General features: G+C 47.2%; 2 protein-coding genes across 14 annotated transcripts in view; both read right to left on the bottom strand.

The window, feature by feature from the left end:
- LOC140428165 (E3 ubiquitin-protein ligase SIAH2-like) overlaps nucleotides 1-6,021 on the bottom strand; it is a 46,090-nt gene extending 40,069 nt beyond the window's left edge. Inside the window, exon 1 of the mRNA XM_072514315.1 lies at nucleotides 5,753-6,021. Coding sequence (XP_072370416.1) covers nucleotides 5,753-5,887 — 135 coding nt within the window. The 5' untranslated portion in view covers nucleotides 5,888-6,021. The remainder of the gene's footprint in view (nucleotides 1-5,752) is intronic.
- Nucleotides 6,022-115,071: 109,050 nt separating this feature from the next.
- On the bottom strand, nucleotides 115,072-280,972 carry zc3h13 (zinc finger CCCH-type containing 13). 13 transcript variants are annotated; one of them, XM_072514302.1, is made up of 21 exons: nucleotides 280,874-280,951; nucleotides 271,998-272,170; nucleotides 250,782-250,914; nucleotides 245,679-245,788; nucleotides 241,950-242,061; nucleotides 240,564-240,678; nucleotides 221,668-221,807; nucleotides 220,912-221,063; nucleotides 213,420-213,620; nucleotides 211,854-212,039; nucleotides 201,717-202,024; nucleotides 179,444-181,516; nucleotides 176,214-176,390; nucleotides 174,211-174,676; nucleotides 168,371-168,468; nucleotides 152,502-153,506; nucleotides 149,836-150,297; nucleotides 136,680-136,829; nucleotides 127,474-127,674; nucleotides 119,834-119,997; nucleotides 115,072-115,514 (listed from the first exon to the last, which is right to left on the bottom strand). In XM_072514302.1, exons 3-21 carry the CDS (start codon nucleotides 250,896-250,898, stop codon nucleotides 115,344-115,346), a joined length of 6,408 nt encoding a protein of 2,135 aa, XP_072370403.1. In that variant the 5' UTR covers nucleotides 250,899-250,914; nucleotides 271,998-272,170; nucleotides 280,874-280,951; the 3' UTR covers nucleotides 115,072-115,343. The 13 variants fall into 13 exon arrangements, with proteins under 13 accessions (XP_072370403.1, XP_072370404.1, XP_072370402.1 ...); XM_072514303.1 differs by lacking the exon at nucleotides 280,874-280,951 and adding an exon at nucleotides 272,810-272,829; XM_072514301.1 differs by lacking the exon at nucleotides 271,998-272,170 and having other exon boundaries at nucleotides 280,874-280,972.
- Nucleotides 280,973-286,429: the final 5,457 nt, after the last annotated feature.

Below are 286,429 nucleotides of genomic sequence, written 5' to 3'. Positions count from 1 at the left end.
TCCAGGCGAGGGGGCAGGAGAAGAGATTGGGAAGATGCCGTTCAAGGTGATGGGAGGGAGCTTTGGAAATTTGGGTATCCAGGTGGCACAGGACTGGGAGCAGCTGCATAAACTAAATTTGGGTCAGTTGGTAGATCAAATGAGGGGGTGTTTTCGGAGGTGGGATGCGCTCCCGTTGTCATTGGCGGGGCAGCTACAGATAATTAAAATGGCGGTCCTCCCAACGTTTTTTTGTTTGTTTTCCAGAGTCTCCAAATCTTTATTCCCAAGATGTTCTTCAAAAAGGTGAATGCAGAGATCTCGGCATTTGTTTGGACGGGGAATACCTCACAGGTGAAAAAGGTGCTGCTGGAGCGGGGGCGTTGGGGGAGCGCGGGGGGGGGGGGGGGGGGGGGGGTTGACTCCCGAATTTCATCAATTATTACTGGGCGGCGAATATTGCGATGGTCAGGAAGTGGGTAGTGGGGGAGGGGTCGGTATGGGACACGGGTTTGGGGGCATTGTTGACAGCACCTCTGCCATTCTCGCCAGCTCGGTACTCCATAAGCCCAGTAGTAGTGGCAGCCCTGAGGGTGTGGGGACAGGGGAGGCAGCATATGGGATTAGAGAGGGCATTGGTGTGGGCACCGATATGTGATAATCATTGGTTCGCTCCAGGGGGGGCTGGACGGGGCGGTTTGCGGGCGGATGCGGGCAGGGATCGAGAGGTTTGGGGATCTCTTTATTGATGAGGGTTTCCCGAGCCTGGAGGAGGAGTTTTGAGTTGCTGGGGGGAATGGGTTCCGGTATCTGCAGGTGAGGAATTTTGTGCAGAGGCAGGTTTCGACCTTCCCACACCTGCTGCCCCAGGGGCTACAGGATAAGGTGGTGTCGAGAACAGAAGTAGGAGAGGGGAAGGTCTCAAAGATCCATAAGGAGCTGATGGAGTGGGAGATAGGGGAGATGAAGAGAAAGTGGGAAGAAGAGCTGCGTGGGAAGTTGGACGCCGGGTTTTGGAAGAGACTCTGAGGAGAATTAATACGTCCTCGTCATGCGCCAGGCTCAGCCTGACACAGTTTAAGGTGGTCTACAGGGCACACGTGACTGTGGCCCGGATGAGCAGGTTCTTTGAGGAGGTGGAGGATAGGTGAGTGTGGGGTTCTGCGAACCATGCCCATATGTTTTAGGTATGTCCAAAGCTGAGGGGTTTCTGGCAGGGAAGTGCTGACGTCATGTCCGAGGTATTACAAATGAGGGTGGTGCCGAGTCCAGAGGTGGCTATCTTCGGTGTGTCGGAAGACCCGGGAGCCCAGAGGGTGAGAGAGGCAGATGTTCCGTCCTTTGCTTCCCTGGTGGCCCAGAGACGGATCTTACTAGGTTGGAGGGACTCGGAACCCCCGAAGTCGAGGGTGTGGGTTCGCAACAGGGGTTTGATCGGAGGTAGCAGCCATTCATCGACTTCTTTGAGAAAAACTAAGCTGTCAGCAGGGGGGAGGGAGGAAAAAGGGGAGGCATGGGAGGTGGTTGGGGAAGGTGGCACTGTTTGTGTAAGCCATGTTGGCTGGCGTTTGTGCCGTGGGGACGGGGGACGGGGGGATTTGTTGAGTATATTATTGTGGTTTTGTTTTTATTGAAATTTAATGTTTAAAATTGTTAAAATTATAAATGCCTCAATAAAATATTTTCGGAAAAAAAAATCAGAGATGAGAAAGGGTGGATTTGATGGACGGATATGGAGGGATGGGGACATAGAGGGATGGGGATATGGGGGTGGGGGGATATGGGGATGGGGGGATATGGGGGTGTGGGGGGTATGGGGGTGGGGGGATATGGGGATGTGGATATGGAGGGGTGGGAGATATGGGGGGTTGGGGGATATGGGGGTGGGGGAATATGGGGTGGGGGGGATATGGAGGGACGGGGATATGGAGGGATGGGGCTATGGAGGGGTGGGGCTATGGAGGGGTGGGGGGGTATGGAGTGATGGGGATATGGAGGGGTGGGGGGATATGGAGGGATGGGGATAAGGAGGGGTGGGGATATGGAGGGATGGGGATATGGAGGGGTGGGGATATGGAGGGGTGGGGATATGGAGGTGTGGGGATATGGAGGAGCTGGGGATATGGAGGGGTGGGGGATATGGAGGGATTGGGATATGGAGGGATGGGGGAAATGGAGGGATGGGGATATGGAGGGGTGGGGGATATTGAGGGATTGGGATATGGAGGAGTGGGGATATGGAGGGATAAGGATCTGGAAGGTGGGGATATGGAGGGAAGGGGATATGGTGGGATGGGGATATGGAGGGATGGGGATATGGAGGGGTGGGGATATGGAGGGGTGGGGATATGGAGGGATGGGGATATGGAGGGGCTGGGATGTGGAGGGATTGGGATATGGAGGGATGGGATATGGAGGGGTGGGGGATATGGAGGGATTGGGATATTGAGGGGTGGGGGGAAATGGAGGGATGGGGATATTGAGGGGTGGGGATATGGAGGGATGGGGATATGGAGGGGTGGTGATATGGAGGGATGGGGATATGGAGGGGTGGAGGATATGGAGGGATTGGGATATTGAGAGGTGGGGATATGGAGGGGTGGGGATATGGATGGATGGGGATATGGAGGGATTGGGATACAGAGGGGGAGTGGTAGAGATGGTCAGGAGGGTGAGAAGGTAGAGAGGGTCAGGAGGTAAAAAAGGTGAGGGATAGAGAGGGTCAGGAGGTAGAGAGGGTGAGGAGGCAGAAAGGATGAGGGGGAGCAGCAGTGGTTTCGGTCAAGGGAGTCGAGTACGAGAGAGCTGCATATGCATCTCTTCAACGTCAAGAGGTTCGAGATGAGAAGTGCGAGAGCCATCTTTATAAATTCAGCAGGATTGTGGTCCTGGCTTAGTGTGCTTGGTCAATGGGATGTGGGGTTATAGGGGGCTATAGTTGGAAGAAGAGGAGGCAACTGCACAGATAGTCTCAATCTTGGAATAACCTAGAAATAAACTTGACAAGAAAAAATTATTAACCATCTTCAGTTGCTTAAGGAACTATTTATAACTGATGTCTATAACAGCAAAAGCTGCAATGCTTATTAAAATAAATGCCCTTTAAAAACCGAAGTGCCATCAGTAACATCATAAGAGAGCGCTCAAATTAAGAAATGTAATTACTTTTCTGCCCAGACCAGCACTATAATAGCAAAAGAGACTGAAGTTAAACACCAATAAACCCAAGGCAACAAATACAGTTACATTTTTTAAGCTGAGTGCTCTCCTTTAAAAGAGCATTTACTTTCCAAATAATATTACTTAATTTTAATAGACAGTTCTGTTTAAATGTTGAATAAAATGGGGGATTTTCAAAAAAATCCATTTTCCCTTGAAGGAATGTACTTGCTAACACTGTGTCAGATCAAGGGGGAGGGGACAGAATAAAGTGGAATAATCATCATCATCATCAATATCAGGGCTTTTAAACCATGCCAGGCTGTTAGTGCCACAGTTCATTTATTGATTCATTTTCCATGTCAATGCTGGAGTATGTTATCTAACTTTCCTTTTGTTCAAATCCCCCCCCCCCACTCTATTTTCTTAGCAAAATGGAACCAAATCATGATTTTAACCAAAATGGTTAAAAAAAACGTTCCCAATGTGAGGTGGGAAGGCGTTGGGATGTGGGTGGCTCAGGTGGGGGTAAGCGAGCGGAACATCAATCTATCCTATTGGTAACCCCAGAAATTCTCTGGCAATTTCTTTTTTAAAATAAATTTAGAGTACCCAATTTTTTTTCCAATTAAGGGGCAATTTAGCATGGCCAATCCACCTACCCTGCACATGTTTGGGTTGTGGGGGTGAGACTCATGCAGGCATGGGGAGAATATGCAAACTCCACACAGACAGTGATGCAGGGCCGGGATAGAATCCGGATTCTCGGCGCCGTGAGGCAGCAATTTCATCTGATATTCACAAAGCAAAGTCTGAGGAGGCAAGCTGATGTCACTCATGCGGGAGCTAATGGGGGGAAGATCAGATTAGCTTCATTTGATTACATCATTGCGATGTGCAGAGTCAGCATTAAGAAAATCTACTTCAGGCCAACATATTTTACATTTGCTACTGGCCATATAAACGCTGGACTTTCAGTTCCATTGGTTTGAATGAAAGAGAAGCTGGGGTTTCTGTAATGGACAGCCCTCCTGCAACACCACTTGTACGCTAATCCCCAGTATGCTCCCTTGCATTTATTCTTCTCCCCCTTTAAAGCCCCAGTGACAGCGAAGCCTGGAGCTGTGTTTGTTCATATTCCTTATGGCTGGTCATTAATGTGGATACAAGTACGATGCTGGCTACCCCTCTCTCCAATTATATTTCTTAGCTCATCCCCTGTTGCAAATTCTGACATTTGTTTTTGCCACCTTGACAGCGATAGGTAACTCACCATCTCTCAGATAAGACATGAAATGAGGTCCCACCTGAAGCCTCAGGTTGATGTAGAAGATCCCAATGCACACGAGGGGCTGAATGGCCAACTCTTGCTCCTTTATCCTATGTTCATACTGCTCTGAAGGAGAGCAGGGGAGTTATCCCCTATGTCCTGATCACTATTTATCTCTCAATCCTGGCCCCGGGTCACTGTCCGTGTGGAGTTTGCACATTCTCCCCATGTCTGCGTGGGTCCCACTCCCACAACCCAAAAAGATGTGCAGAGTAGGTGGACTGGCCACACTAAAATTGCCCTTAATTGGAAAAAAGAATTGGGTACTCTAAATTTAAACAAAAACATCATTAAAACAGATAATCTGGTTCCATTGGTGTTGCACAAGTTGGCGGCTGCGTTTCCTACATCACAACCTCTAATACACTTCAAAAGCACTTCATTAGTCGTAAAGTGCTTTGGGGGCATCCTGGGGTCAAGAAAGGTGAGCTAGAAATGCAGAAATATTTATTTCATTAATGTCTCAGCTAATGTACGCCTATCCCCAGGTACCCTGAAAATAATGTTTAAAATAAATTGATATCGGTCGAATTGAGGGCCTTGACTTTCAAGTGTTTATATGCAAATTCCTAGCACATGTATACATTCAAACGAATGCTGCTGCTGATCAATAACACAGTGCAAAATTCACAAATGCAATCAAAATCTCCAGCAGTACATTGAGACGGAATATATTTTTCTTTGGTTGCTCCGTCTGACAGCTCAGTATTAAATCCTGTACCAGGCACTGAATAGCAATTGTCAATTTAAATTCCGGAAGGGTTTCACTGTTGGTGGCCACACTTGGGGAAGAAACGCTTAATCTGTCTAAATCCTTAAATGTCCCCACCAAAGTAAAGATTACTGCATCCATTCACCGCCGTGAGTGCACTTCCTTCAGTTTGATTATACACGGTGCCTATTCTTGTCCTGAAAGCCGGACATGTTACATATTGTAAAAGTAATAATAGTGTGAATGGCAGGCTGGTTAATGAACGTAGTTTGATTTTGCCAGAAGTGAAGCGATCGGGTTTCCCAGCCTGTCAGACGGTGCTGATCTGATCAGCTCCCACTGTGCTCACATGCAGTACACACTGGCAGTGTGACCTCTGTGTGCCCCTGCTCCACTCGAGGTTCCGGGGTCAGGCAGTAATGGACAATTTTCCACAATGCTGAATAATCATGGAGTGCGTGCCGTGGTGCCGGTGGACACATCTCCCAGCAGCGCTGGAGGGGGTTTAAAACAGGATTAATCCCCAGCATTTTACAGAGCGCATTCAATGGTAACCCTTTGTTGACACTTACCGTAAGGTTGCGTGTAGGGCGGACAACGCACACAAGTTGGACATCGGCCGAGAAAGCTGATTTTGCCCTGCAGTGCTGGTACCTGAAGTGAACAAGATCTAACACAACGCCAAAGCAGTGTGTGAAAAAAAGCATTGCCACTTTGTTTTTTGTTTATTTTGCTGGACGCAGAGACCAAAAGGAATGAACTCTACGACCCACCAGAAACAGGCTGAGGAAAATCGCGAACAGCAGCAGAGTTTAGAGGAGCTTTGCAAGTTCTGATGTGCCCTCTCAATATAAAAATACTTAAGAGTTCTTGCAGCAAGGCATTAACCAATCAGAAGGACAGCAATGGTATCCTCAAGGGCTAGATGTATCCAATAACAAATAGCTCCCCTCCCCTCTACCATCACGCATACTAAGCCCCTGATGAATAGTTCGGAGGAAGATGCACTAATAAATATTCCACAAGACCATTATTCCGCTTGGACCTTGTAATCACAAGTCAAACTGGAATACGGTGTTAAAGATTATTAACAGACACACTGCCTCCCAGTATCACAGGTTTATTTCAGCAGGAAAGTTTTTTAAAAATGAGAAATTTGAAGAAAAATAACAACACGTCAATGTTTTTCACCTGGCAGTTATGCGTTGGTACAGCACTCTGAACCCAGTACTGAGATGCTTCAGAGAATCCTGTATTGCAGCTGATCAACACACAGTGCAGAAAGGGGACTGCTATTGCTGCTGAAGTTTGAAGAGGTTTCGGCTTCAAGTTACAGTCCGGGTTAGTGTGAGGGTAAGGGTCACATTTAGAGTTACAATTACAGTTGGCCAGGGTTACGGTTAAAATTAGGGCCAAGGAGTAGGATGGAGTTACAGTTAGGTTTAGGGATAGAATTAGTGTTGGGTAATGGTTACTGTCAGTGTTGAGGTTATAGTTACAGTTCGAGTTTAGGTTAGGGTTAGGATTAGCAAGAGAGATAAAGGCAGGAAAGTGGCTGTCACTTGGTGGGGCTTTTCACAGTAACTTTATTGCAGTGTTAATGTCAGCCTACTTGTGACACTAATAAAGATTATTATGTCCACTCCCATCCACTGACATTGAGAAACCCGCGTTGGCCCCAAAACATGATCAGTGCCGGGCAGCAGACCCATCGCCAGTCTCCAGTCCCGCCCTGGTGACGCCTATAATTAGGTAAATCCCCTTTCTTTAATATAATTAGTCGGCTTGAACCCCAAGCCCTCACGCTATGCTCCCCCCCTCCCCCCCTGCCAGCCGCAACGCCACTGAGGGGGCTTTGGTGCAGATCTTAACAAACGACGACCTGGCATGATGGACCTTGGGGGGGGGGGGGGGGGGGGGGGTCAAGGAGGTAAGTCCATCGCCCATATAAAAGCAAAATTACTGTGGATGCTGGAATCTGAAACCAAAGAGAAAATGCTGGAAAACCTCAGCAGGTCTGGCAGCATCCGTAGGGAGAGAAAAGAGCTAACGTTTCGAGTCCAGATGACCTTTTGTCAAAGCAGCTTTGATAAAGGGCCATCTGGACTCGAAACCTTAGCTCTTTTCTCTCCCTACGGATGCTGCCAACCTGCTGAGATTTTCTAGCATTTTCCCTTTGGTTCCATCGCCCATATGCCCCTCTGCCGCTGTCAGGTTGCAGAGGGAGGGTCCTCCCCAAGGGTGTTGGGTGGGCTCAGGCTTGAGCTCCTGTCTCTCCCCCAGGATTGGGGTCCCGTGTCTCTGCTACCCCTTCTAGTCCTGGACAACCTGAAGATCACTCTGTAAACTTTGAAGTGGCCTTCTCACTTTGAACTGCTCTGCCTTACAACTGATGAGCAGATCAGACAGTTCATTGAAGATACAAGTCTGGAAGTATCAAGTACTTTCGCTTTCTTCACATCTGCTAACTCAGCCCCATGCTTTTAACACGCTGCTTTTTGAAGTCTCTGAACCTTCCTAAGAAGCTCACAGCACTGAAAAACTTTGAAATGCCCTGAGATGCTTCAGAATTCTTTGCATTCATTCAATTTCACAGTGCAGTGTCTTTAACTAACCTTTGATTGACAACTTAATGGTTTATACACAGCAGGCAGGAGGCTTATTTATTTATGGTTTCACATTTGAATGGATGTAACGTCCTCCCCCCCCCCCACCCCCCCATTCATCCTATTGGCAATGTTTATAACTGTCCCTCTTCTGATTGACAGCTGCTGGCAACTTCAAAATGTTACGTGCTTTCAGTTCTTCTTGCCCCAGTCCACCCAGGACACTTGGGGGACCCTCCCTCTGCAACCTGCGATGGAAGAGGGGAACATGGGAAATGGACTTACCTCCTTTAGCCTCCTCAGTTCCAACATGCCAGGCCATCACTGGCAGGGTGTCAGTGCGAGAGGGCAGTGCACCATTGGCAATGTGATGGGGGGGGGTCTGCAGGGGGCTGCTTGAGAGGGAGACAGCTGAGGGGGGGGGGGTCAGGTCACCCTCATGCATGCGTGGTGGGGGAAGGATGCCCCTCTTTGCTGAGGGGTTTGGGGTGCTCCCCTTGCCAGTGTAGAATCACAGAATTTACAGTGCAGAAGGAGGCCATTCGGCCCATCGAGTCTGCACCGGCTCTTGGAAAGAGCACCCTACCTAAGTCCACACCTCCACCCTATCTCCATAACCCAGTAACCCCACCCAACACTAAGGGCAATTTTGGTCACTAAGGGCAATTTAACATGGCCAATCCACCTAATCTGCACATTTTTGGACTGTGGGAGGAAACCGGAGCACCCGGAGGAAACCCACATACACACGCGGAGAATGTGCAGACTCCGCACGGACAGTGACCCAAGCTCGGGAATCGTACCTGGGACCCTGGAGCTGTGAAGCAATTATGCTAACCACTGTGCTACCGTGCTGCCCTTAGGGTGGGGACTCATCATTTCCGTTGCCGGGGGAGGAGTGTCGCCCTGAGATCGTTCGTGCAGGCTGGCCGGTGTGCTATGAATATTTCAGCAGACTAAAGGTGAAGGAATCCCATCTTGGCGATGCTCATAGTGCCAATGGGAACCATTCCGGTTTTTCCGCCGGCGGGAATAGTTTGTCTCGAAACCGGAGATGCTTGCTCCTTGTGTTTGTATTCTCATTTCTCTAGTCTTTTCTGTTTGACTAGTGTCTGCACTGTTCTTTGGCTGAAGCTTTCAATTGCTTTTTCTCCTGCTTACTTGCAATTATCCTCTTTATGGGTCAGTTTTCTTACCATTGGCAAAGGTTTTGGCAGTGGGGTTGATTTACATTGTAACTGCCTATATTAAAACTGTTTGCTCCATGGGTGCCATTTATTTGCATGTTTGTTGGGGTTGGTGTTATGAGTTTGAGGCTTCTGTTGGATTCTGAAAAGAGGGTCAAATACTGGTTTCAGTTTGGATGACGATATGGATGGTCTGCCAGATTATTTTAGAGCAAGGATTTGAGATTGGGTCCAGATACTGATCAGTGTCTAGGGTACGCAAGATTCACCATGTCTGGAATAGTGGTTAAATTTGTGATAAGGGTTGAGGTCGTTGGGATTAGGGTTGGGATCAGATTTATGGTTAGGATTAAGCTTTTGTTTATGTTAAGGTTAAAATTGAGTTTAAGCGAAGGGTCAGCATCAATGTAAATATGGATTGGAGATGGCACTATAACAACCCAACTCCAACCTACACTCACTATTAACCAGGGGCAGACTCCTACACAAATATTCTTTAGAAAGCACATGGATTGAACTTTCTATAAAAGTGTAGTGATGTCCCATTACTCATGGCTAAAATTAAATTAAATAATATATCACTTAAGAGCTGATGCATCTCTCCTATGTTGTTGGCTTACCAAAAATAGCCTTTATTTGGCACCGAGACCTGCAGTCCAGGCACTGCTTACACATCCAAACCCAATCTTATACCTGGGCGTGCATGTTGATCCTACCCTCCGTGTGTTGACTATCTAAAGGCAGCTCTGTGAATATTTTACAAACATTCTCCCATCTATCCTTAAAGCTATTCTCTACATGCAAGTGCTTTGACCCTCTCCCCCCAAAAAGTCTCCATCTCTCTCTGTTCCACCATTACATGCTACCTGATTCCCTCTGAATACGGTCTGTTTTTTCCTCCATGGATTCTCTCTTTCTCGTACAAGTATCTCACCCCATTCCATTTCTTTCTTCTGGTCTAGTAACTCCTCAGTTGTACTCTGTCCACCTGAAACAGTAACCCTCTCTTGCTCCCTCCATGACACATCTATCTTCCCTCCAAGTCTATATCTGCCTTGCTCTCCCCCTTCTATGATAAGTGTTTCTCTTTCCAGGCTCTTTGTCCCACTCACATTTCACTACAAGCACTAATTGCGAGAAATCTTCTTCAATGAACTTAACAAAATAGCTGCGCCAAAGCAATTTGACCACCACATTGTCGGACTGCTATACCATGTCCTGCACATGGACCAATCAAATTGGCAGAAGCCACCACCACTTAAGTTGTGACCTGTATATTGTCTCAACAATTCAAACCCAATGTTTGTATATTGGCCGGCTTCTGCCAATTTGGCAGCACAGTGGTTAGCATTGCTGTCTCACAGTGACAGGGTCCCAGGTTCGATTCTGCCGTGGGTGAATTTCCGTGTGCAGATTGCACGTTCTCCTATGTCTGCATGGGTTGCCACCCACAGTATAAGATATGCAGTTTAGGTGGATTGGTCCAAAGGTTAGATGGGGTTGTAGGGTTGCAGGGATAATGTGGAGGAGTGGGCCTGGGTGGGGCTCTCTTTCGCAGGATTGGTGCAGACTCAATGGGCCGAATGGCCTGCTTCTCCACTGTAGGAATTCTATGATAACATTAGGTTTATAGCTCCTGCACACTTGTCCCATGGATGTCTATTTAGAATCAGTGAAAAGAGCTTCAATTATGTAATAGGTCTAAATAACTCTGAAATAGTGAAGACCAAACCTACTTCCCATTGTCTACACCATTTTGTCATTTGAAGAGCTTACAGTCAAAGCTTTAACGGTCCAAAAACTGTTGTGTCCTAATGGAAACTAAATGATTGGAGTCCCGATGTCTAGAATTCTCTGCTTAAGATCAGCCAGCGTCCAGTGAAATCGGTGATTTAGTTGAAAAGGAATAACAACAAAAAGATGTAATGTATTTAATGTGTTGTTGACAAGAATCATAAAACGCTTGTGTGCCACAATGGGCTTCATCGTGGACTTTTCCCAGGCTTCCTGACATTCTCCAACAGTATGAAGCGATCATTTCTTCAGCCAGCAACTTTCCATTCGGTGGCCAACAATGGGACAGTGATCAACAAAATTCAACAAGGTTTTATCTTGAGGGGGGGAAAAGCTCTTGTAGAATCTTCCTGCCCGAGATTAATGGCTGCTTGAGAATCAGGATAGATAGCTGAGTTTGTCAAAGTCACTTTGACAAAATGTCCTGTTATTGAGCTTTATCGGTCATGAGATGGAGGAGGAACCTGAATCACACCGACGGGAATTTGAAAAAAAGAAGCGGGTGGATGAAAAATTGTGTCTTGACCAATCAGGGTCAAACTGCCTGGTTTAAATTCCAAACAACGCTGGCAACTAACTGTCAAGTCACCTGGTGAATTCTCCATGACAACGCCTCGACTACTCAGAGTCCACCTGCCAACCAATCAGCATTTTCTTCTCATACAGTATAAATTGTTGTTTAATTCCCCTTAGATTGATTTTCTTATAAAGCATCCTGATGAGTGCAAGGTGAAAAACTTCGACAATGTCTTGCTTCAGAGAAATGATTGGCAGATCCTTGCAACTTTTAAGTAATTAGCCAGGACTGTAATGGAGAGCTGATTTCTCATGCTCTTTCATTACTAGAGCACGCTGGTGAACTCAAGGTTGCTGGGCTTAGATCTCACCAGGGAGAGGAGTGATTACACTACATCATGTAAGCCACTTCCCGGCATGGATACTGACCCCTGTGGAACACTGCCCTGCTTGACAAATGATCACAATAAACAGCAGTGGAGCACAATACAAGTTGAGGGGTGGGAATGTTCAAAGGTTTCGAGTTTCTACACACAGAAATCAGTGGTACATTTGAGTAATTATTTAAGTTAATAAATGGAGAGAGATTGTCTGTTTTTTTCTGTAAATTACCACATACATATACGGTGTTTCAGCTGGATAAATCCTTGTTAAAGGGGGCTACGGTGACCTTGTGACAATGGAAGCAGCTATTCACTTCAACAGGAGGAGAGGGTAGCTAGGGAGATGGGGGTTGTTGCTTGGGGGAGCAGCTCCCTGACCCAGGCACCTGTTGTACCATTGGAGAGAAAGAGCTGACTGAGAGTAACAAGGGAACTCTATCTGGGGGAGTTGTGTTTCACTTGGAAACAATCACACATCGGGTCTCACAGGGCCAGACCTGGTGGCACAGTCCTCCATCATCACTTCATTAATGGTGGCAGCAAAAGTCATCCCGTCTCTGAGTGCTTCACAGTGCACACATTCCACACCACCGCAGCAGACCAGTCAAGGAGAAGACAGATTGTCACACTGCACTCCATCTTGCAAGTGACAAATGCCCTGCTTCACAACATTAAATGTAGCGTGGGGCAGCAACGCTGGATGATGAGACGTTCACATTTCAATAGAAACGGTTGGTTCTTTGGAAAACAGACTAGTCCTTGTGACATTCCATTTTATACAAGACATCTTGTAGGTGGATTAGGTGGTTAGGTGGATTGGCCATGATAAATTGCCCATAGTGTCCAAAATTGCCCTTAGTTTTGGATGGGGTTACTGGGTTATGGGGATAGGGGGAGGTGTTGCCCTTGGGTAGGGTGCTCTTTCCAAGAGCCAGTGCAGACTCGATGGGCCAAATGGCCTCCTTCTGCACTGTAAATTCTGTAAATTCTATGAATCTACGATCAAAGCAAGATGATTGTACACCCCAAACAACCTCTTTGGCTCCCTCACAGGGATGTCAACCCTCCAGGAATTTCTCCTGTCAGACACATGGAGTGCCAGAGGCCAAATTAAACAGCGGTTCCAAATGTTTAATTATTTAAAGGTAGACCTCGCGTCAACTGGTGTTTTATCGCCTGGCAATCGGCAAAATGGAAGCAGGTGTCAGGGAGGTGAGATTGAAGAGAAAGAGGATCTCCTCCAGCAGGAGGAAGGCTCAAGTTTTTCACACACTGACATAATGGTGGTAGCTTCAAGGTCAACCAGCTGAAATCTTACTGCAGTCAGAGCCAACTGAGACTTGACTTCTCCCTCACAAATGCTACATTTTCTCCCTCTCCATTTGAGTCCACAGCAGACATGGAGTGACCTTTGCATACAGAAGTTGAATGAGTGTTAGGGGACACGCAGTGCCAATGTGCTTTTTGTTGTATATCACAGCACAGAGTTCCCTAACTGCAAGCTTCCTTAGAGTGTGCTGTGATTTCTCACTAATGGGTACTGGGCCAACTTGCAATGCAACTGTGTCGGGATCATGATGTGGAGTGGGGATTTCTGGCATCTTGCCTGTCACTGGTGCAGAAGCACAAGACCAGCGCTGAAGTGAAATCCTGTTCCTGTCTGATGCTGAAGCCTCTACCAATGTAGTGAAGATGTGGAGCTGCCAGAGTTGGACTTGGGTGGACTGATGAAGGAGCTAAGCTCCGAAAGCTAGTGATTCCAAACAAACCTGTTGGACTTTAACCTGGTGTTATAAGACTTCTTCATGTAGTGAAGGATAGAGTGTGCAGTGCCATGTGCTATCCCAATCCTTTGACCATTGTTGTCCACATTCTACCATCAGGTGAACTGAGCCGAGCCCTGGAGTTTAGACCCCAGCCCCAAGAGTAGCACTAATGGGAATATATTTTGGGGAAAGAGCGAGATAAAAGGAGAGGAGAAAAGAGGAAGGGAGACAGGAAAATGGAGAAAGAAAAACTGTGGAAAAAGAAAGATGGAGAGAAAAGAAAGAAAGGCGTATCTATAGAATCCCGCCTTTCAGATCTGAGGCTGTCCCGATGCACTCAAAACCAATGACATACTTTTGATGTTTAGTTAATGCATTAATATGGGAAACATCACAGCCAATTTGCACACAATCAGCTCCCAAAAACAATAATGTAATTATAACCAGATAATCGATTTGTGTGATGTTGATTGAAGGATAAATATTGGCCAGGATGTTGAGGAGAACTCCAAATAGTTCCAATGGATCTTTTCGGTACATCTGAGATGGGGCCTGCTGTGTATTGACTTTCCCCACACCCTGAACTGTTTCCTGGTGGGAGGTAAATCCAGTATTAATTTATAGAGCAGAGAAAGATTACCCTTACTGTCGAGGATCACCTCTCGTACATATCATCTCTTGGTTATTAGAGGTCAGCTTCTTCTGCCTAGAAAATAAAAATAACTATTGCTTGTGTCTGACCCACGATAAATGGAATTCCCATAATTGAACTGACGTCACAACTGTGCCTCTCTTAATGCTGTGCTGCCATCACCTTGTACACGTCTACCCAGCGCAATTGGGGGCAGCACGGTAGCACAGTGGTTAGCACTGTTGCTTCACAGTGCCAGGGTCCCAGGATCGATTCCCAGCTTGGATCACTGTCTGTGCAGAGTCTTCACGTTCTCCCCGTGTCTGCCTGGGCTTCCTCCGCGTGCTCCAGTTTACTCCCACAAGACGTGCTTGTTAGGTGAATTGGATATTCTGAATTCTCCCTCTGTGTACCCAAACAGGCGGAATGTGGCGACTAGAGGCTTTTCACAGTAACTTCATTGCAGTGTTAATGCAAGCCTACTTGTGACAATAAAGGTTATTATTATTGTGAGTCTTCCGATTTATAGACAAGTAGTTAATGAACATTATGTGCCAGTTGTTTCATAATGCTCTACCCAGTATTAATAATTTGACATTATATTTGTGTATAGTTCCTCAAATAATACACCATCTTTATGGATAGAAAAGGATAACTCCAGAAAACACAAATATAGAGCAGTTCAAGGGTGGGAATAAATTAGGCAAAGGAAAGGTTTTTAATCGAATGTTTCCTGAAGGTAAGGAGGAAATTTACTGCAAATCAAGGTGAGAGCTCCCTCTGGTGGTGGCATGAATCACACAACAATCTACCTTCAGCAGAGACGAGGGGCAGACTGATCACTCAGACAGAATGAGGCCATAGTATAGGGGGATTTGGAAACCAGGATGAGAATTGAGAGGCTAGATCGCTGAACAGGGAGCCGGGTAGCATGTGGAAGGACAGGGGTGAAGAGAGTTAGTGTGGGAGAAGACATGAGCTACGGAATTCTGAATGCATCAAAGTTTGCGCAGGATACAGACAGTATTATGGGCCAGTATTAGAGAACACCATGGAGTTCACCTGACCCACAACTTTTAATAGATTTTGGTTAAGGGGAGCACAAGGGCCCACTTTACAGGTGTGATGCAACAGAGACCTTAAGCATTTTTAAAACAAAACAATGTTTATTCTATGAATTCAGTTAACATTTTATAAACTCAGAGTAAACATTTTATCAACTACCAACACTGATAATCCCCGCAGATACAATACTCTATAGGTAACCCTTAATAACTTTCCTAACAACATCCATAAGTCAAAAGACCCTTTTAAACAAAGACAGTAGGTTTGAATTCTCTACAGAGAAAGCAGGTATCACTTTTAAATTATCAAGTGGTCTGGAGACATTCTTTAGCCTGCAGAGAGAGAAATCAAAATACACCTTCTTGCTTGAATGCAGCCCCCCAACTGAAAATGAAACCTAGGCACAAAGCAGCTTCCAGCTCCAAACAAAAGTAAAAGACAGAATCATATTCCAGCTCCACCCACACAATGACATCACTGCAGCTATTTGATAAACACCCATTTCTTAAATGGACCCGCAGATGACAACAGGCACATTGGTGGAGATGTCAATTATCAGGGAAATTATGTTGTGCTTAGGTAAGGTTGCCAACCCTCCAGGATTGGCCTGGAGTGTCCAGGAATTGAAGACTAATCTCCAGACCACTGCTATGTTCAACCCTGGAGAAGGATCATTGGGACATTAGAAAATATCAGTTTTTCTTTCCCTGCTTTCTTTGAACATTTCTCTTTACCAGATATAAAAATATTGGAAATGAATGGAGAAAAAAGACTGGCTGATGGACAACCATCATCCAATTGAGTAATGAATCATTTTGCTTTCCAATTGATGTGGGAAGGTGGTACATCACAAGGATGTATGTATTGACTGGCAAATGGCTGGAGTGTGAGGGGGAAAGACATGTGAGTAAACCTCCAGGAATACACTTAATAATCACAGTTGGCAACGCTTAGGGGTTCAGCAGTATGAGCCTAACCCTGTTGTATTTAAAGTTGAAAGAAGGTGTCTTGGCAATGCTCCAGACTTGGGGTTGGAGGATTAGCACACATTCAAACACTTGTAAGATTCCGGAGGAGGCAAACCAGGGAGATTAATGGAACCAAAAGTGACAGGAGTGCAGCTACAGGCAGCAGACGAGGAGGTTGGCTTCACTTTTACAAGTGGTGAATTGACAAAAGTTTCAATAAATCCAGGACTGCATATTGGAACAATGGACAGAATGGCAGAATCCTACAACTAGTGGTAAAAGTGAGAATGCAAAGTACATTACTGTTGGTGTTATGCAGCAACTCATCCAATGTTTGTGACCACAGCCAGCATAAGTTCTAATTTTAACTCGTTTGCTTTTCTTCTGCTTTGATGATCAGGAATGAACTCCAGTCCCCATTATAACACTTCAGCCAAATATGTGAAAATCTCTCAAAAAGGTGGGGCAGCATCAGAGAAACAGAAACCATTTGGAGCCACGCTGCCTAACCTGGGCAAATTAAGGGGAGGAAAATTGACACACCTGATGCAATGTCCCTGCTGGGAAGTCACACCCGTTCCGCTTATTACCATGCCCAGGATACCACACCTCTGCTGCAAGTACCCGTGGTGAAGTTCTATGGGAAGAGTGACATTAGACAGAAGAAAGGTGACCCATATTTAATATAATTTTATGGGATGTAGAAAGTAGTTGGAGACAGAGGTCTGTTCAGACAAAGAAACACTGATTTTTGCAGTGAAGCTGATTGCATTTATATGCATCTTTACAGACTAATGCTGGCTGGCAAACTCCCCCCCCCCCAGGGGAATTAATGAATTTTGACTTAAGAGTTGATCATTATTTATCTCATGCCTCACACACCAGTCACTCAACAACATTAAAAACACACATTATTTTTAATGACACAGCAATGAACCTTGACTAAGACAGGTTTCCTGGATCAGATCTCTTGGGAACTCCTTTGGTCAACTATCACCATTGGCAAATACCAGTTGGCAATATGGTTTTCAACTTCACCTTTGATCCTATGATTTTGAGTTTGGCCATTAAGGTGGGAAGAGGGACCTTGCTAAATTCTTGCTAGGGTTCAAGTTGGAGCACATCCATCACATTATTCTCTGGTCCATTTGAATAATTTCAATAAGGGGTAATTAGCCATAGTGCATGTTAGAGAGGCAAGCGGTTGCATAACTTCAGGGGCACCACTCCACATCAAGCCTGGGAAAAGGCATACCTCCATGAACTACCACAGCTAGTTCAGAGATTGAACCTGTGTCATTGGCACTGGTCATTTAGGTATCTAACGAACTGCACTAGCAAACCTGCCCACCCCCACCCACCTAAAGTGATAGGGAATGGCCTGACTTTCATAAATCCACCTCAACTTAAATTGATTGCCTTTTTCCTTGCTGGATGCTTTTAAATTGCTTCCAGTCTTATGAATTGCCAAGATCATGTTCCCGACCTTTTCCGAGGGTTGAAATGATGTCAGCTCTTTTCTACTCCCCTGTGTACAATAAGGCTACACAACCATTCCCCTTACTTCTAAACTCATTTATTTTAGTATTCTTGGATGCATTCCATGTGAGCGGACTGTCTTTTTCACCTTCAGATACTCGCAAGTTGAAATCACTGTTCCACACTCACAGTAATACTGTGCACAGTTCTGGGCTCTATATTATAAAGAGGTAGAGAAGCACAGGAGAAAGTGCACAAAAATAATCTTACAAGGATGACACCAAACTGAGAGGACACACCTGCCGGAAGGATTGAATAGGCCGGCGCACTTTTCAGTGGAAGTGTAGGTCTTGCAAATGATGAAGTGGTTTGATAAGGTAGACACAGAGAGGAGGTTTCCCCAGGGGGTCATAATAAATCCAATATGAAATTCAGGAGAAACCACTTCAGTGGTGAGAATGTGAAACATCCTACCATAGTGGTGAATAGCATACATGCATATAACGAGAGGCTAGATAAGTATATTACGGAGAGAGGAATTGAAGATTATGACAATAAATTCCTTCACTGTCGCTGGGTCCCAATCCTGGAACTCCCTCCATAACTGCACCATGCGTGTACCTACACCACATGGACTGCAGTGTTTCAAGGTGGCAGCTCACCACCACCTTCTCAAGGGCATTTCGGGACGGGCAATAAATTCTGACGTAGCCAGTGACACCCACATCCAGTGAAAAAGTAACAAAGTTAAAAGGTCGGTGAGGAGAGCATAAACACAGATGTAGACCTGTTGGACCAAATGATCTGTTTCTGTGTTGTAAAATTCTATGTAATTGTGTTTCTTTTTCGGTAAACAAGAGCCAGGATTCCTGGGAAGTTTTAGTGAAAACTGTTATGTAAAAGTCCATTGCCTTTATCTCTCTGTCTTTAATAAACAGATTATCTGGTCACTACCTCATTGCTGTTTTGCTGTGTTTCCTACAACACAAGTGACAAGATTTCAAAAGTATTTAATTGACTCTAATTTTGGTCATTCTGAGGATCTGAAAGATGCTACATAAATGCCAAGTCCTTCTATTCCTATCTTTTAAGGAGAAAGTCTTACTGTCCAATATTCACCAGATCCAAAGAGTCTGCACTAATGTCTGTGTCATCTTGCTTATTTAGGGACTTTACTGAGGAAATAAATGTGATCTGGGCGGGACGGTGTTGCAGTGGTTAGCACTGCTGCCTCACGGTGCCGAAGACCCGGGTTCGAATCCCGGCCCTGGGTCACTGTCCATGTGGAGTTTGCACATTCTCCCCATGTCTGCGTGGGTTTCACCCCCACAACCCAAAGATGTGCAGGGTAGGTGGATTGGCCACGCTAAATTGCCCCTTAATTGGAAAAAAAAGAATTGGGTACTCCAACCACTGCGCCATCGTGCCACCCTCTCTCCTTTTAACTTGACACCAACGTTAGAGTTTCGCAATTTGCTAAAATGTTCATTTGCATTTAAATAGCACCTTCAAGAAGATGCTGAGGCAGCAAAAGGGAGGTTAGAAAGTAGAACCAAAATCTTGGACGTAAAGATGGATTTGAGAAGAGGATGCATGTGGAGGGGAGGTGGGCCTAAGGGGGCTTGAGAAGAGGGTACATGTGAATAGGTACAGAGGTTTCAGAAGGGAATTCCAGTGAGAAGGACCCAGGCAGCTGAAGAATCTTCAGAGGAATGAAAGAGGAAGGAAGAGCTTAGAAGAACAGGGTTTTTAAGAGGAGGAGCTAGAGCTGGAGGAAATTGCAGAGTTAAGTGGGGCAAGGCTAGTGAGGGATGATGATTTTATGTTGAGTGTGCTGGGAAAAACTGGATAGTCGAGGTTGTGGAGGATAGATGAGCAGATCTTTGTGCGGAACATAATAAATATATCATTCATGACTTAGGTTAGTGCTGTTTTATAACAGACTGGACTGATTAAGTTAGTGATTTGCAGGAGAGATGGGCACTCAGCTGGAAGGTGACAACACCTTTGGTGAAGAAAGAACATAAAAATAGGAGCAGGAGTAGACCATTCAGCCATTTGAGCCAGCTTTGTCATTCAAGAAATCATGGCTGATCCTCTACTTCAGCACCATTAGGAATGTTGGAAATGGGAATTATTGACGATGCCAGATAGTATAGTAGCCAAGAAAAGAACTTGGATGATCATGAGGAATGTGAGAAAAGGGATAAGCGGAGCAGGGGGTAGGGTTCACAGACAAGTGAGGTCGCACAAGTGGAAAGGTGGAGGTGAAGCTATATATAGAGAGAAATGGAAGTTCAAATCTAGACAATGTTAAGACCATAAGACATAGAAGCAGAAGTACGCCATTCAGCCCATCTAGTCTGTTCCGTCATTCAATGTGATTGTGCGTTATCTGATGTGATAATCCTAAACTTCAATTTCCTGCCTTATCCCCATAACCCTTGATTCCTTTACTGATAAAAATCTGTCTATCTCAGTCTTGAACATACTTAATGATCTGGTCTCTGCAGCTCTCTGCGGTAAAGAATTCCACAGATTTACTACCCTCTGAGAGAAGAAATTCCTCCTCATCTCTGTCTTAACTGGACAACTCCTTACAAGGAAAGGAGGCTGATGCCTTAGAGGAAGAATAGAACACTGAAGAGGCAACTGTCTGGATAGTCTTGATTTTTTTTCTTTGATCTTGATAAGTCCAGGATCTCCTCACACCTTAAGGTGATGATGGAAGGACAAAAGTCATTAAGGAATATCAGGCACCAAAGGTCATTTTGGGTCATCACTGGCGTCATTAACGGAGGCAGGCATCAGGAGTCATTATGGACTATCAGGGACTTGGGGTGATTAAGGACGTGACACAGTTCAACAGTGCGGCACATGACTCGACAGTTGTCCCTTGGGTCTCGGCTCCCTCTAACACATAATAACTAATGCCCATATGGAGTTTGCACATTCTGCGTGGGTCTCACCCCACAACCCAAAGATGTACAGGGTAGGTGGATTGACCTCGCTAAATTGCCCCTTAATTGGAAAAAATAATTGGGTACTCTAAATTTATTTTTATAAACTCCTAGTAACTAAAACAGAGGTTAGGCAGACAATTGTTATAGCTCCCTGAGCTAGTGCATGGTCAATTTCAGCCCTACTTGACCCGGAGTCCCAACGATACTGAAATTAATAAATAATTCTTAGAAAAAGATCCAAAGTGTTTGGCCCTTGGTTGCCCAATAACTACAGTCATCACAATTAATTTCATTAACAATAAGTATGATTAAATATGCAGCAAATACAGCAAGGTTAACTATTATCTAATTTCTAATCCCCCCACACTTAACTTGCCCCACCCTCCACACACACACACACACACACACACAAGACAGACAAACATAGAGGGGGAAAGAGGAGTGTAAAATAATAAGTAAAAGGACAAGTATTTGTTTCAGATGGTGGTCTTCTAGCACATTTCCTTCAATTTAGGCTTTCAGTTAAAGGTTTCTGCTCTCTGTAAGGATTTTCACTGTAGATTCATTCAGGTATCTGCAGTTTCAGAAACACAGCAGCTTTACTGGAGAAAGACAAGAGAGAAAGACAGAGAGCAGGACTCAACTGTCCTTCCCTAGTTCTCTGGAAAAAAATCATCCCACTCACACAGGATCCAATCACTGCCTGACACCGGGCAGAGTACAGCCTTTTGGCCAATTTATAGGCTACCAGCCAACCAATCAAACAGAGTCACACTGATCTCGGGTGCCGAAAAGTCGGAGTTCTGGTCTCCGAAAGCTAGCTCAGTGTTCTCTTTTGTAACTTTTGAATTCCTCACTTGCCCTGCTCGACAAAGGTATATGTCCACTAAGCATCCATGGATCAAAATGATAACAGCAAAAATAAAGAAAGGGGTAACAAAAATACCCCTTAGTATTGGGGGACTAATGTACTGATGGACCTCTCCCAAGACTTTTGAAATTGTCATTGTCCATGGGAATGTTCCAGGATGCTGTCTCATTCATTATGGAAATGGACTTGGTCCCCACATGAAGTTTCACTCCATTCACAGCTGAGTTTGACAACATGGTGCAATTTGACAGTGTGATGGAAGCAAGCTTCTTTAATGACATTGAATCAATACATTGCCTCTTATCAAATCATGCTCCAGGCCGGGCAACAAGGTCAAGTCCAATAACGTAATGTGTTATGGCACTCAAACATTCAACAACCTCTAAATGTTCATTCTAAATATCAGATCATTGCAGCCTTGTTCTTGGCGCCCGTTCATAGAATTTACAGTGCAGAAGGAGGCCATTCGGCCCATCGAGTCTGCACCGGCTCTTGGAAAGAGCACCCTACCCAACCCACAGCAGCCACACCCAGTCAGCAGAGCAAGGAGCTGGTTGCTCGCTCCCGCGGCAAATAGGCCACTATGACTTTGAGCTGGGGTGCCAGCGGCAGCTGTTGGGAGAGCCTGGAAGAGAAGGGGAGGATAGGGCTGAGGGGGTTTGAGACCGGAACCCCTTACAATGTCAGTGCAACCTGGGGGAGCACCAAAAAATAAACATTGCATTCCCTTTGGCAATTCACTTTGCATGGACCTGTGTACAAATTAATTGCCAGTGTCCTACATTATAACAGTGACTTACCTTCAAGAAAGTATTTAATCAATTATAAAGTGCTTTACAAATCTTGAGTTTGGAAAAGAAACAGAAGGAGTGATGTACTGGCTGCGTTGTGCTGTCGCTCGAGCACAATGTGGGCGGTAGGTCCCGTGAGAGGCCTCCTGCGGGCTTCCTGACAGTTTTCACGCCTCATTGGACATACCCAAGATCCGTGAGGTGTCAGAATCGGAATCACGCCCAAAAGTGGCGTGACTAAGTAGGTTTTAAACCTACGTAGGCAGGCTTATCCGGGATCTACCTGCCTCCCCAGCGAGGCTGCAGCCAGGCGCCGTTCAGTACCAGGTGGAACGACACCCGGGGATCACCCAGGCCTTCGGAGGCACCTGGGTGGCCAGGGATAGTGCAGGGTGGCTCCATGGTCCTCCCTTGGAAGGCGGGCACCTTGGCACTGCCATGGTGCCCAGGTGGCATGGCCAAACTGGCCGGAGCACTGCAAGGGTGTCTGGGTGGCACTGCCAAGTATTAGGGGGAAGGGGGCCATGCCCATGAAAGGAGAGCGAGAGCACAACGCTGCCGGAGAATGCCGGGAGAGACCTTCAGGGGTCCTCCCTACAGCCTCTGCGCCTCACGGGATTCACCGAAGTCCCACGAGACATCAGAGTCAGAACTCCATGCAGAATGGGCGGGACCGAATGATACTCACGGACATAGGTTGTAAACCTACTTACGACCTACCTGCCCGGGATCCACCGGCCTCCGTCGATTGCCCAGCCTCCCCAGGGATTCTGCAGCCGGGCTGGTCCACACAAACGTGGACCAGGCGGCACGGCACCCAGGGGTCTCCCGGGCCATCTGAATCCCTGGGTGGTCAGGATAAGTGCAGGGTGGCTCCCTGGCCCTCCCCCTGGAACATGGGCACCTTGTGTGTGAGGTATGGGGTAGTGGGGTAGTGTCCATGTGTGTGGGTGGGTGACATTGCCCATGGGTGGGGGGGGGATGAGAAACTCTCCAGGGCCCAATAAAGTGACCAAGTGTCATTGAACAGCAGTGGGAAACTCCCTGAAAAACCCGGCACAAATGAGCTTAGAAATATTTTGGGAGCGTTGCGTCCTTAGTCATTTTTTTGAGTCCTGGGAAGTTTCACACCAGTTTGGCCACACATAGGGCTGGATTCTCCGTTCTGGAGACTTAAGTCCCCAGGCCGGAGTGAAAACGTGAAAAGTGGTGCAAAACGGCAACCGACTCCCTGTCTCGGAGGGAGGGGGTGGGGGGCGGGGGGGGGGGGGGGCGGTGCTAGCAGCCAGGCAACGTAGAGCACCCGGCTCTAGCTGCCGATACGGCCTGGAGAGTTGCCGGGTTCGTGGCCGCGCATGCGCACAGCGACGGCGGCCTGCAGCGGCTGTGCCGTGCTTCATGGCGGATGCCGCTTGCAGACCCGGCCCGGGAAATAGCGCCCCAGACCGGCCCACCACAGTGCCCCAGCCCCGAATATGTCCCTCCTTGCCCGGGGTCAGCCCTCCCCCTACTGTGGCGGCGCTGGACTCAGTCCACAGCCACCACACTGAGTTCCTGATGGATGAAACCACTTGCGACCCACGCCATCGGGAACTCGGCCAGTCGGGGACGGAGCATCGCGGAGCAGGCCTCAGCTAACGTTTGGAGGCGTGGACACGGCGGGCGGCGTACTCTCCCTACTTGTTACAATAAAGATTATTATTATTAGGCTTACATTAACACTGCAGTGAAGTGACTGTGAAAATCCCCTAGTCGCCACACTCCGCCGCCTGTTCGGTACACTGAGGGAGAATTCAGAATGCCCAATTCACCTAACAGCACGTCCTTAAGGACTTGTGGGAGGAAACCGGAGCACCTGGAGGAAACCCATGCAGACATAGGGAGAACATGCAGACTCCGTATAGACAGTGACCCAAGCCGGGAATCGGACCTGGGACCCTGGCTCTGTGAAGCAACAGTGCTAACCACTGTGCTACTTGCCTCCATTGGTCCTTGACCCTTGACCGTGCAACCTGGCATCTGGGCACCCTTGCACTGGCACCCTGGCAGTGCTCCTGCCAGCTTGGCAGTGCCACCTGGGCACCTTGACAGTGCCATGATGGCAGTGTCAAGGTGCCCGCCTTCTAGGATGGTGGCCAGGGGGACAACCTGCACCATCCCTGGCCACCCAGATGGCCTCCGATGGCCTGGGAGACCCCCCTCCCAGATGGCCTCCGATGGCCTGGGAGGACCCCCCCCCCAGATGCAGTTCTGCCTGGTCCACATTTGTGTGGACCAGTACTGAATGGTGCCCTACTGCAGCCTTGCTGTGCAGGCTGGGAGATCCCGGGTAGCACGCCTAAGTAGGTTCAAACCTCTTTAGCCGTGCACCATTTGGTATTGTCCATTTTGGGCGTGATTCTGATTCCAACGTCTCACGGAACTTTGGTATATACCGCGTGGCAATCAGCCTGCAGGAGGCCAATCCCAGGATCTACTGGCCGAAATGCAATCAAGCGAGAGCGCAACATGGCCGGTCCATCACACCCTAAGCGTGGGCTAAACCGGCAAGAAATTCCCCAGGACCCAAAAATGTGACTAAGTGTCGTTTGATAGCGGTGGGGAACTCACCGGCAGAGCCGACGGGAAATTCCCTGAAAAAACCACCACAAATGAACTTAGCGATGTTTCCATTAAATTCCTCCCAGAATCTTTGCAATTCCTTTCTTTTCTTACCAGCTGGTACTGGGAAATTCATGCACAGCTACCTACCGGGTTCTGTCCTAATTAGGCCATTAGGGACCTATGCATGCCACAGGACCTCAATTTACACCTTAATTTGGCCAATCGCTTGAATCAGGGGTACCCAGTGCGAGGCCTGGAGTAGATTGCTGCATCACTGCCCATAGCAACAGCAGGAATGGAGTGCGCTCTTCTCCCATCATTTTCTGGCTGCTACTATCCCATTTCCAACAGGCAGGAGCCACAGAGTCTACCCCATTGTATCCTTTTACTTTGCTTCACCCTCATTCCATTTAATTTCTGGGCAATTGAAATAATCTTGTATCAATTCTCGTGTTTTTTAATGCTGGCTTGTGATGGCACAGGAATATTTTACAACTCAGTACTCATAAAGTGTTGATCTTAAAGGCTGTTTGAAAGAGCAGTTCCCTCTCACTATAGTCACAAAGCACTTCCTGTCAGCGAGTCTTAACATCTCAATAAACTGAGAGTTGCAGCGCTGTGCTTTCTGCCCCGACACACATCCCCTGCCCTTTAACATTCAGACAATCCCAGATTGGTAAAGTCTATTGCACTTTATTTGTCTCCGAGAGACTCCTGTAGGTGGTACTTGTGGTGATGTGCATCACTGTAAATACGCAAGGGGTTAATGTAAATACATGTAGACTAGTTAGACACTAGAGGGAGCACCAGAGACATCATTCACACACACTCAACCAATAGATCAGTTAGATAGGACATGACCAATGGACATTTACGATACACACAGAGATGACACGACCACAGGAGGGCATTACACCAACCCATATAAAAAGGACACCGCACACATGATCTGCCTCTTTCCAGTGGAGACAGTCAGTGGGTACAGACACAGGATTGATTCAATATCACTCCCACCACGTGGATTGTAGCAGACTGGTTAGTCAGTCTGGGTAGCTATAGTAGGATTAGCAGTAGTGTTGAACCCGAATAATAGAAGTGTAAATAGTTTAATAAACGTGTTGAAGTTATCTCCACATCTGAACCTTCCTTTGTCAAGTGAACCACAAGGAAGCCGCTTATGCTACACCTAGAACATAACAAGACATGGTACCAGCAGTGAACTGTTTCAATCCATAGAGCCATACCTCAGCGCACAGTGACAACCAGCAACGATACCCAGGCAAGATGTTCGAGATCCGAGTTCCGCAGCAGCTCCAGTGCCACGGTGATCTCCGCGAAAACTGGCGGGCATTCCGGCAAAGGTTTGAAATCTTCCTGGAAGCAGCCGACCTACAAGACGTGGCCGATGCTGAAAAGACAGAGCTTCTGCTCACCATCGCCGGTGCCAGAGCACAAGAAATCTTTTAAAAATTTAACTTCTCCAAAAAGAAACACAGGAGCAACTTCCAGGCAGCCCTGGACAAATTCGGCAAATACTGTGAAGAAAACACACTCCATCCAGCAAGAAAAGGTAAGAGAAGCGCCAGTATTCACCACGAGGCCGAGATCCCGGAGCAGAGAACAAGTTTGATCGGCGGCCATCTTTCGAAAGGGACTGCACATGGGCAGTTGCGCGAGAAGCGCACACAAAGGGAAGGTCCGTTTGCGCATGCATCATGCATCATGACGTCAGATGCACCGGACCATGCCCATTTAAAGGGGAAATGTCCCAAATCAAAGACAAAATCTTTTAAAGCCGTAAAACAACCTTCCTTCACCTGGAATGACAGCACAATGCCTCAAATTGAACCAGGAAATGGAATTAACCTCTGATGGACCCTACAACAAGCAGTTACCTATGCGCAAACCGATGATTCCGACCTTGAATACTTTGAAACCGACATTTACATTTTCTCTGGACCTCGCGAGCCCAATGCCAGCTCCGACGCAAACAGTGATGATATGGTCCTAGAAGACTACGACTCGGACAAAGGTTTTTCATTAGAAATGGCGACCCCCGTACTGAATCCAATGCAGACGCGGATTCATTCTTCGCATTTGAGGATCTTTAGCCCAGAATCTACGACATTCCGACTCGCGAGTGCAGGATTATGCTGCGGCCTGAAACCAAGAGACAGAGAGCAGTACAAGCCCACAGACAGCGGCCTGCTGCCACACAGAGCATGGTCCACGCACCGCTCAGGGTTCCCGACTCTACGAAAGAAGACACGCAAGACTCCACACCGCAGTCCTTGTGACGAATGTGATATAAAATAGTTAGCTAAATATTAGTTACAGTAATGTAGATGTAGGCCAGTTTAATTCTAGTGAGTTCACAAAAGACAAAGGACAAAAGATTTCAGCAAGCATGGCAAGGAAGGGGTAGGGGTGTCTGGTAGAGGAGGGGAAAAGGATGCTGGGTAACAAGAGGCCGAGGGTTAAGGAATGAGAAGTGAGCCAATTAGGATGTATGGCCAGGTCAGGATGGGTATCGGATGACCTATGGGAATCTATATGTGAAACTTGCTGCCATTTGAATGTATTTGCAGAGATCCCTTTGACAAATCAAATTTCTTTACCCGTCAGTCTGGCCTCAATAAAAGTCGAGATGGATTTGCAGGTACAGCATTAGTTATTTTATTTGGCTTGCAAGCCTGATTAATTTCACAGAGGCATAAGACACATCCAGTCTCCTACACCCCGGAAAGCGAATGAACAAAGAGACAAAGGGATTTCTGCAAATCAATTCAAATGGTATCAAGTTTCACATACACGATTCCCATAGGTCATCCTATACCCCTCCTGACCTGGTCATACATTCTGATTAGCTCACTTCTCATCCCTTCCTCTGGCCCCCTTATTACCCAGCATCCTTTTCTCCTCCTTTGGTGGACACACCTCCTCCTTGCTTTGCCATGCGGTCTGATTTCCTTTGTCTGTGAACTCACCAGAATGAGACTGGCCTATCTCAACATTACAGTAACTAATATCTCTAAAGTAACTATTTTATATCACATTCGTCATTCCCTCCTTTTATCATTCCATGATAACCGAACTATCCAATCCATAGCTACGGTCCCTCATCTAAAAAGATACGTCGCTGCATTTCCAATTCCTGGCGTAGCCCCCCTTCATCTGCTGCACCCTCATGGATTTTGAGAGCCAAGATTTTAGGGGCGTTGATCTGTTCCAGTGCACCCCGCATTCTACCCATCACACATTTAAGGATGGCTGGGCCCACAAAGATGCAGCCAATAGCCACTGCTAAATACATGGCTATATTTATCAACCAGTCCTTCCAACCTCCAAATCCCCAGTTACCCCAAGAGCCAGGATCCTGCATTCCGTCCAGGTGATCCTGTATGCGATCCATAAATTTAGTGATGTTAGCGGTTAAATCTTGAACTCCCATGATACACTTGCCCTGTACTATGGCGCATACCCCACCCTCACGGGCCAGAAGATAGTCAAGAGCATACCGGTTCTGCATTGCAAACAACCGCAGCTGAGACAATTCCTTGGTTATTGCCCCGAGGGCTCCCAAGGTTTCATTTCCCAAGATGGTAAGGCCACAAATAAAATAATTCCTATCGCTGACAGCCAAGGAACCCCCCCACACCTCCCAGTGTCAAGACGCTCCGAATTCCGCACCGGGCTGAGGGGCCCCGGTTGGGTGCGAGAACCTGAGGTTTTTTCCAGTTCTCGCAGAATTCAGCTGAGACTGCCCGGCATGCTAACTGATTATGCAGCATCCACGCCGAGGGGCAGGGGACTGTGGTAGGGACTAGAGTCCCAATAGCAATTTGGCGGGGAAATGGGGGTGACAAAACATTAGTTGCTGTACCATTTTTAAAATTAAAGTAGTATCCTTGTTCCGTGTACAGGTGAGCATCACAATCAGTATATCGGTTGCGTAGGGATCCCCCAGTAGCCCAGTTTATCCAGCTTTGGAACGCCCATTCGGACCGCCTAGCAATGCGGAAAGCCCTAGTCCCAACAGTGATATGAGAAACATTCGCCCAGCCACAAAGGAGCTGGAGGCCGGCGTTCAATAGAACGCCAGTGGTGTTGTAACAAACGCATTGGCCAGACGCCTGGGTGATATGACACCTCCTGTCCGTACAGGTGGGGAACAGACATGTTATATTTGTTTCCACCTCTACCAGCAAACAGCCGTATCCTTCACTGCTGAAACAATTCTCGTACGACCGGGAATCCCTATTGGGAGCGAAGTGGCTAGGTATGTACGCCCTCCACCGTTGCAGCCTATGATACTGTGAGTGGGGATTATCCCGAGGAAGGGGAAGGCAAATAACCGGTGGTGCTGAACCCGGATCGTAAGGAAGAGTGACTTGCTCGGGCGGTGACTCGGAACGCTGACAATGAACCACCATTTGGGGAGTGCACCAAAGCGGTGAAACAGAAAATAACCTATACACCGCTGCGGGGTTCGGGTAGCAGACAACCCGTCCGTGGCCATACAGACGGTGGTAAATCTGGTAGAAGAGATTCATACCACCCGGGTTTTCCTCAGTGTGGCCTTTAACTAAATAAAGTGTATCTCCTGATAACCTACGTTCTAGCTGTACTCCCCTTCTCACACGCTCCGTCCTCTCTCTAGTCCCCCTCTCTCTCTCACAACCTCTTCCTACCTTCTCCTGACGGTCTGATGTTACCTTTATCGCACCAATCTTAAAACATCCAAAATCAAATTTACATGTACTCCAAAAACAAGGCAATGTCCATATAATGTTTCCTTCCCATCGCCGGGACCGGTGCAATTGCTTCATGAGTCCTGCATTTTCCTTGAATTTGGTGACCTTCCATGAGTCGATACTATGTCCTCGTATATGGGGGCAGCGAAGAACATCACCTTTGTATAACTGAAATGTCCTTGTAGCTTGGTTGGGGTTACAAATGTAGATAATATTTCCCTTTTCCATGTTCGTCGCCAATAACACTCCAAGCGAGGTGAGGCCGAATATCACACAGACGGTGCATAGCCACCCCATCATGCTCCACACGTGTAAAATAGCACTGGGGAAGGGAGGCAGGTTAATCTGTCCAAGAAAATGAGGCCCGTTATCAGAACTCAACTGAGCTGGTATACTGTACCGGGGAATGATTTCCCGCATCAGAACTTTAACCACAGTAGCAGCTTTATTATCGGTAGTCGGATACGCCTCAACCCATCTGCTGAACACATCCACAATGACCAAAACATATTTATAACATTGACACCTTTCCAACTCAATGTAATCCATTTGTAGCGTCTCAAAGGGACCACTGGGCAACGGGGTTTGCCCCATCCCACAAGGGATACCTTTGCCGGTGTTATATTGCTGACAAATCAAACACCGATTACTGATACTCTGGGCCAACCCCTGCATTTTAGGGTGCCACCAAGTGTCCAGCAGCAAATCACTAGTCCCTCGAGCCCCACAATGAGTTGCAAAGTGTACATATTCAATGACCCATAAAGCCAGTCCATCAGACATACAAGTCTGATGTGCTGGCGTGGTCCATAAAGAGGAAACAGAATCATATGTACAACCTAACCATTTCCACATTTGTTTATCACTCTCAGGCGCGTCCTCCTGTAACCTTATGACGTCTTGGATGGTTGGCATTGACTTGTCAGAAGCAGACATATTTATAGTAGATCGTTTAGTCTGACTTAACATTTTAGGCACCATCACTTGCTGAATTTGCGCGGCTGCACAATCTGCTTGTTCATTACCAACGTCAACTGGGGTCTTACCATTTGTGTGGGCAGCGCATTTAATGACGAAAATCTGCGCGGGCATAAGGAGGGCCTGCAGTAAGTCATTAACTAAACCCCGGTGGGATATTTGACCACACATAATCATGTCAGGTTGTTCTGACGAAATATCACTCAAATCGTCCCTTATTGTGGTAGTTTCCTGAATCAAGGCTAAACAGTCGTGGCCAGGTGCGTCTTCATGGACAGGGGGACCACTAAGTAAACAGGCTGGATTGATAGTGGTACAGTGTTTAAATGTCAGACGTGGATTGTTCAAAAGGTATATCTCATACCTATTCTGACGAGCTGCGGTAAGATGCTGAGTCTGCAATTGCCTCAGTAGTGCGATGACCGAGTGGGAGCTATACACCGTAATATCCTGTTGGAGAGTGAGAGCATGTAACGGCTGTGCGATAGCATTGATTGAACGTAAATCCTGTACTAATCGGTACTGGTCTGGTTTGGCTAGTTTAGGCACAGCAAGTATGGGGGTGTTACATTCTGATTGGCAAGGGACCAAAATACCCTGTTGCAACAGCTCTCGGATTAATTTGTCTATAGACGGGGCTGCAGTCGAGTGTTAATCGTTTCAGGGACCTCAAAATATTTTATAGCAGTGCCGTCTGGTGTGACTTGAAGTGCGTACTCTGTTGGATCTGAATGATCCACTGCCCTCCCTACCATAGGCCCCAAATCCCTGGCATGGTACTGGTCGTGGACCTGACGTGTAATATGAGGGCTTACCGAAGCTGACTGTGGCCATAAATGTGGTGGTATTGTAACAAAATCGGCTGTACCTTCTTTTCCCGTGACTGTGGCTGTAACCTTGACTGGCCATTCGGTCCCAATTAATGGCCGCTATTTGTCCTCCAACTCCCTGTTTTGTCCGGTTCTGTCATAGGCCAGGGTAACGTGATGCAGTGAATGTTCAATGTCTAACGTCCACCACTGGGGGGGTGATAAAAATATAGCACTGTTGTCTCATCCTCCATGATTTAACCGTTACCCCTTCGTCTCCGGACTCTAGCTGTAGCTGGAAGATACACAGTAAATCTCGGGCCAACAAGTTACAGTCCAATCCAGTAGTCACTACAAACTGATGATCTGCAGACTTATTCTCGTAAGTGACTGTTACAGGTTCAGAAATAGGATACTCACACACCTGTCCTTGGAACCCCAACATATGCTGGGTGTGGTCAGATAGTGGTAGGCGAAGTTCTGATTGCACAGAAGACATGGCTGCTCCAGTGTCGATTACAAATGGGTGATGTTCATCTCCTATCTGCAGAGAGATAATAGGTTCCCTGTCCGATTGGAGAGTCCTTATGACTAAATTAGCTAGTCAATCCTGTGTTGGGAAAGGGTTTGCCTAGGAGAAGTCAGTGTATCTCGTCTGTCCTCCCCTTGGTGGGTACCCTCTCCTTCTGCTGCCTGTCTTTTAAAGGGGCATTCCTGTTGCCAGTGATCTGCACGGCCGCAATTAAAACATGCATTGCTCCCTCTATATCTGCCCCGTCCTCTTCTCCCAGTAGACCAATGGCCCCTCAGAGGGGGCGGCGGTTGTAAAGCTGTTGGTGCATACGGTGGGCCATAAAAAGGAGCTGGAGGGTCCCTTTGGGTGGGTTTGATATCCTCCCCCTCGCTGATCCACTCACCCAAAGTCACAATATTGGGGCTCCAGCTGGTAAGCTACCATTTCTGCCGCTTGTTTGGGTCGCAGATCATCCTTTTTCATTACATACTCAGTCTTAATCTTTGCAACTGAGCCTCCTTCCTGGCCTACACCCTCCTTCCAATAAAATCTGACTGCCCTTGCCATCTGGGAAGGGTCGTTCTCTGTCCAATTCATGTTATTACATTTCACAGCAGTAGCCACGGAAGGTGGTATGCAATGCATTAACATAGCACAATATTGAGGGGAATTCTGACCATTTTGATATGGCAAGTCGCCTGACTGCCCCCGGTAGATTTCATTAAAACGTTCCAGAAATTCCTTTGGCTCTTCAATCTTCTTAGGTTTTAGGTCTAAGATAGCAGAAATATTTATGGGCTTTTGAAATGTGCTATTCAACGCATTCAGGATTTGTGTCCCTCTATCGTAGTCTAACGCATGGGCTTGCTGAAGTGCGGCGTGGCTAGCATAATTCAGGTGATTGGTATCTTCCTAATCAGTAACTGTCTCCGAGTCTCACCAGGGGGCACTCTAGCTATTTCCTCTGGTTCTTCCAAGACTTCGACGTCCCTCCCTGTCACTAGATGGAGTTCTTTCTCTTTCAATCCTGGCATCTCCCTTTGTTCTCGAAATTTGCGGTTTCCCCTTGGTCTGAAGGGATTTAGGTGGTATGCTTAATTGTTTCTGGTTAGGATCAAGCCCTTCTCTCACTGTCCGAGATCGGGTCCTAGAGCTAACTGGGCTTGTGGAACAGAGCTCCTCCTCCCCCACTGATCGTGAAGATGGCAAATCGGGACCCACGCTATCAACCAAAAGGGCTGGAGTGACTGGCATGATTGGGATCCGGGGAGCAGTGACTGGATATAAATTATTATACTCTGGTGGTTCTGGAAGTGCAGACAATGCTACAGGTGCAGTCGAAATCCTTTGCTGACATTTTCAAATTATCGAATTGGTCATTTTCTGTCAATTCAAGGCCAGCCATTGAACTACGTAGCCCATCTTTTGTTTGACCCGAGCCTTTCCTGTCTTTACTTGCGCGTTTTTTTTTGAATGCACATTCCTTTTTCAAGACCTGTAATGTTTTTTTTTGTTACCCTGTTCACTAATTGGAATTCCCATTTTAAGGGCATTGTCCTGCCAACTTGATAACATGATCCTATCTCTTTCCTCTTGACAATATTGTCTCCATAATCTAATTAACTCTTTAGCTTTCATACTTTGGCTCTTTCTTTTTTTAATTTTTAAATTATATATATATATTTTTTTATTTGCTTATTTATAACCAATGGCAATTTTTGCTCCTTGGCAAAATGATTGAAAAGGTTCTAACAGTGTTCTTTTAAAACTTAAAATGTTTGAAAATTCAAATTGAATTACTGCAACTTGCAAGCTTAGCTCTGATCTCAACTCAGAACTAAATTTACGATTTGCTTAATACAAACTTGTATAACATTTACAACTTAATTAATTCTTTATCTTAACAATTTTTCTTTTAACAAGTTTTTCTTACATTCTCAAAAATGTTGGCTGCTATCAATGAGGGAGCAGTTAGCTGCGGTGATGTAGACCGGAGCAAAGTCAACTGTCATCTCCAGATTTACACTTTTTAAAATGGTGTCAGTGATCTTCTTTAAGTTTCTATTAATTCACAAATAAAATGAGATAAACATTATTTCAAGTAAGTAAAACTTAAGATTCTGGCAATTTCAATCAATTGCTTTCGAAAATAATAACTTTTATCAAAGAGGTGGAGAAACCCACTGGTTTCCTTTAATTAATTCAAAACGTAACTTTGCTGGAGTTCACTGACTCAAAGGAAAGGTATCCGATTACACTACAGGCTGCTGCTGTTATCTCAAGGCCTGAGTGAGAAGCACTGTGTGTTGTCTTTAACTTTGGCTGCTGCTGTTAACCCTTTGAGAGACTTCTGTTTCAACCAACATGCAGCATCCAGCTCTATGGATGTTCTTTGTCTTGAAATTTATCCAAGCAATTCCCCACAATCTCAACTAGTCCTCAGAACTGCGCCCTTCTCCACCACAGTCCAAGGGTACAATTTTAGCTTAATCAACTATAGATTTAAAACACTCACACATGGAATTGAATCATCTGTTTTAGATGTCGCATCAACCCATAACCTAACCCAAGCCGAATCAGAACTCACACATGGAGTTGAACCATCTGTTTTAGATGTCGCATCAACCCATAACCTAACCCAAGCCGAATCAGAACTCACACATGGAGTTGAGCCATCTGTTTTAGATGTCGCATCAACCCATAACCTAACCCAAGCCGAATCAGAACTCACACATGGAGTTGAACCATCTTCAGATTTAAAAACACTTATTTAACTGAACCTTCATCTGCTGAAGTCACATCAGTTCATCAACAAAACAATTAACCCAAAACTGAACTATCAATTATGATATCCCATCAGTTTAATTTTCTAATCCCCAGACTGACCTTTGATTTCGTCGAGACGATCTTTCCGTACCAACCGCGAGTGACCAGACTAATCAGACGATAAGAAGAGGGGAAAAAGCAATGCGCGGTCATTTTCCAGCTATACATTGTGGGCCCTTTCTTCCCACTCTCCCTGTTCATAATCAGTCCAATTCTGATTTCGCGGTTGGTCAGAACCGTCTTGAGAAATCCCGGGTTTCCGGCACCAAATGACAAATCAAATTTCTTTACCCGTCAGTCTGGCCTCAATAAAAGTCGAGATGGATTTGCAGGTACAGCATTAGTTATTTTATTTGGCTTGCAAGCCTGATTCATTTCACAGAGGCATAAGACACATCCAGTCTCCTACACCCCGGAAAGCGAATGAACAAAGAGACAAAGGGATTTCTGCAAATCAATTCAAATGGTATCACGTTTCACATACACGATTCCCATAGGTCATCCTATACCCCTCCTGACCTGGTCGTACATTCTGATTGGCTCACTTCTCATCCCTTCCTCTGGCCCCCTTATTACCCAGCATCCTTTTCTCCTCCTTTGGTGGACACACCTCCTCCTTGCTTTGCCATGCGGTCTGAAATCCTTTGTCTGTGAACTCACCAGAATGAGACTGGCCTATCTCTACATTACAGTAATTAATATCTCTAAAGTAACTATTTCATATCACATTCGTCATTTTGTCACCTTTGTCTCGGACCTCATTCGTTTCCAAGGGGTCCAGGAGACTGGTTCTGTGTTCTGTGTCCCTGAGAAGCGAGTCAGACTTTCAAGTTGGTTAAAAATAAATAATACTATGCCTACAAATCCATCTTGAGTTTTATTGAGGCCAGACTGACGGGTAAAGAATTCAACATTTATCATTTGGTGCCGAAACCTGGGATTTCTCCAGACGGATACCGACCAACTGCGAAATCAGAATTAGACTGATTTTGGACAAGGAAAGTGGAAGCGGGCCCACAATGTGTGTAGCTGGAAAATGACACACATTGGTTTTCCCCTCTTCTCATGGTCTGATTGGTCTGGTCACTCGCGGTTGGTTGGTACAGAAAGATCGTCTCGACGAAATCAAAAGTCAGTCTGGGGATTAGAAAATTTAACTGATAGGATATCATAAATTTATAGTTCGGTTTGGGGGTTAACTTTGGAATTGATGGGACATCGAATTGATGGTTTAATTCCATATGTGTGTAGTTTTGGGATTGATGGGACATCGAATTGATGGTTTAATTCCATGTGTGAGTGTTTTTGATGAACTGATTGGACCACAGAAAGGAGGGTTCAGTTCCATGAGTGTTTTAAAATCTATAGTTGATTAAGCTAAAATTGTATCCTTGGACTGTAGTGGCAAGAAACACAGTCTTGAGGATTAGTTAGAGATTATGGGGAAATGTTTGGATAAATTTCAAAACAAAAGAACATCCATAGAACTGGATGCTGCATATTAGTTAAAGCAGAAGTCTCTCAAAGGGTTAACAGCAGCCAAAGTTAAAGACTACAGACAGTGCTTCTCACATGGGCCTTGAGATAACAGCAGCTGCCTGTGGTGTAATCGGATACCTTTCTTTCGAGTCAGTGAAACTCCAGCAAACTTACGTTTTGAATTAATTAAAGGAAACCAGTGGATTTCTCCACCTCTTTGATAAAAGTTAATTATTTTAGCAAGTAATTGATTGAAATTGCCAGAATCTTAAGTTTGAATCACTTGAAATAATGTTTATTTCATTTTATTTGTGAATTAATAGAAACTTAAAGAAACTCACTGACACCATTTTAAAAAGTGTAAATCTGGAGAAGACAGTTGACTTTGCTCCGGTATAAATCACCACCGCTAACTACTCCCTCATTGATAGCAGCCAACATTTTTGTGCATGGAAGAAAAACTTGTTAAAAGAAAAATTGTTAAGATAAAGAATTAATTAAGTTGTAAAAGTTATACAAGTTTGTGTTAAGCAAATCGTAAATTCAGTTCTGAGTTGAGATCAGAGCTAAGCTTGGAGGTTGCAGTAATTCAATTTGAATTTTCAAACATTTTAAGTTTTAAAAGAACACTGTTAAAACCTTTTCAATAATTTTGCCAAGTAGCAAAAATTGCCATTGATTATAAATAGGCAAATAAATTTTAAAAAAGAGAGCCAAAGTATGAAAGCTAAAGAGTTAATTAGATTATGGAGACAATATTGTCAACATGAGAGGGATAAGATCATGTTATTAAGTTGGCAAGAAAATGCCCTTAAAATGGGGATTCCAATCAGTGAAAGAGGGGAACCAGAAAACTCTGGAAATCCTGTAAAAGGATCTCAAAAAACACGCAAGTAAAGAGAGGGTGGAGTCGAGTAAAAAAAAAAGAGCAACGTAGTTCAATGACTGGCCTTGCATTGACAGAAGGAGATGAGGACCTAGAGAATTGGACCATGCCGGGTAGAGTCCCGACTGCACCAGTAGCATTGTCTGCACTAATTCCGGAACCACCAGGGTATCATAATTTATATCCAGTCACTGCTCCCCAGATTCAAATCATGACAGCCTCTCCAGCCCCTTCGGTTGATAGCTTGGATCCTATTTCAGCATCTTCACCGTCTGTTAGAGAAGGGGAGCTCTGTTCAACAAGCCCAGTTAGCTCTAGGACCCGATCTCGGACAATGAGAGAGGGGCCTGATCCTATCCAGAAACAATCACGCATACCACCTAGATCCTTTCAGACCGATATGGTAGGACAGAAAAGTATGAACAAAGAACAAAGAACAAAGACATGTACAGCACAGGAACAGGCCCTTCGGCCCTCCAAGCCCGTGCCGACCATGCTGCCCGACTAAACTACAATCTTCTACGCTTCCTGGGTCCGTATCCCTCTATTCCCATCCTATTCATGTATTTGTCAAGATGCCCCTTAAATGTCACTATCGTCCCTGCTTCCACCACCTCCTCCGGTAGCGAGTTCCAGGCACCCACTACCCTCTGCGTAAAAAACTTGCCTCGTACATCTACTCTAAACCTTGCCCCTCTCACCTTAAACCTATGCCCCCTAGTAATTGACCCCTCTACCCTGGGGAAAAGCCGCTGACTATCCACTCTGTTTATGCCCCTCATAATTTTGTATACCTCTATCAGGTCTCCCCTCAACCTCCTTCGTTCCAGTGAGAACAAACAGAGTTTATTCAACCGCTCCTCATAGCTAATGCCCTCCATACCGGGCAACATTCTGGTAAATCTCTTCTCTAAAGCCTCCACATCCTTCTGGTAGTGTGGCGACCAGAATTGAACACTATACTCCAAGTGTGGCCTAACTAAGGTTCTATACAGCTGCAACATGACTTGCCAATTCTTACACTCAATGCCCCGGCCAATGAAGGCAAGCATGCCGTATGCCTTCTTGACTACCTTCTCCACCTGTGTTGCCCCTTTCAATGACCTGTGGACCTGTACTCCTAGATCTCTTTGACTTTCAATACTCTTGAGGGTTCTACCATTCACCGTATATTCCCTACCTGCATTAGACCTTCCAAAATGCATTACCTCACATTTGTCCGGATTAAACTCCATCTGCCATCTCTCCGCCCAAGTCTCCAAGCAATCTAAATCCTGCTGTATCCTCCGACAGTCCTCATCGCTATCTGCAGTTCCACCAACCTTTGTGTCGTCTGCAAACTTACCAATCAGACCAGTTACATTTTCCTCCAAATCATTTATATATACTACAAAGAGCAAAGGTCCCAGCACTGATCCCCGTGGAACACCACTGGTCACAGCCCTCCAATTAGAAAAGCATCCTTCCATTGCTACTCTCTGCCTTCTATGGCCTAGCCAGTTCTGTATCCACCTTGCCAGCTCACCCCTGATCCCGTGTGACTTCACCTTTTGTACTAGTCTACCATGAGGGACCTTGTCAAAGGCCTTACTGAAGTCCATATAGACAACATCCACTGCCCTACCTGCATCAATCATCTTAGTGACCTCCTCGAAAAACTCTATCAAGTTAGTGAGACACGATCTCCCCTTCACAAAACCGTGCTGCCTCTCACTAATACGTCCATTTGCTTCCAAATGGGAGTAGATCCTGTCTCGAAGAATTCTCTCCAGTAATTTCCCTACCACTGAAGTAAGGCTCACCGGCCTGTAGTTCCCGGGATTATCCTTGCTACCCTTCTTAAACAGAGGAGCAACATTGGCTATTCCCCAGTCCTCCGGGACATCCCCTGAAGACAGCGAGGATCCAAAGATTTCTGTCAAGGCCTCAGCAATTTCCTCTCCAGCCTCCTTCAGTAGTCTGGGGTAGATCCCATCAGGCCCTGGGGACTTATCTACCTTAATATTTTTTAAGACACCCAACACCTCTTCTTTTTGGATCTCAATGTGACCCAGGCTATCTACACACCCTTCTCCAGACTCAACATCTACCAATTTCTTCTCTTTGGTGAATACTGATGCAAAGTATTCATTTAGTACCTCGCCCATTTCCTCTGGCTCCACACATAGATTCCCTTGCCTATCCTTCAGTGGGCCAACCCTTTCCCTGGCTACCCTTTTGCTTTTTATGTACGTGCAAAAAGCCTTGGGATTTTCCTTAACCCTATTTGCCAATGACTTTTCGTGACCCCTTCTAGCCCTCCTGACTCCTTGCTTAAGCTCCTTCCTACTTTCCTTATATTCCACGCAGGCTTCGTCTGTTCCCAGCCTTTTAGCCCTGACAAATGCCTCCTTTTTCTTTTTGACGAGGCCTACAATATCTCTCGTCATCCAAGGTTCCCGAAAATTGCCGTATTTATCCTTCTTCCTCACAGGAACATGCCGGTCCTGAATTCCTTTCAACTGCCACTTGAAAGCCTCCCACATGTCAGATGTTGATTTGCCCTCAAACATCCGCCCCCAATCTATGTTCTTCAGTTCCCGCCTAATATTGTTATAATTAGCCTTCCCCCAATTTAGCACATTCATCCTAGGACCACTCTTATCCTTGTCCACCAGTACTTTAAAACTTACTGAATTGTGGTCACTGTTACCGAAATGCTCCCCTACTGAAACATCTACCACCTGGCCGGGCTCATTCCCCAATACCAGGTCCAGTACCGCCCCTTCCCTAGTTGGACTGTCTACATATTGTTTTAAGAAGCCCTCCTGGATGCTCCTTACAAACTCCGCCCCGTCTAAGCCCCTGGCACTAAGTGAGTCCCAGTCAATATTGGGGAAGTTGAAGTCTCCCATCACCACAACCCTATTGTTTTTACTCTTTTCCAAAATCTGTCTACCTATCTGCTCCTCTATCTCCCGCTGGCTGTTGGGAGGCCTGTAGTAAACCCCCAACATTGTGACTGCACCCTTCTTATTCCTGATCTCTACCCATATAGCCTCACTGCCCTCTGAGGTGTCCTCTTGCAGTACAGCTGTGATATTCTCCCGAACCAGTAGCGCAACTCCGCCTCCCCTTTTACATCCCCCTCTATCCCGCCTGAAACATCTAAATCCTGGAACGTTTAGCTGCCAATCCTGCCCTTACCTCGACCAGGTCTCTGTAATGGCAACAATATCATAGTTCCAAGTACTAATCCAAGCTCTAAGTTCATCTGCCTTACCCGTAATACTTCTTGCATTAAAACATACGCACTTCAGGCCACCAGACCCGCTGTGTTCAGCAACTTCGCCCTGTCTGCTCTGCCTCAGAGCCACATTGTCCCTATTCCCTAGTTCCCCCTCAATGCTCTCACCTTCTGACCTATTGCTCCCGTGCTCACCCCCCCTGCCATACTAGTTTAAACCCTCCCATGTGACACTAGCAAACTTCGCGGCCAGGATATTTATGCCTCTCCGGTTTAGATGCAACCCGTCCTTCTTATACAGGTCACACCTGCCCCGGAAGAGCTCCCAGTGGTCCAGATAATGGAAACCCTCCTTCCTACACCAGCTGTTTAGCCACGTGTTTAGCTGCTCTATCTTCCTATTTCTAGCCTCACTGGCACGTGGCACAGGGAGTAATCCCGAGATTACAACCCTCGAGGTCCTGTCTTTTAACTTTCTGCCTAGCTCCCTGAATTCCTGCTGCAGGACCTCATGCCCCTTCCTGCCTATGTCGTTAGTACCAATATGTACAACGACCTCTGCCTGAGAACAAAGAAAGAGGATGGGAATGGTTCGGAGGAGCTGGAGCTCCCCCTAGTGGAAGGGAAGGACGTCGAAGTCTTTGAAGAGCCAGAGGAATCCACTAGAGCGCCCCCTATTGAGACTCTGAGACAGTTGCCAATTAGGAAAATACCAAACCCTGATGCTGTAACGGCGGCCGCCTAGCCCACGATACACATTTATTTCCCATGGAGACCCAGTGAGATGATGGCTATTCTGACTACAATCCCAGACACGAAGAAATCGCCTGCTGCTTTCGTGGATTATCTGAGAACTACCATCTCAGTTTTATCAAGCTGATTCAAGAGACCTCTGGGCCCCAGTCCAGCAGGTTTTAACGGAATGGTTCTGAGGAACTGGAGCTCCCCCTAGTGGAAGGGAAGGACGTCGAAGTCTTTGAAGAGCCAGAGGAATCCGCTCGAGCGTCCCCTAGTGAGACTCTGAGACAGTTGCCGATTAGGAAAATACCAAACCCTGATGCTGTAACGGCAGCCGCCCAGCCCACAATAGACATTTATTTCCCATGGAGACCCAGTGAGATGATGGCTATTCTGACTACAATCCCAGACAGGAAGAAATCTCCTGCTGCTTTCGTGGATTATCTGAGAACTGCCATCTCAGTTTATCAAGCTGATTCAAGGGACCCCTGGGCTCTAGTCCAGCAGGTTCTAACCCCAGCAGAGTACCACAATCATCTCAATCACTTGAATTATGCTAGCCACGCTGCACTTCAGCAAACCCATGCTTTGGACGATGATAGACGGGCACAAATCCTGAATGCGTTGAATGTCACATTTCAAAAGCCCATAAACATTTCTGCTATCTTAGACCTCAAACCTAAAAAGACTGAAGGGCCAGAGGAATTTCTGGAACATTTTAATTAAATCTACCGTGGGCAGTCAGGCGACTTTCCGTACCAAAATGGTCAGAATTCCCCTCAATATTGTGCTATGTTTTTTAAAAAAATATGTTTATTAAGAATTTTTCAACAAAATTTTCAACTATACAAACAAACCCCCCCCCCCCCCCCCGTAACAAAAGAAAAGTCGCATAGCAAGACATAAACATATCAAATCAACATAATACAGAACTTTGTACATTGGATTCCTCCCGCACATATCAACTTTCCTGAACATTTATGTATTTTCTTGCTCAAGTGCCCCCAAGAAAACCCCCCTTCCCCGTCCACCCTTCTCCCCCCCCCCCCAAAAGAGATGTCCCCCCCCTCCCCCCCTGGGCCGCTGCTGCTGCCGACCGAACTGCATCTAACGCTCCGCGAGATAGTCTAGGAACGGTTGCCACCGCCTGGAGAACCCCTGCACAGACCCTCTCAAGGCAAACTTAATCCTCTACAACTCGATAAACCCTGCCATGTCATTTATCCAGGCTTCCACACTGGGGGGCTTCGCATCTTTCCACATTAACAAGATCCTTTGCCGGGCTACTAGGAACGCAAAGGCCAGAATGCCGGCCTCTTTCGCCTCCTGCACTCCCGGCTCGTCCGCCACTCCAAATAGTGCTAGCCCTCAACTTGGCTTGACCTGGACTTTCACCACCTTAGATATAGTTCTCGCAACACCCCTCCAGCACCCATCCAGTGCCGGGCACGACCAGAACATATGGGCATGGTTCGCCGGGCTTCCTGAGCACCTCCCACATCTGTGCTCCACCCCAAAGAACCTACTCAGCCTCACCCCCGCCGAATTCGCTCTGTGAATAACCTTAAACTGTATCAGGTTAAGCCTGGCACACGAGTAAGAAGAATTAACCCTACTCAGGGCATCAGCCCACAGACCCTCTTCAATCTCCTCCCCCAGCTCCTCCTCCCATTTACCCTTCAGCTCCTCTACCAACGCCTCCCCCTCTTCTTTCATCTCCTGGTATATCGCCGACACCTTGCCCTCTCCGACCCATACGCCCGAAATCACCCTGTCTTGAATCCCTTGTGCCGGGAGCAGCGGAAATTCCCTCACCTGCCGCCTCACAACCACCCTCACTTGCATGTACTTGAACGCGTTTCCTGGGGGTAACCCAAACTTCTCCTCCAGTGCCCCTAGGCTCGCAAACGTCCTATCAATGAACAGGTCCCCCATTCTTCTAATCCCTGCCCGATGCCAGCTCTGAAACCCCCCGTCTATCCTTCCTGGGACAAACCGATGGTTATCTCTGATCGGGGATCACACCGAGGCTCCCAACTCACCCCTATGTCATCTCCACTGCCCCCAGATCTTTAGCGTTGCCGCCACCACCGGACCCGTGGTGTACCTTGTCGGCGAGAGCGGCAGCGGTGCCGTCACCAGCGCCCCCAGGCTCGTTCCTTTACAGAACGCCATCTCCAGCCTCTTCCATGCCACCCCCTCTCCCTCCATCACCCACTTACGGATCATCGCCACGTTGGCTGCCCAGTAGTAACCACCCAGATTCGGCAACGCCAGCCCTCCTCTATCTCTACTACGCTCCAGGAATCCCCTCCTTACCCTCGAGGTCTTGCTTGCCCACACAAAACCCATAATGCTCATGCCTACCCTCTTAAAAAAGGCCTTGGTGATCACAATTGGAAGGCACTGAAATACAAAAAGAAACCTCGGGAGGGCCACCATTTTAATCGACTGTACTCTGCCCGCAGTGAGAGTGGCAACATGTCCCATCGCTTGAAGTCCTCCTCCATCTGCTCCACCAGCCGTGCCAAATTAAGTTTGTGCAGGGCCCCCCAGCTCTTAGCTACCTGGATCCCCAGGTATCGAAAGCTCCTTTCCGCCCTCCTCAACGGTAGGTCGTCTATCCCTCTTCCCTGGTCCCCTGGATGCACCACGAAGAGCTCACTTTTCCCTACATTAAGCTTATAGCCCGAAAAGTCCCCAAACTCGCTTAGAATCTGCATGACCTCCGCCATCCCCTCCACTGGATACGCCACATACAGCAACAGGTCATCTGCGTATAGCGACACTTGATGCTCCTCTCCCCCTCGGACCACACCCCTCCATTTCCTGGACTCCCTTAATGCCATGGCCAAAGGTTCAATTGCTAATGCAAACAACAGGGGGGACAGGGGGCACCCCTGCCTCATCCCTCTATACAGCCGGAAGTACTCCGACCTCCGCCGATTCGTAACCACACTCGCCACCGAGCTTAACCCAGCTAATAAACCCTCCCCCGAACCCAAACCTCCGCAACACTTCCCAGAGATACTCCCACTCTACTCGGTCAAAGGCCTTCTCCGCGTCCATAGCTACCACTATCTCCGCCTCTCCCTCTACCGATGGCATCATAATCACATTTAGGAGCCTCCACACATTGATGTTCAGCTGCCTACCCTTTATGAATCCCGTCTGGTCCTCATGAATCACCCCCGGGACATAGTCCTTGATCCTCGTATCCAGCACTTTTGCGAGCAACTTAGCATCTACGATGAGGAGCGAGATCGGCCTGTACGACCCACATTGCAGTGGGTCCTTATCTCGCTTCAGGATCAAAGAGATCATCGCCTCCGACATTGTCGGGGGCAGGGTCCCCCCCTCCCTTGCCTCATTGAAAGTCCTCACCAGCAACGGGGTTAACAGGTCTACATACTTCCTAGAACTCCACCGGGAACCCATCCGGTCCCGGGGCCTTCCCTGCCTGCATGCTCCCCAGTCCTTTAATCAGCTCCTCCGACCCAATTGGCGCCCCAAAACCAGCCACCTCCTGCTCCTCCACCCTCGGGAACCTCAGTTGGTCCAAGAATCGTCGCATCCCCTCTTTTCCCACTGGGGGCTGGGATCTGTGCAGCTCCTCATAGAAGGCCTTGAATGCCTAATTTACTTTCACCGCACTCCGCACCGTAGTTCCCCATCCATCCTTGACTCCACCTATCTCCCTCACTGCCATCCTCTTACGGAGCTGATGTGCCAGCATCCGGCTCGCCTTCTCCCCAAACTCATACGTCGCCCCCTGTGCTTTCCTCCACTGTGCGTCTGCCTTCCCTGTGGTCAACAGGTCGAACTCTGTCTGGAGACTTCGCCTCTCCCTGAGTAGTCCCTCATCAGGGGCCTCTGCATATCTCCTGTCCACTCTTAAAATCTCCCCCACTAACCTCTCCCTTTCCCTCTTCTCCCTATGAGCCCTGACGGAGATTAACTCTCCCCTGACCACCGCCTTCAGTGCCTCCCATACTACTCCCACCTGTACTTTCCCATTGTCGTTGGCCTCCAAATACCATTCGATACACCCCCGCACCCTCCCGCACACTTCCTCGTCTGCCAACAGTCCCACATCCAACCGCCACAGCGGGCGTTGGTCCCTCTCCTCCCCCAACTCTAGTCCCACCCAATGCGGGGCGTGGTCTGAAATGGCTATGGCCGAATACTCCGTCCCCTCGACTTTCGGGATCAATGCCCTGCCCAGAACAAAAAAATCTATCCGGGAGTAGGCCTTATGTACATGGGAGAAAAAAGAAAATTCTCTGGCCAAAGGCCTAGCAAATCTCCATGGATCTACTCCCCCCATCTGGTCCATAAACCCCCTAAGCACCTTGGCCGCAGCCGGACTCTTTCCGGTCCTGGATCTGGAGCGATCCACTGCTGGGTCCAACACCGTGTTGAAATCCCCCCCCATTATCAAACTTCCTACCTCCAGGTCCGGAATACGCCCCAACATCCATTTCATGAATCCAGCATCGTCCCAGTCCGGGGCATATACGTTCACCAGTACCACCCACGTCCCCTGAAACCTACCGCTCACCATCACGTATCGACCTCCATTGTCCGCTACTATGATCTTGGCCTCAAACGACACCCGCTTCCCCACCAGTATTGCCACCCCTCTATTCTTCGCATCCAGCCCCGAATGGGACACCTGTCCTACCCATCCCTTTCTTAACCTGACCTGATCTGCCACCTTCAGATGTGTCTCCTGAAGCATGACCACGTCTGCCTTCAGTCCCTTTAAGTGCGTGAACACTCGGGCCCTCTTAACCGGCCCATTTAGGCCCTTCACATTCCACGTGATCAGCTGGATTGGGGCCCCCGCACCCCCAGTCCCGTGTCTGCGTTTCCCGCACCCTCCATCCCCCAGGCGGCGATCCCCCGCCCCATCTCTTCCATTTTCAGTTCCCCCTCAGCCAATGCAGCAGCAACCCTATCCCCCCCCCCCCCCCCCGCCGCCGCCCCCCCCCCCCCCGCGCACGCGCCCCCCCCCCCCCCCCCGCGCGCGCCCCCCCCCCCCCCGCTAGATCCAAATCTAGCTCATTTGCTCCCCCCATAATACTTCCGTAAGTCAGCTGAGTCCTGCTGACCCCGGCTTCCCCCGCCTTCCCGTTGACCCCCCCCCCCCCCCGTGTGGAAATCCCTCCTCCTCCTTGCGCTCCTCCACCCCCCCCCCTCCTGCCCCTCCCTAACGCGGGAAAAAGCCCGCGCTTTACTGAGCCAGCCCCGCCCCCTACGCCGCAGCTCCTGTTGCGGCCTTATCCCACTTCCCCCATGCCCGGGTCTCACCTCCCTCCAGTACCGGCGCCCACATTCCTCACAGTCTCCCCATCAAAACTCTTCCCCCATCCCCATCCATCGTCCCACCCATGAAACATTCTTTACCCATATTTACAACCCTGTATACAGTCAACATCTCCCCGACAACCACAGACCCTCAGTTCGAGTCCAATTTTTCCGTTTGGATAAAGGTCCAAGCCTCTTCTGGCGTTTCAAAATAGTGGTGTCGGTCCTGATAAGTGACCCACAGTCACGCAGGCTGCAGCATTCCGAATCACACACTCTTTTTATGCAGCACCGCCTTGGCCCGATTGAAGCCAGCTCTCCTCTTTGCCACCTCCGCGTTCCAGTCCTGGTAGACTCGGATCACCGCATTCTCCCATCTACTGCTCTGCTCTTTCTTGGCCCATCTCAGGACCCTCTCTCTGTCTGCAAAACGATGGAACCTCGCCACTATCGCCCTTGGCTCGCCGGCCTTGGGTCTCCTCGCCAGGACCCGGTGAGCCCCTTCTAGCTCCAGGGGGCTCGGAGAGGCCTCCGCACCCATCAGCGAATGGAGCATCGTGCTCACATACGCCCCGGCATCGGCCCTCTCCACCCCTTCAGGGAGACCCAGAATCCGGAGATTCTTCCTCCTCGACCTGTTCTCCAGGACCTCGAATCTCTCAGCCCACCTCTTGTGCAGCGCCTCGTGCGCCTCCATCTTCACCGCCAGGCCCAAGATCTCGTCCTCGTTCTCATTGGTTTTGTCCCTCACCTCTCGGAGCTCTACCTCCTGGGCCTTCTGGGTCTCCTTCAGCCCCTCGATTGCCATCAGCATTGGTGCCAGCACCTCCTTTTTTAGCTCTTCCACGCAGCGCCTGAGAAACTCCTGCTGGTCCGGCCCCCATGCTGCTCGATCTCCGCCCTCCGCCATCTTGTTTTTTCCCCCTCGTTTCGGCTGCTGCTCCAAAGCCTCTTTTTCCGTCGCTCCACTTCTCCTCCCCTCCATACACGACGGAAGGGGGACCTTGCTCTCACCTTCCCACACGGGAATTGGTCAAAAAATTTCCGTTGGGGCTCCTCCAGAGAGCCCAAAAGTCCGTTCTAGCGGGAGCTGCCGAATTGTGCGGCTTAGCTCCGCATCGCCGCAATCGGAAGTCAATATAAGAACATAAGAACTAGGAACAGGAGTAGGCCATCTGGCCCCTCGAGCCTGCTCCGCCATTCAATGAGATCATGGCTGATCTTTGTGGACTCAGCTCCACTCTCCGGCCCGTACACCATATCCCCGAATCCCTTTATTCTTTAAAAAGGTATCTATCTTTTTCTTAAAAACGTTTAAAGAAGGAGCCTCAACTGCTTCACTGGGCAGGGAATTCCAGAGATTCACAACCCTTTGGGTGAAGAAGTTCCTCCTACACTCCGTCCTTAATTTACCTCCCCTTATTTTGAGGCTATGCCCCCTAGTTCTGCTTTCCCCGACCAGTGGAAACAACCTGCCCGCATCTACCCTATCTATTCCCTTCATAATTCTATATGTCTTAATAAGATCGCCACGCATCCTTCTAAACTCCAATGAGTACAGTCCCAGTCTACTCAACCTCTCGTCATAATCTAATCCCCTCAACTCTGGGATCAACCTAGTGAATCTCCTCTGCACTCCCTCCAGTGCCGATATGTCCTTCCTCAGGTAAGGAGACCAAAACTGAACACAATACTCCAGATGCGGCCTCACCAACACCCTATACAATTGCAGCATAACCTCACTAGTCTTGAACTCCATCCCTCTAGCAATGAAAGACAAAACTCGATTAGCCTTCTTAATCACCTGTTGCACCTGCACACCAACTTTTTGCGACTCGTGCACCAGCACACCCAGGTCCCTCTGCACATATTGTGCTATGTTAATGCATTGCCTACCACCACCTTCCGTGGCTACTGCCGTGAAATGTAATAACATGAATTGGACAGAGAACGACCCTTCTCAGATGGCCAGGGCAGTCAGATTTTATTGGAAGGAGGGTGTAGGCCAGGAAGGAGGCTCAGTTACAAAGATTAAGACTGAGTATGTAATGAAAAAGGATGATCTGAGACCCCAACCAGCGGCAGATACGGTGGCTTACCAGCTGGAATCCCAATATTGTGACCTTGGGTGTGTGGATCAACACGGGGTAGGATATCAAACCCACGCAAATGGACCCTCAGCTCCTCTTTATGGCCCACCGTATGCACCAACAGCTTTACACTGCCGCCCGCTCTGAGGGGCCATTGGTCTACTGGGAAAAGTGGATGGGGCAGATATAGAGGGAACAATACATGTTTTAATTGCGGCCGTGCAGATCACTGGCAACAGGAATGCCCCTTTAAAAGACGGGCAGCAGAAGCAGACTACCTGACCCAAAGGAGGGGGTACCCACCAAGGGGAGGACAGACGAGGTACACTGACTTCTCCCAGGCAAACCCTTTCCCAACACAAGATTGACTAGCTAATTTAGTCATAAGGACTCTCCAATCGGACAGGGAATCTATTATTTCTCTGCAGATAGGAGATCAACACTGCCCATTTGTAATCGACACTGGAGCAGCCATGTCTTCGGTGCAATCAGAACTTCGACTACCACTATCCGACCACACCCAGCATTTGTCAGGGTTCGAAGGACAGGTGTGTGAGTATCCTATTTCTGAACCTGTGACAGTCACTTACGAGAATAAGTTTGCGGATCATCAGTTTGTGGTGACTACTGGATTAGACTGTAACTTGTTGGCCCGAGATTTACTGTGTATCTTCCAGCTACAGCTAGAGTGTGGAGACGAAGGGGTAACGGTTCAATCATGGAGGATGAGACAATAGTGCTATATTTCTATCACTCCCCAGTGGTGGACGTTAGACATTGAACATTCACTGCACCACGTTACCCTGGCCTATGACAGAACCGGACAAAACAGGGAGTTGGAGGACAAATATCGGCCGTTAATTGGGACCGAATGGCCAGTCAAGGTTACAGCCACAGTCACGGGAAAAGAAGGTACAGCCGATTTTGTTACAATACCACCACATTTATGGCCACTGTCAGCTTCTGTGGGCCCTCATATTACACGTCAGGTCCACGACCAGTACCATGCCAAGGATCTGGGGCCTATGGTAAGGAGGGCAGCGGATCATTCAGATCCAACAGAGAACGCACTTCAAGTCACGCCAGACGGCACTTCCATAAAATATTTTGAGGTCCCTGAAACGATTAACACTTGACTTCAGCCAACCCACAGCTCTGGAAGAATAGGGGATTCCTTATCTCGGCCGGCACGGAAATATCCCACCGGGGTTTAGTTAATGACCTACTGCAGGTCCTCCTTATGCCCACGCAGATTTCCGATCCAGTTGACGTTGGTAATGAACAAGCAGATTGTGCAGCGCGGACAGCCGCACAAATTCAGCAAGTGATGGTGCCTAAAATGTTAGGTCAGACTAAACGATCTGCTATAAATTGGTCTGCTTCTGACAAGTCAATGCCAACCATCCAAGACGTCATAAGGTTACAGGAGGACGCTCCTGAGAGTGATAACCAAATGTGGAAACGGTTAGGTTGTACATATGATTCTGTTTCCTCTTTATGGACCACGCCAGCACATCAGACTTGTATGTCTGATGTACTGGCTTTATGGGTCATCGAATGTGTACACTTTGCAACTCATTGTGGGGCTCGGGGGACTAGTGATTTGTTGCTGGACACTTGGTGCACCCTAAAATGCAGGGGTTGGCCCAGAGTATCAGTAATCTGTGTTTGATTTGTCAGCAAAATAACACCGGCAAAGGTATCCCTTGTGGTATGAGGCAAACCCCGTTGCCCAGTGGTCCCTTTGAGACGCTACAAATGGGTTACATTGAGTTGGAAAGGTGTCAATGTTATAAATATGTTTTGGTCATTGTGGATGTGTTCAGCAGATGGGTCGAGGCGTATCCGACTACCAATAATGAAGTTGCTACTGTGGTTAAAGCTCTGATGCGGGAAATCATTCACCGGTACGGTATACCAGCTCAGTTAAGTTCTGATAATGGGCCTCATTTTATTGGACAGATTAACAAGGAGTTCTGCTCCCAGTTGGGCATACGCCAGCAGTTACACTGTGCTTCCAGACCGCAGGCGGCCGGGTTGGTTGAGAGACACAATCAGACCCTCAAAACTAAATTGGCTAAATTAAGAGCAGACACGGGACTGACATGGCTTAATTTTCTCCCTGTTGCCCTCTTCCAGCTGCGGGTTACACCTACGGGACCGGCCCGGCTCTCTCCTGCCGAGATCCTTTATGGCAGGTCCCTTCGAACTCCCTGGAACCTGCATGTTCCCAGACTGGTTCAGTTTCACCATATGACTGAAGAAATAACCACCTATGTTCTAGCCCTCACTAAGGTCCTCAAGGAGCTCCATGGCCAGGTCCGCGCGGCTCACCCGCCACCACCCCCATTACCTAGCTCAGTTTCAGTGAAGCCCGGTAGTTATGTCATGGTCAAAAATTGGACTCAGAAAGGGTCGGAGCCACGATGGGAGGGGCCCTTCCAAGTTCTCCTTACCACCCCCACTGCAGTTAAAGTGGAGGGGCGGAGTGCTTGGGTCCGCCTCCACCACTGTAAATTGGGTCCACCTCTACCACTGTAAAAAGGTCGGTCACTAACCTGCCTCCCTTCCCCAGCGCTGTTTTACAGGTGTGAAGCATGATGGGGTGGCTGCGCACCGCTGTGTAATCTTCAGCCTCGCCTCGCTTGGAGTGACATCGGCGACGGACATGGAAAAGGGAAATATCATCTACATCTGTAACCCCAACCAAACTACAAGGACATTTTGTTTATGCAGAAGTGATGTTCTTCGCTGCCCCCATATACGAGGACATGGTATCGACTCATAGAAGGTCATCAGGTTAACGGACAATGCAGGACTCATGAAGCAATGGCACCGGTCCCGGCGATGGGAAGGGAACATTATATGGACATTGCCTTGTTTTTGGAGTACATGTAAATTTGATTTTGGATGTGTTAAGATTGGTGCCATAAAGGTAAAATCAGACCGTCAGGAGAGGGTAGGAAGAGGTTGTGAGAGAGAGAGGGGGACTAGAGAGAGGACGGGGCGTGTAAGGAGGGGAGTACAACTAGAACGTAGGTTATCAGGAGATACACAATTCATTTAGGACCCAGACTGAGGAAAACCCAGGTAGTATGAATCTCTTCTACCAGATTTACCACCGCTTGTATGGCCAGGGACGGGTTGTCTGCTACCCGAACCCCGCAGCGGTGTCTAGGTTATTTTCTGTTTCACAGCTTTGGGGCACCCCCCAAACGGTGTTTCATTGTCAGCGTTCCGAGCCACCGCCCGAGCAAGTCACTCTTCCTTACGATCCAGGTTCAGCACCACCGGCTATTTGCCTTCCCCTTCCTCGGGATAATTCCCACTCACAGTATGATAGGCTGCAACGGTGGAGAGCGTACATACCTAGCCACTTCACTCCCAATAGAGACTCCCGGTCGTACGAGAATTGTTTCGGCAGTGACGGGTACGGCTGTTTGCTGGTCGAGGTGGAAACGAATATAACATGTCTGTTCCCCACCTGTACGGACAGGAGGTGTCATATCACTCAGGCAACTGGCCAATGCGTTTGTTACAACACCACCTGCGTTCCATTGAACGCCGGCCTCCAGCTCCTTTGTGGCTGGGCGAATGTCTCTCATATCACTGTTGGGACTAGGGCTTACCGCATTGCTGGGAGGCCCGAATGGGCATTCCAAAGCTGGATAAACTGGGAGGTGTGGGGGGTTCCTTGGCAGTTAGCGATAGGAATTATTTTATTAGTGGCCTTACCATCCTGGAAAACGCAACCTTGGGAGCCCTCGGGGCAATAACCAAGGAATTGTCTCAGCTGCGGTTGTTTGCAATGCAGAACCGGTATGCTCTTGACTATCTTCTGGCCCGTGAGGGTGGGGTATGCGCCATAGTGCAGGGCAAGTGTATCATGGGAGTTCAAAACCTAACTGCTAACATCACTAAATTTATGGATCGCCTACGGGATCACCTGGACGGAATGCAGGACCTTGGCTCTTGGGGTAACTGGGGACTTGGAGGTTGGAAGGACTGGTTGATAAATATGGCCATGTATTTAGCAGTGGCACTCGGCTGCATCTTTGTGGGCCTGGCCATCCTTAAATGTGTGATGGGTAGAATGCGGGGTGCGCTGGAACAGATAGACGCCCCTAGAATCTTGGCTGTTAGGATCCACGAGGGTGCAGCGGATGAAGGGGGGCTGCAACAGGAATTGGAAATGCAGCGATTAATCTTTTAGATGAGGGGCAGTAGCTACAGATTGAATAGATAGGTTATCATGAAATGATAAAAGGAGGGAATGACGAATGTGACATAAAATAGTTAGTTAAATATTAGTTACAGTAATGTAGATGTAGGCCAGTTTACTTCTAGTGAGTTCACAAAGGACAAAGGATTTCAGCAAGCATGGCAAGGAAGGGGGGAGGGGTGTCAGGTAGAGGAGGGGAAAAGGATGCTGGGTAACAAGAAGCCCAGGGTTAAGGAATGAGAAGTGAGCCAATTAGGATGTATGGCCAGGCCAGGAGGGGTATAGGATAAGATAACCTATGGGAATCTGTATGTGAAACTTGATGTCATTTGAATGTATTTGCAAAGATCCCTTTGTCTCGGACCTCATTCGTTTCCAAGGGGTCCAGGAGACTGGTTCTGTGTTCTGTGTCCCTGAGAAGTGAGTCAGACTTGCAAGTTGGTTAAAAATAAATAATACTATGCCTACAAATCCATCTCGAGTTTTATTGAGGCCAGACTGACGGGTAAAGAATTCAACATTTGTCACTTGCATGAACAAGAAGTGACTCCAGTGTCACAAGCCTGCACAGAGAGCTCGTGGACAGACTTCACAATTGCAGAAACGCAATGCTCCAGAGCGCAGTCCTTGCACGAACAAGAAGTGACTCCAATGTCACAAGCCTCCACGGCGAGCTAGTGGACAGACTCCACGATAGAAGAAATGCAAGACTCCAGAGTGCAGTTTGCACACACAAGACCTGTCTCCAGTGTCACAAGCCTCCGCAGCGAGCTCGTGGACAGCCTCCACGATAGAAGCAACGCAAGACTCCGACGTGCAGTCCTTGCAGGAACAAGACCATGAGGGTCTAGCAACCTCCTCTGACCAACTAGCGGCAGACGATGCAAGTCTGCCATGCTCAAGTAAACAGCAAGAAGACTATGAGAGTCTACCACGCTCCAGTGCACAGCAGGATGACCATGACGGTCTATCATGCTACAGTGAAGAACAAAGCGACGATGACAGTCCAAGCCCAAATGAAGGACAACAGCAAGACAATGACAGTCCACCCACATTGTTTGCGCCACCAGATGAAGACTCTGACAATTTATCCAACCCAAGTGAACAACAAGCAGCTACTGAGGCTCTACCTACGGTATGTGAGACGAGTGACGACAGCATCCCACTTCCCATGCAAGATGTGCAAAGTGACAGACCTCAGCTAGTGTGTACAGAGGCACTCGATGATCATTGTGAGACCACTGGTGACTCCGGTAACACCACGATACTTCCACCTTCATTCGCTCGACCTCTTCAGAAGTCAATGCATTCCTGCATGTTACAACTCCAGACGTGCAGCTTCAAGAAATCTCAGCTGACTCCAGTGAACCTGCTAAGACTCCGGACGGGGAACATCAACAAACCAACACTGACTCAGTTAAAACAGACCAGACTCCAGATGGGGAGCAACCAAACGCCGACTCTGATTCACGTAAGCCGGACTTTACTCCAGACAGGGAGTGCCGCAACCTCAGTGATGGCACGCTCAGGGTGACAGCAGATGCCACAACGACAGGAAAATGGATCACTTAACAATTACACTGGGTCAGAAATAACAAGCAGCAGGTACAGTCCAAGAGGAATACACCAATATTCACCACAGCTAGATCCACACATTTTTACCACAACAGCAGTGCAGCCAATGACATCTCATGCTGGACAACTCCAGTATTCAGGCATGCAGCAGCCAGCAGTCTATGTAGCATATTCTCAAACAGGCCAGCACTACGGATGGCCCACTAATGGAATCAAGACCGAAGGAGGGCTACCGCAAGCACAATCTGCACTACAGACTGGATGCCTTAGTTACAGCCCAGGATTTGCTGCACCCCAGCCTGGCCAGACGGCATATTCCTATCAGATGCAAGGTTCTAGTTTCACACCATCACCAGGTATTTATGCGAGCAGCAATTCTGTTTCCAATTCGACAAGCTTCAACGGTTCTCAACAGGATCACCCTTCCTGCACAGCACGTGGCCAGAACCAGTATGTACAGTCTTATCCAACTTCAACATATGGCACATCCATGACCTCGAATGATACTGTTGATGGTACCTCTTCAACGTCAACACCTTATCAGCTACAAGGTGCCATTCGACAGCACCATCACAAACATCGAAAAAGAAAGGGACTCTAAATCAGACAGTGAAGTGATTTGACCACTTCTTGGTTCCTGTGGCACATAATGACGTTCATAGCCAAGAGAGACATTTGATGAAAATGAAAATCGCTTATTGTCACAAGTAGGCTTCAATGAAGTTACTGTGAAAAGCCCCTAGTCGCCACATTCCGGCGCCTGTTCGGGGAGGCTGTTACGGGAATTGAACCGTGCTGCTGGCCTGCCTTGGTCTGCTTTCAAAGCCAGCGATTTAGCCCTGTGCTGATTGATGGTTTTTGGACTCACACAAATGATTTGCACTTATTGTTTAATCACTGTTCCCATGACTTGTATATACCTTAACTTATCTACCTGTTTTTTGTTCAATTTTCTTAAAGTGTACAGAAAATATGTAACATATAAAAAAGGGGGGATGTGGTGATGTGCATCACTGTAAATACACAAGGGGTTAATGTAAATACATGTAGACTAGCTAGACACTAGAGGGAGCACCAGAGCCATCACACACACACACTCAACCAATAGATCAGTTAGATAGGACACGACCAATGGACATTCACGATACACACAGAGGTGACACGACCACAGGGGGACATTACACCAACCCATATATAAAGGACATCACACAAATGATCTGCCACTTTCCAGTGGAGACAGTCAGTGAGTACAGACACAGCGTTGATTCAATATCACTCCCACCACGTGGATTGCAGCAACTGGTTAGTCAGTCTGGGTAGCTATAGTAGGATTAGCAGTAGTGTCGAACCCGAGTAATAGACGTGTAACTTGTTTAATAAACGTGTTGAAGCTATCTCCACGTCTGAACCTTCCTTTGTCAAGTGAACCACAAGGAAGCTGCTTATGCTACACCTAGAACATAACAAGACAGTACTATTAACACTGCCACTTGAAGTGGGCTCAGAGTGTGAAAGAGAAAAGAAAGTAGAATTCTCCATCCCTGAGGCTAGGCGCGAGTGGCAATGGAGAATCCGCGGGTGATTCACAACGGGAAAATTGGCGCGGACCCCTCACTGATTCTGGTACCAGTGAGGGGCTAGCACCAGCGCAGTGTGGAACACCCGCGGATCGTGTGGAAAACAGCCGGAGAATCGGCAGGAGCCGGGCCGTGCATGCGCAGGGCTGACGTGCTGCACGGTCACACGGGAAAACCTGGCACCGGCCGTGCTGGAACCCTAACCCGCCAACCCTGACCTCCCACCACTCCCCCCAGCCCTAGCAGCAGCCCCCCGGCCAGTGGCACAGATCGCGGACGGGTGTGGCAGCGCTGGACACTCTCCGAAGCCGGCACGCTAGGTTCCCGACCGCTGGGACTATACTTGGTTCGCACCATTGGGAACTCGGCTCATTGGGGGCGGAGCATCGTGCGTGGGTCGGCTGATGACATGCCAACAGCCTTGCGACTGCGTGCTCCGCGTGACCCGATGATGCCAATTTGGAGGGGGCGGAGCATCATGAACCAGTGTCGAACAGCCGCCTGCCCCGAATCCGGCATCAGAAGCCATTCTCCGCCCGATCGCCGATCCCGATTTCGGTGTCAGACGATGGAGAATTCCACACCTTGCCTTTATATGGCACCTTCATGACCTCACGATGTCTTGAATTGCTTTGCAGACAATGAAGGTAGTCACTGCTGTAATTTAGAAAATCTTGCAGCCAGCTTTCACATAATAAACTCACACAAACAACAATTTAATAATAAACAAATAAACAGATTTAGCAAAGAATCCTTACAGTGCAGATCAAGGTCATTCAATCCATCGAATCTGCTCCGACCCTCTGAAAGAGCACCCTACATAGGCCCACTCCCCATAACCTCATCTAATCTGCATATCTTTGGACACATAGGGGCAATTTAGCATGGCCAATCCACCTATCCTGCACAATTTTGGGCTGGTTGAGGACTTAATATTAGCCAGGACATGAGGAAATTCCTCTTTCTCTTCTTGGAATAGTGATGCGAGATCTTTTATATTTACCTGAGATGGCTCATCTGAAAAATGGCACTTCCGACAGTGCAGCTTTCCCTCAGTACCGCACTAGAGTGTCAGCCGAGATTGTGTGCTCAAGTCCTGGAGTGAGACTGGAACACACAACCCGCTGACACAGATAGTTTTTAAAAATTCATTTACGGGATGCGGGCATCACTGGTTAGGGCAGCATTTATTGCCCATCCCTAGTCGCCCTTCAGAAGGTGGTGGTGAACTGCTTTCTTGAACCGTTGCAGTTCCCGAGGTGTAGGTACATCTACAGTGCTGTTCGGGAGCAAGTTCCAGGATTTTGACCCAGCGACAGTGAAGTAACGGCGATTTATCTCCAAGTCAGAGTGGTGAGTGACTTGGAGGGGAATCTCTAGGTGGTGGGGTTCCCGGGTATCTGCTGCTCTTGTCCTTCTAGATGATTTAGCTCAGTGGGCTAAACAGCTGGTTTGTGATGCAGAGCAAGGCCAGCAGCACGGGTTCAATTCCCGTACCAGCTGCGAATTCTGAATTCTCCCTCTGTGTACCCGAACAGGCGCCGCAATGTGGCGACTAGGGGCTTTTCACAGTAGCATCATTGCAATGTTAATGTAAGCCTACTTGTGACAATAAAGGTTATTTATTTATTTTATAATGGTTTGGAAGGTGCTGCCTTGGAAGGTATTACCAACTGAGAAGAGGCTGTCACCACTGGATTAATTTGTAGGAATCTAATGAGGATAATACACAGCACCAAACTATTGTACAATGATGGGACTAAAACTCACCCACCAATCCTGCAGGCTATGATCTGCTCCTCTGAGGAGTCACGGGACGACCCTCCAAACACCTTCTTTAATATTAAAATCAGGCTCTGATAATTAAGCACAGGCCCGATGTGGAGTTTTTGACCTTCCGCACCTTAAAATCTGAATCATCCCTTGCTGCTGCTTCTTGCCTCATTCACTTTACTGTCGGATCTTGATAGGACCGAGGATCTTGAAAGATTTTGAAATGCAATCAGCACATTCTGATAGCTTGCAACCTCTCCCTGCCCTAACTATTCACCTTGAGATGATATTCACAGCAGCAAGATTTGATAACCAATTTGGGAAATAAAACAGAGTAGTTAAAAAGCTTCCCAGAATGATTCAGACCTTGAAAATATTTTTAACTATTCTTTTTAAGATTATAATATGAGAAATCGCCATTCCAAGCATTAATGAATGGCAGTGAATCACTCCTGGGATATCTTCCCAATAAAATTAAATATACTGGATAAAAGTAAATTTACTGCAGATGCTGGAATCTGAAACAAAAAGAAAATACTGGACAATCTCAGCAGGTCTGGCAGCATCATTTGAGTGAGAAGTGAGCTATTGTTTCGAATCTAGATGACTCTTTGTCAAAGCTTTAACAGAGTCATCCAGGCTCAAAACATTAGCTGCCTTCTCAAATGTACTGGAACCTCGAATAATCAGCCCAGTGCAGTGCTAGTATAAACAGGAGCTATACGGTTACCTAGATCTTAACTCACTATTATGTTCCATTTTGCGAGGAACAATCATTCAAACAAAGCCATTTACATTTATTAAAAAATCACAAGGCAAAGCAGTCCATTTGATCAGCAGTCTGTGAAGTGGCTATGTTCATATGCAGCAAGACCTGGATAACATTCAAACTTGGGTTGATACGTGGCAAATAACATTTGCGTCACACAAGTGCCAGGCAATGACCATCTCCAACAAGAGAGAATCTAACCATTATCCCATGACATTTAATGGCATTACCATCGCTGAATCCCCCGCTATCAAAATCCTTGGGGTTACAGTTGACCAGAAACTGAACTGGACCATCCACATAAATACTGTGGCCACTAGAGCAGGTCAGAAACTGAGCAACTCATTTCCCTGACTGATGCGACCATTAATTCACATGAGACGGCGAGTTGAAGTGAACAGTGGTTTTAATCAGCTGGAACTGTGCCTGCCTGCAACTGCTCTGTATTGAGTGCCGCCTACAGGCTGCAGCTCTACATACCTCCCCTGAGGGGGCGGAGCCTACAAGGGCATCAACATAATACAATACAATGTAATGCCCACTGAGTCTGCACCGGCTCTTGGAAAGAGCACCCCACTTAAGCCCACGACTCCAGCCTAACCCCGTAACCCAGTAACCCCACCTAACCTTTTTGGACACTAAGGCCAATTTAGAATGGCCAATCCACCTAACCTGCACATCTTTGGACTGTGGGAGAAAATCGGAGCACCCGGATGAAACCCACGCACACAGGGGGAGAACGTGCAGACTCCGCACAGAGCCTGGACCTCGCCGCCATGAGGCAGCAGTGCTAACCACTATGCCATCGTGCTGCCCTTAAATCTTTGTCACTGTTGACTGGTTAATAAACAAAACATTCTCAAACTCAAGGAATGGGATGAATACCAGGTGGGAGGCCATAGGGTCAGGCGAGGTAATGATATTATGCGGCTGCGACACCAACCTGACTCTGCCTCTCTCACCCCTTGCAGGTCACCAAATGATATCAGTATGGAGCCAGTGGGGCTGGTGTGAAGAACATAGGAAATGTTTATGGTGTTATGTGTGCTAAAGCTGTGATTAAGGGGTTAACATCTGGGCAGACAGTGATGTCACTCATGGGAGGGTCTGGGTCTGTTTTTAGTTTCATTTTAGAATTCTGGGCCGGGATTTTCCGAGCCGGTGCCGAGTCGGTGAATCGCCACGCCGACACTGGGAAGTGATTCTCCGGCGATCAGAGAATCGGCACCAATCGCGCGCGGGTTGACGTGCCGCCGGTCGGGGGTCACGGAACGAAGCCCCCGGGGCAATTCTCCGCGGTCAACCGGCCGAGTTCCCACCAGCGTGGTTCACATATGGTACCACCTGGCGGGAGTTCGGACCCACGGCTGCGGTGGCCGTCCAGGTGGTGGGGGTGGGAGGGGCAGGGGGATCAGACTCCAGGGGGGGGGGGCCTCCGCGATGACCAGGCCCGCGATCGGGGGCTACCGATCGGCAGGAGCGTGCGATCTGGGGGGGCCCTACCTTCTTCCGCGTGGCACCGGCACGGAAACGGCCGCTGCGCCGACAGTGCAGGGCCGCGTATCGGCGCTGGAGCTGCGTTGAGCACTCTGGCACCGTGCTGGCCCCCTGTGGACCACTGAATCGCTGGGTCAAGAGGCTCATTGACGCCGGCGTGAAACATTCCAGTGTTTACACCGGTGTCAACACTTAGCCGGGATTTTGGAGAATCCCGGCCCTGCTCTGGGGTCTGAGGAAAAAGATTGTGTTTCTCAGACTGACTTCTGAAAGCTTCTCTCCAAGGACTTTATGAATACATCTATAAGCCACTGTTAACTTTATTAATAACTGGCATTTGACCTGTGTGTAGGTTTTGCTTAATTTTGTTTAGAACGGTTTACCTGTTAATTCTGTTTATAATTGATGCTCGATCAATAACTCCAGAAGCGAGATGGGAGACAATTGAAGGCTTTATTGGACTAGATGTTGCCCCCAGCAGCGCAGGTACAGAATGCAGCTGCTGGGGTGACACTGGCTCTTGTACTCCACCTTACTGGGCGGAACCAGCAGGCAGGCTTAACCAATGAAAACAGTACCTCCTACACCAATGGTCTTATAGCATTACAGGGTACCGTAATACCTCCAATACCGACTACCACATTCACCCCCTGTTAAACAGAGAGTCCGGTGGGGGTGGTGGCCTCGCATTACACAGTGGTAGAGGTTAAGGTTATGGAGGTATCCGGTATACATCAGTACAGTGGTTTTGCCTCGTCACTTCGCAACTGTTTACAAAATTTATTTACAGTTCAGAATGAAGCAATTAGTCGATCGGGGGCCCTGGTCGTCCTCTGCGATTGTCGTAGCTTCAGTGGTGATGCAGGCGCCGGCTCAGGCATCTGTGGCTCCGGAAGCGTGGCTTCGGCTTCTTCGGCAGCTTCATCACCCCTAGACAGGACCGGTGGGAGGACCGATCCACCTGGGAAGGGGGCGGCCGTGGGGTGCGCCGGTGGGGGGGGGGGAGGGGGGGATTGGTGATGGGGGGGGGGGGGGGAGATCCAACGGGCCCCAGGTCCCGTAGGGAGACCGTATCCTGTCGGCCGTATCCTGTCGGCCGTCGGGGTACGCCACATAGGCGTACTGAGGGTTAGCGTGGAGGAGATGGACCCTCTCGACCAATGGGTCCGACTTGTGCGCCTGTACGTGTTTGCGGAGCAGGATGTGTCTAGGAGCTGCCAGCCAGGTTGGGAGCGAGGTCCCGGAGGAGGACTTCGTAGGGAAGACAAGGAGACGTTCGTGAGGTGTTTGGTTGGTCGTGGTACACAGCAGTGACCGGATGGAGTGGAGAGCATCCGGGAGGACCTCCTGCCAGCGGGAGACTGGGAGATTCCTGGATCGTAGGGCCAGTAGGACGGTCTTCCAGACCGTTCCGTTCTCCCTCTCTACCTGTCCGTTTCCCCGGGGGTTGTAACTGGTCGTCCTGCTCGAGGCAATGCCCTTGCTGAGCAGGAATTGACGCAGCTCATAAAGGAGGACCCCCTATCGCTGTGTATGTAGGCGGGGAAACTGAACAGCGTAAAGATACTGTGGAGGGCTTTTATGACGGTGGCTGCGGTCATGTCGGGGCAGGGAATGGCGAATGGGAACCGGGAGTACTCGTCAATCAGGTTCAGGAAGTACGTGTTGCGGTCGGTGGAGGGGAGGGGCCCTTTGAAGTCCATACTGAGGCATTCAAAGGGACGGGAAGCCTTTATTAGGTGCGCTTTCTCTGGCCTGTAGAAGTGCGGCTTGCACTCCGCGCAGATTTGGCAATTCCTGGTGGCTGTCCTGACCTCCTCGATGGAGTAGGGCAGGTTGCGGGTTTTAATGAAATGGAAGAATCGAGTAACCCCCAGTTGGCAGAGGTCCTCGTGGAGGGCTCAGAGGCGGTCCACTTGTGCGTTGGCACATGTGCCGCGGGATAATGCATCAGGAGGTTCATTTAACTTCCCGGGACGATATAAAATCTCATAGTTGTAGGTGGAGAGTTCGATCCTCCACCGTAAGATCTTGTTGTTCTTTATTTTGCCCCGCTGTGCATTATCGAACACGAAGGCCACCGACCGTTGGTCAGTGAGGAGAGTGAATCTCCTGTTGGCCAGGTAATTCCTCCAATGCCGCACAGCTTCTGCTATGGCCTGGGCCTCCTTTTCAACTGAGGAATGGTGGATTTCTGAAGCATAGAGGGTGCGCGTGAGAAGAAGGCCACGGGTCTGCCCGCTTGGTTCAGGGTGGCCACCAGAGCTACGTCGGACGCGTTGCTCTTGACTTGGAAGGGGAGGGACTCGTCGATGGCGTTTGCGATGTCCGCTTTGATGCGGCTGAAGGCTGGCAGGCCTCTGTCGACAGGGGAAAAACCGTGGATTGGATTAGCGGGCAGGCCTTGTCCGCATAGTTGGGGACCCACTGGGCATAATAAGAGAAAAATCCCAGGCAGCGTTTCATGGCCTTAGAGCAGTGAGGGAGGGGGAACTCCATGAGGGGGCGCATGCGTTCAGGGTCTGGGCATATAACTCCATCATGCACTACGTAGCCGAGGATGGCTACACGGTCGGTGCTGAACACGCATTTATCCTTGTTATATGTGAGATTAAGGATTTTTGCCATATAGAGGAATTTTCGGAGGTTGGTGTTGTGGTCCTGCTGGTCGTGGCCGCAGATGGTGACATTATCGAGGTACGGAAACGTGGCCCGCAAACCGTACCGGTCAACCATTCGGTCCATCTCTCGTTGGAAGACCGAGACTCCATTAGTGACACCGAAGGGAACCCTTAGGAAGTGGTAGAGCCACCCATCTGCTTCGAGAGCAGTCACTAGGGCGGATGTGGAGCTGGTGGTAGGCGGACTTTAGATCCACCGTGGAAAAGACCTTGTATTGTGCGATCCTGTTGACCAGATCGGATATGTGGGGGAGAGGGTACGCGTCAAGCTGCGTACACCTGATGATGGTCTGGCTATAATCGATGACCATCCTATGCTTCTCCCCAGTCTTTACAACCACTACTTGAGCTCTTCAGGGACTTTTGCTAGTCTCAATGACACCTTCCCTCAGTAATCGCTAGATCTCCGACCTAATAAAGGTCCGACCCTGGGCACTGTACCATCTGCACCTGGTGGCGACGGGTTTGTAATCCGGGGTGAGGTTCGCAAACAGGGAAGGCGGATCGACCTTGAGGGTCGTGAGGCCGCAGACAGTGAGGGGGGGGGGGGGGGGGGGGGGGGGGGGTATAGGGCCGCCGAATTTAAAGGTTAAGCTTTGGAGGTTGCATTGAAAATCTAACCCTAGGACTGTGGCAGCGCAGAGCTGGGGAAGGACGTAGAGCCGGTAATTTTTAAACTCCCTTCCCTGGACCATGAGGTTCGCTATGCAGAACCCCTTGATCTCCACTGAATGAGACCCAGAGGTCAGGGAGATATTTTGGTTAACTGGGTGAACGGGGAGAGAACAGCGCCTTACCGTGTTGGGGTGTATGAAGCTCTCCGTGCTCCCAGAGTCGATCAGACAGGATGTTTCATGCCCATTGATGAGCACGGTCGTCGTTGCAGTCGAGAGTGTTCGGGGCCGAGACTGGTCCAGGGTCACTGAGGCTAGTCATGGCAGAAGTTGGATGTTCTCCTCGGGCGGCGTGTGGTCATCCGAGTCAGGGTTCTGAGATTCTAGCCAAGATGGCGGCGCCCACTGGTCGCACATGGCTGGGGGGTGCACAAGATGGCGGTGCCCATCCATCACACGTGGTGTCTGAAAGACAAGATGGCAGCACCCGGAGGCCACACATGGCCCTGAAGGAGGAAGATGGCGCCGCCCGCTGGCCGCACGTGGCCCATGGAGAGGGTTGTGGTGGCGGTCCAGATTCACCTCTGGAGACCGCAGCGACCGCCCGGGCCTGGAATACCGCCACAAAGTGACCCTTTTTGCCGCATCCTTTGCAGAGGGATGAGCGGGCCGGACAGCGCTGTCGGGGGTGCTTGGCTTGCCTGCAAAAATAGCAGCGGGGCCCCCCGGGGTTGCCTGGCAGTCTTGCAGCACAAGCTTGTGGGGGGATGGGGGATGCATCGGAGTCGGTCGCGGAGTTCCACGCTGCCCAAGGGGCTGCCGCGCTGTTGGGGGGCGTAAGCATTTTGGCAGATCGAATCAGGACAGGACCTACTCAGTTAATGGTATGGCGTTGGGGAGAGTTATAGAACAAAGAGATCTAGGAGTACAGGTTCATAGCTCCTTGAAGGTGGAGTCGCAGGTGGACAGGGTGGTGAAGAAGGCATTCGGCATGCTTGGTTTCATTGGTCAGAACATTGAATACAGGAGTTGGGACGTCTTGTTGAAGTTGTACAAGACACTGGTACGGCCACACTTGGAATACTGTGTGCAGTTCTGGTCACCCTATTATAGGAAGGATATTATTAAACTGGAAAGAGTGCAGAAAAGATTTACTAGGATGTTGCCGGGACTTGATGGTTTGAGTTATAAGGAGAGGCTGGATAGACTGGGACTTTTTTCCTTGGAGCGTAGGAGGCTTAGGGGTGATCTTATAGAGGTCTATAAAATAATGAGGGGCATAGATAAGGTAGATAGTCAACATCTTTTCCCAAAGGTAGGGGAGTCTAAAACTAGAAGGCATAGGTTTAAGGTGAGAGGGGAGAGATTCAGAAGGGCCCAGAGGGGCAATTTCTTCACTCAGAGGGTAGTGAGTGTCTGGAATGGGCTGCCAGAGGTAGTAGTAGAGGCGGGTACAATTGTGTCTTTTAAAAAACATTTAGATAGTTACATGGGTAAGATGGGTATAGAGGGTTATGGGCCAAGTGCGGGCAACTGGGACTAGCTTAATGGTAAAAACTGGGCGGCATGGACTGGTTGGGCCGAAGGGCCTGTTTCCATGCTGTAAACTTCTATGATTCTATGATTCTATAAGCGCGGGCGTTTTGGGAGGCCACGTCCAGGAAGCTAGCAAGGGCCCGTGCCTCCTTGAGGCCTAGTGTCTCTTTCTCCAGCAATCGCTGGCGGATTTGGGAGGACAGCATACCTGCAACAAATGCGTCCCGGAACAAAAGTTGTGTGTGGTCGCTGGCCGAAACTTGCGGGCAGTTACAGTTCCTCCCCAACACCAGAAGCGCACGGTAGAACTCCTCCAGCAATTCCCCAGGGATTTGTCGCCTCGTCGCTAGTAGATGTCAGGCATAGACCTGGTTTACAGGACGAATATAGTGACCTTTCAGCAGCTTCATTGCGGCCTTGAAATCGTCCGCGTCCTCGATGAGAGTGTAGATCTCTGGGCTCACCCTCGAGTGCAGAGCTTGCATTTCCTGGTCCTCCGTGGGTGTAATTGTGGCTGTCCTGAGATATCCATTGAAACACGGCGGCCAGTGCTTGAAGGTTGCCGCTGAGTTTGCCGTGTGGGGGCTGAGTTGCAGACACTCTGGCTTGATTCGGAGCTCCATTCTTTAAAATCTATTGTAATAAATTGATGCTCAATCAATAACTCCAGCAGCGAGATTGGAGACAATTGAAGGCTTTATTACACTAGATGTTTCCCCCAGCAGCGCAGGTACAGAAGGCAGCTGCTGGGGCGACATGGGCTCTTATACTCCGTCTTACTGGGCAGAACCAGCAGGCAGGCTTAACCAATGAAAACAGTACCTCCTACACCAATGGTCTTATAGCATTACAGGGTACCGTAATACCTCTAATACCGACTACCACAATAATAAAGTTTGTTTTATTATAAACGATCCCCATTTGTCAATGTAATCACTCCTGGGGGTGAAGTATCCTTTCCTCACAGTTTACAAATTGAAAAATTGTTGGGGTTTCTCATCTGGTTTTCTAATATAAATTGGGATCTAGTTCGGGTACCATAAGACTGGCTATTTTTTTTATCATTGTGGTGGAGGAGCACCGGCGCCAGCAGCAATGAGTGGTGGCATCAAGGGAAGACCTAGTGGCAGCGGACCGGGGGGGGGGGGGGGGGGGGGCGGGGAGAATGCAGGGCAGGCTCAGGATCAGAGGTCGCACCAGCCGCATAGGGGTCACTAAGGCGCAGAATGAGATTGAGGGTGTACAGAGTGTCCTTAATGGAGTTGTCAGACAACATATGTTGTAGGAGACTCTGTCTCACCAGGGAGACTGTACGGTCGTTGTGCCACATCCTTGCAGTCCTGGCACCACATGACAGCAGTGGACACCCACTCGCTGTGGCCATGAAGGTCACAGCATCCCTCATCTTTTACATAATGGGGTTGTTCCAGGGCTCCATTGGCGACTTGGATTTTATTCATTTCAACTTGGCCCAGGCCCAGCAAGAGTGCTATGGGATTTGGCACAATGCTGGAATGCCCACCGCTGCAGGGGGTTATCAACTGCACCCATGTCACTCAATGCACCCAGTGGCATAAGGGAGTCCCCTTCATTAAGAGAAGGGGTTCCACTCCCTCAATGTGTAGCTGGTGTGACCAGCAGATATGGAACATTCACATGTGTGCACATTTTCCATTGAACATGCATGACAGTTACATCCTCAGGCAGACACGGCTCCCTGGCAATTTTGAGGGTCACCCCAGGATATAGGGATGGCTTTTAGGGACCAGGTCTTGGCTAATGACCCCAGTGTGGAGGCCTGAGACTGCAGCAGAGGGCCAGTACAACAAGGCTCACTGCGCCACCCGGTCTGTGATAGAGCGTTGGATCGGTCCCCTGACGTTGAGCTTCCCTGCCTCGACCGGTCCAGAGGGGCCCTCCAGTACAGCCCCCAGAGGGTCTCCCGCATTGCGGTGGTTTGTTGTATCCTACATAACCTGGCCCTGCAGCAGGGCAACATTCACAAGGAAGACCTGGAGGAGCGGCATGTGTCCTTGGATGAGGAAGATGTTCACGAGGGAGTTAAGGACAAGGGCGCTGAGGATCTTGAGGATGGAGGCTGGCAGGGGCGAAGGTGCACATGGGCAGGAGAGCTAGGAATGGCTTCATCGCCTCCCGCTTCATGCAGTAGCACCAGCATGTTGTGTGACAGCGCAATACTCCACACCCACAAGATGTCGTAACCCTCTGCGACCAGAGGTTGAATGTTACAGATATCTAACTCACCAGGATGCTGGGACTGGGGAGTCCTTGACTGTTTGCTGTCCAGTCATTGCATGAGGATGATGATGACTCGCAGTGAGGAATGGCCTTTGACGCTCCTCAGCTACTGCTTACGTTTGACTCCTGTCAGTCTGAAGCCAGCATACTCACCCTCCAGTTCATGTGAGTGAGGTTCGGCCCTACATTCCTTTTTCCCCTGGCTCTAGAGGCGGTTAGGGGCAAGGATCCACGGTTCATTGATTCATGCCTGAGTCCTATCACTGCGAATGAAACAGTTGAAATGAGTGGGCCAGATCGTCTGGCAAACATTGATGGCCAGTGAGAAGAACTTTGTCCTGATGGAGAGAAGTGCTCTGCTACTGGGAGGAGGGTTCAAGAATGTGAGGCATTAAAGTGGTGAGCAATAATAACATTTAATTAAGTGACAAGTGCAGATGTAACAAGTGATAATAACCCCCAACTACCAGTGCCCCTACAACTCCTTAGCCTTGCACATTCTCCCAGGATGCACATCAGAGGGGAGGTGGCCTGCTGCCTTCCACGCCCTGTTGCCTGAGATGAGCTTGGTGGGCATCCATTCGAGGACCATGACCTGTAGGGCCCTGCTCTACTTTTGGGTGGCACTGATGTTGTCACGTTACCATGTTTTCCCCATTGTGCCCGAGTCGCCCCAGTCCTCTTGGTGGAAAACCCTGGTATGCGCTCCAGTGAATCTTCCTCCCTCCGGATGTTCATGGGCTTCTGGGTTACTCCGTGAGATGGACAGGTAGTTGGAATGAGGTCCAGAAGCCTCAATGTTATCTGGCACTTCCAGTCCTGGAGCCTCGCCATGGCCTCCACCATGCAATTGAACCCCTCAACCATTGTCCTCAGGAACTGAGCCATGCTTCAGAGTTCTCTAGTCATGGGTCTGATGTCTTGCCCCAGGCTTGCCACTGTGGGTGCCACTCTTGCAGTGTTGGCCTGGGTGACACGCATCGCCAGCAACATCTCCTACAATAGAAGGCTTTTTGACTTCTCCATGTGGCCTTGTAGTCACAGGAATGTCACTGACAAACCTCCTGTGTTCCCGGCTCTTTCTTTACATCTCCAGCAGCTGAGGGACAAAGAATGTGTCCAGAGACACGGCACTTAGCTGGGGCACAGCTGAGTCCTGGGATCCAGCAGACCTCTTACTGCCCAATCCCTGGGACGTTCCTGCCTCCACCTGATGTGCATCAGAAGCAGTGTGGTGCTCACCAGGTAATGACCCAAAAGCCAGTCTGTTAAGTTTGTCCACTGAACTATGTATCTCTGCGATGGTGATGTTGCGGGTGATAGTTATGATACCTCTGTGATGTCCTCCTCCAAGGGCTCTTCCGAGGTGTTTTCTTTTTCAAAAATAAATTTAGAGTAGCCAATTATTTTCTTTTCCAATTAAGGGGCAAATTAGTGTGGTCAATCAACCTAATCAGCACATCCTTGGGTTGTGGGGGTGAAACCCACGCAGACATGGAGAGAATGTGCAAACTCCACACGGACAGTGACCCGGGGGCAGGGATTTGAACCCGGGTCCTCAACGCCGCAGTCCCAGTGCTAACCACTGCGCCACATGCCGCCCATCCGAGGTGGTTTTGAAGGTGGGCGATGGACATAGCTCATAGACTGTCCAGATTCTTTGATTGATGTTTCTGGAAGGCAAGGGACAAAGTTTTACTGCATGGCCTGGTCAAGGTTTTGGACTACACAGTACTCATTTGAGATCATCTGGATGAAGGTACAGTGGCTCCTCACTTTTCTGTCGCAGGCCCACCTCATTCTCAACGCAGGTCCACCCCTGTTTCTCACTGTGAGCTCCATGGCTCTTCCTTCGAACTAAGTCAGGATCCTCAGTTCGGGCATCCCATTGCCTGCCTTCTCTTGCTCACAGCGATTGTGGGAAAGCTTCTCCTGCAGGAACACAAATGGGGATAATGTGAGCTGGACGCCTGGCGGGTCAGATGCTGCTGACACCTGGTATGTGTGGGCACTGTGCCTCAGGGAGAGGACATGTGTGCCGAGGGGGCTTTCAGGATTCTGGTGGGAGGTTGGGTGCTGGGGCCCTAAGAGGTGGTGGCATGTGGGATGAGGTGACATTCCAGGGTTGACAGAAGGGTGGAGTGCAGAAAGGAGAAAGGGGGCACTTAACCTGGCTAATTGGAGTAGGTCATCCATTTTTTTTCTACATTGCATTGCACACCCGTCCTCTTGATCAGATTGCTGGCACTAGATGGCACGGTAGCACAGTGGTTAGCACGGTTGCTCCACAGCACCTGGGTCCGGGGTTCGATTCCCTGCTTGGGTCACTGGCTGTGCGGAGTCTACACGTTCTCCCCGTGTCACAGTGTGTTTCCTCCGGGTGCTCCGGTTTCCGCCCACAAGTCCTGAAAGACGTGCTGTTAGTGAATTGGACATTCTGAATTCTCCCTTTGTGTACCCGAACAGGCGGCGGAGTGTGGCGACTACGGGATTTTCACAGTAACATCATTACAGTGTTAATGTTAAGCCTACTTGTAACAATAAAAGATTATTATTAAAAAAACAGCGCTGCGACCATCTTCCAAGCGGGATTTGTCTCCTTGCTGGATGAAGGTACATTGTCGCCCGCCTCTCCCCCACAGCCTTCAGTAAACGGCTGAGGGTCCAATCCGAGAATCGAGGTAGTTTCTTCGCTGGCATCATCTTGGCTTGAATGAGAGCTGCTGTGGAGCCGTTTAAATGCGGCCTTTCATTTAATTGCTCAGATTACCCCCGGGGCGGGCGAATCAGGCGCTTCGTGCCTTACGCGTGGTGGTTCTGATGTGGAGAATAAAGAATTTTCCAAAATGCCTGAAAATTGCGGTGTGGACTTCAAGCTAGACTGAAATATTGAGAAGCGGCCTGCACCTCTGAAAAGGGGGAGGCACATTGTGGCTGAGCAGATCAGGACCCACACCTAAAATTCAGTTTCACCTCATCCTCATATACTTAGTACTGCTGCAAATCTTACACCCACATCTCACAGTTTCCACACACACTGCCAGCTATTCCACACTGCAGGCACATCACCCAGATAGATTGCACACAGTCGCTGACATACTTTCCTTTTTTTTGCCAGACAAGTGGGTGCATAACCAGAGGGAGCAGCACCTAACCAGCAGGGGTCAGGGACAGCTGAACATACTTTCACCAATTGAGGTGACCATGCTCACTGGAGCAGCCTTGACAAAAGCGCCATAGTCCATGGTGGGATTGAAACCATTGAACAAGACAGAATCCTCATACCTAATCCTCCTCCTCACATCCTACTCCCTCCTTACCCCACAAGCTCTCATTATTTTCAAGTGGCAGATGGTGTAAGTATGTACCTCTTACTTTCCTTCCCTTCCTCTTATCACAGTCGTACCCTTGTGCGTTTCCTCCTTCACATACCCAAGAACTGCCACTTGGCCAAGCAGTGATGAATAGAAAGAGGTGGAAAACCAGGAATACAGTGATGAAGAATAAACACCTTCACTCACTCCCACACTTGCTGGATACTGTGCTTAACTCCAGAGGGTAACTTTGAGACGGGACTTTGGTGTGAGTGGGCTGCGAGCAGGGCAGGGGACAGAAGTAGCACAGGTACCAGCTTGCTGAAGGCCGAGGTCGCTCATGCAGAGAGCTCAGCTCAGGATTTGGATGAGGAAGCCTGCAGAAGTTGGCAGGCCGGCCAGAAAATCTGCAGTCAATGGCAAGGACCACGGAGGAGTTCAGCAGTAACTTGACACAGGGCTTAGTGCAGAAGCTGGAGTCCATTCTTTTCTCCACCTTCCAGGAGTTTGTCCTGCTCTGTGTTGCCTCTGCTCATTTGCCAAGGTTGACTGCAAAAGAGTCACATTGGACTCAAAACGTTAACTATGCTTCTTTCTCCACAGGTGCTGCCAGATCTGCGGAGCTTTTCCGGCACTTTTCGTTTCTATTTCAGATCTCCAGCATCCGCAGTATCTTGCTTTATGCTACTGGAATATCTTGGATAGAGCTGCAGTTCCTTCTGGAACACAAGTCTTCAGCACTGCAGTGTACTTTGTCTTTTTTTTTTGCCATCATGTGAAGAGAATTGAATTGGCTGAAAACTGGCCTCAGGGATGGTCAGGGCCTCAGTAGATGATTGACTCGGCCTTCACTGCTTTGTTGCTGTAAAACCTTGCTGTGCGTAAATTGACCTCCATGTTTGTCTGCACCACAGCAATGACAGCTGTGAATTGCTTTGGGACATTGTGAGGAATTAAAAGCAATTTGCAAATCCTTTCCTTTTAGTATAATACATGTTTTATCTTGTACAGCACTTCCAAGTTAAAAGCTAAAAGTATCCCTCTATTATCTCAATGTGATAAGAAACATGTTCTCAGTTCAAATGGGAGTTTCAAATTTAGCTTTCATCATTAGTGCAACAAGCATGGAAACTGGAAGATGGAAACATAAAAACTGTTTTTTAAAAAATAAATGTCTCTCAGTAATCAATTTATAGTCTGCCTGTACTGACTTGCAAGTAAATAGAAAAGACTGCGAGAGAATAATTACTGGATCATAGCCAGGAAAACGATGGGCTGGTATTTAAACTGAGAGCATGATGTCGGATTGGGAAAACCGCTGACATATGGGGGCGGATTATTCAGCAGAGCTTTTCTGGGATGGAATAGAGATGAAAATTGCTCCTGTGCACTTTGCCAGTGAAGCCACAGGCACTGACTGAAGATCTTGAGAACACAATGAGACTGACCTCTCATTTAAGGTGTTTAGCACGATGCAGGCACTAATGAACAGATTTACAGCAGGAACACAGCATTCAGCTCCGGCATCCGAGAAAAAATAGTGGCGTTCCAAAAAACAGTTCTTTGGAAGCCAGGGAGAAGGCCAAAGTTTCACTCCACACCATGAGAAAACTATGGCCAGGTCCAAAAAGATGCGACCTACATTGATGTTCTTCACTTATAAAAAATAAAAGTTGAGTTTGCAGTTCATCTCAGTTATTTTGGTCCTATATCACTGTAATTATACCCCTGTCACTGGTAGAAATAGTCTTGGTGGAACGCTGCAGCAATGCTAAGAGGATTTGGCTCAGTTCTGTGCAAATATTCAACAGCAAAGCTTAATCGAGGGCTCCCATGATATAAAGAAACACACTGAGAAATCTACCACCCAGAAAAAAAAATTTGTTTTCCAATAAAACATCCAGTTAATAAGACCATTGCCGTGAGCACCAAGAAGCCATGATGAAGTGGCACAGAGATGAAGCTACTCAAATGTTTAGATAGATCAGTCAATCAAAGAGATAAACCTATACTTGCTGGACAAATCTGCTCCATCTTGTAATCAGTTTTGTCACTGCCTAATATACCATACCCCTCAGCTTCTACCTCTGAATATCGATTTCAGGTAGTGGGAGACGGTCATTCGCTTGGTCACACTGTGGACCATGCTGCAAAAACAAGATGGGGCAACGTATCATTTACTAAATAAAGTGACGTTTGCTGAGGGATTTACTCAAGAAGCAACACGGCAGCAATCTTCAAGGGCTCATATGGTGCAGAACTCAGATTCAAACCCCAGAACTGGCTTGGGCTGAAACACTGCCCTGGGCTTGAAGACTATATTGGGTTCGCAGCTGGAATATATGATAAATGAAAGGTAACAACAAACATTGACTGCCCAAATACTATAGGGCATGAATTTGTTTTTAAAAATTTGCATTTCTAGTCGATTTCACAAGAATAAATGATGATGTGCACACTAAAATAAGATTACAAATTGTAATTCTTATATTAACATCCATGTTCTTTTGGGACTTGCTGTATTGTTGCACACTGAGGTGCGACTCCCTAAGCAGGAGAATAAATGTGTAGCATCCGGACTTGGACATATCTCATTATTTCTTTGTACTTACTAAATCTTCAAAAAAAAAAAAATTTTTAAATTAAATTTTATCCAATTAGGGGCATTTTAGCGTGGCCAATCTACCTATCCTGCACAAATTGTGTTGTGCGTGAGACCCATGCAGACACTGGGAGAATGCGCAAACTCCACATGGACAGTGACCTGGGTCCGGGATCGAACCCGGGTCCTCGGCGCCGTGAGGCAGCATTGCTAACCACTGCATCACCCTTTACTTACTATATCCTTGCATTAATTTAGGCGCAGAATCACCCACAGACTGGATCCAAGGAACTGCCATCCACACCCCCACATTCTCAAAATGACAAGGGATGGGAATAAATGCACCACACTCATCCTGAGAAGGAATAATGTTGCAGCTCCTCAAATCTACAGCCGCACACACTCTTGTGGCAAACATAGATATGGGTGATCTTACGCCATGCATTTTTGAGATGCAGCGAGAGTCTGGTGCCATGTGGAAGAGATCAAAAGAGTGCTTATAACAAGCAAAGTTTCTTGAATTGTAGGGAGCAGTTGTTGAGTTGAAGCCACCAAAATGGAAAAAGTGGAATTAACTCGAAGAAACAAGGAAATATAATGCAAAGAAACCAGGTAATTTTGCTCAGGTAAGGTCCCATGTAGTACTGCGATGAATACCCAGATAATTTGTTTCTTCCCTGATGATACTGGGCTAAGTTGGAATATTGGCCTGGAACAGGGGAATTGCTTTTCCTCTTCAAACAATACCACAGGATCTTTTACATCCCCTGAGACAGGCAAACTGAACCTTGGTTTAATAGTTCATCCAAATGATGACACCCCTGACAATGTAGTTCTTCCTCAGCACTGCAATAATGCCAGCTTATATACCAGGTTCAGGCACCATTACAGAACTCTTTTAAAATTTTTTAAAAAAGTATATTTATTCAAATTTTTCAACAAACCCCACCCCCCCCCCTCCCCAACAAGAAAAAGAAACAAAAACACAACAAGTTGAAATTATACATTGGATTTCCCCCAAATACAATAACCCCCCATATAACAGTAGAAAACACAAATAGGGAAACCCCCCACCTTAACCCAAACGCCACCCCAAAAGAAACCCCCCCCCTCCCTCCCCCCCATCCCTGGGCTGCTGCTGCTGCTGACCTCCTCCTAACGCTCCGCGAGATAGTCTAGGAACGGTTGCCACCGCCTGAAAAACCCTTGCACAGACCTTGGCAAGGCAATCTTTATCCTATCCAGCTTGATGAACCCTGGCATGTCATTGATCCAAGCTTCCACACTAGGGGGCTTCGCAACTTTCCACAGGAACAAAATAATCCGCCGGGCTACCAGGGACGCAAAGGCCAGAATACCGGCCTCTTTCGCCTACCGCACTCCCGGCTCGTCCGATACCCCAAATAATGCTAATCCCCAGCTCGGCTTGACCCGGGCGTTCACCACCTTGGACATAGTCCTCGCAAAACCCCTCCAAAACCCATCCAGAGCCGGGCATGACAAGACCATATGGACGTGATTTGCTGGGCTCTCCGAGCACCTCCCACATCTGTCCTCCACCCCAAAGAACCTACTCAACCTCGCCCCTGCCATATGCGCTCTGTGACTAACTTTAAACTGTATTAGGCTGAGCCTGGTGCAAGAGGAGGAAGAATTAACCCTACTCAGGGCATCAGCCCACAGATCCTCATCTATCTCCTCCCCAAGCTCCTCCTCCCACATGCCCTTTAACTCCTCCACCGAGGCCTCCTCCTCTTCCTGCAGCTCCTGGTAAATCGCCGAAACCTTGCCTTCTCCAACCCATACACCCGAAATCACCCTGTCCTGAATCCTACGTGCCGTAAGCAGCGGGAATTCCCTCACCTGCCGCCTCACAAACACCCTCACTTGCATGTACCTGAAAGTGTTTCCCGGGGGTAGCCCAAACTTCTCCTCCAGCGCCCCGAGGCTCGCAAACGTTCCATTGATGAACAGGTCCCCCATTCTTCTAATCCCTGCCCGATGCCAGCTCCGAAACCCCCCATCCATCCTTCCCGGGACGAACCGATGATTCTCCCGAATCGGGGACCAAACCGAGGCTCCCACCTCACCCCTGTGTCGCCTCCACTGCCCCCAGATCTTCAGCGTCGCTGCCACCACCGGACTCGTGGTGTACCCGGTCGGCGAGAGCGGCAGCGGTGCCGTAACCAGCGCCCTCAGGCTCGTGCCCACACAGGACACCATCTCTAGCCTCTTCCACGCCGCCCCCTCTCCCTCCATTACCCACTTACGGATCATCACCACATTGGCTGCCCAATAATAGATCATAGAATTTACAGTGCAGAAGGAGGCCATTCGGCTCATCGAGTCTGCACCGGCTCTTGGAAAGAGCACCCTACCCAAGGTCAACACCTCAACCCTATCCCCATAACCCCACCCAACACTAAGGGCAATTTTGGACACTAAGGGCAATTTATCATGGCCAATCCACCTAACCTGCACATCTTTGGACTGTGGGAGGAAACCGGAGCACCCGGAGGAACCCCACGCACACACGGGGAGGATGTGCAGACTCCGCACAGACAGTGACCCAAGCCGGAATCGAACCTGGGACCCTGGAGCTGTGAAGCACTTGTGCTATCCACAATGCTACCGTGCTGCCCCCAAATAGCCACATAGATACGGCAGCGCCAGCACCACCCCCCCATCCCTGCTACGCTCCAGAAACACCCTCTTCACCCTCGGGGTCTGATTCGCCCACACAAATCCCACGATGCTCCTACTTACCCGTTTGAAAAAGGCCTTGGGGATCAAAATGGGAAGGCACTGGAACACAAAGAGAAACCTCGGAAGGACCGTCATTTTGATCGACTGCGCCCTACCTTCTAGTGAGAGTGGCAGCATATCCCATCTTTTAAAATCCTCCTCCATCTGCTCCACCAACCGCGTCAAATTGAGCTTGTGCAAGGCCCCCCAACTCCTAGCTACTTGGATCCCTAGATACCGAAAGCTCCTTTCAGCTCTCTTCAGTGGTAGCTCGTCTATCCCCCTTCCCTGGTCCCCTGAATGCACCACAAAGAGCTCACTCTTCCCTACGTTGAGTTTATACCCCGAAAAGTCCCCAAACTCCCGAAGGATCCACATGACCTCCGCCATCCCCTCCACTGGATCCGCAACATACAACAACAGGTCATCGGCATACAACGACACCTGGTGTTCCTCTCCCCCCGGAACCAATCCGCTCCATTTCCTGGACTCCCTCAGTGCCATGGCCAGCGGCTCAATTGCCAGTGCAAACAACAAAGGGGATAAAGGGCACCCCTGCCTCGTCCCCCGGTACAGCTGAAAGCACTCCGACCTCCGCCGGTTCGTAGCCACGCTCGCCACAGGGGCTCTATATAGCAGCCTGACCCAACTGATGAACCCCCTCTCCAAACCCAAACCTCCGCAATACTTCCCAAAGATACTCCCACTCCACCCGATCAAAGGCCTTCTCCGCGTCCATAGCTGCCACTACCTCCGCTTCCCCCTCCACCGAGGGCATCATATTCACATTCAGGAGCCTCCGCACATTTGTGTTTAGCTGCCTACCCTTCACAAATCCCGCCTGGTCCTCATGAATCACCCCCGGGACACAGTCCTCAATTCTCGTAGCCAACACCTTCGCCAGCAACTTAGCGTCAACATTGAGGAGCGAGATCGGTCTATACGACCCACATTGCAATGGATCCTTGTCCCGTTTCAAAATCAAAGATATCAGCGCCCTGGACATTGTCGGAGGCAAGGTCCCCTCCTCCCTCGCCTTATTAAAAGTCCTCACTAGCAATGGGCCCAGCAGGTCCACGTATTTCCTGTAAAATTCAACCGGGAACCCATCCGGCCCTGGGGCCTTCTCCGTCTGCATGCTCCCCAATCCTTTAACCAGCTCCTCCAGCCCAATCGGCGCCCCCAAACCAGCCACCTGCTCCTCCTCCACCCTCAGGAACCACAGCTGATCTAGGAATCGTCGCATCCCCTCCTCCCCCGCTGGGGGCTCAGACCTGTACAGATCCCCATAGAAGTCCCTAAATACCTTGTTTATTCTCACCGCACTCCGCACCGCATTCCCCCCTCTATCCTTAACTCCACCAATCTCCCTCACTGCCTCCCTCTTACGAAGCTGATGTGCCAGCATCCGACTCGCCTTCTCCCCATACTCATACCCTTGCGCTTTCCTCCACTGTGCCTCTGCTTCCCCTGTGGTCATCAGGTCGAATTCCGTCTGGAGGTTCCTTCGCTCCCTAAGTAGCCCCTCCTCAGGGGCCTCTGCATCACTCCTGTCCACCCTTAAAATCTCCCCCACCAACCTCTCCCTCCTCTCTCTCTTCTTCCTGTGGGCCCTAATGGAGATTAGCTCTCCCCTGATCACCGCCTTCAACGCCTCCCAGACTACCCCCACCTGCACCTCCCCGTTGTCATTGGCCTCCAAGTATCTTTCAATACACCCCCGCACCTGCCCGCACACCCCCTCATCGGCCAACAGTCCCACATCGAGGCGCCACAGCGGGCGCTGGTCCCTCTCCTCCCCCAACTCCAGCTCCACCCAATACGGGGCATGGTCCGAGATGGCTATGGCCGAATATCCCGTTCCCTCCACTTTCGGGATTAGCGCCCTACTCAAGGTGAAAAAATCTATCCGGGAGTAGGCTCTATGGATGTGGGAAAAAAAGGAAAATTCCCTGGCCAGCGGCCTGGCAAACCTCCATGGATCCATTCCCCCCAACTGGTCCATAAACCCCGAGCACCTTGGCCGCAGCCGGCCTCTTACCCATCCTGGACCTAGAACGGTCCAGTGCTGGGTCCAGCGCCGTGTTGAAGTCCCCCCCCCCATTATCAATCTTCCTACCTCCAGATCCGGAATCCGACCCAGCATGCGTTTCATAAATCCGGCATCATCATAATTCGGGGCATATACGTTCACCAGTACCACCCGCACACCCTGAAACCTACCACTCACGATCACATATCGACCTCTATTATCCGCTACAATATTCAGTGCCTCAAACGAAACTCCCCCCCCCCCCCCGCCGAGTAGCCATCTCCTTTTCTGGGCACCCTCTAGTCCCCCAGGCGGCGGACCCCCGCCCCGACTACCTCTCCTACTTCCAGCTCCCCTTTGGCCAATGCAGCAGCAACCCAGTTCCCCCCCCTCCCACCCCCCCCCCCCCACCTCCTCCCCTTTAGATCCTCATCTAGCCATTTTTCTCCCCCCATGACACTCCCGTAAGTCAGCTGACTCCTGCTGACCCCGGCCTCTCCCGACATTCCATCGACCCCCCCAGTGTGAGAATCCCCCCACCCATTGGCAATCAGTGTGCACTTCTCTCCAGCACCGCCCTTCCCCCCCGGCCCCGCCCCCATCCTTCCCCAACACGGGAAAATGCCCGCGCTTTCCGTCTGAGCCGGCCCCGCCCCCTCTGGCGCAGGTCCTTTTTTGCGGCCTTACCCCAACTCCCCATCCCCGGGCCTCCACCCCCCCTCTTCCTCCGCGGGGCCCTGCCCCTCCAACACCGACGCCCACACTCTCCCCACAGCCCCCACATCAATCCATTCACCCATCCCCACCCAGCACCGAAACAAATAGAACATTCCCCAAACACAGTAAACACCCCCCCACGACAAACCCTCAGATTGAGTCCAACTTTTCAGACTGGATAAAGTTCCATGCCTCATCAGGCGTCTCAAAATAGTGGTGCCGATCTTGGAACGTGACCCACAATCGTGCTGGCTGCAGCATCCCGAACTTCACCCCCTTCCGATGGAGAACCGCCTTAGCCTGGTTAAAACCAGCCCTCTTCTTAGCCACCTCCACACTCCAGTCCTGATAGATTCGGATCTCCGTGTTCTCCCACCTGCTGCTCCGTTCTTTTTTGGCCCATCTCAGGACAGACTCTCTGTCCATAAAGCGGTGGAACCTCACCACTACAGCCCTTGGCGGCTCGTTGGCTTTGGGTCTCCTTGCCAGGACCCGATGAGCCCCATCCAGCTCCAGGGGCCTCGGGAAAGCTCCCGCGCCCATCAGTGAATTGAGCATCGTGCTCATATATGCCCCGGCATCGGGCCCCTCCACTCCTTCAAGGAGACCCAGAATCTGAAGATTCTTCTCCTCGACCTATTCTCCAGGTCCTCAAATTTTTCCTGCCACCTCTTGTGCAGCGCCTCGTGCGCCTCCACCTTCACCACCAGGCGCAAGATCACGTCCTCGTTCTCCGAGGCTTTATGCCGCACCTCCCGGATCGCCGCCCCTTGGGCCTTCTGGGTCTCCACAAGCTTCTCAATCGCTGCCTTCATTGGCACCAGCATTTCTGTCTTCAGCTCTGCAAAGCAGCGTTTAAGGAACTCCTGCTGCTCCTGCGACCACGCTGCTTGGTCTCCACCCGCCGCCATTTTGCTTCTCCTCCCTCGCACTTTCCGCTGCGCCAGAATCACGTTCTTAACCGCTCCACTCCTGGTCCAATCCATACAGTGCCGGGGGAACCTTGCTGTCACCTTCCCACACTGGGAGCCATCAAACAATTGCCGTTGGGGCCCCTCTAAAGAGCCCAAAAGTCCGTTCCTGGCGGGAGCTGCCGAACACGTGCGATCTACCTCGGCATAGCCGCAACCGGAAGTCACCATTACAGAACTTGAACACGATCTAGGCTGACACTGCAGCGCAATAAGACGAGGCTGCGGTATGTTGCTCGTTTTAGCCTTAGTTTAATTGCTCTTGTTCTGTCACCTTTGCTCGAGTCGCCAGATATCTTTCTGATACCGCCACGTGGTTCAAGTCCGAGTAATGATTAATAATCCAACACACCGCTTAGTAAGAGTTAAATCAACGCACATTTATTATATACAGCAATCAATACTTATACATTAATTCTACTTCTAAGCTACTTCCTACAACTAACAGGCCAATACTTAACTTTGGAAATGGCCCACCAGGTCAGGGAAACGAACGGCCTTTCGTATGGGTTCTGAGCCTGCGGGATTCAAAGCTGGTACAGGTTGATAGTCAGGAGTGCCTATCTCGTAGCGAGCGTTGGAGTAAGACTTACGTTTCTTGCGGCTGTTGCAGAGGGTCTCGAAGGGTGCGGAGAGGATGGAGAGAGGAAGAAGGGTGAAGAAGAGTCGATTTGAACTTGGCCCCTATTCTTATAGTCCCCAGGGGCTTCCCGCCTTTCGGGGCGGACCTTGTACCTGGTTCCAAGTGATTGGACTTGGTCCCAATCACTTGGTTCGATATTCTCCAATGCTGGAGCTATTCCTTGATCGAGGGGTGGTCATTTACCTCTCTTTGTGTAAGCTCCTGCTGGCGCCGAAAAGTCTGGGTCGGCTTTGTGTTACTAATTTGTAGCATATTGTTCCCGGGATTGCTACTTACTATGCAGCTGGCTGGTGTGTTGTTGTGTTGATGGCTGCAGGTATCGATTCGGTCTGGCTTCCCCAGAGGCGAATACACAGTTTTACCTGCAGCTGTCTGTTTGAGTCCTGTTGGCTGATTTTCCCATCAGCCTCTTCCGTTCGCCATTTTAAATCGGGGTTTGGCCATTCTAATCGGGAGTTAGCCATTTTACATGGCCACAGGTGTCTCTTGCACTTTGGAAAAAGTCTGTATTTTCCTTTTGTGAAATATCCTTCACCTATTAATTAGTTCAATTGTGTTGGTTTTGGTATCAGCGGTCTGCCTCAAGGCATTGATTTGCAGTGTGCTGGTAGAGTTGAGCTCTGGTTCTGCTTTTTAGTTTCAGTTTGAGAAGAGCTTGGGTGTGTCTGTGTTTCAGGGAGCTGCATCTGAAGTCTGCCATCCAAAGACTGTCTTAATTATTTGGTGAATTCAGAATTATAAATGATTTCAGTATTGAATGTAAACCCTAATGTGCTCCTGTTTAGAGGTTTGTTAAGTTTTTGGATGTTAAAAGAACAGCATACAGATTACTTAGTGCTGTATTCTCTGGGGGATGTATTTGAATTAATGGTTGCTAAAATATTCACTGTTTGTTTTAAAAAGGTTAACTCGAGTTCATAGAATAAACATTGTTTTGTTTTAAAAACCATTGGTTCATTTTCTGCTGTACCACACCTGTAGAGCAAGCCGTGTGCTCCCCATACCACCATCTATTAAAAGTTGTGGGTCAGGTGAACTCCATGATACACTTTCGGATTCTCTAAACCCTGGCCCGTAACAACAATCTCAGACTAAAGGGATGATGCTTTAAAACAGAAATGAGGAGGAATTTCTTCAGCCAGAGTGTGGTGAATCTGTGGAACACTTTGCCGCAGAAGGCTGTGGAGGCCAAATCACGGAGTGTCTTTAAGACAGAGATGGATAGGTTCTTGATTAATAAGGGGATCAGGGGTTATGGGGCATGTAGCCACCTGGGATGGCCACTTACAACAAGAAACATGGACTTTCGCAAAGCCCAATGGCAAATATGGACAATGTAAGATTCAGGCAGGCACAGAGCCTGAATGTATATTTGTGAGCAAAGAATCCAGACAGCATCGAAACCCCAACCGATTAGCATTTAATGGCCCATCTCCGTAAGACAAAGGATTGATACTCAGGTAACCGATAAGAGTCCAGACATTTCGGTGCCACTCCCTTTACTCAGGAAGTGTAAACAACAGGGTCAATGACCGCTTAGGACACACCCAGCCATCAAGGCACCCACTCCTTTATTGGCTCAGATCGAAGGCAGTGATCGAGAACTGCCCAATTAGTGGGGTCCAAACCTAAGGACCACCCAAAAGAGCGTGAAACTCCGCAAGGATAAAGAGAGACACTGCCATGTGTTCGATCGCTTTTGGACCTGGCGCTCTGGCAACGTCCACCTCCAATTGCAGCACCACAACCAGAAGCAAGTACAAGTTCAACGCTCGCTACCAGACGGATGAGCCCAGCTGAGCAGCAGTTACTTCTCCAGACCCAGTAGATCCAGTTTCGAACAAATGCCACTGTTCCTCTGACCTAAGTTAAGTACAGGTTGTCATAGTTGTTAGGTGTAGTTTAACTAGTAGTGTTTATGTTGCATGTGTAAGATAATCTGGTGTGTAAATAAAGTACCATTGATCTTACTAACTGGTTGTTTGGCTCTTTGATCGATACCCGGTTGAACCTTGTGACGGTATCATTTGATACCTGGCGACTCTGAGCGCATATCATATTCATATCCATATAAAAGGGCAACCTTATCGACTGCCATATTTACAGCAGGTAAAAAAGGCAACAGTTACAGGCGACATCTGATGGGACTCGACCCAGAAGTGACTGCGTCACTCCGAGAGAACCCACAAAGCGTTTGAATTGGAAATCCAAATTGGAAAAGTAAAAGAAACCACAAGTGTAAGACCAGTATCGATCAAACCACCGAGATTCGGAAATGTGTAATTTGCATGCATACTAACAAGGTAACCTCGATAGATTTTGTTGCGTGAAACTTTCGGGAGTTGTGTAAACCAGAAAATAGCTTAAGCTGTACCCGCCGTTTGCACCACCGCTTTACCCCCCCTTGTTCCAAATTACCAGTAAAGATACAAAGATAATCGTAGGGATGGCAATGAAGGCAATGGAACGTCTTATGAACCCACAAGAACACAAGGTCGCAGCGACCAACAGAGCAGAACAGTGTCCCATATGGGAAGAGGAAATCAGGAAGTACCTAAAGGGGAAAGGATGGCCCCTATGGTCTGAGTTTTGTGCGAATGAGGAAACAGGTCCTGGTAGTATAGGACAAACTTGGTGGGACAGCCTGACCGAGATCCACAAGAAGAATTTAAGTAGAGTTCCTAAGCCGATGGCAATCGTGTCCTGCTTGGCACAATTGCAAGGCACAGAGGAGGTCGTGAGGATGCTCCGCAGACACCTTGAGGAGAAGGAGAGGAGTAGTGAGGGAAATGTTAGCGAGTGTGAGAAAGTAAATGAGCAACTCCGAGAGCAGCTAGCAGCGAAGGACAAGGAGATGGCTGATGTCAAACGGGCACACCAATCTTGTTTCAGTAGCTTTCAGATCCAATATGATAAGGCCTACCAGGACACGCAACGTGCGGTTTTGGTAAGAGAGGAAACAGAACATCAAGCAGAACAATTGAACAAGCAATGTGAGGACTTAAAGGCAGCTTTACAAGCACTCCACAGTTCCACCATGGAACAGAGGCAGAGTTCGGTAGATCATGCCAAGTGCAGGCAGCAAATTGCAAGATTGCAATCATTGCTCTCAGTTCAGAACGGGTTCAGAGATATCTTTGGCCCACAGCTAGATCAGGAAGACGGCCCCGATTGGCAGGAACTTAATGAAACGGCCCAACGATACGTGAATGAGACAGAAGTTCAGATTAGAATACCCCAGGCCCTGAAAAGGAAAGCACCCGCACCACCGACTGCACAGGCAGCACCCAGCCCTATAAATCCAGTCACCACGCAGCGTAGAGTAACAACAGAAGACCAACCCGATTTTGTGTATACCACCCCACTAACCATCACCCAGTTAAGGGATGCCCGTGATAAAATAGCAACCTTTCACCCCACATCAGACCCACACCATTTTTTTGAGCGAGTTAGGCATGAGACCGTCATGTACAGTCTGGCCGAGCGGGAAGAAGTGAAACTCATAGTGATGAGCCTTGACCCGTCTATTAGTTCAGCCCTTCCCGACCCACAAAATGTAGGAGGAGGTAGCCTCCAGGATATGAAAACAGCCATTCTCGATGCCATTGGTTACAATAGAGGAGATCCAGTAGAAGGACTTAACCAATGTAGGCAGAAAAAAGGAGAGCATCCTCTCTGGACGCTTCTGGATACAGTTCACCGCAGTATTCGGTGATTTAACACGTGCCCATTTATCTGCAGACAATACAGCCAAATGGACCCGTATTCTAGTTTCCCACGCCACGTAGGCAGGATAAAAGACATGTACGAACTGCGACCCCTCAGACCTGGCACACAATGAAATGTGGGTACTAAAGAGACTATCTAGAGCTTGGGAACAATCCCTACAGAAAAAGACGGAGCAAGAGAAAGTAGACGCCAACATGAATCCAGGAAGGACACACCAAGACGCCGCATGGGTAAATGAAGGTAGAAATAACACGCAGCACCCTAAAACGCAGGGATGCTACAATTGTGGACAGAGGGGACATTACGCCGAGAATGCCAAGCCCCCACGAAACAGCAATGGAATCAGCCCACAAATACCCCACCTAGGAACAATGCCAGACCTATCCATAGCGTTAGCGCCCATGCAGACAATTTGGCCATAAATGGCACCGATTGACCGTGTTCGGACTCCCCAACTTGGGCCTGCGACACACTTTGGGATAGGTCCGGAAGACCGATAGTTGCAGGCCAGGCACAGTCGGGGACACCTTTGGGACACAGGAGGGTCCCGAACCACGTTAAACTCCTCTACGTTGTGCCAGCAAGATATATGGCCCACTACAGACACCATCACTCTTAGTGGCTTTACAGGACACCTCCAGCAGGGACACATTACAGCTCCTGTGGATATCCAGATCGGTAACATTAAAACTAAGCACTCAGTCGTTTTGGTAGATTTACCCCAGACAGCAGAGCACATCTTGGGACTAGATTTTATGAGCTCACACAACCTTTCTTTCGACCCCGTAAATAAATGTGTGTGGAAAATGGCTAGAGCAGCATGAGCCCCCACCATGCTCACAGTAGGAGACTACGCACACAGGATTAGCTCAGTGGGAGAGTACTGGTTTGATCCACAAACCATTACCACAGACAAGACAGTTAGGGAAGTCTTGAAGGCACACAAAGCATCTTTTGCCCAGCACAAGCACGATTGTGATAAAATTCCAGGAATGGTCACCAGTACAGGTCCCGATCCCAAGCCCCAGAAACAATACAGTTTTCCACAGCAAGCCGAGGGACAGATAGCTAAAGTAATCCAGAGTTTATTGGATCAAGGAGTAATTCGGCCCGTAGCCTCAACGAACAATGCCCCGATTTGGCCCATAAGAAAACCAGATGGTTCATGGTGACTGACCATTGATTATAGAGAATTAAACAAAGTAACTCCGTTAGCAGCCCCCATCGTTGCCACGAGTCCCGAGACCATGTTAAAGCAGGGACTTCAGTCAATATTTTTCATGGTTTTGGACATTAGCAATAGCTTTTGGTCCATTCCATTGGATAAAAAGTGTATCCGACCACAGACAACCCAGCCCACAGATAAAGCTCTAAACATTTATGTAGCTGGCTCCTCCACAGTTCACCTTCCAGGGACAGCAGTACACATGGACATGCCTTCCACAAGGCTTCCACAACTCCCCCTCCATTTTTCACAGACAATTGCCGAACGGATTAGCAAAATTTTCCTGACCCGAGTGCCTCGTTCAGTATGTGGACAACTTGCTCCTACAGACTGACACCAAGGAAGAGCACATTTCGCTTCTTTCTGAACTATTAGGTCTCCTAAAAGAAATTGGATGTAAAATCAACCTCAAAAAAGGCCAAATTCTCCAAGAAAAGGTCACTTATTTAGGTACAGTCATAATGCATGGTAAGCGTGAGATAGAGCAGAAACGGATCAATTCAATTGTAAAATTACCCTTGCCCAAAAATGCTACAGCACTCCAGTCATTTTTAGGACTGGTCGGTTACTGCAGGAACCACATAGACGGTTTTGCCACAAAAGCAGTCCCCCTTTCCGAGTTCCTTAAGAAACAGGCCCCATGGAAATGGCTTCCACAGCACACGGATGCCGTAGATGCATTGAAACGCGCCCTAAGTATAGCCTCCGCTTTGCAGGCACCAGACCCAAGCTCCCCATACGCAATAGAGGTAGCGACCACCGACCGAACCCTTTCGGCCATACTCCTCCAGGAATGGTCCGATCGCTTAGGACCTGTAGCCATGCATCACGAGTTTTAGATCCAGTAGAGTAAGGATTTCCTGCCTGCGAAAAGCACTTGCTCGCAGTTTTTTGGGCTGTTCAATACTTCTCGTACATAACAGGACTCAACCCCGTAACCATTTTGACCGAGCACACCCCGACACAGCTACGGTTAGACAGTAGGATAAAGACGGCACAGTAAGCCAAATTCGAGCAGCGCGCTGGACCCTACTCCCACAAGACGCACACGTTTCTGGCCGATAATTTAGAATATGCAGGAACCCCACATGAATGTGAAATCATTGCAGCCAAGCACAACACAGGACCCTTTGTTCCCAAATCGTTAGCGAAAAAGACAGGCATCCGACCACAGACAACCCAGCCCACAGATAAAGCTCTAAAAATTTATGTAGCTGGCTCCTCCACAGTTCTAAATGGAAAAAGGATCACAGGATGTGGCATTTATGTAGAGGACGCGCAGGGACGCGCATTAGAGGAAATCTCATTAAAGTTGCCCGGACATTTAGGTTCGCAGGCAGCCGAGTTAGCAGCCATTACATACATTGTGCAGCAACCAGATTCATTCCCGACCCCAGTAGACATATATTTGGACAGTTTGTATGTTTGCAACAGCTTGACAGAATTCTTGCCCCTGTGGGAATCTAGAGGATTTATATCCGCTTTCCGGCGACCCTTCGGTTGCTAACCCCCGCCTGCTATTTAAAACACTTGGTTGAAACAAATTTGCTGCTAGAAAAACTACCTCACCACTGGGCGGAGAAATTGTCCGCCCACTCAGCCCATCAAACACAGGCTGCGAGAGTGCTCGCACTGTGACAGAATTTCTTTTTCGGATGTCTTGTCTCCCAAATGGTTGGTTAAAAAAAAAATGAGGGAGTCACATATGGTGACGATTCTAAATGGGAAATTGATGTTAAGGAGAAACAGACAGACAAACGAGATATTAAACCAGAAGGCACAATCTCAGACTAAAGGGATGATGCTTTAAAACAGAGATGAGGAGGAATTTCTTCAGCCATAGGATGGTCAATCAGTGGAACTCTTTGCCGCAGAAAGCTGTGGAGGCCAAATCACTGAGTGTCTTGAAGACAGAGATGGATAGGTTCTTGATTAATAAGGGGATCAGGGGTTATGGGGCAGGAGAATGGGGATGAGAAAAATATCAGTCATGATTGAATGGTGGGGCAGACTCGATGGGCCAAGTAGCCTAAATCTGCTTCTATGTCTTATGGTCATTTTCTAACTCCATCAGCATAAATCATATCATTCCTATGTTTATACTTCTAATAAAATGTAGAGTCTCAACTCCAAAGAGTCCAAAGATGTGCAGGTTAGGTGGATTGGCTATGCTAAATTGCCCCTTCGTGTCCAAAAGGTTAGGTGTGGTTACTGGGTTACAGGAATAGGGTGGAGGCGTGGGTTTACATAGGGTGCTTTTTCCCAGGCCCAGTGCAGACTCGATGGGCCTAATGGCCTCCTTCTGCACTGTAAATTCTATGATCTATGAAACATCACTTCCTCACTTTTAAATGCCAACCCACTTGAGGTGAAGGCCGATACAGCTAACTGACACTTATAGTCTGGGCTTGTATTAGAAGAATAGCCACTTTAGCAAGGTAACAAGAGAGCCATTATGGACTATGGAATTATACCCTGTGAAGCCCATAAGTGTCAAGAGAGGATGGGACAGTGGGGGGAAAAAAACTTTTGGTTTACTGGTTTGCCAGCTATCCTTTCACCCAAGGGATAAGCTTTGAAAGCTGTTTCAATTCCCACTCCAGGATTTAAGCACAAAAATCAAAATTGAACCCCCAGTGCAATACCAAGGAATTCCTGCACTGTTGGAGGTGCTGTCTTTCAGGTGAGATCTGAAACCGTGGCTCCACCAGCCCTCTCAGGTGGGTGCAAAACATCCTATGGCACTATTCTGAAGAGGAGCAGGGGAGTTGTCCCTGGTGTCCCAGCCAATATTCATCTCCCAATCAACAGCATGATCTAGTCAATCAAATTTCTGTTTGTGGGAGCTGCTCTCTGAAAATTCTGTTTTGTTTCCTGCATTGACTCCACCAGAAGTGCTTCATTGGCTGAAATCACTTTGGAACACCTTGGGGTCCTGAAAGTGTTACACAAATCTTTTTCGGACAATTCCCTGATAAAGAAATGTCTCTGATTTTGCTCAAAATTGGAAAATTCACTTAGAGATACCGTAAAGGGGGACAAACCCTGATGGAATTTATTATATATTTTAACAGAGAAAAATGATAAACATGCCGTACGTTTACTTAACTGCATTTTGAAAATGTAAAATTTCCTCTGGACATGGAAGGCTATTGAGTATGAATTGCTTCCCGAGGAGGCTGTCTATATTATGAGATGCAGGCATCGACTTCATTGAAGCTGCAGCCTGGGCAGGGAAGGAGAAAATATTTTGAAGACTCTCTATGCCAACAGGAACATTTATGCTTTGGAAATGAAACTAAATGAAATGTTCCAAAGAATGATGTCGGAGCGGTTTCAAGACCTGTGTATTGAGTCAGCTTCCACGTGGGGTTATTCCCTGTGGCTCAACTCAGTACAGAGAGGAACAAACACAACGACAACCCGGACAAGATGGCTATTCAATCAAGCTTGTTACGTGTACACGGAGAACAGACTGGATATCTGCCAAGACCTGTTCTGCCGAACAAAGACCAGAACACAGTACTTATACAACGTTCAAAAATCAAGAGCCCACCCCAGTAAGACGCGATCCAATCCCTGACGCTGCTTCGTTTAAACTTATCCAATAGAATTGCAAGCAGTGTTTAAACTTCACCCAATAGAATTGCAAGCAGCGCATGATTAATCCTCATCCTGACAGCTATGTACAATCCCAGCAGCCTGTGCTGACTGTTTGTGAGAACCAGAACAACAGAACCAGCACCCTGGATTGTTTCACAAAGACAGCATGTCAGAAGTAATGTCCTTTTGGTCAAGTTAGCTATCCTAAATCCCATTTGATTACTTATTGCTGCTATGTCCTAAAAATACATGTTTAATGGTTAATAATGATTACTCAGTACTCTAATTCATCCCAATCCTTAATAAAGTAAGATTAGCCCTTAAAGATATGTAAGTCTGGGACAAGTGACCATAACTCCATTAGTTCTACAAGTAACTTTGGGACAAGTGACCATAACTCCATTAGTTTTAAGATAGCTATGGAGAATGATAGGTCTGGCCCAAGAGTTAAAATTCTTAATTGGGGCAAGGCCAATTTTGATGGTATCAGACAGGAACTTTCAGAGGTAGATTGGGGGAGACTGTTGGCAGGCAAAGGGATGGCTGGTAAATGGGAGGCTTTTAAAAATGCGTTAACCAGGGTTCAGGGTAAGCACATTCCCTTTAGAGTGAAGGGCAAGGCCGGTAGAAGTAGGGAACTCTGGATGACTCGAGATATTGAGACTCTGGTCAAAAAGAAGAAGGAGGCATACGTCGTACATAAACAACTGGGATCAAGTGGATCCCTTGAAGAGTATAGAGATTGTCGAAATAGAGTTAAGAGGGAAATAAGGAGGGCAAAAAGGGGACATGAAATTGCTTTGGCAAATAATGCAAAGGAGAATCCAAAGAGCTTCTACAGATATATAAAGGGAAAAAGAGTAACTAGGGACAGAGTAGGGCCTCTTAAGGATCAATGAGGACATCTATGTGCAGAGCCACAAGAGTTGGGTGAGATCCTGAATGAATATTTCTCATCGGTATTCACGGTGGAGAAAGGCATGGATGTTAGGAAACTAAGGGAAATAAATAGTGATGTCTTGAGAAGTGTGCATATTACAGAGGAGGAGGTGCTGGAAGTCTTAAAGCGCATCAAGGTAGATAAATCCCCGGGACCTGATGAAATGTATCCCAGGATGTTGTGGGAGGCTAGGGAGGAAATTGCGGGTCCCCTAACAGAGATATTTGAATCATCGGCAGCCACAGGTGAGGTGCCTGAAGATTGGAGAGTAGCGAATGTTGTGCCCTTGTTTAAGAAGGGCAGCATTGAAAAGCCTGGGAACTACAGACCGGTGAGCCTAACGTCTGTAGTAGGTAAGTTGCTAGAAGGTATTCTGAGAGACAGGATCTACAAGCATTTAGAGAGGCAAGGACTGATTCGGGGCAGTCAGCATGGCTTTGTGTGTGGAAAATCATGTCTCACAAATTTGATTGAGTTTTTTGAGGGGGTGACCAAGAAGGTAGATGAGGGCAGTGCAGTAGACGTTGTCTACATGGACTTTAGCAAAGCCTTTGACAAGGTACCGCATGGTAGGTTGTTGCAGAAGGTTAAAGCTCACGGGATCCAGGGTGAGGTTGCCAATTGGATTCAAAATTGTCTGGACGACAGAAGACAGAGGGTGGTTGTAGAGGGTTGTTTTTCAAACTGGAGGCCTGTGACCAGTGGTGTGCCTCAGGGATCGGTGCTGGGTGCACTGTTATTTGTGATTTATATTAATGATTTGGATGAGAATTTAGGAGGCATGGTTAGTAAGTTTGCAGATGACACCAAGATTGGTGGCACAGTGGATAGTGAAGAAGGTTATCTAGGATTGCAACGGGATCTTGATCAATTAGGCCAGTGGGCCGACGAATGGCAGATGGAGTTTAATTTAGATAAATGTGAGGTGATGCATTTTGGCAGATCGAATCAGGCCAGGACCTACTCAGTTAATGGTATGGCGTTGGGGAGAGTTATAGAACAAAGAGATCTAGGAGTACAGGTTCATAGCTCCTTGAAGGTGGAGTCGCAGGTGGACAGGGTGGTGAAGAAGGCATTCGGCATGCTTGGTTTCATTGGTCAGAACATTGAATACAGGAGTTGGGACGTCTTGTTGAAGTTGTACAAGACATTGGTACGGCCACATTTGGAATACTGTGTGCAGTTCTGGTCACCCTATTATAGAAAGGATATTATTAAACTAGAAAGAGTGCAGAAAAGATTTACTAGGATGTTACCGGGACTTGATGGTTTGAGTTATAAGGAGAGGCTGGATAGACTGGGACTTTTTTCCCTGGAGCGTAGGGGTGATCTTATAGAGGTCTATAAGATAATGAGGGGCACAGATAAGGTAGATAGTCAACATCTTTTCCCAAAGGTAGGGGAGTCTAAAACTAGAGGGCATAGGTTTAAGGTGAGAGGGGAGAGATTCAGAAGGGCCCAGAGGGGCAATTTCTTCACTCAGAGGGTAGTGAGTGTCTGGAATGTGCTGCCAGAGGTAGTAGTAGAGGCGGGTACAATTGTATCTTTTAAAAAGCATTTAGATAGTTACATTGGTAAGATGGGTATAGAGGGTTATGGGCCAAGTGCGGGCAACTGGGACTAGCTTAATGGTAAAAACTGGGCGGCATGGACTGGTTGGGCCGAAGGGCCTGTTTCCATGCTGTAAACTTCTATGATTCTATGAAAGTAACTTATGTAAAACTACTCTAGTGGCATGCTAACTATTCAGTTTTAAGACATATCATCGCTGAATCCCCCTTCAATCCCCCTTTTGGCCCTTGGCTTGGCCATTAAAGAGACATACTGAATTTGTTGGAGTCCGGCTGATGCATGGAATAGTCAACAGGTAAGAGCTGTAACAGTTCCTCTTTAACTAGGGGACGACAGTCTGTCTGCCATTCCCTAATACGGCGCCTGAGGCAACAGAGCATAATAAAACAGATGAACAATATAAACAGCCGCAAAAGTACAACAAAGTGCGATGTAATACGTATCCATGAATCCATGAATGGATATTGGCATTCAGTCCCCAATTCCATATCTTAGAGAAAAAGTTCTGCGACTGAAGCAGTTCCGCAGCCTTCTCGGCGTGAGTCTGGATGAGCTCCCGCTCCTTGTTCCAGAGGTGGACAATTTGCGTTGCCTCCTTCCGAAGTCCTTCCCAATCGGCCCATAAGCGCCGGATGCATGGAAGTCCCTTCTGGCCATATCGGTGAATCCGCTGGTCATCGTCAGTTCGCTCGAGGTCATCCGCGTCCATGATGGACACATCCCTGTATGGAGTCAGTTCATGTCGGCCAATGGTAATAGACTCCGATAAATTGGTGAGAACAACATCATGCCTAGGGAATTCACACACAATGCCTCGCTTGGTATAGTTGTTATACGACGTAACTCATTAATTGTTGTCTGACATGGCTACAACTGTTTAAGTGCCTTCCACACAAGCTGATTGACTTGCTGGCTAAGGTCTGTAGCTGTTTCGGCATCCTGGTATATATCCTGAACTACAGCTCTCATTTGCCCTTTCATAACCTCAATCTCTTCACTCATCTCCGCAATGGCACAGACGTTCAGTTCCACTATGTCTCTCTGTTGTCGCTTACGTATTTTCTATCCACTCCCGTCCAAAATAGTCCTCTCCCAAGGCTACAAACAATCCTAACCACAGCAATAGACTGGTAAGTGTAAGTTGGCAAGATCAATCATAAAATCAACCATAGCCTGATACTATCGTCACTGATTCATCATCGTCACTGATTCATCAGTGATATGCTCATCACATTCGGGCTTGGGGGTTGTCCTTGGACTCGTGGTTGTAATCGAGCCAGAGCTCGCCAGTGTCACAGTGGTGGTGGTAGGCTTCGGCCTGGTCCACACCCGTGGAGTCCTTGCTTCCTACAACATCCCACCCGATTCTCGGGCTCCTGCGCTGACTGGCTGCCAACCTCACTTCCCCGATACAAAGCTGTTAATCTATCAGATATCATCTCATGATTGTCAGTACGGTTAGGTGCCTGGCAGGGATCTATTCAGTGAATTACCAGATGGTCCCCCATACCTTACTAGTTCACAATCGGGTGATTTGGGCCATCGATGGCATGTAACGTTCTCTGATCGGTCATTTTAAAAACAATGTCATCCTGCCTGGGGGCAAAGGTCCTGCGTCCCAGCTTTCCGTATCACCTGTAACTCCCATGATCCTGGGTTCCCAACTGATCTAGGGCCCAGGTATTTCGGAATTGCACGTAATTCGTATAAGCCGCCCCGCAGGGACATATGGAGTCCTGTTTGTGCTTACACCCCGAGTCCCATCATAATAAAAACCTATACCATTCCTCCCTTTTGCACCTCTCATAACATTAACAGCATCCCGACTGAAGGATCTCTGCCATTCGGTTACCAGCAGCACTTTGCGATTACTGGAACTCAGTAGAAATTTAAGCTAAAACTTCTCAGGTGCCAATAAGAATTGTTTTATTTGTCTTCTATTGATTACAATTTGAAAGTCATTTAAAAGGCAATTCGTAGACAATTTGAAGCTTTCAAAGAATCACAGACATTATCTTCTTGCTTTGGCAAACAGCTCGACAATAACTTTTAAAAGTCAAAGTCTGAAAATGAAAAATGAATACAGGGAGACAGTGTATTGCAAAGAGAGAGAGAGAGAGAGAGCTAATCTTCAGCTTCAGACCAACAAAACAAAAACTAACAAACTACCTACAAACCCAATCTACCCTAACCTACCCACAAAAACCTACCCTAACCTACCCACAAAAACTTACCTAAAAAACTAATCTAAAAATGGCGGTGGAAACACTTCAGTTATACTGTTTCATATCTGTCTTAAGTCATCTAATCACTTCCCAATATAATCCTAATTGGTTTGGGTTAGACTCAAACACATTTGATTTGACGGCAAGCCGTCCATCTTCAATATGTAACATTACTTCTAATTGTTGCGTATCTGCATATTTGTGTATGTTAAAGAATGCGATATTGTGCTTTATCAAAGCCAGCAAAAACTGGCTGTATGCTGGCTCGGCTATTGTAACAATGGAGACTTCATGTAATCTTTTCATGCAATGCTGACAATGATTTACAAAATGTAAAACAAATCTGTTTTAATCTAGTAAAGTGAATTATGCTGCTTCTATGAAATTGTTATGTTTTGAGAAAGTTGGAATCAAATATATTTGATTCGATGTTTTATAAACTGTCCATTAAAATGTTTCAGCCTTATAAGTTATGGAATGTGGTTCACGCTGTAATCACTAATGGCCCGAAATGAGAACAATAGAGCCTTTACTCCTGCCACCTCGTTGCCATGGAATTCAGCCCTTGTCCTTGAAGAAATGTAGTTAAAAGTGTTTGTTTTATCAGACTTCGGTGTTACTTTAAAACTATGAACCTAAAAGTTGTGTTAGACAAAATGATTAAATGAATTTGCAGAATATGTGTTTTTAATCCTTAATTTAAAACTGGGGCTTAATATTTACGCTTAAACAGTTATCTTTTACTTATACTAAGTGCATTAGAAATACCTGGCTTCTACACCGATGCACCCACGTGACATTAGTACACATGCGTTCACTTATCTTTGTTTGTTGATGGCTGCAACCAGAGATGAGATGGAATCCCGAGGTGTGCTAGCAATAGAATCCTGTGGGAATTCTGGCGCTCAATTAGTATTATATCATTCGCATCATCGCCACTCCTTCCTCTTATACATCCTCTCTGTGCCTTAATCCCATATCCTGAGCCACTCTGGTGGCCCATCTACAAATCCAGATAATTCCTATTACAAATGCAGCAGCTGCCAATGCCATGGCTACCCACCGCTCCTTGGATTCGCCGGAGGGTTCTCTCAATCCTTGTGACTATGGGATGACTCATGAGGGTATGATTTCAACTGCGTCCAGTGCCGCCACCGCGGACCGGGTTTCTCGTCTATTAAGGCACATGTTTGTCCAGCAGTGATTACTGCATAGGGTCCCTCCCATCAAACCTCTGGTCCCTTTTTACTTGTCATGGGTTTGACCATGACCCTATCCCCTGGTATCGGTAGTTTTGGGGTTCCTTTCCAGTCAGTTTGGTCCAATCTCTATGCTATTGTTGTGCAATTACCTGAACCTTAAGGGCATGCAGGCGGTTCATCAGATCTTGCATGCATTGGAGTACAGTGCCTTTGCTTATCTCAAGTTCCACTCCTCCAGTTATCACCTCCTCCGGGAGGCGCATTGCTCTTCCTGGCATTAACTCAAAAGGGGTTAGACCTGTTCCCCATGCGGGGTGGATCTTTGTTGCAACAATTTTGCAGGCAGGGCCCGTACCCAATTATTCCCTTCCTGCAATATAGCTTTGGCCAGGCTATTTTCAAGGATTGGTTCATCCGCTCTACCATTCCCGAGCTTTGAGGATGGTGTGGGATGTGGAATCTTTGCTGGATTCCAAAAACCCCTCAAGCCTCCCTCATGACTTTTCCGTGAAATGTTCCCCTTGGTCAGAATCCAGTTGAAGTGGCACCCCCCCCCACCTTGGTATTATTTCATTAGCCAATATCAAAGGTACTAACAGTGGCATCCTTACACGGGAATGCTTCCACCCACCAGGTGAATTGATCTACAATCACCAACCAGTATGTTCGGTGAAGGATCCGAGGTACATTTCGAAGCAGCTTAGCCAGTGCTCGAATGTTGTTTTACCCTGTACCCGAGGCAAAGGCCCGGTAAAATCTAGTTGCAAATTTCCCCATGGTCCCTTGGGCCGGGGGCTGACTTCCCATTTATTGCAGGGACGGCCTGGTTCCACCAGGGTGCACTGTATGCATTGCTGGCAGAATTTGGTCACATCCCTGACCATTCCCTTCCACCACCAACATTCCTTTAATAGTTTGATCATATTGACTCTCCCTGTGTGCGCTTGTCCATGGTCTATGTCTAACAGGGATTGTTGCATGGTGGTTATTATCATTCCCTCTCTCCTCCATATTCCATCATGGCCTATCCGTCCCCCGTTATTTCTCCACCCCCCCCCCCTTTTCCTCCACTAGTGCTTGTTCTTGCACCTGCCTTACATCAATATCAGCATTGCCTGCGGCCTCCACGGCTGCTATTCCTGGAGTCTGCATCCCCACCCGTTCCTGCTCTAATAGGTCTCTCGCAGCCTGATCGGATCAAACTGTTACCTTGCTGCGCATAATTCTCAATTCTCCGATGGGCCTAGACCTTAATCACGGCTGCTTCTAAGGGCTGTCAGGCGGCCAGGATCAAGTCCTTGATTAAACTCTCTGTGGTAAACCACTGTAATGTATAATGTGTGTAATGTGGTAAATGGCCACTGTATTATGTGAAGTATGGTAAACCACTGCCGATGGCTCCGCCTCCTTTCGGGCCCGTATAAAGGTGGCTGGTCTCCGCCTCTGATCCAGTTTGGGTCAGAGGCCAGGAGGCTTTCTGTTTAGCTTATTAAAGCCTCAGCTACGTTCACCACTCGTCGTGTGTTCATTGATGGCCTATCAATTTTATACACTAAACATCTAATATGAATTCGTCATTCAAGCCTGATCGCCTGCCAGGATTGGGGGCCCCGTTTGGGCTGGAGGAGCTGGCCAAAGGGATAGGGAGCATGCAGGCGGGGAAGGCACCGGGGCCGGACGGTTTCCTGGTCGAATTCTACAAAAAATATATGGACCTGTTGGGCCAGTTGCTGGTTAGGACCTTCAATGAGGCAAGGGAGGGGGGGGGGGCTTTGCCCCCGACGATGTCCCGGGCACTGATCTCCTTGATCCTGAAGCGGGACAAGGATCCACTGCAGTGTGGGTCTTACAGGCCAATTTTGTTGTTAAACGTAGATGCCAAGGTGCTGGCGGAGGTCTTAGCCACGGGAATTGAGGATTGTGTGCCGCAGGTGATCCACGAAGACCAGACGGGGTTCGTGAAGGGGAGGCAGTTCAACGCGAATGTGCGGAGGCTCCTGAATGTTATGATGCCAGCGAGGGAGGGGGAGGCGGAGATAGTGGTGGCGCTGGACACTGAGAAGGCCTTCGATAGGGTAGAGTGGGGGTACTTGTGGGAAGTGCTGAAGAGGTTCGGGTTTGGGGAGGGGTTTGTCAGGTGGGTTAGGCTGTTGTACGAGGTCCCAATGGCAAGTGTGGCCACGAGCAAGAGGAGGTCTGAGTACTTTCGGTTGCATCGAGGGACGAGGCAGGGGTGTCCCCGGTCCCCCCTGCTCTTCGCACTGGCGATTGAACCCCTGGCCATGGCACTGAGGGAGTCGAGGAACTGGAGTGGGTTGGTGTGGGGTGGGGAGGAGCATAGGGTGTCGCTCTATGCGGACGACTTGCTGCTATATGTGGCGGACCCGGTGGGGGGGAATGCCGGAGGTAATGAGGATTCTCAGGGAGTTCGGGGATTTCTCAGGGTACAAGCTCAGTATGGGGAAGAGCGAATTGTTCGTGGTTCACCCAGGGGACCAGGAGAGGGGGATTGGCGAGCTCCCACTAAAAAGGGCAGAGAGGAGCTTCAGATATTTGGGGGTCCAGGTGGCCAGGAGCTGGGGGTCCCTGCATAGACTTAATTTCACGAGGCTAGTGGAGCAAATGGAGGAGGAGTTCAAGAGGTGGGACACGTTGCCGCTGTCCCTGGTGGGTAGGGTGCAGTCAGTTAAGATGACAGTGCTCCCAAGGTTTTTGTTCCTGTTCCAGTGCCTCCTCATTCTTATCCCGAAGGCCTTCTTTAGGCGGGTCAACAGGAACATAACGGGGTTTGTGTGGGCGTGAGGGACTCCGAGGGTGAGAAGGGTGTTCCTGGAGCGGAGTAGGGATGGGGGGGGGGGGGGGCTGGCACTGCCCAACCTCTGTGGGTACTACTGGGCCGCCAATGTGGCGATGGTGCACAGGAGGGGGAGGGGGCTGCATGGAAGAGGCTGGAGACGGCGTCTTGTGAGGGCACGAATCTGGAGGCGCTGGCATCGGCGCTGCTGCCGCTCCCTCCAATGAGGTATACCACGAGCCCGGTAGTGGCGGCTACCCTCAAAATCTGGGGGCAGTGGAGGCGGCACGGGGGGGGGGGGAAATGGGGGCCTCGGTGTGGACCCCAATACGGGGGAACCACCGGTTTGCCCCAGGGCGAATAGATGGAGGGTTTTCGGGGTGGCACAGGACAGGGATAAGAAGGTTGGGGGACCTGTTTGATGACGGGAAGTTCGCGAGCCTGGGTGAGCTGGAGGAAAGGTACGGGCTCCACCTGCGGAACACCTTTAGGTTTTTACAGGTAAGGGCGTTTGCCAGGCGGCAAGTGGTGGAATTCCCGCGGCTGCTGCCACGCACAGTACAGGACAGGGTGCTCTCGGAGGGGGGGGGGGGGGGGGGGGGGGGGGCGGTTGGAGAGGGGAAGATCTCGGCAACTTATCAGGTGATGCAGGAGGAGGAAGAGGCCTCGGTGGTTGAGTTGAAAGGTAAGTGGGAGGAGAAGTTGGGAGAGGAGATCGAGGATGGGACGTGGGCAGATGCCTTTGGGAGGGTGAATTCTCCCTCTTCGTGCGCGAGGCTCAGCCTCATACAGTTTAAGGTGGTGCACAGGGCACACATGACCGGGACAAGGATGAGCCGGTTCTTAAGGGGTGAGGACAGGTGTGTTAGGTACTCAGGGAGCCCAGCAAATCACACCCATATGTTCTGGGCATGCCTAGCGCTGGAGGAATTTTGGAAGGGCGTAGCGAGGACGGTGTCGGGGGTGGTAGGATCCAGGGTCAAACCGGGCTGGGGGCTCGCAATATTTGGCGTTGCAGGGGAGCCGGGAGTGCAGGAGGCGAATGAGGCCGGAATTCTGGCCTTTGCGTCCCTGGTAGCCCGGCGAAGTATTCTTCTTCAGTGGAAGGATGCGAGGCCCCCAAGCGTGGAATCCTGGATCAACAATATGGCGGGGTTTATTAAATTGGAGAGGGTGAAATTCGCCTCCAGGGGATCGGTACAAGGGTTCTTCAGGCGGTGGCAACCGTTTTTGGACTTCCTGGCAGAACGGAAGACAATGGTCAGCAGCAGCAGCAACCCGGCGGGGGGGTGGAGGGGGGGTTCAATTTTATTCTTGTTTGTTTACACTGGGGAATCTGAGGGGGTGTATATATTTGCTATGTTTGCTTTGTGTTAATTCGGCGTGTTAATTTATTATTTATGTATAGGGGGGAGGGGGGCACGGGGGCTGTTTTATTTTGTTCTGTATTTAATTCTATTGTGTTCCTTTTTCATTTTGTTGTTGATATTTTATGAAAAATTCAATAAAAACTATTTTTTTTTTAAAAGCCTGATCGCCTGGAGCTGGACCCACAGGCAGCCGACGCCACTGCAACATTCGAGCACTGGCTAAGCTGCATCGAAACGTACCTCGGATCCTTCGTCGAACACTTCACCGACCTCCAAAAGAAGCAGATCCTCCATGCACGGGTGAGCCCGCAAGTTTTACTTCTCATCAGGGACGCCCCCTCGTATACGGAGGCGATAATGCTGCTGAAGGGACACAATGTTAAGTCTGTGAACGAGGTGTATGCTAGGCACCTGTTCGCCACGAGACGACAACGCCATGGGGAATCACTAGCAGAATTCCTGCGTGCCTTGTGGGTACTCTGCCGGAGCTGTGACAGCCAGGCGGTATCGGCTACCCAACACACGGTGCTGTTGGTCAGGGACGCCTATGTCGTAGGCATGAAATTAAACTAAATCCACCAGCGATTGCTAGAAGGGGGTACACTCGGCCTCCCAGAGACAGTGCAGCTCTCAAACTCGCTGGAGGTGGTCTTCCAGAACATGGAAGGCCACCTCCGACCACGCGGCACCCTCATGGACCTCGTGGGCGCTGCCATCATCCAACCCAGGTGCGGCGCAAGCCTGTGCTGCGCAGTAGCCCGTCAACGCTAGAAGCCCGAAGTGCTACTTTTGCAGCCAGGGTAATCATCCCAGACAACGCTGCCCTGCACGGAACGCGACTTGCAACGGGTGTGGGAGGAAAGCCTGCCAAGCCCGATCTTTCCCTAAAGCTTCTAGGCCCAGAAGCGCTGCCTGCTGCCTGTCGGGGCCGCCACCAGCTGCCACGCCACCCGTCATGTGCGATCCGTGGGCGCCGCAATCTTTGTCGCCATCTTCGATTTTGGCCGCCACGTGCGAACCATGGGGGCCGCCATCTTTAACGCCATTTTGTGCTTCACCCGCCATGCGCGACCCACGGGGGCCGCCATCTTCGATGCCACCTGCCACACGCGACCCATGGGGGCCGCCATCTTGGGACCACTCTGCAGCCTCCCGGGAGCCCTGCTCACCCGATCGTACGCTGGCCGCCGCTACCTCCGACCGGCCTACCCATCATCTTCCGAAGCTCGTCTCCAACACGCTCGACCAGTCCCGGCCTCATCACCTCACTAAATCTACGATGACCGTCCGGATCAACGGGCACGAGACGGCCTGCCTTTTTGACTCCGGGAGCACAGACAGCTTCATACATCCAGATACGGTAAGGCGCTGCTCCCTCCCAATCTTACCCCCGACCCAGAAAATCTCCCTGACTTCCGGATCACATGCAGTAGAAATCCAGAGGTACTGTGTTGCGACCCTTACTGTACAAGGCGTAGAGTACACCAACTTCAAACTCTATGTCCTTCCCCATCTCTGCGCTGTCCTATTCCTGGGGCTCGACTTCCAGTGCCACCTCCAGAGCCTCACTTTAAAGTTTGGAGGAACCCTGCCCCCCCTCACCGTCTGTAGCCTCTCGACCCTTAAGGTCACCCCACCCTCGCTCTTCGCTAACCTCACCCCGGACTGTAAGCCCGTCGCTATTAGGAGCAGACGATAGTGCCCGGAATAGGACCTTTATCAGGTCGGAGGTCCAGCGACTCCTACGAGAGGGGATCATTGAGGCTAGTAACAGCCCCTGGAGAGCTCAAGTGGTGGTCGTCAAGACTGGGGAGAAGCACCGGATGGTCACCGACTACAGTCAAACCATCAACCGGTACACGCAGTTCAATGCGTACCCCCTCCCCCGCATATCTGACATGGTAAATCAGATTGCGCAGTATCGAGTCTTCTCCACAGTTGACTTGAAGTCCGCGTACCACCAGCTCCCTATCCGCCTGGAGGACCACCAATACACTGCCTTCGAGGTAGATGGCCGCCTCTATGACTTCTGATGACTTCCTCAGGGTCCCCTTCGGCGTCACCAATGGGGTCTCGGTCTTCCAACGGAAAATGGACCGAATGGTTGACCAGTACGGGCTGTGGGCCACGTTCCCGTACTTGGATAATGTCACCATCTGCAGCCATGACCAGCAGGACCATGACGAAAACCTCCGGCACTTCCTCCACACCACAAAACTCCTGAACCTCACCTACAATAAGGAAAAATGCGTTTTCCGCACAACCCGCCTAGCCATCCTTGGCTACTTTGTGGAAAACGGAGTTCTAGGGCCCGACCCCGACCGCATGCGCCCCCTCCTGGAACTCCCCCTCCCCCAAGGCCCTGAAGAGATGCCTGGGGTTCTTCTCCTACTATGCCCAGTGGGTCCCCAATTATGCGGACAAGGCCTGTCCACTTATTAAATCCACCATTTTTCCCCTGACGGCTGAGGCCCGCTTGGCCTTTAACCGCATCAAGGCAGATATTGCCAAAGCCACGATGCACGCTGTGGACGAGTCCATTCCATTCCAGGTGGAGAGCGATGCATCAGACTTTGCCCTGGCCGCTGCCCTCAACCAGGCGGGCAGGCCCGTGGCTTTCTTCTCCCGTACCCTCCATGCCTCCGGGATTCGACACTCCTCCGTCGAAAAGGAAGCCCAAGCCATTGTAGAAGCTGTGCGACATTGGAGGCATTACCTGGCCGGCAGGCGATTCACTCTCCTCACTGACCAGCGGTCGGTTGCCTTCATGTTTAACAATACGCAGCGGGGCAAGATCAAGAACAAGATTCTGAGGTGGAGGATCGAGCTCTCCACCTATAATTACGATATCTTGTATCGACCTTGGAAGCTCAATGAGCCCCCAGATGCCCTATCCCGCGGTACATGTGCCAGCGCACACGCAGACCGGCTTCGGGCACTCCACAACGACCTCTGTCACCCGGGGTCACCCGTTGTTTTCCACTTTATCAAAGCACGCAACCTGCCTTACTCCATCGAGGAGGTCAGGACCGTGACCTGGGCTGCCAGGTCTGCGCGGAGTACAAACCGCACTTCTATCGGCCAGACAGGGCGCACCTGGTAAAGGCCTCTTGCCCTTTGAGCGCCTCAGCATCGACTTCAAAGCGCCCCTCCCCTCCACTGACCGTAACGTGTACTTCCTCAACATTGTTGACGAAAACTCAAGTTTCCCTTTTGCCATCCCGTGCCCTGACATGACCTCTGCCACCGTCATCAAGGCCCTGCACAGTCTTTTCACCCTGTTCGGGTTCCCACCTACATCCATAGCGATCGGGTTCCTCCTTCATCAGCGACGAGTTGTGTCACTTCCTGCTTAGCAAGGGCATCGCCTCCAGCAGGACGACCAGCTACAAACCCCAAGGGCAACGGACAGGTGGAGAGCCCCCCCCCCCCTTCACCGTCGCAACAACTGGGTGAAGAAGAGGACAATACGCTCCCGGACGCGCAGGTCTCGACACCGGCGCCCACACCATAGCCGGGACTGAGGCGATCACGGCGGAAGGTCAAGGCCCCCGACAGACTTGATCTTTAAGCCCACTTCACCCCCGCTGGACTCTTTTCTTTAACGGGGTGAATGTGGTAAACCACTGTATTATGTGTAGTATGGTAAACCACTGCCAATGGCTCCACCTCCCCTTGGGCCGGTATAAAGGTGGCTGGTCTTCACCTCTGATCCAGTTCGGGATCAGAGGCCAGGAGGCTTTTTGTTTAGTGTATTAAAGCCTCAGTTAAATTCACCACTCGTTGTGTGTTCATTGATGGCCTATCTCTCTCATGCTGTATGTGTCCTCCACTGGAGGACAGCTTCCCACTTTGAACATCTATACCCGAGACACCCTTCAGTCTTCCAGCCTTTAAGAGTTGAACAATAGTATGAGGGCTATGGAGGATTATGTTTTTTTTTAATAAACATTTTATTGAGTTTTTTTCTGGTTTTACAACAACGACAAAATAAACAATATACCCAAGTTTATAAACATAGCGCAAAAAAAAAAACTGCTACCTCCATTGCAGGTCCCACCTTCATTAACCCCCTGCTCTAAACTAAACTAACCCTTCTGCTGACGATAATTTTCTGTAAGGAAGTCGACAAACGGTTGCCACCTCCGGGCAAACCCGAACAGTGACCCTCTCAAGGCGAACTTGATTTCCTCCAGACAGAGAAAGCTAGCCATATCAGTAAGCCAGGTCTCCGACTTCGGGGGCTTTGAGTCCCTCCAAGCTAATAGTATCCGTCTCCTGGCTACCAGGGAAGCAAAGGCCAGAACGTCTGCCTCTTTCTCCGCCTGGATTCCCGGTTCTTCCGACACCCCGAAAATCGCCACCTCTGGACTCGGTGCCACCCTTGTTTTTAACACCATGGACATGACGTCTGCAAACCCCTGCCAGAATCCCCTGAGCTTTGGGCATGCCCTAAACATATGGACATGGTTCGCTGCCCTCCCCGCACACCTGTCTTCTGCACCAAAGAACCTGGCTTATCCGGGCCACTGTCATCTGTGCCCGGTGAACGACCTTAAATGTATCAGGCTGAGCCTGGCACATGTTGTGGACGCGTTGACCCTACTCAACGCATCTGCCCAGAGACTATCCTCTATCTCTCCTCCTAACTCCTCTTCCCACTTGCGCTTCAGCTCCTCAGTCTGCGTGTCCTCTGATCCCATGAGCTCCTTATAGATGTCAGAGGCCTTCCCTTCTCCCACCCTCACTCTGGAAACTACCCTGTCCTGAATCCCCTTTGGTGGTAGGAGCGGGAAGGTTGAGACCGGTCTATGCAGGAAGTCCCGCACCTGCAGGTACCTAAATGTGTTTCCCCTCGCCAATCTAAATTTCTCCTCCAGCTCCCTCAAGCTAGGAAAGCTCCCTTCTATAAACATATCCCCCATCCTCTCAATTCCTGCTCTCTGCCATCTCTGAAATCTCCCGTCCATCCTTCCCGGGGCAAACCGGTAGTTATTACAAATTGGAGACCAGGCCGATGCTCCCTCCTCTGCCACATGCTTCCTCCATTGCCCCTAGACTTTCAGGGCTGCCACCACCACGGGGCTGGTGGACTACCGTGCCAGCGGGAAAGGCAGAGGCGCAGTTACCAACGCCCCAGACTGGTGCCCTTACACGGAGCCACCTCCATACGCTCCCATGCCGATCCTCCCCCCACCACCCACTTCCTGATCATGGCTATATTCGCCGCCCAATAATGGTTACTTAAGTTTGGCAGCACCAGCCCGCCCTCCCCCCAGCTCCGCTCAATCATCCCCTTTTTTACTCGCGGAGTCTTGCCCGCCCATACAAAGCCAGTGATAGCTTTGTAAACCCGTTTAAAGGAGCGCGGAATAAAGATGGGGAGACACTGGAACACAAACAGGAATCTCGGAAGGACCGTCATCTTCACCGTCTGGACCCTCCCCAGCTAGTGACAGCGGGAGCGCGTCCCACCTCCGAAAATTGTCCTTCATTTGGTCCAGAGTGAGACTCTATGTTCTATTTCCCCCCCCGGATCAACCCCTTGAGGCTCTCAGCGCAATTGCCAGCGGCTCTATAGCTAGCGCGAACAACAGTGGGGAGAGGGGGCACCCCTGCCTCGTCCCCCGGTGTAGCCTAAAATAGTCAAATGTTGTCCTATTCGGCTCACCACAGGAGCCTTATACAGCACCCTGACCCAGTCAATAAAGCCTCGTCCAAATCCGAACCGTCCTAGCACCGCCCATTAATATTCCCATTCTACTCGATCAAAAGCCTTCTCTGCATCCATTGCAACCACTACCTCCACCTCCCTACCTTCTGGGGGCATCATGATCGCATTTAGCAACCTTCTTACATTGGACACCAACTGCCTTCCCTTAACAAACCCCGTCTGGTCCTCCTCAATCACGTCCGGAACAAAATCTTCAATCCTAGAGGACAGAATTTTGGCCAGCAGTTTGGCGTCCACATTCAATAGAGATATCGGCCTGTAGGACCCACACAGCTCCAGATCCTTTTCTCACTTCAGAATCAGCGAGATCGTGGCCTGTGACATTGTCGGGGGAAGCGCCCCTCTCTCCCTTGTCTCATTGAATGTCCTCATCAACAATCGCCCCAATATCCAAGAGGACTTTTTGTAGAACTCCGCTGGGTACCCGCCCGGCCCCGATGCTTTACCCGACTGCATGGCCTTCAGACCCTCCACTATTTCATCGATCCCGATCGGGGCCCCCAGCCCTTCTACCACTACCGTTGGGAAATTCAGCCCCCCCAGGAAGTGCCTCATCCCCTCTGGCCCCGGTGGGTGTTCCGACCCTTACATTACCGGGGGAAAAGGTCCAAAAGTCCGACCCGAGCGGGAGCCACCAAATGTGCGACTTAGTCCTTCATAGCCGCCACCGGAAGTCTATGGAGGATTATCTTACCATTCAGGGCAATGGGTTCTGATGCATTTATTGCCCATGAAGCACATGCCAAAGCCCGCACACATTGGTGCATGCCTGTGGCTACCGCACCATCTAGGCGGAGTAATATCCCACTGGTCTTACTTAATTCATCCCCATGCCTCTGGACTACTACAGCGGCCTACATTCCACCAGCCTCCTGGCAGAAGATGTGGAATGGCTTACTAAGGCCCAGCCACCCCAGGACGGGACCCTTCACCATTACTTCTGTAGATTGGAAAAGCCTGCATCTCCTCCCCGCACTCAACTTTGTCTTTGCTGGCCCTTCCCCCCCCCTTTTCTAAATCTTGTAGGGGTTTCACAAGGATTGCTTACCCCTCCACTAGATTTTAAATTATGCCGGCTATTGCTGCATTACTGAAAGTCACTTAGAAATTCTCAAATCCTCGAAGCTACTGCAAATCTTGTTCCTCTGGCAGTTACCTAGAAAGTAAAACACAAAAGATCCATTCAAACAAGTCAATATTAAAATTCTCAATTCCTGTTAAAAGAAAACCTCTCCAGCTGACAATTCAAAGTTAAAATTCTTAATGCCTGTTAAAAAAATCCATCTTCAGCTGTTAACAGGCAAGGGTTAATTATCTGCTGTATGAAGCGAGGCGGGTAAAAGCCTTCAACTGGACGTCATTACGTCACCACCCTCCTTTGTTTGATTTAACAATCCCTCCTCGTGTTTCTGGTTATCAATCTCTAATCTACACCCATTTTTTGTTTCCTCAAAATTTGTTTCCTTTCTTCCTACTAGTATCAATTGTGTCAGGAATAATTATTTTTCAACCTGACTCAAAGTTTCAACACAAAATCAATCCAATACAGGATCATCCATAATCAATTTAGATATCTCAAACTCCAATCAATCCTATTAAATTAAAATGGTCTCATTCTTACATGTGTGAATTTATATCCGGATTAAAATTCCCACATGTTGTTCAAAACTATCCTGGAATCATGCCTCTGGCCAGAAAACATGACTGCAGGTTTTTGTCAACTGTTTGGACTTGAAGCACTTAAATGATTAAACATAAAAAAGAAAAGAAAACACAACTTCAGGCAGCAAGTGTTTTGAAACGAAAATAATCAACATGATTGTCTGCCTGTTCTTCCCTACACATCCGGCATCTGCAATTGTAAAAGACTCAAGGTTAATTCCTCAGAAAGATAAATCTTAATAATATTACTCTACGAATCTCCTCCAAACGAAACACGATACTTCTGCTTGTAAAGTTCACAGCAGGCGTTTGTTCTCGCTGCACCGCAAGCTGAGACTCTTTTGGTTAAACTAATGACCAAGGTTCACTGCCCTTTTTCATTATAAAACTTAAACTGTTTGTGTGATTCATTTATCTTTCCTTTTTCCATTTAATCCAATCCTCACCACCTGATTTCATGGCATCACCTATCCTTTAGTAAATTTAAATCTCAAAGGCATTTCCCTCAAACACATTATGAGTGACCAAACCTTTGTTCCCTCACAGGGGTGATGCATGTTTAGAATTTCTACTTTTAAATTGTGTGAGTGAATGTCCATACATCCACAATTTAATCTTGTATCAAGTAATTTACACATGTTTCGGGGCAATTTATTATCCATCAATATCATGCCAAAAGTTAACTTTTGTGCTCCAATTCATGCTCCTTTGTCATTTTTTGTGTTCCCTACCCCCCTTTTCTCCACAGCTGCCCTAAGCAGTGGGGTTTCAAATCTTGTTACACATACAACCTCAGAATAATGACACCAGCTTTGTCTGACTGGTCACTTGCTCCGAGCCCCTCTGGGGTTCTCTGTTTTGGCCTCCATCAAATCGTTGTGGGGCCCTACCCTTTCCAATCTTTTTAACGCGCGGCGGTTTATCCTGCTCTGCTCATCGGCGTGGCACAAAAACCGTCTCCGCCCACCCTACATTAGTGCGTTCTCAGTGTTGCGTGTGTCCACCGCTACCTACTCCCAACTTTCACCCCTTGTTTGGGCCGCACAACTTATGGATCCTACCGCCTGATCCGTAACTCCTCTATCTACTGGGTGGTAAATTAAAATGTACTCACCCGTATTTAGGAGGCGGATCATTCTGCCAGAAACCTGTGATCACCCTTGCTTGCAGTGCGCCAAATGATGTAGGAGTGGTTTCAAGACCTGTGTATTGAGTCAGCTCTCATGTGACGTTATTCCCTGTGGCTCAACTCAGTACAGAGAGGAACAAACACAACGACAACCCGGACAAGATGGCTATTTAATCAAGCTTGTTACGTGTACACGGAGAACAGATTGGATATCTGCGAAGACCTGTTCTGCCAAACAAAGATCAGAACACAGTACTTATACAACGTTCAAAAATCAACCCCAGTTGGACGCGATCTAATCCCTGGAGCTGCTACGTTTAAACTTATGCAATAGAATTGCAAGCAGTGTTTAAACTTCACCCAATAGAATTGCAAGCACCGCATGATTAATCCTCATCCTGACAGCTATGTACAATCCCAGCAGCCTGTGCGGACTGTTTGTGAGAAACAGAACAACAAAACCAGCACCCTGGATTGTTTCACAAAGGCAGGATGTCAGACGTAATGTCCTTTTACATAAGAACTAGGAACAGGAGTAGGCCATCTGGCCCCTCGAGCCTGCTCCGCCATTTAATGAGATCATGGCTGATCTTTGTGGACTCAGCTCCACTCTCCGGCCCGTACACCATATCCCCGAATCCCTTTATTCTTTAGAAAGGCATCTATCTTTTTCTTAAAAGCGTTTAAAGAAGGAGCCTCAACTGCTTCACTGGGCAAGGAATTCCAGAGATTCACAACCCTTTGGGTGAAGAAGTTCCTCCTACACTCCGTCCTTAATCTACCTCCCCTTATTTTGAGGCTATGCCCCCTAGTTCTGCTTTCCCCGACCAGTGGAAACCTGCCCGCATCTATCCTATCTATTCCCTTCATAATTTTATATGTCTCAATAAGATCCCCCCGCATCCTTCTAAACTCCAATGAGTACAGTCCCAGTCTACTCAACCTCTCGTCATAATCTAATCCCCTCAACTCTGGGATCAACCTAGTGAATCTCCTCTGCACTCCCTCCAGTGCCGATATGTCCTTTCTCAGGTAAGGAGACCAAAACTGAACACAATACTCCAGATGCGGCCTCACCAACACCCTATACAATTGCAGCATAACCTCACTAGTCTTGAACTCCATCCCTCTAGCAATGAAAGACAAAACTCGGTTAGCCTTCTTAATCACCTGTTGCACCTACCTGCACACCAACGTTTTGAGACTCATGCACCAGCACACCCAGGTCCCTCTGCAAAGCAGCATGTTTTAACATCTTACCGTTTAAATAATAATCCATTCTGCTGTTATTCCTCCCAAAATGGATAGCCTCACACTTGGAAACATTGAATTCCATCTGCCAGACCCTAGCCCATTCACCTAACCTATCCAAATCCTTCTGCAGACTTCCGGTATCCTCTGACCTTTTTGCTTTACCACTCATCTTAGTGTCGTCTGCAAACTTTGACACATTGCACTTGGTCCCCAACTCTAAATCATCTATGTAAATTGTGAACAACTGCGGGCCCAACACTGATCCTTGAGGGACCCCACTAATTACAGGTTGCCAACCAGAGAAACACCCATTTATCCCCACTCTCTGCTTTCTGTTAGTTAACCAATCCTCTACCCATGCTACCACTTTACCCTCAATGCCATGCATCTTTAGTTTATGCAGCAACCTTTTGTGTGGCACCTTGTCAAAAGCTTTCTGGAAATCCAGATATACCACATCCATTGGCTCCCCGTTTTGGTCAAGTTAGCTATCCTAAATCCCATTTGATTACTTATTACTGCTATGTCCTAAAAATACATGTTTAATGGTTAATAATGATTACTCAGTACTCTAATTCATCCCAATCCTTAATAAAGTAACTTATGTAAAACTATTCTAGTGGCATGCTAACTATTCAGTTTTAAGAGGTATCATCGCTGAACACCCCCCCCCCCCCTTCAAATCAAAGGTGAGGCCATTATTTTTTTCACTTGACAAGAAAGTACTTTGAATAAGAAATGCTGCTCCTGAATTTTACCTCCTTTAAAGATGATCTCAAGTGAAAATGTAAATTATGCATCATCAGGGACAACTGTTTAGCATTGTGCCAACTAAATGGATGCAATTTAATAATTTTAAAAACTCCTATAGTAGAACACATATTAAGCTGACATTCAGACCAGCTGATGAAAGCTTTTAACAGACTCCCTGGATAATAAGTATGAAGAATATAAGTTCAGCGTACCATTGCTGAGCCAAAAACAAGGGGCTGAATTTCCCACAGAACCCACACTAATATTCAAGGTGTCCTCCAATTTTGTTGTTACAAACTTCTTCAGTTTACATAGTATGAACCATCGGTACACCTGGCACTTTGTAGTGCATCGCAGAGCATCATCTACTTTGACCTTCCCAAGCGTTTTTTTTTTGTTTCTGAGCATTCCATAAGCACATGATGAGGAGCTGAAGTAGACCACTCGTCGCTTCAAGCCTGCAACACCATTCAATAAGGTTATGACTGATCTTGTACCTTAATTCCATTTTCCGGTAACATCCCTATATCTCTTAATTCTAGCTCTCAGAACCCCAAATCCTATTGACATATATTTGACAACTGAGCACCAGTCGCTCTATGGGGCAGATCATTCATTCTCAAGGGCAACCAATTCTCAACAGTGGCCTATCAAGCCCCTGCAAAAACTGTCAATTAGATAATTTCTCATTCTTCTTAACTCCAGTGAAGATAGGCCCAGCTTACTCAAATCTCTCTTCACAGAGCAAGCCCCTCAACTCAGGAACCGCTCTAATGAACTCTGGTTTCCCTCCCCATATGCCTTTCCATAGGCAAGGAGACCAGAAGTGTACACATCCCCATGTAATCTCATCAATAACCTGTATAATTGCAGTAAGTATTCTTGACTCTTATATTCCAACCCTTTTGCAACAAAAGCTAACATGTCATGAGCTTTCCTAATTGCTTGTCTGTGGTGATATGCATCACTGTAAATACACAAGGGGTTAATGTAAATACACGTAGACTAGATAAGCTCTAGAGGGAGCACCAGAGACATCATGACACACAGACATTCAACCAATAGGTCAGTAAGATAGGACATGACCAATGGGCATTCAAGACACATCCAGACGTGACACTACCACAGGGGGGCATTACACCAACCCATATAAAAGGACACAGCTCACATGATCTTTCTCTTTCCAGTGGAGACACTTATTGAGTACAGATTGAAACACATCACACCTACCACGTGGATTGTAGCAGACTGGTTAGTTAGTCTGAGTAGTTATAGCAGGATTAACAGGAGAGTCGAATCCAAGTAGGAGAATCGTTACCAGTTTGATAAATGTGCTAAAGCTATCTCCAAGTCTGAACCTTCCTTTGTCAGAGTGCACATCAAGGAAGCAGCTTATGCTACGTCAAGAGCATAACAAAACATGATACCAGAGAGACTGTTTAAATCACTATAGCTCAACTCAACAAAACAGTGGCAACCACCACAGCACCCAGGAAAGATGATCGAGATTCCGGTTCCACAGCGGCTCAGGTGCCACGGCAATCTCAGTGCAAACTGGCGTGCATTCAGGCAAAGGTTTGAGATCTTCCTGGTAGCAGCCGACTTACAAGACGTGGCCGATGCTGAAAAGACAGAGCTTCTGCTCACCATCGCGGGTGCAAGAGCAGAAGAAATCTTCAAAACATTCAAGTTCTCCAAAGGGCAAGACAAGAGTGAATTCCAGACAGTCCTGGACAAGTGCGAACGATACTGCCAGGAAAACACAAAGAAACCAACAGAAAACTGTAAAAGAGGCGCCAATACTAACCACGAGGCCGAGGTACCGGAGCAACGAACGACAATTTTGATTGGTGGCCATCTTGGAAAAGGTGCCGCACATGCGCAGTTAAGAGAAATGCACAAAATAAAGGAACAGCGATCTGCGCATGAGCATTCGCTTCCTACGCTCTACAAGCGTCGTGACATCAGAGGTCCCGGACCACGCCCACTTAAAGGGGAAATGTCCCAAAAGAAAACATTTTTTTTAAAGCCTCAAAACAAGATTCTTTCACCCGGAACGACAGCACAATGCCTGAACTTCGACCAGTAGCTGAAAGTAACCTCCCCAGAACCCTGCAACAAGCAGTTAGCACCGCCCAAAGAGATGAAACAGTCTTTGAGTACTACGACTCAGACGGTGATTTCATCATCGGAGATGGCGACTTATGCTACGTCAAGAGCATAATAAAAGTGTCTGTATGTTAATTTTCTGTTCAAGGACACCCTGGACCCTGCTTGCTCGACTCTTGGTTCCTCATTATTTTTTAAATTCTATTTATGTCTTTTACTTCCACATTTCTGAGTAGTTTCATGTGCCTCTACGCTTAACAGGCCAACATTTACTTTTACTAAGCTCTTCTGATTAACCTACCTCTAGAAACTTTCACAATGCTTTTATGTTTTGTGAAGTCTACTCTCATGGTCTCTTTCCTCATCTTCCTTTGATGAATTCTAAAATCCTTCCACTCCTCAGGCTTACTTCTTTTTCTGGTAGCAATACAAGCCTCTTCCTTTGAACTAATACAATGTCTTAATCAGTTTGGGAAATTCCATGGGCGGGATTCTCCGACCCTCCGCGCTGGAAATCACGGCCAGCGCAGGGGCATAGAATAGCCACTCACGCCGGAAATCCGGAGCAACGGTGCTTCCGTGATTCTCCGCGGACCCGCCAGTCACGCGCGAGCGCGGCGCCGGTTGGAACAGGCCCCTGCGGCGATTCTCCGCGGTCAACCAAGCGAACTCCCTCCGGCGTGGTTTATATCTGGTACCGCCCGGCGGGAGCTCGGACCCATGGCCGCGGTCCTGGTGGGGGGAAGAGGGCCTCAGCTGTGGCCAGGCCCACGATCGAGGGCCACTGTGATCTGGGGGTGACCTACCTCACTCCGCAAGGGCCCGCTGTGTGGCTCCACCATGTCGGCGGCGCCCGCTGCGCACATGCACGGACCTGCTTGCGGCCGCCGTGCGCATGCGCGGACACGTGGTCTGTACATCAGGGTCCCGCTGGCAGCCAGAGCTGCGGGATGCACGCCGGGACTCTGCTAGCCCCCTGGAAAACGGAGAATCACCACGGACTTTCGAGGAAAAAGTCCGGAGTGATTCTCGCCCATTTTCCGGCGTGCATGGGGACTTAGTCCCCAAAAGGGAGAATCCCGGCCCTTATATTTACCAAAAAAGCATGGTTAGTGCAAACAAGCTCACTTGCTGAAACATTAGTACTTCTATAGAAGAATTCTCCTTCAACACTGTTCGATGTGCCAAGAGTTAATATGTTCTTTGGCATTGTAACTGTACTGGATAAAGCCAGAAAATAGTACATTGATTAAATTTCAGATCGCTTCATATTTTGAATAATATTCTGTAATGTAGGCCATTGATTTGTGTAGAGATTTCTCGCTGTGGCTTCACTATATGGAAATCTAAGTATCGGTGAGCTGGGCAACAACCACCAAGGCCATAATTATTACAGATCAATAATTTTCTCACAACACACATGATGGGGTTTGTTTGCTTATTCATTGATCTGATTTACATTTTTCTTCTTTACAGAGGATAATTCATTATACTGATCCCCTTGAGCGCACATTCTGTCCAGCATCAGTATGGGGTCACTTTATTTGCTTTGTTTCTTGATAATCGCTGCAAGGATATGCATACCAGGGTTGCTCAGTACTTCAGGTATAAAGTATTACAAACTCACCCCGAGAGAGAGGAACGTTCTGAAGGGGCTCTTTACTGCCCCTCGTGTACTGCAGCAATAGCTCTAATCTCTACAAATGCAAGGACACATGTCTGTGACTGGGTTTTGCAGCAAAAGTGTGACAAAAAAATCCTGTAAGCTGGTGGTTTGGTTTACTTGGCAGCTATTAAACTAAATCAGTTGGCTTCAAAGAATTTCTTCAGTCATCTACTGAATCAATTACAATCCCTCTATTATGAGTATAGACACAAGGTCATTAGCTGAGTTTAGAATTTAGTAAGTACACATGCCAGTACTGATATTACATCACCACTCTGGTAGGTCAATCACATTATTAGATCTGTCCACCTCACTGACCTGCCCTGGGCGCCTGCAATTTGTACTACTTCACTTTTTGTAGAGCTATATGTTAATCTGAGTACTATTTATAACAGCTGTATGAGAAACTATTGAGTATATTAACAGGTTGTGGATTCAATGGGCACAACACTAACTCATTGTTTTAACTCTGATAAGGCTTCAGCCCTGACAAAGCCTCTTATGATCAGCGGCAATGGCTAGCCTAGCAGGCTGCACTCAAAGGGGAAGATACAAAGAAATCATTCCCTTTGGCTGGTAATCATGAACATGGGGATATAACCTTAAAATTGTTCTTATTATAATCTACTAATATAATTGTAACATGTAGGTGTGAGATCAAGAAGTGCTTTTTCATACAAAGTATACACATCTGGATGCTGGGGAATTGGAACTTTAAAGAGCGATATAGATAGATTGTCATTGGGTCAGACTATCAGGGGTATGGAGAAGGTGGGGAAATGGAGTTGAGATGCAGATCAGCAATGGTCTAATTAATAATACCTACTCTAAATAAATAGCAATGATGCACGTTTACACAGTGAGTAGTACCTATCGGCTGAAAGATCTATTCCTGTTCCCATTGTTCCTATTGTGTTTTAAATCGTTTCCTTAGATTTGTCAGCTTTCACCATTAAATAAAGTGACCATGAGTAATACATCCCAGCACTGTCACCAATCGTCACAATTCAGGTGTTTGCCACAATTAATTTGTCTTTCAATAGCAGTACCCACAAATGGATCTACACGTTTGTAATCTTGTAGTTGTGCACTTTCAATACTCTTATCCTTATTTAACTGTACCATCCAAGGGTGATCATACACATAATTTTTACTATGTTAAACTTAGATCATGGTAGTTGATCGCATTTATTTCAGAATGGTGAATATCAAACCGAGACCAGTCTTACAGGCTGAACCAACTAATATATTTATTGAAAATTAAATAGGGATGTAAAGCATAAAAGTTCATAAAAAATACGAACAGTGCAATATATAAGATATGAAAAATGTCTGCCATGGGCCAAGTGCACTTTGCATGTATTTTTGAAGAACAATAGTCATAAATTTGGCAAAATAAAATCTTTGCTACCAAGGAGGTAAATTCAATAAGTTTTGTCTTCTTGCACCATATCCATTTTGTTGTAACACGTGGTGTCAAATCGACTCCTCCAATGAGTAAGTGGGTGAGGTCTCTATGTGATCAGTTACCAGAAGGTGAAAGAGTGCCGTACAGTTTCACAGACCTGTATTAACCTCTTTAATTTCTTTGAAGTCATGTCTTCAAATGGTGACAGCTTCCTTTCATGCTGTATCAGTCTATGGTTCTATGGTCTTGACAATATAAATAACATGTATGAAAATATTCAAATACATTTATGCAAGTGCAGAACTCAACAAAATTCATAGCCTGACAACAGGAACACTGAATTTTGCATGTAAAAATTCATTAGTCCACAGCTACCTATAATCAAAGAGGTGTTTTAACAGAACCTCAACCAGGCATTCACAATGGTCTCATGATTACTTAGTTTGAAGGAAATCCCTGATATTTACATCAATGTAAGAAATTTAAAATAGGTGGACTGATTCAAAATCAATGGATCTAAAATCAAAGATATTGCCTGGTTCTTTAATGAAAAATGTGGCTCAGAATAATTAGTATAAAGATACAATACACAAAACACTCACCTCTCTATCCATTACCAAGGCTGAGGCTGAAAATCAATGGTCGTTACACAAAATGGCAAGATATGAAACTGTGATTGCTTAGAATTCCAATGAATCATCTCCTTTTGCATACACCTCTCAACAAGAAACAACACTTTTCAACAAAACAAAGCACAAAGTTGACAAGGTTTTATTAAAGACTTCAAAACTGTACTGCAAAAATGAAACATTCACTTATACAGTACATAGAACAGTATCTGACAAGGTAATCTGAACTCCTAAAACAAATACTCTTGAAAGCTGGAACTTTAAGTTTGACCATTACAGGCCCTGAGGCAGGCTTGTAAACAAACAAGTGGTATCCATCCAATTGTTCAGGTGCGGGGTCCAGTTCTTTATATACAGGTTCACCAAAATCAAAATCAATCCATGATGCTGCCCAACATTTATGTAACACAAACTTCATGTTTCAGCTTTGGTCGAGAAATCTTGGCCTCATCACTTTTTTCCTGTCCAGGGCCATGACACAGCGCCTTCCGCTTGAACAGCCGAAGGCTTGATCTTAGAAGATCGTTGTCCACCACTGGTTGATTTGTATACATCTGCTTGATTGCACCCTGACAAATACAAAATCATAAAATGAATGTCCTAACATCAATACTTTTCTTATTAAATTCGGATGTTTAAAAAAAAAAGCAGAAAATGCTGGACAATCTCAGCGTCTGTGGAGGGAGAACAGAGCTAATGTTTTGAGTCTGCATTACTCTTAAATCAAAGTTAAAGAGAATGGGAAATACCATGAGGTTTACACAGTTGCTGGGGGTGGATGGAGAAGAGGGTGGAGCAGTGGGGCTGGATAGAGGGCCAGCGATAGGTGGAAATTGAGAAACATGGCATGGACAAAATGACATAAGGAATATAAATGGTGGTGATAATACTAAGAACGGTGCTAATAGTAGCATATGAGGAGACCAGAATGTGTTAATGGCAGAGCAACGGAATAAAGTGTGTCGAAGGACAACTTGGAACTGATGGCCCTAGTTGGGGGACAGGGGCACTGGACGGGGAGGAGACATGTGGACATGAGTGCAGGGCAGTGAGTTGAAATGGCAAGCAACAGGAAGGTCTGAGTCCTGCTTACGGATGGACCGGTGTTCTGAAAGCGGCTTCACCTGAAAATAGTGTTTAGGCCCTTGGATTGTGAGCAGGGAAGAGGTAAAGGAGCAGGTATTGCACCTTCTGCGATTGCATGGAAAGTGCCATGGGAAGAGGGTGAGCTGTTGGGGATGATGGAATGGATCAGGGTATCCCGGAGGGAACACTCCCTGCAGAATGCTGACAGGGGGAGCGAGGGGAAACTCTGTTTGGTGGTGGCATCATGCTGGCATTGGCGGAACTGACGGAGGATGATCCTTTGAATGCTGAGGCTGGTGGGGTGAAAAGGGGGACCCTATCCTGGTTCTGGGAGGGAGGGCAAGAGCTGAGAGCAGAGGTACAGGAGATGGGTCGGACACAATGGAAAGTTCAATCAACTATAGTGGGTGGAAAGACATGTTAGCAACACCGTTTTGGAAAGTGGCATCATCGGAACAGATGCAACCGAGGCGAAGGAACTGGGAGAATGGGATGGAGTCCTCACAGGATGTGGGGTGTGAAGAGCTGTAGTCGAGGTAGCCGTGGGAGTCGGTGGGCTTGTAATGGATACTAATGGATAGTCTATCCTTAGAAATGGAGAGAGAGGGCAGCACGGTGGCCTAGTGGTTAGCACAGCTGCCTCACGGTGCTGAGGTCCCAGGTTCGATCCCGGCCCCAGTTCACTATCCGTATGGAGTTTGCACATTCTCCCCGTGTCTGCGTGGGTTTCGCCCCCACAACCCAAAAATGTGCAGAGTAGGTGGATTGGCCACACTAAATTGCCTCTTAATTGGAAAAAATAATTGGGTAATCTAAATTTTAAAAAAAAGAAACGGAGAGAGAGGTCAAGTCAAGGAAGTGAAATGTCGGAGACGAACCACGCGAAGGTGAGAAGAAGGGTGGAAATTGGAAGCAAAATTAATAACATTTTCTTGGCTGGACGGGAACATGAAGCAGCACCGAAGGTTGTCGATGTACTGATAAAAGAGTTGTGGAAGGGGACGGAGTAGGACTGGCACAAGGAATGTTCCACATACCCAATAAAGAGACAGGCAAAACTGGGACCCATAGCCACACCTTTGATTTGGAGGAAGTGAGACATGTTAAAGGAGAAATTGTTCAGTGAGAGGATATTCAGCCAAACAGAGAAGTAGTGGTGGATGGGGATTGTTCAGGCCTCAGTTCGAGGAAGAAACATTGAGCCCTCAGAATATAGGTATTGAGGAATTGGACATCCACGGAAAGGAGGCGGCGGTTAGGGACGGGAAACCGGGAGTTGTTGACATGTTGGGCATCAGAGGAATTGCGGACGTAGGTGGGAAGGGACTGGACAAGAGGAGAGAGTATGGAGTCAAGATAGGAAGAAATGAGTCTAGAAATGAACAGGCTGAGACGATGGGCCTACCAGGACAGTCCTGTTTGTAGATTTTAGGGAGGAGGTAGAAGTGGGTAGTTCGGGTTTGGGAGACTATGAGGTTGAAAGCTGTGGAGGGAAGATCTCCAGAGGAGATGAGGTCAGTGACAGTCCTGGAAACAATGGCTTCATATTTGGTGGTGGGGTCATGGTCCAGGGGAGATAGGAAGAAGTATCTGAGAGGTTCAGCCTCTGCAAGAGGTCAGTATGCCAGACAACTCCACCCTTGTCGGCAGGTTAGATGATAGTATAAATATCATCCTATTTCCAGTTCTCTCTACTTTTGACTTTAGTTTTATTCTCTCTCCACAGTGCTGTCAGACCTGCTGAGATTGTCCAGCATTTTCTGTTTTCGTTTCAGATTCCAGCAACTGTAGTCATTTGCTTTTATTTTGGAGTCAATAAGTTGTCTCAGAAATCCCAGTGGTCAATTCAATATCAGACTTAAGGGAAATTAGGACCTGGTTGAGGTTGGGCATTGGTATACAGAATCTCTTGGAAGGTACAGTGGGAAGGAGGAGCATGTGAAAAAGACATCATGAAATGAACAATCAAATCTATACTAATATGGTAGCGAAATGTTTGATCGAGGAAGAAGGCAAGTTACACACGTCAACCAAATCAGATGAGATGAGTGCTGGGAGTGAGGGGGTGGGGAAGATGGCGGTGGTCAAAGTTTGATGAAAGAAAGAAAGATGGAAGTGGAGAGGCAGAGGTCTTTAAAATGAATGAATTCCGGTAGTTGGACCTAGGCGCCTGAAGGCCTTACTTCTGACCTCATGATGGAGGGTAGGTCAGTGATGAAATAGCTGAAGATGGTGGGGCTTGGTGATGAAATAAATTTGAACTGAATATTGTTGTGGCTCCACCATGACAAGGATGGGAATGGGATCAAAGAAAGACAGCTAAATCTGGGTGTCATCAACATACCTATTGAGGCAGCAATGGCAGTAGGGAGTGACATATGGATGTGAAAAATGAGGGGGTACAGTGAAAGAAAGTTAACGGTAGAATTGCTCAGGATTGTCAAAGGATTTGAGAAAGTAAATAGTAAAACATCTTTTAATAAATTGGTCCATAAATGGATAACCCAAAATTCAAGATGGTACTAGATGGATAGAACCAGTCAACTCCATTGGTTCAATGGCTAGAGCGTGGTTCAGAATAATGCCAACAGCGTGGGTTTGATTGCCATTCTGGATGAAGTAGACAAGGGGTCTGCCTCCTTGCCTTGCCCCAAGAGTGAAAGACAATGGCAAACCACTTCTGAAAAAACTGCCATGAAAATGTTTCAGGATGAAGCAACAGTATATAATGAGTCCAAGCCTGCCTTCGGACAGCCACAAATGAATGAATGAACTAGATGTACTAAGAGGAAGGTTAGGATTTTATTTTGAGGGCATCGGGTTATTAGGGCAAGGAATGCTTAACCACACACCTTGGTTAATAAAGCAGAATCAAGTGTACTTTTAAAGAGAAAATTAAACACAGAAAGAGTACAGGAAAAATCAAGGAAAATGTGATTTCAGAAGATAATTTAATTAAGGAGTCATGTAGCAATACAAGACTGAGCCAAAAGAATTTTTTGCACAACAGGAAACCAATGAATTTTTGAACCTATAGATTCAGTGAGTGAAAAGTTTGAAATGACTAACAGGAAGAACATCTTCAACTCACAGAATTATACATTTTTTGGTACACTCTGCCACGCCAAAATACTGGAAGAAAAACAATGATTGTTATCTAGACACAGTGGGCTGCTATAAGGGGAGTTATGGTGACGAGCTGCAACTGGGAGCGCAGTGTTTTCTCATGCCTATCTTCTCACCAGACATTTACATAAATAGACTTCAACGTGGTCACCGGATGGTTATCAGGAATCAGAATCTCAGGGGTGATTTTTCTCCTTTTAGGTTGTGGGCAGCGTTGCTCGCAAATCTGAGTTAGCTAATTCTGCACAGGATCAAGAAGCTTCAATGCCTTCCCAATTTGCTCCACCCAAGCCGAGACCAGTTAAATGAGCCCAGGGATCATACTTGGGACTTGTCTGGTCTTTATTACTTAGTCCAACATAACCATCTGGGCACCTCCTGATGACCATACTTTACTCTGACTTGTTTAATCTACATTTAATGCCATACTTTTTGATACCCACTATAGCATACATTATTAGCCTTGAAATTAATAGTTCATTCCAATGTCTGTGTTATGATGGCAAATTGAATAGGAAGTGTTTACCAGACTCAGAATTTACTTGAACACAAGCTATACGAAAAACATCTTTTACCAAGTTACACAGACTTAATCACCCTTATATTTAAATTTATTCTATACATAAAATTCCACTTGGAACATGAGGCAGTTGATAAATAATGGAAAGATATTTACTTTTTCATTTCTTACTAACTGTTTGCGAATGGCAAGGTCCCTTCGAGAGCAAAGTGCTTTACAGCAGGGCCCCAGGTTACTCAGCAGACTCGCTCGCTCTTCTTTTCTCTGCATAGCAGCCATGTTGAGGGCACCGAGCTCATGTTCAAAAAGACTTTCTGCATCTTCAAGAAAATTACAATCATAGCGAATAAACACATTTCAACGGAATACAAAAAATACAATCGTATTCATATTCGGACAAGGAAAAGATGAACACACTAAAACTATAGAGTATTATTCATTCATATTTAAAACGATGGGAGGTTTTGATAGTACACACACAGATAGAGTGTTCACATGTAGCGAAGAGCAATATAAAATAGTCACCAAGAAATCAGATGGGGGCAGCACGGTGGCACAGTGGTTAGCATTGCAGCCTCACGGCGCCGAGGTCCCAGGTTCGATTCCGGCTCTGAGTCACTGTCCGTGTGGAGTTTGCACATTCTCCCCGTGTTTGGGTGGGGTTCGCCCCCGCAACCCAAAGATGTGCGGGGTAGGTGGATTGTCCACACTAAAATTGCCCCTTAATTGGAAAAAATGAATTGGGTACACTAAATTTACAAAAAAAGAAATCAAATGGGGAATTGGATTGGATTTGTTTATTGTCACCTGTACCGAAGATTTCAGAAGAAATATTTTACCCAGAGAATGGCGAGTATGTAGAACTTGTTACTACAGTGGGTAGTTCAAGCTAAGAGTATAGATGCATTTAAGGGGAAGCTAGATAAACATGAGGAAGAAGGGAATGGAAGATTATGCTGATAAAGCTAGATAAGGAAAGATGGGGAGAGGCTCGAGTGGGTGGGCAAAATGGCCTGTTTCTGTGCTGTATTTTCAATTTTTTTAATGCAGTTAACAATCAACATTAGATTGCCTACATTCTAACCTTTTATTCTTTGAACGTTATTTACCCTTCACAAATAAAATCTGATCGGGGATGTACATCCAATTCACTTGATGCTGTGGTTCAGTGGTGAGCTGTGCCTGAGGAATATGCAGACCAGGGACAGGACTGTAGTACTGGCTCTCCGATAAGTGTTCCTGTTGAACATGGTTCCATGCTATGTGGATAATCTGTCCTACAATTCCTTCAGGAAGTTGCACACTGCTCGTTTCTAATGACTGACACACATTCATCAAGTCTAGATTGTGTATGTAGAGTAAATTAATCGCTAGTTTATTTTTCTGACCAATGCAGTTAAAGGAAAATGGAACTGGAACTGCATACAAAAGGAACATGTACCAAAATATTTGTCTTGTATATACAGATAGTTCTAAACATTCCAAAACTGGGAAAGGAAGAGGCTAAATACAACAGCACTTGTTAGGTGGAGAATAATTACATTTAAAGATTGCAATACTAAGTTTTAAAATCTGATACGCAGAGACAGATTCGGGTTGGGGTACTGTACCCGGCGAATCTATGAGTAACCTTCGAGGGTTGAAACACCAGAAGAGGCCAATGACTTCATAAGAGACCATAAGTTGGGGGATAACTGAATGTCAATGGGAGACGGAGGAGCTGGAACAGCAGAGGTCAGAAGATGCGGTATTGTGGGGGGCCAGAGGGTGTTTTTTTGGGGGGTCGGCTAATTTTGTCATTGTTGTTTGTCAAGGGGAAATAAAAACGTTTATAAGGAGGCAACTGTCCCTCCCCCCCCCACCCACCCCATTGTGGTGTTTCTCTTTTTGGAGGGGGTGACCCTTGGTTTTGGATCTGTCTTTGTGTGGAGGAGGGTGGGGTCCACAGGGAGCCGTTTGCACAGGCCAAGGAAAGAAAGACGGGGAGGGGTGGAAGCGTACGTAGGAGGGGCTTTTGGGCAGGAGCTGCCACGCTGGCAGGTATTGTTGGCAAACGGAAATGAGATGGGGGATGTAGCTGCGGAAGATGGCTTCATGAGAGCAGAAGGGGGCCATCTTGGATGGGCCCGATTCAGGGCGAAATTAAAGGACATAGAATTGGAAGGGGATGAAGGCGGATGGTAGAGGGGACTGGAGGCGTAAGCCTCCAGTACGATTTGTAACATGGACTGCACGGGCCGGTGAAGAGGTCTCGAATGTTTGTGCACTTGAGGGGTTTGAAGGCGGGGGTGGTTTAGTCTACAGGAGATGCACCTCTGGGTGAAGGATCAGGTCAGGTTGCGAAAGAGACGGGTGGGTCAGGTATTCCACTCAGGGTTTGATTCAAGGTCTCGGAGGGGGTGGCCACCTAGCTGAGCAAAAGGATGGGGTTTGTAGGGCCAAGGAAGTGCGGGACCCGGGTGGGGAGGGTATGTGATAGTGAGCGGGGTTTGGAGGGGACGACGGTGGTGTTAGTGACTATATATGCGCCGAACATTGGGATGACATGGGTTTTGTGAAGGGATTGCTGGGAATGATTCTGGACTTAGACACGCATCAGTAGATTATGGGGGGTGATTTTAACTGCGTGCTGGAACTGAGGGTTGACAGGTCGAGCCCTAAGTCAATGAAAAGGCTGAGGATGGAGAAGGGAGTTGGAAGGTTTATGGAATGGATGAGAACGTGGATCTGTGGAGGTTTAGGAATCCGGGGGAGAGGGTGTGCTCCTTCTTCTCGCATGTGTAGAAGGTGTATTCCAGAATTGATTTTTTTGCAGTGAGCTGAGCGGTGTTGGTGGGGGTGGTGGAGTACGTGGGAATCGGGATGTCGGATCTTACACTGCACTGGTTAGAAGTTAGACTCAGCTCGAAGCAGGAACAGAGGCTGGATTCAGAGCTTTTGGCGGATATGGGGTTCTGTGAGAAGGTGTGGTCAGTGATCAGAGATTATGTGGAGCTGAATCAGAATGGGGAGGTGTCGGTGGCCACATTCTGGGAGGCATCGAAGGTGGTGGTTTGAGGGGAGGTTATCTCGTACAACGTGTACAGGGACAGGAGGAGGGAGGAATACAGACGGTTGTTGGACGAGATAGTCGAAATGAACAGGACGTATTCGAGAGCTCCCACCAGCTGGGGTTGGTGGAGAGAAATAAGTTACAGGGGCAGTTTGACAAGCTGACAACAGGAAAGGCAGTGGGGCAGCAAGGAGGGTGAGGGGAATGCAATACGAGTATGAAGAGGTGGCGGGCGGTATGCTGGCCCACCAACAGCGGAGGCAGGCTGCGTGCAGGGAAATTCTGAGAGTGCGGACAGGGAAGGAGGAGGTAGTGTTGGAGCCGGGGAAGATTAATGAACCATCTAGGGAGTATTACGAGAAGTTGTACAAGGCTGAGCGGGTCGTGAGGAAGGGGATATGGGGCGATTTATGGATGAGCTGGAGTTCCCAAAGCTGGATGAAGAGAAAAAGCAGGCGCTGGAGAAACCATTATGGCTGAGGGAGGTGATGGATTGCATAAGGGGGATGAAGTCTTATGGAGGGGTGTGTTCCGGGATTAAGGATGGAGGGGTGTGTTCCGGGATTGGTCGCTGAGGACCAAATGGGTTTCGTAAAGGACAGGCAGCTTTCCAGTATCAGGAGGCTATTAAACGTGATTATGACCCCATCAAAGGGGCATATACTGGAGGTGGTGGTCACTATGGATGCGGAGAAGGCTTTCGACCGGGTGGAGTGAAGGTACCTGTTTGAGATCCTGGGACGATTCGGGTTTAGCCCAAAGTTTATGGTATCGGTGCATCTGATGTACGTGGCCCTGGTGGCGAGTGCATAGACAAATGAGTTCACAAAGCTTTGGGTTGCACAGGGGAACGAGGCAGGGGTGTCCACTGTCGCCACCGTTGTTCGCGCTGGTGATAGAGTCCTTGGCGACGGCTCTTAGGGGTCAATAGAGTGGCAGGAGATTGTGAGAGAGAGTAGGGAACACCGGGTGTCACTGTACGCAGATGGCCTATTGCTGTTTATGTCAGACCCGCTGGAGAGTGTGAGAATTAAGGGCATACTGGAGAGGTCCGGGGCCTACTCGGGATAAAAGTTGAATGTCGGAAAGAGTGAGGTGTTTCCGGTGAATGCGGCGGGTCGGGGAGTCAATCTGGGGGCATTGCCATTTAGGGTAGCCAGAAACAGGTTCAGATATCTGGGGGTCCAGGTGACGGGGGAGTGGTTGGCGATGCACAAGTGAAACCTGACAACGTTGGTGGAGGAAGTAAGGGAGGTTTTAGGAGTGGGATACGTTACACCTGACACTGGCGGGGAGGGTCCAGGTGGTTAAGATGAAAGTTCTGCCGAGGTTCCTGTTTGTATCCCAGACTCTCCTGATCTTTATCCCCAAAGGCCTTTTTCTGGAAAATGGACGCAGCGATCTCGGAGTTTATATGGGCGGGAAAGGTACCTAGGGTAAAGAGGGCCCTGTTACAGAGGCAGAAAGAGGGGCTGGCGCTACCAAACCTGCTGGATTACTATTGGGCGGCGAATGTGGAGAAAGTGAGACAGTGGTGGGAAGGAGAGGGGTTCGGTGGGTTTGGATGGAGGAAGAGTCCTGTAGAGGGTCCAGCCTGGCGGCTATGGTGATAGCATCATGTCCGCTGGCACCGGGAGGTACACGGAAAGCCCAGTGGTGCAGTCCACGATTAGGGTGTGGAACCAGTTGAGGAGACACTTTAGGATGGAGGGGATCTCGGTGCTGGCACCGTTGTGTGAAAACCACAGGCTTAAGCCGGGGGAGATGGATGGCATGTGTGGGAAGTGGAAGGAGGTGGGGCTGATGAAGGTGACGGATTTGTACCTGGAAGATAGGTTTGCAGGTCTGGAAGAGCTGCAGGAGAGGTTGGAGCTGCCGAAGGGAAGTGAGTTCAAGTAGATGTAAGTGAGGGACTTTGCGCAGAAGGAATAGAGAGGGTTTCCCAAGCTGCCGGAGTATACCCTGCTGGAGCAGTTGCTGCTCCCAAATGTGGAGGGGGAGGGAGGATTGGTGATATATATGGTTGGCTGGTGGAGCAGGGGGGAGCGCAGGTGGTGAGGATCAAGAATAAATTGGGGGGGGGGGAAGAGAGAGAGAGAGATAGGATGGGGAATGTGGTGATGCACCCGGTAAATTCAACCTCGTGTGCGAGGATGAGCTTGATTCAATTTAAGATTGTACACAGGGTGCAAAGGACTCGGGTGAGGATGAGTGGGCTCTTCTAGAGGGTGGCAGACAAGTGTGAGAAGTGTGGGTGAGACCAGCAAATCATGCGCACATGTTCTGGGGCTGCGAGAAGTTGGAGAAATACTGAGGGGCGGTATTTGGGACGCTATTGAAGATTGTGGGGGTAGAAGTCGGGCCGGACCTAATGGTGGCGATCTTTGGGGTATCGGGAATGCCGGAGCTGATGGAGAGGAGGAGGGCCGATGCCGTGGTCTTCGCCTCTCCACTTGACCGGCAAAGGACATTGTTGGATTGGGGCTGGCGGCCTGGCTGGGGGACCTGTATGACTCCTTTCAGCTGGAAAAGATCAAGTTTGAGTTGAGGGTCAGCGGAGGGCTTTGAGACATGGTGGGGGCTGTTCACGACAATGTTTGAGGAATTGTTTGCCGCGTTGGGGGGGGGGGGGGGGGGGGGAATAATTGCACGAACTGTGAGGGTGTTGATAACAAGGCTCATTTCCTAACTATTGCTGAAGAATCCTAGTCCATATTTTCATCATCTGGAGGTGTGAATCATTGCACATCTTAGAGGTTCACCATTGGACTGTGCCAGCTCTTTGAAAGAGCTATGCAATTAAATCCCAATATTCTGCTCTTCTTCCATAGCTAAACAAATTTCTACTTTTCAATATTTATCCATTTCCTTTTGCAAGTTACTAGTGAATCTATCAGGCAGCACATTCCAGCTCATAACTAATTGCCATGAAGCGCTTTGAGATGTCCCGAGAACAGGGAAGGTGGTCTATGAAACCAGTTCTTTCTTCAAAACATTCAATTTGGCACCAATTCTTATAAGGAGAATGTTCAAAAACACTTGTGTTCAGATTACAGGAAAATGGTGTTTAAGTGGAGCCTTATGTCAGCACCCCTCTCCCTGTTTGTAACTCTGGTAGAAAGAGGTTTACATTTTCAGTTCCTCCATCCTATTCTCAGGACTTTAAGGTTTGTCAGAGGTGTAGAATTATATTGTGTCAGATGGTTCCTGTTAATTTGGATATTGTACTTGTTTATACGTGGAGCTTGAATGCACAAAACATGCAAATGATGCTCTGACAGTCTTACACTGGGTTCACAGGTTTCAAAATTATACCTGACCACACAAAGAAGTTTCGCAGTTTTAGAAACAAGTAACCAGCTATTTTGCCAGAGGCTTGCTATTTTAAATCCCATGGTTTCAAAGTCCTCAAACAAGCACTGTTCTATTTCAGAGCTCTATGAGGTGGAAGATTGAACTGGCAATCTTTATAAGTTTTTTTTAATGCAGGTACACATTACAAATGTATAACTCTTAAGGCAGCCTCCTACAGTTTCAGTGTGTTCCTATCTATAGGAGTACAAGTGAATCCCCAGTTAATGTCCATCACCTCCCCATAACACCAAACACAATTAATACATGATTAGCAACACTGCATTTAGAAAGAAATAAAGTATAAAAGCAAAGAGTACAACAGTGGTGCATGTTTTGTTTGGAGTACATTCAATTCACTCAGGCCTCCTCCATCCGGTATATTTGATCAATAGAAAGGTTATTTGATTTGCAAAAAAGACGGTGACCCTGTGTAGAGACCAATCCATACACTCCGACCATTGGAAGAATTATAATCAATACTGCAGACTCAAGTTCATTTATCAAGAAAGCATACAATGCAGCATGTTGATTTTTTTGACACAGCAATCATTTATTGGCATCTTTTCTGTCAAACATTAGGATTCTGGATTCCTTATGAAGTGGATACCGTGGATAAACAAAAGTCCTAACCATATTATGTTCCATCTTTGTAACATTCAACTTGATTAAGCTTTTGCCTGTCATGAGATTTAATTCGGAAAGATGGAATGTCAGCCTGAAAAGATCTTTGCTATATTTTGAATAATATGTATCCTTCACTCATCATGGGTAATATAGCCTAGTTTGAAGGATCAGGGATAAACAGATGCTGGGAATGCACATGAAAGCGTCATCATGACATTACACGTGGTCTTGTATCACATACAGCTTGAAGACCTGCACCATTAATCCAACTATAATGTGTACCTTCATAAATAATTTATTTACTCAAAGGGTTGTGAAACTTTGGAATTCTCTACCCTGACAGTTGTAGATGCTCTGCCGATGAATATATTTAAGGCTCAGAGACAGATTTTTGGTCATTCAGCGAATCAAGGGATATGGGAGTGGGAAAATGAAGTTAAGGTTGATGGTTGGCCATGATTGTATGAAAAGGAGCAGCAGGCTCGAGGGGCCGAATGGTCAGCCCCTGCTCCTTTTTCTTACATTCTTAACTCATAACTACAAAAACCATAACTATCAAACACAATTTGCCACCTTTATGGGGAAATAAAATCAGATAGTTTAAACTGCAAAAATACAAAAAAAAGAAAACAGGTAGTTTCCCACAAGACCATGAAGGTCAATTCATTCTCAGTAAGGAATGTCAATCAAATACAAATATTTGGTCTTTACCAAATGGTTTTTACAGCACAGACAATGTGATAATGTGGTATGATATTACCAATACCTTTAGTGTTGTTCATGGCGGCCCGACAAGTTTCATTGACCTTTGCAAACAATTCCGCACCAGCCAAGCGCTTGGATATTCCAGCTCGTAATAATATTGCACCAGGGGTGAACTTTAACAAAGCAGCTCCAGGTTCCCTGGGCTCTTTGGGCTGCTTGGGCAACAGGCTTGACCAATCAACATCAATCACATCCATGGGATCTGCAAGATAAGTTGTTTTCTTCCGTTTACTGGTGTAAAACACACTTCTGAATCGAGCAACAAAACGGCAACACATTACAAGTGAGGGTCTTCACTCAATCAACCTGATCATGCCTCAAAAAGCCTTTTCATGATTACAGAAATGTTTGGAATCATCAATTTATACACAAGCAGAATTCCTGACATGTCTAGGAATCTCAATTCACTCCTATATCCATCTTCCTAATAATTATAGCCCAGTACTACTGATTTGTACTTAAAATACTCCAGCTCTAGCTGGAGAACTACAACAGCATACATTTACCACATGACAATTATTCTCTACCTCAACTCATTATTAGAGATTCCTTTTAACATTACTTTTACAACTGCCGATTTGTATGCTTATTCTCTTTCTATTAGTGATCAATATAAGATTGCTTAAATGGAGAGGGACATATTAGGAAAACCCAACATGGTTTCATAAAAAGGTCATGTCTTAAAAATTGAACGGTGTTTTTTGAAGTAACGAAATTGGTGGATGAGGGAAGCCTAGTTGACGTTGCCTCCTTTGACTTTCAACAGTATTGCACAAGAGTCTTCTTTATAAGATTGAAGCCTCTGGAATTAATGGCAATATACCGAGCTGAACTGAAAACTGACTGGTTGTATGCAAGCAAGCAGTAGTTATATATAGGTTTGGATCTATGTGGCGACTAGTGTCCTGCAGAGATCGGTTTTGGGGGTTGTTTATGAGTATGGTGAGTAGGCTAGTCAATTGCTGGGGCCAGCTCCGTCGGCAGGCAGAGAGAGATCGTGCGGATTAAGGATGGAACGGGCAGTTGGTGGTGGCACCAGAGCAGGAGAATAAAGTGTTTGAAGAGTTTTATAGAGCTTGTATAAGTCGGGAGCCGCTGGAGGATGAGTCAGACAGGAGGGAATTTCTGGAGCGACTGGAGTGTCCAGAGGTGGGAGAGGGCTGGATTGGAGGAACTATGGAGGTGGAGGAAGTGCAGGCAGTGACATGGAAGATGGAGTCGGGCAAGGCACCGGGGCCGGATGGGTTCCCGGTGGAATTTTATTTAAAAAATTCAAGGCTAGGTTGGCACCGCTGATGGTAGAAATGTTTGAGGACGCGATGGTAAGGGAAGCATTGCCAGAGACGATGAGGCAGGCATCCATCTCATTATCACTCAACAAGGTGAAGGGTGGAGTGTGGGTCATACAGGCTCATTTCTTTACTGAACACGGGTGCTAAGATATTGGCAAAGGTGTTGGCGGTGAAATTGGAGGGGTGCCTTCTGCAGATAGTGGGGGGAAGATCAGATGGGGTTCGTCAAGGGCAGGCAGCAGTCATCAAATTTTCATTGCTATTCAGTACTGAAAACATGATCACCAATGGTTATTCTACTTTTGAGTATATAGACTTTCTTGAACTTTTTGTCAATATTTAATTAACCAATTTATATTTAGTGTCCAAGTCTATGATTAAATTGACCTTATGATTAGTAAATTGATTTTATTGATAAATTCAACTCAGTACTGGTTTGTAATAGAACTTCAGATCTATGGACCTGTATTGACTCACTGTATACCATGTTTCACCATTATCCACTTGGCTACCGCAGCTATCTATGTTAGATGTTCATAAATGTCATCAACTTTGAAATTCATTGGTAACATCACTTGGAAAATAATATATGGTACTCTTTTATGGTTCAGGGCTGAAGTCAAATTGGAACACAGCAACACCACTTCAAGAAATGTGATCAAAAACAGAGATTCTTCACAAAATGTGCTTATCAGTTGATATAGCTCTTCTGCAGTTAACATTGGGAACACTGGACTTCCGGTGGCGGCTATGAGGGAGTAAGTCGCGCATTTGGTGGCTCTCGCTCCGGTCGGTCTTTTAGACCTTTTCCCCTGACTTTTTCGAACTTTTGAGCGCTGGAGGGAAAAACAACAGCACTGTAGATCTGGATCCACACAGAGTTGCATGGACTTAAGGAGTAGAAGGGAGCGAAAACAGGCGAAGGGGCTGAACAAAGGTGGTGTGGAAGTTCAAGTGGGAGGAAAGATGGCCGACGAACGGACCACGGAATGGACGGTCCAGACAGCACTGGACAACATGCTGAAGGTCATGAAGGAGAGCTTTGCAGCACTGAAGCGGGATAATTTGGAACCGCTTCAGAAAGCAGTGGAGCGACTGGACCAAAGGCTGGATGCCCAGGATAAGAAGGTCCAGGCATTGGAGAAGACAGTGGAGGAGCAGGCGGATTTCCTAACAGTAGCAGACGTGGAAATTAGAAAGTTGAAGGAGCAACAATCAAGGTTGATGGACAGGCTGGAGGACCTGGAAAACAGGTCTCGCCGGCAGAATCTGAGTATCATTGGGCTCCCATCATTGCTAATGGAACAAGAGTGTCCTGCACATCTATCAGGATCTGAGCCAGGAGATGGCCAGACGGAGGGCAACCTACAGACAAATTAATGAGATCCTGTTTAAAAAGGTCAAGTTCGGGCTACCTTTTCCGGAGTGGCTTTGGGTCACATACCGGGAACAGCAACATTATTTTGACGACCCGGAGGAAGCGATGGACTTCGCTAAGGGGCATGGACTGGTGCCAAACCCATGGACTCAAGTTAGAGTGTTTCAAGGGATGTTTGCATTTGTTTGTGGATTGCCCTTCGTGTTAGCGATGTCGTTCGGCATGTTCTTTTACTTAAAATTTGGGGTGTTCTTGTGTTTGTTTTTGCCTGTTTGAAAGTTTTAAAGTTAAAGCCAAAGTCATAGTTAAAGGTTAAGTTATTGGGTGCTGGGGGGCTGTACTGGTTCATTTTGCTATTTTTCTGGTAATGTTGGAAGGGGGGTGGGTGGTAGCGCCCACCTCATTACACAATTTGAATTGCACTATTGTGGGGGCAAGTCTTGTTCTTTGTTTGTTTTCTCTCTGTTTCGGTATAGGCGGGGGGGGGGGGGGGGGGGGGGGGGGGCAGGGGGACAATAGGTGGGAGACATGGTGGCGCCGGAGTTAAGAGTCACCAGGCTAGCTGCTTTGAGCTAGTCAACGGGAGCGAGGTGGCGGGGGGGTGTATACAGCCAGTATATGGCAGGGGTTAGGTTACTGGGGGTTGTTGCTGGGGAGGGGGGGGGATGATCTGCTGACGAGGGAGGGAACTGAACCAGGTAATAGGGAAGAGGTCGGGGGTGGGAGCTGCCAAGAGGCGGACCAGGGGAGGCGCGGCACATGGGCAGGAGGTGGGCTCAAGAAGGGGGATGGCTGATCGGCGCGGGGGGGGGCAGGGTGCCCTCCAACCAGGCTGATTACCTGGAATGTTCGAGGGTTCAACGGGCCGGTCAAGAGAGCACGTGTGTTCGCGCACTTACGGGCTCTGAAGGCGGATGTAATGTTGCTGCAGGAGATACATTTGAGAGTGGCGGACCAGATTAGATTACGGAAGGGCTGGGTTAGCCAGGTCTTCCATTCGGGCTTGACGCTAAGACCAGAGGGGTCGTGATCATAATTAACAAACGGGTTCAATTTGAGGCGGACAGCACAGTTGCGGATGGGGGTGGTAGAGTTCTCATGGTCCGGGGTAAGCTTGAGGGGGTGAGGGTGGTCCTAGTGAATGTTTACGCTCCAAACTGGGATGATGTAGATTTCATCAAAAGGCTGCTGGGAAAATCCCCGACTTGGATTTGCACAAGCTGATTATGGGTGGGGACTTTAATACAGTCCTTGATCCCGACCTGGATCGGTCGTGCTCCAGAACGGGCACGATCCCGGCAATGGCAAGGAAACTGATGGGATTCATGGAACAAATGGGGGGGGCGGGTAGACCCCCGGAGAATCAGTTGGCCGACGGGGGAATGAGTTCTCGTTCTATTCACATGTTTGCAAGGTTTATTCTCGTATTGACTTCTTTATTATGAGTAGGGACTTTTTGGAGGGGCTGAGGGATACAGAATACTCGGCGATCACTATTTCGGACCATGCTCCACATTGGGTCGACCTGCAGGTCTGCAAAGAAAGCTACCAGCGCCCACAATGGAGGTTAGAGGTGGAATTTTTGGCAGATGAGGGTGTGTGAGAGAGAGTGGGAAATGCATGCAGAACTACCTGCAGGTCAACGATACAGGGGAAGTCTCAGCAGCGGTGCTCTGGGAGGCGCTGAAGGCGTTGGTGAGAGGGGAACTGATCTCAATACGAGCCCATAGGGACAGAACGGACAGGACGGAGATGGACAGACTGGTTCAGATGATACGGACGGACAGGGAATATGCGGAGTCCCCGAGGGCGGAGCTACTTAGGGAACGACAGAGACTGCAGGCGGAGCTGGGGGCGCTATCCACTGGGAAGGCCATAGAGCAGCTCAGAAAGGCAAGGGGCGCAGTGTATGAGTATGGTGAGAAAGCCAGCAGAATGCTTGCATGGCAACTTAGGAAGAGGGGGGCGGCAGGGAAATAGGGACGGTAGTAGACGGGGCAGGGAACCGGGTTGGAGACCCGGCAGGATTGAACAGGGTATTCAGTGACTTTTACAGCAAGCTATATACCTCGGAACCCCCCACGGGGCCGGAGGGGGTGAGGCGTTTTTTAGATGGGTTGACCTTCCCAAAGATGGGCAGGGGGTTGGTAGAGGGGCTGGGGGCCCCGATTAGGGCTGAAGAAGCAATGGGGGGCCTGAAGGCCATGCAGTCGGGTAAAGCCCCGGGGCCGGATGGGTATCCAGTGGAGTTCTACAAAAAGTTCTCGGGGATAGTGGGGCCGGTGCTGGTTAGGGTGTTTAACGAGGCGAGGGACAATGAGGTGTTACCCCCGACGATGTCGCAAGCCATCATCTCGCTGATATAAAAATGGGATAAAGATCCGGAAGCCTGTGGGTCCTATAGGCCAATCACCTGATTAATGTTGACGCTAAACTACTGGCCAAGATCCTGGTGTCCAGAATCGAAGACTGTGTACCGGACATGACTGTGGAGGACCAAACGGGGTTTGTAAAGGGCAGGCAGCTGGTAGCCAACCTAAGAAGGCTACTCAATGTGATTATGATGCTCCCGGAGGGCAGAGAGGCGGAGGTAGTGGTGGCAATGGATGCCGAAAAGGCTTTTGAGCGGGTGGAGTGGGACTATTTATGGAAGGTGCTGAGCCGGTTTGGATTTGGGGAAGGCTTTGTGGACTGGGTTAGACTGCTATATCAGGTCCCGGAGGCTAGTGTAAGGACGAACAGGACGACATCTGAGTATTTTCGACTATACCGTGGGACAAGACAGGGGTGCTCCCTCTCTCCATTGCTGTTTGCGTTGGCCATAGAACCGCTGGCAATTGCTCTGAGAGCGGCAAGGGAATGGTCGGGTGGGGGTTGAACACAAGGTCTCGCTCTACGCGGATGACTTGCTTTTGTACGTGTCGGATCCAGTGGCAGGGATGGATGGGATTATGGAATTTGGCCGGTTTTCGGGGTACAAGTTGAACATGGCAAAGAGCGAGATGTTTGTGGTGCAGGCAAGGGGTCAGGAGAATAGGCTGAGGGAGCTACCGTTTAGGCTGGTTGGCGAAAGTTTTAGGTATTTAGGGATACAAGTGGCGCGGGACTGGGGCAGGATGCATAAGTTAAGCTTGTCTAGGCTGGTAGAGCAAATGAGGAGCGAGTTCCGGAGATGGGATGCGCTCCCGCTGTCACTAGCGGGGAGAGCACAGACGGTGAAGATGTCAATCCACCCGAGATTCTTGTTTATTTTTCAGTGTCTCCCTATTTTCATTCCGCGGTCCTTTTTTAAAAGGATCAATAAAATCATCCTGGGATTTGTTTGGGCGGGGAAGTCCCCACGGGTAAAGAGGGGGAAGCTGGAACGGAACCGTAGCGAGGGGGGACTGGCGTTGCCGAACCTCAGCAACTACCACTGGGCGGTTAACATAGCCATGATAAGGAAACGGATGGTGGGTACGGGGTCGGTTTGGGAGCGGCCGGAGGCTGCTTCGTGCAGGGGCACCAGCTTGGCAGCCCTGGTCACGGCTCCTCTGCCGCTCCCGCTGGCCAGGTACTCCACCAACCCTATAGTGGTGGCGGCTCTGCGGATTTGGGACCAATGGAGGAAGCACGCGGGGGAAGTGGGAACGTCGGTCTGGTCCCCAATATGCGACAACCACCGATTTGGCCCGGAGAAGATGGACGGTGGGTTTTGAGCGTGGCGGAGGTGGGAAGAATGGGCGACTTGTTCCTGGAAGGGAGCTTCGCGAGCATGAGGGCGCTGGAGGAGAAGTTCGGGCTGGCAAGGGGAAATGACTTTGGGTACTTGCAGGTGCGGGATTTTGTACGTAGACAGGTCCTGTCCTTTCCACGCCTTCCACCAAGGGGGATCCAGGACAGAGTAGTTTCCAGGGGAGAGGGGAGAGTCTCGGATATTTATAAGGAGCTTTTGGGAGCGGAGGACACAGGGACCGAGGAACTGAAACTCAAGTGGGAGGAGGAGCTTTGTGGGGAGCTGGAGGGAGGCGTATGGGCAGACGCTCTGAGGAGGGTAAATGCAACCGCAACATGTGCCAGGCTCTGCCTGATTCAGTTCAAGGTAGTTCACCGGGCCCACATGTCAGTGGCCCGGATGAGTAAATTCTTTGGGCTGGAGGACAAGTGTGCTAGATGTGCGGGAGGACCAGCGAACCAGGTCCACATGTTTCTGGGTGTGCCCAAAACTCAGGGGGCACTGGCAGGGATTTGCGGACGTCATGTCCCGGGTACGGAAAACAAGCGTGGCGATGAGTCCAGAGGTGGCGATTTTTGGGGTGTCGGAGGACCCGGGAGTCCAGGAGGGGACAGAGGCCGACCTTGTGGCCTTTGCTTCCCTGGTAGCCTGGCGACGAATACTGTTGGCCTGGAGGGACTCAAAGCCCCCAAAGACCAAATTTTGGCTGTCGGACATGGCAAGTTTACTTGGCTTGGAAAAAAAAAAAAAAGTTCGCCTTACGAGGATCACTATCGGGGTTCGCTAGGAGGTGGCAACCATTCATCGACTTCTTTGCAGGGAACTAATCATCAGCGGGGGGGGGGGGGTAAGAATAGTGTAGAGTAGGGGGGAAGAATAGGCGGGTCTATTTGCGAGAGAGGAACTGTTATTTGCACTATGTTTTTGTAATTGATATTTGCACACTAATGTACATTGTGACTGTTTACAATGCCAAAAATACCTCAATAAAATTGTTTGTTAAAAAAAAAAACATTGGGAACACTATTACCTACAGACCCATGAGTGGTCTTATTTTTCCTAGTGGTGCTCTACTTTCCAAGGAATTAAAATTGAAGATATTAAACATGTCATTTAGGCAGACAGGTTTTCCAGTTAACAGTGGAAAAAAGGATTAACTGGTTGGGTACATATCCTTACATGTAGAATGATCAATAAATTATATACTTTCTTTAAACTGTGTAGTGACAACAACATTTTGGTACCATAATTTCCTGAGACACTGAAGCTCAACACATTTATGATTAATTTTAAGTTCTGGTCTAATGAGTGCATTAAAAAAGGTGAGTGCAGCAGCTATTGGATTAAAATGAAGTTGAATAAAGACCTTGGATTGAGGAGACATTGAATGAAAATCAGAATTACAGGTTATATAGTCGTTAGCATACCCTGTCAAGAATCAAATACCTTATCACTTATTGGCGGGTGCAGTTTCACTGTGACTATAGTAATTGTGTTCCAGGTTGTGGCATTACTCACTTTCAGCAGTTTTGTAATGGTTAAATGAACAATTAGAGGAAGAATGCATTTACCAAGGGACAAGTGATTAAACAGTTAGAGAAAGTTCATAACAATCAGACGAAACAGCAACACCAACATAAATAACCACAACGTGCACACAAGAATGGAAACTGTGACAAACTCATCTACTACCAGAGAGCAGCTTTCACTGAACTCTCACAACTGCTTTGTCTGATGAATAATCAATGAAATAGTTATTCAAAGATTATTTTAAAATCATATAATCCCTCAGTGCAGAAGGAGGCCATTCAGCTCATCAAGTCTGCACCGACCCTCTGAAAGAGCACGCTAACCTAGGCCCATGTCCCCACCCTATCCCCATAACACCAACTAATCTTTTGGATGGACACTCGAGGACAATTTAGCATGGTCTATCCACCTATGGACTGTGGGAGGAAACCGGAGCATTCGGAGGAAACCCATGCAGACACGGAGAGAATGTGCAAACTCCATACAGTCACCCAAGGCTGGAACTGAACCCGGGTCCCTGGTGCTGTGGGGCAGCAGTGCTAACCACTGTGCCATTGTGCCGCCCAGACAAAATAATGTCTGGTTGGTCAGTGACCAACAAGTTGAATTCAAAAATCCAAAATCTTATACTCTAGAATAATGCCGATGTATTCTGATCTTCATTCCTCAAATAGATCACTCGTTTGAAGGAATTTCAAATAATTTGACCTGCAGGTGGAAGAGGATGTTCTCTACCAGGCATAAAATTAAAGCTTGGGCGGGCTCCTCATACCTATTCTAAAGCTACAAAACTGATGGCACAGAGCTGTGAAATAGACTGAGGCAAATTTGCAAGGACTGAGTGAATCAGACACAATTAAACACCAACAGTGTAAACTGATAACTGAAGATCATTCCCTTGCCAGTGTAAAGGTTGACGACAAATTAGAACAAAACCAAAGGAGTCTAGAGTGAATCCCTGTGTGTCTGGGAAATATTATGGTTGTAGCTCTGTTGTGAGGAGCCTGTCTTGAAAGGGATGGGGTCAAACGCAATCTTATTTAATATAGTAAATAGCAATATCCCTTTACAAATAAAAGGAAATAACGAAACATGCTTAAGCAAGGCCAGGTTTAAATGATTGGCTATTTTGCATTAAAAGGCAAGTTGTGCACTACAAAGAGAATATTCAATTTAGATTTTGTGAATATGACTTCTTTATTTCTTAAAAATTAACTATTATTTAAAAATTAGAAAATAAATATTACAAAACCCATTGCACAAAAATATAATCCAGGTTTTTAAAGAGGTACCTGATATTTTTTCTTCATCCTGGTTCTCTTCTCTTTTTCCTGCATCGTCCGCCAGGATTTCATCCAGCTCATCATCACTAATTGGCTCATATTCCTCACAAGGTCCTGACACAGAGGACTGTGCATCATCTACTTTTCCATCTTGCTCACCTAGATGCAATAAAAAAAGTATACCGATGGATAAACTGATGGAATGAATAAACAGGAAAACTTCAGAATACGCACTCTCCTTATCCTTGCACTCAAAATAATCTAAATGATTCCAGATCATTTTGGTGGTGTCCATTACTTCTTTTTACTGTAGTTTTACTTCAAATTTTACCATCACTACTTATCTCAGATTGACAGCTGCTACAAGGTACATTTGCAGCTGATAGCACCTTCACAGTGACCACTAAGTTCCAATCGCGACCCAAGAGCACATCGCTTGAATATATGTGCAGTGGCGCACCCTGCTGTTACGTTAGGAATATAGACATTACTTTCCACAAATTGCATCAAGTTAAATTATTACATGCCCAGGAGAACCAATGGATCATCTGAACACTTTTTAAATCTGGTTTGATAATCTACTACAACTATACTGCATATGTCTAAAACTCAAACTCAGGTGTCTCTGACCATCTCTTCTGGAATCAGAATGGGATCTGACTCTGGAGTTATATCGCAACTTAAGCGCTGCTTCGAAGAGAGAGAACAAAATGTCACATGGCAACACTAACAACGTTGTTTTTACTTGTTCATCGGATATGGGAATTGGGACTTCCGGTTGCGGCTATGCGGAGCTAAGTCGCACATTCGGCGGCTCCCGCAAAAACTGACTCCACAAGAAATGGCAGGAGCAGTTCGAGGAGATGGAGAATCGGTCGAGGCGGAAGAATCTGCGGATTCTGGGCCTCCCGGAGGGGCTGCAGGGGCCGGATGTGGGGGCCTACGTGGTCACCATGTTGAACTCGCTGATGGGAGCGGGGTCCTTCCAGGGGCCCCTGGAGCTGGAAGGGGTCCATAGAGTGCTGGCGAGAAGGCCCAAGGCTAACGAGCCTCCGTGAGCGGTGCTGGTGCGGTTCCAATGGTTCGCTGATCGGGAGTGTGTGCTCAGGTGGGCTAAGAAGGAGAGGAGCAGCAGGTGGGAGAACACGGAGGTTCAAATATACCAGGACTGGAGTGCGGAGGTGGCGAAGAGGAGGGCCGGGTACAATCGAGCGAAGGCAGTGCTGCACAGGAAGGGGGTGAAGTTTGGCATGTTGTAGCCGGCGCGACTGTGGGTCACCTACAAGGACCGGCACCATTATTTTGAGTCTCCGGAGGAGGCGTGGGCCTTTGTTCAGGCCGAGAGGTTGGACACAGATTGAGGGTCGGGAGGGGCGTTTGGGGATTGCGGTTGATATGTTACTTTTGGAGGGGGGGTCCTTTGCTCTTGGTTTCTTTTTTTTTTCTTTTGTGTTTTTCTCTTTCTGGTCGGTGAGGGTGGTTAGGGCGGGTTGGGTACTGGTTTGGTTGGGTTGGTCGGAGGGGTTCTTGGAGGGGGGTAAGCAAAGGGAACAGGGGTGGATGGCCGGCGGTGAGATGGGGCCCCGCGGGGGAGGGGAGGCCCGAGTCGGGGGTGAGGGGACTGGGCCTGTAAAAGGAGCTGCGGCAGAGGTGGCGGGGCCAGGTAGGTGGAAAGCGCGGGCTTTTTCCCGCGCTGAAGACTGGAGGGGGCCGGGCCGGGACAGGGAAGCGAGGGTTGTTTCCCACGCTTAGGATGGAAGGGGGAGGGGGAGAGCCTGTGGATGGGGAACGGAAGAGGAGGGTGTGTCACACAATGGGAGGAGTCGAAGGAGAGGTGGGAGTGGCCAGGGTCAGCAGGAGTCAACTGACTTGCGGAAGTGCAATGGGGGGAGTAAAACAGCTAGGATGGGTCCTAGCCGGGGTGGTGGGGGGGAAATCGAGTTGCTGCTGCTATGGTCAAGTGGGAGCTGGAGCGAGTGGGGGGGGGGGGGGGGGTGAGACGGGGGTCTGCCGCCATGGGGAACGGGCCGGGAGGGCGTGTGGGGGGGGGGCGTGGCTGGCCGAGGAGGGGTTATGGCTCGTCGGCGGGGGAAGGGGGCGGGTAGCCCCCTGATCCGGCTGATAACCTGGAACGTAAGGGGACTGAATGGGCCGGTCAAGCGGGCCCGCGTGTTCGCGCACCTGAAGGGGCTGAAGGCGGATGTGGTTATGCTCCAGGAGACACACCTGAAGGTGGCAGACCAGGTAAGATTGAGGAAAGGGTGAGTGGGTCAGGTGTTTCATTCGGGGCTGGATGCCAAAAATCGAGGGGTGGCGATCTTGGTGGGAAAGGGGGATCGCTCCAGGTCTAGGACGGGTAGGAAGCCAGGGGCGGCTAGAGTGCTGAGGGGGTTTATGGATCAGGTGGGAGGGGTGGACCCTTGGAGATTTGCAAGGCCGTGGACTAAGGAATTTTCATTCTTCTCACATGTCCATAAGGCTTATTCCTGAATCGACTTTTTTTATTCTGAGCAGGGGGCTGATAGCGAGAGTAGAGGATACTGAGTATTTGGCAATAGCCATTTCGGACCACGCCCCGCATTGGGTGGACTTCGAGCTGGGGAGGAGAGGGACCAGCGCCCGTTGTGGCGCTTGGAGGTGGGGCTGTTGGCGGACGACGAGATGAGCGAGCGGGTCCGAGGAAGTATAGAGGGGTACCTGGAGGCCAACGATAATGGGGAGGTCTGAGTGGGGATGGTATGTGAGGCGCTGAAGGCGGTGGTTAGGGGAGAGCTGATCTCCATTAGAGCCCACAAGGAGAGGAGGGAGCGGGGGGAGAGGGAAAGGCTGGTGGGGGAGACGGTGAGGGTAGACAGGAGGTATGCGGACGTGCCCGAGGGAGGATTGTTGAGGAAGAGGCGCAGCCTCCAGGCCGAATTCGACCTGGTGACCACCAGGAAGGCGGAGGTGCAGTGGAGGAAGGCCCAGGGGGCGATTTACAAGTATGGGGATGCTGGCGCATCAGCTTCGGAAGCGGGACGCAGCTAGGGAGATCGGGGGAGTTAAGGACAGGGGAGGGAGTGTGGTGCGGAGTGGGGTTGGCATCAATGGGGTCTTCAGGACTTCTATGAGGAATTGTACCGATCCGAGCCCCCACAGGAGGAGGGAGGGAATGGCCGCTTCCTGGACCAATTGAGGTTTCTGAAGGTGGAGGAGGGACTGGTGGCGGGATTGGGGGCCCCGATTGGGCTGGAAGAGCTGACCAAAGGGATAGGAAGCATGCAGGCGGGGAAGGCACCTGGGCCGGACGGTTTCCCGGTCGAATTCTATAAAAAATATATGGACATGTTGGGCCCGTTGCTAGTTAGGACCTTCAATGAGGCAAGGGAGGGGGAGGATTTGCCCCCGACGATGTCCTGGGCACTGATCTCCTTGATCCTGAAGCGGGACAAGGATCCCCTGCAGTGTGGGTCTTACAGGCCGATTTCGTTGCTAAACGATGATGCCAAGGTGCTGGCGAAGGTCTTAGCCACGAGGATTGAGGATTGTGTGCCGCAGATAATCCATGAAGACTGGACGGGGTTCGTGAAGGGGAGGCAGTTGAACGCGAATGTGCGGAGGCTTCTGAACGTTATCATGGTGCCGGCGGGGGAGGGGGAGGCTGAGATGGTGGTGGCGATGGACGCTGAGAGGGCGTTCGATGGGGTGGAGTGGGGGTACCTGTGGGAGGTGTTGAAGAGGTTCGGGTTTGGGGAGGGGTTTGTCAGCTGGGTTAGACTGTTGTATGAGATCCCGATGACAAGTGTGGCCACAAACAGGAGGAGGTCAGAGTACTTTCGGTTGCACCGAGGGACGAGACAGGGGTCCCCCCTGCTCTTCGCACTGGCGATTGAGCCCCTGGCTGTGGCACTGGGGGAGTCGGGGAGCTGGAGGGGGTTGGTGCGGGGTGGGGAGGAGCATAGGGTGTCGCTCTATGCGGACGACTTGCTGTGTGTGGCGGACCCGGTGGAGAGAATGCCGGGAGTGGTGAGGATCCTTGGGGAGTTCGGGAATTTCTCGGGGTGCAGGCTCAACATGGGGAAGAGCGAGCTGTTTGTGGTTCACCCAGGGAACCGGGAGGGGGGGATCGGCAAGCTCCCATTGAAGGGGGCGGGGAGGAGCTTTGGGTATTTGGGGTTCCGGGTGGCCAGGAGCTGGGGGGCCCTGCATAGGCTTAATTTCACAAGGCTGGTGGAGCAAATGGAGGAGGAGTTCAAGAGGTGGGACGCGTTGCCGCTGTCCTTGGCGGGTAGGGTTAAGTCAAGTCAAAATGACGGTGCTCCCAACGTTTCTGTTCCTGTTCCAGTGCCTCCCCAGGTTTATCCCGAAGGCCTTTTTTAGGCGGGTCAACAGGAGTATAATGGGGTTTGTCTGGGCGCAATGGACTCCGAGGGTGAGAAGAGTGTTCCTAGAGCGGAGTAGAGATAGTGGGGGGGGGGGGCTGGCGCTGCCCAACCTCTGTGGGTACTACTGGGCCGCCAATGCAACGATGGTGCGCAAGTGGGTGATGGAGGGGGAGGGGGGTGCATGGAAGAGGTTGGAGACGGCGTCTTGTGTGGGTACGAGTCTGGGGGCGCTGGCAACGGCGCCACTGCCGTTCCCTCCAAGGAGGTATACCACGAGCCCGGTGATGGCGGCTGCCCTCAAAGTCTGGGGGCAGTGGAGGCGGCACAGGGGGGAAGCTGGGGCCTCGGTGTGGACCCCAATACGGGGGAACCACCGGTTCGTCCCAGGGAGAACAGATGGAGGGTTTTCGGGGTGGCACAGGGCAGGGATACGAAGTTTGGGGGACCTGTTTGTGGACGGGAAGTTTGCGAGCCTGGGTGAGCTGGAGGAGATGTACGGGCTCCCCCCGGTGAACACCTTCAGGTACTTACAGGTAAGGGCATTTGCCAGGCGGCAGGTGGTGGAATTCCCGCGGCTGCTGCCACACACAGTACAGGACAGGGTGCTCTCGGGGGGGTGGGTGGGAGTGGGGATGATCTCGGAAACTTACCAGGTGATGCAGGAGGAGGAGGAGGCCTCGGTGGTGGAGGTGAAAGGTAAGTGGGAGGTAAGTGGGAGGAGGGGTTGGGAGAGGAGATTGAGGAAGGGACGTGGGCAGATGCCCTAGGGAGGGTGAACGCTTCCTCATCGTGCGCGAGGCTTAGCCTCATACAGTTTAAAGTGCTGCACAGGGCACACATGACCGGGACAAGGATGAGCCGTTTTTTTTGGGGGTGAGGACAGGTGTGTTAGGTGATCAGAAAGCCCAGAAAATCACACCCATATGTTCTGGGCATGCCCAGTGCTGGAGGAATTTTGGAAGGGCGTAGGAAGGACGGTGTCGAGGGTGGTAGGATCCAGGGTCAAACCGGGCTGGGGGCTCGCAATATCTGGGGTCGCAGAGGAGACGGGAGTGCAGGAGGCGAAAGAGGCCGGTATTCTGGCCTTTGCGTCCCTGGTAGCCCGGCAAGGATTCTTCTTCAGTGGAAGGATGCGAGGCCCCCAAGCGTGGAATTCAGTTGGAGAAGGTGAAATTCGCATTGAGAGGGTAGGCACAAGGGTTCTTTAGGCGGTGGCAACCATTCTTAGACTTCCTGACAGAACGGTAGACATTGGTCAATGGCAGCAGCAACTCAGGGGGGGGGGTTACTTTACTTTATTTTTATTTTTGTTCTTTACACTGGAGGGTCTGAGGGGGTGTATATACCTGTTGTGTTAAGTCGGGGTGTCAATGTTAATTTATTATTCATGTACAGGGGGAGGGGGGTATGGAGGGTAAAACACTGTTGGATCCAAGCCAGTCAAAACAATGCCTGGCCTCTGCCTGAGACAGGAAACGCTACAGGCCTATTTTCTTGGAACCCTACACCTCTCTGCTCATGAACAGAACACACATATATCCACAAAGGAGAAGTGGGAGTACTGTTTCTCTCAATTTGCTTCAGGTACAAGAACATTAAACAAGCTTAATAGACCTCAAGGCGAGTGAGGAAAAGCTCCGAAAGGCTAGGCACAACCAGCCACTGTCCACCCTGACCTTTGCATGTATCTCTATAAACTATGTCAGATTCAATTCATATTTGTAGTCTCTTCGGGAACACAATATCAACAAAACATACAAATTGATTATTGATGAAGAAATCCAAACCAAAAGCTCTAGAAAATGGAAGAGTGAACAAAATGGCTAGTAAACTGTTGATTAAAGTAAAAAAAAACTGTAGCATTCCTGGTCCTTCTCAACTCCTCAGAAACCTTTGACATACATGACCATTATACTCCCATAAAATGCCCCACCTACGATGACGGGCTTAGTGGAACTTCTTTCCTGTTGATCCATTCTGACCTCTTCAAATGTTGCCAGGGCTGCTCCAGCAGTGGCTAATGTTCCCCTCCTCTTTGGACTTCCCACTGATCTATTCTTGGTCCGAGATCTCTCCTTCAATCTCCCGAGTCTGAGATCCCTACACCTCCAAGCACTTCTCCACCCATTCCAAAGAACTCTTCGGGGTGCCACCACTTCTTCAATGGCCTTTGCGAGATCTTCCCGCATCTGTCCCCTCTGCTGCTGGAATTCAGCTTTAGTAAAGGCCATCAAGTCAAGTTCAAGCTTTCCAGTTGCATCAGCCCATCCCCCGCCTGCATGCTTAAAGTGGCTTTTGCTTTTGCTGCAGCACAAGCTCGTTTACAACTTTTTGGCCAAATCTCTCACTGTTTTCTGCCGGGTCTGGTAGCCAGCAGACAAACCACTTCCAGGGGAAATTACTCCTCCAACATTAACCTACGTCTTTTCATCAAAATTCCACCCAGTATTGGTTAAAAAAGCTCTTTTCTGTGACTTTGAGCAGGAGCTTTCCTGTATGTGACCACTCACTCCATGGCCCACACCGGAAGTCCCACTGATCTATTCTTGACCACCTTCTCCTTCTCATCTAAATGCTGCCCCTTGGCAACACAATCTGGCAATATAGAGACAATGGTGACAGCCAGTTCAACCTCTCCACACCCTCGCCACTGCCTCTAAGATGTTAGGTTCCTGCCTGACATATAATTCTAGATGAGCCACAATTATCTCAAGTTAAATGCTGGAAAAATTGAAGGCGCCGTCTTTTGCCCCTGATGTAACTCTATATCCTTGCTACCAATTCCATTCCCATCCTCTGTTTTGGGTGGAATCAAAACATTTACTTTAAAAAAAATATTTTTGTTAAATAAATTTAGAGTACCCAATTCATTTTTTCCAATTAAAGGGCAATTTAGCGTGGCCAATCCACCTACCCTGCACATCTTTGGGTTGTGGGGGCGAAACCCATGCAAACACGGGAGATTGTGCAAAGTCCACGCGGACAATGACCCAGAGCCGGGATCGAACCTGGGACCTCGGCACTCTCAGGCCGTAGTGCTAACCACTGCGCCATCGTGCTGGCCAAATCAAAACATTTACAACCTCAATGTCCTATTTGAAGTTTGACCGCCAACTCGAGGACATTGCCTGCCTCCACCCCACTTAGCTCATCTGTTGCTGAAACTTCCAAACCATAGTCCTCACCCAGATTCAACGACGTTACTGCTTCCCTGTCTGGTCTTACGTCCTCCACTCCCCATATACTTCAACGCATCTAAAACTAGGCTGTCCCTATGCCATCCTGCATATAGTCCCTAGAGCATCTCGACAACAAGGATTCCTACCTCAGACTCCTATTTACTGACTACAGCTCCACCACCAACACCATAATTCCAGCCAAGCTCATATCAAAGCTCCAAAACCTAGGACTTGGCTCTTCACTCTGCAACTGGATTCTCGACTTTCTAACCCACAGACCACAATCAGCAAGAATAAACAACACCTCCTCCACAATAGTCCTCAATACCGAGGCCCCACAAGGCTGCGTACTTAGCCCCCTACTATACTTCCTGTACACACATGACTGCGTGGCAAAATTTGGTTCCAACTCCATCTGCAAGTTTGCTGACGATACGCGAATAACGACGAGTCAGAATACAGGAGGGAGATTGAGAACCTAGTGGAGTGGTACAGCGACAACAATCTCTCCCTCAATGCCAGCAAAAGTAAAGAGCTGGTTATTGACTTCAGAAAGCAAAGTACTGTCCACACCCCTGCCAGCATACATGGGGCAAGGTGGAGATGGTTAGCAGTTTCAAATTCCTAGGGCTACACATTTCCAAAAATCTGTTCTGGTCCACCCATGTCGACGCTACCACCAAGAAAGCACAACAGCACCGTTACTTCCTCAGGAAACTAAGGAAATTCGGCATGTCCACATTAGCTCTACCAACTTTTACAGATGCACCATAGAAAGCATCCTATCTGGCTGTATCACAGCCTGGTATGGAAACTGCTCAGCCCAAGACTGTAAGAAACTTCAGAGTCATGAACACTGGTCAGACCATCACACGAACCTGCCTCACATCCATTGACTCCATCTGCACCTCCCGCTGCCTGGGGAAGCGGGAAGCATAATCAAAGACCCCTCCCACCCAGCTTACTCACTCTTCCAACTTCTTCCATCGGGCAGGAGATACAAAATTCTAACAACACGCACAAACCGACTCAAAAACAGCTTCTTCCCTTTCTCAGCCATACCGGAGAAAGGACATATTGGCACTGGAGGGAGTGCAGAGGAGATTCACTAGGTTGATCCCAGAGTTATGGGGATTAGATTATGACGAGAGGTTGAGTAGACTGGGACTGTACTCATTGGAGTTTAGAAGGTTGCGGGGGGATCTTATTGAAACACATAAAATTATGAAGGGAATAGATAGGATAGATGCGGGCAGGTTGTTTCCACTGGTCGGGGAAAGCAGAACTAGGGGGCATAGCCTCAAAATAAGGGGAAGTAGATTTAGGACGGAGTGTAGGAGGAACTTCTTCACCCAAAGGGTTGTGAATCTCTGGAATTCCTTGCCCAGTGAAGCAGTTGAGGCTCCTTCTTTAAACGTTTTTAAGAATAAGATAGATACCTCTCTAAAGAATAAAGGGATTCGTGGATATGGTGTACGGGCCGGAGTGTGGAGCTGAGTCCACAAAGATCAGCCATGATCTCATTAAATGGCGGAGCAGGCTCGAGGGGCCAGATGGCCTACTCCTGTTCCTAGTTCTTATGTTCTCCGCTGTTACCAGACTCCTAAACGACCTTTTTGTGGACTGACCTCATTAACACTACACCCGTGTGCTTCACCCGATGCCGGTGTTATGTAGTTACATTGTGGACCTTGTGTTGCCCTATTATGTATTTTCTTTTATTTCCTTTTCTTTTCATGTACTTAATGATCTGTTGAGGTGCTCGCAGAAAAATACCTTACACTGTACCTTGCTACATGTGACAATAAACAAAATCCAATCCAATCCTGTTCATCCATCTGCTCGCTGACCTACATTTGATTCTGATCCCCCAGTGCCTCAAGTTTAAATTCTCATGCATATTTTAAAATTAAAAACTATTTCAACAACAACTCATATTTATATAGCACCTTTAACATAACAGAATATCCAAGCTGTTTCACAGCAGCATTATAAAAGTGGTAATAGACATGGAGCCACACAGGTGTCATTAAGGCAAAGAAGCAGGTCTTACAGGACGAAAGAGGTTTCAGAAGGAATTGCAAGTGCTTAGGACCCAGGCAGCGAAATGCATTGCCACCAATGGTGGAGGCCAGAACTAGATGACTACAGATATCTTGATTGTGGATGGAAGAAATGACAGAGATAGTGTGGGACCAAGCCTTGGAGGCATTTGAAACCAAGGATGAGAATGTGAAAATCAAGACGGTGCTAGAATGAGAGCCAGCAACGTAAGTCTACTTGTGACAATAAAAAGATTATTATTATTGTTATTAAGGACATAGGCAGCAAAGTCTTGGATGACCTCCAGCTTCCTTTGGGAGACCAGTTTGGAGTACGTTGGAAAAGCCTCATCTGGCCGGAAGGTTTGCTAATGACACACGGGTGGATTTAAACTATTTGGCAGAGGGGTGGGAACCAAAGCAAAGGAGAATTAACTGAAGGGGACCTAGAGAGTAGGGCCAGTAAGACTGAGAGGAACAGCAGGCAGGGTACGGTTGCTGATCAAAGAGGGCCTGGTAGACTGGGGTGCATTTGTTTTAATGTGAGAAGTGTAACAGGTAAGACAGGTGAACCTAGAGCTTGGATTAGTACTGTGATGTTGTTGCCATTACAGACTTGAAGGACAGGATTGGCAGCTTAACGTTCCAGGATACAGATGTTTCAGGTGAGATAGAGGGGGATGTAAAAGGGGTGGGGGAGTTGCACTACTGTTAAAGATAATATCACAGCTGCACTGAGGGAGGACATTTGGAGGGCTCATACTGCGAGGCAATATGGGTAGAGCTCAGGAATAAGGGTGTAGTTACAATGTTGGGGGGTTTACCATCGGCCTCCCAACAGCCAGTGGGAGATAGAGGCGCAGATATGTAGGCAGATTTTGGCATGGTGTAAAAGTAACAGGTTTGTTGTGGTGGGTGATTTTAACTTCCCCAATATTCACTGGGATTCACTTAGTGCTAGGGGCGTGGATGGGGCAGAATTTATAAGGAACATCCAGGAGGGCTTCTGGAAAGGCGTAGGTGGGGATACTGGGTTACAGGGATGGGGTGGGGGTGTGGGCTTGGATGGGGTGCTCTTTCCAAAGACCGGTGCAGACTCGATGGACCGAACGGCCTCCTTCTACACTGTAAATTCTATGATTCTATGAAACAGTAATTAGATAGTCCAACTAGGGAAGGAGCCTCAGATAAGTGGGCAGCACGGCAGCACAGTGATTAGCACAGTTGCTTCACAGCGCCAGGGTCCCAGGTTCGATTCCCGCCTTGGGTCACTGTGTGTGCCTAGTCTGCACGTTCTCTCCGTGTCTGCGTGGGTTTCCTCCAGGTGCTCCGGTTTCCTCCCACAATCCAAAGATGTGCAGGTTAGGTGGATTGGCCAATCTAAATTGCCCTTAGTGTCCACAAAATGTTAAGTGGGGGTTACTGGGATAGGGTAGATTCGTGGGCTTCAGTAGGGTGCTCTTTGTAAGGGCTGGTGCAGACTCGATGGGCCGAATGGCCTCCTTCTGTACTGTAAATTCTAAGATTCAATAAGTGCAGTCCTCGGGTGAAGGTGCTAAATTGGGCAAGGCTAATTACAACAATATTAGGCAGGAACTGAAGAATGTAGATTGGGGCAGATGTTTGAGGGCAAGTCAACATCTGGCGTGTAGGACACTTTCAAGTGTAAGTTGATAGGAATTCAAGACTGGCACATTCCTGTAAGGATGAAGGATAAGTATGGGAAGTTTTGGGAACCTTGGATAACGAGAGATATTGTGAGCCTAGTCAAAAAGAAAATGGAAGCATTTGTTAAGGCTAGGAGGCTGGGAACACACAAAGCAATTGTGGAATACAAGGAAAGTAGAAAGAAACTTAAGCAAGGAGCCAGGAGGGCTAAAAGGGGTCACAAAAAGTCATTGGCCAGCAGGATTAAGGAAAATCCCAAGGCTTTTTATACATACATAAAGAGCAAGAGGGTAGCCAGGGAGAGGGTTGGTCCACTCAAGGACAGGGGAGGGAATCTATGCGTGGAGCCAGAGGAAATTGGCGAGGTGTTAAATGAGTACTTTGTGTCAGTATTCACCAAATAGAAGGACTTGGTGAATGAGTCTGGGGAAGGGCGTGTAGATAGTTTGGGTCATGTTGAGATCAAAAAGGTGGTGGTATTGGGGGCATAGGTTTAAGGTGCGAGGGGCAAGGTTTAAAGGAGATCTACAAGGCAATTTTTTTTCACAAAGGGTGGCGGGTACCTGGAACTCGCTGGGGGGGGGCGCTAGTGGGAGCAGATACGATAGTGATTTTTAAGGGGCGTCTTGACAAATACATGAATAGGATGGGAATAGAGGGATATGGTCCCTGGGAGGTTAGGGTTTTTTAGTTCAGACAGGCAGCATGGTTGGTGCAGGGTTGGAGGGCCGAAGGGCCTGTTCTTGTGCTGTAATTTTCTTTGTTCTTCGGAGGTAACAAAAGCATGAATGAGGGTTTGAGATGAACTGCGATAGGGTTGAAGTTAAGCAATGTTATGGAGGCAGAAATAAGAAGGTCCCAAACAGTCTGAAAACATTGAGAATCCTTTCAAGACCTTGCCTTCCCTACTCTTATAACCTTTGCCAGTCTTGCAAAGCTCAGACAATGTAATACTTTTCTTACTGTCCTCTTGTAAATCTGCTAATCCATTCATCCCATTGAATAGCCGCACTTTCAGCCATCTAAGCCGATTGGAAATACTCGCCAAATCTCCGCACTTCTCCAATTTTAAGGCCTTTCTTCAAAGACACCGCTTTTCAGCTTAGTTTCTAATTTTCTCTGACTATGCTGCATGTCGTGCCAGGGGGAACTTTCTGCATTAAAGGTGCCACATAAATGCAAGTTATTAAGGTACAGTGACAAAACTTTTTAAATATTCACATTTGTATGCCTTCCATTTAATTTTGTAAACAATGGAGCAAATCATATTGAGGTATCAGCTATGCTTTGAAGCAACTCTGCAGCATTTTGGCAGTGTTGATGGGATTTGTTTATTTCAAGAGAAATAGCAAGCCACCTCTCAGATCTCTGTTAATATCACCTATAACTTATTAAAATTTGCACAGAATGAGCTGTCCCCCAGCCTTCATCATTTGTAGAAACCTACAGTTGAGGAGACCGTCATTCAGTCAATTGTCACGGTGCCAGCTGAGCCCCACGCCCTTCTACTCTCCACAATAACCCATAGCCCTGTCACTCGCACATTTTCAAATATTTATCAATTCCATTTTGAAAGTTATTAATATACTCGCATCCACCATCATTTCGGGCAATGCATTTCAGACCCTACTAACTCACCATGTAAAAACAACTCGAGCTCTATTCCAATTACCGTAAATCTGTGTCCTCTGGTTACTGACCCTTCAGCCAGTGGCCCAATTTCTCTCTGTTTATTCTATCCAAACCCTTCAATGGCACTCTATACCCAGCCACTAGAAAGTGGACGGAACGAGGGGCAAGATAATTCTCCAATGATTTTCTCACGTTTATAAAAACATATGCATCTTCAATTAATGCTTGGTTCAGTTCAGAGTTTTAAGCAAATTTTCTTTGTCCTGTAATTAAACACTACCTTCAATGCTGTCAATGGGCTCATCAGCTTGTATCTCTTCATTCTCTGGCTCTTTCACCATCTCCTTTACATCTTTTTCACAGCTTATTACAGCTGCAGATTCAACTTGCTCCAATTGCTTCTCAGTTTCTCTTCCTGGTCTTGGTTCTACTCGAGGCTGTTCCAATATGGAAGCAGCTTCTACAGTTCGCTCTTTGTCTTTATCAGGCGATTCTGCCGGTGGTTTCTCTCTCTCCTTGTTGGCCTCTCTTCGTCGGTCTCTATTTCTGTCCCTGGTCTTAACCCAGTCCCGGTGTTCCCCATCTCGCTCCAATTCCCTTCTGTCGCGCCGTTCTCGATCTCGGTCATGTTCACTCTCCTGCAGCTTTTCTCTACTCTCAAAGGATCCAGCCCTGGAGCGTCCTTGTCGGTCAGATTCAGGGGAACTTCGTCTAGAGCTGTGACTCCTTGAATCTTGGCGATCTATAAAATACATTAAAATCACATGAATCACTCAAATGAAAATAAACTTTGGAAAGTATTTTTCCATGAAATAGACTTATTATTTATCAAGAATACAAAGTACAAGCTATTTTGACCAGCTACATGACAACACATTCTGTAGCCTTTCCTCAAGCAATAGCTACAGTTACACAACAGTATGTTCAGCAGCAAATCCATCAGACAAATCAGGCCCTTAAATAAAAACTGAACAGTCGAATCAGTAAATAAATTTAGAAAACAAATTACATTCCAACCAACAGTTTAAACTTTCGCTTTCAATTTCAGAATGTTCTTGTTGTAATATAAAGCTCTTTTAATTTAACTAGCGCATCACAACATGCTACTGGTTTCTGCATTATCATGCTAAAGGTTGCAGGGATAAATATTTGTCAAACCTTATCTTCTCACTGATGGCATACCATCCTTTGGCATCTCTGAACACCAAAGAAAAATTGGCAAGTTAACTTTCTAGATTAGTTAACAATGTTCCAATCGTCGGCATGTTAATTTTGGGATCACCCCTTCAGTGTTGGAAAGCAATATCTACAGCAGGTGTTCTAACATCCGGAAAAGCATGGGCATGATTAACAGTTAAACTCTCCATGGACAGTGTCACATCCTTAATTCCAGAACTATGCACCCTGCTGTATCATATTCATTTTTCTATTTTCCACATGATCAACCCGAATTCAGCATAACCGGCACTAAATTAGCAAAAAACTAGGAGGCAGGTGTAGGAAATCGGAAAGTTTCACACTGGCACAATAAGAAATGTATTTTGGATGGAGAGGGGTAAACCAAGGCCCTGTCTGCACTCTCAGGAGGATGCAAACGATCCCATGATATTATTTTGAAGAGTTCTTGCCTCCTGCCCAAAATGTATCCCTCAACCAGCATCGCTGAAACAGATTATCTGATCATTATCACCATGGTCTTGGAGCTGCTGGCCGCAAATGGGCTGCTGTGTTTTCTAGACATTATGCATAATAAGTTAAAAGCAAATTACTGGGCATGCTAAAATCTGAAACAAAATCAGAAAACACTGGACAAGCTCAGCAGGTCTGACAGCATCTATGGAGAGAGAAGGAAGCTACCGTTTTGAATCTGGATGACTCTTTGTCAAAGCTGGAGAGAACTGAAAATAGGGTCAGATTTATACTGTTGTGGGGTTGGGGGGGTCGTGAAGCAGTGAGGCTGAATAGAAATGATGCCGCCTCAATCCTCCCGAGACCAACCTCTCCTCCACAGCCCATTTCCTTACCATTGCAATATTTGCCGCCCAATAATAATTAATCAAATTCGGTAACTCCAACCCCCACCCCCCCGGCCAAAAAAGCACTCAAGGCCTTCCCCACCCACACAAACCCGGAGATCAGACAAGTGACTTTCCTGAAAAAAGACTTGGGGACAAAGATAGGGAGGTTCTGAAACACAAACAGAATCCTAGACAGCACTATCATTTTCACTGTCTGCACCCGCCCAGCCAGCGACAGCGGCAAAACATTCCAAATCCATCCTCATCCCCTCTACCAATCAAGCCAAGTTCAATCTATTCAGCTGGGCCCAGCTCCAAGCCACTTGAATACCTAGGTACCTGAAGCTCGTCCCCACCACCCAAAATGGCAACTCCCCAAATCTCCTTTCCTGCCCTCTGGCATTGATCGAGAACACCTCACTCTTTCCCATGTTCTCATCTCCCCCCCACCCAGCTCAATCGATGGGCCGAATGGCCTCCTTCTGCACTGTAAATTCTATGATTCTCATGACACTTCTCACCAGAGGAGTATTACCTTCCCTTTTGTAAACAAAACCCCCATACGGACGGGGAAGGACCAATAAAAAATCCACCTTGAGCGGGAGCCACCATAAGTACGACCACTGGAAGTCCTGTTCAATAGTATTATTAAAGCTTTAAATAAACACTGACATTTATGTTGTAATAATGGAATAAACCTTTCCAATATTCTCAAGTGCAATCATTCATTGTATAGATTTATTCAGGATCCTAGATATAATAGATCACTGCTTCACTAATGATAAATCTATCCACAGCATTCTGCATATTTCTTTACACCAAAGTTCTTTACACTCTGTTGCGATTTTTCAATGTTAAAGATACCAGTCAATTTTGTATATTTCAACACACGTGCTTCTACGTAAAAGGAAGGTCAAAATCTTATTACCTGAGGAGGTGCTGCGGCTGGGTTCCCCACGTCTGAGCTGATCTATTCGGGATTTCCGCTCACCAGACTCGATACTTCGATATTTCTGACCATCTTTCGATGTTCCTTGCTGCAATCTTCGCCCACCACTCTGGTCATCTCCACTGCGATGGGTAGATTCATTGGACGGTGATCGCAAACGACTTGAAGTCCTACTTCGATTACTGCCAAGGCTGCTGCTTCGTTTGTGTTCTTCAGTTTTACGTGGTCGATCGTCAGCCACGGTCGGAAGTTCTATTTTCTCCACCTTACTTCTGTGACCTTTCTTTCGAGTTTCATCAACACTCTTGTCAGAAATTATACTTTCTTCACGATCCGGCACATCCCCATCTGACCAGTCACTGAAAACAACATCACCTCCGCCCTGTGCGTTTCCTTCAACACTCTTTTCAGCCACCTCTTCTACAGATTCTTCCTTTAGTGTTACAGGTGGAGTCCGGGGCCCCTTCCATTTTTTGGCTTGTGGGGCCACTTCCTCATCAGAAGGCTCTGAATCACCCTTCGAGCGTTTTCGCTTTTTTTCAGCGTTTTTTTTCTTCTGAGGCTTCCTGGGTGACAAAACTAGCGTTTCCTCCACTACAGGCTCCGGAATGTACTTTTCAGATACATAGTCTTCATCCCTTTTGTTTCTCTTCTGAGATTTTCGTTGCCCTTTAGTCTTTTTCTTACCATACTCTTGTAGTCCTAGAGGTACCTCCCTATCCTCAGCGACATGGTGAGTGGTGCTGTCTGACTCTCTGCCTCGTGAGCTCTCAACAGGATCTGCAATATGCTCCCTTTGCTTGTCCCCTGAAGCAACTCTTTCTCTCAGCATATGGTCTTCACGCCTCCTTGTGCTTTCCTTTTTGTCTGACTTTCTGTCATCCTCTTTCCAGCTGCTGGTTCTGTCTTCAGTAACACGTGATGGGCTGAGAGCACGAGAATCTTGTGGGCGTACAACCTGACTCAACAACCGATGCTTTTCACCTGAAAAAAAATTGCATTTCATTCAGAAACTAATGGGACATTAAACAAATTAATTCCACACCTGTACCAGTCACTTCTGCTGCATTTGGACATTGCTCCCACAGAATCTTAGGTATAAATTATAATTTTGTTTATCTTTTTATCACCATGCTTCTTGCCTTGAGGGTCCAAAAGTATCATGTGGAAATACTTCAATAGAAACCAAGATCCAATTTATTGTTTTAACTTAAAAGATCATTTTAATATATTTGTGTGCACCCCAAAGCACTGCCAGTTGAATTCAGGAAGCTTTTCAAAAGATTTAACAATTGATTTCATAGTTGGACATAGCCAACGTACGGACGTGCACAGGGAGCACGCAATGCAAAACCAAGGCTAACGGCCTCTTTAATTTAAGAAGGCTAACAATCTGGTACTACGGATCTGGGAGTAATTGAGGACACAGGACAAAGGAAGTTAGGGAATGCATCAAAGCAAAAGAGAAAGCCTATAATGTGGCAAAGAGTAGTGGGAAGTCAGAAGATTGGGGAGGCTACAAAAACAAACAGAGGATAACAAAGAGAGAAATAAGGAAAGAGAGGATCAAATATGAAGGTAGGCTAGCCAGTAACATTAGGAATGATAGTAAAAGTTTCTTTAAATACATTAAAAACAAACGGGAGGCAAAAGTTGACATTGGGCCGCTCCAAAATGACGCTGGTAATTTTGTGATGGGAGACAAGGAAATAGCTGAGGAACTAAATAAGTACTTTGCGTCAGTCTTCACAGTAGAAGACATGAGTAATATCCCACCAATTCCGGAGAGTCAGGGGGCAGAGTTGAATATGGTAGCCATCACAAAGGAGAAAGTGCTAGAGAAACTAAGAGGTCTAAAAATTGATAAATCTCCGGGCCCAGATGGACTACATCCTAGAGTTCTAAAGGAGATAGCTGAAGAAATAGTGGAGGCGTTAGTTATGATCTTTCAAAAGTCACTGGAGTCCGGGAAAGTCCCAGAGAATTGGAAAATCGCTGTTGTAACCCCCCTGTTCAAGAAGGGAACAAGGAAAAAGATGGAAAATTATAGGCCAATTAGCCTAACCTCGGTTGTTGGCAAGATTCTAGAATCCATTGTTAAGGATGAGATTTCTAAATTCTTGGAAGTGCAGGGTCAGATTAGGACAAGTCAGCATGGATTTAGTAAGGGGAGGTCGTGCCTGACAAACCTGTTAGAGTTCTTTGAAGAGATAACAAATAGGTTAGACCAAGGAGAGCCAATGGATGTTATCTATCTTGACTTCCAAAAGGCCTTTGATAAGGTGCCTCACGGGAGACTGCCGAGTAAAATAAGGGCCCATGGTATTCGAGGCAAGGTACTAACATGGATTGACGATTGGCTGTCAGGCAGAAGGCAGAGAGTTGGGATAAAAGGTTCTTTTTCGGAATGGCAACCGGTGACGATTGGTGTCCCGCAGGGTTCAGTGTTGGGGCCACAGCTGTTCTCTTTATATATTAATGATCTAGATGACAGGACTGGGGCATTCTGGCTAGGTTTGCCGATGATACAAAGATAGGTGGAGGGGCAGGTAGTATGGAGGAGGTGGGGAGGCTGCAGAAAGATTTAGACAGTTTAGGAGAGTGGTCCAAGAAATGGCTGATGAAATTCAACATGGGCAAGTGCGAGGTCTTGCACTTTGGAAAAAAGAATAGAGGCATGGAGTATTTTCTAAACGGTGACAAAATTCATAATGCCGAAGTGCAAAGGGACTTGGAAGTCCTAGTCCAGGATTCTCTAAAGGTAAACTTGCAGGTTGAGTCCGTAATTAAGAAAGCAAATGCAATGTTGTCATTCATCTCAAGAGGCTTGGAATATAAAAGCAGGGATGTACTTCTGAAGCTTTATAAAGCATTAGTTAGGCCCCATTTAGAATACTGTGAACAATTTTGGGCCCCACACCTCAGGAAGGACATACTGGCACTGGAGCAGGTCCAGCGGAGATTCACACGGATGATCCCAGGAATGGTAGGCCTAACATACGATGAACGTCTGAGGATCCTGGGATTATATTCATTGGAGTTTAGGAGGTTGAGGGGAGATCTAATAGAAACTTACAAGATAATGAATGGCTTAGATAGGGTGGATGTAGGGAAGTTGTTTCCATTAGCAGGGGAGACTAGGACCCGGGGGCACAGCCTTAGAATAAAAGGGAGTCACTTTAGAACAGAGATGAGGAGAAATTTCTTCAGCCAGAGTGGTGGGTCTGTGGAATTCATTGCCACAGGGGGCGGTGGAGGCCGGGACGTTGAGTGTCTTTAAGACAGAAGTTGATAAATTCTTGATTTCTCGAGGAATTAAGGGCTATGGAGAGAGAGCGGGTAAATGGAGTTGAAATCAGCCATGATTGAATGGCGGAGTGGACTCGATGGGCCGAATGGCCTTACTTCCACTCCTATGTCTTATGGTCTTACAATTTCCTAACCAGGTTTCCCAGTGCCTCTTACTTACTACCCAATTACTGATAAATCTAATAAAGAATTCAGGAGAAACTTCCTCATTCAAAGAATGGCTAGAAAGGTGAACTTGTAGAATTGTTCAGATTGGCTTACATGCCTTTAGGGGAAAGTTAGATAAGCACATGAGGGAGAAAGAAATATAAGTACAAGCAGATAAGCTTCGATGAAGGGTGGAAGGAGGGTTATGTGGAACATAAATACAGGCATTGGGTCAAATGACTTATTTCTGTGCTGCTAATTAATGTAATTCTATACAATTTGGAGAGAAATGGTGGCCCTACAGGACGCATTAAAGACACACAAGAATAAATTGGTCGAAGTGTCTGACAATTTACAGACAGCAGGTGAAAAATCAAGACTTTTATACAGACATTTATTGATTTGAAAGCTTTCAACACCATCGATCAGGTCGGACTTAAGTATTAGGGCGAAATTTTGTTGTTGTGAGAAGATCATTGATTGTGAAACTCGATGGTGGAATGTGTGACAAAGTGTGTACTGACTGTCCAAATTGTTCTCTGTTTCTCGGGGATGGTTCTGAGGCATTTTTAAAAAAATTACTCTGGATTATGCAACTAGGCATTTGAATAGGAATTTTCACAATAGGGGAACTCTTCAATCTATTTTGATAGCAAATGTCAACCAAAGTTGAGATTTGAAAACCAGAGTTTCATCTCCGTAAACAATACCATGAGTGATCAATTAGCTCACACATAAATAGTGCAATTTTAGCCTTGAAATAAATTATTTAATTTATTAAATTATCATAAGTTGTTCATTCTGAAAAACCTCCCATATGACTAAAGCATCCAAACCATTTTTAAGTCAATTTCCCCAGCTGTCACCCAGATACGAGCATCGGATAAATTCAGCTACACTGCCATATGGCCAATCAATTTTACAGCCACCTGCCAAATGGTAGTTTAACATTTTTACCCCTGGCAATGCTTATTGTATCCTCGGTTCTCCACGGCAACAGCTTTCCATACCAATGAAGACTCGAGAATGAAGTCCTCCATCTGTTGGTCAGGTCAGCAGAGAGAATATGTGGATAGGCCGACAAGAGGGGGGGGCCAAATTGGATTTGGTACTGGGTAATGAACCGGGCCAAGTGTTAGATTTATTTGTGGGAGAGCACTTTGGAGATAGTGACCACAATTCGGTGTCTTTCACTATTGCAATGGAGAGCGATAGGGCCATACGGCAGGGCAAGGTTTATATTTGGGGGGGGTGGTAATTATGATGCGATTAGGTAAAAATTAGGGAGAATAAGATGGGAACAGAAACTGTCAGGGAAAGGCACAAATGAAAAGTGGAGCTTGTTCAAGGAACAAATACTGCATGTCCTTGATAGGCATGTCCCTGTCAGGCAGGGAGGAAATGGAGGGAACCATGGTTCACAAAAGAGGTTGAATGTCTTGTCAAGAGGAAAAAGGAAGAGTATGTAAGGATGAGAAAACAAGGTTCAGTAGGGTCGCTTGAGGGTTACAAGGTAGCATGGAATGAGCTGAAAAAAGGGCTAAGGAGAGCTAGCAGGGGGCATGAGAAGTCCTTGGCGGGTCGGATCAAGGAAAACCCCAAGGCTTTTTACTCTTATGTGAGAAATAAAAGAATGACCAGGGTGAGGGTAGGGCCGGTCAAGGACAGTAGTGGGAACTTGTGCATGGAGTCAGAAGAAATAGGAGGCGTTGAATGAATATTTTTCTTCAGTGTTCACAAAGGAGAGGGGCCATGTTTTTGAGGATGAGAGTGTGATTCAGGCAGGTAGGCTGGAGGAAGTAGATGTTCTGAGGAAGGATGTATTAGCAATTTCGAAAAACCAGAGGGTCGACAAGTCCCCTGGGCCAGATGGGATATACCCATGGATTCTTTGGGAGGCAAGGGATGAGATTTCAGAGCCTTTGGCTTTGATCTTTGGGTCCTCGCTGTCCACGGGGATAGTGCCAGAGGACTGGAGAGTGGTGAATGTTGTTCCTCTGTTCAAGAAAGGGAATAGGAATGACCCTGGTAATTATAGGCCAGTTAGTCTTACTTCGGCGGTCGGGAAGATAATGGAAAAGGTCCTGAAGGATGGATGTATGACCATTTGGAAAGATTCAGCTTAATGCGGGATAGTCAACACGGATTCGTGAAGGATAGGTCGTGCCTCACAAATTTGATTGAATTCTTTGAGGAGGTAACTAAGTGTGTAGATGAAGGTAGAGCAGTTGATGTTGTATACATGGATTTTAGTAAGGCATTTGATAAGGTTCCCCATGGTCGGCTCATGAAGAAAGTAAGGAGGTGTGGGATAGAGGGAAATTTGGCCAATTGGATAAGTGACTGGCTATCACATAGAAGACAGAGGGTGGTGGTGGATGGAAAATTTTCAGAATGGAGACCAGTTACCAGCGGTGTACCACAGGGATCAGTGCTGGGTCCTCTGCTATTTGTGATTTTTATCAATGACTTGGAGGAGAGGGCTGAAGGGTGGGTCAGTAAATTTGCTGATGACACCAGGATTGGTGGAGTAGTGGATGAGGTGGAGGGCTGTTGTAGGCTGCAAAGAAACATTGGGCTGAAAAATGGCAGATGGAGTTTAACCCTGCTAAGTGCGAGGTGATTCATTTTGGTAGAAAAAGTTTGAATGCAGATTACAGGATCAACGGCAGGGTTCTGAGGAATGTGGAGGAACAGAGAGATCTTGGGGTTCATGTCCACAGATCTCTGAAGGTTGCCACTCAAGTGGATAGAGCCGTGAGCCGTGAAGAAGGCTTATAGTGTATTATCGTTTATTAAAAGGGGGCTTGAGTGACTTCCGGGTGCGGCGATGACCAGCTAAGTCGCACGTTTCGGCAGCTCCCGGTGAAACGGACTTTTGGGCTCTTGATAGGAGCCCCAACGGCAATTTTGACGGCTAAAAACACTGTGTGGTAAACCAGAAGGGAATCCCCCCTGAAAAAAGGAGAAAGTGGCCGGATTGCAGTGGATCCTTTAGAACAGCGGCAAGGAAGGCAAGCAAAAACCAAGATGGCGTCGGAAGGTGGCAGTTTAACATGGGGCCCTGAACAACAAGAGTTCTTGAAATGCTGTGTGGAAGAGCTCAAAAAGGAAATGAAGAAAGAGCTGTTGGCCCCGATACTACAGGCGATCAAAGGGCTAAAGGAGGAACAAAAGACCCAGGAGCGGGAGCTTCGGGTCGTGAAGGCAAAGGCAGCCGAGAATGAGGACGACATACAGGGCCTGGTGGTGAAGACGGAGACGCATGAGGCACATCAGAAACGATGTGTGGAAAGGTTGGAGGCACTGGAGAACAACGCAAGGAGGAACAACCTGAGGATTCTTGGTCTTCCTGAAGGTGCGGAGGGAGCGGACGTCGGGGCATATGTGAGCGCGATGCTGCACTCGTTAATGGGAGCGGAGGCCCCGGCGTGTCCGTTGGAGGTGGAGGGAGCATACCGAGTGATGGCGCGAGGACCGAGAGCAGGAGAAATTCCCAGAGCCATAGTGGTGAGATTCCTCCGTTTTAAGGATAGAGAAATGGTCCTTAGATGGGCAAAGAAAACACGGAGCAGTAAATGGGAGAACACGGTGATCCGCGTTTATCAAGACTGGAGTGCGGAGGTGGCGAGAAGGAGGGCGACCTTTAATCGGGCCAAGGCGGTGCTTCATAAAAAGAAGATAAAATTTGGAATGCTGCAACCAGCAAGACTGTGGGTCACATATCGAGGGAGGCACCATTACTTTGAGATGGCGGATGAAGCGTGGACTTTTATTGTGGAAGAAAAACTGGAATGAGCGGGTTATTAAAAAGAACGTTTGAACAAAGTGGTGGGGCGAATGTGGGGGGTGAAGAGGGGGGTTAAAAAGGGGGGAAAAGAGGAGTTTTATGTACTAATCCTGCGATGTGGTAACTTTTCTCTCTTCCACAGGTGGTGATGGGGGGAGGAGGGGAGGTGGAGGAGATGGGGCGTTGGCCATTGGGGGCGGGGCCAAGGGAGAAGCGCGGGCTTGGTTCCCGCGCTATGATAATCATGGCGGGAATAGAGAAGCAGGAAGGAGGGGGCGTCGCACGGTGCGAGCCAAGGTCACGGGGGGAAGCCGAGGTCGGCCAGAGTTTGCTGACTTCTGGGAGCAACATGGGGGGAGTAATTACGCTAGCGGGGGATCTAGCGGGGGTGGGGTGGGGGGGGTGGGAGGGGGAATTACTGGGTTGCTGCTGCTGGGGAGAGGGGGGAGCTGGTATGGGAGGGGATGGGCGGGGGGGCACCGCCTGGGGGAGATACAGCTGCGTGGGAACCGGGTGAGGAGCTGGAAAAAGGGGATGGCTAATCGACAAGGGGGGGGGGAGGAAGTCCCCCAACCCGGCTGATCACGTGGAACGTGAGAGGGCTGAACGGGCCGATAAAGAGGGCACTGGTACTCGCACACCTTAAGAAACTTAAGGCAGATGTGGTTATGTTACAGGAAACGCACCTGAAACTGATAGACCAGGTTAGGCTACGCAAAACATGGGTGGGGCAGGTGTTCCATTCGGGGCTAGATGCGAAAAACAGGGGGGTGGCTATATTAGTGGGGAAGCGGGTAATGTTCGAGGCAAAGACTATAGTGGCGGATAACGGGGGCAGATACGTGATGGTGAGTGGCAAACTACAGGGGGAGACGGTGGTTTTGGTAAACGTATATGCCCCGAACTGGGATGATGCCAATTTTATGAGGCGGATGTTAGGACGCATTCCGGACCTAGAGATGGGAAAGCTGATAATGGGGGGAGGTTTTAATACGGTGTTGGAACCAGGGCTGGATAGGTCGAAGTCCAGGACTGGAAGGAGGCCGGCAGCAGCCAAGGTACTTAAAGATTTTATGGAGCAGATGGGAGGTGTAGACCCATGGAGATTTAGCAGACCTAGGAGTAAGGAGTTCTCGTTTTTCTCCTGTGTCCATAAAGTCTACTCGCGAATAGATTTTTTGTGCTGGGAAGGGCGTTGATCCCGAAGGTGAGGGGAACGGAGTATACGGCTATAGCCATTTCGGATCACGCTCCACACTGGGTAGACTTGGAGATAGGGGAGGAAACAGGAGGGCGCCCACCCTGGAGAATGGACATGGGACTAATGGCAGATGAGGTGGTGTGCCTAAGGGTGAGGGGGTGCATTGAAAAGTACTTGGAACTCAATGATAATGGGGAGGTCCAGGTGGGAGTGGTCTGGGAGGCGTTGAAGGCGGTGGTTAGAGGGGAGCTGATATCAATAAGGGCACATAAAGGGAAGCAGGAGAGTAAGGAATGGGAGCGGTTGCTGCAAGAACTTTTGAGGGTGGACAGACAATATGCGGAGGCACTGGAGGAGGGACTGTACAGGGAAAGGCAAAGGCTACATGTAGAATTTGACTTGCTGACTACGGGCACTGCAGAGGCACAATGGAGGAAGGCACAGGGTGTACAGTACGAATATGGGGAGAAGGCGAGCAGGTTGCTGGCACACCAATTGAAGAAAAGGGGAGCAGCGAGGGAAATAGGGTGAGTGAGGGATGAGGAAGGAGAGATGGAGCAGGGAGCGGAGAGAGTGAATGGAGTGTTCAAGACATTTTATAAAAAATTATATGAAGCTCAACCCCCGGATGGGAGGGAGAGAATGATGGGCTTCTTGGATCGGCTGGAATTTCCCAAGGTGGAAGAGCAGGAAAGGGTGGGACTGGGAGCACAGATCGAGGTAGAAGAAGTGGTGAAAGGAACTAGGAGCATGCAGGCGGGAAAGGCCCCGGGACCGGATGGATTCCCAGTCGAATTCTATAGAAAATATGTGGACTTGCTCACCCCGGTATTGACGAGGACCTTTAATGAGGCAAAGGAAAGGGGACAACTGCCCCCGACTATGTCTGAAGCAACGATATCGCTTCACTTAAAGAAGGAAAAGGACCCGCTACAATGCGGGTCCTATAGACCTATTTCCCTCCTAAATGTAGATGCCAAGATCCTGGCCAAGGTAATGGCAATGAGAATAGAGGAATGTGTCCCGGGGGTGGTCCACGAGGACCAAACTGGGTTTGTGAAGGGGAGACAGCTGAACACGAATATACAGAGGCTGTTAGGGGTAATGATGATGGCCCCACCAGAGGGGGAAACGGAGACAGTAGTGGCGATGGATGCCGAGAAAGCATTTGATAGAGTGGAGTGGGATTATTTGTGGGAGGTGTTGAGGAGATTTGGTTTTGGAGAGGGGTATGTTAGATGGGTGCAGCTGTTGTATAGGGCCCCGATGGCGAGCGTGGTCACGAACGGACGGGGATCTGCATATTTTCGGCTCCATAGAGGGACAAGGCAGGGATGCCCTCTGTCCCCATTATTGTTTGCACTGGCGATTGAGCCCCTGGCGATAGCGTCGAGGGGTTCCAAGAAGTGGAGGGGAGTACTTAGAGGAGGAGAAGAACACCGGGTATCTTTGTATGCGGACGATTTGCTACTATACGTGGCAGACCCGGCGGAGGGGATGCCAGAAATAATGCGGATACTTGGGGAGTTTGGGGATTTTTCAGGGTATAAATTGAACATGGGGAAAAGTGAGTTGTTTGTGGTGCATCCAGGGGAGCAGAGTAGAGAAATAGAGGACCTACCGTTGAGGAAGGTAACAAGGGACTTTCGTTACCTGGGGATCCAGATAGCCAAGAATTGGGGCACATTGCATAGGTTAAATTTAACGCGGTTGGTGGAACAAATGGAAGAGGATTTCAAGAGATTGGATATGGTATCCCTGTCACTGGCAGGGAGGGTGCAGGTGGTTAAGATGGTGGTCCTCCCGAGATTCCTCTTTGTGTTTCAGTGCCTCCCGGTGGTGATCACGAAGGCTTTTTTAAAAAGGATTGAAAAGAGCATCATGGGTTTTGTGTGGGCCGGGAAGACCCCGAGAGTGAGGAAGGGATTCTTACAGCATAGCAGGGATAGGGGGGGGTGGCTGGCACTACCGAGCCTAAGTGAGTATTATTGGGCCGCTAATATTTCAATGGTGAGTAAGTGGATGGGAGAGGAGGAGGGAGCGGCGTGGAAGAGATTAGAGAGGGCATCCTGTAGGGGGACTAGCCTACAGGCTATGGTGACAGCCCCATTGCCGTTCTCACCGAGGAACTACACCACAAGCCCGGTGGTGGTGGCTACACTGAAGATTTGGGGACAGTGGAGACGGCATAGGGGAAAGACTGGAGCCTTGGGGGGGTCCCCGATAAGAAACAACCATAGGTTTGCCCCGGGGGGAATGGATGGGGGATATGGAATGTGGCAAAGAGCAGGAATAACGCAACTGAAAGATCTGTTTGTGGATGGGAAGTTCGCGAGTCTGGGAGCGCTGACCGAGAAATATGGGTTGCCCCAAGGGAATGCATTCAGGTATATGCAACTGAGGGCTTTTGCGAGGCAACAGGTGAGGGAATTCCCGCAGCTCCCGACACAAGAGGTGCAGGACAGAGTGATCTCAAAGACATGGGTGGGGGATGGTAAGGTGTCAGATATATATAAGGAAATGAGGGACGAAGGGGAGACTATGGTAGATGAACTAAAAGGGAAATAGGAAGAAGAGCTGGGGGAGGAGATCGAGGAGGGGCTGTGGGCAGATGCCCTAAGCAGGGTAAACTCGTCGTCCTCGTGTGCCAGGCTAAGCCTGATTCAGTTTAAGGTATTACACAGGGCGCATATGACTGGAGCACGGCTCAGTAAATTTTTTGGGGTGGAGGATAGGTGTGCGAGGTGCTCGAGAAGCCCAGCGAATCATACCCATATGTTTTGGTCATGCCCGGCACTACAGGGGTTTTGGATGGGGGTGACAAAGGTGCTTTCAAAAGTAGTGGGGGTCCGGGTCGAACCAAGCTGGGGGTTGGCTATATTTGGGGTTGCACAAGAGCCGGGAGTGCAGGAGGCGAGAGAGGCCGATGTTTTGGCCTTTGCGTCCCTAGTAGCCCGGCGCAGGATATTGTTAATGTGGAAAGAAGCCAAGCCCCCGGGGGTGGAGACCTGGATAAATGACATGGCAGGGTTTATAAAGCTAGAGCGGATTAAGTTCGTTCTAAGGGGGTCGGCTCAAGGGTTCACCAGGCGGTGGCAACCGTTCGTCGAATACCTCGCAGAAAGATAGATGGAATGGAAAAAAGAAGGCAGCAGCAGCAGCCCAGGATCGGGGGGGGGGGGGGGGGGGGGGGGCGGAGGAGGAACCAGAAGGACTCTCAGGGTTCTTTTAATATATACTGTATAATATGTATAGGTCGTTGCGACAGATAATTATATATTGGACTGTTAAATTATATTTTTGGAGAGTGTTACTTGTGATAAGGCAGTTGCCAATTAGGGTTAGTTTTCATTTTTGTTATTTATTATTTATTCATTTTTTGTTTATAAAATAGGTCATTGTTATTTGTGTTGTTATAATATTGTGTAAAGGGTGCACAATGTACTGTGTTGGTTGACCAAAACATTTTCAATAAAATATTTATTTTAAAAAAAAAAGGGGGCTTGAGTTTAATGCTGCAACTATACATGACCCTAGTGAGACCACATTTGGAGTAGTGTGTGCAGTTCTGGTCACCTCATTATAGGAAGGATGTGGAAGCATTGGAAAGGGTGCAAAGGAGATTTACCAGGATGCTTCCTGGTTTGCAGGATAGGTCTTATGAGGAAAGGTTGAGGGAGCTAGGGCTTTTCTCTTTGGAGCGGAGGAGGATGAGAGGCGACTTAATAAAGGTTTATAAGATAATGAGGGGGATAGATAGAGTGGACGTTCAGAGACTATTTCCTCGGGTGGATGTAGCTGTTATAAGGGGGCATAACTATAAGATTCAGGGTGGGAGATATAGGACGGATGTCCAAGGTAGGTTCTTTACTCAGAGAGTAGTTAGGGTGTGGAATGGACTGCCTGCTGTGATAGTGGAGTCGGACACTTTAGGAACTTTCAAGCGGTTATTGGATAGGAACATGGTGCACACCAGAATGACACGGAGTGGGATAGTTTGATCTTGGTTTCGGACAATGCTCGGCACAACATCGAGGGCCGAAGTGCATGTTCTGTGCTGTTACTGATCAATATAATAGCTTACTGCAGCATAATCTAAAGCAAAGTTTCTGAAATAAATTCAAAGACAGTGTCATGAGAATGTCACTTTAAGAAATGTTTGTCTGCTCATGTTACTGCAGTGATTTCAGAGTGTGGGTGGAGCTGAGCTCGAGCTCTGCTTTTTAGTTTCACTTTGAAAAAAGCTTGGGTGTGTCTGTGTTTTTTGGGTTGTGTTTCAGTGTTGAGCTGCAGTCAGCCAGAGAAGGTGTAATGTTGTTCTCTCTGCCATGTAAAGATTACCTCTTGATCATCTGGTGAATTCAGAGTGATAACTGTTCTCAGTAGTGAATTTAAACCTGATGTGCTTCTGTTAAAATGTTTTTTTAAATGTCTTATGGATGTTAAAAGGAAATCTTAAGAATTACTTAGTGTTGTATTCTTTGGGGGTTGTACTTGAATTAATGGTTGCTAAGATGTTCACTGTATCTTTTAAAAAGGTTAACTTGAGTTCATAGAATAAACATTGTTTTGCTTTAAAAAATACTTTGCGATTTCTGCTGTACCACACCTGTACAGTGGGCCGTGTGCTCCCCATACCACAATCTAGTAAAAGTTGTGGGTCAGGTGAACTCCATGATACACTTTGGGGTTCTCTAAACCCTGGCCCACAACAACAGGGAAATGGTCCATTATTCTAAATCAGTGAACAATGAGACAAGGGAATGACCAGGGGCTGGTTTAGCACACTGGGCTAAATCGCTGTCTTTTAAAGCAGACCAAGGCATGCCAGCTGCACGGTTCAATTCCCGTACGGCCTCCCCGAACAGGCGGCGGAATGTGGCGACTAGGGGCTTTTCACAGTAACTTAATTGAAGCCTACTTGTGACAGTAAGCGATTTTCATTTCATATATTGCATTTCACGTTGTAAAGCAAAAAATGGTCTTAACGATGTTCAAAAGATTGAGCCCAAATGGATTATACAAATTCAGCAGGCATCATACGCAGAATGGAACTGTTGCCATAATGTTGCTTGTGGATCTTCACCCTATTCAGCTTTCATGTTGCTGTGCAGAGCCAAAACAAACCTGAGCACCTCACAGAGTGGGAAAGAAGTTGGGAGAGTTAGGCTGCATGTGGTTAATCCTGGCTTTGTAGTCACTTTAAGGCTAGCTTTAAAGAGCAGATTTCCAGCCAATGTGTAGGTGAATAACAAGGGATAGAACCTGACAGCCCCTTCTGCCAGTGGGATGTTCTGGTCCCGTTCAAAGTTAAACATTTTTAAAAAAATGTATTTTATTCCAAACATATTCAAAGGTACAAAAATATATCCTCCATAACTCACAGTTTGTGCAGGTTTTGCCCCCTTTTCACCCCTCCCCATCCTCCCTCCCCACCCCTGCGACGAACAATTCCGTAAACATGGTCATGAATAGCCTCCACCGTATCTCAAAGCCCTCCACTGATCCTCTCAATTTGAACTTGATCTTTTCCAGCCGGAGAAAGTCATACAGATCTCCTAGCCAGGCCACACCCCCCACGATGGTGTTGTCGACTGCCATTCCCACAGAATCTTTCGTCAGGCAACAAGAGAGGCGAACGCCACAACTTCAGCCTTCCTCCCCTCCATCAGTTTGGCATTTCCAACACCCCAAAAATCGTCACCATAGGGTCCGGCCCAGCCTCTACCCCCACAATCTTTGATAACGTCCCAAACATCCCCTCCCAGTATCTCTCCAACTTCTCACAGCCCCGGAATTTATGCGTGTGGTTTGCTGGTCCTTGCCACAATTGTCTGCCACCCCCTGGAAGAACCCACTCATCCTAGCCTGAGTCATATGCATTCTGTGCACCACCTTAAACTGAATCAAACTCATCCTCGCGCAGGGCAATGTCGAATTCACCCTGAGCATCGCCTCACTCCACATATCCCATCCTATCTCTACCCTCCCACCCAGCTAATCCTCACCACCTGCGCCCCAACCCCCCCCCCCCGAGCCACCAGTATATAACCCCAATCTTACCCTCCTCTTCAACGTCCAGGAGCAGCAACCACTCCAACAGAGTATACTCCGGCAGCTTGGGAAACCCTCTCCATTCCTTCCGTGCAAAGTCTCTAACTTGCATTTACGTGCACTCGCTTCCCTTCGGGAGGGTTTGGAATACAAACAGGACCCTTGGCAGAACGGTTATTTTTATCACCTGGAGCCTCCTCCACCAGTGTCAGGTGTAATGTATCCAATCTCCTAAAGTCCCCCTAACCTCCTCCACCAACTTTGTCAGGTTCCATTTATGCAATGTTGCCCATTGCCCCGTCACCTGAACCCCTAAATACCTAAACCTGTCCCTGGCAACATTAAACGGGAACACCCCAAGGTTGGCTCCCCGACCCGCCGCATTCACCGTAAACACCTCATTCTTTCCAACATTAACTTATAGCCTGAGAAGGCCCCAAACCTCTCTAGTATGTCCATAATTCTCCCCATACCCTCCAATGGGTCTGACACGAACAACAGCAGGTCGTCTGCTTACAGCGACATCCGGTGTTCCCTACTCTCCCTCGTAATCCCCTGCCATTCTACTGACCTCCTAAGGGCCATCGCCAAGGGCTCTATCGCCCTTGCGAATAGCAGCGGCGACAGCGGACACCCCTGCCTCGTTCCCCTATGCAACCCGAAGCTCCGTGAATTCATCTCATTTATCTGTACACTTGCCACCGGGGCCATGTACAACAGACACACCCTTGCCACAAACCTCAACCCAAATCCAAACCATCCCAAAATCTCGAATCGGTACTACCACTCCACCCGGTCGAAAGCCTTCTCCGCATCCATAGAGACCACTACCTCCGGTACCCGTCCCTTTGACGGGGTCATGATCACATTTAATAACCGCCTTATGTTACTGGAAAGCTGCCTGCCCTTTACAAAACCTGTTTGGTCCTCTGTGACCAACCCCTGAATGCACATTTCCATCCTCCCCGCCACTAACTTAGCCAACACTTTCACATCTGTGTTCAACCGCGATGTGGGTCCTGCCAATGGGTCCTTTGGTCCGGTCAAAGTTAATGGAATTTTCAATGGCTTGCTGCATTTTAGGGGCCTGCCCCACCGCGACAGCGCCATAAAATTCCACCCATGGAATATGAATAAGAAAGAGTAGACATCCCTATGAATAACGATTCCCCAAAAATTAACTTATAGAAAACCTCCTGAAAATTCATATCAGGTGTTGAAGAGGTTGTGGTGATTAAAGCCTTTCCCAGGACACAGTAGTGCACAGAATATAGACAGCTGATTTGTTAGCCACCATTTAATGACTGAAGAAGCTTGGTTTATAAAATCAGTGCACACTAGACTTACCTTTCTCATCACTACTGTTGTAGGTATCACTATCAGGAGATTCCTCACGGATACGCTTTGCCAATGGACTGAGGCTGCTTTCAGTTCGAGGTCGTTTTCTGGTAGAAATAAATCAGTATAAATTTAATATAATGGACACACAGCAACTCACAAGATCCAGTTATACAGCCACTTTTGAATCAATGGGAAGCAGTCTTGGGTACATCTTGGCACAATAGTGGTACAGGAGTCAGAAGCGGATTCCAAATCCCAGTTAAGACCCTCCTGGAGACTGCATCATTAAGCTAGAGAAAATTATTGCTGCTTATATTATTCCACAATAAAGTAAATAAATCAGCGCTTGCTAAACTTTTTCCCGGTGTCACTCCAATTTAATGTTTCAGACTTCATGTGATCCTGCTGGTGCCTGTGAACTCGCGACCCCAAAGGCTTGTCACACAATCCCTTGAGGTCATGACCCACAGTTCGCGAAGCCCTGGTTTAAACAAAAGTCCAGGTTGCAATTTCTACTTATTTCAGTCAAAGTTGCATTTATTGATTGTCTGATTTTCTTCTTCTAGTTCTTGAGATAAAACCCATGCAGGGTCATGGTTCCATGGTCTCTAACAATCCTTTGGCACGCTAAACTGCTGCCATTCAGCAGTGAACGTTGAGTTACAATTAGTGGGCTCTGCAGTGATCCTTACCACCAATTGATCCTGTGAGTTGCCCACCGGTTTACCAACATACATTCCCAGTACATATTTCCAGAAAGCATTCAAGAGCAGGAAAATTGACTGCTTTCCACCGCCCCCCCACCCCTATTCATATGGTCCAAGGGTGTTTCAACCCACTATAGTACCCATATGCACATTCGTCAAGAACAACCAACTTGATGCAAAACAGACTTGTTAATCTTCACAATGTACCATCGTAGTATATGGTGCACAAGATTTTCTTGAAATTATTTTTTAACATTAAGGAAATATTACGCAAGACCTTTTCATTTTTAACTAAATGTGCTAGAAATCTGCTTCATCCGCACAGCTAAAAGACTCAAAGACCCCCCCTCGGACTGATCTGTTCCCTGTAAGAACACTATTCACGACATCCTATGCTGCTCTTGCTCATGTATTTGCTTTGTTTGGCCCCTTGTTCCGCACTGTAACCAATCACTGTTTGCCGATGTACCAAGAACAAAGAAGAACAAAGAAATGTACAGCACAGGAACAGGCTCTTCAGCACTCCAAGCCCGTGCCGACCATGCTGCCCGACTAAACTACAATCTTCTACACTTCCTGGGTCCATATCTCTCTATTCCCATCCTATTCATGTATTTGTCAAGATGCACCTTAAATGTCACTATCGTCCCTGCTTCCATCACCTCCTCCAGTAGCGAGTTCCAGGCACCCACTATTCTCTGTGTAAAAAACTTGCCTCGTACATCTACTCTAAACCTTGCCCCTCGCACCTTAAACCTATGCCCCCTAGTAACTGACCCCTCTACCCTGGGAAAAAACCTCTGACTATGCCCCTCATAATTTTGTAGACCTCTATCAGGTCGCCCCTCAACCTCCGTCGTTCCAGTGAGAACAAACCAAGTTTATTCAACCGCTCCTCATAGCTAATGCCCTCCATACCAGGCAACATTTTGGTAAATCTCTTCTGCACCCTCTCTAAAGCCTCCACATCCTTCTGGTAGTGTGGCGACCAGAATTGAACACTATACTCCAAGTGTGGCCTAACTAAGGTTCTATACAGCTGCAACATGACTTGCCAATTCTTATACTCAATGCCCCGGCCAATGAAGGCAAGCATGCCGTATGCCTTCTTGACTACCTTCTCCACCTGTGTTGCCCCTTTCAGTGACCTGTGGACCTTTACACCTAGATCTCTCTGACTTTCAATACTCTTGAGGGTTCTACCATTCACTGTATATTCCCTACCTGCATTAGGCCTTCCAAAATGTATTACCTCACATTTGTCCGGATTAAACTCCATCTGCCATCTCTCCGCCCAAGTCTCCAAACAATCTAAATCCTGCTGTATCCTCTGACAGTCCTCATCACTATCCACAATTCCACCAACCTTTGTGTCGTCTGCAAACTTACTAATCAGACCAGTTACATTTTCCTCCAAATCATTTATATATACTACAAACAGCAAAGGTCCCAGCACTGATCCCTGCGGAACACCACTAGTCACAGCCCTCCAATTAGAAAAGCATCCTTCCATTGCTACTCTCTGCCTTCTATGACCTAGCCAGTTCTGTATCCACCTTGCCAGCTCACCCCTAATCCCGTGTGACTTCACCTTTTGTACTAGTCTACCATGAGGGACCTTGTCAAAGGCTTTACTGAAGTCCATATAGACAACATCCACTGCCCTACCTGCATCAATCATCTTTGTGACCTCCTCGAAAAACTCTATCAAGTTAGTGAGACACGACCTCCCCTTCAAAAAACCATGCTGCCTCTCACTAATACGTCCATTTGTTTCCAAATGGGAGTAGATCCTGTCTCGAAGAATTCGCTCCAGTAATTTCCCTACCACTGACGTAAGGCTCACCGGCCTGTAGTTCCCAGGATTATCCTTGCTACCCTTCTTAAACATTTGTCAATGTTCTCTGTTGATTATTCTTTTGTCTACTATGTACGTACTGTGTACGTTCCCTCGGCCGCAGAAAATACTTTTCACTGTACTTCGGTACATATGACAATAAATAAATCAAAATAGGGCTTTTGGGACTGTTTTTTAAACTTTGGTTGAGGAACATTTATAATCGTTTGATAATGTAAAATGAATATTTCTGAAAAGAGATATGCTATCAAAGATTTTCATCTTACACTCATCAGGACAGCTAGCTCACAAGAAAATTCCAGCAGTAAAGGGAGCAACAATTTATACTTCTTCTTGAGCAGTCCCGCAAAGTCAAGGCTGACTTGCTTCCATACGAAAATTGAGTTCTCAGGTGACTGAGAAGTCCAATGCATGACCTACAGTCTCTGTCACAGGTGGGGCAGACAGTGGTTGGAGGAGAGTGTGAGTGAGGTGCCATGTATTCCTTTCAAAGTCCTGATTGGTTGGCAATTGGACTCTGAATGGTAGAGGCGTTGCCATGGAGAGTGCAGCAGGAAAGAGTTAACTGTGAAGCTTTTTAGCCATTTCCTGGTTCTTTCTCCAGGACATTACCGGATCCAATCATTAAAAAAAAATTTAGAGTGCCCAATTGTTTTTTTCCAATTCATAGAATTTACAGTGCAGAAAGATGCCATTTGGCCAACCGAGTCTGCACCGGCTCTTGGAAAGAGCACCCTACCCAAGCCCACACCTCCCCCCTATCCCAGTAACCCCACCTAACCTTTTTTGGACACTAAGGCAATTTATCATGGCCAATCCACCTAACCTGTATGTACATCTTTGGACTGTGGGATGAAAATGGAGCACCCGGAGGGAACCCACGCACACACGGGGAGAACGTGCAGACTCCGCACAGAAATTAAGGGGCAGTTTAGCGTGGCCAATTCACCTACCTTGCACATCTTTTGGTGCTATGGGGGTGAGACCCACGCAGACAAGGGGAGAATGTGCAATACCATAACCAATCACAGTGAATCTGCCTGGTTTGAATTTGAACAAAAAGCTTGGCAATTAATGGTTTCCTGCTGCATTCCCTATGGTAAACGGCTCTGCCAATCAGAGTCCACTTGTCAGCCAATTAGTACAAACTATTGATCCCTTTACTGTTGGTATTTTCTTGTGAGTTGTCCTGACGATGCAAGGTCAAAATCTTTGGTAACATGTTTCCTTTTTCAGCAATAATATTTCAGGTGAAAATTAATCCTTTAAATATTCAGCTCAAATTTTTCTTAATTCTTACTTAAAAATGCATATTGTTATGGGCGAGGCGTTTTGAGAACCCCAAAAATGTATCACGGAGTTCAACCAACCTCTCCCTTTAATGGATTTGTTGCTTTTCCTAGCACACAACTTTTTCCCTAGGTGTGGGATTACAATTCTGGACACGTGGGTTTTTAAACACAAAACACTATTTATTCCATGAACTCAACTTAACATCTTTAATAAACATTGGATCTCTTAACATCCCTTACTTCAAAGATAACTCAGAAAATATTGCAACAGTAAATAATTCCTTAAAATGTTCCTTCAAACTTCCAAGAGACTTAACACCTTTAAACAAAATCACATCAGGTTAAAGGTTTTACTATTATATGAGTTTAAATCACCCAAATGATCCAGAGATGGTCTTTTATGGCAGACATCACAGCAAATCCAGCTCACTGCAAAACACAGACACTCACAAGCTCTTTTTAAACTAACTGCAGATCTTTGGAAACACAGACACACACCAGCTCTTTTCCAAAACTGAAACTTCAAAATGGCTGAACTGAGCTGAGCTCCACTCTCTGACATCACTGTTTTCTTAAGGGTACATTGCTTACACATCCATTTCTTAAAGGGACTCTCACATGACAATATTTTGCTCAGTTAATGCTTAACAGCTTACATATTTGCATGTTTATGTTTGAACATCATTATTTATTTAAGGCATTAATCAACAATTTTAATATCTCAATCTAAATAACCATTTTTGTAATCAAACGTTATGTGCAGAATCCACAGTTTAGGGTTTTCATCATCATTGGTAAGCCACTCTTGCTGTTCCATGAGATTTTATTATATACTAGCCCATGCACGTACAAATACACATTAAAGATAACTGACGTTGACCAATTTAGACGTGTTATTTCTTTCATGCTTGGGGTATCATTGACAAAGTGCATAATATTGATAGAATAATCATGTTTTTAACCAAGTTCTAATTTGCTCTAGACATAATATAGTGTCAGTGATGCAGAAAGATTAACTATGTACCACAGAAAATGGTAAACCTGAATGGAAACTGATCTCAATAGGCCTTTTAATAATTCAAATAATCCTTACTGCATCCTAATCATGCAGCACCATCACTAATTTAATGAGGAATACAAATTGGTCACACAATGTGTTATAGCATTAATAGGGAAGGCAAGCGCGTGGCCTGTACCCAATACCTGCCGTACAACTATGAAAAAGCAAGAAGAAGCCATTTTTCTCCTGAGGAAGGCAACAAAAGCACGACTCCAATCAGCATCTTGCTCAGCTCCGAGAGTCCAACTACAGAGCAGCACTCAATCATTCACCTGTCTTGTTGGCCAAGTTGGTTTATAGCATAGAGAGGCCCAGGAAGGAAATAGGAAAACGTACGTAACAAACAGGATGTCTCACTAAAAAAAAAAGCAGCTCAGTCGTAGTCATGTTTATACATTTAAACTACTATTGTATGTCCTATGCTCCTATGTAAGAATTTCATGTTTATGCTCTTGGTACATTACTTATTAGGGATGTCAAAAGGTGCTTAGTCTGGTGTAGCATTCTGATTACATACTGGGACCAAGGTTATAGTAATATTTTGGATACTTAAAAGGTCTACTGAAATAAAACATTACTTCAACTTAGTTCCTCAGAGAAGAATCAGGATTACCAGACGTTTGTTAAATTATGCAACAGCTAGTGAGTTGCTTTGTGGTTTTGCGAAAGCTAATTTACATAGGTGTTGATAATTGATTAGTTGCCAGTATTCACAAATTTAGCTAAGTCATGAAAATGTTATTGGGAGCAGATGATCGATTAATGATCTTCCAGCCTGCATTGAGTAACAGCACCAGTCTTTGAACAAATTTTTCTTTAATTCCATGCATTAGTCAATTTGCCCGTAAACATTTCACGCAATGAGACTGAAAAGTTGATCTGTTAAAGCATACAGATTAATTTTGCAAATGTACTTAGCATGAATATACCTCGTCTTTTTTTCTCCATGACTTTCTCGCAAATCTCGGTCCTCTCGCAGATCGTCCTTTTTATCTTTGCGTTCATCTCTTCCTTTATCTTTCTCATCCCAATCTTTTTGTTTCTCCCTCTCCCTATCTTTAATCCTCTCTCTCTCCTTCTCTCTGTCCCTTTCTCTTTCTCTCTCCCTGTCCCTTTCTCGCTCTCTTTCCTTGCCCTTGTCCCGTTCTTTTTCTCGCTCCTTTTCTCTATCTCGTTCACGGGCTCTTTCTCGCTCCCGTTCTCGATCCAGCTCCCTTTCCTTTTCTCGTTCCCTGTCCCTATCTCGATCTTTGTCACGGTCTCTTTCTCGTTCTCTTTCCCTTAGCCTATCATCCCTCCTTTCTTCTCGATCTGATCTTCGCTCATCTTTTTTGTCCTCATGGTCATGATCATCAGTCCGCCCTGGATGTCGTGTAGCAGAACTAGACGTGTGGTCTGTAAAATAAAAAGGGTACGTGGATCAGTAGAGAACAAGTCATATAGAATCTTACAGGAAAGAAGTTGATTATTTTGTCCATCATGTCTGTGCCCATTTTTTGAGGCACCTTCCCAATTAGTCCTGCACTCTTTCCACTGTGGCCCTGCAGGAATTTCCTTTTCAAGTATATATGCATATTCCTTTTGAAAGTTACTATTGCAAAATTCCACATCTATTCTTTCACAGCCTAAAAGTCATCTTGAAGAACATATGCACTAATTTGTGGCAGTTTTCTTGTCTTTTATATGTTTCATAAGGGGAACAAAAAAATGAAATTAATTAATTAATTGCACCTAGCGTGGAACTATGGGGAATATTTGGGACTTTGGAGGTCTGAAAACTAAATTTAGGTACAGTACAGTTGATTTAAATCTATATACTTTAGAATTATACACGGAATTGCATTTTGGTCTTTATTGTAAGAGAATTTGAGTGCAGTAAACGAGTGTTGCCGCAATTGTATAGAGCCTTGGTGAGACAGCACCTGAGTATTGCATACAGCTATAGTCGCCGTACCAAAGGAAGGATATACTTGCCATAGAAGAATTACAACAAAGGTTCACCAGACTGATTCCTGGGATGGCAAGACTATCCAAAGAGGAGAGATCGAGGAGACTGGGCCTGTATTCTCCAGAAGTATGAGGTGCAATCTCATTCAAACATACAAAAAATTGTTACAGGGCTCAACAAGGTAGACGTTGAAAGGATGTTCCCCCTGCCTTTGAGGATTTAAAATGTTTAAATTGTCCCTTTAAACATCTCCTTTACAGCAGCTAGAGCCATTAAAAGGAGGCGAGTCTTTCTTCTCTGCTCCCGGGTTACACCCTGCTGATGCAGACGCGGGCGTGCTTCGCTGCTCCTGTCTCACCCAGCCTGAGTGAGGAAGACAGGGTGAGACAGGGGCTTTGGAATTTTAGCAAGGGCAAGTTTATCCAGAGTGGCAATCCACCTGAGATTGCCACTCTGAGCAAGTTAAGGGCCAAAGACCGGTTCCACATTCCTGCTGACAACACCCAGCTCTACTTTATCAGCACTTTTCTCAATTCTTCCACTGCCTCTGATTAGATACGAATTGTTAAAACATCCAGTACTGAATGAGCAGAAATTTCCCCCAATTAAACACTAGGAAGCACGGTCTCTGCCCTCCACCAAAATCTCTTTTCCCTGCTACCAAATCCTTCCCTGTCCCTGGCCAGACTGTCAGTCATATTATCTGACCCTCAGCCGAGCTTTCAACTCGATATCCTCCTTATCATGTAGGGTGCCTACTTCCACCTCTATCTACCATCTCCGCACATGTCTTGGCACTCCTGAAAAGTCCTCGAGTCTAGAGCACAAGAACAAAATTTCCCATTCACTTTCAATAATGAAAACAGGTCTTCCTTATTCAAATGGTGGGATACTGAGAACTTTCAACGGAAACACTTTTAGATCTGAAGGAGGTTAAGTTGAAGACCGATTTGGCTTCAACACACCATCAATTGCTGCTCATACCTCTTTCACGTCTATCCCTTTCTGTGTGACCCCGCCTATCAAAGGAAGCATCTCTGTTTTGGTCTCGTTCGTATCGATCTCTATCTGTGTATCCACTTCTTGTATCCCAGTTTTCATGGTAACTATTGCTCGTGCTGTGCGTATCAAATTGAGTGCTTCTTGTTGTTCCACGGCTCCCTAGAGAGATCAGAGATTTGTTTATTTTGTGATCCAAAATGAGTACTTCACCAGAAACACATAGGCCCTCTTTACAATATAGTCCTTGAATCTATCATTGAAAAAGCACTAGGATTGTGTGGGTTTCACCCCACAACCCAAGGATGACCCAAAAAAAAACATCCACCCAAAGGGTAGGTGTATTGGCCATGCTAAATTGCCCCTTAATTGGAAAAAATGAATTGGGTACTCTAAATTAAAAAAAAAAGAAAAAGCACTAGGATGTTTCACTGTTAATGAAGGTCACATACAAAAATTGATTGCACGCTCCTAAAGTTGCAAAATCAGAGTTGAATGTTTCTCACTCATCCTTGCTGTAGTGTAACAGCAGTAGTTTTATCTGTGATAAAGAGCGGTGTGGTATGACAAGCAGAACAAGTAAATTATTACTCTTTCACTTTGTGTAGGCAACCACTATGCCAATCTGACAAACAGGAAGCACAGGTAGCAACAGAGATTAGAAGATGTGAAGACTGAAGAGAATGTAATATGTCAATGTGACAAAATCAGCAAAAATAAATCATGTGAAGAGGGTCTCTTCATGTTGTAGTACAAATAAAATCACCTTTCCTGGTGCATACCAGGAGGAAAATTCTACTAGCTGACAAACACAGTTAAACAATGGATTACCTAAAGATAATAAAAATGCAATTTTGTAGTTTAGCAAAGGTCCTCAGTTCTATCAAGAAGAAACACCAGGAAAAAAGAATTTGTCTGTATATAGCATCTTTCACCTCCTTATGGTGTGCAATTGATTACTTTTGAAGTAATTTGAACATAAGCAGTAGTGGTATAAAAGGATAATGTTTTGGTGGTGGTTGAGGGATGTTAGTCTTTTATTACTACACTGAAATGTCAGGCCAGATTATGTGCTCTAAATCCTGGAGTGGAGTTTGACTCAGATGTCCGTAGAATTCTTGCAGGGTGGAAGGAGGCCATTTTGCCCATCAAGTCGGCACCGACCCTTCGAAAGAGCACCCTATCTAGGCCCATTTCCCTGCCTTATCCCCGTAACCCCACCTAACCTGCACATCTTTGGACACTAAGGGGCAAATCAGCATGGCTAATCCACCTAACCTGCACATTTTATAATAATCTTTATTAGTATCACAAGTATGCCTACATTAACCACTGAAATGAAGTTACTGTGAAAATGTCGTCAAATACCGGCACCTGTTCGGGTACACGGAGGAAGAATTCAGAATGTCCAAATTACCTAACAACACGTTTTTCGGGACTTGTGGAAGAAAACCGGAGCACCCGGAGGAAACCCACGCAGACACAGGGAGGACAGGCAGATTCCGCACAGACAGTGACCCAAGCAGGGAATCGAACCTGGGACCCTGGTGCTGTGAAGCAACAGTGCTAACCATTGTGGTACCGTGCCACCCATATTTGGATTGTGGGAAAAAACCGGAGCATCCGGAGGAACTGCCAAACAGACAGTCACCCAAGGCTGGAATTGAACCCGGGTCCCTCGCGCTGTGAGGCAGCAGTGCTAACCAGGACATTAGCCAGATGGGCTTTTACACCAATCGACATTCGTTTAATGGTATTGCAGATATTAATTGGATTCAAATTTCACCATCTACCGTGGTGGGACACAAATCCCAGGGTATTATCGTGGCTCTCTGGATTACTAGTCCAGTGGCAATACCATTACATCACCACCCCATTGGTATCAATGACACCAACGAGCCAATTTTTCGATTTTGCAAATAGCAAATTGCTAGAATTCTGACATCACCCACCTTCTTTTACCAAGATCAGACAACCTCACTGAGCAGGAACAATGCTGTTTTCCAGTTTTTTAAGATAGCTACCCAGAGCTGCTCCAAATTCTGTGAAATCATCAATGGGTGTGACAAGGGGATAATTTCCTTCAATTTAAGGTAATCATTGCTCATGGGAATAGCATCACTTATATATATCAATTCAGAGGAAGTCACTCTAGTCCCCTACTCCCAATTCCAAGCATATGGTACTCTTGCGTGCAATTGTATTTCCAACACATAAATATTCAACCTTTTGGTAAGATCAATTTTAATTTCATAATTCCAAATACTCAGATGTGCATGAATCCAACCATTACATCGAGGCTACCAGGAAATTTAAGGTTGGGGGAGATGGTGGCATAATGTCATCACTGGACTAACAATCCAGAGATCCGGGCTAATGTTCTGGGGACATGGGTTCAAATGTCACCACGGCAGCTGGTGGAATTGAAATGTAGTCTCAATAATGGCGGCCGTGAAATGATCATCGATGGTTGTAAAAAAAAAACATCTGCTTCACCCATGCCTTTTTAAAGAAGGAAATCTGCTGTCCTTACCAGGTCTGGCCTACATGTGGCTCCAGACCCATAGAAATATCACAATATTGACTCAAGGCAAGACTGTGTTTCACCCATCAGTGTGAGACTAACTTTAGAACAAACATTTGTTGCATTCTCTTAGCAACAAACATTTATTCAATCAAGGAGGCGAGCTTTTTAAATGACAAGCACATTTGCAAATGTAACATAAGTGATGTATGAGAGATTATTTTTCATACTGTTCAGCAATGTGGGCAGAACTGTAAATTGCATTTATGATATCACTATTATTTTAATTTTTAATAAATTTAGAGTAGCCAATTATTTTTCTTCTTTTTCCAATCAAGGGGCAATGGCCAATCCACTTAACCAGCACATCTTTGGGTTGCGAGGTTGAAACCCACGCAGACATGGGGAGAATGTGCAAACTCCACACGGACAGTGACCCAGGGCCGGGATTCGAACCCGTGTCCTCAGCGCCGCAGTCCCAGCGCCACATGCCGCCCTGTGATTTCACTATTATAACCAGCAGCAATTTCTTGCTGCAAGATCTCACCTAGAACTTATTATGGGTTTTATGATGCTGGCAAAATTGCATCAGAAAATATTCTGGAAGTTTCTCTCAGGTGTGTGTGCTGGTAACAGGAAATCATGGGTAATGGACCTGGAATTCATAAGAAATAAAACATATAAATCTCACCCTTTTCAGTTACTTCTGATCCTCTACCTCTCCCCTTGGCTGTTCTTTCATTTCTGGACTCACTTCTGGCATCACTCCTGGCATCAATCCTGCTTTCGTTCTTGGTGTCAATCCTGCTTTCGTTCTTGGCATCAATCCTGCTGTCGCTCCTGGAGTCAATCCTGCTCTCACCCCTGGCGTCAATCCTGCTCTCACCCCTGGTGTCAATCCTGCTCTCGCTCCTGGTGTCAATCCTGCTCTCGCCCCTGACGTCAATCCTGCTCTCGCCCCTGACGTCAATCCTGCTCTCGCCCCTGACGTCAATCCTGCTCTCGCCCCTGACGTCAATCCTGCTCTCGCCCCTGACGTCAATCCTGCTCTCGCCCCTGACGTCAACCCTGCTCTCGCCCCTAGCGTCAACCCTGCTCTCGCCCCTAGCGTCAACCCTGCTCTCGCCCCTGGCGTCAACCCTGTTCTCGCCCCTGACGTCAATCCTGCTCTCCCCCCTGGCGTCAACCCTGTTCTCGCCCCTGGCGTCAACCCTGTTCTCGCCCCTGGCGTCAATCCTGCTCTCGCCCCTGACGTCAACCCTGCTCTCGCTCCTGGAGTCAATCCTGCTGTCGCTCCTGGAGTCAATCCTGCTGTCGCTCCTGGAGTCAATCCTGCTGTCGCTCCTGGAGTCAATCCTGCTCTCGCCCCTGGAGTCAATCCTGCTGTCGCTCCTGGAGTCAATTCTGCTGTCGCCCCTGGAGTCAATCCTGCTCTCACCCCTGGAGTCAATCCTGCTGTCGCCCCTGGAGTCAATCCGGCTGTCGCCCCTGGAGTCAATCCTGCTGTCTCCCCTGGTGTCAATCCTGCTGTCGCCCCTGGAGTCAATCCTGCTGTCGCCCCTGGAGTCAATCCTGCTCTCGTTCCTGGAGTCAATCCTGCTGTCGCCCCTGGAGTCAATCCTGCTGTCACTCCTGGAGTCAATCCTGCTGTCGCCCCTGGAGTCAATCCTGCTGTCGCCCCTGGAGTCAATCCTGCTGTCGCCCCTGGAGTCAATCCTGCTGTCGCCCCTGGAGTCAATCCTGCTGTCGCCCCTGGAGTCAATCCTGCTCTCGCTCCTGGAGTCAATCCTGCTGTCACTCCTGGAGTCAATTCTGCTGTCGCCCCTGGAGTCAATCCTGCTCTCGCTCCTGGAGTCAATCCTGCTGTCACTCCTGGAGTCAATCCTGCTGTCGCCTCTGGAGTCAATCCTGCTGTCGCTCCTGGAGTCAATCCTGCTGTCGCCCCTGGAGTCAATCCTGCTGTCGCTCTTGGAGTCATTCCTGCTCTCGCTCCTGGAGTCATTCCTGCTCTCGCTCCTGGAGTCATTCCTGCTCTCGCTCCTGGAGTCATTCCTGCTCTCGCTCCTGGAATCAATCCTGCTCTCGCTCCTGGAATCAATCCTGCTCTCGCTCCTGGAATCAATCCTGCTGTCGCCCCTGGACTCAATCCTGCTCTCGCTCCTGGAGTCAATCCTGCTGTCGCCCCTGGAGTCATTCCTGCTCTCGCTCCTGGTGTCATTCCTGCTCTCGCTCCTGGAGTCATTCTTGCTCTCGCTCCTGGAGTCATTCTTTCCTTCGCTCCGAGAGTCGTTCCTGCTCTCGTTCCTGGAGTCGTTCCTGCTCTCGCTCCTGCAGTCGCTCCTGCTCTCACTTCTGGTGTCATTCCTGCTCTCGCTCCTGCCGTCAGTTCGGGAATTTTCATCTCTGCCCTGGTTTCGGCTGTAACTACGGTCCTCATGACACTGTTCATCTTTCCGATGGGAGTCTCTGCTTTCTCTATAGTCATGAGCATCTCGTGCAGTACGTTGCTCTCTCAGATCTCGAGAGTCTTTGCTGTCCCTGTAATCTCGGGTATCTCTCGTGTCACGAGTCTCACGAGGTTCCCTGTACTCTCTGCGCTCACTGCTGTCTTTCACTTCTTTGCGATCTCGACTGCTTCTAGTATCACGGCTTTCCCTGTGTTTTCGCTCATCTTTTTCTTGGATAGTATTCTGATCTAGTTCGTAATCCCGCTGGTCACGACTATCTTTGCTCTCTTTTTCTCGTTCCCGTTTTCCTCTGTTTTCTAAAAAGAAAATTTGTAATTAGTGTTGGAACTAAATTAGCTTTATTAGTTAATCGGGGCAAAACATGTCCTGTGCAAATAAAACATCTGTAATTACAAGTGTTCCTGTGTTGAGAACTTGAATGGTGAATGTTGTCTGTAACTGAAAAACAATAAGGTACACATCCTTTCTTAATGGTTTGAAGCATTAATTAATTATTCCTCAGTAATTTGAGACAATTAATGGCTACAATGTTTAGATCTAGAGATGTCAGAGCAAGGCACTTAATGAAGTGTCAGGTAGCCTGAGGGCATTTAAAGGTTTCAGGAGCAAGAATGAAAATGTGGACAGACAAACATGCTAGGTCCAGAAGCTTCCAGGCTGGAGCTGAGGTATTTGTTTTATTGCCGTTACAGGGTGAACCACGGAAAGTGCAATTTAGTGGCCCCTATAAGGTGGCTGAGAAAGTGAGTACGGTGACTTACCTAATAGATACTCCAGACCATGGGAAGGAGGACTGATTTATGCCCCATAAATGTGTTGAAGAAATAAGATCGTAGCGAAGAGGATAGGAAAGGACAAGTGTGTCAGGTGGTACAAGAAGTGGAAGAGGTTGACAGTTCACAGAATGACCACTCCATTGGTACGTCTAACAAATACGGACATCCTAGAGCAATTGGAGGCCCAGTTTTCCTATTTAGAAGGAAGTGGAAAGATCTGACAAAAATACTGAAAAAACACAAGCAGATTTGTAGGGGCACGCCAGGGTGCACTCCATTAACTAATCATGATGTGGACATAGGAAACTCCGAATCAATAAAGCAACATCCATATTGGCTGAACCCACAAAAACTGGCTCAGTTAGAAGCAGAGATCCAATATATGTTGGAAAATCATTTAACTGAGCCCAGTAGGAGATGCTGGAGTTCGCCAGTAATAATAATGCCTAAGCCGGATGGAATAACCTGGTTCTGCACAGATTACCGGAAAATAAATGCCATTGGCAAAATGGATTCATATCTGATTCCAAGGCTGGAAGATTGCATTGATAGAATCGGCAGTGCCCCGTTCCTGTTGGAGATTGATCTGTTAAAGGGACATTGGCAGGTTTTGTTAACACTCAAGTTAACACTGTCCATTGATACAACCCCGAGGGTTGTATCAATGGACAGTGATGCCGTTCGGACTCAGGAAAGCGCCAGCAACATTCAAACGGCTTATGTACCAAGAAGTGGTTGGAGCGCCTAACTGTGTGGTCTATTTGGACAACGTGGTACTGCACAGTGACAAGTGGAAAGAGCCCATGGAAAGAGTAATTCAAACATTTGGAGTTGGCCAAGCTAGTAACCAATTTGGCTAAAAGCAAGTTTGCCAAGGCAAAAGTAACCCATCTAGGGCATGTTGTGGAACAGACCGTAAGACATAGGAGCAGAATTAAGTCTTTTGGCCATCGGGTCTGCTCTGCCATTCAATCATGGCTGATATGTTTCTCAGCCCCTTTCTCCTGCCTTCTCCCCATAACCCTTGATCCCCTTATTAATCAAGAACTTATCTATCTCTGTCTTGCAGACACTCAGGGACTTGGCCTCCACAGCCTTCTGCGGCAATGAGTTCCATTGGTTCACCACTCTCTGGCTGAAGAAATTCCTCCTTATCTCTCTTTTAAGGGATCATCCATTCAGTCTGAGGCTGTGCCCTCAGGTTCTAGTTTCTCGTCCTAGTGGAAACATCCTCTCCACGTTCATTCTATCTAGGCCTCTCAGTATTCTGTAAGTTTCAATGAGAACCCCCCTCATCCTTCGAAACTCCATCGACTACAGACCCAGAGTCCTCAACTGCTCCTCATATGACAAGTCCTTCATTCCAGGGATCATTCATGTGAATCTCCTCTGGACCCTCTACAAGGCTAGCACATCTTTCCTTAGATACGGGGCCCAAAACTGCTCACAATACTCCAAATGGAGTCTGACCAGAGCCTGAGACAGCCTCAACAGTACATCCCTGCTCTTGTATTCTAGCCCTCTTGACATGAATTCAAACATTGCATTTGTCTTCCTAACTGCCAAATGAACCTGCATGTTAACCTTAAGAGACTCCTGACCTAGGACTCTTTTTTGTTATGTAATCTTTGAGTACCCAATTCATTTTTTTCCCAATAAAGGCACAATCTACCTCTGCTACACATCTTTGGGTTTGTGGGGGTGAGACCCAAGCAGAAACGGGGAGAATGTGAAACTCCACACGGACAGTGACCCGGGGCCGGGATTGGACCAAGGTCCTCGGCGCTATGAGGCAGCAGTGCTAACCACTGCGCCACTGTGTCGCCCGAACTAAGACTCTTAAGTTCCTTTGTGCTTCTGTTTTCGGAAGCCTTTTCCCATTTAGAAAATAGTCTATGCCTTTAGTCTTCCTATCAACGACCATTACATCTGTCATGTGAGAGTATGTTTAAGAAATGGATGCTTAAGAAATGTACCTTTAAGAAATGGGTGTTTATCAGTGATGTCAGACTGTGGGTGGAGCTGGGCTGTCTGTCAGCTTTTTACTTTCGTTTTAGGCTGTTTGCTGCAGAGTGTGTTTTAGTTTCATTTTCAGTGTTGGAGCTGAAGCCAGATCAAGCAGGTGTACTGCTGTTCTCTCTGCCATCAAAAGACTATCTCTTGATCATTTGGTGAATTCAGAATTATAAATGTTATTTTTTTTTTAATAAACATTTTATTGAGGTATTTTTGGCATAGAAACAACAACAAAATAGACAAGATACATGAAACCATAAACACAGTGCAAAAACCATTTTACCTTTCGTACAGGTTCCACCCTTATTACCCCCCTACTCTAACCTAAACTATTCCCCCCCCCCCCCACCCCCCACCCCCCGTCTGCTGATTTTCTGCAAGGAAGTCGACGAACGGCTGCCACCTCCGGGTGAACCCTAACAGTGAACCTCTCAAGGCGAACTTAATTTTCCCCATACAGAGAAAGCTAGCCATGTCTGATAGCCAGGTCTCCGACTTCGGGGGCTTTGGGTCCCTCCATGCCTATAGTATCCGTCTCCGGGCTACCAGGGAAGCAAAGGCCAGAATATCTGCCTCTTTCTCCTCCTGGATTCCCACCCCAAAAATCGCCACCTCTGGACCCAGCGCCACCCTTGTTTTTAAAACCTTGGACATGACGTCCGCAAATCCCAGCCAAAATCCCCGAAGCTTTGGACATGTCCAAAACATATGGACATGGTTCGCTAGTCCTCCCGCGCATTTCGTGCACTTGTCCTCCCCACCCCAAAGAATCTGCTCATCTGGGCCACTGTCATGGGAGCCCGGTGCACAACCTTAAATTGTATCAGGCTGAGCCTGGCACATGTTGCAGACACGTTGACTCTACTCAACGCGTCTGCCCATAAACCATCTTCTATCTCACCTCCCAGCTCCTCCTCCCACTTACGCTTCAGCTCCTCGGTCTGTGTCTCCTCCGACCCCATAAGCTCCTTATAGATGTCCGAAACACTCCCCTCCCCTACCCACCCTCTGGAAATTACCCTGTCCTGAATCCCCCTCAGCGGTCGGAGCGGGAAGGTTGCCACCTGTTTACGAAGGAAGTCCCGCACCTGCAAGTATCTGAATTCGCTTCCCCTCGCCAGCCCACACTTTTCCTCCAGCACACTCGTACTCGGAAAGCTCGCCTCTATGAATACATCCCCCATCCTCTCAATCCCCGCTCTCCACCATACCTGGAACCCCCCATCCATACTCCCCGGAGCAAACCGGTGGTTATCAAAAATTGGGGCCCAGACCGATGCTCCCACTGTTCCACATGCCACCTCCACTGGCCAAAGACTCTCAAGGCTGCCACCACCACGGGGCTGGTGGAGTACCGTGCCAGCGGGAGCAGCAGAGGCGCAGTTACCAACGCCCCCAGACTGGTGCCTGGGGTAACACGGACTGCAACAGGATGCAGATGAACGGTAAAGCATACACTAAACGTAGGCGTTGGTTCAATACGATTTATTGTACTTCTGGAACAATGCATACAGCTGGCTGTGTGTTGACACTCTACTACTCTATGTGTACTAACTCTAACTTACTAGACCAGGCTAGCTCTGATCCATGTGTAGAAGGTGCTGACTGATATATACACCCTGACTGTCACTACAGTTGTCACCAGTGGAAAGAGGCGGAGTGCTGATGCCTCGTGTGTTTTATAGTTGGAAGCCCCCCCTCTGGTGTTCTGTCTGGTGATTGGTTGTGTTCTGTCCTGTATGTTGATTGGCTAACCTGGGTGTCTGTCACTGCCTTTTTTACCTCATGATGTGCATGGGTGCATATTATGACATCCCCCCTTTTAAAAAATAAATTTGTCGGTTGCTTAGAGCATATACGATATATTTACAGATATAACTATTTACAGCAAATGGCGAGTGAATGCATATGTACATGTAAGGTGAGTAGCGTGCAGATACAGAACAATATGTACAAAGGAAATATTTATAAGTCCAATCTCTGGGGCTGGCGTCGGATCCTTGTCGACCGCCTGAGAGGTGGAGGTGGGGACGACGGCGCCTCGACGGGCGGGATTGCAGCCAGATTGGTGGCCTCGTGGAGCGAGGTGTCCGGAAAAGGCATAACGACAGCTGGGAATGTGAGATCCGGTGGTGGGGAGGCAAGTTTGCGTAGTGCCCTTCTGTCGTGCCTGACAATGGATCCATCAGCCATGCGAACCACGAACGACCTGGGAGCAGCATGTCGAACAATAACAGCTGAAGCTGACTGGCCTCCACCAGGCAACTTGATGCGAACAGCATCTTCCGGAGAGAGCACAGGCAAATCAGTAGCATGAGCATCGTATGTCAGCTTTTGCCGGTTTCTGAGTTGCTGCACCTTTTGCAGCACTGGGAGGTGATCCAGCTCAGGTAAATGAATTGCCGGAACAGTCGTCCTCAGGTCACGATTCATAAGGAGTTGTGCCGGAGACATACCGGTGGACAGAGGGGTTGCCCTGTATGCCAGGAGCGCAAGGTTAAAGTCAGAAGCTGAGTCCGCAGCCTTGCAGAGCAGTTGCTTCACGATATGGACCCCTTTTTTCGACCTTCCCGTTAAGATTGCGGGTAATGCGGGCTCGAGGTAATGTGCTTGAACAGGTATAGTTTCGCGAAGTTGGACCACTCTTGGCTGTAGAAGCAGGGACCGTTGTCGCTCATGACCGTGAGTGAAATACCATGCCTGGCAAATGTCTCCTTGCAGGCCTTGATGACAGACCTTGATGTGAGGTCGGACAATTTCACCACTTCGGGGTAACTCAAGAAGTAGTCAATTATAAGCACGTAGTCACGCCCATTGGCGTGAAAAAGGTTGATTCCCACCTTAGACCACAGAGAGGTCACGATCTTGTGTTAATGGAGTGTTTCTTTGGGCTGAGCAGGCTGGAAACGCTGACAAGTCGCACAATTGAGGACCATGTTGGATATGTCCTCGTTGATGCCAGGCCAATAGACAGCCTGCCGGGCCCTGCGCCTGCATTTCTCGATACCGAGGTGGCCCTCGTGGAGCTGTTTGAGCACTCAGCTCTGGAGGCTACGAAGAATAACGATACGATCCAGCTTGAGGATCCCCTCGACAACTGTTAGGTCATCCTTGACATTAAAGAACTGATCACCTTTCTACCAACCATTTGCAAGGTGATGTATGACCTGCTGCAGAAGAGGGTCCTTGGCACACAGTTGCACCTTTGCCTCAATTTGGCGGATGAAGTCGACCTGTTCTCAGGGCGAGAATGATGGCGCGAGACAGGGCACCCGCAATGATTAGCTCCTTGCCGGGTGTGAAAACCAATTCAAAATCATACTTGTGGAGTTGAAGGAGAATGCGCTGAAGCCTGGGCGTCAAGTCATTCAAGTCCTTGTGAATAATATGGACTAGGGGTCTGTGGTCAGTCTCTACTGTGAAGGTTGGTAGACTGTAGACGTAATCATGGAACTTTACAATACCGGTGAAGAGGGCCAGGCACTCTATCTCTATCTGAACATACCTCTGCTCAGTGGGAGTCATGGCCCTGGACGCATAGGCCATTGGAGCCCAGGACGAGGAGTCATCCTTCTGGAGGAGCACCGCACCAATGCCGTCCTGGCTGGCATCCGTGGAGATTTTTGTCTCCCGCTCTGGGTCAAAAACCTGAGTACCGGACCAGTGGTGAGCTTTGCCTTTAACTTGAGCCACTCTGCTTGATGTGTGGGTAGCCGCTTCTTCACCAGATGCCTGAGAGCGATGGTGTGTGATGAGAGGTTGGGAATGAACTTTCCCAAGAAGTTAATGATACCCAGGAAGCGTAGTACCGCATTTTTGTCTTCTGGGGTATGGTGTTGATGGCCTTGACTTTGTCCGAGTCCGGTTGCACGCCCTGCTGGGATATTTGATCACCCAAAAACCTGATTGATGACATGCCAAAGGAGCACTTGGCCTTGTTCAACTTGAGTTCAACATTTATGCGTTTAAAGACTTGTTGGAGACGAGATATGTGTTCCTCTGGGGTCGTGGACCATATAATGACGTCATCAACATAAACCCGCACACCCACAATGCCCTCCAGCATCTGTTCCATGATCCTGTGAAAGATTTCAGAGGTTGAAACAATACCAAACGGCATGCGGTTGTAATAAGTACCTTCCGAAAGGTGTATTAAACACGCAGAGCCTCCTGCTGGACTCGTCCAGTTGTATCTGCCAGAAGCCACGCGATGCATCTAGCTTTGTGAAGAATTTGGCATGTGCCATCTCACTGGTTAGCTCCTCCCGCTTTGGGATCGGGTAGTGTTCTCTCATTATGTTTCGGTTAAGATCCTTGGGATCTATACATATGCGCAGTTCTCCAGAGGGCTTCTTCACACAGACCATTGAGCTGACCCAGTCAGTCGGTTCTGTCACTTTAAAGGTTATACCCTGGTCTTGGAGCTCCTGCAGCTACGCCTTTAAACGGTCCTTCAGAGGAGCCGGCACCCGGCGTGGTGCATGGATCACAGGCGTTGCACCAGGCCTGAGTAAGATTTTGTAGCGGTACAGCAGCGTGCCCATCCCACTGAACACATCCGGGTATTGTGACAGGATTTCGTCAATGTCAGCCTGAAGATTTATATTGGCAGAGGACATGGCATGTACGCGCTGGACGAGATTGAGTAGCTTGCATGCATGGGCAGCAAGCAGGGAAGCCTTGTCAGGCTTGACAATTTCGAATCGCAGTGTGGCTTTGATGGCCTTGTTGGAGACATGCAGGTGACAAGACCCTAACACAGTAATGGCATTGCCATTATAATCAAGCAGCTGGCAGGCCGGCGGAAGAATTTTGGCTGCCTTTGGATGCGAGAAAGATCTGCTTGAGATATGAGATTGGTTGAAGCACCAGTGTCCAGCTTGAACCGGATGCTGCATTGGTTGACTTGTACGACAGCACGCCATTCGTCCGCAGAATCCACGTTGAGGATGGGTAGGCGTGTTGCTGAATTTGAGGAGGCCTTGTCATACGTGGTAATGATGCCCACACGATATGGGGACTCCAGGCAGTCATCCTCTGGATCCGTGGTGTTACTGGGTTCCGAATCCAGCAGCTCTTGCTGCACACTTCAAACTCGTTTGCATTGGAACTGGGATCGCTGGCCCACGATCGGAGGTGCAGACCTGCGCAAGGCTGCATAATGGCCAGGCTTCCCACAATTTAAACATCGCCTGCCTCTTGCAGGGCATTGCCGCTTTAAGTGGGCAGTGCCGCAGTTCGGGCACGTCATGACGTTGACGTCGTAACGCTCCATGCGTCATCGCACATGCGCAGTGCGGTCAGCCGCCACTCGCACCTGCGCAGAGTGGCCTTCGGCCGCTTCGTTCTCCCGTCCGTGGTGCGCATGCGCGGGACCCCGGAAAAAACGCGCGAAATGGCCGCCTTCATCGATGCTCAGGCGCGCATTCGGGCGATGGCCTGTACACACTCTGCCTCATGGGAGGCAAGTTGGTCCTCTTCTGCCGATTTAAGGCGGGAGTAGCGACTTTTCGCCTGTTCATGCGCTTTACACGTCTCGATGGCTACTGGCAGGGTCATGTTTTTTACTTTTAGGAGCTGCTCCCGCTGGGTGTTGGAGTGGACCCCAAACACGATCTGATCCCTGATGAGAGAATCAGTGGTGTCACCGTAGTTGCAGGATTGTGCTAATATGCGGAGATGAGTTAGAAAGGATTGGAAAGGGTCTCCTTACCCTGAAGGCGTTGCTGGAAGACATAGCACTCAAAGCTCTTCACAGTGACTGTCGAATTTGGCGAACACGGTCTGGAACTTGGTCTTGTCCTTGCCGTCGGCAAAAGTGAGCGAACTGAAGATTTGGATGGCCTGGTCCCCCGCAGTCGATAGGAGCAGCGCGATTTTCCTGGCATCTGAGGCATCCTCGAGGCCCAAGGCCTCAATGTATAGACTGAATTTCTGCTTGAAGACCCGCCAGTTGGCGTTGAGATTTCCGGAGATCCGGAGCTGTGGAGGGGCCTGGATCTTCTCCATGCCGCTGGAAGGCACTTGCTGGTCGTCACTGAATTATTCAAGGTAAATTACTTAGATGAAGTAGACTCCTGGTATCTTGTCGTGTTATTCACCCTGGGGTAACACGGACTGCAACAGGATGCAGATGAACGGTAAAGCATACACCAAATGTAGGCATTGGTTCAATAGGATTTATTGAACTTCTGGAACAATGCACACAGCTGGCTGTGGCGTGCCACTCTACTACTCTATGTGTACTAACTCTAACTTACTAGACCAGGATGTGGAGATGCCGGCGTTGGACTGGGGTGAGCACAGTAAGAAGTCTTACAACACCAGGTTAAAGTCCAACAGGTTTGTTTTGATGTCACTAGCTTTCGGAGCGCTGCTCCTTCCTCAGGTGAATGAAGAGGTATGTTCCACAAACATATATATCGACAGATTCAAAGATGCCAGACAATGCTTGGAATGCGAGCATTAGCAGATGATTAAATCTTTACAGATCCAGAGATGGGGTAACCCCAGGTTAAAGAGGTGTGAATTGTCTCAAGCCAGGACAGTGGGTAGGATTTTGCAGGCCAGATGGTGGGGTATGAATGTAATGCGACATGAATCCCAGGTCCCGGTTGAGGCCGCACTCATGTGTGCGGAACTTGGCTATAAGCTTCTGCTCGGCGATTCTGCGTTGTCGCGCGTCCATAAGGCCGCTTTGGAGAATGCTTACCCGGAGATCAGAGGCTGAATGCCCTTGCTGCTGAAGTGTTCCCCGACTGGAAGGGAACATTCCTGCTTGGTGATTGTCGCGCGACTCGGCCAACGTTGTCTACCTCATACGCTGCAGGAAAGGATGTCCCGAAGCATGGTACGTTGGCGAGACCATGCAGACGCTGCGACAACGAATGAATGGACATCGCGCGACAATCACCAGGCAGGAATGTTCCCTTCCAGTCGGGGAACACTTCAGCAGTCAAGGGCATTCAGCCTCTGATCTCCGGGTAAGCATTCTCCAAGGCGTCCTTCGGACGTGCGACAACGCAGAATCGCCGAGCAGAAACTTATAGCCAAGTTCCGCACACATGAGTGCGGCCTCAACCGGGACCTGGGATTCATGTCGCATTGCATTCATACCCCACCATCTGGCCTGCAAAATCCTACCAACTGTCCTGGCTTGAGACAATTCACACCTCTTTAACCTGGGGTTACCCCATCTCTGGATCTGTAAAGATTTAATCACCTGCTAATGCTCGCATTCCAAGCATTGTCTGGCATCTTTGAATCTGTCTATATATATGTTTCTGGAACATACCTCTTCATTCACCTGAGGAAGGAGCAGCGCTCCGAAAGCTAGTGACATCAAAACAAACCTGTTGGACTTTAACCTGGTGTTGTAAGACTTCTTACTGTTACTAGACCAGGCTAGCTCTGATCCATGTGTAGAAGGTGCTGACTGATATATACACCCTGACTGTCACTAAAGTTGTCACCAGTGGAAAGGGGCGGAGTGCTGATGCCTCGTGTGTTTTATAGTTGGAAGCCACCCCTCTGGTGTTCTGTCTGGTGATTGGTTGTGTTCTGTCCTGTATGTTGATTGGCTAACCTGGGTGTCTGTCACTGCCTGTTTTTACCTCATGATGTGCATGGGTGCATATTATGACAGTGCCCTTACAAGAAGCCGCCTGCATACACACCCATGCCGACCCCCTCCCCACCACCCACTTCCTGATCATGACTATGTTAGCCGCCAAGTAATAATTACTAAAATTTGGCAGCGCCAGACCGCCCTCTCCCCGGCTCCACTCGAGCATTACCTTCCTTACTCGCGGGGTCTTGCCCACCCAGACAAAGTCCATGATCACCCTGTTGACCCGCTTAAAAAAGGACTGCGGAATAAAAATGGGGAGACATTGAAATACAAATAGGAATCTCGGGAGGACCGTCATTTTCACCGTTTGTACCCTCCCGGCCAGCGACAACGGGAGCGCGTCACATCTCTGGAAATCGTCCCTCATTTGGTCCACTAGTCGGGCCAGATTCAATTATGCAGCCGGTCTCATTCCTGCGCCACTTGGATGCCCAGGTACCTAAAACTACCCCCTACTGTCCTAAACGGCAGCTCCCCCAGTCGCCCCTCCTGTCCTCTAGCCTGAACCACAAACATCTCACTCTTGTCCATGTTTAGCTTATACTCCGAAAACCATCCGAATTCCCCTAAAATCTTCATGATTTCCTCCATCCCCTCTACTGGGTCCGAAACGTACAGAAGCAGATCATCCGCAGAGAGCGAAACCCTGTGCTCCACCCCCCCCCCCCACCAAACCAGTCCCCTCCAGCCCCTTGAACCTCTCAGAGCGATTGCCAACGGCTCTATAGCCAGCGCAAACAACAGTGGGGAGAGGGGGCATCCCTGTCTCGTCCCCTGGTGCAGTCTAAAGTAGTCCAAAATTGTCCTGTTCATCCGCACACTTGCCACCGGAGCGATACAGTAACCTGACCCAGTCAATAAAGCCCCGCCCAAATCTGAACCGTCCCAGTATCTCCCAGATAGTCCCATTCTACCCGATCAAAAACCTTTTCTGCATCCAATGCGATCACTACCTCCACCTCCCTACCTTCCGGGGGCATCATGATCACATTTAACAGCCTTCTTACATTGGCCACCAACTGCTTACCCTTAACAAACCCCGTCTGGTCCTCCCCAATAACGTCTGGAACACAGTCCTCAATCCTGGAGGACATGATTTTGGCCAGCAACTTGCCATCCACATTCAGCAGGGAGATCGGCCTGTAGGACCCACACAGCTCCGGGTTCTTGTCCCGCTGAAGAATCGGCGAAATCATTGCCTGTGCCATCGTCGGGGGCAGCACCCCTCTTTCCCTTGCCTCATTGAACATCCTCAACAACGCAGGCCCCAATATCCCAGAGAACTTTTTATAAAACTCCACAGGGTACCCATCCGGACCCGGGGCCTTACCCGCCTGCATGGCCTTCAAGCACTCCACTATCTTTTCCAGCCCAATTGGGGCCCCCAGCCCTTCTACCTGCTCTCCCTCCACTGTTAGGAAATTCAGCCCCTCCAAGAAGCGCCTCATCCCCTCCGGCCCCGTAGGGGGTTCCAACCTGTACAGCCTGCTGTAAAAATCTCTAATCGCCTTATTCACCCCTACAGAATCACCAACCAGGTTCCCCTCACCGTCCTTTACTTTCCTCATCTCCCTAGCTGTCTCCCTCTTCCTAAGCTGCTGTGCAAGCATTCTGCTGGCCTTCTCCCCATGTTCATAAATCGCCCCCCTCGTCTTTCTCAGCTGCTCCACTGCCCTCCCTGTGGTCAGCAAGCTAAACTCCGCCTGCGGCCTCCGCCGTTCCCTCAGGAGCCCTGCCTCTGGGGTCTCCGCATACCTCCTATCGATCTGTAATATCTCCTTTACCAGTCTGTCCGTCTCTGCCCTATCAATCTTCTCCCTATGAGCCCGGATCGAGATCAGCTCCCCCTTACTACCGCCTTCAGTGCTTCCCAAACCACTGCTGCCCAAATTTCCCCCGTATCATTGATCTGCAGGTAGCTCTGAATGCATTTCCTCAGCCGCTCGCACACCCCTTCATCTGCCAAAAGTCCCACCTCTAACCTCCAGTGCGGGCGCTGGTTACTGTCTTTACTAACCTGCAGGTCAACCCAGTGCGGTGCATGGTCTGAGATTGTGACCGCCGAATACCCCGTGTCCACTACCCCAGCAGAAAGACCCTGCTCAAAATAAAGAAATCAATTTGGGAGTACACTTTATGCACGTGAGAGCAGAAGGAGAACTCCTTCGCCCTCGGCTGCCCAAACCTCCATGGATCCACCCCCCACACTCAATGAACTCTCTTAGTTCCTTTGCCACTGCTGGCACCCTGCCCGTTTTCGAGCTTGACCGGTCCAAGCCCGGGTCCATAACTGTATTGAAGTCCCCTCCCATGACCAACCTGTGCGAGTCCAGGTCCGGTATCTTCCCCAGCATCCTCTTTATAAACTTCATTTCATCCCAATTTGGCGCATATACATTCACTAATACCACCTGCACCCCCCTCCAGCTTCCCACTGACCATAATGTACCGACCTCCCACGTCCGAGACAGTTCTACCCGCCTCAAACACCACCTGCTTATTGATCAGGATCGCGACCCCGCTAGTCTTTGAAGCTAGTCCCGAGTGAAACACCTGGCTGACCCAGACTTTCCTCAGTCTAATCTGGTCCGTTACCTTAAGGTGCGCCTCTTGCAACATCACCACGTCCGCCTTCAATCCCCTAAAATGCGCGAACACACGTGCCCTTTTGACTGGCCCATTTAACCCTCGAACATTCCAGGTGATCAGCCTAGTTGGGAGGCTCATTGGCCCCCACCCCCGGCCAATCAGTCATCCCCTTTTTAGACCCGCCACCAGCCCGTGGTCCGTGCCTCCACCGGTCCATCCCCAGGCAGCCCCCGACCTCCTCCCTGTCCCTCAGCCCAAGTCCCTCCCTCGCCAGCAGAACAATCCCCCCCCACAAAAAAACTCTGTAACCCAATCCCTTTCCTAACCCAAACATATGCACACCCCCCACTGCGCTTCAGAGAGCTAGCTCACCCAGCTAGCTTGGTGGCCCCCATCCCTGGCGCCAGATAGTCTCCCACCTATTGTTTCCTCCCCACCCTCCCCTTCGCTCATGCAAACAAACTCCAACATCAAACAATCCCCACACAATTGCCCAACAGAAAAACACCAAGATCAAAACTAGAACACCACCATCCCCCAACAATGCAAATGAAAACCTAAACTCACCCAGCTCTACTGCTGGTTCGAAGCAAAACGAGAAACTTTTTACAAAAACAGAGAAAACAGAAACATGAACGTTACAGCCAAGTTCAAAAGTTCTCAGTCCTTCATCAGCCCTTTCTTTTTCGCAAAGGCCAACGCGTCCTCAGGCGACTCAAAGTAAAAATGCTGATCCTCATGCGTGACCCAGAGACGGGCTGGGTATAACAGTCCAAACTTCACCTTTTTCTTGAAAAGGATCGCCCTGATCTGATTGAAGCAAGCTCTCCTCCTAGCCACCTCCACGCTCAGGTCTTGGTAAACCCGCAGGATGCTATTGTCCCACTCGCAGCTCCGTGTCTGCTTGGCCCACCGCAGAATACGCTCCCTAACAGAGAACCTGTGGAATCTCAACACCATAGCCCTCGGGGGATCTCCCATTTGCGGCTTCGTCGCAGATGCTCTGTGAGCCCTATCCACCTCCAAGGGCCCGGAGAATGCCCCATCACCCAGCAGCTTCACAAACATGCCTGCGACATATGCCCCAGCGTCCGTTCCTTTGGACCCTTCCAGAAGCTTCTTCTGCTGGTCCCTCAGCATCCCCACCTCCAGCTCCACCGCGGTCTGATGCTCCTCCTGCTCAGCTAGCGCCTTCTCCACCTTCTGGATCGCCCGATCCTGGGCGTCCAACCTGAGGTCCAGCCGCTCAACCGACGCTTTTATCGGGTTCAAGCAGTCCCGTTTCTGCATAGCAAAGCCCTCCTGGATGACTTGCATCAGCTGCTCCATAGACTGCTGGGTCGACAAGCCAGAGGTTCGCCCCTCCGCCATGCTGTCCCCTGTTGCAGCTACAGCACAAGTCTTCTCTGTCTTCTTATTTCTGCCCTTACGAACACTTCTAGTCCTTTTTTCCATGCACCGAAGTGGGAATTCAGTAGTGAATTGCCACTGACAGCCATTCTACAATTCAAGTCCGTTAAAATATCGGGGGGAAAGGTCCAAAAGTCCGACCAAAGCGGGAGCCACCAAATGTGCGACTTACTCCTTTCATAGCCGCCACCGGAAGTTTGTTTGTGAAGTTATTAAGCATTACTTAGTGTTGTATTCTTTGGGGGTTGTATTTGAATTAATGGTTGCTAAGATGTTCACTGTATGTTTTAAAAAGGTTAACTTGAGTTCATAGAATAAACATGATTTTGCTTTAAATAATATTTTTCCATTTCTGCTGTACCACACCTGTAGAGTGGGGCGTGTGCTCCCCATACCACAATCTATTAGAAGTTGTGGGTCAGGTGAACTCCATGATACACTCCGGGGTTCTCATAACCCTGGCCCATAACAAATTGGGGGCTCGAGGGGGATAAAAGTCTATCTATTGGATTGGCTTAGTGAACTTAAAGACAGTGAGGGGTGAGCATATTGCGGTTGCTTATCAGGTGTGGTATTCTAGTTTAAGTGGGGAGTGTGTTGTGGACAATGGCTCTTTCAGAGGCTCAGAAGTTTTTGGGGGTGCAGACGGTCACATGCAGTACCTTACGGACAGAGACTAAAAGCAGACTGTGAGATTTGGCAAAAACATTGCAGTTAACATTACCTGACAAAATGTGAAAAGACGAAGTAATTATGGCGGTGGCTAAGCATTTAAAGCACTGGGCAGCACGGTAGCATTGTGGATAGCACAATTGCTTCACAGCTCCAGGGTCCCAGGTTCAATTCCGGCTTGGGTCACTGTCTGTGCGGAGTCTGCACATCCTCCCCGGGTGTGCGTGGGTTTCCTCCGGTGGCTCCGGTTTCCTCCCACAGTCCAAAGATGTGCGGGTTAGGTGGATTGGCCATGATAGATTGCCCTTGGTGTCCAAGATTGCCCTTGGTGTTGGGTGGGGTTACTGGGTTATGGGGATGGGGTGTAGGCGTTGATCTTGGGTGGGGTGCTCTTTCCAAGAGCCGGTGCGGTCTCGATGGGCCGAATGGCCTCCTTCTGCACTGTAAATTCTATGAAAGTTGCCTGACATGCAGTTTGACTCTTTGCAAATGGCGAAAATTCAGTTACAAATTAAACAAATGGAACATGAGAAAAAATTAAAGCAGCTTGAATACGAAAGAGAGGAAAAAGAAAGAGAGAGAGAGGAAAAAGAAAAGGAGAGAGAAGAAAGGAGAAAAGAAAGAATAGCCCTAGCAGAACAAAAAGAAAGAGAAAAGGAGATACAGATCATGGAAAAAGATAAAGAGAGAGAGTTTGAACTTCAGAATATGGCCATGAAACATGACAGTCAGTTCAAATTGGCAGACGTAAACATCAGTTGGATGATCGTGATGAGGATAGTGAGAAAGAGGGTCAAAGTCGAAGGCTTGGTGGGGATCTACTTAAATATGTCCAAGCATTGCCAAGGTTTGACGAGAAGGAGGTGGAAGCCTTTTTCATTTAATTTGAGAAGGTGGCTAAACAAATGAAATGGCCACAGGACATGTGGGTATTACCGATTCAAACAAAGCTGATAGGTAGGGCTAGTGAAGTGTTTGCATCACGACTGGAGGAGGTATCTGGGACGTATGAGGTGGTGAAAAAATCCATCTGAGGTGCACATGAACTAGTGCCTGAAGCCTACAGACAAAGGTTTAGAAATGTATGGAAAGAATTTGGTCAAACATACATGGAGTTTGAAAGGCTCAAACAGACTAATTTTGATAGGTGGTTAAGGGATTTGAAAATAGACCAAACGTATGAAGCTCTCAGAGAAATTATGCTTTTGGAGGAGTTTAAAAATTCAATTCCTGATGTAGTGAGAACTCATGTGGAAGAGCAGAGGGTTAAAAATGGCAGATGATTATGAATTAGTTCATAAATCAAAGCTTGGTTTCTGACATCAGTTTCAGCCTGTGAGGGATAGAAATTGGGGACATGAGAAATACTCAAGTGGTAAAAGTAAAGGTGATCTGATTGGGAGATAATAAGGAGAGTGTACCTCAGATTAAAAATAAATCCAGGAGGGTGGAAGAGACATAAAAGTTGTAAATGTTTTCACTGTAATAAACTAGGTCATGTAAAGTCACAGTGTTGGTGGTTGAAGAAAAGCACTGGGAAGGCTGATGTGGTAAAACGGGATAAGACAGTGGGATTTGTGAAAGTGGTAAAGGAAAGCCCAAGTGAAGCGAAGAAGGTGCAAAAGATTGTACAGCCTGATCAAGAGGTGATTGATAAGAAGGTGCCAGATCTCTTTAAAGAATTTACTTGTGTGGGTAAAGTTTACTCACGTGTATCAGGAGGAGCAGGTAAAGAAGTCACAATTTTAAGAGATACGGGAGCTAGTCAATCTTTAATGGTAAGAGATGAGGAGTTATGTAGTTTGGGGAGAATGTTGCCAGAAAAGGTGGTAATATGTGGAATTCAGGGTGAGAGGAGTAGTGTTCCATTATAAAAGGTAAGGTTGGAAAGTCCAGTGAAGAGTGGTGAAGTGGTAGTAGGAGTAATAGAGAAACTATCTTGTCCAGGAATACAGTTTATCTTGGGTAATGATATAGCTGGATCACAGGCAGGAATGATGCCTACTGTGGTTGATAAGCCAGTGGAAAATCAGACAACTGAAGGATTGAAGGACGAATATCCTGGGATTTTTCTGGATTGTGTAGTCACAAGTTTGCAAAATCACAAGAGGAGAAATCAAAGAGTGAAGATGAAGTTGAAGTGCAATTATCAGAAACGATTTTTGATCAGTTGGTTGAAAAAGAACAAGAACAGGTGGAGGATGAGACGGATATTTTTAGTTCAGGAAAATTGGTGGAGTTATAACAGAAAGATATAGAAATAAAACAGATGTAGCAAAAAACATATACGGAAAAGGAATCTGAGTGTATACCAGAGTGTTATTACCGAAAAGTGATGTCTTGATGAGAAAATGGAGACCTTGACATATGCAGGCGGATGAAAAGTGGGCAAAAGTTCATCAAGTAGTATTGTCAGTCGGGTATAGAAAGGAGGTGTTGCGAGTTGTACATGAGGTATCTGTGGGAGGTCATTTGGGAATAAGGAAAACTCAAGCTAAAATCCAAAAACATTTTTATCGGCCTGGAATACATAAAGATGTAGTTAAATTTTGTCAATCATGTCACACATGTCAAGTGACAGGTAAACCTCAAGCAGTGACAAAACCAGCGCCCTTAATACCCATTCCAGCATTTGAGGAACCTTTTACACGGGTCCTAATTGCGTAGAACCGCTTCCTAAAATGAAAAGTGGGAATCAATATCTTTTGACGATAATGGATGTGTCTACTAGGTTTCCAGAGGCCATTCCAGTACGTAATATTACAGCTAAAAGGATTGTGGAGGAGTTACTTAAATTCTTTACTAGATATGGACTACCCACAGAAATACAATCGGATCAAGGATCAAATTTTACCTCCAGGTTATTCAAAGAAGTTATGGATAGCTTAGGAATAAAACAATTTATATCAACTGCGTACCATCCAGAATCGCAGGGAGGGTTAGAAAGGTGGCATCAGACATTAAAGACAAAGTTGAGGGCTTATTGTCAAGATTATTCAGAGGATTGGGATAGGAATTCCATTCGTACTGTTTGCAATTAGGGATGCACCTAATAAGTCAACCAAATTTAGTCCTTTTGAACTAATTTTTGGTCATGGGGTAAGAGGACCACTTAAATTGATTAAGGAAAAATTGGTGAGTAAGAAATCGGAAATTACATTATTGGATTACATGTCAAATGTTAGGGAACTATTAAATAGAGCAGGTGAATTGGCTAGACAACATTTAAAAGTTGCACAAAATGTGATGAAACGGGTAGCGGACAAGAAATCCAACGGTCGTAGTTTTGCCAGTGGAGATAAAGTTTTAGTGTTGTTACCAGTGGTAGGTGAGCCTTTAAAAGCTAGGTTTTGTGGACCTTATCAGATTGAAAGTAAATTAAGTGAGGTGAATTATATGGTAAAAACGCCAGATAGAAGGAAAACTCACCGAGTGTGTCATGTGAATATGCTTAAAAGGTACTTTGAAAGGGAAGAAGAGAAAAGGGAGGTTTTAATGATTCTAACTCAAAGTGACGAACCAAATCCAGATGACTGTGAATTTGACATACCTCAAATTAAATTGGAAAATGAGGATGTTCTTAAAAATTGGGATAAATTGTTGAGTTACCTTCCAGAGGAAAAACGGACTGACCTGAAAGAATTATTGATATCACATGAGCAAGTTTGTGGAGATAAATTGGGAAGTGCTAAAATGGCTGTACATGATGTAGATGTGGGAAATGCTGTTCCAATCAAACAACATCCAGATAGACGTAACCCGTTAAAATTGGCACAGGTTAACAAAGAGATTGAGAGTATGCTTAAAAATGGCATAATTGAAGTGGGTTGCAGCCAATGGAGCTCACCCATAGTGATGGTACCTAAACCAGACGGTACCCAATGGTTGTGGGTGGACTATAGAAAGGTTAATGCAGTTACAAGAGCGGACTCTTATCCTATCCCACGTTTGGAGGATTGCATTGAGAAAGTGGGACAATCAGCTTTTATTTCCAAATTGGATTTACTTAAAGGTTACTGGCAGGTACCTTTATCCGAAAGGGCGAAGGAAATTTCAGCTTTTGTGACTCCAGATGGTATATACCAATTCAAAGTTATGCCATGAATTGTTGGCATGAAAAACGCCCCAGCCACATTTCAATGGTTAACTAACAAAGTTGTTTCAGGATTATCCAATTGTGCAGGAAACATCGATGATCTGGTAATTTTCAGCCAGAAATGGACAGAACGTTTGAAACATCTGATGGAGTTATTCGATCGACTTCAGGAGCCTTATTCTGCCCAGCGACAGGCAGTGATTAGGTCCTACCGGAGTGGGATAGTTTTCAGAGGACACAGGAAGTGAGTCGGATCTTGGACGCTGAGAGGAGCAGCTGTTAGTGTCCCATAGAATTTCATAGAATTTACAGTGCAGAAGGAGGCCATTCGGCCCATCGAGTCTGCACCGGCTCTTAGAAAGAGCACCCTACCCAAGGTCAACACCGCCACCCTATCCCCATAACCCAGTATCCCCATAACCCAGTAACCCCCCTCAACACTAAGGGCAATTTTGGACACGAGGGGCAATTTATCATGGCCAATCCACCTAACCTGCACATCTTTGGACTGTGGGAGGAAACCGGAGCACCCGGAGGAAACCCACGCACACACGGGGAGGATGTGCAGACTCGGCACAGACAGTGACCCAAGCTGGAATCGAACCTGGGACCCTGGAGCTGTGAAGCAATTGTGCTATCCACAAGGCTACCGTGCTGCCCCTCTCACTCTCTCTCTGTCCAGATATACTGCCTATTTGCTGTTTTCTGAACCTGCAGAGAGGTTTTTGAGACCAGAATGAATCTACAGGGAAAATCATTACAGACTGAAAATAAAACCTCCAACTGAAGGCCTAGATTGAAGAAAGGTGTACTGGAAGATGGCCACCTGATGCAAATTACTTTAGACACCTCTTTCCCCTCTGTGTTTGTCTCTTTTTTGCGAGGGTAGAGGGTGGCACGAGTTAAGGGGGTTAGGAATTAGATAATAGTTCACCAGTGTATTTTCTGCATATTTAATTATAGTTATTAATAAAAGTCAATTGTCTTTAAATTTACAAATCTGGTGACTAGTTATTCGGCCACCAAAGACTAGAGACTTTGGGTATTTTCGAAGAATTAATTGTTAATTTCAATTGTGTTGCGACTCGGCGTCAAGTGGGGCTGGAATTGACTGCATACTAGCCCAGGGGTCGTAACAGGACTGATATATAAAAATGAACGTCGATAGATATGATCATCTCTGAATTGTACATCAATCATTGGATATTCAAGCACATTAAATCTGATGCAACAAATAAATATTTTGTTAAAAAACAAAGATGCACTTGAATTCAATTTAATCTTTCTCAGAGGCCATTTGTTTTTACCTTCCCTTTTCTCACGACGTCGCTCTTGTAATGGTGATTTTTCTTGTTCGTGCTTGCTTTTTTCCCTGCCAGAGGACCTATGGCTTACTGGACTCTGCTTTCTTTGCGGCGAAGAAGAGCGTGGAGCATATGGTGAAAGAGAACGTCTTTGAGAAGGAGATGCAGCACGATGGTAGCTTGGCGAAGTTGATCGTTTGTGGTGTGGGGAAGTCGATCGTCTTGTTCCAGGTGAACCGGACCGTGATGATGGAGAGTGCTGTCTAGACACTGTAGGAGTTTGATGTTGTCTCTGGGAAGAAGGTGATCTGCTAGAAGGATAGCATTTTAAAAGTTAACTCACATACTTAAAGAATTTTTTTAAGTCTCCAGATTTCACAACCGTACATTGTGTTCCCTATTTGTTGTACCATCAGACTAATGGGAAAAGATTTAACTTGTCTATCTTAACAAAACTTTTCATAATCTTATAACACCTTTATCATATCTTCCTTCAATCTGCTTTGCCTAATGGAGAACAAATCCAGCTTCTGCAACCTAACCTTGTAGCTAAAATCTCCATTCCGGGAATCATTCTGGAAAATCTACTCTGTATCCTCTCAAGGAACTTCACATCCTTCCTAAAGTGAGGGGACCAGAACAAGTTGCGATACTCATGATTGTGGCCTGAACCAGAGCTTTGTTCAACATAACTTCACTGTTTTTGTAGTCAATGTCTCAGTTTATGAAACCCAAAATCCCACAAGCTTTTCTAAGCACTCTTTCAACATGTCCTGCCACCTTCAAAGATATATGCACGTGCACTCCCTGGTCCCTCTATCTATGTACACTCCTTAGAACTGTGTCATTGGGACTTCCGGTGGCGGCTATGGAGGAGTAAGTCACGCATTTGGTGGCTCCCGCTCTGGTCGTATTTTTGGACCTTTTGAACGGTGGACTCGAAAGCTGAGGCAATTGGGCACCGTTTCCACGTATTAGTGTAGGGAGCAAAGGACCAGAAGTGCACGAAAGGGCAGAAATAAGAAGTTAGCCACGAGCTGTGTTGAACCTGCAGCGGGAGACAGTACGGCCGAGGACCGGACCCCTGGGGTGGCAGCGCAGCGACCAACGGACCCGGTGATGCAGGCCATCCAGGATGGTTTTGCCAGGCAGAAGCGGGAATGTTTGGACCCGATTAAAGAATCGGTCGATCGGTTAGAGGGTAGATTGGACGCCCAGGATCGGGCGATTCAGAAGGTTGAGAAGGTGCTGGCTGTGCAGGAGGAGCATCAAACAGCGGTGGAGCTGGAGGTGGGGATGCTTCGGGAACAGCAGAAAAGACTCCTGGAGAAGGTGGAGGACCTTGAGAACTGGTCCCGCCGGCAGAACTTAAGAATTGTCGGGCTCCCGGAGGGGGCTGAGGGAGCAGACGCTGGGGCATACGTAGCGGGTATGTTCGAAAAACGGCTGGGGGAGGAGGCATTCCCCCGACCGTTGGAGGTGGACAGAGCGTACCGAGCGCTTGCAAGGAAGCCGCGAGCGGGGGACCCTCCGAGGGCAATGGTGGTGAGATTCCACAGGTTCCTGGACAAGGAATGCATTCTTCGGTGCGTCAGGCGAATGCGGAGTTGTAAGTGGGACAACAGCATCCTGCGGGTGTACCACGACCTGAGCGTGGACGTGGCGAGGAAGAGGGTGGGCTTGAACCAAGTCAAGTTTATTTTCTTCAAGAAGCAGATGAAGTTCGGTTTGCTGTATCCGGCGCATCTTTGGGTTACGCATGAGGACCAGCATCACCATTTTGAGTCGCCCGATGAGGCGCTGGACTTTGCTAAAAGAAAAGGACTGGTGGGGATCAGAGAACTCTCGAACTTTGAGACAACTTGTTGGCCTATATGGGGCCCCTTTGTTCGGTTTGTTTTTCCCTTGTTTTTTTGGGTTTTGTTTTCCTGTTTTTAAATTGGCTATGCCTTCTCTTATTGTTTCATGTCTGTTTTGGGGGTTCCATTTAAGAAAAAGAGGGGGGGGGGGGGAAGTCGATTTTTCGTTTTTGGGTTCTTTTTCTCAGTGGATGTTGGCAATGTCCCTTTTGTTTTTACTGATGTGCACTTTTGTGGGATGGAGACGCGCCTGTTTGAGTTTCGGTGGGGGGTGCTTTTGCTTTTGTGTTTTCTTGCTGTTGGGCGTTTGTTGAGGATTGTTAGATGAGGGAGTTTGTTTGTATGAACGGGGGGAGGGGAGCGAGGTAACAATAGGTGGGAGACTTCTTGGCGCTGGGGGCCACCAAGCTAGCTGGGTGAGCTAGCTCACGGAAGCACAGTGGGGTGTGTGCATACATTTAGTTTACTAGATAGGTTAGGTTTTAGAGTAGTGTTGAGGGGGGAGGGGGGGGGGGGGGGATGGGTTCTGCTGACGAGGGAGAGACTTCGGTGGAGGAACAGAGGAGGTCGGGGGTGGGGGCCGCCGTGGGACGGGCCGGAGGAGGTGCGGTGCAGTGGCTGGAGGCGGGCCCAAGCAAGGGGATGGCTGATCGGCGGGCGGGGGGGGCTGATCAGCTGGAATGTTTGGGGGCTAAATGGGCCGGTAAAGAGGGCACGTGTGTTTGCGCACCTGAGGGGACTGAAGGCGGACGTGGTAATATTGCAGGAGACGCATCTTAGAGTAGTGGACCAGGTCAGGTTGAGGAAAGGCTGGGTCAGTCAGGTCTTCCACTCAGGCCTGGACATAAAGACTAGAGGGATTGCGATCCTGGTTAACAAGCAGGTGACATTTGAGGTGGGAAGAATAGTCTCAGATGTGGGAAGTCGATATATCATGGTTAGTGGCAAGCTGGAAGGGATGAAGGTAGCGCTGGTCAATGTATATGCGCCAAATTGGGATGATGGGGATTTTATAAAGAGGGTGTTAGGGACGATTCCGGACCTGGACTCGCACAAGCTGATCATGGGAGCGGATTTTAATACAGTCATTGATCCCGGCCTGGACCGGTCATGCTCGAGAACGGGTAAGGTGCCAGCAATGGCAAAGTAGCTGGAAGGGTTCATGGAGCAGATGGGGGGGTGGGGGGTGGATCCATGGGGATTTAGGCAGCCGAGGGCAAAGGAATTTTCTTTTTACTTCCACATACATAAGGTGTACTCCCGGATCTATTTCTTTGTTTTGGGTAGGGCCCTACTGGCTGGGGTGGTGGACATGGGGTACTCGGCAATCATGATCTAGGACCATGCTCCGCACTGGGTGGACCTGCAGGTTAGTATGGATAGCAAGCAGCGCCCGCAATGGAGGCTGGATGTAGGGCTATTGGCAGACGAAGCGGTGCACGAGAGGCTGAGGACGTGCATGCTGAATTACCTGCAGGTAAATGATACGGGGGAGGTCTCAGCAGTGGTGGTCTGGGAAGCGCTGATGGCAGTGGCTGATCTCGATCCGGGCTCACAGGGACAGGATGGACAGGGCAGAGACGGACTGACTGGTAAAGGAGATTTTACGAGTTGATAGGAGGTATGCGGAGGCGCCAGAGGCAGGGCTTTTAAGGGAACGCCGGAGGCTACAGGCGGAATTTGGCTTATGAACCACAGGGAGGGCAGTTGAGCAGCTCAGAAAGGCGAGGGGGGCGATTTATGAGCACGGTAAGAAGGCCAGCAGGATGCTTGCACAGCAGCTCAGAAAGAGGGAGGCAACTAGAGAAATAGGGAAAGTTATTGACGGGGATGGGAACTTAGTGGGAGACTCGGCAGGGGTGAGCAAGGCCTTTCGGGACTTTTATAGCAGGTTGTATCAGTCGGAACCCCATGCGGGGCCGGAGGGGATGAGGCACTTCCTGGAGGGGCTGACTTTCCCGAAGGTGGATGGGGAGCTAGTAGAGGGGCTGGGGGCCCCGATCGGGCTAGAGAAAATAGTTGGGGGGTTTGAAGGCCATGCAGTCGGATAAAGCTCCGGTACCGGACAGGTACCCAGTCGAGTTCCATAAAAAGTTCTCTGGAATATTGGGGCCAGTGCTGATGAAGGTCTTTAACGAGGCTAGGGAAAGAGGGGTTCTGCCCCAGACGGTGTCACAGGCCATGATCTCGCTCATCCTGAAACGGGACAAGGACCCGGAGCTATGTGGGTCTTACAGGCCAATTTCCTTGTTGAACGTGGATGTCAAACGTCTGGCCAAACCTTTGGCCTCCAGGATTGAGGACTGTGTACCGGACGTTATTGTGGAGGATCAGACGGGTAGGCAGCTGGTAGCCAATGTAAGGCTGTTAAACGGGATCATGATGCCCCGGAAGGTAGGGAGGTTGAGATAGCTTTTGACCGGGTTGAGTGAGATTATTTATGGGAGGTGCTGGAGCGCAGGGGGGAGGGGGCACAGGGTCTCGCTGTATGCAGATGACCTACTTTTGTATGTCACAGACCCAAAGGAGGGGATGGAAGGAATTATGGGAATTTTAGGGGAATTCGGCCGGTTTTCGGGATATAAGTTCAATATGGGGAAGAGCGAGATGTTTGTGGTCCAGGCAAGAGGTCAGGAGAGGCGAATGGGGGAACTGCCGTTCAGAGTGGTAGGGGACAGTTTCAGATACCTGGGTATCCAAGTGGCGAGGGATTGGGACAGGCTGCATAAATTGAACTTCGCCCGGTTGGTGGATCAAATGAAGGAGGATTTCCGGAGATGGGATGCACTCCCGTTGTCTCTGGCAGGCAGAGTCCAATCGGTAAAAATGACGGTCCTCCCGAGATTCCTATTCGTTTTCCAATGCCTCCCAAACTTCATCCCACGCTCCTTTTTTAAGCGGATCAATAAAGTTATTGCGGGCTTTGTGTGGGGTGCAAGTTCCCGCGAGTGAAGAGGGCAATGCTCGAGCAGAGTCGGGGGATGGTGGGCTGGTGCTGCCGAATTTCAACAATTATTACTGGGCGGCTAATATAGACATGATGAGGAGGTGGCTGGTGGTGGTGGTGGTGGTGGTGGGGGGGGGGGGGCGCAGCGTGGGTGCGCATGGAAGCGGCTTCTTGCAAGGGCACAAGTCTGGGGGCGTTGGTAACAGCGCCTCTACCGTTCCCGCCGGCGCGATACTCCACCAGTCCAGTGGTGGTGGCGGCCCTGAGAGCCTGGGGGCAGTGGAGGGGACATGTGGGAACAGAGGGGGCATCGGTATGGTCCCCAATCTGCGATAATCACCGGTTTGCCCCGGAAGGATGGACGGGGGTGTTCCGAATTTGCCAGAGAGCGGGGATTGAGAGGATGGGGGACCTGTTTATAGAGGGGAACTTTGCGAATATGAGGGCGCTGGAGGAGAAGTTTCCATTGGCGGGGGGGAAATGAACTTCGATATCTGCAGGTGCGGGACTTTCTGCGGAGGCAGGTACCAACCTTCCCACTCCTCCCGCTAAGGGGGATTCAGGATAGGGTGGTTTCTGGAAGATGGATAGAAGAGGGGAGCGTCTCGGACATATATAAAGGGCTTATGCAATTGGAGGAGACGCAGACCGAGGAGCTGAAGCAAAAGTGGGAGGAGCTAGGGGGAGAGATAGAGGAGGGCCTTTGGGCAGACGCGTTGAGTAGGGTCAACGCGACCGCAACATGCGCCAGGCTCAGCCTGATCCAATTTAAGGTCGTTCACCAGATTCACATGACAGTGGCCCGGATGAGCAGATTCTTTGGGTTGGAGGACAGGTGTGCGAAGTGTGCGGGGGGGCCAGCCAACCATGTCCACATGTTCTGGGCATGTCCAAAACTGAGGGGATTTTGGCAGGGGTTTGCTGACGCCACGTCCAAGGTATTAAATACGAGGGTGGCAATGAGTCCAGAGGTGGCGATTTCCGGGGTGTCGCAGGATCCGGGAATCCAGGAGGAGAAAAAGGCAGATGTTCTGGCCTTTGCTTCCCTGGTAGCCCGGAGGCGGATATTACTAGCATGGAGGGACTCGAAGCCCCCGAAATCGGAGACCTGGCTCTCTGACATGGCTAGCTTCCTCTGCCTGGAGAAAATTAAGTTCGCCAGAGGGTCTCTGTTAGGGTTCGCCCGGAGGTGGCAACCAATCGACGACTTCTTCGCAGAAAATTAATTGTCAGCGGGGGGGGGGGGGGGGGAAGGCTAGCATAGATTAGGGGGGGGAAGTAATGGTGGGACCTGTGAGAGAGGGAGGTGGTATTTGCACTATGTTAATATTTTCCTTGTTCTGTACATTGTTGATTTTGTTGCTGTTACAATGCCAAAGAAATACCTCAATAAAATGTTTATTAAAAAAAAGAACTGTGTCATTGGGTCTTTATTGCCGTTTCCTAATCTTTTGGCCAAAATGCATTACCTCGCGTTTCTCTGTATTAAACTTCATCTGCCACCTATCTACCCATTCAGCTAATCTGTGTCCTGTTGTAGTCAATTTGTATTATCCCCACTGCCACTCCTCTAATTTTGGTATCAGCAAGTTTTGTAATTTCAACATCCAAGTTACTACCACCCTCTAGTCTGAAAAACGACCATTTACCACAAAACACCATTTTCCGTCTTTAAGCCAAATTTTTATCCCAATTGACATTGACCTTCCTATTCAATGAGCCTCAGTTATATTAACCAGCCTTTTATGTGGTATTTTGTCAAATGCTTCTTAAAATCTGCATGGTCACATCCATTGATTCCCTTCATCAACCTGCTGTCACTTCATCAACAAATTCAATTAGATTAGTCTGCTTCACAGATTCATACTGGCTCTCCTTAATTAACTCAAATCTCTCCATGTGCCTGTTGATGATCCCCCCCCCACCCACCGATTATGATTTACAAACCCACCACTGATATTAAATTAACTGGCCTGGTACTAGGACTAGACTTGCACCCTTTCTTGAATGTATCACATTTGCCATTCTCCCATCCTGCCACTTCCCCCTTGTCTAGGAAAGATTGTAAGATTTTGGCAAGCCTTTTCACAATCTTCACCTCACTTCCTTTTCCAAGCCATCTTGCCCAGGTGGCTTATCCACTCGAAGCATAACCAATACTTCCTGCCTCTCAATCTTCACCCCAATCATTACCACTTCCATCGCCATTTCTACCGATAATTTGTCAGCTTTCCCTTCCTTAGTAAATGCTGATACAAAGTGCTCAAGTATTCTAGCCTCAGCCTGTACCTCGAAGCATATAGCATCCTCATTATCCCTAATAATTTCTATTTCCCTCATCAGCCAAGGAATTCAGGTTTCCCTACCTTTTGCTCTTGTTGGAAAGTACCTGAAGCTTCTCCTTCTTAAAGGTTATTCGTTGCCCCATAAGTTTTTCCTGTCAGCCTTTGGTTCCATTTTGCCCTGGCTAGGTCTCTTCTCGCACATTGAAATGAGCCCTTTTCTAATTTAAACCTTTGACTTTGGATATTCCTTTCTCTTTTGCATTATTCATCTAAACCTTATGATACCATGATCACACTTACCCAAAAGTTACCCCACAGACATTTGGTCCACCAAGTTGGTTGAACATTAAAAGAAAAAATTAAGGGGCAGCACGGTGGCACAGTGGTTAGCATTGTTGCCACACGGCGCCGAGGTCCCAGGTTCGATCCCGGCTCTGGGTCACTGTCCGTGTGGAGTTTGCATATTCAGGGTGGCATGTGGAGCAGTGGTTAGCACTGGGACTGCGCCGCTGAGGATCCAGGTTCGAATCCCGGCCCTGGGTAACTGTCCATGTGGAGTTTGCACATTCTCCCCATGTCTGCGAGGGTTTCACCCCCACAACCCAAAGATGTGCAGGTTAGGTGGATTGGCCACGTTAAATTGTCCCTTAATTGGAAAACAAAAATTGGGTTCTCTAAATTTATTTGAAAAGTTTGCACATTCTCCCCATGTTTGTGTGGGTTTCACACCCACAACCCAAAGATGTAAAGGGTAGGTGGATTGGTCACGCTAAATTGCCCCTTAATTGGAAAAATGAATTGGGTATTCTAAAATTATAAAATAAAAATTCAAAGTATGGTGCAGAGGGAACCAGGAGGGTCCACTGCGGTTAAAGAGCTTCCTGACCACTGGTTAAATGTCTTCCTCTTCAATTAGTCTAGGACCGATGAGCAATTGTAAGTTTCTGAACAACTACCAGAACTATAAATGTCTAATTAAATTGTCTTTTCTTTTACCTGTCATTATTGTCTGGTCTACATGGGACTCCAGACCCACAGTAATGTGGCTAACTCTCAACTGCCCTCTAAATGGTTGAGCAAACCACTCAGTTCAAGGGCAACTAGGGATGAGCAACAAATTCTGCCCTTGCCTACAACATCCATGTACCATGAAAGAATAAAGAGAAAAAAATAATCTCTTTCAGCTGAAAATCCAGATAGCTAGCCAATGATACCAACTGCATTAAATTTAATCTGTCCAAAGTATTTGATAGGAAAGTAGTGGAATTGATTAAATCCCTCATAAGTTACCTGTGCATTGAAGCACTATTCATTAAGTGTATCAACTTCCAAAATGGTTTTGTTGCCTTCTAAAGCATCTCATCTTGCAATCTATAATCTTGTCTACGAGCATGGGAAAAGTTGGAAGGGAACTGAGCTAGTAATCCAGCGGCCCAACCTAATGCTCAGCTATAACTGCAATCTTGTTCCACATCTGAAAGTACACGAGACAACAGAGCTAGTAATTTATTATGGGTGCTTTTTCAATATTCCACTGAGCAAAAGTCCAGATATACTTTTTACTGTTAACTTGAACATTGAATTATAGCCTGTAATTGTTCCAAAGTGCTCCCCCTTCAAGTGCTCACCAGTTTTCTAATCCAAATACCTGTCAAATATCTGATCTGCATTTAGACCTTATTGCTCCTTACTTAGAAAATATCCCTTTGAGAAATACATAAATAATTCGATACCCATAGTCTCATTTCAGAAAATTTAAAATCAATTTCATCAAAGCTTTCGTTGTCATTTCTTATTCATTTTCAAACAGAAGAAAACAAAATCTTAAACATAGAATAGATCTTATTATCCTGTTTGATTGAATAGCTTCAACATTGTTACTGCCAAGATTCCCAAAATTAAAACTCCTAAAAATTACTTTAATACTTATTACTTCAAATCAAAGGATATTTCCTCAAACTAATAGTAATTCCATGTTTAATAAACCATCAAAGTTAAGTTTACACAACAAATATTAGACAATTACAGAATTTAGTCATGCATAACAGTTCTATAAATCAAATGTCTTCCAATAAACCCTCTCAACTGATCGAAAGGACCTCTTCTACCTGCAAAAAGGAGTACCTGTATATTTGCAGCTTTCTTCCAAGAATACTAGCTGGGAAAAATCCCACCAAGGTATTACCATCGGAGAAACTGTAACAACGAGCAGCTACGTCAGAGCTAATTCACTCCCAAAGCTGTTTATACCAGGAGTATTATTTTCACTTCAATTAACATCAGTGAGGCCCAAGAGACAGAATCATGGTGCAGGTGGTTAAAGACTCCATTCTGCTGTCAGCCACAGGGCAATGCATTGGACAGAGGCCAGGAATCTCTCGGCAAAGAGAAGGGAAACACGATGGACTACCCTACTGAACTGCTGTCCTTCACCTCTTGGCTTCTTGGACACAAAGACACATGGCCCAGGGAAACGCTTCGAAAGACTTACTTACAAGTTTAATAAAAATAACCTTCTCCTTCATCAGAAGTCATTACCATCGCCTCAAAAAATTCCAATCATATTTACTTCCAATGTTAAAATTATTTTTCTTTCAACTTTTGCAGAGTACATTATGTCTAGGGTTGTTATTATAAAGCACTTGGCAGATTTTTCACATCAATATACAGAAACTGTACCAATCACTTGCTACATCTGAGAAAACTTTCCTTTTCTTTTTGTCTTGTATATACAGAACTAATTAGAAACTGCTTTGGTTGCTGCATACAGACACACCAAACAAGTTAAACATCTCCCACTAATTGCAGTGAATTGCAATCCAGCTTTACATTCTACCCTGCTTAAACACATTATACTATTGCATACATAATATATACATGTTTACACAATGTATATTTTTACAGACTATAGTCATTCACAATAAAACTTGCTACTTACTAAACAGAGTGCACATATGCATTACACCCTTTGTAAATATTTAAAGATATTCTGTTCCCCTGTAGCCATCATCTTCACCTGCCTCTTGTCACAATTTTGAGGATTCTATACCTGTGACGTGGGGAGAAGGAATGCTTTCGAGAAGAGGAAGATGAAGTTGACTTAGGTGGAGCTGGAGAGACGGATTTTCTCCTTGCTGCTGGTGGGGAATATTCTCTGGAACGAGAAGAGGTGCTGCCAGACTGTTCCTCGGGGCTTATAGACCTCTTCTGTCTATGTAGGCTATCAGAGTGATCCCTGAAAGTTGAACAAGATAGAGATCTAACCTGCAATGGTATATTGCATAATTTCTTCACTCTTATCTGTCAAGTGTGACAGAAGCCATACATCACCTAAAATATTCAGATTTTGCAAGTTTATTCCATATCGGACAGAGCAAAAATGTAAGTGGATATTTTCAGAAAAACAATTTAACTGATGACATTCGTAGGAAGAATAATTTTTGCACAATATCACAATTGGATTTGCTGAACACAAATGTAACTTTTTTTTGTCTAATCCTCATCCCGTATATGGATGAATTTATTGGGAAAGAGAAAATGTTTGCATTTCATTGGGAGTACCAAACACTCCCTGGTAGGTCATACCGATTTAAGGGGAGAAAAAGTACCATGAACTGCACTATGACATTTCAGATGGCATGCTAGTCACTTGAAATTTATGACTAATTTTGACAATGTTTTTGAGGCGTCAACATGACAATTAAACAGCACTGTGAATTTCTTGCACATTTCATTTTGTTTCTATCCAACTATTAGAAAAATCACTATTTTGTTTGTCTGATCTACTTGAATGCAGATCAAGAGTAAAAGGTTAATGTGATAAAATGGTGAGACCCATTCAAATAGCTAAACAGAAATTAGATCCTGTACAAGATGGTCCCAAAATTCATACTTTAATCTTACATTTTGCTCTGTGCAGGAGTCAAAAATTGGCAATAGATTAACAAGCACTTAAATAGAATAAGAAGCTTTTTTCCTAGAACAATCCTAATATTCAATGGACAGACTGTTCTAAATATCAACTTGATAATTAGGGCAAATTATTACACACTGGGGGTCATTTAATGGGAAATGTATTTGGCTTCAAAAGCAATATTAAATCAATGTAAAGATGCTTACATTTTGGATATAGTTCCAACTCAAATCTGTCAACAGTGTTCTGACGGAAAAGCTTAGAATGGATAAAGTTGCTCAATTTAACTCATTAATATTCTGAAAAGCCCACTGAGAGACACTTGGGTGTAATTAGGAAGACCAGCTGTTTGGGAGATATTTGAAAAAATATCTCGCAGTATTGGTCAACACATCAAATATAAAATACTTTTGCTGGGAAAACAACCTATATATTAATGAACAAAAGGCTTCATTACACTCCTCTAAGCCCTATTTTTTGTTAGCCTGTCCATCATGGTTGATGGTACCTTTGTAAATAGCAATAAATAAAGAACTGAAGTTAAGCTAAAAGGGGCCTTTGATAGTAATTACAACTAAGATACCACCTCAAATGTAGCTTGTTATGTACTCATACAGTAGCAATGAGAGATGGTTAAGTATTTTGTAAGGAAGGGCAACAATTCAAAAGAAGATTCAGCTTTATCATGGCAGTATCACCCACCTGTGTTTTTCTTTTTTTTCTTTATGCCTTTCTAAATCCCTTCCTTTTTCTCTGCTCTCTCGGGTTTTTTCTTCAATTCTCTCCTTTGTCCTTAGCTTTTCTTTATGCTTTTTAGTTACCGGAGTTTCTTCATGAATAGGGGGTGGTGGGCTCGGAGTACGAGGCCCTTTCTTTTTACCCTGCTGCACTTTTGAAGATCTTCTGGAAAGAAAAATAGTATATCATTACAACAAAGGCCTTTACTTGGTTGAAGTAATAGAAGCACAACTGATTTATTGGCATGTTGTCAGCTTCAAAGTTTAAAGCAGCATTTCAGTAAAGAACAAATGTGCTGTGGTGCGAGTGCAGACATCTTGTCCAAATACACACTGTAATATCTACTTCAGCCCGACAGTAGCATAGCAGCTACGTAATCCGAGTGGTAATCCAGAGATCTGGGCCAACGATGCAGAGACACAAACCAAATATCACCATGGTAACTGTGGAACTTAAATTTAATTAATTAAATAAATCTGGGGGGAAAAGCTAGCCTCAGTAAAGGTAACCATTACCACAGGATTGCTGTAAGAATCGATCTGATTTACTAATATCCTTTAGGGAAGGCAATCTGCTATCCTTACCTTGTCTGGCTTACACATGACTCCAATCCCACAGCAACGTGCAGCACAAAAATACAAGCTAACACTTCACTATAGCACTGAGATAGTGCTGTACTGTCAGAGGTGATTTATTTCAGACGAGATGTCAAACTGAGGCCCCAACTGTCCTCCCAACTGGAAGCAAAATACCCATGGCACTATTGCCAAGAAGAGGAGAATTATCCCATTTCCCTCGTCAATATTTATCTTTTAGCCAACATCAGAAAAACCCCAGAATATTTACACTGTGCATAAATTGGCAGCTCCATTTCCTAAAACACAACAGCGACTACATTTGAAAAAGTACTTCATTGGCCGTAGAGTCTTGTGGTCACGAAAGGCGCTTTCTAAATATATGTCCTTCTTCCTTAAAAAGAGGGGAATCTTTTTTTACTTTCTGGATCTTTCTTAGCCATTTATTGATCATAGTTTTCCCTTGTGAGATACAAAGGAAGCAATTTGACATTTAGATCAGTAAATATCGCTGAGCCAGTCCATAGGTATACCATTCTAATAGTTACACTGTAGGCAACAACATCTGATCATATATAGGTGAGACCTGGGGATTTATGAAGATAGCATAGGGCTGGTGATGAGAGGGACAAAGGGAAGCATAGTGCAATGTTGAATGTGCTATGGAGGGGGCAGGTTTCCAAATAGCATATGAAAAAAAAAGAGCCCAGTGAAGGAATGATTGTGTAGAGCTGTCGGGGATTGCGACAGACACTTCAATAGCTAGTCTATCAATGGTTGAAATAAGAAAATAAATGCCGCAGAAACTCAGTGGGTCAGGCAGCACCTGTAGAGTAAAACAGAGTTAACGTTTCAGGTCAATGGACGTCCATCAAAACTATAGCAATGCCTCTCAAGAGAACCCTAGAATTGTATACTGGATGTACGATTGCAGGAAAATGCAGTCACAACATGATAGAGAGTTGAACTGATACTTCATATTACAGTCCAGTCCAGACTTCTATAATATTAACTGCAGTTTGGTAACTCAATTAGCCAGCTAGAGAGGGCTTCTTTATTGCAATCTCTGGATAAACATAAACCAGGTTTTACAGATTAATTACCAATTACTTACAGAGATGGCACAATTTGTAGCTGACCTCAACAGCTACAACGAAAATGAAAATCGCTTACTGTCACAAGTAGGCTTCAAATGAAGTTACTGTGAAAAGCCCCTAGTCACCACGTTCCGGCGCCTGTTCGGGGAGGCTGGTACGGGAATTGAACCCGTGCTGCTGGCCTTGGTCTGCTTTACAAGCCAGCTATTTAGCCCATTGTGTTAAACCTGCCCATACACCATACACCAATACACCAGGTACCTAAGCAAGTTTATATTTGTTTGCTGATGGTGCGGCCTGCGCAGAAGACAACCTGAGTTAGTGTGGACCATTTCTCAGGCTCTTGGAAGAAAACTGGTCTCATCATCAATCTCATGTCGATGGAGGTTTTATACCAGCCTGCCACTGGAAAACCCTATACCATCAATGAAAAATGCACCTCGTTTGAATTGAAGGAAGCAATGCGTACCCAGGCAATGAAGGGAACTATAGATTGTTTAAAGGCAATAGTGCTTTTGGAAGGTTCTGTGACATTATGGAACAAAAGCATTAAACGGATATGAAAACTTAAAATCTAAAAAGCAATAGCAATAGTAACATCCTGACTATACATGTGTAATAGGTGGGCCACTTAAAGAATTGCCACATCAGAAAATGCAACCATGTTTTTTCACCTAGATTATCTCAGAAAGATCATGAAAATTGATCAATAAGATTCTCAGAATGATAGATATATTCGGCACAGAGGCAATGATGTTGGCACAGCTGAGGTGGACTATCCCCATATTAGACAAGTATATAAAAAAAATAATCTCTATTGTCACAAGTAGGCTTACATTAACACTGCAATGAAGTTACTGTGAAAACGTATTGACTAAATAAATGCAGAATCTTAACAGACATGTGGGAGCATGGTGCTTGTGGTAGGAAATATTGGCAAAAGATGATTCAAAGTAGTGTGACAAATTTCAAAAAGTCAAATCAGCTAGTCAAAGAAGACAGCCCAAAGGAAATGGAGGAACGATCAGGCCTTCAGTCAATGACATTCGATGTTCCAAGTGTGTAGAAACATTTCTTGCAAAAATCAGACTTTAGTCAGATGACAATCCACACCCTGTGTCAACCTGGAAATGAATCACAGGCTGCCGCTGATTTGTTATGTTGTAGGTGTAACATAAGCGGCTTCCTTGTGGTGCACTTGACAAAGGAAGGTTCAGACGTGGAGATAACTTCAACACGTTTATTAAACTATTTATACTTCTATTACTCGAGTCCGACACTACTGCTAATCCTACTATAGCTACCCAGACTGACTAACCAGTTGCTGCAATCCACGTGGTGGGTGTAATATTGAATCAACCCTGTGTCTCTATTCACTGACTGTCTCCACTGGAAAGTGGCAGATCATGTGTGTGGTGTCCTTTATAAATGAGTTGGTGTAATGCCCCCCTGTGGTCATGTCACCTCCGTGTGCATCGCGAATGTCCATTGGTCATGTCCTATCTAACTGATCTATTGGCTGAGCGTGTGTGTGTGTGATGTCTCTTGTGCTCCTTCTAGTGTCTAGCTAGCCTACATGCATTTACATTGATGCACATCACCACATCCCCCCTTTTTTATATGTTACATATTTTCTGCTCACTTTGAGAAAATTGAACAAAGAACAGGTAGATAAGGTAAGGTATATACAAGTCATGGGAACAGTGATTAAACAATAAGTCCAAATCATTCGCGTGAGTCCAAAAACCATCAATCATCATGGTCAAATGTCTCTCTTGGTTATGAACGCCATCAACGTCCCTGTGCCACAGGAACCAAGGAGTGGTCAAATCACTTCACTGTCTGATTTGGAGTCCCTTTCTTTTTTTGATGTTTGTGATGGTGCTGTCGGATGGCATCTTGTAGCTGATAAGGTGTTGACGTTGAAGAGGTACCATCAACAGTATCATTCGAGGTCATGGATGTGCCATATGTTGAAGTTGGATAAGACTGTACATACTGGTTCTGGCCACGTGCTGTGCTAGAACGGTGATCCTTCTGAGAACGGCTGAAGCTTGTCGAATTGGAAACAGAATTGCTGCTCGCATAAATACCTGGTGATGGTGTGAAACTAGAACCTTGCATCTGATAGGAATATGCCGTCTGGCCAGGCTGGGGTGCAGAAAATCCTGGGCTGTAACTAAGGCATCCAGTCTGTAGTGCAGATTGCGCTTGCGGTAGTCCTCCTTCGGTCTTGATTCCATTAGTGGGCAATCCGTAGTGCAGGCCTGTTTGAGAATATGCTGCATTGACTGCTGGCTGCTGCATGCCTGAATATTGGGTTTGTCCAGCATGAGCTGTCATTGGCTGCACTGCTGGTGTGGAAGAAATGTGTGGATATAGCTGTGGTGAATATTGGTGTATTCCTGTTGGACTGTAGCCACTGCTTGTTATTACTGACCCAGTGTAATTGTTAAGTGATCCATCTCCTGCCGTTGTGGCATCTGCTGTCACCCTGAGCGTGCCATCACTGAGGTTGCGGCACTCCCTGTCTGGAGTAAAGTCCGGCTTACGTGAATCAGAGTCGGCGTTTGGTTGCTCCCCATCTGGAGTCAGGTCTGGTTTAACTGAGTCAGTGTTGGTTTGTTGATGCTCCCCGTCCGGAGTTCACTGGAGTCAGCTGAGATTTCTTGAAGCTGCACGTCTGGAGTCGGAACATGCAGGAATGCATTGACTTGTGGAGAGGTTCGAGCGAATGAGGGTGGAAGTATCATGGTGTCACCAGAGTCACCAATGGTCTCACAGTGATCGTCGAGTGCCTCTGTACACACTAGCTGAGGTCTGTCATTTTGCACATCTTGCATGGGAAGTGGGATGCTGTCGTTACTCGTCTCACATACAGTGGGTAGATCCTCAGTAGCTGCTTGTTGTTCACTTGGGTTGGGTAAATTGTCAGAGTCTTCATCTGGTGGCACAAACAATGTGGGTGAACTGTCATCGTCTTGCTGTTGTCCTTCATTTGGGCTTGGACTGTCATCGTCGCTTTGTTCTTCACTGTAGCATGATAGACCGTCATGGTCGTCCTGCTGTGCACTGGAGCGTGGTAGACTGTCATAGTCTTCTTGCTGTTTATTTGAGCATGGCAGAATTGCATTGTCTGCCGCTAGTTGGTCAGAGGAGGTCGCTAGACCCTCATGGTCTTGTTCCTGCAAGGACTGCGCGTCGGAGTCTTGCGTTGTTTCTATCGTGGAGGCTGTCCATGAGCTCGCTGTGGAGGCTTGTGACACTGGATTCACTTCTTGTTCATGCAAGGACTGCGGTGTGGAGTCTTGCGTGTCTTCTTTCATAGAGTCGAGAACCCCGAGGGGTGCGTGGACCACGCTGTGTGTGGCAGCAGGCCGCTCTCTTTAGGCTTGTACCGCTCTCTGTCTCTTTGTTTCAAGCCGCAACATCATCCTGCATTCACGAGTTGGGATGTCATATCTGCTGGGCTGAAGATCCTCAAATCCTAAGAATTCATCGTCGGGGTCGTCAATGTGCAACACGTCTAGTTACGGTTCGGATTTGGTACTGGGGTAGCCTCCCAAGGTGAAAGGTTCGTCTGAGTCATTGTCTTCTAGGACCATATCATCACAGTTTGCGTCGGAGCTGGCATTGGGCTCACAAGGTCCAGACAAAATGTAAAGGTCGGTATCGAAGTATTCAAGGTCAGAATCATCGGTTTGGGCGTAGGTAACTGCTTGCTGCAGGGTTCTTCGGCGGTTAATTTCATTTCCTGGTGCCATTTGAGGCATTGTGCTGTCATTCCAGGTGAAGGAAGGTTGTTTTACGGCTTTAAAAGGTTTTTTCTTTGATTTGGGACGTTTCCCCTTTAAATGGGCGCGGTCCGGGGCCTGACGTCATGACGCATGTGACATCATACGTAGGAAGCGTTTGCGCTGCGCAAATCGCTGTTCCTGTACCGATGGCCGTTTTCGTGATTGCGCATGCGCGGCATCTCGCGCATGCGCAAACGGACCTTCCCGTTCTGTGCGCTTCTCGCGCAACTGTGCAAGTGCAGTTCCTTTAGAAAGATGGCCGTTGATCAAAACTGTTCTTTGCTCCGGGATCTCGGCCTCGTGGGAGTACTGGCGCTTCTCTTACCTTTTCTTGCTGGTTGGAGTGTGTTTTCCTCACAGTATTTGCCGAATTTGTCCAGGACTGCCTGGAATTCGCTCCTTGGAGAACTTGAAATTTTTAAAGATTTCTTCTGCTCTGGCACCGGCGATGGTGAGCAGAAGCTCTGTCTTTTCAGCATCGGCCACGTCTTCTAATTCGGCTGCTACCAGGAAGATTTCAAACATTTGCTGGAATACCCGCCAGTTTTTGCGGAGATCGCCGTGGCACTGGAGCTGCTGCGGAACCCGGATCTCGATCATCTTGCCTGGGTATCGTTGCTGGTTGTCACTGTGCGCTGAGGTATGGCTATGTGGATTGAAACAGTTCAATCCTGGTACCATGATTTGTTAGTTGTAGGTGTAACATAAGCGGCTTCCTTGTGGTGCACTTGACAAAGGAAGGTTCAGACGTGGAGATAACTTCAACACGTTTATTAAACTATTTACGCTTCTATTACTCGGGTTTGACACTACTGCTCATCCTACTATAGCTACCCAGACTGACTAACCAGTTGCCGCAATCCACGTGCTGGGTATAATATTGAATCAACCCTGTGTCTCTACTCACTGACTGTCTCCACTGGAAAGAGGCAGATCATGCGTGTGGTGTCCTTTATATATGGGTTGGTGTAATGCCCTCCTGTGGTGGTGTCACCTCTTTGTGTATCGTGAATGTCCATTGGTCGTGTCCTGTCTAACTGATCTATTGGTTGAATGTGTGTCTGTGATGTCTTTGTAGTGTCGAGTGTCCAGTCAGCCTGCATGCATTTACATTGATGCACATCACCACAGCCGCCATCTACAATGATGGACCAATCAACAGCATCATGACAGATACTAAAGATGATAGAAGTCCAGGTTTTCATGATGGCTTAGTGGTAACATCATTTCCAGTTAAACGTGTTATTTGCAACGACAGCCTCCGCTATTTTTTGAAATGCAAGATTATCTAACTTTGGCTCAGTTGGCTGAACGGCTATTTTGTGAAGCAGAGCGAGGCCAACAGCGCGGGTTCAATTCCCGTAAAGCCTGAGGTTATTCATGAAGGCTCCGCTTTCTCAACCTTGCCCCTCGTCTGAGGTGTGGTGATGCTCTGGTTAAATCACCCCCAGTCAGCTCTCCCCCTCAAAGGGGAAAGCAGCCAATGGTCATCTGGGATTATGGCGACCTGAGATTATATTAAAAAAAGACACCAGGAAAGGGGTTCCTTTGTGCTTTACCATGGTCAGTACCACCACATGGAGGAGCAATAAACCAGTTTTTGACTACACAATTTGATACAGTGAGTATCTGGAACTATAGAGGTCTACAGCACAGAAAAGGCCTTCGGCCATCGCGCCTGCGCCGGTCGAAAACAACCACCTAACTATTCTAATCCCATTTCCAGATGGGAGCGCAAGTGCACATCCAGGAAAGGGATTTGTTTTTGGTTATATTTCTGTTTTACTTACAGAAACCACCTCTTCTTGTAGGTATGTGACTGAGATACAGGAGGGTTCAATTTGGCCCAGTTTCCAACAATAGCTTGATATCTGAGGAAAGGTAATTATTAGGAAACCCACTGTAATCCAGAACAATATCTCAAATCATAACATTCCCACATTTGCAGTGGTTAGGAAGTACTGGTATTTAAAACCGTCACACCAACCTTTGTGGGTCTCTTAGTGGAGAGGAAAATCTTGATGCTTTTTTCTCCTTCTTACCAGACGAAGATAACTTTGGACTTGTTTTCCGCTTAGGAGATTTGCTTGCTTTTCTTGGAGATGGGGAGTGCTTACTTCTCACCGGTTCTGGAGAAATCTATGATATAATTTTTTTTAAATCTGGACTGAGACATTACAATTTGTGGAAAAAATTAAGCTGTAGTGGTCTAAGAGCTGCCTCTGAAAAACGCACATATCATCTACAATACATGTATTCTCCCAGCCTCTGTCATTATCTAAGCACCAGTTAATTTGCCATTACTGTCTATCTGCTAACAGGCTTCAGGAGGAAATCAAACACATGCTTTTAAATTTAAATAAACATGTGATTGGGAACTTCAGTTACTAGCAATAAAATTTTTAAAAGCTATATGTATAAGAAATAGAATTTATAAAGCAACTGTTTAGCGAACAGTTCTCAGCCTTTCACAGCTTTCCCATTCGAGGAGTCAGATGAGAGAATTTCTATTATATCCATGTGTATTTAACATTATTACAAATTACATCATTATAAATATAACAAATAAAAAGTTCTAACATTGCAGTGCAATGTGTTCAATTCAGGCTGAGACAATAAGAGTTACACAGTTTTAAGTATTGAAAAACATGTCAGTCTCAATTATTAGTATGCTTTGGCCCAGTACGATGCCTAGGTCTTACCAGTGCTAGATTACAATTAAGAGGGTTCCTTGGTCACAAACCTCCTTCTTGATGACTATTTCCTCTCTTTTTTCCATGTTCTCCTGTTCAAGTTTCATCAGTTCCCGCTGTATTTTCTGCCGCTTCAGCTCAAGGGACAGTTCATGATCGTAATCATAGTTAATATCTCCATTATCAGAATCTGTAAATCCATAATATTACCATGAAAAATGAACATGCTTGGTAAATACTACGTAATTTCTCCCACCACCCACCTCCCCCAAATGAGTTATAAATACTGAAACTATGAAGCCACAAAACATATTTTCAAATAGTCTGCGGGCTTTTAAATTTTCCCATTCGTGACCCGACAATTGTAATCCATTTACTTCCAAAAAAAATAAGGTGTCCGCTGCTGGGTGAATGCCTTGACTCAGCTTAATGGTTCAAAAGAATAATAATAATCTTTATTGTCAAAAGTAGGCTTACATTAACACTGCAATGAAGTTACTGTGAAAAGCTCCTAGTCGCTACATTCCGGCACCTGTTCAGGTACAGAGGGAGAATTCAGAATATCGAATTCACCCAACAGCATGTCTTTCGGGACTTGTGGGAGGAAACCGGAGCACCCGGAAGAAACGCACGCAGACACAGGGAGAACGCGCAGACTCTGCAGAGACAGTGACCCAAGCCGGAATCGAACCTGGGACCCAGGCGCTGTGAAGCAACAGTGCTACCCACTATGCTACCATGCAACGCATTGTTTCGAAAGAATCAGTGGTTACAACTGAAGAATAACTTCCTCAGACTCATATTCTTCTGGGTTGCTTATACAATTCAGCATTCTACTTGTTCTCCTGATTGCATGTCAAATCACAGTGCATTAATATTCCAAGGTTTCTAACATTTATTTGTGTACATTTTATACATACATCTTTGTATTTAAATTCATCTGCCTCTCTTTGTCTTATTTATACATTTACATAGTTCATTCAACTCCTTACCAAAGTTTGATATCATCTACATATGTAACTTAGAACAAAGAAAATTACAGCAAAGTAACAGGCCCTTCTGCCCTCCAAGTTTGCACCGACCATGCTGCCCGTCTGAACTAAAACCCCCTACCCTTCCGGGGACATATTCCTCTATTCCCACCCTATTCATGTATTTGTCAAGGCGCCCCTTAAAAGTTACTATCGTATCTGCTTCAACTACCTCTCCCGGCAGCGGGTTCCAGGCTCCCACCACCCTACACTTGCCTCATACATCTCCTTTAAACCTTGCTCCTCGTACCATAAACCTATAGTAATTGATACTTCCACCCTGGGAAAAGGCTTCTGATTATCCACACCCCTCATAATCTTATAGACTTCTATCAGGTCACCACTCAACCTCCGTCGTTCTAGTGAGAACAAACCAAGTTTCTATCCCGGGTAAATCCTTTCTGTACCCTCTCCAAATCCTCCAAACCCTTCTGGTAGTGTGCCGACCAGAATTGAACACTATATTCCAAGTGAAGCCTAACTAAGGTTCTATAAAGCTACAACATGACGTGCCAATTTTTAAACTTAATGCCCCGGCCGATGAAGGCAAGCATGCCGTATGCCTTCTTGACTACCTTCTCCACGTGTGTTGCTACTTTCAGTGACTTGTGTACCTGTTCACCCAGATTCCTCTGCCTATCAATACGCTTTAAGAGTTCTGCCATTTACTATATGTTTCCCAATTAGACCTTCCAAAATGCATTACCTCACATTTGTCTGGATTAAACTCCATCTGCCATCTCTCCGCCCAAGTCTCTAACTGTTCTATATCCTGCTGTATCCTCTGACGGTCCTCATCGCTATCCGCAATTCTACCAATCTTTGTGTCGTCCGCAAATTTACATCAAACCAGTTGTATTTTCCTCCAAATCATTTATATATATTACAAACAGCAACGGTCACAGCACTGTTCCTTGAGGAACGCCAATAGTCACAGCCCTCCATTCAGAAACGCACCCTTCCACTGCTACCCTCTGTCTTCTATGACCGAGCCAGTTTTGTATCCATCTTGCCAGCTCACCTCTGATCCCGTGTGACTTCACCTTCTGTACCAGTCTTGTTTGCACTAAGCATCGGAATCTATTTTTTTTCCACTTCAGACTAGGGCTTGGGGCAGCACAAGAATAATACAAAGGCAACACAAGTTGTTAAACTAAATTCAAAACAATAAGATGTCGACACTAATCCATCAGGCACTCACTCCTCCTCTTCCCATCACTGATCCTATTTGACCAATCTCTTATCCGTTCCAAATGTTATTTTTGAATCCTCAATATTTTAAGCTGAAGCAGCAGTAATTTGACTGGAACTTTAGCAACTACCTTTCAGCAGTTCAGGTACACCATCCATGAAGTTAGGTACACCTTTCTACAGTACAGCTGGACATTCACTTATTAAAAAAGACAACAGGATTAATCAGGAACGACCTTCTCCTTCTGAATGCAAATTGATATTTATTATATTTAATCATACGGGAGGATTCAAGTTTACCTTTGACAGCTAATTCCATATATTACCAGATGGGCTTGTAATTATTTGGCTTGGTCTAGCGATATTTTTGAAATAGATACCATGATAGCTCATGTGGAATTCAGAGAGGCCCAAGTATTCAATTGTGTTGGCATCTCAAAAAGTTGTACCCCTCAACTTCCACTGCCTCAGGGCAGCACAGTGGCGCAGTGGATAGCACTGCTGCCTCACGGCACCATGGCCCCAGGTTCGATCCCGGCTCTGGGTCACTGTCCGTGTGGAGTTTGCACATTCTCCCATGTTTGCGTGGGTTTCGCCCCCACAACTCAAAGATGTGCAGGGTAGGTGGATTGGCCACGCTAAATTGCCCCTTAATTGGAAAGAAAAGAATTGGACCCTCTAAATTTATTTTAAAAAACTTCCACTGCCTCAAAGAAACGACATCCGTTCCTTAGGATTTGTGACTCTGAATATTTGCAGAGGTCCAGCAGAGCAGACCAGAGAAGAGCAGGGATGTGGCTGTGCTGAATCTTTACTGTCTCTGGGATTTTGCTCCACCCACTCCTGAGGAAGCAAATTCTGCCAGAGGGACATCCTTTCCTGCAGCGTGTGAGGAAACTCATACGCTGCAGGAAAGGATGTCCCGAAGCTGGTACATTGGCGAGACCATGCAGACGCTGCGACAACGAATGAACGGACATCGCGCAACAATCACCAGGCAGGAATGTTCCCTTCCAGTCGGGGAACACTTCAGCAGTCAAGGGCATTCAGCCTCTGATCTCCGGGTAAGCGTTCTCCAAGGCGGCCTTCAGGGCCCGCGACAACGCAGAATCGCCGAGCAGAAACTTATAGCCAAGTTCCGCACACATGAGTGCGGCCTCAACCGGGACCTGGGATTCATGTCGCATTACATTCATCCCCCACCATCTGGCCTGCGAAATCCTACCAACTGTCCTGGCTTGATACAATTCACACCTCTTTAACCTGGGGTCACCCCATCTCTGGATCTGTAAAGATTTAATCACCTGCTAATGGTCGCATTCCAAGCATTGTTTGGCATCTTTGAATCTGTCTATATATGTGTTTCTGGAACATACCTCTTGATTCACCTGAGGAAGGAGCAGCGCTCCGAAAGCTAGTGACATCGAAACAAACCTGTTGGACTTTAACCTGGTGTTGTAAGACTTCTTACTATATTATATTGAAGTTGTTAATCTGACTAGAATTATCACGAATTATGGAGGACATGTTACTTGTACCATTCTAGTTATGTATTCTTATTCCTCCTCCGATTTGGATTTAATAATAATAATCTTTATTGTCACAAGTAGGCTTACATTACTGCAATGAAATTACTGTGAAAAGCCCCTAGTCACCACACTTCAGCACCAGGGAGAATTCAAGATGTCCAAATTACCTAACAGCACTTCTTTCGGGACTTGTGGGAGGAAACTGGAGCACCCAGAGGTAACCTATGCAGACACAGAGAGAACGTGCATGCTCCGCACAGACAGTGACCCAAGCCAGGAATCGAACCAGGGACCCTGGCGTTGTGAAGCGACAGTGCTAACCACTGTGCTACCTTGCCGCCCATTTGTTGCCATTCCTTAGGGTTCTCAGTTACTCTCACTCTTGTAGTATTGGTTAGTCTTTCATATTGCTACGCTAAGCACCTAACATTGGACTTACTCCTACATTCCTCTCTGCCTGCTGATCACCTTTATAAAATGTCCACCTCAGCCCTACACCTTTCTTCCTACTGGATTTGTGAAATGTATTTTCTTCCTTATTTCACTTCTGCAAATTATTAGATCTTCAACACTTTGTCCCAGGTCAGGGTTAAGACAATTAAAACCATTGTTTTGTTTCCCAACAGATGGCAGTCAGTAGCCAACCATCCCAGAGCCTTGCAATTACATCATTATAAAAAAATATTACTTTCCAAATAGGAATTATTTGCAAGCATTAAACATTTGTAAAATTAAAACACTATTCATTCTTCTCCCTCAGTCTCATACTGCAGGTACATAGTGTTCTGGTGGGGAACAGACAAGTGGCAAACATATGGAGAAAAGTTATGAACATGTGTGAAAGGAACTTTGGGCGGGATTCTCCGATGTCACGACAGAGTCCCCGCGCCGTCGAGATTCACGACGCCGCGAAACGGCCCCGATCGCGATCGATTCAGGCCCCAAAAATGGGCTAGGAGCGGGGCCGCGAGGAACTCGGGGGGGCGCGGCACGAAAGCAGCACGCGACGCCCGAATGACGCCGCGCAGCACCATAAATGGCGCGATCCGCGCACGGAAGGACCCAGGAGGAGGAGGAGGAGAGATGGCTGAGCCCCGATGAGCCGCATCGAGGTTCCAGGACACGGACCTGGACACCCTCCTCAATGAGGTTGAACAACGAAGGGCCACCCTCTTCCCAAGACGTGGGCATCGCCAGCCGTCCAGCACGGAGAGGCGCGGCTGGCGTGACGTTGGCACCACTGTGAGTGCTGTGGGGCACACACCCAGGTCCGGGGAGCAGTGTAGGAAGAAGCTGCACGACCTCACTAAGGCTGCCAGGGTAAGTGCCACGAGGGTGCCCCCGGGTCACCCTATATCTGCACGCCATGATGATACCCGCCTAATTGTGATGCTTTATACAACTCCCCGCCCCCACAGGACAAGACAGCTCACAACCATCGTGAGCGTATGAGAACCGGAGGGGGATCGCCTGTGCTGCACCCCCTAAACGTTCACGAGCAGAGGGCCTGGACCTCGCTGGGGGATCCGCGACCCGGGAGGTCGCGCCATGCCAGGTCGGAGGCGCAGAAACAAGTGAGACAACCCTCTTTCTCCCCCCCCCCCCATCCCTCTCAGCCCGTCATTGCCCCCCTCACACTGGCCACTGCACCCCCGATCCCCTCCCCCTCACACTCTGACCACTGCACCCTCGATCCCCTCCCCCCTCACACACTGCCCCCATCACCACCATACACCCGGCCCAGCGTGTCTAACGAACCCTGTATCGTTGTGTACCCCAGGGTCAGCCGCCGAATGCCCAGGGTCGACTCGGCCAAGACACAGCCCACCATCTGCAACCTCAACCGCACCCAGGGATGCACGCAAGAGGGTGGCAGGAGGTCAGACAGGAGGCCATCCTCTCAGTCTGGGACGCTGGAGGGGGATGCACAGAGGACGAACAGAGACAATACTGAGGGGCACAGGACGGACAGTGATGAAAGTGATGGCCGTGCATTGCCCGAAGGTAGGGCCATGAGCCACGACAGTGACGGGGACAGGACCACGACAGTGGACGGTGACGCACAGAGAACGGCCACAGAATCACCTGGAGCGGAGCATGACATGGGCCGCATGCACCCTGCGCCGGGCCATGAGGGGGACCAGGACACACCAGACTTCTTTACGGACGATGACCTAGAGCTAGCAGCACTGCTGTCTCCCACACCATCCACCGTCGCAGAGACACTCACCTCGGTTGGGCAAATAAGTGATGAGGCTCCCGGGTCATGGTCTGGTGCGCACCACACAGCCGAGCCGGTACAGCAGGTGGAGTTTGGAGCAGCCGAGGGGCTGGACGGTAGGAGGGCAGCCCAGGCCCAGCAACCAGCTGCCACCCAGATGGATCCCGGGTTCCTGGATGTACTTGACCCACCCGGACACCCGATGCATGTGGACACCCAGGGACTGAATAACGGGATGAGGGCCATCTTCCAGCACCTGCAGACGCAGTTGGAGGAGTCCATTCGCGTCCAGGAGCAGGGAGTGGTGCCACTCATCGCAGCCACCCAGGCCGACACCACACGGGTGGCGTCCGTGGTGGAGGCAATGGGTGAAACGGTTTCGGCCATTGGTCAGGTTCTGCAAGGCGTTGGGCTTCACATGCATGCGTTATCCATGGCCCAGGAGAGGGCTGCCCTCTCACAGGTAGCCATGCGCCAGAGCCAACACGACATTGCTGCCGCGCTCCGGGCCCTGGCCGAGTCTCACCATGCCATGGCCCGGTCCCAGCAGGCCATGGCACAGTCCCACCAGTCAGTCACGGAGTGCCTAGACCGCCTGCCGCACGTGATGGATGGCGTAGCGCACTCACAGGTTGAGGTAGCACAGTCGCTGGCAGGAATGTCGCACTCCTTGGGCTCCGTCTCTGCTAACATTCGGACCATGGTCGATACTGCTGCAGGCCTCCAGGACTGGCAGCGTCAGGTGTCGGTGGTGCGACAGGGCATGTCTCCGATCGCACCTCCGTCCCACAGTGAGGCCCGGGGGGGTCCCCGAGGGAGGTGGCGGTTCTGGGGCCCATCCCGGTACCTCCAGCAAGGGGCGTCCCTGAACACTCGGCCTCCCCCCGTTCCGTCCCTGGCGCATCTGGTGGGCAGAGGGCAGGACAGGGTGGCACCATGCCATCCAGCACGCCCGCCGAGCAGCCTGGCCCATCAAAGCCGGGCCGCCACAGGAAACGCATGCCGACGGGGAGCCATGTCGCAGGACGTGATTCTCAGCAGTCCGCCTCCACTCCTGCGTAGTGGTAGGGCCGTGATTCTCAGCAGTCCGCCTCCACTCCTGCGTAGTGGTAGGGCCCGTAAGGCAAAGAAGTTAGAAACATAGTAAGTTGGCACGGGTGCAGGGCACAGTTTAGTTGCAGGGGGTAGGGCATTTGTATGTGAATTTCACAATTAAACTCACTGTTGCACTTAACTTGTAAGACTCTGTGCTATGTCCGGTGCCAAGGGGCCCGTGAGGGTGACCGAGTGGCGCTGGGGTTTACGAGCGGTTCAACGTCGGTGCTGGATGTGCTGTCCCCCCCCCCGCCTCCCAAAATCGGACATCGTAGTCCGCGGCACTCCGACGCCAGCTACCCCACACGGGCACGTGATGAAGTGTCCGCGACGAACGCTGTGACCACCGGGGTGGATGGTTCAGCTAGAGCCATGAGTCAGACCTTGGCTGGCGAATCTGAGCTCACCACTCATCGCAGAGCGGACTGTCATCATTCAGCATGGCACTGATCACACCCGCTTACACAATCATCAATGTAGTGCAATCCCGTAGTGCCGCAGTGGTAAGGTGATGTGGAATTGATGCCGTGTACGCGGTGCGGAGGTGCGGGGGGGGATGGTGGTGGGTGCTGTGCGGTGCCCGTGTGCAGGACTGGCAGTGCAAGTGGCAGTGTTCAGCGAATCCCTCCCCCATGGTGCGTGAACCGTGCGGCCACCAATGCGTTGCATACCCGCTGTCCTCGACGGTGCCGTTGTGCAGCCTCCTGGACGTAACCAGCACCCAGGCCGTGTCTGTGTCCTGCGCCCCTCCCCCACCCTGATGCACGCCATCCTCCTCTTCCTTGTCCTCCCCTTCGGTTGCGTTGGCTCCGGTGCCATCGGGTCCTCCCTCCGACTCCTCCTGCAGGGCATCTCCCCTCTGCATGGCAATGTTGTGCAGCGCACAGCATACCACAACTATGTGACCGGCCTTGTCGTGCCAGTGCTGCAGGGCCCCTCCGAAGCGGTTCAGGCATCTGAATCGCATCTTCAGCAGGCCGAAGCACCGCTCCACCACACCCCTGGTTGCTGCATGGGCCTCGTTGTATAGGCTCTCCGCGTTGGTCTGAGGCCTCCGTATTGGCGTCATCAGCCAAGACCTCAACGGATAGCCTTTGTCGCCCAGCAACCAGCCCCTCAGCCGGGGGGGGGGGGGGGGGGGGGGGGTGGGGGGGGGCATCCATCAAACATTGCGGGGATGAACGACTGTGCCAGAATGTAGGCATCATGCACACTCCAGGGGTACCTTGCGTACATGTGCATGATCTTCATGTGGGTGTCGCAGACCACCTGAATGTTCATGGAGTATGCGTCCTTCCTGTTAATGAACACTTCCCTGTTGTCTGCAGGGCGGGCGCATGGGGACGTGCACACCATCGATGACACCCTGGACCATCGGTATCCCGGCCACCTTGGTGAATCCACGTGCCCGTGCTTCCTGCTGTGCTCGGTCCTCGGGGAATTTAATGTAACTGTCCGCGATGGCGTACAAGGCGTCGGTCACGGCCCGGATGCACCTGTGGACCGATGCCTGAGAGATCCCGGATAGGCCCCTGCTCGGCTCCTGGAAGGAACCGGTAGCGTAAAAGTGAGGGCCACCGTCACCTTGACAGAGACTGGTATAGCGCGTCCTCCTCCCATTCCACGTGGTGCGAGGTGCGCCACGAGGTGGCATATATGTGCGACCGTCTCCCTGCTGAACTGTAGTCTCCTCCTGCATGTAATGTCCGGTAGGGCCTCGAACGACATTCGGTCACGGTACATCCTAGGCCTTGCTTGAAGCCTGTGGCGCCCTGGCACCACTATCAGTGGCTCCACCTCCGTCTCCCCCCCCCCCCCCCCCCCCCCATGCACTTCGATATCAGTGCCCGCTTCCTGTGCATTCCTCACCGCTGCATCTGCAGCCACTGTGGGCCGTCGCAGTCTACGCTGCCGGATGGCCACCTGCAGTGCAGCGGCTCCAACCACGGCAGTGAACATCGCTGTCTGGTTGGCATACATGGTGACCTGCAGGAGGGTAGTGGGGGGGCAGAGAAACGACATGTTACACGGAGGTTCTTCCACACCTCGGCAGCCGGGTTGCATGGGATACCTGTGTGCCCCGGTGGCCTGGTCGCGCTGCAGACACGCAGCCAGCCTAACCCCTGGTCACTGTCAGCGTCCAACGGTCAATTCACACCGTCCTCCTCACCAGTCGCCTGTGCCAGTCGTCTGTGCCCATCAGCCACACGACAACCTGCGGCCGTGTCCTCGTCACCGTCCTGCCATATCAGGGCGGCTGACATGTGGCATCCGCGGATGGACGACACCCTCCACACTCTCCCTCAACCCACCTCCACTCCCTCCCTCACCCCCCCTCCACTCCCTCCCTCACCCCCCCTCCCACCCCCCGTTGGCCGCAGCGTTCTCGGGGAAGCCGACCCAGTCTGCAGGAGCTCCGGAACAGTTTGCTCACCTCCTCAGTGCTCAGCGTCAGCCAGCACGACTGGCTGATGACTTTATTTACCAAGTGTGAATGGCGACGGCATGAACTGGGGTCATGCCGTCGGGACTTCGGTCCAATCGGGCCGGAGAATAGCGGGGGTAGCGGAGAATCACCATTTTGGGTGTCTCGGGCGATTCTCTGGCAGAACCCGACGGGGCCGATCTCGCCGCTTGGGTGCATCGCGGGAGGGCGTCGGACCGGCGCGCGTGGAAAGCTGGCGCGGCAGGCGATTCTCCCAACCGGCGCGGCATCGGAAAATCGCGCCCTTAGTTTTGTTCATTTTAAACTCTCATTACTTGAACTGTCTCACGAGATTTGCTAAGTGCAATAATATAATAATACAACCGGGACCTGGGATTCATGTCGCATTACATTCATCCCCCACCATCTGGCCTGCAAAATCCTACCAACTGTCCTGGCTTGATACAATTTACACCTCTTTAACCTGGGGTTACCCCATCTCTGGATCTGTAAAGATTTAATCACCTGCTAATGCTCGCATTCCTAGCATTGTTTGGCATCTTTGAATTTGTCTATATATGTGTTTCTGGAACAGACCTCTGCATTCACCTGAGGAAGGAGCAGCGCTCCGAAAGCTAGTGACATCGAAACAAACCTGTTGGACTTTAACCTGGTGTTGTAAGACTTCGTACTGTGCTCACCCCAGTCCAACGCCGGCATCTCCACATAATATAATTAAGTTCATAATCTTGGCCTCAAACTTTTATAAATGCTATGTTCGCACATAAGTCTTTTAAAAAAAATATTCCAAGTAAGGGGCAATTCAGCCAATCCACATCCCCTGCACATTTTTGGGTTGTGGGGGTGAGACCCATACAGACACGGGGAGAATGTGCAAACTCCACACGGAGCCGGGCCGGGATCGAACCCGGGTCCTCGGCGGCGTGAGGCAGCAGTCCTAACCACTGTGCCACCATGTCGCCTCTACGCAAGTCTATTTTGATGATTGGAGGAGTTTTGGTTTTGGTCTGGCTTTTGTTTTTGGTGGGTTTTTGCAGGGGGCTTCCTTGCTAGCCGAGTGAGACTGGCGAGTGAACGGGAGTGAAGTGGGTGGGTGGGAGCTGCCTGCAGGACCTCTTTAGGCAGGTTTCGTTGAGCCTACGAGGTGTGAATGATGGGGGGATGGGGATGGTAGCGGTCCGAGAGGAAGTGGTTGGGGATTTCTGGGATGGGGGCAATAGAGTGCTGACGTTGACAGAGGGTAGGATGTTGTCCCATTTGTGGGGCGGGGCAGGTGGCCATCTTGGGTGGGCTATGGTTTCAGGAGTATGGGTGGATAGAGGGGGTAAGCCCTCATGGTGGAAATGGTTGACTTGAAGGGGAGGGGGCGGTGAGACACCCCCGGTTCAATTGGTTTCGTGGAATGTGCGGGGTTTGTGGGGCCCAGTGAAACATGCAATAGTTTTCTCTCAATTTAAAAAGTTTGAAAGCCGATGTGGTCCTTTTGCAGGAGATCCACCTGCATATAAAGGACCAGGTCAGGCTCCATAAGAGTTGGGTTAGCCAGGTGTTCCACTCAGGCTTTGATAGCATGCCCGGGGGGAGGGGCAATATTTATTAATAAAAGAGTTTGGTTCCAGATCGAGGTGGTGGCGGACCAGGGTGGCAGGTACGTCATAGTTACGGGGACATTGAAGGGTACGCAGATGTTTTTAGTGCGCATGTATGCCCCAAACTGAGATTGTGTGGAGTTTATGAAGAGAATGATGGCTGCGATATCTGATATGTACATGCACGAGTTGATATTGGGGAGTGATTTGAACTGCATTTTGAGCCCCAAGCTGGATCAGTGTCAGCTGAAAGCGCTGACCCCTTTGGGGGCAGTGAAGATAGTTGCAGCATTCATGAAAGAGATGGGTGGAGCGGATCCATGGCAATTTTTGCACCCTGAGTGCAGAGAAGACTCCTTTTTCTCTCCGGTGCACAATGTGTATTCGCGCATAGACTGTTTGTGATGGGGATAGCCCTGCTGCTAGGGGTGAGGAAAGCAGAATATTCCACGATAGTGATATCAGATCATTCTCTGCACCTGGTGGATGTGGTTCTGGAGATGGGGTCGGCCCTGCGGCCGGCTTGGAGTTTGGACGTGCGGCTGTTAGCGGATTTGGGATTTTGTGAGAAGGAGGTTAGGGTGATTGATGAATATGTGGGGTTCAACTAGAATGGGGAGTTCCCGCCCTCGGTACTGTGAGAGGCCCTGAAGGCAGTGGCGCAAGGGGAGGCAATTTTGCACAAGGCAGAGAAGGAATCGGGAGACAAGAAAGGAGGAGCGGCAGCAATTGGTGGATGAGATTCTGGAGGTGGATGGCAGGTATTTGAGTGATCCGACATCAGAGCTTTTGACTAGTAGAAAGAAATTTCAAGATGCAGTTTGATCTGCTTTCCACAGATAAGGCAATATGGAGAGAAGGCCAGTCGGCTCATGGCTGGTCAACTGAGGCAGCAGATGGCCTCCCGGGACATTGTGCGGATTTGGGAATCAGGTAGTAGGTTAGTTAGGTAAGTTAATGGGACGTTTGAGGCGGTATAAGAATCTTTATAGGTTGGAGCTGTCGGAGGAGGAGTTGGATATGTTGAGGTTTTTGGAGGGTTTGGAGTGCCCCAAGGTGGAGGAGGAAGATCGGGAAGGGATGGAGGAGTTGCTGGAGGAGGTCTAAACAACAACTTAAAGGAACAGGAACTTAAAGGAACAGCTTTAGGTTCCTGGGGGTCACCATCACCAACAGTCTGTCCTAGTCCACTCACGTAGATGCAACGGTCAAGAAAGCCCAACAACGTCTCTACTTCCTATGATGTGGAGATGCCGGCGTTGGACTGGGGTGAGCACAGTACGAAGTCTTACAACACCAGGTTAAAGTCCAACAGGTTTGTTTCGATGTCACTAGCTTTCGGAGCGCTGCTCCTTCCTCAGGTGAATCAAGAGGTATGTTCCAGAAACACATATATAGACAAATTCGAAGATGCCAAACAATGCTTGGAATGCGACCATTCGCAGGTGATTAAATCTTTACAGATCCAGAGATGGGGTAACCCCAGGTTAAAGAGGTGTGAATTGTATCAAGCCAGGACAGCTGGTAGGATTTCACAGGCCAGATGGTGGGGGATGAATGTAATGCGACATGAATCCCAGGTCCCGGTTGAGGCCGCACTCATGTGTGCGGAACTTGGCTATAAGTTTCTGCTCGGCGATTCTGCGTTGTCGCGCGTCCTGAAGGCCGCCTTGGAGAACGCTTATCCGGAGATCAGAGGCTGAATGCCCTTGCCTGCTGAAGTGTTCCCCGACTGGAAGGGAACATTCCTGCCTGGTGATTGTTGCGCGATGTCCGTTCATTCGTTGTCGCAGCGTCTGCATGGTCTCGCCAATGTACCACGCTTCGGGACATCCTTTCCTGCAGCGTATGAGGTAGACAACGTTGCCGAGTCGCACGAGTATGTACCGCGTACCTGGTGGGTGATGTTCTCACGTGTTATAGTGGCATCCATGTCGATGATCTGGCACGTCTTGCAGAGATCGCCATTGCAGGGTTGTGTGGTGTCGTGGTCACTGTTCTGAAGACTGGGTAGTTTGCTGCAAACAATGGTTCGTTTGAGGTTGCGCGGTTGTTTGAAGGCAAGTAGTGGGGGTGTGGGGATGACCTTGGCAAGATGTTCATCGTCATCAATGACGTGTTGAAGGCTGTGAAGAAGATGACGTAGTTTCTCCGCTCCGGGGAAGTACTGGACGACGAAGGGTATTCTGTCGGTTGTGTCCCATGTTTGTCTTCTGAGGAGGTCGGTGCGGTTTTTCGCTGTGGCGCATTGGAACTGTCGATCGATGAGTCAAGTGCCGTATCCCGTTCGTACGAGGGCATCTTTCAACGTCTGTAGATGTCTGTTACGCTCCTCCTCGTCTGAGCAGATCCTGTGTATACGGAGCACTTGTCCATCGGGGATGGCTTCATTAATGTATTTAGGGTGGAAGCTGGAGAAGTGGAGCACCGTGAGGTTATCTGTGGGTTTGCGGTAAAGCGAAGTGCTGAGGTGACCGTCCTTGATGGAGACGAGTGTGTCCAAGAATGCAACTGATTTTGGAGAGTAGTCCATGGTGAGTCTGATGGTTGGATGGAACTTATTAATGTCATCGTGTAGTCGTTTCAGTGATTCTTCGCCGTGGGTCCAAAGGAAAGAAATGTCATCGATGGATCTGGTGTATAACGTCGGTTGAAGGTCCTGTGCGGTGAGTAGGTCCTGTTCAAACTTGTGCATGAGGATGTTGGCGTATTGGGGTGCGAATTTGGTCCCCATGGTTGTTCCGTGCGTCTGATGAAGAACTTGTTGTCGAAGGTGAAGACGTTGTGATCCAGAATGAAGCGGATGAGTTGCAGAATTGCGTCTGGAGATTGGCAGTTGTCGGTGTTGAGTTCTGAGGCTGTTGCAGCAATGCTGTCGTCATGGGGGATGCTGGTGTAGAGTGCCAAGACGTCCATTGTGACGAGGAATGTTCCTGGTTCATGGGTGCTGAGTTTCTGTAGGAAGTCCGTCGTGTCGCGACAGAAGCTGGGCGTACCTTGTACGATGGGTTTCAAGATGCCCTCGATGTAGCCAGAGAGTTTCTCACACAATGTCCCATTGCCTGAAACGATAGGGCGGCCTGGTGTGTTGGCCTTATGTATTTTCGGGAGGCAGTAGAGATCTCCAATACGGGGAGTACGTGGGATGAGAGCACCCTTGGCCGCAAAAATATACTTTTGACTGTACTTCGGTACATGTGACAATAAATCAAATCAAATCAAATCAAATTGGGCGAATACAGACATGTAAAGCCCAGGGCCATACGAGTTCCCAGAAGGTTTTATAAAACAATTTGCTGGAGACTTCCGGTGGCGTCCATGGTGTGAGTGGTCCCACATTTGGTGGCTCCCGCTCGTGGTGGTATTTTTGGACCTTTTCCCCGGCTAACGGGTGGATGTGTTGACCAAAAAAGATGCAGGAGCGGTGGAAGGAGAGAGTGCCACACCAGTGGATGGATTTGTGGACCAGAAGTGGTCGAAAAAGAAATGAGCAGTTGGAGAGAGTTGGAGTTGTACATGCGACACAGGAGGAGATGGCGGAGGGTCAGGGATCGGTCCTACCCACTCTGTGGTTGATGGAGCAGCTGTTAGGCTTCCTGAACGAGAAGTTCACCCAGCAGAGGAAGAGAATCTGGAAGACCTGGCTCGGGTGGAGGATCCGATAACAGCAGGGATTGACCGCCTGGAATCGAGGCTGGAGGCCCAGAGCCATGCGATCCAGAAGGTGGAGAAGATGGTGGGAGAGCACGAGGATGGTGGCCGGGTTGGGGGTAATGTGGGATAATCGGAGGTGGCTGCAGGAGAAAGTGGAGGACTTAGAGAACCCGTCCCGCAGGCAGAATCTGAGGACCGCGGGGCTGCCGGAGGGCAGTTGAGGGAGCGGATGCTGGCTCGTACGTGGCTCGGATGTTCGAGACGTTGCTGGGTGAGGGGTCATTTGAACAACCTTTGGAAGTGGACCGGGCGTAGAGGGCGCTGGTGACGAAGCCGCAGGGGAACGAACCGCCGAGGGCGATGGTGGTGCACCTGCATCGGTTCCTGGATAAGGAGCGGATCCTGAGATGGGCCAGGCAGATGAGGCAATGTACCTGGGAGGGCAGTGAGCTGCGTGTGTATCAGGACCTGGGTGAGGAGTTCGCCAAGAGGAGAGTGGACTTTAACAAAGTGAATGTGGCCCTCTTCAAGAAGTGGGTGAAATTTGGTATGCTGTATCCGGCACGCCTGTGCGCCACCTATAAGGGTCGTGACCTGTACTTTGGGACGCCGGAGGAGGTGATGGAATTTGTCAGGGACAATGAACTGGCAGGAGAAGGAGGACATTGACCTTTTGAGGAAATGCTCCTTTGGGTATGTTTTTGTATTCTATTGGGCCATTGCTCTGTGTTGCTCTTTGTGGGGGATGGTGAGTTGCTCTTTTCTTTGTGTTGGGTTGTTGTTGTTATGTTTGCACCGGGATAATGTTTGAAGGGGGGGGGAAGAGGAGGAGGAGAGAAGGATCAGTGCGGGGTTGATGCTAGGCCCCAGGGGCAGGGGCTACCAGGCTAGCTGGCCGCGCTAGTTCACGGAAGTGCAGTGGGGGGGGGGGTGAGCAGATGGTTAGTGTGTTGATAGAGGTTGGGGTTGTTATTTTGTGGTGATGGGGGAGCAACTGCTGACAGGGGAGGGGTTTTCAGAACATGTTTAGGGAGGGTTGATGACAGTGGGCACCAGAGGGATTTCAGCTGATCACATGGAATGTAAGAGGGTTGAATGGGCAGGTCAAGAGGGCTTGTGTGTTTGCACATTAAAAGAGTTTAAAGGCAGACATAGCTCTTTTGCAGGAAACACATCTGAATGTTGTGGATCAGACTAGGCTGAGGAGAGGGTCGGTACGGCAGGTATTCCATTCAGGATTAGATTTCAAACGAGAGGGGTGGCAATTTTGATTAACAATTGGGGAGTATAGTGGCTGACCCGGGTGCGGTGGTTTGGGGGGGCATGCTATGGTGAGTGGGAAATTGGAGGGGATGCCGGTGGTGCTGGTCAATATTTGTGCTCCGAACGGGACGATGTGGAGTTCATGAGACAGGTGCTGGGGAAGATCCCTGACCTAGACTCGCATCGGTTGATAATGGGGAGGGGATTTTAATATGGTCCTGGATCCAAAGCTGGATCGGTCGAATTTGAGGTCAGGGAGGGTGTTGGCGGGTAGCGAAGGAGCCGAGGGGGTTTATGGAGCACATGGGGAGGTGGGGGGGTGGATCCGTGGAGGTTTGGAAGGCCGAGGGCAAAGGAATTTTCGTATTTTTCACATGTACACAGGGTGTACTCCCGAATTGATTTTTTTTGTACTAGACATGACGCTGCTGACGTGGAGTTTCCGCAATTGTGTTCCCCTCGAGGGGCTCGATGGTAGGGGAAATTGGTGGTGGCCCCGGACCAGATCAATAAGGTGTTTAAGGAGTTTTATGAAAATCTGTAAAGGTTGGAACGCCAGGAGGATTAGAGGATGCAGGAGTTTCTAAACGATTGGAATGTCTGAGGCTGGAGGAGGAAGATAGGGCCACACTGGAGAGGTCGGTAGGGGAACAGGAAATAAAGGATTCAATTGGGAGGATGCAATCGGGGAAGATGGCAGGGCCAGATGGGTTCCCAGTGGAGTATTACAAGAAATCCAAGGATAAATTGGCGCCGCTGATGGTGGGGATATTTGAGGAGGTATTAGGGAAGGGTGTTACCACAAACATTGGGGCAGGCCTCAATCTCCTGATGTTAAAAGATAAGGATCCGACGGAGTGTGGGTCGTACAGGCCTATATCGCTACTAAATGTTGATGCAACATATGGCGAATTGGGTACTGACGGCTAGGTTGGAGGGGTGCCTCCCTAAGGTGATAGGGGAGGACCAGATGGAGTTTGTGAAAGGAAGGCCACTATTCTCAAATATTATTAAATGTAATCATGATGCCGGATGAGGGGAAGGAGACAGAGGTGGTGTTGCGCTGGATGCGGAAAAGCCATTTGATTGAATAGAATGGGGATATTTGATTGCGGTTCTTGAGAGGTTTGGGATCGGGCTGAGATTCACGGAGTGGATACACCTATAAGGAACCGAGGGCGAGTGTCCGCACAAATATACATCAGAGCCGTGTGCGTTGATGGGAAACATAATGGTACTTCTCCGAACTTTGGGATCTTTTTCAGGATATAAATTAAACCTGGAAAAGAGTGAATACTTTGTGGTGTCCCGGCCGGGAGTGGGGGCGGGGGTGGAAGGACTGGCATTCCATAGGGCGGCAACCCACTTCAGGTATTTGGGGGTGCAGGAGGAGCGGGACTGGGGGGTGGGGGGGCTTGTTGGTACAATTTTACTAGCATGGTGGGGAGGGTGAAAGCGGATTTGGCAAGGTGGGCTAGCCTCCCCCTGTCACTGGCAGGTCTTTTTGCCAAAGGCTTTTTTGAGGAAGTGAATCAGAAACTGATCATCTCGTTTATTTTTTTTTGTGTGGGGGGGGGGGGGGGGGGAAAGAGTCCCAGCGGGTTAGAATGGAGGAGGGTCTGTGCAGGGGGTCGGAGCTGAGACCGTTGGTAACAGTGCCGCTCCCGATGGCCCCGGGTAAATACTCTGGGAGTCCCGTGGTGGTGGCAACACTGAAGATTTGGAGGCAGTTAAGACAGCACTTTAAGTTGTGGGTGGGGTCAAGAGAGATGCCGATTAGGGGGAACCATAGGTTGAGCCAGGGAAGTTGGGCGGGAGGTTTCGGAGATGGGAGGAGAAGGGGGGTCAGGGTATTAAAAGATCTGTACCTGGGGAACGTTTTGCGAGGTTGGAAGAGTTGGGGGAGAAATATGGACTGGGGCAAGGGAAAGGGTTTAGGTACCTGCAGCTCTGAGACTTTGCTAGGAAGAAGGTTCGGAGCTTCCCAATAGCATCGGCCCCCTCATTGTTGGAAGAGGTATTGATGGCAGGGGGAATGGGGAAGTGTCAGCAATCGACGGGAGGATTTTGGGGGAGGACGGGGTGTCCATGGAGGAAATCAAAGCCAAGTGGGAGGAAGAGTTCGGGGAGATAATGGAGGATGGTCTGTGGTATGAGGTGCTCTGGAGGGTGAACGCGTCAACCTCCTGTGCGAGGTTGGGACTGATACAGCTGAAGGTTGTGTATAGGGTGCACCTCATGAGGGCGAGGGTGAGCCAACTCTTGAGGGAGTGGAGGACGTATGTGCACGATGTGGGAGGCGCCCCGCAAACCACGTACATATGTTTTGGTCCTGTCTGAAGCTGGAGAAGTACTGGGGGGGGGGGGGATTTAGTGTCACCTGGAGGGTAATGCACGTGAACTTTGCATCAGGGCCCCTGGAAGCTATTTTCGGGGTGTCGGACTGACCAGGGGTTCTGCATCTCCTTTGCCACCATGTCGATGATCCTACAAATTGAACTGAAGCCTTGGCCCTTCAGTACCATATTTAAGGCACTGGACCTGCTGGAGTTGCAGGCGGGGGCTGGGGACTGATGCTGTGGCCTTTGCCCTCGCTGATTGCTTGAAGGCGGGTGCTGATGGGCTGAAGGTCAGCTTTTCCACCCAGTGCCTCAGTATGGCTGGAGGATCTTATGGAATTTTTGTACCTTGAGCAATTAAAGGGTTCTACCGAAGATGGCAGCCATTTATTTTGTACTTTAAAGAGCTGGTCACAGTTAGTTGGTAGGGAGGGCGTGGGAGGCAGGTGGTGGGTGGGATTTCTATTTGGTTTTCTGGTGGTGGGGGGGGGGTTATATCCTGTTATTGTTTTTGTTATGTATAAATCTGAAAATGTTGAATAAAAATATATATGTATTTATAGCATTTTTTGATTAAATCTCATTTACCATCCCCGCCTGCTTCCCAATCAGCCGGTTCTTCTTCGCTTTCTGGGGTGCGCTCCTTTGTAATTTTCAGGTTAGCATCTTCTTTTTCTCTGTGTCTGCTCCTTGAAGTATCCCTCTAAATAAAATGAGAATATTTATCATTGTGCTGCACAAAACAAAACGCATAGATTTCTTCTGGTTTACTCTTTCACAATCTGAGCTACAAGGAAAGGTTGGAAAGACAGGGACTGCAGCCATTGGGAGTTTAGAAGAGCAAGAGGTGATCTTATTTAAACCCAAGATCCATGGCGGACTTGACAGCATGGATGCTGAAAGGATGTTTCCATTTGTGGGGGAGAGTTTGAAAATAAGGGGCCTCCCATTTAAGACAGAGATAAGAAAACATTTTTTTCTCTCTGAAGGTCATGATCCCTTGGAGAAAAGTGAAGGCAGAGTCAATGGCCATTTGTAAAGCAGAGGTGATTAGATTTTTGACTTACAATGGGGTCAAAGGTTATCAGGGGTAGGGGGAATCTGGAGTTGAGGCCATAATCAGACCGGTCATGATCTTAATGCAAGGCACAGCAGGCTCAAGGGGCCTAATGGCCTATTCATGCTCCTAATTCATAATTTTGTTTGCTCCTGCTTGTAAATTTATACCAAGAAATCATAATAAATTTACAAGCACAGAATTCTGGCACACCATGTCCTCCCTCTATAGGCGAGTTTTATTTCAATCGTAACTTCTAGGGTTAATTATTACTGCTTAACTTTCTTAAAAATCTAAACGCATAGAAATATAATTGAATTGCTTTAGTTATTATAAGCATTCATAGATTCCAAAGTCCAAAACTCCAACGCAATCTAGCTTGAATTTCAACAAAATAGAAAATTGAGTTATTCTACTCAAAATCTCCTTGAAAAGACAGTGGTTAAGGCAACCGGTGCAGTGGTTAACACTGCTGCCTCATGGCGCTGAGGACCCGGGTTCAATCTCGGCCCCGGGTCACTGCCCATGTGGAGTTTGCACATGCTCCCCGTGTTTGCGTGGGTCTCACCCCCACAACCCAAAGATGTGCAGGGTAGGTCAATTGGCCACGCTAAATTGCCCCTTATTGAAAAAAAAAGAATTGGGTACCCCAAATATATTTAAAACACTAAGCATTATTTTGTATCGGCAACTTTTAGGTTGGCTATAAATGGACATTGACAAATATTTACAAAATATTTACGATTTACAGCCCAAAATGTTCCACTACCATTTAATAACCTACAAAATTCTCAACAATTTGACTTTAACGTTTTTCTTCAGGAATAAAAATTAGCCTCTGGTAAAGGTGAAAGGGTCAACCTTGACTGGAATATGTCAGTTAAATCCATAAATTCTGAAATGGGATTCTTTCTCACCCTTGTTGGGGATGAAGACTCATCCTGTGCTCTCTTCTGTGGTTCAGATTCCACATCTTGCCTTTTGTTCTTCATTCTCTCGCGTAAATCACCAGTTGGCCTTTCTGGAGATCTATATACCCACAAAATAAAGTAACACACTTTTCTCTGTTGACACAAAGCAGAAATTTTCTTAAGGGATTCTTGTTTCTAGTTTTTCGGTCAAATACACAGACGAGAGGGCATGCACGGCCACTGCACTAGAGACATGCAGAAGATATATTGACAGATGGATAACAGAGCCCATGCAATTAACACCATTACAATTCCAATTTACAAGCCACAATGTAGATACTAACTGATAAAACTAAACCCAACTTGAACTTAGCAACAGGAATATCTAGCACATCCAAGAAAATTGTTCTGAAGGCATTAATTTTTCCAATTAGCTACCATTAAATCCTGAATACTATTAATTACTTTTAACTTGAAGGAGTTTCAAAATTTTGCTTCAGCCTGAGTTTTAAAAAAAGAGGCAATTTTGTACTTATAAAGCTTAATAACAGCTCGTCCAAAACAAAATCTCAAAGTACCACTGACAACTAACTAGGCACAATTGTACAGGCTGTGGGGCTTCTAAGTGGGTTCATTCAAATTGGACAGCCTTCACCCAAATAATGATATCCTGACCATGGCCTGGCAGGCTTGAATAGCCAGGAGAGCCTGGGACTGTAATTTAGAACTATCCACACCTCTCTGAGCTGACCATTTCAAGATCCAATGCATGAAATTTAAACTGCTACACCCTCAATATATATCGTAGCCCTAACATTTTTTAAAAACTGCATGTTCACATATTGAAGTGTTTATATTGTACTTATCATATACATATTGGCTAATAGCCATGAAAACATTAAAACTGAAAGCCTACAACTCATTTTGACCTGTGGCACTGGCGAGGTTTTCAGTCGTCCTCAAGAATGGGAACAAATTACATTCCTTTCACTTAAGGGGCAGACTCTGCATTCAAGGGATTTTAGTCATAAATTTCACTGTCCTCAAGAGAAAATATAACTTTATGAGATCATAATAACTATTCTGAAGTCACAACAATTTCACCGTGACATCATAAAGTACACCATAAAGTATTTTTAAAAATATTAAGTTGTTCTGTCATTTCTACCTATATAGGTGCACGTGGGAACATCGGAGTTGGTGCTACAAAGAGGAGAATCAATATTTGTTTGATGTCTTGTCACATCTCTCAGAAATATCCCAGATGTCTCCCACAAAACGCATTATTCTAGTCACTGATGTGTAGGCCAGCCATGCAACCAAAGGGCAATGTCCAATGAAGAGGATGAAGGATGGAGACAAACAACAATTTCATGAATTCAAGCTCACAGTTTCCCAAACAGCATGTTTGGATCATAACAGTGCATTCAATGAAATTGCTGAATTGGAGAGGCTAGTCAATTCTCCGCTGAAGGATGGATAAAGTAGGGTTGAAAAGAGATTTGCATGGTATAAATATGGACCTTAAATGGCAAACAGTCTTGAGCACAGCTCAACTCAACTTCACAATTCAAAACTAGAGTCATATTTATCATGCGGAACATGATCTGCTTAGATTGTCTTATTTGCTCACTCAGTTCCTTTTTTCATGCTATTTTCTCCACTTTATTAAACAAAGTCTTCCTTTCTTTAGCACCCTAGAAAAAAAGCCTATTTTCATCTAAGATGAGCAAACAACATTTTAATGAGGCTAGATGTGAAAAAATGCCGAGTGACTTGGTATCCCATTTTCCTTGCCTTTTACTCATGGCATTTCTCTTTAAAGAAGGCTTTCTCATTATCACCCTTTGTAAAGTGCTGTGGAACATTTTCCTGTGTTAAAGATCCTACATAACTGCAATGTTGAATGCCTAGACAACTTTGATAATTTCTTCGAGAATTGTTATTGCTTTTCTCTCTCTGGTCATTATCTCCATTCTCATCTTGCCATCCAGTTCTTCAAAATTTTGGGGTAAGTCAGTTATATTTCATTTTCATCTCTAATTACTTTTTGCTTCATTTATTCTCATCCAAATGTATCACTTCTTTCAACTTGACTTTCCATTTAGTTAAATCTGTTGAATCTCTGTAATCTAATAGCTGGTACTAGTTTTCTCACTGTTTTATGGGCTGGAGGGCAAGGGGGATTCCATTCCTGTTACTAATATGTAATACAAAGTAACACCCTAAAATCAATGCATTATTGGGCAAAGGAGAAATTAATGTGAACACTTACCATGAATTTCAGATGGATTAAATTCCACGTGGTGTGACAAAGGTTGCTTGTATTAATTTGCCGTTAAACCTATTATACTCGTATCACGTAAAATTTACAATAATTATTTTAGTTTAATCTCAAATTCAATCTCAAAATTGCTGGTTATAGCATCGAGTTTTATGCATACTGAAGGTAATAAAATAGCCTTATTGACACACAGTCACTTCCCTTGGACTTCTATTTCTTCTACAATTTAACATGCAAGTCTCCAGATATGCCTTTAAATCTTTAGTGTTAAGGCAGCACGATAAGCGCAATCCCAGCCCCGGGTTCAATCCCAACCATGGGTAACTGTCCGTGTGGAGTGTGCACATTTTCCCAGTCTCTGTGTGGGTCTCACACCCCCCCCCCCCCCCCCAACCCAAAGATGTGCAGGATAATCGTACTGGCCACACTAAATTCCCCCTTAACTGTTCACCAAGCTTCCTCGAGTTGCTACGATCCCATGAAGATTGATAACTTTTAAAGAGATATGAATGGCCCAGATACCAATGCAAAGAAACACACAAGTTTTCACATTTTAAGACTTTTACTTTAACAAACAAACTAAAAACAATGCTGAGCAAACATGACTTAAAATCCACCCACCCCATCCCTCTCTTGGCCCACATTTCTCAGGCTTTGTTTTCAATCCCTCTTCCACATCCAGTCTCCTATTTAATCCTGTCAATGTACAAAGATGGCAATACCTGTGACACTGAATGAGAGATGTTTTGTGGCCGGCAAGTATGTTTCCCCCCCCAAATTTAATGTTTCATACAGTGCAGTCCTTCATTTGTCAAGACCAATTTGGCTGGAGCAGTAGCTCAAAGTCACTTCCTTACTTTAGTACAGTCAATCTTGTTGCCACACACCTGGTGAAATAGTCCAATCAGTACCCGTTGATTTTAAGAAATCTGAAGTTTAACACTGACGTTAAATCTTAAATGGGGCATCTGGAACCGGAGTTGGGGATTTTATGAGAAAGATGAAATGTTTTGCAAATTTATTTTATATCTTAAGTAACTAAGTTTTTTTGTAATCTTTGTTACCGCTGGTTGAAGATAGCATCCAAAAACATTTTGAAAATTATTTTAAGCGTCAGATTGATTTATTCCCTGTTCTTTTTTGCTGATCACCCAATTTCCATTTTTCCTTATAAAATCCAAAATTTAAGTTTTTGATTGTTGATTGTAATGTTGTCTCCCTGATCTGTAGATTTGAAATTTGAGCCTGGACATGTGGTCGATAAAAAACCTTTTTTTAAAAATATATTTAAATACAACAGATGTCCTGTCGCATTACTCATAGTCATTTGAACCACATTGTTTTATAACAAGATTATAGTGGATGATTTTAAATAAATCATTCTACAATGTCCTACCAAATGGTTATTAAAATCATTTTCTTTAAGTTTTTAAAAATCAGTTATGTTTTACCTTCTGTATGTGGCACTATATCCTTTACCTCTGGGTGAGGATCCATGTGTAAATCTACAAGTGTTCCCATATGGACAGAGGCCAGTTTTCATCCAATTACGGCATTGTGTCTAAATAAAAATACAGGGAATTTGGAATTATACACCTGTTGAGAATAGCTTTAAAAAAATACTGATAAAATAAGCATGAGTGGTCCAGTTTATAAATTTTGTACAAAACCTGCTATTGAAAACCCTGTCACAAAAAACATAGTTTAATTACAAATAATCAAGGATTTCGCCCCTTCAGTGTTCAAGGCTAATATTTTGGTTAAATATTTACAAAATGGGTTAGTGCCTTTTTATACAATGTAACATTCACAAAGACCTGAATATGTTCAATGAATATTCAAAGAAAGCCAACAGTTCAAAATATACAGCAATATTACTGGAACAAGCGACTGTATGTGACTTAAATACATTTCTCATACTTGTGTTAAATGGTAATGCAAGTTTTGACAAGATTTGGAAAATTATGAAATATGATTCTGCAAAGGCAGACCATTGTCGAGAATTCATAGATAGTTATAGTACAGCAGGCATCAATTTCATGAATCTTCTGACTCCCATTTTTCCATTTTCTAAAATGGTTCCCAGCTTTAAGAGAATTTCAAGTCCCAGCAATCAAAAAGCTCCCAAGTTTCATCAACCAAAGTTCCACCATACAATGAAAATAAAGTTAAAATTGCTACCTCATGAATTATTAACTCCAAGAGTAAGTGAATACATTTTTACAAAATGTCTGCAGCCACTTTAAGACATGACTAATTTTATTGCGTGCATTCAGAATATCTGGGGTTTTCTCTCCTGCTTATAGCTGCTCCTGCCAGGAGATCCTCTGTCATGGTTACGTCATTATCGTATATCTTGTGACATCCTCGCTCCCATCGTAGCTTGTCTGACCGTTGTTAATTACCAGTTCTGGGCAATTGTGGTGTGAAACTAACTGTTATAAATGGGCTGAAAATGTATAACTTTTTTTTGAAACTAATGCTATTGATATTAGAAACTAGATACAAGTTCTCCTGGGATTTTGAAACCTAGACAGACATGTGCCTCCCTCTAGCTCAAGGTTTTTGCTAATTATTTGTTAGTTTTAATATGTGAAGCTATAAAAAAGCTGCTGCTGATGTGAGCGAATTATTAACATAGCATTGGTGTTCCTTTAAACATCATTCTGTGCAAACTAACAAAATAGTCAGTCCATGGAGACTCAAATTGCTCAGGACCTGCTGACCTGTTAAAATATTCTGTTTAGTAGCTTCTTATATATGGATTATTATGCATCTTTTGACACAAAGGATGTTGCTCAACTTGTGTGCCCATTAAACACCCCGGTTCTGAATGTTTTTAGGGTTTCATGGGCATGTTTTTAGTTCAACAACTTACGATTTAAAAACTTAGTTTTACAGCTATATAGTCCATCACCCTCACATCTCCTTAATTTAATTAAAGTAACCCGCACCTTTTCTTTGTTTTGAACATAAAATGAATTTGATTCGGAGTGCTGCACCATCCAGGGAAATTAATTTTCATGACTTCTGTCACATTTGGAAACTAAGAAGTAAGGTCCATTTCCAAACTCAGCTCCTCTTTTTCATCTGTGCAGGTAAGAATTACAACACTTCAAACCACTGAAGCAAGCCACAGAAATCAAGTCATTTTGCTAATATAGTTATGAAGGTACATTATTTCAATCCTGACTATTTAATGTAGCTATGAACAAAGTACATGATGGGTCTCGAAACGGATTCGTAAAACCTTCATACCTACAATAAAAGTACATCATGATCGATTAGAGCTTCTGAAGGCTAATCTTTTACATCACATATTGTAATTTAGATGCCCCTGCTTTGAAATATTGTGTAATGCATAAATTGCTTAAATTTAAAAACGTGATTAAAAAGCAAAATACGGCAGAAATATGAAACAGAAACGGAAAATATTGGGGAAACTCAGGTTATCCAGCATCTGTGGAGAGAACAATTTTCTCAGGAATCTGCCCATAAAAGGAAAACCTGGCTGTTTATTGCACAGATCTTGACTGGCCTGTTGAGTGTTCCCCGCATTTTATAACATGGATGTAACATCCTGATGTTCAGGATTTGTTTAGATTTTTTCTTGAAGTTAGTACTCAGGATATAGGATTTATCTAGAGCTATGAAATATGTAGTGTTTCTTTTAGCTTGATAGTGAATAAATGATTCATGGATATATAGCAATTAGTTCTTTCATGTTTAATGAAATATTGCATAAGTGGTTATCAACAGAACCATGTTCTTTTACGTGAGAATAGTTGGTACATTAACAAGCTTACCAATCAATAATGTTTATCCTAACTAGTGCAGAGCAATTTAAGAGGTCAACTGTCATCTAATTATAAAATCCAATATGCTTACCAATAACTAGAGAAATCTAAACAATGGCTGCAGACAGGGAAAATTGGCAGCAATCAACAAATGATGCTACCTTATGACAAGATGACCATAAAACCTTGTTCATGTAGAATACTTTACTTAGTAGTATGGCTAAAAATGTCACAAATGTGACTGGCAGCTACGACTCAAACTCATTGCTCACATTCTATCAATGACAATGACTGATGAGAGATGTTTTATGACTAATGTGATTAATGTGCGCTAATAAATGGCCAGTTGGGCCAAGATTTTTTACTTAGCCTTGTTGTGACTCAAATAATTCTGACAATTATACTTTAAATGTGCACCAATGTATTTATTCAGAAATGCAATAACCTCATACTGTACAATTACAGCTAGTCTAAATACCTTCCATGAAATATAGTATCCTACGATGACTGCTAAGTATGGGATTACAAATGATCTTTGAAAGGAAACTGGTGGTGGGTGATACAGGTGATTTCTAATGTGAATCTTACTGTACTAAAAATAAATTAACCTCACGAGCTATAAAACATGATACCGAAGTTGCACCTCATGCATTTTTCAAAAGTACAAAGAAGCAGTATTTTACAAACTGGTATAATGCACTGGAACATTCAAGAGTAACCATGAAATACAAGTATGAATTTATGCTGAAGCATATTTCATGTTGCTTCAGCATTGTTGAAACCATTCTTTTCACTCCACATAAAATGATTTACTGTTCTAAGTAACCCCAACGCTCCTAAATTAACCTTCCTTTCTTTCATTTTTGAGGGAGGCGTTTCTCTCGAAACAACAAAGGTGGAACGGGGGCAACACTCCATTTTATGTCGATCATCTAATTCGTCCGGTTGAATGCATCATGCAGTGGGGAATGCTGTACAACCTTTTTTTCTATTATGATTTTATAAAGAGAAAACTGGCAAACAGATAACACAAAATGAGAAGTGTGGAACACAGCGCAGCACAGTGATGAACCAGCAATATCAGTCAAACACTTGATACCACAGTGTGAATTCTATGCTTTATTTCTGGACACAACAGCCACACATCTGAACAAAGTGTAATGTGAAAATACATACAGTACAGTATTCAAAATCATTTAACATAAAATGTTCATGAATGCATCTTTCCATTGTAACTTAAAAGTTGTACTCCAGGAAACCAGAAACACATTTGGCTTAATTTAATATTTTAATGAGTCTGGTCATCAGGTGACACAGTTAATTCCTGGAATTGGAACGGTTTCCTAATTTTGGCACTTAGTGTGATCAAGTACTTACTCGCTAGGCTACTCTAAAAATGTGCCTTGACCCTCTTTCTCAGAAAATCCTCCACTATATTAGCGTTTACCAACTATTCTTATAGAAGGAGTATTTTCTTTGCCAACTATTCTTGTTTTCTCTCTGAACAAGGAAGCAATCCAGAGCCAAATGATCTTTGTGCTATGAATTGGATTGCAACTGCATTACTCTTAAAGCTCATAAGTGTCAGGAGAGATGGGAGTCGAGGTAGGATTCAGTATGTCTCAAAGGTGATTGGACTGAGTTCCAATACATTATATACCCAATTCCCAGATCATTACACACATCACTTTTATATTTTCAAAATATAGCCCGAAATACTGAAGTTGCAGCAAAAATGTTGCTCAGGGTACTGCCATTAATACCATTTCAGATCAATGACTCTCTGATGGACAGCTGTAGCTTTTTAGCTCATTGAAATATAGGAGTAAAAAAAAAATCTGTAAACCGTTGTACTATACACGCAAATGATCAAGACAATACATACCAAACTAACTGGCTTGAAGTAGGTGATTGGCAACCAGGAAGAAAACTAAATAATATGGACTGACAAATGTCACGTGTAAAATAATAAGTATTCAAAAACACTATGCGGATTAAAACTTGATGTTTAAATTACGATCAACCTCAGTACCTGAGAAACATATCAATGAAGTATCCAAATGTTTGAGGAGTTCCTACTTCCTGTCTGTATTAACATATTGGCTTAGGGTAAGTTACACAGGTATCCAAGTATTTATTCAAAGGTTAGGAGATATTTATGACACACCAGGAGCCACCCAACCTCCTTCACAAGCTTTAACTTGCATTTGATTTAAGCAAATCACTGGGCAGTCCCTAGCCTGCCACCTTAATCTATCCTCTTTCTCTGATCGATGATCATTTGCATCTATAGTTCAGGAGTTCTCTTGACTATCTGGTCTGTATTGCTCCAGGGCAAAAAAGGAAAAACACAAAATAATAAAAAATGTGAAGGGAGCCATTGTTTGAGATATTGTGGAGGTGAATACATACACGTGTCATAGTGGTAATCAATTTGATTTTAAATTCACTTGACAAAGTGGCTCATGTATTATAGAGTGTGTTAAACCCCTCAGTTTGAGAACAGTGCACAGGAAAGTGGAGAAATAAATTTCAAAAAGGACCAAGAAATTCTCAATTCTTTTTCAGAATACGCATCTGAAAATATAAATTGAATTCAAAGGTTATATTAGATTATTAACACTGCAGCGATTAAATGCAATTGTACCATTCATTATATTACAGCATTGGTTTCTGTTTGTCCAGAGTATCCTTTTAAGAAAATATTTAGTATAAAAAACTGGAGAGTAGAAGCTATCCCCATTATAAAATACTGACCTCAGCACTTGACCCTGTGCTAGGCCCAAGCCTTTCAAACACACTGGGTCTACGAGACGTGCTCTCAGAAATGGTCTTTGAATTTTCAACAGTAACCTTCCTCCTCACTTTTGACATTCTGATTCATTGGAAGCTAAAAATAAAAAGACAACCATATGAAAGTGTACAGGACAACATCTGGCTTCTTCATTTGCACTTTTAGCTTTAATCGTGATAAATGGAAAACTAAAAGGCTAAATGTAGCTCTGAGTTAAGTAGGTTATGAATATGAATTTGCAAATTGAAACATCAGATTTATAAAAATAGGCTTTCTGGGTTAAAGAAAATGCACAGTCTTGGGGTTTGTTTAATTACACTTGGTCGGATTATTATGCAGCAAATCACTGCATGTGTGTATTTATTTGGTGGTCCATTCCTTTAAGGATTCATAACCATACTTTTCAAAAGGTCACAAAAACACAAGATAAATACGTATAGGTTCAGGTCAGCTTAGCTCACCCATTCAACAAAGTCTACAGTCCCCCCATCAATGTAATCAGCTACTCAGGGGTACATTTCAAATAATCATTACTCTTGGTGAAGAACTTCCGGATATCAGTGCTAAATTTGCCTTACCTTATCAGGCTTTTCACTAGTCACTGTAGGGGAGATTCCCTCCATTATATTTGTAAGGAAATTTTAAAAAGCAAGTATCTTAGGAATAATTTTGCAAGGCTTTGCAATCGGAGTAAAGCCAGATTAGTAGCGAGTGCAGGCCAAAAAGTGGACCTATCATGTCTTAGTTGTGTCTAGCAAGACTCGGCATTGTGTTATGATCCTAGATTGGATCCCCAGGTTTTTGGTAAGATCCAGTTAAGGACCAATAATGTTTTTGTTCAAGGTAGACAAAGCTTGAGATTCCAGACACTTGCTAAGTGAATAAAGCCATAAGATTCCACAGATTTTGAACAAAGTAAAAAAGATAAAATAATTTACAATATCTATCTTATACTCAAATATTCAGGGTTAATATGATGTACATGTGAATTAACAGACAAACTGTGTCGAACACTCCACATTGTACATAAATAATAAATGCGACCAGATAGATCCCATAGATTTCTCAGCACCTCACTCAGACATCAGTAAACACTGTTAGTCAACCAATCTCTTTGAAACTCCTGCCTCTGAATTCTCTCAAAGTCGCGTCAAGTCAAGTGTCCCATCAACTGCAGACTACCAGACACTGTTCTCCTGGATTTCCAAGTGCACTTCAGCCTCTACTTACAGGTGCAATTTCAGCATTTAAATAGCTGGCTAGCTTCACTGGGCTAGCACTGCCCCTGGATTTCACCACACTCCATTCCCCCCAGCTATACCAATGTATAAATAGCTCCCAGGGCTTCTTCTGAACCCTAAACAGCGTAGAACCAATGATCTTTGACACCATCTCAGCTCCTTAGGATTTCTACTGTGCCCTAACTGCATGGTGCCATCAAACGGTTCTTGGGTCTTCTGAATCTCAATCACACAAGCCAGATAACAGCAACACGTTGGCTGCTTGGAGCCTGCTAGCAGCAGCACCCTCACATTGTGGTATTTTCCTGCTGCAGAACACTCCCTCCCCAGGAACACATGGATAAATTGAAACCTTTGAACTTACTTGAGTTTCACCCATCCCCATTACAACACAGCCTTCCAGGGCTTATTGGACGCTTAATTACTTGCAGCTCCAACTCCCAAAACAAAAATTATCTCGGCTGCATTTCTTTACAAGCAGTGTAGGCAACACATCTCAGATTCTCCAGCTAAGGAAACCCATCTGCTTTCTACGATCTTACCTTTCAATCTCTTAACCTCTTAAATCAACATGGCCCAACATTTTAAGTGTAATAATCAAGCTGCTTTAGTTGCATTTATCCCCTCTTCTAATTAAATCTAATCTTCCCAAAACTAAAAATTACCCTTAAAATATTTCTATGAACCATGAACTAGGTATGTATAACAACTGAGAGCAAAAGTTCACTGTTGCCTGACTTGCCTGTATAGATATCACTTATCAGTGTAGTTGGTTGGAAACTTAATCTTCCCAAAACTAAAAATTACCTTTAAAATATTTCTGTGAACCATGAACTAGGTATTTATAACAACTGACAGCAAAAGTTCACTATTGCCTGTCTTGTCTGTATAGATATCACCTATCAGTGTTGCTGTATGGGTGTAGGAAATTTTGATATATATGGTATTATATGTTTGTTACAGTAAAATAATTTAGGCCAAAGTATCCAGATAAGGGGCGCTATTCTCCCCCCCCCCCCCCACGCCGGGTGGGAGAAACACCGGGGCGCCGCAGGAATCGCGCCACGCCGCCCCGACCACCGCACGCGATTCTCCCACCCCCCAGAAACCAGCGGCGCGCGATTCGCACCGGGCCGCTCGGAGAACCGGCGAGCGGCCATTCTCCGGCCCGGACGGGCAGTGCGGCCGCTACAACACGACACGTTCCCGCTGGCGCCGTCCACCACTGGTCGCTGCCGGCGGGAACTCTGCGAGGGAGGCCTGTGGAAGGGGGAGGGGGGCTCCTTCATCGGGGTAGCCTCCGATGGGGTCTGGCCCGTGATCGGGGCCCACCAATTAGCGGGCCGGCCTCTCCCCCCCCCCAGGCCTACCTCCTTCCGTGCGCGGCCCCAGAACACTGGTTCCATGTTGGTGAGGGGCCGGCGTGCGTAAGACGTTCCCCACGCATGCGCAGGATGGCGCGGCCCAACTGCGCATGCGCAGGATTGGGCTGCCCGAACTGTGCATGCGCGGGTGCCGCATAAGGACGCTGGAGCGGTGCCGTGCTGGCCCCCTGTGGGGGCCAGAATAGGTTGTGCTCGGGCCCTGTTTGCGCCGTCGTGAAACGCGACGGCGTTCACAACGGCGCGAACACTTGGCCTCAATATCGAAGAATCGCCCCCTATATGTCTGTTAAAGCTGCGATTAAGGAGTTAAATGCTAGGCTGGCTGTCACACATGGGAGGGACTGGGTCTGTCTTTAGTTTCAGTTTTAGAGTTCTGCCCAGGATTCTGAGGAAAGCTTCTCTGTGAATAAATCTATAAGCCACCAAGTGTTAACTTTATTAATAAGTAGCATTTGACCTGTATGGGGATTTTGTTTAATTGAAATTTTAGAAGTAAATGGGAGAGTAAGCTCAAACACCTTTCTTTATTTTTTTAAAAAACGGTTTAACTGTTAATTGAAAATCTCTTTTTTCCTTGGATGTTAATGGGGTTAATCCTGTGTGAATAATAACATTTGTTTTAATTCAAAAAATGCCTATTTGTCAGTGGAATCACTCCTGGGGGTGTAGTATCTTTCTTCACAGTTTACAAATTAAAAAATATTTGGGGTTTCTTGTCCAGTTTCCTAATATAATTCGGGGTCTGGTCCGGTACCCTAATACTGGGCAATATAGAATTAACACAAGAGGGGGAAACAAGGTAATTGTTTTGTAGATGTGAATACAACTCTGTACATAAAGGAAAGTCAAAAAGAAACAGGAGTAGGCCATGGATGATTTGGAGTTGGGGACCAAGTGCAATGTGTCAAAGTTTGCAGACGACACTAAGATGAGTGGTAAAGCAAAAAGGGCAGAGGATACCGGAAGTCTGCAGAAGGATTTGGATAGGTTAGGTGAATGGGCTAGGGTCTGGCAGTGGAATTCAATGTTGCCATGTGTGAGGCTATCCATTTTGGGAGGAATAACAGCAGAATGGATTATTATTTAAACGGTAAGATGTTAAAACATGCTGCTGTGCAGAGGGACCTGGGTGTGCTGGTGCATGAGTCTCAAAAAGTTGGTGTACAGGTGCAACAGGTGATTAAGAAGGCTAATCGAGTTTAGTCTTTCATTGCTGGAGGGATGGAGTTCAAGACTAGTGAGGTTATGCTGCAATTGTATAGGGTGTTGGTGAGGCCGCATCTGGAGTATTGTGTTCAGTTTTGGTCTCCTTACCTGAGAAAGGACATATTGGCACTGGAGGGAGTGCAGAGGAGATTCACTAGGTTGATCCCAGAGTTGAGGGGATTAGATTATGACGAGAGGTTGAGTAGACTGGGACTGTACTCATTGGAGTTTAGAAGGATGCGGGGGGATCTTATTGAGACATATAAAATTATGAAGGGAATAGATAGGATAGATGCGGGCAGGTTGTTTCCACTGGTCGGGGACAGCAGAACTAGGGGGCATAGCCTCAAAATAAGGGGAGGTAGATTTAGGACGGAGTGTAGGAGGAACTTCTTCACCCAAAGGATTGTAAATCTCTGGAATTCCTTGCCCAGTGAAGCAGTTGAGGCTCCTTCTTTAAACGTTTTTAAGAAAAAGATAGATGCCTTTCTAAAGAATAAAGGGATTCGGGGATATGGTGTACGGGCCGGAGAGTGGAGCTGAGTCCACAAAGATCAGCCATGATCTCATTAAATGGCGGAGCAGGCTCGAGGGGCCAGATGGCCTACTCCTGTTCCTAGTTCTTATGTTCTTACGTTCTTATTCAGCTCCTTGAATTTAGTCTTCTATTAGCCCATGGATCAAGATCAAGAGGAAGGCTCGAGGGCAGGTAGAAGTCGAAAGAAGTTGAACCGTGACATCACAGCCTGCAGGTAAGGGATTGGCTGGTGACTGGTAAGTAGTTTTTCTTTTATTTTCCCTCAGGTGTTATTGTGCGGGGCGCAGAGGTTGCTGAGTGAGTGCTTGCTGAGAAGGGGAGTGAATAACAGGTGAGCTCTTTCTTTCTTTTTTTATCTAGAGGGGATGGCAGGGAAGGTAGTGCAATGTTCCTCCTGCAGAATGTTTGAGGTGAGGGATGCCGTCAGTGTCCCTGCTGATTTCATCTGTGGGGAGTGCACCCATCTCCAGCTCCTCAGAAACCGCATTAGGGAACTGGAGCTGGATGAACTTCGGATCATTCGGGAGGCAGAGGTGGTCATAGATAGAAGCTTCAGGGATGTAGTTATTCCGAAGAATAAACATAGATGGGTGATGGTGAGAGGGGCTGGGAGGAAGCAGTCAGTACAGGGATCCCCTGTGTCGTTCCCCTTAGTAACAAGTATACCGCTTTGGATACTGTTAGGGGGGGGGGGGGAACGACTTACCAGGGGTAAGCCATGGGGTACAGGTCTCTGGCACAGAGTCTGCCCCTGTTGCTCAGAAGGGACTGGGGTGAGAGGAGCAGAGCATTAGTCATTGGAAACTCTATAGTTAGGGGGATAGATAGGAGATTGTGGGAACGAGAGAGACTCACGGTTGGTGTGTTGCCTCCCAGGTGCCAGGGTCCGTGATGTCTCGGATTGTGTTTTCGGGATCCTTAAGGGGGAGGGGGAGCAGCCCCAAGTTGTGGTCCACATAGGTACCAACGACATAGGCAGGAAAAGGGATAGGGATGTAATGCAGGAACACGGAGCTAGGGTGGAAACTTAGATCTAGGACAGAGTTATTATCTCTGGGTTGTTACCAGTGCCACGTGATAGCGAGACGAGGAATAGGGAGAGAGAGGAGTTGAACACGTGGCTACAGGGATGGTGCAGGAGGGAGGGTTTCAGATTTCTGGATAATTGGGGCTCATTCTGGGGTCGGTGGGACCTCTACAAACGGGATGGTCTACACCTGGACCAGAGGGGTGCCAATATCCTGGGGGGAAATTTGCGAATGCTCTTCGGGAGGGTTTAAACTAGTTCAGCAGGGGCTTGGGAACCTGAATTGGAGCTCCAGTATACAGGAGGTTGAGAGTAGTGAGGTCATGAGTAAGGTTTCAAAGTTGCAGGAGTGTACCGGCAGGCAGGAAGGTGGTTTAAAGTGTGTCTTCTTCAATGCCAGGAGCATCCGGAATAAGGTGGGTGAACTTGCGGCATGGGTTGGTTGGATTGGATTGGATTGGATTGGATTGGATTTGTTTATTGTCACGTGTACCGAGGTACAGTGAAAAGTATTTTTCTGCGAGCAGCTCAACAGATCATTAAGTACATGAGAAGAAAAGGGAATAAAAGGGGGTACATGGGACTTCGATGTTGTGGCCATTTCGGAGACATGGATAGAGCAGGGACAGGAATGGTTGTTGCAGGTGCCGGGGTTTAGATATTTCAGTAAGCTCAGGGATGGTGGTAAAAGAGGGGGAGGGGTGGCATTGTTAGTCAAAGACAGTATTACGGTGGCAGAAAGGACGTTTGATGAGAACTCGTCTACTGAGGTAGGATGGGCTGACGTTAGAAACAGGAAAGGAGAGGTCACTCTGTTAGGGGTTTTATATAGGCCTCCGAAAAGTTCCAGAGATGTAGAGGAAAGGATTGCAAAGATGCTTCTGGATAGGAGCGAAAGCAACAGGGTAGTTGTTATGGGGGACTTTAACTTTCCAAATATTGACTGGAAACGCTATAGTTAGAGTACTTTAGATGGGTCCGTTTTTGTCCAATGTGTGCAGGAGGGTTTCCTGACACAGTATGTAGATAGGCCAACGAGAGGCGAGGCCATTTTGGATTTGGTACTGGGTAATGAACCAGGACAGGTGTTAGATTTGGAGGTAGGCGAGCACTTTGGTGATAGTGATCACAATTCGATTACGTTTACTTTAGTGATGGAAAGGGATAGGTATATACCGCAGGGCAAGAGTTATATCTGGGGGAAAGGCAATTCTGATGCGATAAGGCAAGACTTAGGATGCATCGGATGGAGAGGAAAACTGCAGGGGACGGGCACAATGGAAGTGTGGAGCTTGTTCAAGGAACAGCTACTGCGTGTCCTTGATAAGTATGTACCTGTCAGGCAGGGAGGAAGTGGTCGAGCAAGGGAACCGTGGTTTACTAAAACAGTCGAAACACTTGTCAAGAGGAAGGAGGCTTATGTAAAGATGAGACATGAAGGTTCAGTTAGGACGCTCGAGAGTTACAAGTTAGCTAGGAAGGACCTAAAGAGAGAGCTAAGAAGAGCCAGGAGGGGACATGAGAAGTCTTTGGCAGGTAGGATCAAGGATAACCCTAAGGCTTTCTATTGATATGTCAGGAATAAAAGAAAGACTAGGGTAAGAGTAGGGCCAGTCAAGGACAGTAGCGGGAAGTTGTGCATGGAGTCCGAGGAGATAGGAGAGGTGCTAAATGAATATTTTTCGTCAGTATTCGCACAGGAAAAAGATAATGTTGTCGAGGAGAATACTGAGATTCAGGCTACTAGACTAGAAGGGCTTGAGGTTCATAAGGAGGAGGTGTTAGCAATTCTGGAAAGTGTGAAAATAGATAAGTCCCCTGGGCCGGATGGGATTTATCCGAGGATTCTCTGGGAAGCTAGGGAGGATATTGCTGGGTCTTTGGCTTTGATCTTTAAGTCCTCTTTGTCTACAGGAATAGTGCCAGAAGACTGGAGGATAGCAAATATTGTCCCCTTGTTCAAGAAGGGAAGTAGAGACAACCCCGGTAACTATAGACCAGTGAGCCTTACTTCTGTTGTGGGCAAAATCTTGGAAAGGTTTATAAGAGATAGGATGTATAATCATCTGGAAAGGAATAATTTGATTAGAGATAGTCAACACAGTTTTGTGAAGGGTAGGTCGTGTCTCACAAACCTTATTGAGTTCTTTGAGAAGGTAACCAAACAGGTGGATGAGGGTAAAGCAGTTGATGTGGTGTATATGGATTTCAGTAAAGCGTTTGATAAGGTTCCCCACGGTAGGCTACTGCAGAAAATATGGAGGCATGGGATTCAGGGTGATTTAGCAGTTTGGATCAGAAATTGGCTAGCTGGAAGAAGACAGAGGGTGGTGGTTGATGGGAAATGTTCAGACTGGAGTCCAGTTACTAGTGGTGTACCACAATCTGTTTTGGGGCCACTGTTGTTTGCCATTTTTATAAATGACCTGGAGGAGGGTGTAGAAGGATGGGTGAGTAAATTTGCAGATGACACTAAAGTCGGTGGAGTTGTGGACAGTGCGGAAGGATGTTACAAATTACAGAGGGACATAGATGCGTTGCAGCGCTGGGCTGAGAGGTGGCAAATGGAGTTTAATGCAGAAAAGTGTGAGGTGATTCATTTTGGAAGGAATAACAGGAAGACTGAGTACTGGGCTAATGGTAAGATTCTTGGCAGTGTGGATGAGCAGAGAGATCTCGGTGTCCAAGTACATAGATCCCTGAAAGTTGCCACCCAGGTTGAGAGGGTTGTTAAGAAGGCATATGGTGTGTTAGCTTGTATTGGTAGAGGGATTAAATTTGAGCCATGAGGTCATGTTGCAGCTCTACAAAACTCTGGTGCGGCCGCAATTGGAGTTTTGCGTGCAATTCTGGTCGCCGCATTATAGGAAGGATGTGGAAGCATTGGAAAGGGTGCAGAGGAGATTTACCAGAATGTTGCCTGGTATGGAGGGAAGATCTTATGACGAAAGGCTGAGGGACTTGAGGCTGTTTTCATTAGAGAGAAGGTTAAGAGGTGACTTAATTGAGGCATACAAGATGATCAGAGGATTAGATAGGGTGGACAGTGAGAGCCTTTTTCCTCGGATGGTGATGTCCAGCACGAGGGGACATAGCTTTAAATTGAGGGGAGATAGATATAGGACAGATGTCAGAGGTAGGTTCTTTACTCAGAGTAGTAAGGGCGTGAAATGCCCTGCCTGCAACAGTAGTGGACTCGCCAACACTAAGGGCATTCAAATGGTCATTGGATAGACATATGCATGATAAGGGAATAGTGTAGATGGGCTTTAGAGTGGTTTCACAGGTCGGCGCAACATCGAGGGCTGAAGGGCCTGTACTGTGCTGTAATGTTCTATGGTCTATGGATGATTTGTACCTCAGCTCCTCGGGGGTGATGTAGATCTAACGCAGTGGTGATAAAACAGCCTGCAGTGAACCAGCAGCCAGTTTTTCACAGTTTTAATTTTTCATTGACTTGGAAAATATAGTCACGGTTTTTACATTTCAAACCAACTAAAAATATTAGAAACCAGGAAGTGGTTTGAACTATCTCTCTGAACTTCAGCGAGATGAAGACTGGGAATGGTAAAGAATTAACTGCTAACTCGCGCTGAGCCTGTTTCATGTTGCTGGTGTTTTACCCCCGATATTTCTGCCTTTTAACAATACCCTTGCCGAACAAAAATCCACCAATATTAGTCTTGAAAATTTCAACTGACCCAACATCCACAGCCTTTTGGGAAATGTTCCAGATTCTCTCTACACTCTTTGTATGAATGTTTTTACACTTAACTGGCTGAGCCCTCATTTTAAGATCATGATCCCTTGGGTTAGATTCTTCCACTGGAGGATATAGTGTATCTGTATCTCCCTTTTCAATTATTTATTCATTTTTAAAACCTTAATTAGATGACCCCCAACATTCTAAATGCAACATGATACAAACCACATTTAGGCTGCCTGTCCTTCTAATTTATCCTTTTAATTCCCAGTATCATTCTGGTGAATATACACTATATCCCTACCAAGGGCAATACATCTTTCCTGAGATGTGGTTCCCAGCACTGGAAGCAGGTCTCCAGTTGAGGCCAGACCATGACGCCGTACAACCGAAGCATCACTTCTTCGCTTTTGCATTCTAGTCAGCTTGTGATAGACGGCAGCACTCTAATAGCCTTTTTGATTACCTTTTTCAACTGTGAGAGTGATTTGTGCACGTGGACACCCAAATCCCATCTCTCTTCTCAGTTCATCTTCTCTCACCGTTCTGAAAATACTCTATTTGTCTCTCAGATCTAAATTCTATGACCTCACTCAAGTCCATCTGCCAGTTTTTCCACTAAGTTTGTAAATTCCCTCTATCAACACAATTTACCTTCAAATTTTAATATATAACTCTCTCTTTAAACAAGTTATTAATATATTATTACACAAGGGCGCTATTAGGAAATTGAGTCCAGAAATGAGATCCCAATACAGCAGAGAATTGCTTCATAAATACAAGTACCATCTTTGCCTGTCTATGTAAGTGGAATGAGAGCTGAATGTATGTATTTGACGTTCTGTTTAATGGGAATTAGTGTGTTAAGGAACTGCATGTAATTGTTAGGGTTGAAGTTAAAATATGGTTTTCTTTCCTTTTAATAAAGTTTGTTTATAAAATAACCAAGCCCTATTTGTTCTACTATCACTCCTGGAACAAATCGATATTTCCGCTCCGCCCTAAAACTTAAAAATGTGACGGCATCTAGTCCAGTCTCTTAGCCACTGTTGAGAGCTGACCAGGCGTCCGTAACAATATATGCCCAAAAGAATTCTCTGGGGAACACCACTTCTCACATCCTATCAGTCATGGATCAACTCTCTGCCTTCTACCTCCCAAACAATCATCAATCCATGAGTCACAAGGTTCCCTTCAATTCTGTATATCTTCACCTCTGCCAATAATCTCCTGTGGAACTTTATCGAATTACTTCTGGAAGTCCAGAGAGATAACACCCATGGACAATGCTCTATCCGCTGTACTATTGACCTCTTCAAATGATTCAATTTAGTGAGTCAAGCATGATCTACCTTTTACAAATCCACGCTGCTTTTTGTTCAGCTCATACTTCCCAAAGTACTTCAATACTCTTCCTGATCTCAGTTTGCAATAAATTTCTTCACAGCAGCAAACTACTTTGTCCCATCATGTCACATGATGAGATCACATGTCTCTGGCGGTCACATTATATGTAAAAAGAATGCTTAGTGACACCAGTGATGTACACACAAACTGGTTCACAGCCCATTATAGTTATAGAAACACAGAAAATGGGAGGAGGGAATTCAACTCTTCGAGCCTGCTCCACCATTCATTATGACCATGGCTGATCCTGCTTTCCCCCCATATCCTTTTCTATAGAAAAATGTGAGATAATCAAGGATAAGAAATGTCTTACTAGTGCTTACAAGAAATATTTAAATGTGCACTTGAGATGTCAAGGCATACAAAGCCATGGGCCAAGTGCTGGGAAATGGGATTAGAATAGCTAGGTGGGTGTTTTTGACCCGCACAGACGCGATGGGCAGGAAGGCCCTTTTCTGTGCTGTAGACCTCCATGGCTCCATACTGGTGAGGCATTTAACATTTTGAGGGCAAAGTACATTAAATAAGGGGGGGGGGCGATTCTCCCAAATGGAGCCCAAGTGTTCGCGCCATTGCGTTTCACGACGGCGCGAACCGGGCCCGGGTACAACCTATTCTGTCCCCCCACAGGTGGCCAGCACGGCGCTGGAGCAGTTCACGCCGCTCCAGCATCCTTTCCCGGCGCCAAATGGGCACCGCGCCAACCCGCACATGTGCGAGGGTCTTTTTTAGCGCGCCGGCCCAGACTCAACATGGCGTCGGTATTCAGGGACCAGCAACGCAGTGAAGTAGGCCGGTGGGGGGGTGGGGAAGAGGCCAGTTCGCCGATCGGTGGGCCCCGATCAAGGGGCAGACCCCATCGGAGCCCCCCCACAGGCCGCCGCCCCCCCGACCATTCACGCAGAGTTCCCGCCGGCAGCGACCAGGGGTGAACGGCGCCGGCGGGACTCTGTCGTATCCGCGCGGCCGTTCGGCCCATTCGGGCCGGAGTATCAGTGGCCCCGCCGATTCTAGAGGCCCACGGCCAACGCCGCGCCAAACGCGGCAGCGCAAATGGTGCAGATTCTCCGCACTTCGGAGAATCGCGCGCCGGCTTCGGGACGTCGTGGCGCGGCGATTCTCCGACCCGGCGCGGGGCTTGGAGAATCGTCCCCAAGATATGTAAAATGATTTTTTAAATTTCATATGGGTTTCACCAGCAAGGCATGCATTTGTTACCCATTCCCAATGGCACTTCAGGAGATTGTGATGAGTTTCCTTCTTAAACCGCGGCAGTGTGTGTGGTGTAGGTACAATCACAAAGCGCTTAGGGAGGGAGTTCCAGGAATTTAACCCAGCAATTAAGGAATGGTCAAGTCAGGATGAGCTAGGACTTGGAGAGGACATGCAGGTGGTGGTGTTCCCACTGTCCTCTCCCTTGCAGTTGGTCAAGGTCGCAGGTTTGGACGGTACCTGTAAAAGACTTGGTAAGTTTCTGCAATGTATCTTGTGGACAGTACACAGTGCTGTCACTGTGCAGCGTTTGTGAAGGCAGTGAATGCTTCAGGTGGTGGATGGGTTGCCAATCAATTGGCCCCTTTTCCCTGGATGCTATTGAGCTTCTTGAGCGTTGTTGGGGCTGATACTCATCCAGACAGGTGAACAGCATTTCAACAAACTCCGAACTTGTCGATGGTAGAAATGTTTTGGGGGAATCAGGTGAGTCACTTGTGCAGAATACCCAGGACACTGACTTACTCTTGGAGCCACAATATTTAAGTACATGGTCAATTTTTTGTCAATGATGAAGAACTCCTGCAGTGATGTCCTGGGGCTGAGTTGATTGACCTCCAACATCAATAACCATATCTTCATTGATGCTAGGTATGAGATCTGCTACTGAAGAGTATTCCTCTTGGTGGGATCTTGATGCTAAACGTGATCAAATGCCTTGATGCCAAGAGCAGCCACTCTCACCTCTGGAATTCAGCTCTTTTGTTCATGTTTGGACCAAGGCTGGAAGGAGGTTTGGAGCTTAGTTAACTTGGTGGAACCCAAACTGAACATTGGTGGGCAGGTTATTGATGAATAAACATCATTTTATAGCAATGCCAACTTCCATTGCTTTGCTGATGATTAATAGTTGACTAATGGTGGCAATTGGCCAAATTGGATTTGTTCTGCTTTCTGTGGACAGGTCATACCTGGGCAATTATCCACATTGTCAGGTAGATTCTGAATACTAACTGGAATGGTTTGGCTAGAGACATGTTAACTCTGAGCACTGCAGCCAGATATTGTTATAGCCTTTGCAGTACCCAGTGCATTCAGCCATTTCTTGATATCACGTGGAGTGGATTGAATTGGTTGAAGGCTGCCTTTTGTGATGATGGGGATCTCAAGAAAAGGCCAAGGTGGATCATCGGCACTTCTAACTGAAGATGGATGCAAAGGCTTCAGCCCTGTCTTTTGCACTCAATGATTGCTATGCTCTATCATTAATGAGGATGGAGATGTTTATGGAGCCTTCTCTGCCCTTTAGTGCTTTAATCGTCCACCATAATTCATGAATGGATGTGGCAGGCCTACAATTGTTATCTGATCCATTGGTTGTGGAATTGCTTAGCTCTGAATGCAGTTGCTTTCTCTGTTGAGCATACATGTAGTTCTTTGTTATAGCTTCACTAAGTTGACATCTCATTGTTAGGTACACCTGGTACGGTTTCTGCTATCTTCTTCTACATTCCTCATTGAAACAGGATTGGTTCCCAGCTTGATCGGGTAAGGAATAAGTTCAGTGACATTTGGGGAGATGGTGACATCGTGGTAATGTCACCAGACTGGTAATCCAGAGGCTTAGACTAACGCTCTGGAGGACCAGGTTTAAATTTCACCACAGCAGCCGGTGAAATTTAAATTCAATTAATTAAATCTGCAATTGAGAGCTAGTCTAAATGGTAACCATAAAACTATCACTGATTGTTGTAAAAATCTACCTGATTCACTAATATCCTTTAGGAAAGGAATTCTGCCCTCCTTACCTGGTCTGGCCTATATGTGACTCCAGACCCAAGCAATGTGGCTCACTTTTCACTGCTCTCTAGGGCAATTAGGGATGGACAACAAATGTTGTCCTTGCCCTTGACATTCACATTTCATGCACAAATAGAAAACAAGTTTTGAGCTGCTAGATCTGTTCGGAACCTATTCTATTTAGCATGGTGGTACTGCACACAATACAATAGTGTGTCCTCAGCATGAAGACTGGTCTTCATCTCCAGAAGGACTGTGTGCCTATACTATCATGGAGAGTTGCATTTAGGACAGGTGAGGATGAGGTCAATGAGGTTCTTCAATGGTGGTGCTACCAAACCACTCTTGATAAATGTATATTGAAGCCACCACCCCAGAGTACGCTCTGTGTCTTTGCCACCTTCACTGCTTGTTCCTAATGGTATTCAACATAGAAGAGTACTGAATCATCAGCTGAAGGGGGGCGGTAGATGCTATCAGCAGGAAGCTTCCTTGCAGATGTTTGATCTCATGTTCAGTGTGAACTGGATTTATTTAGTGTGGATAGGTGAGGTTGAAGAAAAATCAACAGAATCACTTAAATTAAAGCATCTTGGCTTGCATAAGATATGTTTCCTGTATGAACCTCTGATTTCATGATGAAAATGGTGTGCAATACTCACGTCAGATATGCAAGTACGAACACTTCACCCTGGTGTGCCGGTTTAGCTAGACATTTGGTTTGTGATGCAGAGTGAGGCCAACAGCGCGGGTTCAATACCGGCTAAGGTTATTCATGAAGGCCCCACCATCTCAACCTTGCCATTCGCCTGAGGTGTGGTGATCCTCAGATTAAATCACCACCAGTCAGCTCTCCCCCTCAAAGGGGAAATCAGCCTATGGCAGCTTTACTTACTTGTATAGTTCAAGATGGCTAATCCACAAGCAATCCACATATCAGATAAGAAAAAGATTACATCTGTTACTGCTGTGATCCCCACATAGTTTAAGGGGACATTGTATGAAAATATACACTCTCCATTGTGCTCCACTTCAATAACAGCTATATGGCAACTTCCATTAATCAATTCTTCCCATGTGGCAATATCACAAACCTAAACATTCTCATACAGCCATGTTTCAATGGAGCTTGAGATTGTAATAACAGGTTTGCCAATTGAAAAGTGGGCAACATTACAAATGTCAATTTTGGACAGTAACTATTGTGTCTCAAAATATTCTAAGTGTGATGAATATAGGAATTTCATATATATATATTGTATTATATGTATCAGGTGCAGAAAAGTTAAAAGCATGGATTAGTGTGTGGATGTACTTTTAAAAGTCCACATTTAAAAGACATCCAGGCTTTTTGGCTACAGAGGTGTCATGTGAGAATACCTTTAAGAAATGGGTGTTTAAGAAATGTGCCTTTAAGAAATGGGTGTTTATCAGTGATGTCAGAGTGTGAGTGGAGCTAGGCTGTCTGTCAGCTTTGTACTTTTGTTGTAGGCTGTTTGCTGCAGGGTGCTTTATAGTTTCGTTTTCAGAGCTGGCTAGCTGCAGTCACAGCCAGGTGTATGAGTCTCTCTCGCTCTGTAATCTAAAGACTGTAAGTCGATCCTTTGGTGATTTAAAACTAATAACTGCTCTCAGTAGTGACTTTAACCTGATGTGCTTCTGTTAAAAGTTTTTTTTAGTTTTATGGATGTTAAAAGGACAGCTTAAGGATTACATAGTGTTGTATTCTTTGGGGGTTATATTTGAATTGATGGTTGCTAAGATGTTCATTGTATGTTTTAAAAAGGTTAACTTGAGTTCATAGAATAAATTGTTTTGCTTTAAAAAATACTTTTCCATTTCTGCTGTACCACACCTGTAGAGTGGGCCGTGTTCTCCCCATACCACAATCTATTAAAAGTTGTAGGTCAGGTGAACTCCATGATACACTTTGGGTTTCTCTAAACCCTGGCCCATAACAGAGGTGCAATTAAAGCATTGTAAAAGAAAGGACTGCTGGTTATATAAAGAGCGTTCCCTGGGGAGCAGATAATCAGACACATTGTGTTTTGCTTTAGTAAGATGATATAATTAATGGGATGAGCCAGGAGCTGAAGCAGTCAGGTGTTGTTTTTCAGTTTTGGAATTCAGTTGGAAGATTGGGATGTGACCAGACGAACAACCTCTCTCAAAACGGTTAAAGATTTGCCTGTGAACAGGATAAGAGCTTTTTGCCAAAGGCTGGCAGGTTAAACAGTAGTCTGGACCAGACAACAATCTACAGACTGTTTTCTGACTGGATTTCCCTCTCTCCTATCAGTCTTTTAAAAGGAACTCTATTCAAGTGTACGTCATGTAACCCTGTGTTTGCTAACTCTATTTAAAAGTGGATTTTGACCTGAGACGGGTTTTGCTTGATTGGAGATAAGCGGTTAGGAGTTGTTTCATTTTCATTGTTAAGTATTGTTAATGAGTAATTGTGAGCTATTTTCTTGTATGATGTTAAAAGTTATTTTAATCCTGTGTTAGTAATAAAGTTTTAATATATCATATCGATATTTGTGCTCCTGGAGCGAAGTGTCCTTTCCTCAGTCTTACAAATTAAATCAAATATTGGGATTTCTGTCCAGTATCCTAGCAACTGTTGGGATCTGGTCCGGGATTGTAATATAATGCAAAGCACTGTTGTGTTATGGGCCAAGGTTTAGAGACCCCAAAGTGTATCATGGAGTTCACCTTACCCACAACTTTTAATAGATTGTGGTATGGGGAGCACACGGCCCACTCTACAGGTGTGGTACAGAAGAAATGGAAAAGTATTTTTTGAAGCGAAACAATGTTTATTCTATGAACTCAAGTTAACCTTTCTAAAATATACAGTGAACATCTTAGCAGCCATCAATTCAAATACAACCCCCAAAGAATACAACACTAAGTAATCCGTTAAGCTTTCCTTTTAACATCCATACGACTTAAAACACCTTTTACCAGAAGCACATCAGGTTAACATCACTACTGTTATTAGTTTTAAATCACCAGGATTGATTTATAGTCTTTAGGGTTCAGAGAGAGATTCATACACCTTCTGGCTGTGACTGCAGCTATCCAGCTCTGAAAACTAAACTAAAACATACCTTGCAGCCGGCTCAAAAACAAAAGTAAAAAGCTGACAGACAGCCCAGCTCCACCCACACTCTGACATCACTGCAGTAGTAAACACCCATTTCTTAAAGGTACTCTCACTACAGATATTTATATACACACTCATTTATAAACACCCATTTCTTAAAGTTACTTTCACATGACAGTTGTCAATAATGACAAGAGTCACAGGTACAAACTGAAATAATGGTCGACAAGCCTCATTCAATTGGATAATTGCATTGGCATTTAATGGTTCAAGTTTTCCAAGTGGAGGCTTCATTCCTGACCTGTGCTGATCTGAACCAGGGCAGCAGTTGGGTTTCTGTAAATAACCTCAGCACCCTCGAGCCATGGAGAGGAGATGGGGTCAGTAAGAATTTTTACTTATCAATATCCATTTATCACTGCAGGGAAGTGAACGTGCTTATGTTTTGGAGGGGATAGAATTGGACATGGCCATGAAGCTGCCTGCCAATAGGCACTGTCCAAACTCACACCTGAAGAATAGGTATTTTAAAAATGCCCTGCACCCTATCCATGGCTGTGGAAACAACCCAGGAGTTAATGTCTTCAGAAGAGAAGAACAAAACTGGCAAAGTAAATTCATAAATTCTTCATGGGGGGGGGGGGGGAGCAGACAGGAAATAGCATTAGTTTAAATTCAATATTCCCATGGTTTGTTAACAATGTGCTGAATAGACTATGCAGTAAAACTGTTAATATTAAATTGTATAGAAAAACTCAGACAAAACACATATATATTCATCCATAATTAAAATACAAAATGAAGAGGAAAACCTGACATGAGAAGCTCACCAGGAGGAAGGAGAGCTGACTGCATTAAAAAAAATAATGGTTGGGCATCCAAGACAGACTAACAAAATACTAGTCCTTTCGAGCAGAAACTAATATTTCATTCACCTATTTATGCCAGTCTGAATGGATTTTGGAAAGTACACAAGGTCGTGCAGGGATTCTCTCCGGCCATAGGGAGGAACTTGGGGTAGATTATTGGATAGGTGTTCTCCCTATCTAAAATCCACACATGCACTCTAAATGAACAGGTTGTATGTATTTTGCATCATAGCCCAAAAATGAAATAACTGCTCTCACTCACGGCTGAAAGAGGTCACAGGTATTGGCATGCAGTAGTGAATTGTTGTTAACTGTACTAAGTACATTTAAGGTTAATAATAATTGTAAAATAAAGCCCTTTCTTTTCACCGTGCACTATTTCATGATTATCTTGAACCAATACGCTCTTACTCATTCATTCATTCTCTACATCAGCACAGCATATATTAACGGTTATTCAAACTTGGGGATGAGAGATGGAATCTACTGCAGTATTCAAGAATTTGGAACTGCATATTAAGTCCCAGTGTGGTATTTTACTTCCACTGAATAGCATCATTCTATTACTTCTGCACACAAAAACACTGTAAATTCAAATCTTACCTGGGTGGAATAGTAAGGCGAAAAGGTCACTGATAGGAGTAGTCTATAGGCCACCAAATAGTAACAGGATGGTAGGGCAGGCAATAAGCAAAGAAATAACAGATGCATGTAGAAATGGTACAGCGGTTATCATGGGAGATTTTAATCTGCATATCGATTGGTTTAACCAGGTTGGTAAAGGCAGCCTTGAGGAGGAGTTTATAGAATGTGCCCGGGATAATTTCCTGGAACAGTATGTAATGGAACCTACAAGGGAACAAGCGGTCCTAGATCTGGTCCTGTGTAATGAGGCAGGATTGATTAATGATCTCATAGTTCGGGATCCTCTTGGAAGGAGCGACCACAATATGGTGGAATTTAAAATACAGTTGGAGAATGACAAGGTAAAATCAAACACTAGTGTTTTGTGCTTAAATAAAGGCGATTACAATGGGATGAGAGAAGAACTAGCTAAGGTAGACTGGGAGCAAAGACTTCATGGTGAAGCAGTTGAGGAACAGTGGAGAACCTTCCGAGCGATCTTTCACAGTGTTCAGAAAAGGTTCATACCGACAAAAAAGAAAGACGGTAGAAAGGGGAAAAATCGACCTTGGATATCTAAGGAGGTGAGGGAGAGTATCAAATTGAAGGAAAAAACATGGCAAAAATTAGTGGGAGACTAGAGGACTGGAAGTCTTTAGGGGACAACAGAAAGCTACTAAAAAAGCCATAAAGAAGAGCAAGGTAGACTATGAAAGTAAACTGGCTCAGAACATAAAAGCAGATAGTAAAAGCTTCTACAAATATATAAGACAAAAAAGAGTGGCTAAGGTAAATATTAGTCCTTTGGAAGATGAGAAGGGAGATTTAATAATAGGAGACGGGGAAATGGCTGAGGAACTGAACAGGTTTTTTGGGTCAGTCTTCACAGTGGAGGACACAAATAACATGCCAGTGACAGATGGAAATAAGGATATGATAGGTGAGGACCTTGAGATGATTGTAATCACTAAGGAGGCAGTATTGGGCAAGCTAATGGGGCTAAAGGTAGACAAGTCTCCTGGCCCTGATGGGATGCATCCCAGAGTGTTAAAAGAGATGGCTAGGGAAATTGTAAACGCACTAGTGATAATTTATCAAAATTCACTAGACTCTGGGGTGGTCCCAGAGGATTGGAAAGTAGCAAACGTGACACCACTGTTTAAAAAAGGAGGTCGTCAGAAAGCGGGTAATTATAGGCCGGTAAGCTTAACTTCGGGTTATAGGGAAAATGCTGGAATCTATCATTAAGGAGGAAATAGCGGGGCACCTGGAGGGAAATTGTCCCATTGGGCAGACGCAGCATGGGTTCACAAAGGGTAGGTCGTGTCTGACTAATTTGGTAGAATTCTTTGAGGCCGTTACCAGTGCAGTAGATAACGGGGAGCCAATAGATGTGGTATATCTGGATTTCCAGAAAGCTTTTGACAAGGTGCCACACAAAAGGTTGCTGCATAAACTAAAGATGCATGGCATTGAGGGTAAATGGGTAGAGGATTGGTTAACTAACAGAAAGCAGAGAGTGGGGATAAATGGGTGTTTCTCTGGTTGGCAACCTGTAACTAGTGGGGTCCCTCAAGGATCAGTGTTGGGCCCGCAGTTGTTCGCAATTTACATAGACGATTTGGAGTTGGGGACCAAGTGCAATGTGTCAAAGTTTGCAGACGACACTAAGATGAGTGGTAAAGCAAAAAGTGCAGAGGATACCGGAAGTCTGCAGAAGGATTTGGATAGGTTAGGTGAATGGGCTAGGGTCTGGCAGATGGAATTCAATGTTGCCAAGTGTGAGGCTATCCATTTTGGGAGGAATAACAGCAGAATGGGTTATTATTTAAACGGTAAGATGTTAAAACATGCTCACTGTGCAGAGGGACCTGGGTGTGCTGGTGCACGAGTCGCAAAAAGTTGGTGTGCAGGTGCAACAGGTGATTAAGAAGGCTAATCGAGTTTTGTCTTTCATTGCTAGAGGGATGGAGTTCAAGACTAGTGAGGTTATGCTGCAATTGTATAGGGTGTTGGTGAGGCCGCATCTGGATTATTGTGTTCAGTTTTGGTCTCCTTACCTGAGAAAGGACATATTGGCACTGGAGGGAGTGCAGAGGAGATTCACTAGGTTGATCCCAGAGTTGAGGGGATTAGATTATGACGAGAGGTTGAGTAGACTGGGACTGTACTCATTGGAGTTTAGAAGGATGCGGGGCAATCTTATTGAGACATATAAAATTATGAAGGGAATAGATAGGATAGATGCGGGCAGGTTGTTTCCACTGGTCGGGGAAAGCAGAACTAGGGGGCATAGCCTCAAAATAAGGGGAGGTAGATTTAGGACGGAGTGTAGGAGGAACTTCTTCACCCAAAGGGTTGTGAATCTCTGGAATTCCTTGCCCAGTGAAGCAGTTGAGGCTCCTTCTTGAAACGTTTTTAAGAAAAATATAGATGCCTTTCTAAAGAATAAAGGGATTCGGGGATATAATGTACAGGCCGGAGAGTGGAGCTGAGTCCACAAAGATCAGCCATGATCTCATTAAATGGCAGAGCAGGCTCGAGGGGCCAGATGGCCTACTCCTGTTCCTAATTCTTCTTATGTACCTGACTAAATTGAATTTGACCATCTTATCATAGAATTTACAGTGCAGAAGGAGGCCATTCAGCCCATCGAGTCTGCACCGGCTCTTGGAAAGAGCACCCTGCCCAAGGTCAACACCTCCACCCTATCCCCATAACCCAGTAACCCCACCCAACACTAAGGGCAGTTTTTGGACACTAAGGGCAATTTATCATGGCCAATCCACCTAACCTGCACATCTTTGGACTGTGGGAGGAAACCGGAGCACCCGGAGGAAACCCACGCACACACGGGATGTGCAGACTCCGCACAGACAGTGACCCAAGCCGGAATCGAACCTGGGACCCTGGAGCTGTAAAGCAATTGTGCTATCCACAATGCTACCGTGCTGCCCCTTTTACCTTTATTAATGTAATTGCTGTTCCAAATAGTCATCAGCACTGATTTTAAAGTTTAAGAACATCTACTATTTCTTATTATTTGATATCCACTTACCTCAGTCAGTCTTTTTTGACCATTTTGATGGTTTCAGCTGCCATCTCCACACAGGTTGTGTATATATTGCAGTAACCGCGGTCAAGATTTCAGAAATGGTATCTATATTTCAGCACCCTACCCAGCACAAGTATGGTTTGCTCAGAATTGCCAATAGGGCAGATTGTGATCACCTAAAACGGAGTACAGATTTACATCAATCAATGCTTTACATACCAGCAAAGACTTGAAATCTAACTCATTTATCAAACTGAAGAGCAAGATCCCCAACACAGACAGTAAACCGAGTGTAGAACATCAAGACTGTTCAAGACTATTTCATCAAGACGATCAGCAAGTCATGCTCCTTTTAGACACAAATGGGTGGGAATATGTGCAGGGTCCTCGGTGTCTCCCAATCCATTCCAGGTATTGCTCTGAATATTAGTACCAGAACACAGACTTTGTATTCAGTTCATTCTTCAGCTCAGTCTCAAATATTGCAGTAATATTGGTTATTTCTGTCAGCAGAGACCAAAAGCTTCACTGACAACCAGAAAAAATTATAAAAGCAAGAAACAGAATACATCTGTAGCAACCTTCATTCTCCTCCTGAGTAATGAGGTATATGAATTTCAGTGCTGGTGCAAAGTCAGGTATGCAGGCCGTATGCCGCAACGACTGACAGATCATAACAAACAACACTTCCCTTCAGCTGTTCACAATAGGCAGAATACTGACCGCACTCAACTAACCCATGCTTGCAAAACATAATGTTTAATGTTAAATGTGATTCCACATTTGGGCACCACCTCACAATGTAGCTCACTTACACTTGCTAGAAGCGACATATGTCAATTTGCAAGGACTTGTCCTCTGCAGCCAAAGGGAATATGTCCAGACGTTGCACCTTTCTGAATAAACAAAAGCATGGGGAACAATAACTCTGTGGTGCATTCAGCATGGCAATGGCTAGGCCAATCAGAGTCAACTTGCCAACCAATCAGCATCCCTTTTTGCATGCACTATAAATTGTTGTTCCCTTTGAAATTTGGCAGTCTTACATCGGTCCTGATGACTGTAAGAAGATGAACTTCGACAGCAAGTCTCTTTTTTTCAGAAAAAATCAACTTCTGTACTGCTAAGTGACAAATTAATGAATGCTTAATATTGGTTCCCTAGGCATGGAAAGAAACACAACTTAATTCTTTTGCCATTTAAAAAAATGACTTTCTGTGGAACAAAAAAAAAGATGGCTGCTACAAGTCACACGACCACAGGGCTGGCCTCTGTCTGGGAGTTATCCCAAGAGGTTACACGCACAAAATAAATATTTTCTCTGGAATCTCACACCTCATTGTACAGGCCCCTTGTAATCACATTAGGCCAGGAGACTTACACATCAGAACTTGTATGTCGAGGGAGCTGCTAACAGACTCATATCACACCTGGACTGTCAAGGTCTATTTCAAAGGGAAACCAAAGGGTTGCGTATGATAAGCTCACCTTGCTAGGGGAGTCAGTGAGTTTGCCTAGTCAATGGCTTCCCTACACCAGACACTGAATATGAATGGCATCTCTCTCGACAATTGATGATTGAGACATTATCGGTCCTGAAATCTAAGCCAGCTCCAAACACTGGAAAAACATCCCTGTTGAAGTAATTGTGGAGAAAGATCACATGACTCGAGAGATCATTTTGAAATCACTACATGCCTTTGAGAAATCCTCAGCTGCTGTTTTACCATCAACTGGACAGAACTCTTGGATGAGTAAGTGGTTGGTTACCACCTCTCAACTCCACAAAGCCTGCTCGATTTTAAACGCCTCTAATCAATACCTGACAAGCGATCTAAGCACAGAAAACCCATGTGCAGCATCATTTGTTTCAAGGATTTTTCTAATATTATCTCCAACCTGCCACAAAGGAAACACCCTCTGGACTTTGACTTCTCAGACACTGGAAATCATGTGATTCATGTCATCTCAATCATATTAATTTGGGGTTTGTATACTGTAAAACCTCTTGTTTTGTATCCTGTCTCCCCTGTACTGTGTGTGCGTGTAGCAGGGTGGGAAGTTACAGATACTCCTCCCCCAGGGTTTTTTAATGTGAAGCAAATTAACCCTCTGGGTTAATCATAACGTGAGTTTGCTTGGATTATTAGTAAGTTGGGTCACGCAAACTGAGGGATTGGAAACCATGCCACTACATATTTTAAAATAATTCAAAACCCTGACAGGTGGTAGGGGCAAATAGGTAGTTTGCCCGTTTCTCTCCTATCTGTTGCATTACAAAGTAATTAGCTAATTAGCACAAAAGTATAACGGGCAGGCTGCGTTTTATTAAATAACTTTCTCAGGAATATCATAGTATTTGTAAAGGGAATGGAAATGATGTTACAGATTGTCATAAAGCATTTGACAAGGTGCCACATGAAGACTTATTGTGTTAAAGGGAATACAGCGGCATAATTAGATAGATGGGTGGGAGGGAAAATGGAGGAATAAATGAATATTTATGTGATTAGTGGCAAGGAACAATGTTAGCATTGCTTTTGTTTCCCTTTTTATAAATAATCAGACATAGTTAAAAGAAGAATTAAATTGAAGTTCATTGATCTCACCAAATTAGCAGACATCCAGTTAGAGGGTATTGCAAACTATGAAGATAAATTGTACAGGTTGCAGGGCATGAAGAGGGTAGGGGACTGGGTAAACAGCACTGTAGTCCAATGTAGAGAAACCTGGGGAGGAAGTAAATCCTAAATGGTAGAATTCTTAACAACATTGGAAGAACAGGGAAATCCAGGGTATAGACACCATCTTTGACTCTGGGGTTTTGGGTTTCATACGCAGAAATATTGGATACAAAAACTAGGAGGTAATAATGATTTTTGTTTTGCACAATATTGCCCACAGCTGTAGATCCTTACCACTAACAATGCGGCAGGAGCCTTAAAAGGTGTTTGGCTGATTGGGCACAATTTTCTGTGCAAGTCCTCAGCAAAGGGTAGTCTCAGGTAAGGATCCTGGGCAAGGATCACTCCAGCAAGTTAATCACTAATGAAGCCTCTTCCAAAACCTGGCCTGAGTTAATGATGTTTGTAAGGCTGAAGTCATGGCAGAGCATTCTACTAAAACTCAGAAATAGTGAGAAAACTCACCAAATTTTAATGGAAAACCCGTCTCTGTATTAAACACTGCAAGTTGTTATTTCTGTTAATGGCAGAATAATAAACAACTCAAAAATCATGAAAATAGACTGACACTTGGCAAAAAATCAAATCATAATGGAGGACAGAGTTCATGATCTGAAGTTGTTTAGTCTAAAGGCTGTAGAATACCCAAAGGAATGTTCTTCCATTAACACTCACTCTGCATCAATGTTTCTTTCTTTCTACAACCATTACCAATCCCTTTCCCTTTTGTTCCATGACATTTCTGTCATTTAATCTCTCTCACCTGCTACCCTGTCTCCGACCTTCCCTTTTATTCCCTTTTAACAGTATAAACCTACATCCTTTCTGCTCCAATTAAGTCATATTCAACTTGAAACGTTAACTGTTTCTCTCTCCACAGATGCTGCTAAATCTGCTATGGAAGAGAAAATGCTGGAAAATCTCAGCAGGTCTGGCAGCATCTGTAGGGAGAGAAAAGAGCTAACGCTTTGAGTCCAATGACTCTTTGTCAAAGCTAACAGCAGAGAAAGTGGGAAATATTGCTACTGTGGAGTGAGAATGGAAGATGAGTCATAGCCACAGAAACCCAGGGAAACCGGGTGCTAATGGCCACAGAAAGCAAGGGGAAAGAGTGCTAATGGCTGTCCCCAGAGAGGACAAAAGATGTGAAAGGTCAAACAGCAGAGAAACTAACATCAGAGGATGAACTGTAGATGTGGGGGGAGGGGAAGGGGAAGGGGGAAGCAAAGAGGAGAAAGGTGAAGGAAAGGTGGATAAGATTGGGGGAGGGGGGGGGAATTAAATATATATCAAGAAAGAAAGAAATGGTAAAAGACAATGGTAAAAGCCAAATCTGCTACGTTCAGCATCTTTTTGTTTTTTTCCAGATTTTCAGCATCCGTGGGATTTTACTTTTATTCTGGGTCTACAAGGTATTCAACAACATCTTCTTCTTCAGCGATAACGCACTAATAAGTATGATTGTCCACCTGAGGAGCTCCATTTTACTAGTCATGGGTTCTGTGGGTCCTTGTTTGGCTGATGAGCCCAATCCTCGAGCAGCTTCTTTGACCACACATTTGAAAGGTGTTTCCGGGACATGGCATTGGTCCCCGGACTCTAGATTGCTGATATTCCTTTCCCATGTTCCTTTTCTGGACCTCCTCTTGCCATCAGGCGTCCTCGAAGAATTGTGTCCCTTCAATCAGGATGTTCCTCCAAGTAGGTCTCTTGTGAGCAAGGGTCTCCCAGGCATTGACTTTGATGTTGCATTTCTTGAGGTAAGTCTTCAGAGTGTCTTTGAAGTCCTTCGGACGCCTTCCCTGAGCTAGGCAAAGATGATTTGTTTTGGAAGTCGAGACTGTGACATCCTAAGCATATGGCCGGCCCATCGGAATTGGTTTTGAATGATCATAGCCTCAATGCTGGCGCTCTTGGCTCCTTCAAGGATACTGATGTTAATACACCAGTCCTCCCAGCTGATGCGGAGAATTCATCTCATACAGCGTTGATTGTACCTCTCCAGGGCCTTGAGGGGACGCCTGTACATAGTCCACCTTTCTGAACCATATGGAAGAGTTAGGAGGCCAACCGCCTTGTACATAAGGATCTTGGCATCAGCATGGATGTCATGGTCAAAGACTCTCATCCTAGTGCGGCATGTGGCACAGTGGTTAGCATTGCTGCCTAAGGCGCTGAGGACCCGGGTTCGAATCCCGGCCCTGGTTCATTGTCCGTGTGGAGTTTGCACATTCTCCCCATGTCTGCGTGGGTTTCATGCCCACAACACAAAGATGTACAGATTAGGTGGATTGGCCACGCTAAATTGCCCCTTAATTGGAAAAAAAAATAATTGGGTACTCTAAATTTATTTTAAAAAACTCCCATCCTTAGGCATCCGAAGGAGGCGCTCGCAGATTGGATATGATGTTGGACCTCCGCATCGATGTCAGCCTTAGAGGAGAGGTGGCTCCCCAGATATGGGAAAAGTTGCACATTTGGGAGAGTTTCTCCATTGATCTTGATGGAGGGCATTAGCTATGAGGAGAGGTTGGATAAACTCAGTTTGTTCTCACCGTGGAACAACGGTTGAGGGGTGACCTGATATAAGTCTACAAAATTATGAGGTACATGGACAGAGTGGAGAGTCAGAAACATATTCCCAGGGTGGAAGAGTCAATTACTAGGGGACATAGTTTTAAGGTGCGAGGGGCAAAGTTTAGAGATGTGCGAGGAAAGTTTTTTTATGCAGAGAGTAGCGGGTGCCTGGAACTCGCTACCGGAGGTGGTGGTGAAAGCAGGTACGATAGTGATGTTTAAGAGGCGTCTTGACAAATATATGAATAAGATGGGAATAGAGGGACACGGGCCCCGGAAGTGTAGAAGGTTTTAGGTTCGACAGGCAGCATAGTCAGCGCAGGCTTGGAGCGCCAAAGGGTCTGTGTTCCTGTGCTGTACTTTTCTTCGTTCTTTGAGGGAGAGACCGGATCTTACTCTGGAGGGGATTGGTAAATAACTTGAGTCTTTGATGTGTTCCTATGCGATGGGTTAGTTGACTGGACGACTGGTTTGTGATGCAGAACAACACCAACAGCACAGGTTCAAATCCCGTACCGGCTGTGTTATTCATGAAGGCCCCACCTTCTCAACCTCGCACCTCAGGTTAAATCACCCCGTCAGCTCTCCCCTTATGGCGGCACAGTGGTTAGCACTGCTGCCTCACAGCACCAGGGATGGGTTCAATTTCGACTTTGGGTGACTGCCTGTGAGAAGTTTGCACATTGTCTGCGTGGGTTTCCTCCGGGTGCTCTGGTTTCCTCCCACAGTACAAAAATGTGCAGGTTAGGTGGATTGGCTTTCCCCTTAGTGTCCAAGGATGTCTAAGTTAGATTAAGGGGTTATAGGGAGAGGGCAGGAAAGTGGGCTTGAGTGATGTGCTCTTTCAGAGGGTTGGTGCAGACTCGATGGTCTGAATGGTCTCCTTCTGTACAGCGTGGATTCTATAATTCAAAAAAATAATGTGGTAGAAATTCCTTTTTGGTGGTGACAAAATACCGATGGCTATCACATGGCTGCCCATCATGGCTTCAAATGAATTGAAAACTGGGCTGGAATGTACAAGAGGTGGCAGATGTGCTACTTCCCATTTTGTAACAAATTTCTACCCAACATGGCTGATTTGTTTTCCTATTCTTCCATGGGATGTGACCGTCACTGGCCAGGCCAGCATTTGTTGCCCATCGCTAATTGCCCTTGAGTAGGTGGTGGTGAGCTTATTTGGTGTAGGTACATCCATAGTGCTGTTTGGGAGGGAGTTTCAGGATTTTGACCCAGCCACAGTGAAGAACAGCAATATAGTTCCAAATCAAGATGGTATGTGGCTTGGAGGGGAACTTGAAGGTGGTGTTCCCATGCATCTGCTGCCCTTATCCTTCTTTGTAGAAAAGGTCACTAGATTGGGAGGTGCTGTTGAAGGAGCCTTGGTGAGCTGAAGTGCATCTTGTAAATTGTACAGCCTGCTGCCACTGTACATCAGTAATGGATGGGGTGGATGTTGGAGACGGTGGAGGGAGTGCAAATCAAGCAGACTGCTTTGTGCTGTATGGTATCATGGTTCTTGAATGTTGTCGGAGCTGCACTCATCCAGGCAAGTAGAGAGAGAGTATATAATCAAACTCCTGACTTGTGTGTTGCAGATGATCGACTGGCTTGATGACCAGGAGACTCCACAAATTTCCCCACCCTCAATAGCCCATCAGATCAGTGCAAAAGATAAGGCTGAAGCATTTGCAACTATCTTCAGCTAGAAATGCTGAGTGGATGCTCCAGCTCGGCCTCCTCCTAAGGTGCCCAGGTTTGTGCCCTAGAACTAGCTGTGCCCTTAGCCAAGCTTTTCCAGCACAGCCAATTACCACTCCACCATTCTACTCTTTATCATCAATGTGATTGAAGGTGTCATTAACACTGCTGTCAAGCTGCACTTACTCAGAGGTATCCTGCTCACTGACGCTCGATTTGGGTTCCACCAGAGCCACTCAGCTCCTGACCTGTTTGCAGCCTTGGGCCAAACATGGACAAAAGAGCTGAACTCCAGAGGTGAGATGAAGTGCCTGCCTTTGACATCAAGGAAGCATTTGAACATCACAGAGCCCTAGCAAAACTGGAGTCAATGGGAATCAAGGGGGAAACTCTCCACTGGTGGGTCTCATATCTAGCTTGTGGTTGTTGGAGATCAATCATCCCAATTCCAGGAGTTCCTCACGAAACGTATACTAGGCGAAACCATGTTCAACTGTTTCAATGATGTTCTCTCCGTCATAAATAAGGTCAGAACTGGGGATGTCTGCTGATGATTGCACAATATTCGGCATTATTTGTGACTCAGATACTGAAGCAGTCCACATCCATATGCAAAACCTGGACAACACTTGGGCATGGGCTGAGAAGTGTAAAGTTACCTTCATGACATACAAAGGTCAAGCAATAGCCATCTCCAACAATAGAGAATCCAACCATTTCCTCATTACATTCAATGGCTGAATCCCCACTATCAACATCCTGGAGAGTACCATTGACCAGAAACTGAAATAGGGCAGCAGCGTGGTTAGCACTGTTGCTTCACAGCGCCAGGGTTTGATTCCCGGCTTGGGTCACTGTCTGTGCGGAGTCTGCACGTTCTCCCCACGTCTACAAGGGTTTCCTCCATTAAGTCCCGAAAGACATGCTTGTTAGGTGAACTGGACATTCTGAATTCTCCCTCAAGTGTACCCGAACAGGTGCCGTAGTGTGGCGACTAGGGGATTTTCACAGTAACTTCATTACAGTGTTAATGTGAGCCTACTTGACACCAATAAAGATTATTAATTATAATCATTATTAGTTATATTAATAGTGACTCTAAGAGGTCAGAGGCTGGGAATTTTAGATCGTTTCTGCAGCTTAAACCAATATTCCATTTGCCTGCTCTGGTGAATACAAAGGATCCCATGACCCTATTTCAAAATAGAGCAGGGGGAGTTATCAGTGTTATCCCGTCCAATATCCATCCCTCAATCCACATCACAAAAACAGAATATCTGACGATGATCATATTGTTGTTTGTGGGATCTTACTGTGCGTAAAATTAGCTGCTGCATTTCCTTCATCACAACAGCGACCACATTTCAAATATACTTAATTGCCCATAAAGCGCTTTGAGATGCCCAGCGGCCTCGATAATCATGAGATAAATCCATGTTTTTCTTTTTTTTTATCTTGTTGAGGTGTTTTACAGGTGAGCAAGGCCAGTCAGCCTATGCTTCCAGCAGTCTGAGGGTGGGTGACCCAAAGGGATTACATGATTCTCGTAAATGTGTCCTTCGGGGGGTGGGGGTGGCGGGAGACAATACTTTGTACAAAAAGCACCCCCCCCCCCCCCCCCCCCCAGATCCAGACTTTAACACGCACTAGCCACGTTAATAAACCAAGATGGATTTTACAAAGCCATGAAGAGAGCTGGGTCTTAACCGCTGCGCCTCTGGCAAGCTGCCCCCCTATTGTTGCCCAGGATGGGGAGAAGGGCAGAGCGGCTCGGGCCGGCCCATGTAGCCGTCAAGAGATATCCCTCCCCGCGGTGAGCGAGCGCGCCAAGCCGAGGCCCGCTCACTTATACCTCCCCCCTTCTCTCGGTTAAACCTGGCGGATTAGCGGCCTCCCGGCTCAGTGTGTTGCACCCACCTGAAGAGGGTTGAAGATGCCGCTGAGGGTCCGGGTCCGGGCGGCCGGGGCCTCGCTGCTCGCTAACTGGGCGACACGGCAACGTCATCACCCGGCGACAGCACACAGAGAGCGCGAGTCAGCCAGTCAGTCCCTGAGGTGACAGCCTGAGCTCAACTTGACAGCAGTAAGTCAGACAAGAATTTCTGTGCTATCAAGCAAGGAGTTCTAGACTATCAAACAGTGTTTCAGCAAATTAATCCCTTTTAAAAAACACTCAGGATCCTCCCACTGAAGGGGGTACAGTTTTTTCCAAAAAGTATTATCAATGAGATTTGTCATCTAATGTGAGTTTTTTTGCAAACTGATAATACATTTGTTGCAGACACACTCTCAACTAAAGTAATGCTGACATTACTTGTGGGAATACCAGCTTGCTCGTTCACATAGTGAAAATTACAATACACAATATTTTGATTTAAAAAGATTTGTTCATCTTAATGTAGTGAAAGATCAACAGGGCCTCAACGTGTTCTGTTTAAATCATAAGTATAATCTTAGAACTTCACCTTTTTTTCTTAATAAGTACATCGGGCAGTTTTAACCATGTACCATGTCAGTGTTTGCATTGGACTGGAACTACAATCACCTCATCTCAACTAAATTAATTGTGAATCATGTTGAGATATTTCTTAAATGTAATAATAGAAACATAGAAAATAGGAGCAGGAGGAGGCCATTGGGCCCTTTGATCCTGTTCCACCATTCATTATGATCATGGCTGATCATCCAACTCACTACCCTAATCCCGCTTTCCTCCCATGTTCTTTGATTCCCTTTGCCCTTAGTGCTATTCCTATCTACTTCCTGAAAACATACTGGCCGGGATTCTCTGAAATCCCGGCCAAGTGTTGATGCCGGCGTAAACACCCGAGTGGTGCATGCCGGCGTCAACAAGCCTCCTGGCCCAGCGATTCATCGGCCCTCAGGGGGCCAGCACGGCGCCGGAGTGCTGTGCGCTGTTTCGCTGCCGAAAGGCGGCCCTGAACTTCTGGCGGCGTTCCGCGCATGTGCGCAACAGCCTTCTCCGCGCCAGCGCATGCGTGTGGTGGCCGCCTCCGCACCGACGACGGAGCAACATGGCGGAGCCCTACAGCGGGCCCGCACGGAAAGAGGTAGTCCCTCTCCAGATCGTGGGCGCCCGCCGATCAGTAGCCCCCGATCGCGGGCCAGGACGCTGTGGAGGCCCCCACCAGAGTCTGATCCCCCCGCTCCCCCCCCCCCCCCCCCCACCAGGATGGCCACTGCAGCCGCGGGTCCGAGCTCCCGCCGGGTGGTATCAGGCAGGGATTTGGCCGGTCGACTGCGGATAATCGCCGCGGGGCCTCCTTCAGCGGCCCCCGACCGGCGCCGCATTGGGCGTGATTGCTGCCGATTCTCCAGTCCCCAGAGAATCGTGGCCCGGTGTCGGATCGGCGTGGCAGGAATTTCCCACGTCACCGGCAATTCTCCGACCCGGCGCGGGCTTGGAGAATCCTAGCTACTACGTTTTGACCTCCACTACTTCCTGTGGTAAAGAATTCCATAGGCTCACCACTCTCTGGATGAAGACATTTCTCCTTATCTCTGTCCTAACTGGTCTACCTGTACCTTCAGACTGTGAACCCTGGTTCTGGACACACCCACCATCGGGAACATCCTTCTTGCATCTACTCTGTCTAGTCCTGTTAGAATTTTATAGGTTTCTATGAGATCCTCCTCATTCTTCTCAATTCCAGCGAATACAACCCTAACGGATTCAATCTCACCATATCCATTAGTTTCACCATCCCAGGAATCAGTCTGGTAAACATTTGCTGCACTCCCTCTAGAGCAAGAACATCCTTCCTCAGATAAGGAAACCAAAACTGCACACAATATTCCAGATGTGGCCTTACCAAGGCCCCGCCTGCTGTACCTGCATGCTTACCTTCAGTGAAGGGTGTACGAGGACACCCAAGTCACGTTGCATATTCCCCTCTCCTAATTTACGGCCATTCAGCTAATAGTCTGCCTTTTCGCTTTTGCTACCAAAGTGGATAACCTTGCATTCGTTCAAATTATACGGCATCTGCCGTTCATTTTCCCACTCACTTAACTTGTTCAAATCACACTGAAGGATCTCTGCATCTTCCTCACAACTCACCCTTCCACCCAACTTGGTGTCATCTGCAAATTTGGAGACATTACATTTTGTTCCCTCATCCAGATCATTAATATATATTGTGAATAGCTGGGGTCCCAGCACCGAACCCTGTGGTACCTCAATTGTCACTGCCTGCCAATTTGAAAAAGACCTGTTAATTCCTACTCTTTGTTTTCTGTCTGCCAACCTGTTTTCTATCCATCTCAATACACTACCCTAAGCATTTCTTTTTTTTTTATTTATTCTCCTTTTTCACATTTTCTCCCAAATTTGCACCCACCAACAATAAACAATAAGCAGTAACAAATATAATGTAAATCCCCATATCAACAACAACAATCCCATCCTCCCACCAACCCCCAAACAACTGCCCGCATGTTAACATAAACAACAAAAAGGAATCAGGAATCACCCATAGTCACCATTAACACATACTGCCGCCCCCCCCCCAACCAACCAATGTTCAATGTTATCCAATTCTTGAAAGTGCATAATGAATAACGCTCATGAATTGTAAAACCCCTCCATCCTTCCCCTCAGTTCAAACTTAACCTTCTCAAGAGTCAAGAATTCCCTCCGCCACGCCAGGGCACAGGGTGGAGAGGTTGCTCTCCATCCCAACAGGATCTGCCTTTGGCGATCAACAAGGCGAAGGCTACAACATCTGCCTCTGCACCCGTTTCCAACCCCGGCTGTTTCGACACCCCTATTATGGCATCCCGAGGGCCCGTTCCAGTTTCACGTGCACCACTTTGGACATTACCCTAAAAACCTCCTTCCAGTAATCCTCCAGCTTTGGACAGGACCAAAACATATGAACGTGGTTTGTGGAGCCCCCCCTGCAACATTCACACACATCTTCTACCCCCTCAATGAGCCGGCTCTTCCTCGCCCTTGTGAGGTGTGCTCTATATACCATCTTCAGCTGTATCAGCCCCAACCTCGCACACGAGGTGGAGGCGTTCACTCTCGGGAGCACCACATACCAGAACCCCTCCTCCATACCCTCTCCCAACTCTTCCTCCCACTTTTCTTTGATCTCTTCCAGTGGTGAAAAGTGTGAGGTTGTCCATTTTGGAAGGACAAATATGAATGCGGAATACAGGGTTAACGGTAGAGTTCTTGGCAATGTGGAGGAGCAGAGAGATCTTGGGGTCTATGTTCATACATCTTTGAAAGTTGCCACTCAAGTGGATAGAGCTGTGAAGAAGGCCTATGGTGTGCTCGCGTTCATTAACAGAGGGATTGAATTTAAGAGCCGTGAGGTGATGATGCAGCTGTACAAAACTTTGGTAAGGCCACATTTGGAGTACTGTGTACAGTTCTGGTCGCCTCATTTTAGGAAGGATGTGGAAGCTCTGGAAAAGGTGCAAAGAAGATTTACCAGGATGTTGCCTGGAATGGAGAGTAGGTCTTACGAGGAAAGGTTGAGGGTGCTAGGCCTTTTCTCATTAGAGCGGAGAAGGATGAGGGGCGACTTGATAGAGGTTTATAAGATGATCAGGGGAATAGATAGAGTAGACAGTCAGAGACTTTTTCCCCGGGTGGAACACACCATTACAAGGGGACATAAATTTAAGGTGAAAGGTGGAAGATATAGGAGGGATATCAGAGGTAGGTTCTTTACCCAGAGAGTAGTGGGGGCATGGAATGCACTGCCTGTGGAAGTAGTTGAGTCGGAAACATTAGGGACCTTCAAGCAGCTATTGGATAGGTACATGGATTACGGTAAAATGATATAGTGTAGATTTATTTGTTCTTAAGGGCAGCACGGTAGCATTGTGCATAGCACAATTGCTTCACAGCTCCATGGTCCCAGGTTCGATTCCGGATTGGGTCATTGTCTGTGCGGAGTCTGCACGTCCTCCCCGTGTCTGCGTGGGTTTCCTCCGGGTGCTCCGGTTTCCTCCCACAGTCCAAAGATGTGCGGGTTAGGTGAATTGGCCAATGATAAATTGCCCTTAATGTCCAAATTGCCCTTGGTGTTGGGTGGAGGTGTTGAGTTTGGGTAGGGTGCTCTTTCCAAGACCCGGTGCAGACTCAAGGGGCCGAATGGCCTCCTTCTGCCCTGTAAATTCAATGATAATCTATGATTAATCTAGGACAAAGGTTCGGCACAACATCGTGGGCCGAAGGGCCTGTTCTGTGCTGTATTTTCTATGTTCTATGTTCTATGTGCCTTCTCCTCTTCCAAAATAGCCTCGTAAATCGCCGACACTACCCCCTTCTCCAGTCCCACTGTCGTCAGCACCTCCTCCAGCAATGTGGAGGCCGGCTCCACCGGGAAGCTCTGTATCTCCTTTCTGGCAAAATCTCGAACCTGCATGTATGTAAACATTTCACTCTGCTCCAACCAAACTTCGCTCCCAGCTCCTTCAATCCTGTAAAACTGACCACAAAGAAACAAATCTTTTAGTATCTTAATCCCCTTCTCCTCCCATTTCCGAAAATTTCTGTCCCACTTCCCTGGTTCAAATCTGTGGTTCCCCCGAATCGGCATTTCCCTTGACCCTGCCCCCAACCTGAAGTGTTGGCGAAACTGCCTCTGAATTCTCAATGAGCTATTATTACCGGACTCCCTGAGTATTTCCCCGGGGCCATTGGGAGTGGCGCTGTTGCTAGCGCCTTCAATCCCGATCCCCGACACAAACTCTCCTCCATTCTGACCCACTGGGAATCAACCCATCTGAACCAGCTCCGCACCTTCTCCACATTCGCCACTCAGTAATAATACATCAGGTTCGGAAGACCCAAACCCCCTGCCTGCCTTCCCCTCTGTAGCAGCACCTTTCTAACTCTGGCCACCTTCCCTGCCCATATGAACGGGGTAATCATTCCTTCAATCTCTCTGAAAAATGCCTTTGGCAGGAAAATCGCCAAGCATTGGAAAATAAACAGAAATCACGGCAACACGTTCATTTTAACAACCTGTACCCGACGCGCCAGTGACAGAGGGAGACCATCCCACCTTGCCAGATCGGCTTTCGCTCTCCCCACTAAACTAGAAATGTTGTACCTACGGAGCCCCCCCCCCCCCCACTCCAGAGCAACCTGCACCCCCAGGTATCTAAAGTGAGTCCCTGCCCTACGAAATGGCAGCCCATCCAACCCTGCCCCCACCCCCGGCCGAGCCACCACAGGTTTAGCACACTGGGCTAAATCACTGGCTTCTTAAGCAGACCAAGGCAGCACGGTTCAATTCCCGTACCAGCCTCCCCGAACAGGCGCCGGAATGTGGCGATTAGGGGCTTTTCACAGTAACTTCATTTGAAGCCTACTTGTGACAATAAGCGACTTTCATTTCATTTAATTTCAAATACTCACTCTTGTCTAGATTTAATTTATATCACATGAAAGACCCAAACACCCGAAGCACCTCCAGTATTCCCCCT

Source organism: Scyliorhinus torazame, chromosome 8 (assembly GCF_047496885.1).
Source record: "Scyliorhinus torazame isolate Kashiwa2021f chromosome 8, sScyTor2.1, whole genome shotgun sequence".
NCBI lineage: Eukaryota > Metazoa > Chordata > Chondrichthyes > Carcharhiniformes > Scyliorhinidae > Scyliorhinus > Scyliorhinus torazame.
This window is presented reverse-complemented; position numbering and strand designations above follow the sequence as displayed.

Excerpts from the sequence above, each read along its gene's own strand:
- zc3h13 (XM_072514301.1), bottom strand. The coding sequence starts at position 250,898 with ATGTCAAAAGTGAGGAGGAAGGTTACTGTTGAAAATTCAAAGACCATT. Across the intron at positions 181,517-201,716 it reads ACGTCGTGAGAAAAGGGAAG|AAAACAGAGGAAAACGGGAA; the intron begins GTAAAAACAAAT and ends TTTTCTTTTTAG. Across the intron at positions 136,830-149,835 it reads GCCCATTGACAGCATTGAAG|GTGAGCAAGATGGAAAAGTA; the intron begins GTAGTGTTTAAT and ends TATTGCATCTAG.